Source organism: Medicago sativa, chromosome 6, assembly GCF_051527215.1.
Source record: "Medicago sativa cultivar Bolivia chromosome 6, Bolivia_mono, whole genome shotgun sequence".
NCBI lineage: Eukaryota > Viridiplantae > Streptophyta > Magnoliopsida > Fabales > Fabaceae > Medicago > Medicago sativa.
Window position 1 is genome coordinate 32259285 of NC_140754.1, and position 288358 is coordinate 32547642.

Here is a 288358-nt window from a genome sequence, read left to right on the forward strand (position 1 = left end):
CTTCCCATCTTTCTTTGGCACTGGGACAATGTTGGCAATCCACTCAAGATATTCAGCCGTCATGAAGAAACCCGCATCAATTTGCTTTTGCACCTCAGCCTTGATCTTAAGAGCCATGTCTGGACGAGACCTTCTCAATTTTTGCTTGACAGGAGGACATTCAGGTCTTGTCGGTATTCTATGTTCCACAATCTTGGGATCTATACACGGCATATCTTCATAGGACCATGCAAAGACATCTGGATAATCACGAAGAAGATGAATAATCTCCTTTTTTACTTCTGGCTCAAGTGCAGCACCAATTTTGATTTCCCGCTTGTTTTCTTCGGTACCCAGGTTGACAAGCTCAATCTCTTCCTGGTGAGGCTGAATGGCTCTTCTTTCTTGCTCAAGCAGTCGAGTGATCTCATACGGTATCTCTTCACTATCTTCCTCATCTTCAGCTTCATATACAGGGAATTCAAAATTTGGAGGAAACGTAGGGTTACTGTGCTCAACGGATTTATTATGGTTCAATCTGCATAATATGATTGGGATGATTTTAGAAAAAATGTTTTTTTTATGCAGATTTTTGAAATTAATAAGAAAATAAAGACGTTTTGGTTTTTTCTGGCATTACCATTATTTCCAAGAAAAAGGCACTAAAAAGTAAAAAACAAAGAGTCGCGGAAAAAAAACGACAATTTTTATTAATATCGGCAATGCCGAAACAAACATGCCCTTACAAAGACATCACTTTCGCCTTGGGCAGAGCGAAAGGATTGTTATTTTGAAAACAAAAAAACATGAGCAACAAGACACATTACATGGAAGCATGCATGACTAAGGGATGTCAATGGCCTCACAATTTCTCACAGTGCCTCCTGGTACAACAAACACAGACACATAACTACTTTCAGCAGCATCTATAGCATTGATAAACCCAGCACTGTAGAAAGTTCCTGTTGAAACGCCTGAGGTCGGGGAGAACCCAAGGCCCTCTTTGCGCTTATTCTCCATGATTTGTATCACTTTGCCCCAGCCAGCAGCTTCCCTTCCTGAACAGCCTTCTGGGCGTCTTTCAGTGAGGCCATAGTAGCACTAGCTCTTCGAGGCTCCGCACCTTCAATGGTCAATCCTTGAAACGACGTCCCTTCAGCGGACCCTGCTTCGACACAAGAGAAAGATGACACTTGGCTAACCAGATACGCTTCTTCACCTTGTACAGTGACAAGCTTACCATTCCTCACAAACTTGAGCTTTTGATGCAGAGTGGAAGTTACTGCCCCAGCGTCGTGAATCCACGGCCTTCCAAGGAGGCAGCTATAAGAAGCATTGATGTCCATGACCTGGAAAGTGATCTGGAACGTCTCAGGACCAATGGTGATCGGCAGATCTACCTCACCAAGGACATCCTTACGAGATCCGTCAAAAGCCTTAACCAAGTAACTGCTTCCCCTTAGAGAGGTTCCATGATGGCTCAACTGTCTCAGTGTAGACTCAGGCATTACATTTAAGGATGATCCAGTGTCCACCAACACATTGGATAGCATATCAGACTTACAGTGCACCGAGATATGTAAAGCTAAGTTGTGGTGTTTCCCTGCTTCGGGGAGTTCATCATCACCAAACCACAAGTTATTACAAGCAGTAATGTTACCCACGATTCCATTGAATTGATCCACGGAGACTTCATGATCAACATAGGCTTGTTCTAGTACTTTCATCAGCACTTTCCTATGAGCTTCTGAGCTCAGGAGCAAAGACAAGATGGATATTTTTGATGGAGTTTGCAGCAGCTGGTCTACAATCTTATAATCGCTCCTTTTGATGAGCCTCAAAATCTCGTCCAGATTGGGTTCCTCGATAGACTGGCCCGACGGGCTGGCATTTCTGTCAACAGGAGGAGCAACTGGCGGAGCTACTGTGGCAGCAGGTGTAACAACCTTCTTCTGGAACAAGGGTGGACGGACCCTTCCACTTCTCAGAGTTGTAGTTTCTTCAGCAATGTTACTAACCGTAGCTGGGGATACCAAAGGCACTTCTACCCCATTCTCAATCATAGTTGCACCATACTTGTAAGGGATGGTTTTAGTAGAGGCATAAGATACCGGGCCAGGTAGTCTGATCACCAAAGGTTCGACCTTCCTAGTCTGAGGTACATTCTTGACAGGGGAATCATGAAACACTGGCACAATCATACAAATGTCGCGGAGAATCAAGTGCTTGTTATCCGTTAAGCTCTGTATGTCACCCTGCACGGTACAACAGCCCATAGGATTCTGGAGACACTCTGAACAAGAAGCATGATCATGACTAAACAAAGAAGCTTTGCAGAGTTTGACGTGTAACGACACCAGAGGAGTAGCAACATTACAGACATCTAAAGCGGGGGCTACCCAAGAGATTTCTACCTCATCAAAAGCACCGACTCTTTCTTTCTTTTTTTTTTGAACAACACCGACTCTTTCAAAAGCCTCAATCATGTTAACAGCCCCATGATCTGGAAGTGGGTTATCAAGGACGTGCGGGACACTGTTTTCAAAAGTCAACCATCCCCTGTCCATTAGATCCTTTACAACATACTTCAGGGCATAGCATCCTTCAACGTCATGGCCTTGAGCCTCCTGATGGAATTCACATTTGAGATCTTGTCGGAACCTGGGAGGCAATGGAGTAGGCGGAGGTTTGCCTGGTCTGGTGCCGCAATGTCCTTTAGCAAGCAAAGTTGGGAGCAGATCAGCATACCGCATGGGTATCGGTGGAAAATAAGTTCTGGGCCGAGGGCCCTGTTGCTGTGGCTGTTGCTGTTGAGCAGGAGGCTGTTATTGTACTTGCTGAGCAATGGCATTAACGGGCACTGGTGGTTGACCCGGCGGCAGAGGATATTGCTGGTAGAATGGTGCGAAGAAAGGATGTTGGGAGTACTGCATGTATGGATAGGGTAAAGGTACCTGAGCAGCATTAGCAGCTGTAGGCTGGTTACCAGATACCATTCCTACTTCGGATTCCTTTTTCTTATGGTGGCCGTTACCGTACTTCTTCGGTGCACTAGCTGAGGATTCCTCTTTCTCAAGAACAATGATGCCCTCTCTAACAGCTTCCTCTAGACGAGTTCCCATAGTAACCATATCGGAGAAGTTATTTGGTGCAGAGACTATCATTCTTTCCATGTATTCTTTCTTCAAAGTTTTCAGGAATGTCTTTGTCAGTTCTTCCTCATCAAGCTGAGGAAAAACACGGGCAGCTGCCCCTCTCCATCTCTGAGCATATTCACGGAAGGTCTCGTCTGACTTTTGAGACAAAGACTTAAGAGAATCCATATTAGGCTTCAAGCGGGTGTTAAACTCATAATGACTTTCAAAAGCAGCAGCCAGTTCCTCAAAAGTATGGATATTGTCTTTGCTTAAACCGGTGTGCCAGTCTGCCGCATCTGCAGTCAGACTATCCTGAAAGCAATGGATCATTAGTGCATCATTGTCTGCGTAGTTAGCCATCTTCCGGACGTACCGAATGACGTGGCTGTGTGGACAAGAAGATCCATTATACTTGTCGAAATCTGGCATCTTGAACTTCTTAGGAATCTCAAACTGGGATACCAAGCATAGATCTCGAGCCTTAGCAGAAACACCGTTCCCACGGCTAGCTTTGACCTCACTGAGCTCTCCAGCTAGCTCTCTCAACTGTTCCTTCATAGCCTCCATTACGGGGTCCTGTCCGCGTGGAGTGTCGACATCGATTACCTGAGGCACAGTGTGTACAATAGGATTGGTAACAACAGTAGTAACTTGAGGCATGGAAGTGTTTGCAGAGGCAAAGTTTGTTGTAGGAATCTGTCCTGGATTGGCAACACCAGAAGCATCGGCTACAGTATTTGGAGCATAGAAGGCTGAGAGTCCATAGGGACGCCCATTGGGCATAACAAAACGAGCATCAGAAGCCACAGTAGATAGTGGGATAGATGGGATCCCTTCAGAAGAGGCCGGGACAGATGTGGCTGGTTGTTCTTGTGCAGCCAGCAAGGTAGACATAGTGTCATGAGCCTTAGCCAAGTCTTCTTTCATAGCAGCCAATTCGGCGCGGAGCTGAGCATTCTCGTCTTCAAAATTAGCCATATTTCTTCTCTTGTACAATCTTGTTTGATGAACTCTAGTTGGTTGGTAAACCTTGCGAGCACGAGCCACCTTTCAGACTGCGGCAGAAGAACCAGGAGGTAATGAGCACAAGGGAAGTTTTGTGACTTTTAATGGCCAATGTATGATACATATGATGCATGATATGTGTAAATGCACATGCAAAAAGACTCTCTTTTTTGTGTTATCGAAGAGTTTTAGACAAGTTAGAACCTTTTAAACATTACTACACAATGATTAACATAAATGGGGGAATAAACAACCAACATATAGTTTTACAGGACAATTCCCTTTGAAATACCAAGCCAAGGGATAAACTTTGAAATGTAAAACAAACATAAACAACAACTGAAAACGACAACAGGGAATAGTAACCCTCAAGCATAGGAAGTGGAAGGATCATCCTCAGGCTCAGACTCAGACTCATAACTGCAATATCGGGCATAGAAGTCACGGGCACCCCTAGCCCTCTTGGGATCCCTCATAAGCAACTCATCCTTTTCTTCAATTTCTTTTCTAGCTTTAGCCAACTCCCTCTTCAATGTCAAGACTTCCTGAGTCTTCTGCTCATCTTTTCCATCCAAGGTCATGATCAGATTCTCAGCCTCATAGTATCTAGTCTTCCACTGATGCTTCTCTAGGCTCTCCATAGCTAGATGTTCCTGATACATCTCCTGAGTAGGCAAAGGTAAAGGCAAAGGCATGGATGGAGTAGATGCGGACACATATCTCATGGCGGGGTAAGGCATGCCAATCTTCTCAGCATGGTTTATCACCCATTGACTATAAGCCTCATGAGCAATACCGGATCTCACACCCATATGCTTCACATCTTTCTTCTGAATCTTAGACTAAGCCTCCATGAAGTCTTCTCTTATCCCGATAGGAGCATTGGAGTAATGAAAGAAATAAGGAGATGTAGCAAGATTGATGGGCTTTTCTTTCATCGGGAAACCAAATTGTCGCAAGGCGAGCTCCGGGTTATAGTTGATTCCACCCCGGGTACCAAGAAGAGGTACATTAAGAAACTTGCCACCACCGAAGATAATTTCTTTGACCTTAGCGGCGGGAGTAAGCCAAACCACTTCGTTAGGGGTGAGAGCCATAATCCACTGTGAAATAGACCAATTCTCCGGATTATCATGGAAAGACTTCGGAAGGTGTGAAATAAACCACCTATATAGGAGAGGTACACAGCAGAAAATGTATCCACGACCCTTGCTGGATCGATCGTGAATAGCATGGTATGTGTCAGCCAACAAAGTAGGAACCGGGTTCTTGGAGTGGAAGATCATGATAGCATTCATATCCACGAAGTTGTCAAGATTCGGAAAGAGAATATGCCCGTAGATGAGTAGTGCAATAATAGCCTCAAGAGTGTCCTGACAAGTGGTTTTGAGATTGGCTTTCTCAAGTAGATACTTCGAAGTGAATCCTCGGATGTGAGCCTTAGTGACAAGATTCTTGGAGACGTCAGAGGTCTTGATATATAGATCACGGGCAATAACCAACGGAATAGGAGGATGCTCAAGACCCGCGATAGGTGTTCCCTTGGCTATGGGTAACCCGGTCAAAGAAGAATAAGCCTCTAGAGTAGGTACCAACTGAAAGTCGGGAAAAGTGAAGCACCGATATTCCCGATCATAGAATTGCACTAGAGTGTGCACAAGCTTCTCATCCACATTAGTCCGGAGAAGAGTAAGTAAGTCCCCATAACGGTGCCGAAAACCAGTCGGATCCTCGATCTTGAGTGCCAAGTCTCTCAAGCTAGCCAAATCAACCTCCATGAACTTGTAGGACTTAGTCTTCCCCATTCCTACAATGTTTACAAATTCAATTTGTCTAAGCCCTTCGATAAATGCATGAGAAAAAAGTTTATGCATGCATGCATGTATGCATGATCACATTCAAGTACGGAGAAAACATGGAGGGTTGAGATTAAAAGTCAAGAAGTCAAGGGAGGACACGGTGTCCGGTGAAACTAGGGCTTTAGGAAATAGTAACCGGGTTCTAAAAGGTTCCCAAGTCGCAACCTCTCTCACGTATATCATGGTGCCACGAGAAAAACAATCGCTCCATGATTATTCGTGAAAAGGTCTAACTTGAATGTAGCATCGCATGACGTCTAAAACTCGAGACAACACTCGGTTTAGCCTCCGCACTACATCCTAGAAAATGGCCATGGATGGGTTCGGTTATCTATGGTTCATAGCGTCATAGAACAATTGGAAGTAAAGTGCCTAAACGCGACAAACACGCGCCGACAACATCACCCCCAAAATGCCTCAGCTATGTGGGATTGATCGCATAATCCAATACACGAGGCAACCCCCAGATTGAATTGTCGATTATATCCCCCCTAATCCTAAGTTCACTCGGCCCGGATGTAGGGCTTTGATATTCTCACCCCGACACGTTTGCAAGAATTTAAAAATTTATCCACATAGAAAGCAAGTAAAAGAAACAAGTAAAAATACAAGCGCAAGCGTAAAAATAAAGACAAGGCGTAACTCTCAAATCTCCCCAGTGAAGTCGCCATCTGTTTTATCCTGGTTTTTCGGGTGTCAAACATTGATTAAGTTTGAACCTTTTTAACCTTTGATATCTCATTTTTTCTTGGGAAGGGAAAAATAAGAAAAACCCTTGAAAATCGAGGTTCGGGAGTTGTTTTCGTTATGGGAAGGTGTTAGGCACCCATAACGACTATAATATCCTATAGGAACCGTCTTTACTTTCTACGTGCGCGCTTTATTTTTAAATGCTATTTGAAAGCGTTATTTACACCTAAAGGTTTACTAAGTGAAGAATTGGAGGGAGAAGAATGTGTTTGGATTTTTATTTTATTGGACTTGGAGAGGTTTTGACCTCTTGCCTACATACCCTTTTAAGGGATCAAACTCCATGTAGTTCTCTTCCAAAAAATGTTTTTGTTTTTGTTGGTTGATTTTAATTTTGAAAATGGAAATTTGAAGAATAAGAGAAAGAGGCCTCAAGGGCATAAGATTTTGGAAAATGTGAGGTGGGATTAATCATTTTGCAAAAGAAGTCCAAGTATGATTAAAGTTCATTAAGGTTTTTGTTTAAGAAAGCAAAGGGAAAATTCAATGGGATTTTGATCCCAAGGTTTATTTGGAAAATTATTTGAGTGAAGTTGTTAATATTTTTTGGAAAAGAGAATTTTTTTGTCTAAGTTTCAAAGCTCCTAAACATACATCTAAGCATACATTCCCTAAGCATACATCTAAAGTATCCATGTGATGTGTGTGCATGTGTCGGTGCTTGTGTCGGTGTACATCATTAGAGTCCATTGTCCTTTACGTATGCCCTAGTTTACATTCTATGGTCTTGCAAGAATTTAAAAGCATAAAGAAAGTTACAAAATCCCTAAGTTTTTACATGCTAAGTATTGGCAAAATTTAAAGTGCAAGAAATAAGAGCTAAAAATGTAAGATGGAGGATGAGATGCTTATGGAATGTATGAAACAAATAGATGAGGTTGTTAGTAATATGAGGCATAGAGGGATAGAGATATAGGTAAGTAGAAATGGTATGACAAAGATTATCAACCAAAAGATAGCATCAAAACTTAACAAAAGAAGCAAAATACACCTAAGAATGTACCACAAAGACAAGGCAAATACATGACCTCTAATCCTCATGTATTAACAATTTCCAAAGGTTTTATTTTAATCATGATCATGAGAATTAGGAGAAAGTATCAATCCAAGAATCATGTCACATTCCTAGACATATTTTACACTTTATTTTCACGTAGAAATATTCACAAAACTTGTAAAACAAGAAACTAACAAGTCAACTCACAAAACAGCAGAGAATAGCTCCAAATCAGAGGCATACACATTGTAAATTCACATAACACCAATCAATAATATGCATCAAAAATTAGGATCAAGATCATGCAATTTTCCACAAGTTTTAACACTAAACATCACAAATAAGCAAGAAAATCATCACATTATTTTTATTAACTTTTAATATACAAAATCACCACAAAAACATCACAAAATGAATAAGACACATGCATGAATTTTTTTTAGAATTTTAAAGGATTTTTAGGCTCAAGAACATGCAAAACTTCACAAATTTTAACAAAAAATAGTAAACAATTAACAAAAAATACCACACATATTTTCCATCAAGTTTTAACATGTAACAATATCACAAAAATGTCAAGAAAATTGTCAAGAACACGTAGAAATTTTTTAGGAATTTTTACAAAAATTTTTAGGCAAAGCAGTGGTGCAAAAAGCAAGAAACAGTGTGTGAATAGCAAGAAAACTACAAGAAAAAAAGATATGCGCAGAAAGAGGCCCAAGCCCAAACTAACAAGATCCAGGATCCAACAGGGAGCTTCAGGGACCGTTGGATTGATCCAAATGGATCAAACCTAAATCCAACGGTGGAGAGTGCACAGGGATGGACCGGTGTTAAACCGGTCCGGTTTAGTCGTCTATAAAAACCTGAAGCTACCGGTCCAATTCATTTTTCCTCTTCTCTCTCTCTAACACAAAATCTAGTGAGAGAAGCTCTCACTTCTCTCTAAACATTTCCGTCGGAGAAGATGACCGGAGAAAGCTCCGGTACGGTGGCTCGCCGGTGCCGCCACCGTACCGGAATCTTTCTGATCCCTTTTTCAAAATCTTTTTACATGAATCTTCTCGTCTTCTTCTCCTTTTTACGAATCTGAGGTTATTTTTGTGAAACTATGATTAGAACATAGTAGATCGGGGTTTGAAACTTACGGTTTTCAAGAACTTTTTAGGTTTTCAAAACTTTTTCAAACATGTTTCCAGAGACTACCGATCTACCTTGATCCATCTTCGTTGATGTTTTTAAAGAGAAACTGAGGAGTCTTTCGTGTTTACCTGTGATCAGTTCTGGAAATTCGAAGGAGAAGACGAAGAAAAACTTCTTGATTCTTCTCTGATCCTCTGGCGAGCACTTCGTTGTTGTTTCAACCGAAAATAAATCGGTGAGTTTGCTTTGACGCACCGGTCTGATTCAATCTACTTTTTCTTCTTCTCCGGTTTGATCTTGCTTCGATCCTTCTTCTTCTCTCTCTTGACACTTTCCTTGTGATCGTGTTGAGTTCGTCGTAGTTATTGACGGATTCACGCTTGAATTGCAAGGAAACAAAAAGATCATTGATGAAGATTCTCACAGAGAATCACTGAGAACTTCGATGAATTCGAAAGGATTTGTTGAATTGTAATAGTTTTGGCTTTGATTTCCTGGAAATTTGTATTGATTATGTACAATTGGTGATGAATTTAACGGTTAGGGTTTGAGATTGGGGATGAACTTCATCGAGTTCATCTCTGAATTCTGGGAATTATTGGTGTTTGATCTTAACTGAGAAGAGAGAGAATGTGGTTACGTGTTTGTGATGTGGCTTCTAATTATTGATTGATTCTGTGCATTGGTGAGTTGGCCTGTATTTATAGCTGACATGTGTGCTTGAGACCCAATGAAATGGTGACATCTGGACTTGGATTGAAAATGGCTCGGCCTTGGCTTAAAACTGACCTGAGGACCTTCCTGCAATTTTTAGAACTTGGGGACCAATCTGCAATTTTTTTTTAAAGAAGGACTGGACCGCAAAAAAAAATTTAAGACTAAAGGACTAAAAATATAAATTGAAAAAGACTTAGAGGACTGAAATGAGAAAAAAGGACTAAAATGCAAATAATAAGACTTTAGGGACTAAAATGCAATTAAAAATAAAATTTGGTTAAAATTTGGTGATCTGAAATAAACGTAAAGTGAAACCAAAAATAAAATCAACCAAAAGGACTAAAATGAACCAACTACACCAATGAGGTACTTCAAAGTAACCTCTCTCTGTCAAAATTTCATGTGAAATGACCAAAATGCCCCTATGGACTAAACTGACTCAATGACTCAGATGCAATTTTTGAAATAGATTTTAACATGGAATTAAAGCAAAGATTTATTCAAACCAATTGAAAAGACTCAGAGACAATTTTCAGGGATTAAAATGAGTTTGAATGCATGAAATGACTAAAATGCCCCTAGGGGCTAAACTGACCCAAAATGACTCAAATGCAATTTTTGGAATGGATTTTGACATGAATTAAAACAAGAGTTTATACAAGCAAATTGAAAAGACTCTGAGACTATTTTCAAATGAGCTTGAAGACAGGAAATGACTAAAATACCCTTTTTCATGAATTTTTGCAAATAACATTGAAATAAAATGCAGAGAAATATGCAATTGATCAGAGACAATTTCAAATGACTTGATATGCAAGAAAAACATTTTGGATGACTTGAAATGCAAGAAAACATAGACAAAGTCATAATTGAAGATTTTTCAAAACAAAGACAGGAAAACATGCAACTAAAACATAGTAAACTATCAGGGTAAACAATATCAGATTGGCAATCACTCAATAGTAATACACACATATCAGAAATGGAAAAACATTTTGAGCAAGTATTTTTAGGTCCAAAATTAGGGTATAACAGCTGCCCCTATTTAAGTTTCTTTGTCCGGAGAGTCAAGAGACGAAGTCTTTGATTTGACGGGACGAAGGTACTTAAATATTAACATTTGCACTGTTTTTGGACATAAAAATACGCTCTCACATTTGCCAAGACATGAATGCCATGCCACATTTTGATTATGAATGCAAGACAAACAACTGGAGTCTACAGAGCATGTCATATCACTGGGGATCTAGGTAGACATTAACAGGGTAGACATACCAGGGGACAAAAGGGAGGTACAAGCTGTTCTTTGGAGCGAACTAGCCACTTGACCAAGGAATGCAAACAAAAGATGGGTACAAGCTGTTCTTTGGATCGAACTTGCTACTTGACCGGATAGAAGTACAAGACAGGTACAAGTTGTTCTTTGGATCAAACTTGTCACTTGACCGGAGACATAGACATATGGGCAGATACAAGCTGTTCTTTGGATCGAACTTGTCGCTTGATTGAAAACACAAACAGATAGGCAGGTACAAACTGTTCTTTGGATCGAACTTGCCGTTTGACATGGAGACATAGACAAAAGGCATATGCAAGCTGTTCTTTGGATCGAACTTGCCGCTTGATTGAAAATAAGACATAAGCCGGGTACAAACTGTTCTTTGGATCGAACTTGTCGTTTGACCGATAACAAAACATAAGCAGGGTACAAACTGTTCTTTGGATCGAACTTGTCGTTTGACCGGAAACATAGGCATATAAGCAGGTACATGCTGTTCTTTGGATCGAACTAGCAACTTGACCAATAACAAGACATATAGCAAGATACATTGGAGTTTTGATTTATCAAGATAAAAATTGAGGTTAAATTGACATTGACTTGATTTAAAAATAGACATGACCATTATTGTTGGCCCAAGAGGAAATTGAACTTAGGGGGAGCTTACAAACCTCACCTTAAAGACTATCAGACTCAGGGGGAGTTTGAGCTTACAAACCTCAGATTCTAAGCTTACAAACCTCAGAACCCCAAAGTCAACTTGTTAATTAGATTAACAACAATTGATCAATTTTAAATACGATTGTTTGTCATCATCAAAAAGGAGGAGATTGTTGGAACAAAATGTGTTTAACAATGAACCTTATAGAGTTTCGATGATAACAAGGTATTAAAAATTGTAAATTGGACTAGCTAATATTTGTTCAAGTGTACAGGACCATAGTTAAAAAATGTACATCATATAAAGGTTCTGAAGAACAAAAAGAGAGCTATGGACTAAAGAAAAGGAAGCTTGAAAGCATCTGAAATGAAGTGCATCTGAAGTTATAAGTGCTCCTGAAGAATGATGACGTCATCAGAAGCTGAAAGTCATCAGAAGCTGAAGGTCAACAGAAGCAGATAGCCTTCAGAAGCGGATAGTCATCAGAAGCAGATAGTTCAGAAGCGACTTGATCAGAAGCTGAAGCTCATCAGAAGCTGATTATCACCACAAGCTGAAGATTCAAAGATCAACACTTCAAAAGCTGTCTATTGAATTCGAAAACACTACAGAACACTAATGGAAAGCTACAACGGTCATTTTGGTGAAGATTTGAAGGCCTTGGAACCTTATCTTCAAAAAGCGTTGACATTGTACTTTGTACGAACTGTACAACCACCTTCTCCACTACTCTGTTTTGTGTCTATGCTACAGGACAAGAAAACAGCTCCAGAATACGGTTTGGCCTGCAAAGATGTTCCTTTGGATAGGGAATGGATTTCAAATTGGTTCTTCATAGGACAACAACCAAATCAGGCAAACGATCAGTGGTGAAAGATCAAGCTTCAACAACGACTCTTTGATGTGCTGGCAATTTCACAACGTCTCTTTCACACCTCTATATAAATAAGTGAAGACTTAGAGAATTGGTAATGCTGAACAAAAAGACTCTCAACATTTTTACAAGTGCCAAACCTCTGCTGAAATTGTTCTGCATTCACTTAGAATTTCTGTGTATCAAAGTCATATCTTAGAAATTCTTAAGCCTTAGAGTCTGTATCTGATTTGTATTGTGAGCACCTCTGATTGTATATCAAGTGTTCAACCTTAAACAATTTTCTGTGTAATTTTGTTTAGTTAGAAGTCTCTTGCAGTTGTGCTTGAGCAGGGAAGTCTCTTGATTGTGTTCTTGAGCATAGGAAGTCTCTTGCAGTTGTGCTTGAGCAAAGGAAGTCTCTTGCTTGTGTGCTTGAGCAATTGTAATCAGATATTACTCTTAGTGAAATCTCCTTGGAAGTGCAAAGGGGACTGGACTACTTCCGGATTGTGGAAGGAACCAGTATAATTGCTTTGTGTCGTTCTTCTTCTCTCTCTGTTTTATTCCGCTGCGTTCAGATTCTGAGTATCACTTCAGAAGCAGTATCACTTAGCTTCTGATCAGTGTGTTCAGTTTTAGGAGAAACGAAGAATTTTTCAAAACACAATTCAACCCCCCCTTCTTGTGTTTTTCTCACCTTCATAAACAACAATCACAATCACAATTATAAAAATCAAATAAAGCTAATTCAAATTTTTTTAGATTTTTTTAAGAATATGAAACATTCAACCGTCCCTTCTTGTGTTTTTCTCACCTTCATAATCAACAATCACAATCTCTCATATTTAAACAGTTTTGAATTTTGCTTTTAAAAACAACCAAAAAAAAGTAAAAAAATAATAAAAACCTGTCAAATAAAATCATAAAATATAAAAATACCACCAAAAAATTATAAAAATCAAATAAAGCTAATGCAAATTTTTTCAAATTTTTTTAAGAATATGAAACATTAAAAAATGGAAAATGCATCTAAGCGATGAAATTTTGGATTTTGAGGGTTGGAGTCCCGTAAGAACATCTTTTTTAGGGGAGTCTTGATCCTTGAATTTTTTTTTCTAATTTTCTGGGGATGTTTTGTAGCAAAATGATCAAGTAGTCCGAAAATCGGATTTTTGAGTAAGAACAACTAACAATGACCTAAAATAAAAGGATGAGAGTTAAGAATAATTAATATCGTCGTTAAACGGGTTATCCATGATACAGTTTGGATTATATAATCTGAATATTTTTTTTACCTGAAGAAGGGTGTTTATTGGGTGAAAAACTCTTTTTTTTTTCACCCCATAACAAAGGAAAAACTTAGTTCGAATTCTAAAATTCGAAAATCTCAAGGGCAATTTTGGAAGAAAAAAAGTGGCGCGCAGGAAATTAGTAGGGTGAGAAAAGTAATAGTCTAAAAGAAATAAGAAGGTTTTTGTAATCGTACGACTCCAAGAGGCCGGACCCAATTATCCTTTGGGACTTCCAATAGCAAAGTCCATCAAAAATAAGGAATGAAGGCCCAATAAACAAATCGAGTCTAGGTCTAGAAAATTGCTCTTCTCCCTTTGCTTTTTGCTCATTCTCATCCCGAAATTCCCCTAATTAATCCCAACGCAAGTTAACTGCCGTTCGCTATCAACGACAATAAACTCACGCTGGGTACTAGCGGCAGTTAGCATGTGCTAACCCTCAACGGCAGTTAACTTGCGCCGGTTTCATGTTTGCTGACAGAAAAACAATTTGACAAAATTGCTGTTTTTTTATGCAGTGAGACTTAACTTACACTAGTTGCTTTATTAAGCACCTAAACATGCATTTTCACAATACCAATGTTGACCACATTCATTCATTCACAATACTTTATACTCCCTCCGGTCCTATTTACAAGAGACAATTTATTACTTTTTAGATACATTAAATAACTTATGTATTTGGTTTAGGTTCTTGACTAGATACATACATTATTCAATGTATCTTAAAAGTCAATTTTCTCTTGTAAATAGGACCGGAGGGAGTTTCATTTTTTCCATTTCCAATCATTCACTACATTTTTTTAAACACACTCATTTTTTTGAAAGAGACTAGAAATGCGTTCTTGAGTATAGGTAACTAGAAATCTCTAGGACATGATGGATTCCACCCAATTTTCTTCAAAAATCAATGGAGGATAGAGGAAAACTTTATTCATAATCTTATATTCGAGTGATTTACCAATCCTACTAAAATCAAGGAGCTAAATCACACTCTTATTACTTTGATTTCTAAATGAAATCATTCTTACTAAAGCGAGTCACCTCAGAGCCATTGTTTTATGTAACGTGGCTATTAAATAATTTCAAAAATCTTAGCTTATAGAATAAGGAATATCATACCTTATGTGATCTCCGAACATCAAAATAGTTTCATTCATCTGATAACATTGTAATAATCTTATAGAAGGCGATCCATTCTCTTAACTATATGCAATGTTTACACCTCGTATCTATTATAGACGACTTGTTTCTTTTAAATATAACATCTTGTTCTGATTTGAACCTTAATTGTTCATTGCATCATATATAGCTCTCAGATATAAAACACTCCGACCACTGTTTCCCTAGTTTTGATGGCTGTGAACTTCAATCAGTTTAATTTTGGTTATTAGTAGGGTTTTGATATTGAGGTCGGTAAATGAGAAATAGAGAAAATAATTGGTGGATGAAAATAAGAAGACGAAATGATGTGTAAAATTGGCATTCAAACATATTTTCGTCAAGTAGTAAACACATGTAATCCACATGTACTATATATATTTTTTTACCATGTCTTAGCACGAAGTGATCATCGTTGTTTAAGAGTGATTGAACTCCGTGTGGGATCCTATAGGGTACAACATACAAGGTGAGTTTTCTTCTCCATTTGAATCTTTTTTTATATGCAAGAGTCAGGATCGAAGCTATGACTACTTGCTTAAGGGGGTTCAAATCCCTTACTATTTGTACAAATCAATTGTTGGTCACAAGGACTATATCTATGAATACGAATTAATTAGAAATTAATCAAATTAAACCATAGTAAAGACATGGATGAAGAAAAAAATTTCAATTTAAGGAAGAAGATGCTATCAATAATTTGAAATTATACAATAATTTGAAATTATACAAATTAACCTATAACTGCTTGAAATTTTTGTATCAAAATCTAAAGGTGCCGATTGTAAAACCAACCTTCTGTTTGAAATAAGCAATTTTAAGCGGATATGCTGTCCAAAGCAAATATATTTTTTTAAATCCAGTTTTTAGCAGAGTTTTTTCAAAATCCTGTCCTAATAAGGTTTCAAGACAGTCTCTCCGTGCCAAAACAGATAAGACCTTAGTAAAGATTCACCGGCGATCCAGGTTCCAATTCAACCAGTGAAGTCTTTCTCAGTGTCGAATTTGGTCACGGTGAGACACCTACCATCACAGTCTCCAAGGCTGACGCCGTTAAGAACCGTCTTTGCCTCGACCTTTAAGTCGAAACCACCTTCTGAGGCCACTACGAGTTGCTAGACGGTACCCATTTCACCTACGAGGCTGGTAAAGAGGCATTGGATGGGAAGGTGAATGGATTTTCGTGAGGAAGATGATGGAAGGAAGAAACGCAGACGAAACTTTAACTCAGAATTGATGCCTATTACATGGTTTCTGGTCATTAATTCTTGTCTCTGGTGGTTAACAATGTATTCCCTAAACTACACTGACCATTATATGTGTCAGTACATACCAAAATTGAGATAAGTATAAGCTTGATCATAGTATTAAAATCAGTTATTCTTGAATTTTCATAAGCTAGGAACAACACAAATTCATCAATTGTCCACAAAAATGGAATTCAGTAAAAATTATTTAATTGAAACTAAGTAGAAATTGTGATTCCAGATGAATGGGGAAAATCACAGATATAATTCCTAATCTAATTCAGATTTTCTAAAAATTGAAGAAATCCGAGATTTGTATCATAGATGAAATCAAACTTAATGGTAAATATGAGGAAAAATTGAAAATGAAATATAAGAAATGGAAACTCAATTAGATATTCTGAAACGAAAAAATGATGGTCTTCACTTGATGATAGATTGGAGATATGAACATTGAGATGGGTATCGTCCTAAGGCAGAAGAGGATGGGGAGTCGATGATTTCTGAATGATGAAGATTGAGAGCGATCGAAGAGAATGTGTGTGCGTTTCAGTGTGGAAGCCAATCGATTGAACATTAGAACCTGCTAGAGATTGCCCTTCCTTGATTTTCGGGTGTAGAAACATGTTACTGAATGAGGTTCTTATTTTCTTAATTCTCAGTAATTGCATGCGGAGGGCGGGAACAAGGAGTTTCACTTGCCATATCAAGTCTATGGTCATGATGTATAAATTACTTTCTGGTTTCGTAAAAAGATCCTTACAATATCTCTATGACTTGTTGTTCAATCCGACACATTTGAAGAAATTATTCAGCCCATGTTTATCATCAAAGGAAAAAGAAAAACAGATTTATTTGAGCTAAATTTCAGTGACGGTGATCATGTACGCAACAAACTAGCAGATCATAGAATAACTCTTTATATAAAACAAATAACATTCGACTTGACGGATTTTATTTTCGAACACACAAATTGAATTGTGTCAGGTGTACGGCATCAGGTCTCTGAAACAAACATTTATGGACAAAATAGGAATCATGGTATTCAAACAAGGAATCAACATGGAGGACAATAGAGGTTCACACAGACAACATATGCATGCATGTTGAAGATTCTTGGATATATTATTGCATTTTTTTCCCTGCCACTACTTCTCTTATTTAGCGAAGTATGGGCTCGACAGTTTTTTTCTTTTTTTTGTGGTTTATTTTCTTATACAACATTGCATGAATTAATCTTTTTGTCACCGACACCCCCTCTAGTTTTAAAACTTACAATAATCTCCCTTAAATTTCATCAAATAGAAAAACAATTCCTTTCCTATTAACACCGTTAATTTTCCGTCAATCATATTTTTTTTTTTTTAGAAATCTTTCTGTTAACTTTTAACAGGATTCTTCAGTTGGCAAAAGACAAACCTTCTTTTTTGTTGATTCTTTATACTTATGCAGACGATTTTGAAAAATTCCAGGGTTCATGAACAATGCTTTTACTCACCTCCTTGCTGGCTTAGAAGTGGGTCCTTTTGCTGTCTTTATCGATTGTCATGTTGTTGTGGTAGATTCATTACCTGAATTCTGCACTTGAGTTTTAGAAGAACCTTTGATAGTAATGACAGACGAAGAAGGAACGAACTAAAAGTCACATTTTCATTACCTGAAGTCTGTGTAATAGAACTTATGGGAGGTGAGTGTAATTATCCTTATTCTTATCATTCTCATATTCCACCGGTCATGTGCTGAAATTCCGTTAGATAAATACATTTTTTGAGCTCTGACTGATATTGAGGAGGCCGTTCTGATGGTGTGGTCGGTGATATGACAACTGAACTAAGTGTTATTTTAGGTTACGGGTGATGGAGAACTAGAACAGAACTGAATGGAGAAAAGGCAAATGATGGCAGAACATTATTGACTGAACCTCCGAGTTCCAACTCCTAATTCTATGACAAAAAAAAACTATGTTTATAAATTTGGATCTTTATTGATTGAATTTCTATAAAAGAACTATTTTGTAGTTTACACAAAGAAACTAAGCTTGGCTTGGAAAATGACAGTAAAAATTCAGTGAAGTCATGTTTCCGTTGATGAATGAGTTCTCACCGACTACTTTGCAGAAATATCTAGAAGTCAATAGATAACGCTGTAACAGCATGCGTAGCAACATCTGAATGGCATTGCATTGTGTTTTTGAGTAGCGGCCAAATAGTAGCTGCTGCTACAGTCAAAAGCATTGTGTAGCAGTATTACGCAAAACTCCACTGCGTTGTAACACGTAAAATATTTTATATAAAATGTCCCAAAAAGGCTGCGAAAACGAAACTTGTGGTTATTTTTTTTTGGTTTCATCATTGCAGTATGTGAAAAGTTTATGCCCTGACTATTCAAATCAACATTACAGTATTGTCAATTGCCCTGACCAGAATCAGTTTCACTCCATTCCAGACATTCTTCCTGTTCTTTCTGTCATTCCTGAGGTACCGAACTATTTTCATAAACAATTTCACATTTTGATATTCTTCATTACTTCTGATGCATAAGATTTTGATATTCTGTCATTCGTGGAATTATCTGGATTACATTAAGAACCTCTGACTTAAATTTTCATATTTTCTTAAATGACACACGTATTGTTTATTGAATGAATAAATTACAGAGAATACAAAAGGTACTGCAAGTTGCAACTCAATTCAACAAGAGACTATTACATAAGAGATAAATGACGTAACCACATATTATTTCCTAGAAGATAGTTTCTCTTCGGCCATCAACATCTCTCAATTTGTCTGGATTACACAATCCGGATTGTATAATAAAGAGAAATCAAGTGTTTTGAGACATGTTGTGAGCGAGGAGAAATCATATTCCTAGAGTTACCAAGAAAGTAATTCACAAATCGTTCATAGAAGAAAAGAAACCATTCATCTTTGACTGAACATCTTAATCTGAGATCCACCACCGACGCACTGTCGAGTACCCTTTAGCGAAGATGCCCCCTATATAATAGTTTAAGTGTTAACCTCTTTAGATATATTCTAAAATATAAATTTTGAGAAAACTTGAAACACGATATCATGAAAGCTAACTTTTGAACATATGGCTCACACTAGCATAAAAGATAGATAGGTGTACTGCATAAAAATATAGGCTCATTTTAATGAAATTAAGAAAAAAATTCCTTTCAACTCTTCAAAATTACTAAGAACAAATTATTTAAAAAACTGTAGACTAAAAATGAACAGTATTTCAATAGAAATTATAAGTAAAAAATATATATTTTTAGATAATATAATGATACATTATGATGACTATTTGATGTTACATGCAAGTATATATATGAGAGTGCTAGAGTTAAATTATTATTACCAGTTAGTCTTTAAGCCACCTTCTGCATTTCACGTAAATATTATCTGCTAAATTGTTCATAAACTTGAAATAAGCATGTCTCCAAGAACGCTTGACTAAGATTGAACCAAATACACCCCAAAAGCCTATAACAAATCCAAATGTCAGACTGATGTAAAATCCACGATTGAGAAGCAAATCTTCGTCGTCTTGAATTTCAACTTTCGGTTCATATGGCGGCTCCCCCTGAGTACACAATTTTACAAGTGGTGGACCACAAAGATCAAGATTATCTTCGTAACTTGTGGCGTTAAAACTTTGTAGTTGTGTACTCGTTGGAATCTCTCCAGATAATTGATTATGTGACAAATCTAACACACCAATCCGATCTATTTGGGAAAGACTAGAAGGAATTAAACCATGCAACTTATTTCGTGACAAATCAAGAAAGTCAAGTGATGTTAGATTTCCAATATTTGATGGAATTTTTCCTGTGAAGTTGTTTCTTGATAAGTTCAATGAGACCAATTGAATCAAATCTGCTATTTCAGGTGGAATCTCTTCTGAAAAATGATTGCTCGAGAGATCAATGCTTTTTAGAAGATTCAATTCCTTGTTGTTGAACACATGTTCTACACCTTTCCATGTCAACAATGCCTTTAATTCATTGTGTATATCATGACGGAAAAATCCGTGGCTGTTAACCACATAATGTTCAATCAAACCTTGTGGTTGGGAAGATGAAGCTTTTTGAGTCATTGAAGTGAAATTTTTAATGCATTTGGGAATTCTTCCGGATAGACTGTTTAATGAAATATCAAAAAGTTGAATGCTTTGTAGATAGCAAAGTTCTACAGGTATACTTCCAAAGAAATGATTCCTTTGTAAGCTTAAAACTTTCAAGTCTTTTAATTCACTTCCAATCCAATAAGGGACGAGTCCTTCTAATCTGTTTTCTCGCAAATCAAGCATTACTAACTCTGTGCAGTTCTTTAAGGAGGAAGGGATCTCCTCTGTTAAGCTATTGTTCCCCAATAGTAATGCTTGCAGTTGTACAAGTGATCCCATTGAAGAAGGAATCTTCCCTGAAAAATTGTTGTGGCTCAAATCAACATAATCTAATAACATGAAATTCCCCCAACACTCTGGAATTTTTCCACATAATTGATTATTTGAAAGGTCAAAATGAACTAAAGCTACATCTATACCATTTGCACATATGAACGGAACAGAATCATTGAATTTGTTTTTGGATAGATCAATATCCCTGGAACCTCTAAGAAATGGTGGAATGGGACCTTCAAATTCATTTGAGATGATTTGGGATTGATCCTTTGAGATGATTGTTTGAAATGTTGATGCTGCTGCACTGTTGTGATGAGAGTATAGCCCAAAACCCCTCTGGAACATTATCTGAAATTCCAGCATTCGAAATATCAAGATAATGCAGGTATTTTTGTGTCTGAATCCATTTAGGAAACGTAAGACCAAGTTTGCATGATCTCAGTCCTATAATGTGCAATTGAAAAGGAGGGAGCCAATTTTCGGTAAATCTCAATGTTATTGAATTGTCTGACAAGTCTAATTCCTTTAACATTGACATACCAGAAAAATGAAAGTCAGAGATCACACAACTAAAAGAGTTCGAATCCATCCTCAGTGTCCTTAGTTTAGTTGGAAATCGAATATCTTCAACTAACTTTCCATTTACCTTATTTTCAGAAATATCGAATATTTCCAAAGATGAGAATATTGAGAGATCAGGTAGTGTGCCATTGATGTGATTCTTACTTAGATGTAATTGTTGGAGCGAGTGTCTAGGACATCTAGATAAGTGATGGATTAATACTTGAAGCTCACCACTGAAACTGTTATTGGACAGCTCCAATGATTTCAACTTACATGCATTCATCCAAAATGATTTAGGAATCCCCCCTTGTAAAGAGTTTGATCTGATGGATAAACTCTCCAACTGAAATGGCAAGCTACTACCTTCATGAATCTTTCCACTCAGCTTATTATCAGAAAGATCCAATGTTTTCAATGATGTGAATATAGAAAGGTCGGGTAGTGTTCCAGTGATTCCATTATAACTGAGGTCTAACACTTGAAGTGAGTTTCTAACACAACCGCTAGACAAATTATGAAGAATCGTTTGAAGGTCTTCTGTGAAATTGTTTCCAAACAGTTTTAAAGAACGTAAGGTGCATACATTCATGAAGGATTTAAACACCCCACCCTTCAATCTATTAAATGAGAGGTCAAGTACCTCAAGAGACTTCATCACTATGCCATAGTCATTTGATGGAGAAGCCTCCAACATGTTGTTAGAAAGGTCAAGCTCGACAAGATTGGAACTTATTTTTGACACCCACTCAAATATCAAAGATGACACAAAGTTGTTTTCAGAGAGATCAAGGATAGAAAGAGAAGTGGAAAAGTTGAACTTGGATTGACTCAAGGAATGGATGAAATGATCAGAAAGGCCACAAAATATTAAACTTAGTTCTCTTAGTTTTGGTAACTTAACAACCATTTTCAACCAACTATTGGATTTAGTAAGATTAGATATTGACCACATGTGAAGATGGGTTAAAGAAGTAAGATTAGACAACCACTGACCTCCTTTGTGATCCCTGTTGTCAATAGTCAGACCACTATAACCATGTTCATCTCCAAGATAAAGCTCTTGTAGGTTTGTAAGCTTTCCAAGTTGAGATGGTATTTTTCCTTTAAAACTATTGCTATGGAGATCAAGAAATTGCAAGTTGGAGAGATTACCAAGTTGAGATGGAATGCTTCTGTAATATCCCATAAGATTTTTAAGAAAAAGGGGCAAAAGAGTCTTTTCCCAGTTCAACCCATAGAATTGGTCAATACCAATTTTTTCTACAATCTTCCACACACTTCCCTCACAAAAAAAAAAAAAAACTTAAAATATCTTCCTCTTATTTTCTCTCTCGGCGGAAGCTTTTCTTCATCTCCCAACCCCAAAAATCTTCCATTTTTTTTTTAAGCTTACATGTCTTTCTTAAATCATCTACTCAAGCTAAAGGAAGCAAAACTCATTCCTTTCTAGTGCTACAGTAGCCGAACCAATCCCTTCTTTCCTCAATTTCAATTTTCTCTCAAATCCAATGATGAATGGTTTACATATAGAGAAATCATTGACAATCCTTCATGTTGGAATAAGAAAGTTTAGAAGAAAGTAAGAGTTTGGAGCTTTAGGACATCTTGTATCAAGAGGGAATTTCCAAATGAGGTGAGTTCTTTACTAAATTGGAAGTTGGTAAATTGGGATTAAAGAAATTTTGAAATTTTTAAAGGTTGTAGTAATTGTATGTCTATGTTATTAGAGTTCATGATAACTAGATCAAGTGGATGCATCAAGTAGACTTTAATTTCCCTTCTCTTCTCTTGGCCGAAGCTCAAACCTTTTTCCTCAATTTATCCACTTTGTTTCACTTTTAACTAGTTGTGCTTGCATGTATATATTGGATGCTTAGTGGTGCATTGTCTTGGAAATTAACTAGTGATGATATGATACATGGTGATCATCATATGATACATTGTTTTCTTTGGAAGATTAGTCATGAATGATTATTTCTTAATTAGACTCTCTTATTTGTTTATTTAAAATCTCTTTTATGTTAATACGTACGTTGATGTTAGTATAAATGTTGGAGGGAAATTCTATCAAAACAATTTATGTATATAATTATAGTAAAGAATTGAAAGAAAATTTGAAATGCCACCTATGAGTAATATGCTCACAGTGAATCATAGAAAATCATAGAAAATGGAAATGAGGAGAAAAATTGAAATGAGTAACATGCTCATAGAAAAAGAAAGAAAAAGAAAAGAATATGAAAATTCCGTTTGCTACAACGAGAGATAATGTAGCCTATGACGTACGGGTCATAGTAATGAATTTTTATCCGTTTGCTACAACGAGAGATAATGTAGCCTATGACGTACGGGTCATAGTAACGAATATGAAAATTCCGTTTGCTACAACGAAGAGATAATGTAGCCTATGAGGTACGGCTCATAGTAACGAATGAAATTATCATGCGTATAATGCGGATTAATAGAATCCAACTTTGTCACGCCCCAAAAACAATCATCGTGACCGGCGCACGAACTAGATCATTCTAGCTCGGCAAGCCTATTAAACAAATTTGACAACTATAATAAATAAATAAAAATTCCAATTTGAATTTCATTTCAAAGAAATGTTCACTGAAATTTCGACAGAGTTTCCTCTGTATTTTCAACATTTCCAAGATGTAAATCCTGTTTTAAAAAAAAAAAAAAAAAAACCTATTCTATCAGCCAGAATCTCCAAATAACATCTTTATTTTCATACTAATTGTACAATTTGAAAATAAAGCATCCTATCAGATAAATACTTCTGATTCAAAATTTCTATCATATACTTCATATATATAAAGTTAGACATTAGTCTATAATCATTTTCTATGTCATCAAGATGCGTCAATATTAACGTTAATCAATTCCATAATCTAAACAAATGGCAATATCCATATAATAGAATGGAACCTCATGAATTCCATTAACAATAGCAAGGACAAAGTGAGTCCTTTCTCCCCATAGCGTCAGAGGAATCAATGCTCTGCTCGGCACCAATTCTAAAATTCATTTCAGCAACAATAAACAATCATATAACAAATCAAATATAATCATAATCACCACAATCATATCAAATACAATCAGGTATCCAGAATGTCGTGCTCTGATATAACCTATACTTTGACATACTTATCTGAGTATGTCTCTGATCCTTTACCGATAACAAGTTTCAGCTAATTAAGCCGGAGTTCCATAAGTAATATTCCTCATTCCCAACTATTGGTAAAATGCGCATGAAATATTTCTCTAATCATTCTAACATAACTTTCATGTTAACATGTGTATGCTATGTTAGTATTCATGTTGGAGGGTTCTTAGAATTTTTCCTTGGTTCCATAATTGAAAATTTTATTTTCTTTTCTCTTTCAAATATTATTCGAATAATTCTTGACTTAAAATTTCATATCATTAAATAAACATTTCATTCGTTACTATGAGCCGTACCTCATAGGCTACATTATCTCTTCGTTGTAGCAAACGGAATTTTCATATTCGTTACTATGACCCGTACGTCATAGGCTACATTATCTCTCGTTGTAGCAAACGGATAAAAATTCATTACTATGACCCGTACGTCATAGGCTACATTATCTCTCGTTGTAGCAAACGGAATTTTCATATTCTTTTCTTTTTCTTTCTTTTTCTATGAGCATGTTACTCATTTCAATTTTTCTCCTCATTTCCATTTTCTATGATTTTCTATGATTCACTGTGAGCATATTACTCATAGGTGGCATTTCAAATTTTCTTTCAATTCTTTACTATAATTATATACATAAATTGTTTTGATAGAATTTCCCTCCAACATTTATACTAACATCAACGTACGTATTAACATAAAAGAGATTTTAAATAAACAAATAAGAGAGTCTAATTAAGAAATAATCATTCATGACTAATCTTCCAAAGAAAACAATGTATCATATGATGATCACCATGTATCATATCATCACTAGTTAATTTCCAAGACAATGCACCACTAAGCATCCAATATATACATGCAAGCACAACTAGTTAAAAGTGAAACAAAGTGGATAAATTGAGGAAAAAGGTTTGAGCTTCGGCCAAGAGAAGAGAAGGGAAATTAAAGTCTACTTGATGCATCCACTTGATCTAGTTATCATGAACTCTAATAACATAGACATACAATTACTACAACCTTTAAAAATTTCAAAATTTCTTTAATCCCAATTTACCAACTTCCAATTTAGTAAAGAACTCACCTCATTTGGAAATTCCCTCTTGATACAAGATGTCCTAAAGCTCCAAACTCTTACTTTCTTCTAAACTTTCTTATTCCAACATGAAGGATTGTCAATGATTTCTCTATATGTAAACCATTCATCATTGGATTTGAGAGAAAATTGAAATTGAGGAAAGAAGGGATTGGTTCGGCTACTGTAGCACTAGAAAGGAATGAGTTTTGCTTCCTTTAGCTTGAGTAGATGATTTAAGAAAGACATGTAAGCTTAAAAAAAAATGGAAGATTTTTGGGGTTGGGAGATGAAGAAAAGCTTCCGCCGAGAGAGAAAATAAGAGGAAGATATTTTAAGTTTTTTTTTTTTTTTGTGAGGGAAGTGTGTGGAAGATTGTAGAAAAAATTGGTATTGACCAATTCTATGGGTTGAACTGGGAAAAGACTCTTTTGCCCCTTTTTCTTAAAAATCTTATGGGATATTACATTCTACCCCCCTTAAAGAAATTTCGTCCTCGAAATTTTAGAAATTTAATTGCTAATAAGCATAAACAATTTCTCCATAATTTCAACTTTAGATTCCAACATACGTCCATTACGAACTGATTCTTTCTGACTGACTAATTTAAACTGTATAGGTATCAGCCACCACGCTTCCGCTGCGCCACTCTGATTTATTTCTTCACACCTTACATCACACTCCTTATACTGCGTCTTCTGTTAAGGTTTCATTCATCTCTCAGACATTTATTCTAACTGTCATATACTAGTCTGAGTTGATCAGGCTCAGCCAGACATGACATTTGGAATAAATATTAGGAACCCAATAGTCACACTACATCTTATTGAATTCCATTGACCCAAGGCACGATCTGAATCGACCTGCTCTGATACCAACTTTGTCACGCCCCAAAAACAATCATCGTGACCGGCGCACGAACTAGATCATTCTAGCTCGGCAAGCCTATTAAACAAATTTGACAACTATAATAAATAAATAAAAATTCCAATTTGAATTTCATTTCAAAGAAATGTTCACTGAAATTTCGACAGAGTTTCCTCTGTATTTTCAACATTTCCAAGATGTAAATCCTGTTTTAAAAAAAAAAAAAAAAACCTATTCTATCAGCCAGAATCTCCAAATAACATCTTTATTTTCATACTAATTGTACAATTTGAAAATAAAGCATCCTATCAGATAAATACTTCTGATTCAAAATTTCTATCATATACTTCATATATATAAAGTTAGACATTAGTCTATAATCATTTTCTATGTCATCAAGATGCGTCAATATTAACGTTAATCAATTCCATAATCTAAACAAATGGCAATATCCATATAATAGAATGGAACCTCATGAATTCCATTAACAATAGCAAGGACAAAGTGAGTCCTTTCTCCCCATAGCGTCAGAGGAATCAATGCTCTGCTCGGCACCAATTCTAAAATTCATTTCAGCAACAATAAACAATCATATAACAAATCAAATATAATCATAATCACCACAATCATATCAAATACAATCAGGTATCCAGAATGTCGTGCTCTGATATAACCTATACTTTGACATACTTATCTGAGTATGTCTCTGATCCTTTACCGATAACAAGTTTCAGCTAATTAAGCCGGAGTTCCATAAGTAATATTCCTCATTCCCAACTATTGGTAAAATGCGCATGAAATATTTCTCTAATCATTCTAACATAACTTTCATGTTAACATGTGTATGCTATGTTAGTATTCATGTTGGAGGGTTCTTAGAATTTTTCCTTGGTTCCATAATTGAAAATTTTATTTTCTTTTCTCTTTCAAATATTATTCGAATAATTCTTGACTTAAAATTTCATATCATTAAATAAACATTTCATTCGTTACTATGAGCCGTACCTCATAGGCTACATTATCTCTTCGTTGTAGCAAACGGAATTTTCATATTCGTTACTATGACCCGTACGTCATAGGCTACATTATCTCTCGTTGTAGCAAACGGATAAAAATTCATTACTATGACCCGTACGTCATAGGCTACATTATCTCTCGTTGTAGCAAACGGAATTTTCATATTCTTTTCTTTTTCTTTCTTTTTCTATGAGCATGTTACTCATTTCAATTTTTCTCCTCATTTCCATTTTCTATGATTTTCTATGATTCACTGTGAGCATATTACTCATAGGTGGCATTTCAAATTTTCTTTCAATTCTTTACTATAATTATATACATAAATTGTTTTGATAGAATTTCCCTCCAACATTTATACTAACATCAACGTACGTATTAACATAAAAGAGATTTTAAATAAACAAATAAGAGAGTCTAATTAAGAAATAATCATTCATGACTAATCTTCCAAAGAAAACAATGTATCATATGATGATCACCATGTATCATATCATCACTAGTTAATTTCCAAGACAATGCACCACTAAGCATCCAATATATACATGCAAGCACAACTAGTTAAAAGTGAAACAAAGTGGATAAATTGAGGAAAAAGGTTTGAGCTTCGGCCAAGAGAAGAGAAGGGAAATTAAAGTCTACTTGATGCATCCACTTGATCTAGTTATCATGAACTCTAATAACATAGACATACAATTACTACAACCTTTAAAAATTTCAAAATTTCTTTAATCCCAATTTACCAACTTCCAATTTAGTAAAGAACTCACCTCATTTGGAAATTCCCTCTTGATACAAGATGTCCTAAAGCTCCAAACTCTTACTTTCTTCTAAACTTTCTTATTCCAACATGAAGGATTGTCAATGATTTCTCTATATGTAAACCATTCATCATTGGATTTGAGAGAAAATTGAAATTGAGGAAAGAAGGGATTGGTTCGGCTACTGTAGCACTAGAAAGGAATGAGTTTTGCTTCCTTTAGCTTGAGTAGATGATTTAAGAAAGACATGTAAGCTTAAAAAAAAATGGAAGATTTTTGGGGTTGGGAGATGAAGAAAAGCTTCCGCCGAGAGAGAAAATAAGAGGAAGATATTTTAAGTTTTTTTTTTTTTTTGTGAGGGAAGTGTGTGGAAGATTGTAGAAAAAATTGGTATTGACCAATTCTATGGGTTGAACTGGGAAAAGACTCTTTTGCCCCTTTTTCTTAAAAATCTTATGGGATATTACAGCTTCCTTCCAAATCATTGTAGCTGAGATCAAGAAATTGCAAGTTGGAGAGATCTCCAAGTCGATGAGGAATCATACCATCTAGAAAATTATTGGAAAGATTCAAGTATTTCAAATTAGAAAGAGATTCCAATGGAATAGGAATTTGTCCTTCAAAATTGCAATTGGAAAGATCAAGGTATCTTAGGTTTCTTATAGATCCAAAGAAACCTGGGATATAATTGGATTCAAAATTATTTCCACCAAGGTTTAAATACTTTAATTGCTGCAACTCTGTTAGTGACTTGTGGATATCACCGCTGATATAAAATGTATTGCCATCATCAAAACCAAACACGTTATCATCATAAAATGTATTAATGATATCATAATCTCCATGAAGGTCAAGCATAAGTACATGGCCAGTGAGGTTGCTGCAACCAATTCCATACCATTGGCAGCAATCTTCTGTCGTCCAAGATGACAACATGTTATCATGTACATCAATAAGGCCAGCCTTGAACTGAAGGAGTGCCTGCCTCTCACTTTGAATGCATCTAACAGCCTCTTTTGAACAAACAAGTTGGTCTGCATGCAACACCAAAGACATGAGAAATATGGATTGAATCAATTTCAAACAATATGGATTCATAATTGACATTGTGGTCATCACAAGTTATGTATCAAAATATGTATGTAATTTGATTGATTGTTTTGTGTACTTAATCACATTGCCAGTAGCCGAATTTATATCATAGACGACTTTAGAGAAAAGATAACTTAGAAGACTTTAGAGTCAGGTGGCATTTAGGATGGGAAAGGGAAAGATTTTCCCACCATAGGTAAGTTGATTTTAGCCTTTAGATTAAATAAAGAACACACTTTTATTGTAGTCTCTCCATACCAGATTTTTTCTATCATCTTCTTCTTCAATCCTTAGATCTGAAAAATTGGTACTCCCTGTTGACCCCCACCATCCCAACACCCCGTTTAATTTCACTCCCACATCAACACACCATTATTTATCTTCCACCACCGCTAACTGCAAGCACCGTCCCACCATATTTTTGTAAAGAAAAAATTGAAGCTCCACAACTTGGATACAACAACCATGGAATTGTTTAAATTTTGTAATCATCTCAATGAGTTAAATTTAAATTCCCATATCATCTGAAAGCATCATTCATTTTCTTTCTTTCTTTCTTTAAGCTCCACATTTTTTTTTTTTGGGTTACCTTTGAGCTCCATAGTTTGGATACAACTATCATAGAATTGTTTAAATTCCCGTATTTTGAAGCTCCATAATTTTATCTAATAGGAAATGAAGTTGATGAGAGATTGGAAGAGTTGGGAATTTGGACAGACGGACTTGGTGGTGGTGTTGCTAGTGGTGGGTGAGTGGGGGGATGGAGGAGAGAGAAGGGTATGGGAGATAGTGTGAAAAAATCTAGTGGTGAGAGACTATAATAAAACTGTGCTCTTCATTTGATCCAAGGATTAAAAATCAACTTTCCTATGGTGGGAAAATCTTTCCCTTTCCCACCCTAAATGCCACCTCTAATCCATAATAAGCAAAATACGCAGACTTGGAAAATTCTTAGTCAATATTCTAATTCTCTATCATTTAACATATTCTAATTCCTATTATATTTTAGTTTTTAGTAAACCTTTTAAAAAAAATTAAAAATATAGAAAAGCATAATTTATACCATTATTATGGCATTATATACAGGGTAACTCCAAAATTTACCACCCGTTAACACTTTTTTATCATACCTTTTTCTGGACAAAATTACTTACTAACTTAGTTAATTTTCAAATTTGAATTTAAATTTATATTCATCCCAAATATACCAAATTTAAAAAGTATCTATCTTTGAGTGGAACATTTTTTTGCTACAAATTTACTGATAACAACCTAACATATTTTTCAAATTTAAAAAGAAAAACTTAAAATATAAATACAATGAAATATAAAAGAAAAAATGCGGAAAGACAGCAATCACATAAACATCTTCCAATCATAAGCACTGTAGCTTACTTATTTGAACTAAACAATTAAATGAGTTAATGAATACAAAGTCCTGCGTTTGAATTTCTTCAAAAAAGTCCTGCGTTTGAATCTTAAAAAAACCCAAAAATTAACATAAAAAAACCCAAAAATTAACATAAAAAAACCCAAAAATTATTGAATAAAATAAAATAATTACAAAAAAACATACTAACATGTACCATTAAAAAAAACCAAAAATTATTAAATAAAATAAAAATAGACAATAGATTTGGGGCTACATAAATCAAAATCAATCAACAAAAAAGATACAAACTAGTTTTTTTCAACAATAGCCCTTTGGATTAAGTTTTTATGACGAAAATAGAAACGTGAAAAGAAAAAAAAAATGAAGTCTCTCCTCTCTCTCTTTATTCATAAATGCGAGTTAAGCTTTGGACTTAGTCTCTTTCTATCTTTTCCTTTGTACTAAGAACCAATTTTAATTGAGTTCTAGTGTATCAATTTTACCTTTCACATAATAATGAATTCACCATTATCAATTTATCACACTTCATTTTAGAGACCATTACAGAATCTTACATTATTTCTACACAAACTGTTGTGAACTTTTTTCAAAATGATGTCATGATGAAAATAAGGACACTCAGAAAAATCAGTACTACAAAGACTTGGAAATTCTCGGGTCTTCAGAGCAATCAACACATCAAGTAATAAATAATTGATGACTTATAACCACTGCATGTAGAAAATATTAATCAGAAATTAATGATTTTGAAAGATTATTCATGAAATTTGTGTGTACTAGTATTCTCAAATTTGTGTGAAGGCAATAAATTTTTTTAGGTGAAGCTACATCATTGTTCTTATTTATCATTCTCGTGTAACTGTCCCAATAGCGAAAGCTTAGACTTTTAGGTGAAGATACATAAATAGTTTTTTTAAGAAGAAAAAATAAAATTTATTAGATTAAACATAAAACATCCCAACGTACAAGATATGCTATATTTTGACATTTTTATAGCATATCTTTCTTAAAAAAAAAAAAAAAAAAGATATGCTATAAAAATGTCAAAATAAAGGACAAGATCAAAGATTACAGAGGACAAAACCCTCTGAGCATCAAAAACAACAACCAGGATGCTAAATAACTCCGAAAGGGATAAATAAATTTGAGCACTAAGATAACAACTAAAGTCACCTAGTCAAAACCAAGACAAAAGCTTTAATGCCAAAGAGTTGAAGCTCCAAAGTGAAATAGTAAAAAAGCTAAAACTCCACCAAAGAGCACCTTTCGAGCGAATCGATCAAGAACAAATGACCGAGGATCGAAAAGAAAGAGGCACTTTAGGATCTCGTTCCAAGCCGCTAACGAGCTACCCAAAAACCACAGACAATGCAAGGAACATCAACCATTACTCAGGAGCCAACGGGCTAGTACATAAATAGTATTTAATTGTATTTCTAACATGACCCCTCAGACTAGTACTTTCTATTAGTAGGGAGTAGACTATTCTCATGGCAGAGCTCATCTACTGTAGTGTAATATATTTCTGATCCATTAACTTCCATTAAAATATAAAAACTCGCTGGTGACAGAGGTTTCGTTAGACTGTCAGCTAGTTCTCTCTGTGCGAAAACAGACAAGACCTTAGTAACGCAACCTTGTACTGTTGTAAGTCTATCAGTATTGTCAATTTTCATAAACTAACGATCTTTTTAGGTGAAAGGAACATAAATAAATTTATAATTCAACCTGTCATCTGCTGAAATTAAGGTAGACAAATACATTTTTTGGGTTCTATCCGATCTTGAGGAGACCGTTCTGATGGTGTGGTCGATGATATGAGATCTGTTACGGAAGATGGCAAACTAGCCGGGACAGAACTGAATGGAGAAAATGCAAATGGCTGCTACGGAGAAAAAGAAAAACAGAACAGGCACAACGAAAGTGCAACACAAATATGCTGCAACAACTGCAGCAAAGGACTTTCTTCTTCCAAATGCACTTGGGCTATTTCATCAATAATGGACTGAAGACGATATAGTCAACTTATGCTATTTCTTTTAGGGACCAGAAGAAAATAAGACTTCAAAAAGAAGTCACTATCATTTGGAGATTGCAAAAATTTAATTAAAATTTCATAAATCAGTTGGAATCTTGAATAAACTTAAAATGTTGAATGTTGATGGCTGTAGCCGGGTTGGGAATTTTCCACTTGTAAAGTTGAACTCTCTTGAAAAATTCAAGCTTTCGTCGTGTTACTGCCTGATGAGTTTTCCAGAAATATTAGGAAATATGGAAAATATAACAATGCTTGATTTACTGGACACTCCGATAAAAGAACTTCCATTTACAATTCACAATCTCACCCGACTTGAAAGAGTAGTACTGATTGGTTGTTGAGTTGTTCAGTTACCAAGTAGTATTTTTGTGATGCCGGAACTTCATCACTTAATTGCTGGGGAATGTACGTTGTTATTACCAAAATCAGCCGGTTTTGAAGCCCAAGCATGCTCAATGGTCTTAAATTTTGGTCTTTCAGGCTGCCACATATCAGATGATTTTCCTTTGTTTTCTAATGTGAAAGAGTTATACTTCTCGCAGAACAAATTTACAATTCTTCCTGCATGCATCAAAAAATGTTACTTTCTAACCAAAATTCATTTAGAAGGTTGCAAAAATCTCAGAAAAATTTGTGGGGTTCCTCCAAACTTGGAAACATTATCTGCACCAAAAACAAGATGACAAAACCCTCTGAGCACCAAAAACAACAACCAGGATGCTAAATAACTCCGAAAGGGATAAATAAATTTGAGCACTAAGATAACAACTAAAGCCACTTAGGCAAAACCAAGACAAAAGCTTTAAAGCCAAAGAGTGGAAGCTCCAAAGTAAAATAGTAAAAAAGCTAAAACTTCACCAAAGAGCACTTTTCGAGCGAATTGATCAAGAACAAATGACCGAGGATCGGAAAGAATGAGGCATCTTAGGATCTCGCTTCAAGCCGCTAATGACCTACCAGAAGACTCTATAGACAATGCAAGGAACATCAACTATTACTCAGAAGCCAACGGGCTAGTACATAAAAAGTATTTAATTGTATTTCTAACATGACCCCTCAGACTAGTACTTTTCTATTAGTAGTGAGTGGACTAGGAGCCATTTACAACAGAAGGATACATATATATATATATAAATAATTCGATCAAAAGACTACAAAATCCTACAAAACATGAGTACAACAATTGCAACTCCAACCATTGAGTTTAGGTAAAGACAAAAGGAACATGTTGTGAAGTTCTTATTCCAAAGATAAGCTTCATGTTGTGAATTCGGACAAAATCACACCAATGAATAACAAAGATGTGTGGAGCAAAGGAAGTGGTAATCAATAGATAAAGTGTCTCCAAGCAACAACAACAAAAAAATAGACCTAAATCTAAGTGTAAAGCAACATGTAATGCCCTCCTTTTTATTTAATTATTTTTATTAAGTTAGAGTCTATTTATGTGATTTATTTATTTATATGAGGTGTTAGTATTTTATTATGTGACATTATTCTATTATTTATTAGAATATGAGAATTATTAGAGTAAGTAGATTTGGAGGTAGTTTTGAGATTAGATGTCTTTTTATGATTTAGTTGATTTATTTTGATGAGTGATATTTTGTTATGTTATATGTTGGTATTTACTAGAATAATATATATTTGTTATTTGTTAGAGATATATTTGTTATTTGGTGTAGAAATATATTTGTTATTTGTTAGAGATATATTTGTTATTTGGTGTAGAAATATATTTGTTATTTGTGAGAGATATATTTAATTTAGAAATAAATAAGATTATGAGGATTATTAATGTGAGTGGATTTGAGGGTTAGAATAGAAAGAAGAATAAGTTGTTGGGCCTAAATAGATTTGGGAAGAATATTTTAGTATTATAAATAGAGAAGCTTAGGTTGGAAAGAGTTTACCTTAAACCGCTTTTTAGAAAAGAGAAGAACAAGAAAGAAGAGAAGAGAAGAGAAAAGTCAAGAGAAGAGGAGAATACCTTAGGAAAGAAGAACGCTGCTGCTGATTCAGGAATTAATCTAAGGTGAGGGTGAGACTATCTTGCATTAATATTAAGTTGTTAAATCATTAGATTGCATCTAACAAGTTGAGGGAAGTTTGTGAGAATTTGAGAATTAGGGTTTTGAGAGAGATCTTGTTGAATTGATGTAGAAATTGTATACAGTCCTTAGATAACCCAAAGGATGATTATTGGATGTAGTTTTGAGGTTAGAACCATGGAATTGGATGAGATGTTGGTGAGTTTAAGAATTAGGGTTTAATAATTGTAATAGGTTGTTAATAGATTTGAGAACCCTTTGAATTTGCATACAGTAAGTTGATGAATAATTAATGTTCTAATGATAGGGTAATCATAGGGTAATGATTAGGGTCAAGTTTGGAGAGTATTGGATCGAATACGAAGTGGAAAAGATTTCCCCAAAGCGAAATCGCAGCTGAACTGCGATTTTGCTGTCAATGTGCAAAACGTGTTTTTATTGTCTCAGTTTGACAAGTTTAAGTTCCGAACTGGGTTTAGGTGTAAACACGAAAGTTGTAGGTATGGATGTTAGCTTTCTAATGTCGTTGGTCTCATGTCAATAGGGTATATAGAACTTGAGTTATGGTCAAATTACTGCACGTAGGTCACAGTGAATTTTTATGGACTTTCAGCACAACTTTTCCGAATTTAAAATGAAAACTGGTATTGATCGGTACAGAATTGGTCTTAGGAGTAAACATGAAAGTTTTAGATAATTTTGTTAGCTTTCTAGTGGCTTTGGTTTGACGTGAAAATGATGTTTGGTCTTTGAGTTATGATGAAAATACTACAGGAAGGTCTTAGCGAAATTGTACGGTGACAACATTCTCTGTTTCATGTTTTTGCGTTTGTTCATATGTTTCTGTTTTGAATTGATCCTTGTTGTAAACATGAAAGTTGTTGATATTTGTGATATCTTTCCAGTAGCTTTGGTTTGACATGAAAATATATTGTGGATAATTTATTATGTTTTTACAAAGATACATAGTGAATTATTGTTGATGTTTAAATACGATGTTATATGAAGTTGTTTATGATTGATGAATATGATGTTTTAAGATGTTGTTTATTATCATTTGATATTGTTATATTATTATATGACATGAATTATTTATGTGATCCATATGTTGTCAAGATGCTAAGATGTTAAGATGTTAAGACGTTAAGATGATAAAAGTTGTTAAGTCGTCGAGTCGTTATGAAGTCATCAAGTTGTTAAGATGTTATGTTGTCAAGATGTTAGGATGTCATAGATGTTCATGATGTTGTTTAAGTTGCCAAGTTGTAGGAAGATTGTGTCGTTGCATAGTCAGTGATGGGGGCTTAATGCCCGACAGGTTCTTTATGACCTTAGCGATGGGGGCTTAATGCCCGACAGGTTCTTTATGACCTTAGCGATGGGGGCTTAATGCCCGACAGGTCCAAATATGACCTTAGCGAAGGGGGCTTAATGCCCTGGTGGTACCACATGCATAATGAAGATGTCTAAGATGATTTAAGATGATTTGAGAAGTAGAAGTTGCATAGTCGAGTCGAAGTTGTTAAGATGTTGAGATGTCAAGTTGTCAAGTTGTTGAGATGTCAAGTTGTCAAGTTGTTAAGATGTCAAGTTGATAAGTTATTAATGAAGTGCTAAGATGACTGAAGACGAATGATTTATGATAAGATGTTACGTGAGTTATAATTATGTTGATATATGAAGTTGATTACGAATTTGATTATGAAGTTGTTTTCGGTAATGCTATGTTTTGATAATAATACTTATGATGATGCTTATGATTATATTTGATATTAGGTGTTGATGCTTATAAATAATGTTTGATGAAATGTGGTGACGTTTGTGATTAATATTGATGTTATGTGATGATTGTTGGAGACTATTATTTGATGTTATATGATGATGTTAAGATTAGTAATTGATGATATATGAAGATGTTTATGATTAGTGTTATGATAGTTTATGACTAATGTAGGAAGATTAATGATACTAGTTAAGGAAGTTTAAGTTGTTAGATATGATTAATGAGTTATAAGATGTTTAAGTTGTTGAATGTACTTTATATGATTTATATGCTTAATATTATTGTTTGAGAAATCTCACCCCTCTGCTTGGAAATGTTGCTCTTCGTATGGGTAACTTGCAGGTAATCAAGATTAGAGGCGTCGTGAGTGGACTCCTCACATGTGTGTCTAGGTGCTCTGATACGTAACGGGATGGGACTTGACTTTACTTCTATTCCTTACGTATTGTTTATGAACTTTTATGAATAAATATTGAACTAGTACTTATGAGATTTTCTGATGAGGCCAACGTGCCAAAGACTTTTTATGTTAAATGAACTAATTCCGCTGCGAAGTTTTGAATTACTTATGTTAAATGATTTTGAAGAATAAATTGTTATTTATTCAGTTTATGAATTTTTAAGAAGTGTAGCATTCCGTTTAAAGTTGAATTACTCTGATTTTTAATTAAGAAATTTTTATGTTGGGAAAACGGGGTGTTACACAACACCACAAGCATAATCAAAGCAATAAAGATAAGCAATGAAAGGAAGGAACAAACACACCAAGATGGTAACCCAGTTCGGTCCAATATGACCTACTATGGGGGAGAGAGCAGCCCTCCAAAGTTTCTCTCTCAAAGCCACACCCACAAAATTGAGCCAAAATTAGTGACCAATCAGGCCCCGAAAAACCTCCTTTGGGCGCCGATTGTACTGTCTTCGTACAGTATTGTTAGGCCATATCCGAAAGATAGAGCCCCGATGGAACATGGCCGGGCGCCGATCAAAGCCGTAAGGAAAGGCTGGCCAGGCACACACAAAATCGGGTGCAGAGTGCTCTAGCTCGGGCGCCGATTAATGCCGAATGGAACAGGCAGAAACAGAAAAAAAATCGGCCACCGATTTTACAAATTGGGGCCCGATTTTTCCCAGCTTCAAACTTCCAAAATTTTAAGGCAATTACGACAATTCTCCACCTTTCCTTCAAATTGGTGATGATGTCAATTTAACCATCAAGCACCATGTTGCTCTCTCCAAAAGGGAATTACTCTTCAACAAACTTGATCAAGTCCAAGCAATGCTTGAACCTTGATCTAGGCAATGACTTGGTAAACACATCCGCCGGATTCTCTTCCGATGCCACTTTTTCCACCACAGTCTCTTTTGATTCAATCATGTCTCTAACAAAGTGCAAACGAATGTCAATGTGCTTTGTTCTCTCATGATACACTTGATGATTTGCCAAGTGAATGGCACTTTGACTATCACAATATATCTTCACACATTCTTGAGTAATTCCTAACTCACCAATCATACCTTTCAACCATATGGCCTCTTTCACCCCTTCAACAAGGGCAATATACTCCGCTTGTGTGGTAGATAATGCCACCACGGATTGTTGATTTGCCTTCCAACTAATAGCCGTGCCATAAAGAGTAAACACAAAACGCGATAGAGATTTTCTTGTGTCCACATTGCCCGCATAGTCCGCATCAACATACCCCACCAAAGTGTCTTCATCTTGAGCTGCTCTTGTGTATTTCAAACCGCCCTTCAAAGATCCATTCAAGTACCTCAACACCCACTTCAAAGCTTGCCAATGTACAATACCCGGATTTGCCATAAACCGACTCACAATGCTAACCTCATAAGCTTAGTCCGGTCTACTACAAACCATTCCATACATGATGCTTCCAACCCCACTTGCATAGGGGTACTTTCCATCTCTTGTTTCTCATCAGATTGAGGACATTGTTTCATGGACAACTTTGTGTGGTGACCCATGGGAGTGCTCACGGTTTTAGAGTTTGACATTCTAAAACGCTCCTCCACCTTCTTCAAATAACTAAGTTAAGATAAGAAAAGTTCACCTTTCTCACGATTCCTCAAGATATCAATTCCAAGAACTCTCTTTGCTGGACAAAGATCTTTCATCTCAAATTCACCATTTAATTTTTCTTTGACCTTCACAATCTCATCCTTGCTAGAGCTTGCCACCAAGATATCATCCACATATAAATGAAGATAGAGAATGACTTTCTTACCCCTCTTCAACATGTACACACAAGAATCCTACCCGCTTCTCACAAAGACGGTCTTCAAAAGAAGTTCGTCAAACCGTTGATACCATTGCCTAGGGCTTTGTTTCAACCCATACAAAGATTTCTTCAAAAGACATACCTTAGACTTGTCCTACACAAAACCTTCTGATTGCTCCATGTAGATTGTCTCTTCAAGGTCACCATGTAAGAAAGCGGTCTTTACATCCATTTGTTCCAACTCAAGATTGAATTGATTCACGATAGCCATAAGTATCCTTATGGAACAATGGTTCACTACCGGTGAAAAGATATCATTGTAGTCGATCCCCTCCACTTGAGTGAAACCTTTGGCCACAAGTCTTGCTTTGTACCTTGGACCTTCAACTCCCGAAATACCTTCCTTTTTCTTGAAAATCCACTTGCATCCAACTACCCTTTGGTGTTTGGGTAGCTTCACAAGTTTCCAAGTTTGGTTCTTTTCCAATGAATCCATCTCTTCATTCACCGCCTTCAACCAATACTTGCTTTCTTTGCTCTCAAATGCCTCCTTGAAGTTTCTAGGCTCCGAGTCTTGCACATCTTCAGCCGCATTTAGAGCAAAACACACCAAGTCCACGCATAACCATATCTTCTAGGTGTCGTAATGGTCCTCCTTTCTCTATCTCTAGCCAAAAGATAATCGGGATGCACTACCGGTTGAGTTCCACTTGTATCCGATGTTGAAGCTTCATCTTCGGCATCATCTTTCTCTTCATTTGGTAGATCCACCTCAAACTGAGTTTCCTCCACTATTGTTTCCAGTTCCAAAGTCTCTAGGTCTTTACACTTCATCCCTGTACGGGTCTCATCAAAGGTAACATACCTACTAATCATGACTTTTGATCCTCCACTAGAGTCCAATTTCCACAACTTGTAACCCTTCACACCTTCCAGATAACTAATGAAGACACATTTGAAATCTCTAGGCTCAAGCTTGTCTTGCTTGATATGCGCATATGCCAAGGCTCCGAAAACCATCAAAGTTGAGTAGTCTGCCGGTTTCCCACTCCATACCTCCATAGGTGTCTTGAAGTCTATTCCTGTTAATGGACATCTATCGATCAAATAAGCAGCCGTTGTCACTGCTTCACCCCAGAAACTCTTAGGTAACCCAGCTCCTAGAAGCATACACCTCACCCGCTCCAAAAGGGTCATATTTATGCGTTCAGCAAGACCATTTTGTTATGGTGTTCTCGGTACGGTCCTATGCCTCTTGATTCCTTTCAACCTACAAAACTCATTAAATTGCTCTGAAACAAACTCCAGGCCATTGTCAGTTCACAAACCTTTTAGTTTAGTTCCCATTTGATTTTCTATGAGAGTGTGTCATTCCTTAAACTTCTCAAATGTGTCACTTTTGTTTTTCAAAACAAAGACCCACAATCTCCTAGAATAATCATCAATGATGGAATGAAAATAGGAACCTCCCCCATGAGTAAGAGTCTTGGAAGGACCCCAAAGGTCCGAGTGTACATACTCAAAAGGTCTACTAGAATGATGCATATCACTACCAAACTTCACCCTATGTTGCTTGCCTAGTATGCAATGCTCACAAAATTATAGCTTGTCCAATTTATCTTTTCCTAGCAAACCTTGTTTAGCTAGTTCAACTAAACCTCTTTCACTAACATGCCCCAATCTCAAATTCCACAATTCGGAATTATTATGAGGTACAACACTAGCTATCGATGCATTACCAATTACTATGGAACCATCTAAAATGTATAAACCATTCATCTTAGACCCTTTAACCGTAATCAATGCACCATGCAAAATTTTACAAACCCCATGCGAAATTCTAGTGCAATAACCTAGACTATCAAACATGCTAAGGGAAATTAAATTTCGCTTAAGTTCAGGAACAAACCTCACATCCTTTAAAAGGAATTCACGGCCATCAACCATCTTTAGACGAACGGTGCCCATGCCTTGGACTTTGCACGCTTTGTTATTTCCGAGTCGAACAACTCCTCCTCATTTTAGAGCCAAAGTCTCAAAATATTCCTTTCTAGGACACATGTGATAAGAGCATCCCGAGTCCAAAACCCAACTCTTCTCCGGTTCCCAACTTATGACCGTTAGTGCACCCGCACTCTTATAACCATCTTCATCGGATGCCACCGCAATTTGAATTTGAAGAACTACCATTGCCCCCTTTATCCAGGCAATCCTTCTTGAAGTGACCTTGTTTTTGACAAAGAAAGCATTTATACTTTGATTTGTCAAAACCCTTGGACTTAGACTTGGACCTCGACTTCCCCTTGCCTCTTCCTCTTTGCTCATTTCTTCCTCTTGCAACATTTAAGCCTTCACCACCTTCTTCAACCTTTAAGTCCTTGAATTTGGTCAATTCCTTGGTTCTTAAAGCCGATTGGACCTCCTCCAATGTAGTGGTGCCCTCCTTACCATAAAGGATGATGTCCTTGAAATGCCCCAAAGACTTTGGTAATGAACAAAGTAACAACAAAGCCTTATCCTCATCTTCCATATTAACTTCAATATTGGCCAAATCATCAAGAATTTTGTTAAATTCTGTCAATTGCTCCGATATTGCCTTAGACTCCACCATCTTGAATGAATAGAGTTGTTGTTTCAAGAGTTGCCTATGAGCCAATGATTTCGTCATGTACAATGACTCCAACTTAGCCCACATCGATGTCGCGGTAGCCTCCCTCGCAACATCCCTTAAAACCTTATCTCCGAGACATAAAACAACGGCACTCTTTGCCTTGTCTATCATCTCACGCTTCTCCACTTGTGTCAAATGTGTCGGCATCGCTGCTTCACCCTTCAATGCTTCTACACACTTTTGTTGTGTCAAAACCGCTTGCATCTTGTTTTATCTTGGTTTTCGGGTGTCAAACATTGATTACGTTTGAACCTTTTAAACCGGTGATATCTTATTTTTTCTTGGGAAGGGAAAAAGTAAGCAAAACCCTTGAGAATCGAGGTCCGGGAGTTGTTTTCGCTACGGGAAGGTGTTAGGCACCCATAACGACTATAGTAACCTATAGGAACCGTCTTTAAGTTCTACGCGCGCGCTCTATTTTTAAAATGCTATTTTTGAAAGAAAATATTAAGCCTAAGAGTTGCTAAGTGAAGAATTGGAGGGAGAAGAATGTTTTTGAATTTTTATTTTAGTTGAATTGAAGGAATTTTGTTCCTTGCCTACGTACCCGATTAAGGGATCAAATCCACCGTAGTTCTCTCTCAAAAAATGTTTTTGTTTTTGTTGGTTGATTTTAAGTTTGAAAATGGAGTTTGAAGAATAGAAAGAGGCCTCAAGGGCATGAGATTAGGAAATGGTGAGGTTGAATTAGTGAATTGCAAAATATGGTCAAAGTAGGATTAGAGTTCATTGAAGTTTGATTAAGAAAATGGAAAAGAAAATACAATGGGATGTTGGATCCCAAGGTTTATTTGGAAAAGATTTGAGTGAAGTTGTTCATATTTGTTTGGAAAATTGGTTTTTTCTAAGTATAAGTCCTAGGCATTCATCTAAACATACAATCCTAAACATACATCTAAACATGCATATTCTAGCTATAGTGGTGTGTGTGTATGTGTCGGTGCTTGTGTCGGTGTACATCATTAGAGTCCATTGTCCTTTACATCATACCCTAGATACATTCTATGGCCTCTTTGCCAAGAAATTAAAAGCACATGAAGGAAAAATATTACAAAACTCCTAAGTGTTTACATTCTAACTTTGGTACAAATTAAATTGCATGAAAGAAATAGAGATGAATATGGGATGCTATGGAGATGCTTATGAAATGATGAAACATGAAATGAAAGGAGTTAGTAGCACATGACAATATCAAAGGAAGTAAGGCAAGAGAAGTATTAGAATATAAAGGATAGAAAATAAAGGCAAAATGAGTGCAAATATGTCTAAAATTTATTCATAGAATGCAAGAACCATATGACCTATAATTCTCACATTCCAATGCATTTTTAAAGGTTTAGAAACAAGCCTTGGAATGGGAATTAAGGCAACATGATTTACTTGGCATTTTAAAACAAATTTTAAGCATACTTGCATTATTTAACTACACAACTAACTTGTAAGCTAAGGAGCCTACCAAGATTCACAATTATGCAGCAAAATTAAACACAAACAGCAGCTAAAACCCCCTCAAATCAAGTGACATAGGTCACAAATATTCATCAAGCAATTTGGATTAAAATCAAGTAAATTTCACTCATTTTTAGCACAAAATATCACAAGAATGACAAGGAAATCAAACACATTATTTCTACCAATTTTATTATGCAAAATTATCACAAGAACATCCCAAAATTATCAAGAAATATGTATGGAAATTTTTGGAGTTTTCAGAGAATTTTAACCACAAAAAAACATGCGAATTTCACAATTTTTAACAAACAATGGCAAATTCTTAACAAGAAAATACTACCTATTTTTCAAACAATATTTAACACATAAAAGCACAAAAAAAAATGTCAAGAAAGCAATCAAAAATACATGGAATTTTTTAGGAAATTTTTAGAAAAGTTTTGGACAGACAGGGGGTGAAAATAGCAAAAAAACAGTAAAACATGCAAGAAAGGGGGGTACAAAGAGTAGAAGCATGGAACATGGGCTGATGAGGCAGATCCAGTGGGCTTAGGACGAACCGGTTCGGTTCAAACCTGGACCGGTTCACAGATGAACCGAACCGGTCTAACAGCCACTATAAATAACCAGCACCGGTTTTTTCCCTCATTCTAAACTTCTCTTTCTCTCTCTAAATGAAAAAACTCTCCCCTCTCTCTAGAGTTAGTCCACCGGAGAAGATGGTGGAGGCGGTGGTCGGAATTCCTCCGACGCGGTGGGCCGCCATAGCGCCGCCGCGTCGGAGTCATATTATTGTTTTTTCTCTAAAATTTTTATATCATAACGACCGTCTCCACCTCCTCTGTTCAGATCGGTGACTAGTTCTCACCAAAAACCACTCATCAAGCCTAGATCTAGATTTGAAGGTCGATTGTTCAAACTTTTGTATAGATGTTATTTCGCAAGAAAACCACAAGACACGTACATATATACAGAAAACCACGAAAAAGAGACGAAAGAGGCTAATTACCTTCGGTTTCGAATCGGAGGAGGGACTTTGAAGGGAAAGCTTCTAGATCCGAGATATTTAGCGTTGAATCCGAGCTTGACTCACAATTTCGGCGTCACCGTCGCCATTACCGTCGAACTCATCTTCTTCTTGTTTCAATTTGTCGCGTTCTTGTGTTCGAGGCCGTTCCACCTCTTTTTGCTTGCGTTTTCACTTAGTTTGCCGCTGGAATTTGAACTCGGTGGTGTTGTTTGTAGTAATTTGCGATGAATTTGTGGCTGAGCTTGTGGCCGCTTGCGATGTGTTTGTGGCTGTTTGAGTTCGAAATGCTTGAATGCGATCTTGTTGACACTTGATGATGATTCTGGTGTGAGTCTTGATGGTTTTGGATCGGTGAGATTCAGTGTTCTGGAAAATTTGTTATGAATGTTGTTGAAGGTTGAAGATGAAGATTCATCTTCGTTCTTCAATATTCTTCAGGATTTGTGTGAATTTTCGGTTTTGATTTGTGAATGGAAGAGAGAGAAAGACTGTAACTGTTTCTGAGATTTTTTTGGAGAATGTGCAGAATGAGAAAATTGTTGACCCTTTGACTGATGAGGTGGCCTTTTATAGGCTGCCACTTGTGAATGTTGGACCAATAGAATAGTGACACATGGACTGGACTTGTAACTGACTGGACAAATGACAAACTGCCACGTGGCACTGGACTTAACAAAATTTTGGACAAAATTGCAAATGACTAAAGATAAAGGACTGAAATGCAAAAGATGACAAAAAGGACTTAAAAACAATTAATAATAAAATTGGTAAAAAACGTAATTTGGAAATAAACGTAAAGTGAAACGATTAAAATTGACAAAACGGACTAAAACGAACCAATGGCCTAAATGAGGTACTTTAAAGTACCTCTCTGCCGAAATTTCGTGTGAAGTGACCAAAATGCCCCTGGGGCTAAAACGACTGTAAATGACTCAGATGCAGTTAAAAAATGGATTTTTGACAGAGATTGAATCAAAGACTCATACAAGCAAAATTAAAAGACTCAGAGACAGTTCTTAGGATTTAAACAGTACTTTGACACTTGAAAAGACTAAAATGCCCCTAGGGGCAAAACTGACTCAAAAATGACTTCAAATGCAATTTTTAAAATGGATTTAGACATAGAATGAAACAGAGACTTATTCACACTACTTGAAAGGACCCAAACAAAATTTTGAAAGACTGAGAGAAATTTGACACAGGAAATGACTAAAATACCCTTGCATGTGAATTTTTGCAAACAATATTGAAATAAAATGCAGAGAAAGATGCAATTGATCAGAGACAGTTCAAATGACTTATAATGCAAGAAAAGAAAAATTGACTAGTATTTTTAGGTCCAAAATTAGGGTATGACAGCTGCCCCTATTTAAGTTTCTTTGTCCGGAGAGTCAAGAGACGAAGTCTTAGAGTTGACGGGACGAAGATACTTAAATATTAACATTTGCACTGCTTTTGGACATAAAAATACGTTTTCAGATTTTCAAAAACATGAATGTTATGCAATACTTTGATTATGAATGCAAGACAAACAACTGGAGTCCATGGAACCTGTCATGTCACTGGGGATTCAGATAGACATTGGCAGGGTAGACAAACCAGGGATAGAGAATAGGGTACAAGTTGTTCTTTGGGTCGAACTAGCCACTTGACCAAGGAATACAAAACAAAAGATAGGTGCAAGCTGTTCTTGGGATTGAACTTGGCACTTGACCGGAAAACATAGACATATAGGCAGATACGAGCTGTTCTTTGGATCGAACTTGACACGTGATTGAAAATACAAACAGATAGACAGACACAAACTGTTCTTTTGGATTGAACTGGCTGTTTGGCTGAAGACATAGACAAAAGGGTTGATACAAGCTGTTTCTTTGGATCGAACTTGCTTGTTGGATTATCACCACATCATGTGGGGGAGTACAGACTGTTCTCTTAGATCGAACTTGTCGTTTGACCGATAACAAAGCATAAGCTGGGTACAAACTGTTCTTCAGATTGAACTTGCCGTCCGACTGATAACAAAGCATGAGCTGGGTACAAACTGTTCTTCAAATCGAACTTGCCGTTTGTCCGGAAGCATAGGTATACAAGTAGGTACAAGTGGTTCTTTTTTGGATCGAACCTGGCACTTGACCAGTAACAAGATACAAATTGAGAGTCTGGTTTAACAAGATACCAATTGAGGGTAAATTGTCATTGACCTGATTCGAAAATAGACACGACCATTTTCGTTGGCCCAAAAGCAAATTGAGAGAGAATTGACATTGATTTGAATTGAAAGTTGACATTGAAAGTTGAGATTGAAAGTTGAGATTGACATTAACATTGGCTTGGAAATTGAAATTGACATTGACATTGACATTTGACATTGGAATTGGAAAGTTGCAATTGACATTGGAATTGGAAAGTTGCAATTGACATTGGAATTGAATTGAAAATTGACATTGACATTGACATTGACATTTGACATTGACATTGGAGATTGTCATTGGAGATTGTCATTGGAGATTGACATTGAAATTGGAATTGAAATTGGAGATTGACATTGACATTGACATTGACATTTGACATTGGAATTGGAAATGAGATTGCTTCGAATTTGACAGTTGAAATTGAAATTGAGATTGGAAATTGCTTCGAATTTGACAGTTTGACATTGAAATTGGAAATTGCTTCGAATTTGACAGGTTGAAATTGAAATTGAGATTGGAAATTGCTTCAAATTTGACAGTTTGACATTGAATTGAATTTGGAATTGAAATTGAAATTGAAATCGAATTTGACAGTTGGAATTTGGATTGAATTGACATTGAATCTGATAGTTGACAGTTGGATATGCAACATGTATGCATGGTATAGCAAGATTATTGGATGTATGAGCACGTAAAATGCATGATTATGCATGTATGAATGCTTGAAATGCATGATTGGCTTGGCAGTTTGACAGGGAAATTTCACAAAGGCAGACAAGACATTGGAAGATTGGGCACGTAGTGGCTCGTGCTGCGACATATTCACAGGGGAGAACCTCTTTGGAGAGACCGTCGTTTGAGAGACGTATCAAAACCATGGCTGAGGGCAATAAAACTTGTAAAGGAGGGACCCTTGGGAAGTCCTTGTATACAGGTCGCCGTTGCTAGGCGTGTCAGTGCTGGGTAAACATTGGATGTTCGCATCTGTGGTCAATGCTTTTTTCAATATTTCATTCTTTCATTTTTCATTTTCAAACCCCACTTTTGCCTGAACCGCCCTTTCGGGTTTTCGATTCACCGGGGAATAAAGATTCTTTTCATTGCCCCATTTTTGCCTGAATTGCCTTCATAGGTTGTCAATCAGCGGGGTGCTCATTTTTGCCTAAGCCGCCCTTTCGGGTTTTCAACTTAGCGAGCTTTTTATTTTCATTTTTTTCATTTTTTCATTTTCATTCTGTTTTTTCATTCTTGCCATTGACCACAGATCATCCTGGGGAGTAACCTGTTTGTAACATGTGTTGAAATAGACATTGTCATTCATTCATTCATGCATGTTTCATTGAAATGTACCCTGTTGCTCAGGTTTGCTTTCAAAATAGACAGAAAAAGATTTTTCAATTTTCAAAAGATGTTTGTTTCAGACATTGACATTATCAAATAGAAAAGAAATATTTTGTATAAAGCGTTGAAAGTAGAAAGAAAAATAGAGTTTCAAACAGTAGAAAGGCTCAAATTGATGTAGAAGAGTGAAAGTCAGCCAAAGGCATGACTTCACGGATTTACAAAGCTTGGAAAATGGTAATTTTATTGGTTGGTGATACATTGAACACGATGACCGCTACATTTCATAGAAATTTTGAATTCACAAGTACAGAAGCCTCTGATGAAGACGATCATTGACAGTTGCAGATGCCCCAAGGGGTGATAGTGATCTGCCAGATATAGTTACTTGTCTTTTATTGACCTCATTTTTGCATGAACCGCCCTTTCGGGTTTTCGGCTCATCGAGGCGCCCATTCTTGCCTGAGTTGCGTACAATCTCAGCGAGCTCTTTCATATTCATTTTTTTTTTGTCCCTAACTTTTGCCTGGATCGCCCTTTCGGGTTTTCGATCCACCGGGAAGCGCATTTTTGCCTAGCCCGCCCTTTCGGGTTTTCGACCTACCACGCTGTTCTTTTCTTTCTAGACAAAGTATTTCTTGACTATATCGGCATTAACAGGATTTGGAAGCTCAGCACCATCCATGTGTGTAAGAATCAAAGCACCACCAGAGAAAGCCTTCTTGACAACATAAGGACCTTCATAGTTAGGTGTCCACTTGCCCCTTGGGTCGGGTTGCTGGCTTATCCTTCTTTTCAATACAAGTTCGCCTTCCTTGAATTCTCGAGGTCGGAATTTCTTGTCAAAAGCATTCTTCATTCGCACTTGATACAACTGTCCATGAGCCATAGCATCCATACGCTTCTCTTCAATCAAGTTCAATTGATCATACCGACTTTGACACCATTCAGCCTCAGTTAACTTTGCTTCCATGATTACTCGAAGAGATGGAATCTCCACTTCCAGAGGGAGAACTGCTTCCATACCATATACAAGAGAGAAGGGAGTTGCCCCGGTTGAACTGCGCACTGTAGTACGGTAACCATGCAAGGCAAATAGTAGCATCTCATGCCAGTCTTTGTAAGTAGTGACCATCTTCTGAACAATCTTCTTGATGTTCTTGTTAGCGGCCTCAACTGCACCATTCATCTGAGGTCTATAAGGAGAAGAGTTGTGGTGTTCAATCTTGAATTCTTCACATAAAGCTTGCATCATACTATTGTTCAGATTGGAACCATTGTCAGTGATGATCTTGTTGGGAACACCATATCGACAGATGATGTTATTCTTGATAAACTTGACAACCACTTGCTTGGTCACATTTGCATAGGAGGCAGCTTCAACCCACTTGGTGAAGTAGTCAATTGCCACTAGGATGAAACGATGCCCATTGGAAGCTTTTGGTTCAATTCTTCCGATCATGTCAATGCCCCACATAGAGAAAGGCCATGGGGAAGATATGACACTGAGAGCATGTGGAGGCATATGAACCTTGTCAGCATAAATTTGACATTTGTGGCATCTCTTAGCATGTTTATTGCAGTCACGCTCCATAGTTATCCAGTAATAGCCGGCTCTTAACAGTTTTCTTGACATGGTGTGACCCGAAGCATGGGTCCCGAAGGTACCATCATGTACATCATGCATCAATTTCTCGGCTTCTTGTTTGTCAACACATCTCAACAAGACCATGTCATAGTTCCTCTTGTATAGGATTTCTCCGTCCAGAAGGAATCTACTAGCCCATCGTCTCAAAGTCCTTTTATCCCTGTTGGAAGCACCAGATGGATATTCACGATTCTGCAAGAATTGCTTGATGTTGTAGTACCAAGGCTTTTTGTCATTCACATCTTTGTCAGCTTGATCTGGCATATTTTCAATAGTAAACACATGAGCGGGTCTATCAAGACGTTGCACTTTGATTACGGGCACATCATCCCAGTGATTGACACGAAACATGGAAGACAAAGTAGCCAGAGCGTCAGCCATTTGATTCTCATCCCGAGGGATGTGGTGTAGCTCAACCTTGGTAAAGTACGTCAACAGACGTCTTGCATAGTCACGGTATGGGATCAGCTTCTCATGATGAGTCTCCCATTCACCCTTTATCTGGTTAATAACAAGTGCAGAATCTCCATAGATGTCAAGGTGTTTGATTCTCAGGTCAAGGGCTTCTTCAATGCCTAAGATGCATGCTTCATTTTCAGCTATGTTGTTTGTGCATTCAAAAGTTATTCGAGCGGTGAAAGGAATGTGGTGCCCCTGTGGAGTTACAATGATGGCCCCAATTCCTTTACCATAAACATTAACAGCACCATCAAACACCAATCCCCACTTGCTATTGGGATCCGGCCCTTCATTGATCAGTGGCTCTTCACAGTTTTTTGCTTTCAGATACATAATCTCTTCATCAGGGAAATCAAACTTAATTGGCTGGTAATCATCAAGAGGCTGACAAGCAAGATGCTCAGCAAGGACACTTCCTTTGATTGCTTTCTGAGCTTTGTACACAATATCATATTCAGACAGCAACATTTGCCAACGTGCGATCTTTCCCGTAACAGCAGGCTTTTCAAAGATGTACTTGATTGGATCCATTCGGGATATCAACCAAGTTGTATGATTCACCATATAATGACGTAGGCGTTTGGCAGCCCAAGCTAAAGCACAACAAGTCTTTTCAAGCATTGTATACCGAGTTTCGCAGTCGGTGAACTTCTTGCTCAGATAGTAGATAGCATGCTCTTTCTTACCAGTCTCATCTTGTTGACCGAGAACACAGCCCACTGAATCGTCTAACACTGACAGATACATAATCAAAGGCCTTCCTTCCATTGGCGGGACAAGGATCGGTGGCTCTAACAGGTATTCTTTGATGCTATCAAAAGCTTCCTGACATTCATCATTCCATACGACAGGCTGATTCTTTCTGAGCAATTTGAAAATTGGTCCACAGGTGGTAGTCATGTGAGATATGAATCTTGAAATGTAGTTCAGACGTCCGAGGAAACCTCTGACTTGCTTTTCAGTTTGAGGGGCCGGCATCTCTCTGATGGCTCGGACCTTGTCAGGGTCAACTTCAATGCCTCTTTGGCTGACAATGAAGCCTAGCAACTTTCCAGATCGTACACCGAATGTGCACTTGTTAGGATTCAACCGCAGCTTGTACTTTCTCAATCTTTCAAACATCTTTTTTAAATACACAACATGCTGCTCTTCATCACTTGACTTCACAATCATATCATCAACATATACTTCAATCTCTTTGTGAATCATATCATGAAACAGAGTCGTCATACCCCTTTGATAGGTAGCACCAGCATTTATCAAGCCAAACGGCATCACTTTATAACAGAACGTTCCCCACGGAGTAATGAAGGACGTCTTTTCTCTGTCTTCAGGAGACATTCGTATCTGGTTGTAGCCAGAGAAACCATCCATAAAAGAGAACACTTTGGATTGAGCAGTACTGTCAACAAGCACATCAATATGAGGCAATGGGAAGTTATCTTTTGGACTGGCTTTGTTCAAGTCTCTGTAATCAACACACATTCGAACTTTCCCATCTTTCTTTGGTACTGGTACAATGTTGGCAATCCACTCAGGGTATTCAGCTGTCATGAGGAAACCTGCATCAATCTGCTTTTGTACTTCAGCCTTGATCTTAAGAGCCATGTCTGGACGAGACCTTCTCAATTTCTGTTTGACAGGAGGACATTCAGGCCTTGTCGGTATCCGATGTTCCACAATCTTGGGATCTAGACCCGGCATATCTTCATAGGACCATGCAAAGACATCTGGATAATCATGGAGGAGCTGAATAATCTTCCTTTTCACTTCTGGCTCAAGCGCAGCACCAATCTTGATCTCTCGCTTATTTTCTTCAGTACCCAGGTTGATAAGCTCAATCTCTTCCTGGTGAGGCTGAATGGTTCTTCTTTCTTGCTCAAGCAGTCGAGTGATCTCATACGGTATCTCTTCATTATCCTCCTCATCTTCAGCTTCATATACAGGGAATTCAAAATTTGGAGGAACCATTGGGTCACTGTGTTCAACGGGTTTATTGTGGTTCAATCTGCATAATATGATTGGGATGATTTTTTAGAAAAATTTTTTCTATGCAGTTTTTTGAAATTAATAAGAAACATACAAATGTTTTGGTTTTTTTCTGGCATTACCATTATTTCCAAGAAAAAGGCACTAAAAAGTAAAAAACAAAGAGTCGTGAGAAAGACGACAACTCTTTATTGATTAACGGCAATGCCGAAACAAACACGCCCTTACAAAGATATCACTTTCGCCTTGGGCAGAGCGAAAGGATTGTTATTTTGAAAACAAGAAACATGAGCAACAAAACACATTACATGGAAGCATGCATGACTAAAGGAACATCAATGGCTTCCCAATTTCTCACAGTGCCTCCTGGTATAACAAAGGTAGGCACGTAACCACCTCCAGCAGCATCTTCAGTAATAGCATTGATGTACCCAGCACTGTAGAAAGTTCCCTTTGAAACACCAGAGGTTGGGGAGAATCCAAGGCCCTCTTTACGCTTGTTTTCCAAGATCTGAATCACCTTGCCCCAGCCAGCAGCTTGCCCTGCTTGAACAGCCTTCTGGGCATCTTTCAGTGAGGCCATGCTAGCACCAGCCCTCCGGGGCTCTGCACCCTCAACAGTCAAGCCTTGAAACGACGTTCCTTCAGCGGACCCTGCTTCAACACAAGAGAATGATGATACTTGGCTAACTAGATATGCTTCCTCACCATGCATAGTGACAATCTTACCATTCCTCATGAACTTGAGCTTCTGATGCAAAGTGGAAGTGACTGCTCCAGCGTCGTGGATCCACGGTCTTCCGAGGAGACAGCTGTAAGAGGCATTGATATCCATGACTTGGAAGGTAATCTGAAAGGTCTCAGGGCCAATGGTAATTGGCAAGTCCACTTCCCCGAGAACATCTTTGCGGGATCCATCAAAAGCTTTAACCAGATAGCTGCTACCCCTCAGGGAAATTCCATGATGGCTCAATTGCCTTAGTGTGGATTCAGGCATTACATTCAGAGACGATCCAGTGTCCACCAATACGTTGGATATCATATCAGACCCACAGTGCACCGAGATATGTAGAGCCAAGTTGTGGCGTTTCCCTGCTTCGGGGAGCTCATCGTCACCAAACCCCAAGTTGTTGCAGGCAGTAATATTACTCACTATCCCATCAAATTGATCCATAGAGACTTCGTGGTCAACATAGGCTTGCTCTAGTATCTTCATTAACACTTTCCTGTGAGCTTCTGAGCTCATGAGCAGAGACAAGATGGATATCTTCGATGGGGTTTGTAGCAGCTGGTCAACAATCTTATAGTCACTTTTCTTGATAAGCCTCAGGATTTCGTCCAGATTGGACTCTTCAATAGATTGGCCTGCTGGGCCGGTGTTCTTGTCAACAGGAGGAGCAACTGGCGGAGTTACCGCGGCAATAGGTGTCACCACCTTCTTTTGAAACAAGGGTGGACGGACTTTTCCGCTTCTCAGAGTTGTAATTTCACCGGCAACATTGTCAACTGTAGCTGGGGATACCAGAGGCACCTCCACTCCGTTCTCTATCATGGTTGCACTGTACTTGTAGGGAATTGCTTTGGTAGAGGTATAAGATACCGGACCAGGTAGCCTGATCACCAAAGGCTCAACATTCTTTGCCTGAGATACACTTTTAACAGGAGAGTCATGGAACACTGGCACAATCACGCATACATCACTGGTAATCAAGTGCTTGTCATCCATCAGACTCTGGATATCATTTTGCACAACACAACAGCCCATGGGATTTTGCAGACATTCTGAACAAGAATCATGATCATGTTTGAACAGAGAAGCCTGGCAAAGTTTGACATGTAATGGCACCAAGGGAGTAACAACATTGCGGACATCCAGCACGGGATCCTCTTGAGGAACAGGGACCCTTTCAAAAGCCTCAATCATATTAACAACAGCATGGTTTGGGAGTGGATTGTCAAGAACATGAGGAACACTGTTCTCAAAAGTCAAACGTCCTTTTTCTATCAGATCTTTCACAATATATTTCAGAGCAAAGCAACCTTCGACATCATGGCCTTGAGCACCCTGATGGAATTCACATGTTAGGTCCTGGCGGAACCTGGGAGGTAATGGATTAGGCGGAGGCTTGCCTGGCCTAGTAACACAGTGTCCCTTAGCCAATAGAGTTGGGAGCAGCTCACCATACCGCATTGGTATTGTTGGAAAAGAAGGCTTGGGTCGGGGACCCTGTTGTTGCTGCCGTTGCTGTTGAGCAGGAGGCTGTTGTTGTGTTTGCTGAGGGATAGCATTGACGGGCATTGGTGGTTGACCCGGTGGCAGAGGATATTGCTGATAAAATGGTGGGAAGAAAGGGTGTTGAGAGTATTGCATGTAGTGATAAGGCAGAGGTAATTGTGTAGCAGCTGCAGATGGGTTACCAGACACCATTCCTACGTCAGATTCTTTCCTCTTGTGATGACCGTTGCCGTACTTCTTTGGTGCACTGTTTGAAGATTCACCCTTCTCAAGGACAATAATACCATCTCGGACAGCCTCTTCTAGATGGGTTCCCATTGTAACCATATCAGAGAAGTTGTTCGGAGCAGAGACTATCATTCTCTCCTTATATTCCTTCTTCAGAGTCTTCAGGAATGTTTGTGTCAATTCTTCCTCATCAAGTCGGGGAGAAACACGGGCAGCTGCCCCTCTCCACCTTTGAGCATATTCTCGGAAGGTTTCATCTGACTTCTGAGATAGGGCTTTAAGAGAGTCCCTGTTTGGCCTCAGACGGGTATTGAATTCATATTGGCCTTCGAAGGCAGCAGCGAGTTCCTCAAAGGTATGGATGTTATCTTTGCTCAGACTAGTGTACCAATCTGCTGCATCATCTGTCAAGCTACTCTGAAAGCAGTGGATCATCAGTGCATCATTGTCGGCATAGTTAGCCATCTTTCGGACATACCGGATAACATGGTTATGTGGGCAAGAAGTCCCATTGTACTTGTCAAATTCTGGCTCTTTGAATTTCTTAGGAACCTCAAATCGGGATACCAAGCATAGATCACGAGCTTTAGCAGGAGCACCATTGTTTCCCCGGTTAGCCTTGACCTCACGGAGTTCTCCAGCCAACTCCCTTAACTGTCTCTTCATAGCTTCCATTGCGGGATTTTGTCCACGCGGAGTATCAACATCAATCACCTGTTGCACAGTGTGTACAATAGGGTCGGTAACAACAGTAGTCACCTGAGGCATAGTAGTAGACACAGGAATCTGTCCCTGACCAGCAAAACCAGAGATACCAGCAGCAGTATTAGGAGAATAGAAAGGTGGGAGTCCATAAGGACGGCCGTTGGGCATAACAAACCGAGCATCAGTAGTCACAGTAGACAGTGGAATAGAGGGAATCACCTCAGCAGTAACTGGAATAGAAGTGGCTGGCTGTTCTTGTGAAGCCATCATAGCGGACATGGCGTCATGAGCCTTAGCCAAGTCTTCTTTCATAGCAGCCAATTCGGCACGGAGCTGAGCATTCTCTTCTTCAAAATTAGCCATCATCCTTCTCTTGTGAAATCTTGTTTGATGAATTCTGTCTGGTTGGTAGACTTTGCGAACACGAGCCACTTTTCAGACTGCGGCGGACAAAACCAGGAGGCAATGAGCACGAGAGAAGTTTTTTGTGGTCAATGAATGCATATGATGCATGAAATGTGTTAATGCATATGCAAAAAAGACTCCTTTTGTGTTATCGAAGGGTTTTAGACAAATTATAAATTTGTAAACATTACTAAACAACAATTAACATAAACGGGAAACAAACAACCAACATATAGTTTTACAAGACAATTCCAACATAAACAAATGGAAATAACAACAGGAAATGGAAATCCTCAAGCATAGGAAGTGGAAGCGTCGTCCTCAGAGTCGGACTCATAGTCGCAGTATCGTGCATAGAAGTCACGGGCACCCCTAGCTCTCTTGGAGTCCCTCATAAGCAGTCTATCTTTCTCCTCAATCTCTCTCTTAGCCTTAGCTAACTCTTTCTTCAGTGCCAAGACCTCATGAGTCTGCTGCTCACCCTTTCCATCCAAAGTCATGATCAAGTTCTCAGCCTCATAGTATCTAGCTCTCCACTGATGCTTCTCCCGACTCTCCATGGCTAGATGCTCCTGATACATCTCCTGGGTAGGTGGGAGTAGAGGCAAAGGCATGGTAGGAATAGATGCAGACACATATCTCATAGAGGGGTAAGGCATACCAATCTCCTCAGCTTGGTTTATCACCCACTGTGTATAAGCCTCATGAGCAATACCGGATCTTACACCCATATGCTTCACCTCTTTCTTCCGAAGCTTAGTCCAAGCTTGCATGAAATCCTCTCTAATTCCGGTGGGAGCATTGGAGTAGTGAAAGAAGTAAGGAGTTGTAGCAAGATTGATGGGCTTATCTTTCATCGGGAAACCAAATTGTCGCAAAGCAAGCTCCGGGTTATAGTTGATTCCACCCCGGGTACCAAGAAGAGGTACATTAAGAAACTTTCCACCACCAAAGATAATTTCCTTGACCCTAGAAGCGGGAGTGAGCCAAACCACTTCATTAGGAGTGAGAGCCATAATCCTCTGTGAAATAGACCAATTCCTCGGATTGTCGTGGAAAGACTGCGGAAGGTGCGAAATAAACCACCTATAGAGGAGAGGCACACAACAAAGAATGTATTCACGACCTTTGTTAGAACGATCGTGAATGGCATGGTATGTGTCAGCTAGCAAAGTAGGAACCGGATTCTTGGAGTGGAAGATCATAATAGCATTCATGTCCACGAAGCCATCAAGATTCGGAAAGAGAATAAGCCCATAAATGAGGAGTGCAAGAATAGCCTCGAGAGTGTCCTGACAAGTAGTATTGCGGTTGGCTTTCCCAAGAAGATACTCTGAAGTGAACCCTCGGATGCGTGCCTTAGTGACAAGATTCTCGGAGACATCGGTGGTCTTGAGATAAAGATCCTTAGCAATAACCAATGGAGGAGGAGGATTTTCAGGTCCTGAGAAAGGTATCTCCTTAGCAATAGATAAACCCATCAAGGAAGAATAAGCCTCTAGAGTAGGCACCAACTGAAAGTCTGGGAAAGTGAAGCACCGATACCCCGGATCATAGAATTGCACTAGAGTGTGCACAAGCTTCTCATCCACATTAGTATGGAGAATAGGAAGTAAGGCCCCGTAACGACGTCGGAAACCAGTCGGATCCTCAATCTTGAGTGCCAAATCTCTCAAACTAGCCAAATCCACTTCCTTGAACTTGTAGGACTTAGTCATCTTCATCCCTACAATGTTTACAAATTCAACTTGTCTAAACCCTTTGATAACAATGCATGACAAAAGTTTATGCATGTATACATGTATGCATGAATGCATGATTATGTTCAAGTTCGGAGAAAACATAGTTGGTTGAAGTTCAAAGTCGAGGAGTCATGGGTGGACACGGTGTCCGGTGAAACTAGGGCTTTAGGATAATAGTAACCGGGTTCTAAAAAGGTTCCCAAGCTGCAACCTCTCCGACGTATCTCATGGTGTCACGAGACAACACTCGCTCCATGATTATACGTGGAAGGTCTAACTTGAGTGTAGTATCGCGTGACGACTAAAACTCGAGACGACACTCGGTTTAGCCTCCGCACTACGTCCTAGAAAATGGCCATGGATGGGTTTGGTTATCTACGGTTCATAGCGTCATAGAACAATTAGAAGTAAAGTGCCTAAACGCGACAACACGCGCCGACAACATCACCTCCAAAATGCCTCAGCTATGTGGGATTGATCGCATAATCCAAAACACGAGGCAACCCCCGGAATGAATTGTCGATTATATCCCCCCTAAATCCTAAGTTCACTCAGCCCGGGTGCAGGACTTTTGATATTCTCACCCCACACGTTTGCAAGAAATTAAACATTTATTCACATAGGAAAGCAAGTAAAAGAAGCAAGTAAAAATACAAGCGCAAGCGTGGAAATAAAGACTAGGCGTAACTCTCGAATCTCCCCAGTGAAGTCGCCAGCTGTTTTATCTTGGTTTTCGGGTGTCAAACATTGATTACGTTTGAACCTTTTAAACCGGTGATATCTTATTTTTTCTTGGGAAGGGAAAAAGTAAGCAAAACCCTTGAGAATCGAGGTCCGGGAGTTGTTTTCGCTACGGGAAGGTGTTAGGCACCCATAACGACTATAGTAACCTATAGGAACCGTCTTTAAGTTCTACGCGCGCGCTCTATTTTTAAAATGCTATTTTTGAAAGAAAATATTAAGCCTAAGAGTTGCTAAGTGAAGAATTGGAGGGAGAAGAATGTTTTTGAATTTTTATTTTAGTTGAATTGAAGGAATTTTGTTCCTTGCCTACGTACCCGATTAAGGGATCAAATCCACCGTAGTTCTCTCTCAAAAAATGTTTTTGTTTTTGTTGGTTGATTTTATGTTTGAAAATGGAGTTTGAAGAATAGAAAGAGGCCTCAAGGGCATGAGATTAGGAAATGGTGAGGTTGAATTAGTGAATTGCAAAATATGGTCAAAGTAGGATTAGAGTTCATTGAAGTTTGATTAAGAAAATGGAAAAGAAAATACAATGGGATGTTGGATCCCAAGGTTTATTTGGAAAAGATTTGAGTGAAGTTGTTCATATTTGTTTGGAAAATTGGTTTTTTCTAAGTATAAGTCCTAGGCATTCATCTAAACATACAATCCTAAACATACATCTAAACATGCATATTCTAGCTATAGTGGTGTGTGTGCATGTGTCGGTGCTTGTGTCGGTGTACATCATTAGAGTCCATTGTCCTTTACATCATACCCTAGATACATTCTATGGCCTCTTTGCCAAGAAATTAAAAGCACATGAAGGAAAAATATTACAAAACTCCTAAGTGTTTACATTCTAACTTTGGTACAAATTAAATTGCATGAAAGAAATAGAGATGAATATGGGATGCTATGGAGATGCTTATGAAATGATGAAACATGAAATGAAAGGAGTTAGTAGCACATGACAATATCAAAGGAAGTAAGGCAAGAGAAGTATTAGAATATAAAGGATAGAAAATAAAGGCAAAATGAGTGCAAATATGTCTAAAATTTATTCATAGAATGCAAGAACCATATGACCTATAATTCTCACATTCCAATGCATTTTTAAAGGTTTAGAAACAAGCCTTGGAATGGGAATTAAGGCAACATGATTTACTTGGCATTTTAAAACAAATTTTAAGCATACTTGCATTATTTAACTACACAACTAACTTGTAAGCTAAGGAGCCTACCAAGATTCACAATTATGCAGCAAAATTAAACACAAACAGCAGCTAAAACCCCCTCAAATCAAGTGACATAGGTCACAAATATTCATCAAGCAATTTGGATTAAAATCAAGTAAATTTCACTCATTTTTAGCACAAAATATCACAAGAATGACAAGGAAATCAAACACATTATTTCTACCAATTTTATTATGCAAAATTATCACAAGAACATCCCAAAATTATCAAGAAATATGTATGGAAATTTTTGGAGTTTTCAGAGAATTTTAACCACAAAAAAACATGCGAATTTCACAATTTTTAACAAACAATGGCAAATTCTTAACAAGAAAATACTACCTATTTTTCAAACAATATTTAACACATAAAAGCACAAAAAAAAATGTCAAGAAAGCAATCAAAAATACATGGAATTTTTTAGGAAATTTTTAGAAAAGTTTTGGACAGACAGGGGGTGAAAATAGCAAAAAACAGTAAAACACGCAAGAAAGGGGGGTACAAAGAGTAGAAGCATGGAACATGGGCTGATGAGGCAGATCCAGTGGGCTTAGGACGAACCGGTTCGGTTCAAACCTGGACCGGTTCACAGATGAACCGAACCGGTCTAACAGCCACTATAAATAACCAGCACCGGTTTTTTCCCTCATTCTAAACTTCTCTTTCTCTCTCTAAATGAAAAAACTCTCCCCTCTCTCTAGAGTTAGTCCACCGGAGAAGATGGTGGAGGCGGTGGTCGGAATTCCTCCGACGCGGTGGGCCGCCATAGCGCCGCCGCGTCGGAGTCATATTATTGTTTTTTCTCTAAAATTTTTATATCATAACGACCGTCTCCACCTCCTCTGTTCAGATCGGTGACTAGTTCTCACCAAAAACCACTCATCAAGCCTAGATCTAGATTTGAAGGTCGATTGTTCAAACTTTTGTATAGATGTTATTTCGCAAGAAAACCACAAGACACGTACATATATACAGAAAACCACGAAAAAGAGACGAAAGAGGCTAATTACCTTCGGTTTCGAATCGGAGGAGGGACTTTGAAGGGAAAGCTTCTAGATCCGAGATATTTAGCGTTGAATCCGAGCTTGACTCACAATTTCGGCGTCACCGTCGCCATTACCGTCGAACTCATCTTCTTCTTGTTTCAATTTGTCGCGTTCCTGTGTTCGAGGCCGTTCCACCTCTTTTTGCTTGCGTTTTCACTTAGTTTGCCGCTGGAATTTGAACTCGGTGGCGTTGTTTGTAGTAATTTGCGATGAATTTGTGGCTGAGCTTGTGGCCGCTTGCGATGTGTTTGTGGCTGTTTGAGTTCGAAATGCTTGAATGCGATCTTGTTGACACTTGATGATGATTCTGGTGTGAGTCTTGATGGTTTTGGATCGGTGAGATTCAGTGTTCTGGAAAATTTGTTATGAATGTTGTTGAAGGTTGAAGATGAAGATTCATCTTCGTTCTTCAATATTCTTCAGGATTTGTGTGAATTTTCGGTTTTGATTTGTGAATGGAAGAGAGAGAAAGACTGTAACTGTTTCTGAGATTTTTTTGGAGAATGTGCAGAATGAGAAAATTGTTGACCCTTTGACTGATGAGGTGGCCTTTTATAGGCTGCCACTTGTGAATGTTGGACCAATAGAATAGTGACACATGGACTGGACTTGTAACTGACTGGACAAATGACAAACTGCCACGTGGCACTGGACTTAACAAACTTTTGGACTAAATTGCAAATGACTAAAGATAAAGGACTGAAATGCAAAAGATGACAAAAAGGACTTAAAAACAATTAATAATATAATTGGTAAAAAACGTAATTTGGAAATAAACGTAAAGTGAAACGATTAAAATTGACAAAACGGACTAAAACGAACCAATGGCCTAAATGAGGTACTTTAAAGTACCTCTCTGCCGAAATTTCGTGTGAAGTGACCAAAATGCCCCTGGGGCTAAAACGACTGTAAATGACTCAGATGCAGTTAAAAAATGGATTTTTGACAGAGATTGAATCAAAGACTCATACAAGCAAAATTAAAAGACTCAGAGACAGTTCTTAGGATTTAAACAGTACTTTGACACTTGAAAAGACTAAAATGCCCCTAGGGGCAAAACTGACTCAAAAATGACTTCAAATGCAATTTTTAAAATGGATTTAGACATAGAATGAAACAGAGACTTATTCACACTACTTGAAAGGACCCAAACAAAATTTTGAAAGACTGAGAGAAATTTGACACAGGAAATGACTAAAATACCCTTGCATGTGAATTTTTGCAAACAATATTGAAATAAAATGCAGAGAAAGATGCAATTGATCAGAGACAGTTCAAATGACTTATAATGCAAGAAAAGAAAAATTGACTAGTATTTTTAGGTCCAAAATTAGGGTATGACACATCTTAACCTTCCAGAACCCGAAATCATTACTTCCGGTGAACTTCTCGATGTCCCACTTTGAACCCATGATACCAACTTTACCAATTTACACCTATTGCCCCACGGTGGGCACCAATTGTTGTGAATTCGAACAAAATCACACCAATGAATAACAAAGATGTGTGGAGCAAAGGAAGTGGTAATCAATAGATAAAGTGTCTCCAAGCAACAACAACAACAAAACAGCCCTAAATCTAAGTGTAAAGCAACACCACAAGCATAATCAAAGCAATAAAGATAAGCAATGAAAGAAAGGAACAAACACACCAAGATGGTAACCCAGTTCGGTCCAATATGACCTACTCTAGGGGAGAGAGCAGCCCTCCAATCCACTAGATGAAAGTAATACAAATGAGTTACAAGAGATTACCTTAAAAGCTCACAAATGAACAAGTCCTAATTTCTACCCATTTTCATGTCACCCACACTCTCAATGAATCCTAAGAGAAAACACAAAAGGAAGCTTTTGATCCTTCCAATGGTGAAATCTCACTATCCAAGGTGTTTACAATGTTTCCAAACCCAAGAGAACCTCACTACAAAGACACTCAACCCTAAAGTTACCTCCTTTGCAATCCAAGTTTCTCTCTCAAAGCCACACCCACAAAATTGAAGAAAGAGGCTATTTATAGAGCCGAAATTCGTGACCAATAGGGCCCCGAAAAACCTCCTTCGGGCGCCGATTGTACTGTCTTCGTATAGTACTGTTGAAAGATGGGGCTCCGATGGAACATGGTCGGGCGCCGATTTTGTGTGTGCTTTGGCCAGGCACACACAAAATCGGGCGCCGAGTGCTCTAGCTCGGGCGCCGATTAATGCCGAATGGAACAGGCAGAAACACAACAAAAAATCGGCCGCCGATTTCACAAATCGGGGCCCGATTTTTCCCAGCTTCAAACTTCCAAAATTTTAAGGCAATTACAACACTTCAGTTACGTATAAAAATAATCACTTGTTCGGGGTCTCAAACACTGCATCCAAATGAGAGGCTCTTTTGAGAGAATATTGAAAATATAAAGAGCTGCATCAAAATATTTGAAAATTAAATTTTCTTTCTTGTTTCTACTATTTGAAAATATTTGATCAATAATTTATCAATGTACTATGAAATAGCAGCATATTTTCATCAATTAACTGGTATATCCGTCTTTTTGAAATGAGAAATTTTAGAGGGAAATGCATTCGAAACCATGATTGAAATACGTTAGGCTACCTTGTGGCATGAATTAATCTGTTTGATTTCCTTCCCAGGAAAATCATGTTCTAACAAGGGTTATAACAGTCTCTCCTTGCGAAAATAGACAAGACCTTAGTAATGCAACCTTATACTGTTAGCATTTCCCTTTGCTAATAATGTCCCTATCATGTTCTCTGCAATTACTCTTCTGTAAAGCTATATCAGTATTGTCAATTGACATAAACTAACGATCTTTTTAGGTGAAAGGAACATAAATAAATTCTTAATTCCACCTGTCATGTGCTGAAATTCAGTTAGACAAATACATTTTTTGGGTTCTAACCGATCTCGAGGAGACCGTTCTGATGGTGTGGTCGATGATATAAGATCTGTTATGGAAGATGGCAAACTAGCCGGGACAGAACTGAATGGAGAAAATGCAAATGGCTGCTACGGAGAAAAAGAAAAACAGAACAGGCACAACGAAAGTGCAACACAAATATGCTGCAACTACTGCAGCAAAGGACTTTCTTCTTCCAAATACACTTGGGCTATTTCATCAATAATGGACTGAAGAAGATATAGTCAACTTATGCTATTTCTTTTAGGGACCAGAAGAAAATAAGACTTCAAAAAGAAGTCACTATCATTGGAGAGTGAAAAAATTTAATTAAAATTCATAAATCAGTTGGATGGCTGTAGCCGGGTTGGGACTTTTCCGCCGTTAAAGTTGAACTCTCTTGAAAAACTCAAGCTTTCATCGTGTTACTGTCTGAAGATTTTCCAGAAATATTATGAAAGATAGAAAATATAACAATGTTTGATTTACTGGACACTCCGATAAAAGTAAAAAACTCAAGCTTTCATCGTGTTACTGTCTGAAGATTTTCCAGAAATATTATGAAAGATAGAAAATATAACAATGTTTGATTTACTGGACACTCCGAAAAAGTAAAAAATTCTGATTTTCAATACATTGATTACATAAACTTTAACAAAAACATACTATTTTCTTTTTCTTGTCTTAGATGAAGTGGTAATCTACTTAAATTAAAGTCACACACAATTGTGAGGTTCTGGGTATGAACCCGAGTCACAATGTTCGGCCTTACAATTTTGGCATTTGCCAGTTGAGCAAGGACTTCTAGACAAAAACATACTATTTAAAGTTACTAAACAATGTCCTAAGTACACTCATTATCATTTTTCTAAAAACATTAAAATAACATGCAAACATGAAATTAAGTGGATGAAAAAATATTACACTATTTCACCACAAACTGTTGTGGACTTTTTTTTTGGTCTAAACGCATAAATAATGATAAAACTTTCAAAATTATAATCTCCGTTCGAAAATAAAAAAAAAAATCGAATAAGTATCATAGAAGTACATGTTAAAAAATCCAAAAAATTATTATTTTGTTTTTTTTAAATAATGCATTCAACACTTTAAACAAACATTTTTACATAAAATATATTTTCATTTGTTTCTATTTTAATTTTTTAAAAAGTGTCATAATTGGACTTAATAGGATATTATCATAATTGAACCGGGCCAGCCCTGCCCTGCTGTTTCGACACAAATGGTTGTGAAAACAAGGACAATTGGAAAAATCAGTACTACAACAAAACAAAGACTTGAAAATTCTCCTGTCTTCAAAGCAATTAACACGTCAAGTAATAAATAATTGATGACTTATAACCACTACATGTAGAAAATAGTAATCAGAAATTAATGATTTTGAAATTATCATGCAATGACTGCAAGTATTCTTAAATGATAGTTTCTCACCTAAGTGATTTTCATTCAATTGTATTTATATCATAGAAAAAATATTCAAGTGTTTCATGTGTTAACTTGCTTCTACTGTGAAGTCAGACAATGTTTGTTTAATGTTGATTGACTGAATCTTCTCTCTTGTTACTTTCATTCACCAAATACATAATTCTTAATTGGTTAATCGAAATAATTATAATGATTCATATCTTAAATTGAACCATATACACGTCTATTCAATTTTCACAACGCAATCTCAATTATTTACCCTTCATTTTTTTTCCCAGGATACATCTTTGTGAAGTATCTTATAAGTATCTGTGTCTATTCAATTCTCTCTTGGATGCAATCCACATGCTCTTTAATTATTCACAAATTGAATTTGAATCAATTTTTGATCCAGTGACTTTATAGGGACTGTCCGCAGTCCGCTAGTTGATGCTTGGTAGAGAAATGAGAGTAGGAGCTTTCCAACTTGAACTTGACGCTAATAGCAAATCGATATATTCGTCCTTGTGAGATTTAGATATTGTAGAGCTCCAATAATTCTCTGGAATTGTGACATCGGTATAAGTCTTGCAGTGGAGGATGGTTATGCTCATTTTAACATTCCTAAGATCGAATTGAAGAGTATGCTCAAAAGAGTATTTAGTTATCATTTCTCATGTTAGTATAAAAACAAATTTATGAGAACCAAATTATAGGTCTTGTAAATATTGGTCATAGTCCAGTTCATACATAAAGCCAAATTGAACACAAAAATAGTTTGATGAACTGAACCTAACTGTTTAAAATTTATGAGAACCAAACTAAACTGATTCTGATCTTTAGTGCAATGCTAAACCAACTCGAAAACAAAGAATGACATAGGCACTGATCCTTATCCTCCTAATCTTGTGATTTTTTTCTTTGAGGTCACAATGTGAGTATACATGAAGTCAATGTCTGACATGATTAAAATGTTAAGAAAAACTGACGAATGATATAAGTATTGAGAACTTGTGACTTCAATTTGATCTTTTCTTAATTTAATTTATATCTAAGTATTTGTACCCTTGCTTTTCCAGTTGCTTTTTCATGTAGTTAGTATCATGTAGAAATCTAAAATACTAAAAAAAAAAAAAATGATATTCCTAGTTTCTTCCAAAATGTAATAAATAAATTAAAATACTTGTGAGTAGAACGCATGGGAAAATGACATGTATTTTTTTACTTGTAGAATACTTCATTAATCTTTATTGCATAAATATATTACACAGAATACAAAAGGTATTACAAATTACAACACTCAACAAGAGACTAGTGCACAAATGACATAACCATAGATTTCAAAGATACACCCCAACAATCTATTTCCTAGAAGATAGTTTGTCCTCGGCCATCAACATCTCTCTAAACGCTCAATTTGACCGGATTACACAATCCAGATGTGTAAAACAAGGTGCCTTTTGCACGTCTGAATTGTATAATTAAGGCAAATCAAGTGTTTTGAGACAAATCAAGTGTTTTGAGTTATGTTGGGAGCGAGGAGAAATCATGTTCCTAGATTTACAATGCAAATAATTCACAAACCCTTCATTAAAGAAGATAAATTCCATTCATCTTCCTAGAGTAGTTCTTTGACTGCACACCTTAATCAGATTCACCGCCAACGCACTATCGAGTACCCTTTAGCGAAGATGCCCCCTATATAATAGTTTAAGTGTTAAAAGTTGAAAGTTGAAACACAATATCATGAAAGACAACTTTTGAACATAAATAAATGGCTTATCACTATCATGAAACATAGATAGATAGAAACATATACTTATTTTAATGGAAGTAAGAAAAAAATTCTTTAAACTCTTAAAAATTACTAAGAACATATTATATAAGAAACTGTAGAGACTAAAAATGAACAATATTTCAATAAAAATTATATGTAAAAAATATATTATTAGATAATAAACTTATATATCATGATGACCATTTGATGTTAAATGTAAGTATATATGAGATGTATAAAGTTAAAGTATTATTACCAGTTAACCATTTAGCCCCCATCTGCATTTGACGTAAATTTTATCCATGAAATTGTTCATGAACTTGAAATAAGCATGTCTCCAGGAACGCTTGATTAGGATTGAGCCAAATACTCCCCAGAAGCCAATGATAAATCCAAATGTCAGACTGATGTAAAATCCACGGTTGAGAAGCAAATCTTCATCGTCTTGAACTTCTACATTTGATTCATGTGGTGGTTTCCCTTCAACATACATTTTTACAAGTGGTGGTCCACAAAGATCAAGATTATCATCGTAACTTGAGGCATTGAAACTTTGTAATTGTGTACTCTTGGGAATTTCTCCTGATAATTGATTATGTGACAAATCTAACACACCAAGCCGGTCTATTTGAGAAAGACTAGATGGAATTGAACCAAGCAAATTGTTTCGTGACAAATCAAGAAAGTCAAGTGATGCTAGCTTTCCAATATTTGAAGGAATTTTCCCTGTCAAGTTGTTTCTTGATAAATTCAATGAGACCAATTGAATCAAATTTGCTGTTTCTGGTGGAATCTCTTCTGTGAAGTGATTGCTGGATAGATCTATGCTTTTTAGTAGAAACAAGCCATTGTTGTTGAACACAGCTTCTACACCTTTCCATGTCAAGAATGCACTCCATTTATACTCAATATATCCCATGTGTGTATGAACCCAATGATCGGCAAAACCTTGTGGTGGATCTTTTTGAGTCATCAAAGTGAAATTTTTAATGCATTTGGGAATCCATCCAGAGAGATTGTTCAATGAGAGATCAAAGACTCGAATGTTTTGTAGATAGCAAAGTTCGAATGGTAAACTTCCAAATAAATGATTCCTTTGTAAACTTAAAACTTTAATTCACTTCCAATCCAATAAGGAATGAGTCCTTCTAGTCTATTGTCTCTCATATCAAGCATTACCAACTTTGTGCAGTTCATTAAATAGGACGGGATCTCCCCTGTCAAGTTGTTGTTCCTCAATAATAATGCTTGCAGTTCTACAAGTGATCCCATTGAGTTAGGAATCTTACCTGAAAAATTGTTATGGCTCAAATCTACATAAACTAATGACTTGAAGTTGCTCCAAGAATCTGGAATTCGTCCAGATAATATTGATTACTCGAAAGGTCAAACTGGCCTAACATTGCATCTATACCATTTGCACATAGGAATGGGCGAGAATCTGAGAATTTGTTTTTGGACAAATCTATAAGTGCAGAACCTTGTAGAAATGGTGGAATAGGCCCTTCAAATTCATTTGATGAAAGAGATAAAAGAGAACAATGATTGTTTACTTGAAGATTTGGAATTAATCCTTTGAGATTGTTGTTTGAAATGTTGATGCTTTTGCACTCTGATAAAAGAGAACAATGATTTTTTACTTGAAGATTTGGAATTAATCCTTTGAGATTGTTGTTTGAAATGTTGATGCATTTGCACTCTTGTGATGATAGTATAACCCAAAACCACTCTGGAACATTATCTGAAATTCCAGCATTCGAAATATCAAGATCCTGCAGGTATTTTTGTGTCTGAATCCATTTAGGAAATGTAGGACCATGTTTGCAAGAGTTCTTTTCAGTAATTTCTTCTTTTCATCTTTAATGACCAAAGCAAAGGACATGTATATAATCTTATAATTTAAGCACAAAATAGATCCAAAATTTGTTATTAACACTATTTTTACTTCAGTTACTTCAACTGCCAGCTAACTTGGTTCGACAATTATTATCCCGCGCTGCAGCGCAAACTATGAGGAGGGCGTTCTTTTTTGATTTTTTTTCATTCTCAGTAAGGTAATTGGAAAACATTTAGAACATTGTGACTTGAATTTTCAACTTTTCTTAAATTAAGTTATGCATAAGTATTTGTACCTTTTCTTTTTCAGTTGGTTTTCATGTTGTTAGTATCATGTAGAAAAGTAAAATACTATAAAAAGTATACTTATTTTCTACCAGAACGTAATAATAAATGAAGGTCTAGTTTGAAAATTTAAATGATTGATTTTAATGAATTTTTATAGAAGAAAATACTTCTGCGTTGAGTCCATGAGAAAAATGACATTTACGATTGATTCTTACATGGAATGCGAAAAAATGGAGTGCGAAAAAATGCAAAGTTAAAAACTCCCTCCGTCGGCTATAATTTCTCAATCTTTCCAAACAGAGTGCGAAGTTTTAACAATAGATTCTTACATGTTGTGTTAAGTTTTACTGTCATGTATACTTATGTTTTAGATAACAATGAACTTTAAAGATGTTTCGCAGAAGATAAAAATGTATTACATTATTAACAGTTAGATACACATAGGACTATATATAGGAAAATTTGTTCCAACCAACTGATACTGCTACGGAAGGCCGAAATCGATCCAATGAGATCAGTTTGAGTTTTCCATAATCCTTCCTTTCCAAATAAAGTTATATAGATACAGACGAATGATTTTTAATCATATTTCTAACAGTAAGAGACTAAGAAACATGGCAACGAACGGATCAAGGTAAGGCGGAACACAGATTTCACGCACCTGACGGTTTTCAGAAATGTGGCGGTGCGAGACATGTCGACAGTTATTTATTGGGTTTTTGGATGATCTCTGGGACGATGTTCTGATGGTGTGAACGGTTATGTGTGATCTGTCACATAAGGTGGTGAACGGTTATGTTCTGATGTTCTGATGGGAGGAATATAACTGAATGGAGAAAAGGAAAATGACATTACTATGAATAAAAAAGTTTTTAACCAAGGCAGCAATGGACGACGGCCGCTGCGGAGGTTTTTATGTGCAGCTTGTGATACCATATAGAAAAATGCTTTCCATTAAACAAGGCATGGTTACTTACAAGTTACAACACTAATTTTACAAGTTCTAAATCATAAACAATTTAATGGAAGTATGATACTTTTTTCCTTCTCAAAAGTATCATTATGTTTTTTTATTGAGCTTCATATATTATACAGAAGCTTGTAAGAAACCAAAAACCACTACAGTCATAATGTAAACTTCTAAAGCTTCTATGAAAATTAGAGTAAAAGTTCAGTACAAACCTAAGATCGAATTGAAGAATATGTACAAACTTCAGTTAAACCATGTTTTCGTTGATGTAAAAAACCAAACTTGAGTGTTGCTTAGCGGTGCTACGCAAAACCCCGTCACATATAATTATTCATTTTTGTCTTAACTTTTAGTCATTTTACGATAGAATTTAGATGCTTTCTAATTATTCATTTTAACATTCCTAAGATCAAATTGAAGAGTATGTTCAAAAGAGTATGTTCATAATATATGTCACTTCATTCTTTGAGAACAAAGAAATAGCTTATAACATATAGGCCTGGTCATGGTTCTAGTTCGGTGCACTGCTAAACCAAATTGAACTTATGAAATAGTTTCATGAACTGAACCTAACTGTTTAAAATTTACAAGAACCTAAATAAACTGATTATGAACTTCGGTGCACTGATAAACCAGATTGAAAATAAAGAATGACATAGGCACTGATTCTTTGAGGTCACAATGTGAGTATATATGAAGTCAATGTCTTTTCCGACCATTCCACTTCATAGTCATTACGCAGTCTTTTCCGACCCTCAGTCGCATCAATTCCGTTTGGCAACCTATGTCAACAATTTGGTTATTCTCAGTTTGGTTCATTATTTTATTGTAACTGGACTGAGAAACTTGGGAAAAGGAAACTAATTACACTGCACAGATCCTCCCATTAAGCATAACTATTCTGATAATAAAGATATGAAACTTGAAATGGTTGATGTACTTTCTGTCATACAGGGAGACACAAATCCTCCCATTCAAGACTCGAAGCCACCGAACCATTTTCACAAACACATACGAGTTCTTAGTCATAAACAAATTCACATTTTGTCACCAGTATCCCACCAGCCCCCACCAATGTTTTTACTTGTAGAATACTTCACCAATGTTTATTGCATGAATAAATTACAGAGAATACAAAAGGTATTGCAAGTTACAGCTCAATTCAACACGATACTAATACATAAAAGATAAATAACATAACCATATAATATATTACAAAGAGACAGCCCACCATTTTATTTCCTAGAGGATAGTTTCTCCTCGCCCTTCAACATCTCGCAAAACACTCAATTGGTCTGGATTACACAGTCCTGACATGTAAAACGGGGTATCTTTTGCATATCCTGATTTTGTAATTGAGACAAATCAATTGCTTTGAGACGTATTGGGGGCAAGGAGAAAGCTTCTTCTCAGAGTTACAATACAAATAATTCACAAACCATTTATAAAAGAGGAGAAACTATTCATCTTCCTGCAGAAGGACTTTGATTGCACACCTTAATATGATCCACCGACATAGTATCAAGTACCCTTTATTGAAGATGCACAAGATTTTGCCACCCTATATAATAGTTTAAGTGTTAACCACTTTAGATATAAAGTCTAAAATATAAAATTTTAAAAAAGTTGAAACTTAAAACACAATATCATGAAAGATAACTTTTGAACATATATGGCTTACACTATCATGAAAGATAACTCTTCAAAATTACTAAGAACATTATTTAAGAAACTGTACAATATATGTATAAAAATATATTCTAAAATACAAATGAATAGTATTATAGTGGAAATTATATGCAAAATAATTATTTTAAGATACTATAATGATCTATTATGATGACTATTTGATGTTAAATGTAAGTATATATGACAGGTCTAAAGTTAAAGTATAATTACCAGTTAGCCTTTGAGCCCCCATCTGCATTTCACGTAAATTGTATCCACTAAATTGTTCATGAACTTGAAATAAGCATGTCTCCAAGAACGTTTGATTAGGATTGAGCCAAACACTCCCCAAAAGCCTATGATAAATCCGAATGTCAGACTGATGTAAAATCCACGATGGAGAAGCAAATCTTCATCTTGAATTTTTACTTTTGCTTCACGTTGTGGCTTCCGTTGGACACACAGTTTTGCAAGTGGCGGCCCACAAAGATCAAGATTATCTTCATAAGATGAGGCATTGAAACTTTGTAGTTGTGTACTTGTTGGAATCTCACCAGATAATTGATTATGTGACAAATCTAACACACTAAGCCGATCTATTTGTGAGAGACTAGGAGGAATTGAACCATGCAACTTGTTTCGTGACAAATCAAGAAAGTCAAGTGATGTTAGCTTTCCAATATTTGAAGGAATGTTCCCTGTGAAGTTGTTTCTTGATAAGTTCAATGAGACCAATTGAATCAAATTTGCTATTTCAGGTGGAATCTCTCCAGAAAAGCGATTGTTTGAGAGATCTATGCTTTTTAGAAGAAACAATTCATTGTTGTTGAAAACTTGTTCTACACCTTTCCATGTCAAGAATGCATTCAATTGATAGTCTATCTCATAAGTCTGGATAATAATATAGTGATCGGTAAAACCTTGTGATGAAGTTTTTTGAGTCATTGAAGTGAGATTTTTAATGCATTTGGGAATTCGTCCAGATAGATTGTTGAATGAGAGATCAAAGAGTTTAATATTTTGTAGATAGCAAATTTCAAATGGTAAACTTCCAAAGAAGTTATTCCTTTGTAAACTTAAAACTTGCAACCTTTTTAATTCACTTCCAATCCAGTAAGGAATGAGTCCTTGTAATCTATTTTCTCTCAAATCTAGCATTACTAACTGTGTGCAGTTCATTAAGGAGGAAGGGATCTCCTCTGTTAAGCTGTTGTTCCTCAATAGTAATGCTTGCAGTTCTACAAGTGATCCCATGGAAGAAGGAATCTTCCCTGAAAAATTGTTGTGGCTCAAATCTACATAAGCTAATGATTTGAAATTGCTCCAACAGTCTGGAATTCGTCCAGATAATTGATTATTCGAAAGGTCAAACTGGCCTAACATTGCATCTATACCATTTGCACATAGGAATGGAAGAGAATCAGTGAATTTATTTTTGGACAGATCAATAAGTGTAGAACCTCGTAGAAATGGTGGAATAGGCCCTTGAAATTCATTTGATGAAAAATCTAAAAAAGAACAACGATTTTTGACTTGAAGATTTGAAATTGATCCTTTGAGATGATTGTTTGAAATGTTTATGCTTCTGCACTCTTGTGATGATAATTTAGCCCAAAACCACACTGGAACATTATCTGAAATTCCAGCATTCGAAATATCAAGATTCCCGTATTTTTGTGTATGAATCCATTTAGGAAATGTAGGACCAACTTTGCATGATCTCAATCCTATATAGTGCAGTTGAAAAGGTGGGACCCAGTTTTCGGTAAATCTCAATGCTAGTGGGTTGTCAAACAAATATAAATATCTTAACATTGACATACCAGATAAATGGAAGTCAGAGATCACACCACTTAAAGAGTTCGAATGCATGCTCAGTGTCCTTAGTGTAGTTGGAAATCGAATATCATCAAATATCTTCCCATTTAGTTTGTTTTCAGAAATATCAAATATTTCCAATGATGAGAATATTGAGAGATCAGGTAGTGTGCCATTGATTTGATTCATGCTTAGGTATAATTCTTGGAGTGTGTATCTAGCACATCTAGATAGGTGATTAATTAATACTTGAAGCTCACCACTGAAACTGTTATAGGACAGATCCAATGATTTCAACTTACATGCATTTATCCAAAATGATTTTGGAATCCCCCCTTCCAAATAGTTTGATGCAATGGATAAACTCTCCAACTGAAATGGCAAGGTACTACCTTCAGGAATCTGTCCACTCAGCTTATTATCAGAAATATGTAATGTTTTCAATGATGAGAATATAGAAAGGTCGGGTAGTGTTCCAGTGATTCCATTAACACTGAGGTCTAACACTTGAAGTGAGTTTCTAACACAACCACTAGACAAATTTTGAAGAATTGTTTGAAGGTCTTCTGTGAAATTGTTTGCAAGCAGATTTAAAGAACGTAAGGCGCATAAATTCATGAAGGATTTAAATGCCACACCCTTCAATTTATTATTTGATAGGTCAAGAAACTGAAGCGAGTTCATCACTGTGCCATAACCATGTGATAGGGGAGCCTCCAAGTGGTTGAAAGAAAGGTCAAGCTCAACAAGATTGGAACTTATGTTTGACAATGAATGGAATATCATGAATGATGTGAAGCTGTTACCAGATAATCTTAGTTCTCTCAATTTTGGAATCCTATAGGAAAAATGATTTGATGGGAAATCCACCATTTGATTACCACTAAGGTCAAGCTCAACAAGATTGGAACTTATGTTTGACACCCACTGGAATATCAAAGATGACGCAAAGTTGTTTTCAGAGAGATCAAGGATAGAAAGAGAAGTGGAAAAGTTGAACTTGGATTGACTCAAGGAATGGATAAAATGATCAGAAAGTCCACAATGTTTTAAACTCAGTTCTCTCAATTTTGGTAACTTACCAACCATTTGCAACCAACTTTTAGATTTGTTAAGATTAGATATTGACAACATGTGAAGATGGGTTAAAGAAGTAAGATTAGACAACCACTGACCTCCTTTGTGATCCCTGTTGAGATGGAATGCTTCCTTCCAAGATAAAGCTCTTGTAGGCTCGTAAGCTTTCCAAGTTGAGATGGAATGCTTCCTTCCAAACCATTCCAGCTGAGATCAAGAAATTGCAAGTTGGAGAGATTTCCAAGTTGAGATGGAATGCTTCCTTCCAAATCATTGTAGCTGAGGTCAAGAAACTGCAAGTTGGAAAGATCTCCAAGTTGATGTGGAATCAAACCATTTAGAAGATTCCCTGAAAGATTCAAGTATTTCAAATGTGAAAGATACTCAAATGGAATAGAAATTTGTCCGCCAAAATTACAATATGAAAGATCAAGGTATCTTAGGTTTCTTAAAGATCCAAAGAAACCTGGGATATAATTGCCTTCAAAATTATTTCCACCAAGGTTCAAATACTTTAATTGCTGCAACTCCATCAGTGACTTATGGATATCACCTCTGATATGAAATGTATTACCATCATGGTTGCTTAAATAATCATAATCATAATCATAAGCATAATCATAATCTCCTTGAAGGTCGAGCATAAGTACATGGCCAGTTATGTTGCTGCAACCAACTCCCTTCCATTGGCAGCAATCTTCTGTTCTCCAAGATGACAACATGTTGTCATATACATCAATAACACCAGCCTTAAATTGAAGGAGTGCTTGCCTCTCACTTTGAATGCACCTAACGACCTCTTTTGAGCAAACAAGCTGGTCTGCTTGCAACACGAAACAGATGAGAAATATTGTTTGAATCAAATTCAAACAAAATGGATTCATGATTGACATTGTGGTCATCACAAGTTATGTTTTGTTTCAAGATATGTATGTAATTTAATTAAATATTGGGTGTACTTAATTTCAGTGCCAATAGCTGAATTTATAATAATTACATTGTGGTCATGATTCATTGTTGCCAAAAACCATAAGGAAAAACGACAAGAGTAAAGATAACATAGAAGACTTTAGAGTCTTTCATAAAAGACAAAACAAAAGAAATATAATCACCCGTAATTAATAATTATATGATTCATCGAATTTTCCTTTGTAATCTTTTTGTTTTGATTTATGTTATACGATATACAATAGTTTGATTTTTAACTAGTCAAAATGAAATTTATATACCATAAAAACGGTACCCCCTAACACAAGAAGTACAAGTGTTGAAAAAGAGTTTTACAAAAATAACACGAAAAAAGAAGAAACGAAGCTGCTTAAAGGTTTACCTCATGCGTGCCACCATCATGAAAATCGAAAGTTAAACAAAGATACTCCTTTTGCTTAAAACAATATTTTTTTTCTCATAACATGAATTGTGGTCTTTAATGGTTTAGAAAATCTTCCCAGAACACTAAAATAAAGACTCTGTTCAACAAACAAAAGTGGCTCACGGAAAAAATATTAAATTATTGCCACACTAACATCCAAACCTTTCCAAAGAAGTCGAAAATTATTAATATTTTTATAAATATTTGTATTTTTACATAAATGATACACAATAACTTAAATGTAAATTGGGTAAATAGATTATAGAACACACAAACATTATTAATATTTTTATAAATATTTGTATTTGTTTTACATAAAACGTTTTTGGAACGGTATCCTATATCTATACCAATATATAAAGGTAATACATCAAAAATTTAGCCTAGACTTTTCTTTAAATTCTGTTATTATTTTTTGTTAACTTTTAACGGAATTCTTCAATAGGCAAAAGATAAACCTTCTTTTTTGTTGATTTTTAAAATTTCAGGGTTCACGAACAATGCCTTTACTCACCTCCTTGCTGGCTTAGAAATGGATCTCTTTTTTTTTTTTTTTTTTTTTTTTTTTGACATTAAAGACAATTTCATTAACGAAAGTCTGGCAATAAATCAAATGCCAAGACTGGAGAAATACATGGCGGAGTTTCTTCGACCCATATAGAATCTAAATTCTTAAGAGCATATTTAGCTAAATAATGAGCAGTTTGGTTGGCTTCACGCCTAACATGCAAAAAATTTAAACTACGAAAACTACCCTTAAAACTAATGCAATCTCGAATAATAGAGCCAACATAGTTGGGAGATTGTTGGTGAGCATCCAACGCTGAAACCACATTAGAAGCATCTGATTCTGCTATAAGATTCAGAAAAGACAAGTCTTCTGCAAATTCCAAACCCTTCCGCATAGCTAAGGCTTAGAAATGGATCTTTGGAAGAAGAAAACAAACGATAAGAGTAAAGATAATTTAGAAGACTTTAGAGTCTTTCATTTTATTTTTTTTTTAGAGAAAATAACTTATATCATTTCATTAAGAATTAAATTGGTGATACATGCTGGAACATCATCAAAGACGTGGAAGTTAGTACTAGATGTGGCTGCCCTAACTAATACATGTGCAACCTCATTCGCTTGCCTCCTAATAAAAAAACAAAACATGGAGACTTGGAAAATTATCACGTATTTTCTATAGTCCTAATAATTAATCAGAAATTATAATTTTTCTGGTTCTAATAATTTTGTTTGATGGATTCTGGTCCTAATAATTATCACACAAATTATCACGTATAGATTTTTGTTCCTAATTACTTAAATATCAATGTATTGTTTGTGGTCCTAATTACTTTTTTTTTTAAGGATGTGGTCCTAATTACTTGGAAAGTTATGTATCAATAGCTGAAGAAATCCTTTTTAATGGTTCTAATAATTACTTAAAAATGATAACTTTTCTGTTAACAGATGTTCTTACGTATTTTTGGTCAAAAAAAGATATTCTTACGTGTTTCTCCAAAAAAAAAATGTGTCATTAAAAATAGATATTTTTGTGTCAAAAAATATTAAATGTTTTTGTCAGTACAAATATAATATTATTATATAGTGTGAAAATATTACTAGTAATTTTTATTTTAACAAGCTAAAATGAAATTTATATATCATGAAAAAAAAAAAGTACATGGATTGAACAAGAGAGTCTTCCAACATTAACATGAACAAAAAAAGAATCAAAGCTACTAAAAGGTTAAACCTGCCACAATAAACGTATTAAGCCACTAATTGTGAAAATCAAAAGCTAAACAAGTAGTATAATTAACTTTCAACTATCACAACGATAACAATTTAACTCTTTCCCGAAGTTGAGCAATAGACACTTCCTTTTGCTTAAAACAACAATTATTCCTTTCTTTTCAAATTATCCACACACTAGCAAGCCACACAACAAAAATCTTGGTCCGTAATGGTTTATAAAATTTTGCCAGAGTGCCAAAATGAAGACTGTGATACAACAAACAAAAATGGCTCACTGAAAAAATACCAAATCATTGATGCATTAAAATCCAAAGCTTTCCAGAAAAGTTGCAACCTAAGAATAAGTGATTCACAATTTTCGCATCCCCTAAAAATAAATGATAGTAACATAAATGTAAACTAGTAAAAAAAAACCTGTGCTGACGCACAGGTAGAGTAAAAATATTAATCATATAATTTTTTATGAATATATTAATTAGGATATATGGAATATGTAATATATATATATATATATATAGAGAAATGCTATGGACACACCCTCAAACACTCTCTTCTAACACTCTCCAATAGCATGAGGCCACCTCACCTCCAAATTTTATTCTTTGACTGGTTAACCTGTTCTATAGGTTGAGAAACAACAATCCTTTCTATTTTTTAATATTTTCTTTTATTTAGACTCCGACTGCGTCTTCATCGTGATTACCTTGATCTCTGCAGATCTGCCATGAGTACCAACACAGATAAATCAAAATTATTCTCATGAAAAAGTCAGAGTCTAAATAATTATTCCTACAAATCTGTCATGGGTCTAAGGGGTAGTCGAAAAACGTGAAACCAACAGGAAGCTTGTGGCATGAGAGAGAGAAAGATTCAAGCTTTAATGGAGTTTAATTAAAAAGATTCGAGCTTTGATGTTTGAATTGAAGAAAAATTGGGAAGACAGATTGTGGGGATTGAAATTTGATGAAAAAACATTGTGGGAATTGAAATTTAAACCGTAAAAATGGGTTAAGAATTTTATCCAAAGTAAAAAAATGTTTGTATGAATTATGTTTTCTATGGTAATGATTTTGGGTTCCATTGTTGAATCTTAAACTTGTAGTGGGTGGGAGGTTGAAGCACAGGAAGATGAAAACCTTTTTAATGGTTACTTTGTAAAAAAAAAAAAAAGTAATAAATCTAATGAAGGAAGGTAGAAACCGGTAGCAAGTCATGGTGTAAAAAAAGTGATTGACATGGCAAATTATGATTGGAGTGTGTTAGAGGGGTGTGTTAGAGGGTGTGACTCTAGCATTCCTTATATATATATATATATATATATATATATATATATATATATATATATATATATATATATATATATATATATATATATATATATATATATATATATGGTTTTGCTAGAAGCCACCTATGAAGGTGTCTTTTAGCAAGTCACACATCAAGGTGTGATTTCCACTTTTTAGTTATAACTTTGCTAAAAGACATCTTCATAAAAATTAGTTGGAGTCTTTTAGCAAATGCTCATATAATAACTTGCTAAAAGACAACTTCATAAAAGGTGTCTTCTAGCAAAACTCATATATATATATATATCGTTCACAAATATTGGTTCCATATTTTTTTTTTTATATTTATCATTCACAGATATTGGTCCTGTATTTTTATATTTTTCATTCACAAATCTTAGTCCCATGTTTTTAATATTTATTATTCACAGATATTGGTCTCATGTTTTTTATATTTATCATTTACAAATCTTGTTCCCGTGTTTTTTTTAATTTATAAGTCACCAATAATTTTGGTCTCATGCTTTTTTTAAATTTACCATTAGGAAATTTTGGTTCCGTTTATATTTATCATTCATAAATTTTGGTCTGTATTTTTTATATTTATCATTCATAAAGTTTGGTTCTGTATTTTTTATATTTATCATTCACAAATCTTAGTCCCGTGTTTTTTATATTTACCATTCACAAATCTTGGTCCCGTGTGTTTTTTTATATTTATCATTCAGAGATCTTGATCCCGTGTTTTTTTTTTTTTAATTTATAAGTCACAAATTTTGGTCTCATGCTTTTTGTAAATTTATGATTCGGAAATTTTGGTTCCGTTTTTTTATATTTATCACTCATAAATTTTGGTACCCCCTAAAACAAGAAGTACAAGTGTTGAACAAGAGTCTTACAAAAATAACACTAACAAAAAAGAAACGAAATAAAGATACTTAACTTTCAACCACAAGAACGATCATAATTTAACTCTTTCCAACAATTGAGCAAACTATTCCTCCTTTTGGTTAAAACAAATTTTATTTTATTCTTTTCAAATTATGGTCTGTAATGATTTAGGAAATATTCCTAAAGCACTAAAATGAGAGATATTCTTCCATGGTCACAAGACCAAATCAATAGTGTTTGGACACACACATAAAAAGATAGTCCTTAAAATATTCAATCATTTTTTTATCAATTTCCTCTTTACTATTAAAAAAATATTTTTTTATGTGTGTGTGACCAAACACTTTTTATTTAGTCATGTGACCATATTAGAATTTCTCCTAAAATGAAGACTCTGTTCAACAAACAAAAGTAGTAACATCCAAACCATTCCAAAGAAGTCGAAAGCTAAGCATAAATGATACACAGTAACTTAAATGTAAATTCGGTAAATAGATTATAGAACACACAAACATCATTAATATTTTTATAAATATTTGTATTTGTTTTGAAAATTCCAGGGTTCACGAACAATACCTTTACTGGCTTAGAAATGGATCTTTTAGCTGTCTTTATCGATTCTCACGTTGATGTTGATGTATTTGGAAGAAAAAAGACGATAGGAATAAAGATAACGTAGAAGGACTTTAGAGTCTTCCATACAAAACAAAACATGGAGACTTGGAAAATTATCACGTAATTTTTATGGTCCTAATAATTACTTAGAAATTATAATTTTTCTCGTCCTAATCATTTTTTTTCAAGGATTCTGGTCCTAATAATTATCACACAAATTATCACGTATATACTTAGAAGTTACTTAAATATCAATGTATTGTTTGTGGTCCTAATTACTTGGAAAGCTATGTATCAATATCTGAAGCAATCCTTTTTTATGGTCCTATAGTAATTACTCAAAAATGATAATTTTTCTTTTAACAGGTATTCTTACATATTTTTTGTCAAAAAAAAGATATTCTTACGTGTTTCTCAAAAAAAAAAAAATCTGTCATAGTAAAAATAGATATTTTTGTGTCAAAAAATATAAAATGTTTTTTTCAGTACAAATATAATATTATTATATAATATTATATTTAAGTTAACACCAAATCTCAATCCTCCATTTAAGTTTGATCAAAGGCTCATGATTATAATTTAATGGTCTCTAGAAATGCTCAAATTTGTTGGTGTACTGAATCTCACTCTTTATTTTCATTTTCTGCAAATGTATCTCGCTCTTTATTAATTGTGTATACATATATACACAATTTTTTTGTTCTTTCTAAATATAGTCCTACATTTAAATTCTAATTATTTAAACTCAGCGTAACTTTTATTAAATTTATTAAATAATTGTCAATGAAGGTTGTCTCACTTGATAAGTAGCTAACTCAGGTGCAAGCCCGTGGCTTCAGTTGTAGATGTCGATAGAACATATTTTGTGGGTTATCTCTAAGTACCTATGCAAAGCTCTTTAAGCTTGAGGTCTGCCCTAACTCAAATGAGCACCAAAAGCTCAACTATACTTTTTGTGACCAATTTTTTTATTAAATAATTCATATTTTAAAGTATAAATTGATAGAGTAAACTTCAATTTTGATTAAAATTGAAATATTTATTCTAATCAATTTTATATATGCGTAAACATTTTTTACTTACATCATATTCATTCTAAACACATATTCATGATTATTATTTCAACCTACACAAATATAATTTATTTATTTTATATTTTAGTTAGATGTTAATGGTTAATTTAATAAATTGTGCGTTTTAATGAGTAATCTTTTTTCTTTTATTATTTCAGATATATATGAATTTTAATGAATATTATACATATAATCTCAACTGTAATATTATATATGCAATCTGGGCAACGCGGAAAAATGCACTAGTTATATTATATGAAATATAGACAATATAAAACCAAAATATGAAACTTTTAGATAAAATAGAACATGTAAACAATTTATCACGATCAATTAAAATTAATTTTTTCGATTTTTGAAATATAAAATCTTCAATTCGATTTTTTGAATATGGTTAATGTTATATTTTAAAAGATTTTGAATGGTTAATGTTGGTATGTTACTTGTTATGTGAATTTTCTCCTTGTCATGGTCTTCGTGAGCTTAGCTTAGTTGGTGTGGACAATGCATAATATATACAAGGTCCGGGGTTCAAACCCCGACCACAAAAAAAAAAATTCTCCTTGCCATGACTTATTTCTCAGGACTTATATCTCGGGTGGTGTAGGTTTCGTCTATTTTTCTGGTGTTTTGGTCACCTAGAGGGAGGGATTGTTTTCTTTATTTATTTATTTTTAGGATGATGTTGTAGGTGCTTTTTGTTATTTTTCTTCAAAGATGGGCTATGAGGTTTTTTTTAGGTCCTATACACTCTTTTTTTTAACGAAGATCCTATACACTTGTACATTTGTTCTACTTTCTTCTTTCAAATACCGAACCAGACCAAACAAATCTGTTATTGATATGAATTTGACCACGATCCTGATTGGAAATAAAAATGGATCAACACCATTAATAAAAAGAGTAAAGACCACGTGATGACTTAATAGTCTTTTAAAAAATAAAAACAAAAATACAGACTTGGAAAAGTCTTGCTCTATTACTATTCAAAGACTGTTGTCATCCACATGTGTGTTTATTCTATTGTCCTCTAACTTATCAGCATTATGTGAATTGGTCATAGTAAGGGAATTTTGTGTTAACGGAACTTATCAGCATTATGAGACAACTTTCTCTCTCATACTCACATTATGGTCTTATTCTCTCTCTTTCTTTTTATCACTCTATTATTGTTCACCAATCAAAAAAGAGAAAAACAAAGTTGTTCTTAAAAGTTGTACTAAAGAGTTGTACAATTATCACTACTCTATTCATATTATCAAGAAATGATTTGAGATATATGATGATAGGTGTGAGTCAAGAGAGAAATAATTTTTGATAAGTGTGGACCATGTGGTCAAAATGTCAACTATTAAAAAAAGTGTTTTTAAATTTTGTGTGGGCACAAACCCACACATGTAACAACATGCATCCGTCCCTGGATGAAAACAAGCACAGTTAGAAAAATCAGTATCACAACAAAAGAACGACTTGGAAATTCTCCTGTCTTCGTGGCAATCAACATGTCAAGTAAATGACATGTCAAGTAATTGGTCGGTTGTTAAGTAATGACATAACGTCTCTCGAAACACTCAATTTCTCCAGGTGTCTTTTGCACGTCTGAATTGAATCGAATATTTTGAGACATGTTAGGGCAAGGAGAAATCATCTTCCTAGAGTTACAATGCAAATAAATCACAAATCATTCGTAAAAGAGGAGAAACCATTTATCTTCTTAGAGTAGGGCTTTAACTGTGTCCAAAATATTTCACCGCAACCTGATCATCCACAACCGACGCGCTTTCATTCCTGAAGATGCACAATGTTCTGCAGCCCCCGCTAGTATAAGCGTTAACCACTTATAACATATACATCTAGAATATAACTTTTTAACAAGTTGAAACTCGAAATACAAGATTAGCTAACGCATTTTCAGTGACATAACTTTTTAACATATATTGTTTCCACCATCAATATATATATATATATATATATATATATATATATATATATATATATATGTATGTATGTATATATCTATATATATGTGTGTGTGTATGTATATGTGTGTGTGTGTGTGGATTTCAATGGAAATTAAATTATGTCCTTTAAACTCCTTCAAATTACTAAGAACACATTATTTTAGAAACTAAAAAAGAAGTGTTTGAATAAAAATTACGGTGAATAATTTGTATTTAATGGAAGCATATATGAGAGTTTTATTACCAGTTAATCTTTCAGCCATCTTCTGCATTGCACGTAAACATTATTACCGGTTGCAAACATAAAAAATGGTTAGGAAGGAAATATTTTCTTTTACGCTAACAGAATAGGTACTTATTGTATTCCATTACTAACCTACATGCTATTTTGCAACTGCATATAAATATAGGATATCTATATTTAACTTGTACAGGAGCAATGGATGACTGGATGTGTGATCTGTCACTGAATGGAGAAAAGGAAAATGACATTACTAAGGCAGCAATGGACGACGGCTGCTCTGGAGGCTACTAGAGGTTTTTATGCGGAAGGAAGTCTCCAAACACCTGAAGCTCATGATACCATATAAAAAATGTGTTCGATTAATCGAATAAAAACAAGGCAGGATTACAACACTAATATATAGACATCTTATAGGGAGACACAAAGGCTGTATACGTAAATTCAGCACCCGGCAGCAATTCCTTCTACTGCCAGCTAACTTGGTATGAAAGTTAATATCCCGCGATAACTATTAGGCGGGTGTTTTTGTGAGATGGAAGTACAGGACCAACTGATTTTTTTTTTCGTCTCAGGAAGGTCATTGGAAAACATTGAATTTGAAAATTGAAATACTCAAAGATGTATTCATACCTTGGCTTTTCCAGTTGGTTTTAAAGAGTGTAAGAAGTTATATAATTCATGTTGTAAAAGTAATAAGAGATAGAGTTCAGAACTGCAAACACATGATGCGGTAGATTCATTACCTGAAGTCTGCACTTGAGTTTTAGATAAACCTTTGATAGTAATGACAGACAACGAAGGAACGAACTAGAAGTCGCATTTTCATTACCTAAAGTCTGTGTCATTTTAATAGAACTTATGGGAGGTGACAATAATTTTCCTTATTCTTATCATTCTCGTATTTCTCTGCAATTACTCTGCTGTAACTCTATATCAGTATTGTCAATTGTCATAAACTAACTATCTTAAGCTTTTAGGTGAAAGAAACATAAATAAATTTTTGTTGTATGTTCTTTGGGGTTGAAATGTGAACATAAATACATTTTAATTCCACCGGTCATGTGCTGAAATTCTGTTAGACAAATACATTCAAGGAGGCCGTACTGAATTAAGTGTTCTTATAGGTTATGGATGATGTAGAACCAGCTGAAACAGAACTGAATGGAGAAAAAGAAAATCAGAATATATATGGCAGTAAAAAATTAAATTTTGGATCATTATTGATTGATTTTTCCTATAAAAGAACCACGATTTGTAGTTTACACACAAAGAACAAACTATATCTATGCATTCTTATAATTCTCTATCATTATGGAATTTTCTTGACTTGATGGTTAACCTATGAAACTGGAACTTCTGTATGGAAAACCACTAAGCATTTTATATTATACGGAAGCTAAAAACCAAAAACTGCTTCAAATTAAAATTTTGAAACACTCTCGCACTATAATCATAATATAAACTTCTAAAACTTCTAGGAAAATGACAGTAAATAAATCAGTCAAGTCATGGCGTAGAAATATCTGGAATTCAATTGCTAACGTTATAGCAGCATGGCGTAAAAATATCTGAATGTCATTGCATTGGGTTTTTGAGCAGAGGCTAAATATTGGCCTGCCGCTACAGTCAAAAGCTGCCTCTGTAGAAGCGTTGCGTAGCTGTGCTTAGGAATAAAAACAAAGAATTATAAAATGTCCTGAGTAAGTTGTGAAAAGGAAACATGAAATGGTTAATGGTAAATGGATTTATGACAAATTATAAGGCTAGTCCTGACCAGAATCAGTTTGACATTCTTCCTGTTCTTTCTGTCATTCCTGAGGTAAGTCAAATAAGGTTTCGTAAACAATTTCACAATTTGATATTCTTCATTACTTCTATTGTATGACTATAGAAAAGGTGCTTATATTGTTTAAAAAATCATTCATTTTAATTATAAGTATGCAGTGAGTGGAGAGTTTTACCCTGATAGTTTAAAGTCAACATTCTTATAATTAAGATATGAAACTTGAAATTCTAAATTGATTTATGATTTTAATTATAAGTACTTTCTGTCAATGACTACTATATACATTTAAGACAAATTCACAAACACAGACAAGTTCTAAGTAATAAACAATTTCACATTTTGAAATTCTTCATTATTGCTGATGCATGATTATATAAGAAAATTTCAGCCTCCACCATAATCCCAGCAGCAATTACTTCAACAGCAAGCTAACTTGGTTCGACAGTTAATATCACGCAATACTGTGAGAACTAAGAACTGTTATAACGAGAGTACAAAACGTAATTTTCACTTGTAGAATACTTCACCAATGTTTATTTCTTAAATAAATGACAGAGAATACAAAAGGTAGTGCAAGTTACAACTCAATTCAACAAGACACTTAGTACATAAGAGAAAAATGACATAACCACATATTACAAAGAGAAACCCCAACAATCTCTCAAAACACTAAATTTGTCCAGATTACACAATCCGGATGTGTAAAACAGGGTGCCTTTAGCACGTCCAGATTGTATATTCAAGAAAAATAGTGTTTAGAGATATGTTGGGAGCGAGGAGAAATCATCTTCCAAGAGTTACAATGCAAATAATTTATAAACCATTCATCTACCTAGAGTAGGAATTTCGCTACACAGACCTTAATCTGATCCACCACCAACGAACTATTGAGTACCCTTCGGTGAAGATGCAGAGTATTCTGCCACCCTATATAATAGTTTAAATGTTAACACAATATTGCAAAGGATAACATTTGAACATATATGACTATATAAAATCAAATAGATAGATAGATACAAGTACTATATAAAATCAAATTCTTACTGCAATGAAAACAAGAAGGAAAAAATTCCTTTTAACTCTTCCAAATTACTAAGAACAGATTTGATACTACAATGATATACTTTTAGATACTAGAACGATATATTATGATGACAATTTGATGTTAAATGTAAGTATATATGAGAAGTCTAAAGTTAAAGTATTATTACCAGTTAAGCATATAGCCCCCATCTGCATTTGACGTAAATTTTATCCATCAAATTATTCATGAACTTAAAATAAGCATGTCTCCAGGAACGCTTGATTAGGATTGAGCCAAATACACCCCAGAAGCCTATAATAAATCCAAATATCAGACTGATGTAAAATCCACGATTAAGAAGCAAATCTTCATCGTCTTGAATTTCAACTTTTGGTTCATGTGGTGGCTCCTTCTGAGCACACAATTTTACAAGTGGTGGGCCACAAAGATCAAGATTATCTTCATAAAATGAGGCATTGAAACTTTGTAGTTGTGTACTCGTTGGAATCTCTCCAGATAATTGATTATGTGACAAATCTAACACGCTAAGCCAATCGATTTGAGAGAGACTAGAAGGAATTAAACCAAACAACTTATTTCGTGACAAATCAAGAGAGTCAAGTGATTTTAGCTTTCCAATATTTGAAGGAATTTTTCCTCTGAAATTGTTTCTTGATAAATTTAATGAGACCAATTCTATCAAATCTGCAATTTCAGGTGGAATCTCTTCTGAAAAATGATTGCTCGAGAGATCAATGCTTTTTAGAAGATTCAATTCCTTGTTGTTGAACACATGTTCTACACCTTTCCATGTCAACAAGGCCTTTAATTCATAGGGTATATCCTGACGCAAAGTTCCTTGGCTGCCAACCACATAATATCCAGTCACACCTTGTGATTGGGAAGTTGAAGCTTTTTGAGTCATTAAAGTGAAATTTTTAATGCATTTGGGAATTCTTCCGGATAGACTGTTTACTGAAATATCAAAAAGTTGAATGCTTTGTAGATAGCAAAGTTCTACGGGTATACTTCCAAAGAAATAATTCCTTTGTAAGCTTAAAACTTTCAACTCTTTTAACTCACTTCCAATCCAATAAGGGACGAGTCCTTCTAATCTGTTTTCTCGCAAATCTAGCATTACTAACTCTGTGCAGTTCTTTAAGGAGGAAGGGATCTCCTCTGTTAAGCTATTGTTCCCCAATAGTAATGCTTGCAGTTCTACAAGTGATCCCATTGAAGAAGGAATCTTCCCTGAAAAATTGTTGTGGCTCAAATCTACATAATTTAATATCTTGAAATTCCTCCAACAGTCTGGAATTTTTCCAGATAATTGATTATTTGAAAGGTCAAAATGAGATAAAGTTGCATCTATACCATTTGCACATATGAACGGAACCGAATCATTGAATTTGTTTTCGGATAGATCAATATCCTTGGAACCTCTAAGAAATGGTGGAATGGGCCCTTCAAATTCATTTGATGAAAAATATAAATAGGAACAACGATTTTTGACTTGAAGATTTGGGATTGATCCTTTGAGATGATTGTTTGAAATGTTGATGCTGCTGCACTCTTGTGATGAGAGTATAGCCCAAAACCCCTCTGGAACATTATCTGAAATTCCAGCATTCGAAATATCAAGTTCTTGAATGTGTTTTTGTGTCTGAATCCATTTAGGAAATGTAAGACCAAGTTTGCATGATCTCAATCCTATACTGTACAGTTGAAAAGGCGGGACCCAATTTTCAGTAAAAGTCAATGCTAGTGAATTGTCAGACAAGCCTAATTCCATTAACATTGACATACCAGAAAAATGAAAGTCAGAGATCACACCACTTAAAGAGTTCGAATCCATCCTCAGTGTCCTTAGTTTAGTTGGAAATTGAATATCTTCAACTAACTTTCCATTTACCTTGTTTTCAGAAATATCAAATATTTCCAACGATGAGAATATTGAGAGATTGGATAGTGTGCCATTGATTTGATTATTGCTTAGATACAATTGTTGGAGTGAGTATCTAGCACATCTAGATAAGTGATGGATTAATACTTGAAGCTCACCACTGAATCTATTATCGGACAGATCCAATGAATTCAACTTACATGCATTCATCCAAAATGATTTTGGAATCCCCCCTTCCAAAGAGTTTGATGCAATGGATAAACTCTCCAACTGAAATGGCAAGCTACTACCTTCAGGAATCTTTCCACTCATCTTATTACGAGAAAGATCCAATGTTTTCAATGATGTGAATGCAGAAAGGTCGGGTAGCGTTCCAGTGATTCCATTATAACTGAGGTCTAACACTTGAAGTGAGTTTCTAACACAACCACTAGACAAACTGTGAATAATTGATTGAAGGCCTTCAGTGACTTCGTTTTCTTTAATATCTAAAGAACGTAAGGCACATAAATTCATGAAAGATTTAAATGCCACACCCTTCAATTTATTATTTGATATGTCAAGTACCTGAAGCGAGTTCATCACTGTGCTATAACCATGTGATAGGGGAGGCTCCAAGTGGTTGTTAGAAAGGTCAAGCTCAACAAGATTGGAACTTATGTTTGACAATGAATGGAATATCATGAATGATGTGAAGCTGTTACCAGATAATCTTAGTTCTCTCAATTTTGGAAGACTACAGGAAAAACTATTTGATGTGAGATCCACCATTTGATTTTTACTAAGGTCAAGCTCAACAAGATTGGAACTTATGTTTGACACCCACTCGAAAATCAAGGATGACACAAAGTTGTTAAAAGAGAGATCAAGGATAGAAAGAGAAGGGGAAAAGTTGAACTTGGATCGACTCAAGGAATGGATAAAATGATCAGAAAGGCCACAACTTTTTAAACTTAGTTCTCTCAGTTTTGGTAACTTACCAACCATTTGCAACCAACTATCAGGATTAGATATTGACTCCATGTGAAGATGGGTTAAAGAAGTAAGATTAGACAACCACTGACCTCCACTGTCAATTGTCAGAGCACTTTCACCATATCCTCCAAGATAAAGCTCGTTAAGGTTCGTAAGCTTTCCAAGTTGAGATGGAATGCTTCCTTCCAAAAAATTGTGGCTGAGATCAAGAAATTGCAAGTTGGAGAGATCTCCAAGTTGATGTGGAATCAAACCATTTAGAAGATTGTTGGAAAGATTCAAGTATTTCAAATGTGAAAGAGACTCAAATTGAACAGGAATTTGTCCGTAAAGATTAAAATATGAAAGATCAAGGTATCTTAGGTTTCTTAGAGATCCCAAGAAACCTGGGATATAATTGCCTTCAAAATTATTTCCACTGAGCTTCAAATACTTTAATTGCTGCAACTCTATCAGTGACTTGTGGATATCACCGCTGATATAAAATGTATTGCCATTAAAGATATCATAATCACCATGAAGGTCGAGCATAAGTACATGGCCAGTGAGGTTGCTGCAACCAATTCCATACCATTCGCAGCAATCTTCTGTCGTCCAAGATGACAACATGCCAAATTTATCAACAACGCCAGCTTTGAATTGCAGGAGTGCCTGCCTTTCACTTTGAATGCATCTAACAACCTCTTTTGAGCAGACAAGCTGGTCTGCTTGCAACACCAAACAGATGAGAAATATTGTTTGAATCAAATTCAAACAAAATGGATTCATGATTGACATTGTGGTCATCACAAGTTATGTTTTGTTTCAAGATATGTATGTAATTTAATTAAATTGTGTGTACTTAATTTCAGTGCCAATAGCTGAATTTATAATAATTACGTTGTGGTCATGATTAATTGTTGCCAAGAACCATAAGGGGAAAAACGACAGGAGTAAAGATAACGTAGAAGACTTTAGTCTTTCATAAAAAACCAAACATGGAGACTTGGAAAATTATGATGTATTTTTTATCACACAAATTATCACATATAGATTTTTGTTCCCAATTACTTAAATATCAATGTATTGTTTGTGGTCCTAATTACTTGGAAAGTTATGTATCAGCAGCTAAAGAAATCCTTTTTAAAATGATAATTTTTCTGTTAACAGATGTTCTTACGTATTTTTTGTCAAAAAATATATTCTTACGTTTTTGAAAGAAAAAAAGATATTCTTACGTATTTGTCAACAAAAAAAATTTGCGTCATTGTAAAAGTATATATTTTTGTGTCAAAAAATATAAAATGATATTTTCTTTTTAAGGAATAAAATGATATTTTTGTTGGTACAAATATATATTTTTTTTGGTGTACAGTACAAATATAAATATATAATATGATCATATAAAGTGTGAAAATATTACTAGTAATTTTTATTCTAACATGCTAAAATAAAATTTATATACCATGAAACATGTTCAATTCGTGTGAATTTGAATGGGATAGTTTGGCTTGTTAAGTGTAAAAGAAAAATAGATAATGATTAATATATTTTTAAGAGAGGTAATAATTAGTATTATTTACCCCTCCACGAAATCCTATCGAGGGATGTTAGAAGGAATAAATATTTATTTGATTAAAATTGAAATATTTATTCTAATCAATTTTATATATGTATAAACATTTTTTCTTACATCATATTCATTCTAAACACATATTCTTGATTATTATTTCAACTTACACAAATTTAATTTATTTACTTTATATTTCAGTTAGATGTTAATGGTTAATTTAATAAATTGTGTGTTTTAATGAGTAATCTTTTTTCTTTTATTATTTCAGAGATATATGAACTTTAATGAATATTATACATATAATCCCAACTGTAATATTATATATGCAATCCAGACAATGCCGTAAAAATACACTAGGTATATTATAAGATGCCGGAAAAATACACTAGGTATATTATAAGAAAGATAGACAATATAAAACCAAAATATGAAATTTTCAGGTAAAACAGAATTAATATAAACAGTTTATCACGATCAATTAAAATTATTTCTTTAGAAATATATATTTTTCATTTAAAAAAATTAATTATTGTTTTTTTGAATAAAATAAATTATTTTTTGTTTATTCAGATTTTTTTTAAATACCAGACCAAACAAATCTGTTATAATCTGATCAAGATCGTGATTGGAAACAAAAATGAATCTACACCATTAATAAAAAGGGTAAAGACCACGTTATGACTTAATAGTCTTTTAAAAAAACAAAAATACAGACTTGGAAAAGTCATGGTCTATTATGCAAAGACTGTTTTCATCCACATATATGTTCTTTGTCTAGTTCTCTAACTTATCAGCATTGTGTGTTATTTCTTAAGCTATTTTTAATTTTATGTGATACTTTTATGATTGTGAATTGGTCATAGCAAAGGAATTCTGTGGGGGACGAACGGAAAAATTGAATTTCAAGCAAAGGTAAATCTTAGGAAAGAAAGAAGATGGTTTTCAATTCATAAAAAGAAATTCTACATCATTATGCAAATTAATATATAATTGAATGATAAACAGTAATGTGAAACAATAAAAAGGAAAAAAGAATACAAAAATCCTATAATCATTATTATTAATCTATTTGTTTTTTACTATAATTAACATGAAATGAATAGAAAACATGGGATATTACTCAATTTAATGTGTTTATTTATAATTTAGGTTTTTATTATGAATATACATCAACCGGTCACTGTTATAAGCAAAAATCAATATTTTAGATTCATTTATTAAATGATATATGTTGTCTATAATAAAGAACTTGTACATCATTAATTGAATGAAAATCTACTAAAACATGATTTTTACTTATAATTGTGACCTAATAGTGTATGTACATTATGAGTCATGATTCATTGGCACCAAGTGAAAGTCATTTAAGAGTTTCTTCTCCCATTTGATAAATCAATTTATTCTCCAATCAGTAAATAAAGAGAATTGGATATTTTCAATTCCATCTATCATTGTTTGAGATCCAATCTTTAACAAAGACCTTGTCTGTAATGAAACAAATGGTGATGGTGTTAAATGACCTTTGATTGGGGTATCTCCGTCAACAACCTTCTTCTCCGGGAAAATGAGGACCGTGCATCTGCACACACTCTGACGGTCAAGTCATGAAGTGTCGAAGAATGATAGGTACACGTGGGTAATAGTGAGCGTACTTGACCCAATGACCATAAGTTCATATTTATATGGTATGTTTAGAGTTTTTGGCCCTTATACCTTTACCTGGATGGCTGTATTTGAGGACAGTTGTAGTCCTTTTAGGGACAATTATTTGGTGCATAAGGTGTGCTATGGACGGGTCAATCCATGCACAGACCACCAGTTAGGCTGGTGCATGCATGGTTCAGTGTGCAGCTTGTTCCATGAACCATACTATCAAGTCTAGACGCATGCATACTATCCCTGGTACCACAAGTGCTACAGACCCAACAAACCTTGTACAAGGAACCCTTTGGAATGTATGTATGGGGCGTCAACCCATGTCAGAACACAATCAGTGGTGAATCTGAGTCGAACAATACGATTTACTTAAGAAAGAAGATAAAGGGGTCACATGTCTTCTTTTTATAATCTATTTAACTATAAACAAACTAGATATTAACCACACGATGAATTCAAATATGGTGTAAGTTAAATGACTTATATATGGTGTCAATCACTGTTTCGCAAATCGAGTGTTAACACTCCGAGTTTACCGAGTTTACGTGTTTAGGTACCAAAATCGTGTTAACTCTGAGGTAAACTCGATTTCTGGTAAAATCGGAAGGTTTGACGAGTTTGACCAAGTTAACACTCGGTAAACTCGTATAAACTCGACCGAGTTTACCGAGTTTTACGAGTTTACATCTAAAAAAAATAAAATAAAAATTGGCCATTTTTCCTGGCCCATTTATTAACAACTTTAGAAACTTGTGAAACTTGTTTTGTTGGATGGTTTTATGGATGGAATACTTATGAAACTTCCGATTTTTTGCGTTAATTTTTATATTTTGATGCTAAGTTGAGAATAACGTTTTATTATGGTAGTTTGGCATAATCTGCCTTTGTAATTAAGTCATATTTTGCACTATTGACTTATTTACAATATTATATTAACTTATATATGTCTTGCATAAATTAAATTTTATATAATTTTAATTTTAGGTAAACTCGTGCGAGTTCTCGAGTCGAGTTTACGAGTCGAGTTTACCTAGGCAAAACGTGTTGAGGTAAACTCTCGAGTTGTAAAACATTGGTGTCAATGAATCCTGACCCGTCCTTAATAATTATTATTTTAGTAATCATGCCTAATTTTTTTCAGTAAATTCAAAGCACAGTTTGTAATGTTTTAAATTATTTTTCACGTAACATGATCTTAAATTAAATAATAGAATTCATTGTATAAACTTAATTTCCTTAATTTATATATTTTATTACTGTAATTTTATACATCAATGTAACAACTTCGTATAATAATTTCTTTATATCTTGTTCATCCAAAAACAATATGGCCTACCTTAAAAATTTGACGTAGGCTAGCCGTAGGTAATGTTAGATATTTGAAAACCAAACCAAAAATTAAATTAACTGAAAATTAAATTCAATAAATTAAATTATTTCCGTTTTTATATATTTTAGGCCATTTACAAATTGATCATCCGAAATCAAAACCAAATCATTATATTTAAGGGAAATTATTATATTCACCTTCTTAAAAATATAATTTCTTTTTGTAAAATAAAAAATATATAATTTCTTATAAAAAAGAAAGTAGAACATGCACGTTGCCTTTATTGAGTTTAGCTCAATATTTTATGATATTCTCTCACAAAATCCATTGGTGCAATTTAATTTCTTTCAAGCAATCAGCGTCCACAATTTTTCTTCAACTTCCTATCCTGGAAACAACCCAAAAGAACTGAACGATCATGACTAATAAAAAAAGTAAAGACTACGCAATGATAAAGTACGTGATTTAGGAGAACAAAAATATTGTTAATAAAAAGTATTTTAGAAAAAACAGAAAGATAGACTTGGAAAAGTCTCTAGTCAATTACTTTACACCTACTATCCAAAGACTATTTACATCCACACTTTTGTTCTCGGTTTTGTTTTGTTCTTGAACTGGGCATAGAGTCGAACTGGGCATAGAGTCGAAAAGAAAACATCATTGTTAAGTGAATGAGTGGTTAATAGAATTGATTTTCAAAAAATCGGGAAAACGTTATAAAAGAAATAAGACTATTACTTTTCTCATCCTATGCGTTTCTCACGCGCCCTATTTTTTTTCCTAAAATGCCCTTCGGATTATATAATCCGAAACTGAGTTCGGATTATAAAATCCGAAATCGTTTCACAACAGAACTGGACAGACCTGCTTGTCTTTGTGGATTCATCATTTTTTTCAAGATATAAAATTATGTAAAAGACAATTAGGTTAAAATTATATCAAAAAATCATTATATATATATATATATATATATATATATATATATATATATATATATTTATATATATAGAGGAGGGATCCATTGACTCCAGGAGTAACTCTTTAGACTTACTCCTAATCTTGACCGTTGATTTTAATTTTAATTAATGGCTATGATTAATTACTGATGATGTCTAGTGTAAGATTATTATACTCCTTCTTCCTTCGTAACAATTGGGCATTGAGAAGATTTTTTTTTTTTTTTTTTTTGTGTTTGAAGAAAGGGCATTGAGAAGATTTGAAGGCTTACATACCATCAAATTATCAATGATACCTTTTATCATAAAAGTATCGATCCATACCTACAAACCTATCAAAACCTTCAATATCAGAAATTTAACATTAGATTAACATGTAATAGTTTTTAGGTTAACAATCCATTGCAATTGAAGGCAAGCCTCTAGGGTTTCATTGAGATAATCGAAAACAAGAAGATAAATTTTAATATGCACGGAAGGCATCAAATCAAATATATATAAACGGGAGTGGTTATGGTGCATAAGCAAAACTTATGCACCATGCATAAGCCCAGACCGGATCCGGCCCACTAAACCAAGCCCAAGCGAAAATTGCTTTCTACATCACTCAAATTGCTTTCTTCACCTAAGAGCAAAACAAAACCAAATTCCAACGGAACCTGCATTTAATTCTCGCCTGTAACAACTTCACCGTCGCCTGAAACAACTTCCGGCACCGGCGTTCACCAACTTCATCACCGTCGTCCTTTTCCACCGTCAAAATCACCGTCGTAGTCCACAATCATCATCACCGTCGTCGTTTTCTGCAGATTTCGTCATCATCGTTCGCATTTCCAACTTTCTTCACCATAACCGCCACCGTAACCGTCTTTCACGATAATCATCACCACCGCATTTCATCATCGTCAACATCACCTTCGTGCAAGCATTCTCAACTTCACGCAAGCATCTTCTTCATCATTACGGTTGTTTGAAACTGAACTTTAAAACTCAACAAAACTCAACAAAACTCATCAAAAATGAAGTTTAAACAGGTTTGAACTTATCTTGTGCTTTGAAATTATTACAATTATGTAACTGCATTTGTGTAACCATTTCTGTTTAGTTGGAAAGTAACTGCATCTGTGTAACCCTAAATTGACATTCTAATTTCGAATTGGGGAAAATGAAGTCAAATTAATGGTTTCAGAGTGATTAAATGTGCTTATTATAGAATGTTTTGTTTAAAAATTATGCCAAAACCATTTGCCTGTGTAAATGGTTTCTGCGAGTTTCACGATGAAACCATTTTGCCGTGGAAATGGTTTCAAAGTGTTAAGTTGGTTCAATTATAGTGTTGTTGTTGTTTGTTTGTTCATGATGTAAATTGATCATGTAGATCTTGTTCATGATATAAGTTGGTTCAATTATAGTATTGTTGTTGTACTTTGTAAGCTCTTGTGCTGAGCAAATGGTTTTGGTAAACTCTGAACAATATGCTAAAACCATTGTGCTGAGCAAATGGTTTTGGTGATTTGTACTCCAAAACCATTGGCTGTATTTAATGGTTTTATTTGATCATCCAGGTGGAAAAAACTACAGAGCAAGGTACATTGCCATCATTCAGTTTAGGACTTACACAAATGGAGGAGGAGGATGAAAAGAATATCAATGACTCATCATCTGCTGGTGATACAAATAAGGATCATAAAAAAAGAGAGGCTAAGGGCAAAAAGAAGAAGCATAAACCAAGAGAGCCTAAGGAGCATTAAAAAAGAGAGGCCAAGGGCAAAGAAAAGAAGGAGCACATAACCAGAAGTAACAAAAGGAAACAAGAGAGTGAAGAACAAATGGAGGATGAACAAAATAATGTCACTGGTTCATCATCCGGTGGTGATAAAAGTAAGGAGCATAAAACAAGAGAGGCTAAGGGCAAAGAAAAGAAGCATCACATAACCAAGAGTAAAAAAAGGAAACAAGAGAATGAAGAACAATTGGAGGATGAACAAGAGAGGCTAAGGGCAAAGAAAAAGGTCACTGGTTCATCATCTGGTGGTGATAAACATAAGGAGCAGAAAGAAGATGCTAGAAGTAAGGAAAAGAGGCATAAGAAAAGGAAACAACAAGATGATGGTGAAGATTCTGATGAAGGACGTTTGAATAATGAAAATGCAAAGCACAGACTGAGGCACAAGCTGAGTATACCTAAGGTATATGAAATTATGAATTCAATCTATCGAAAGAGAAACAAAACAGAGATCATTGAGGTTTTGAATAAGTATGGCTTTGGTGGAATGTTGCATATCTGCAACTGGAAAAGAATCCACACTTTCTTTGTGGATTGGGTTGTTAAAAACTTTGACAGAGATAACATGTGGATTGTATTAAGCAAGAATGAGGTACTTCCATTGAAAGAGGAAGATGTACATAGGGTGTATGAGCTTCCAGTGGCAGGGAAGAAGATTAACGTGGATCTCTGTTCTGAGGAAGCAATAAAGAAATTAAGGAAAGAATTAGGTCTAACTGGAACTTATTCGGCTTCTGTGAGGGTGACAGAATTGGAGAGAATACTGAAGACACTTAAGAAACCAAATGCCTGGGTGAAAGGTGCAATATGTTATATCATTCACAATATTTTGTGCCCCACTAATAGTAGCTTTGTATCTCTCCAATATGCACACATATTTGAAGATCCAGCTGGGGTATCATCTTATAACTGGTGTTCCCATGTTCTTGAATATATGAAAGAAGGCCTGCAAAATCCGGAAGTTGCAAATCCATTAGGGGACTTCCACCTCCTAATGGTGATCATATTATATATTCTGTATATTTGTATTTTTTAAACAAATAAGTGTTAGATTTTTAAATTATGTATGTGCATGTTTTTATTGTGCAGATTAATTACATGGACAAAATGGGGAAGAGAAGTCCTTTTCTGACAGGACAATACAAGCGGCCATCACTTCGTGATTGGGATGTCATGGCGGCAAACCAAGAACTTCAGAAGGTCTATGACATAATGGGACTCGAGCATGGACTGACAGCCGGCGTAACCAGACTGCACAACACAATTGAAGGTCCCCTTGTATTGTGTTTTGATGCAGATACTTGCCCACTCTCTAAGGTGAGATAAAACTGTCAAAAGATGTATTAGATGAGTGGCATAATATTGTGTTTTTATGGTTTTGAAAATATTGTGTTTTTATGGTTTTCAAAATACTAATAGTACATATAAAACTAAAAATAATTAAACCAAACTTATTGTTTCAGTAATAATTCCATCATTTGAAAATGATTTTGGTTTCACAATTAAAGCTAATCAGAACCATTGAAACAGACATATGTTTTTCAAAATAGTAATAGTACATATACATAAAATTTTTGCAGGCACAGATGCATCTTAATCATTGTAGGTCTTGCATACAAATCTACACTAAAACTGCTGAAACCTTGGAAAGAAGAATAGCTGAGGGAAATGTTGAAACTTCTGGGGAAAATGATGATGTTCCAAAAGATACAACCAACGACAGTCCAATTGAAGTTCAACCTGAACACGACGAGAATAACAGTTCAAGTCATGAAAAAAGTATGGAAGCACCTGATAGTGAAGAAAATAGAGGGGATGGAAGCACTGGAAGGGAAAAAAGGTACTGCATCTAATTTTAAGTCTTAACATGATTTAATGTTTGATATCTGCATAAGATTGACACATATAAGCAAATGTATAATTCAGTGAAGAAAATCATGACAAAGATGTATCAGATGAGATTGTTGATGATGATGATGGAGAGAATGAGATTGATGCCAAAATCCTTGATGATTCAGTGAGGAAAGCATGCAATATTTCCGTTACACAGGAAACAATCTTGAGGTTTCCAGAGTTTTTTGATGGGGGAGAAGCTTCAAATGCAGGGTAAGAAATGAATATAAATGATGTGTTTCAATGGTTTTTAATTTGTGATATGTACAACTATATGAACTAACTAATGCTTTTCTATATATGATGTGTTTGTCAATAGTAAATCAGTTAAGACAACATCTAAAGCAAGCAATGTCAATCAAGAAAGGGTGATGGAGGAGGAAAACCAGGAGAAGGACACGGAGCAGGAGAACCTGGAGAAAAACACATCAGTTAAGACAAAATCTGAAGCAAGCAATGTGAATCAAGAAAGGGTGATGGAGGAGGAAAACCAGGAGAAGGACACGGAGCAGGAGAACCTGGAGAAAAACACATCAGTTAAGACAAAATCTGAAGCAAGCAATGTGAATCAAGAAAGGGTGATGGAGGAGGATAACCCGGAGAAGGACACGAAGCAGGAGAATGCGGAGGAGGATAAGAATTTGGAATTTTGTAATGACATTATTGTAAAGTAAGTATCAACCAATGTGACATTTGCTTCATTAAATTCTGCAGAATATAAATTCTGCAAACTAACAATTACATAATTTATTTGACAGCGCAACTCCGTTAAGGTCAGTGTTAGCAGATGAGGTAATTGACTTGGACAATGACAAAAGTGTTAAGGCAAGGAAAAGAAAGACCACGCATGACATATCTGGAAAAGCCCCTGAGCGTAAAAGAAGAGCTGTAAAGAAATCGAAATACCTTGAAAGCCCTTACGATGAAGCTGTCTACGAGTCAAAATGCAATAAGATGCAAAAGGACATATCAACATTTGCATGGAGCAATTCACTTAATGAGTAAGGAAAACCATTTTAAATATTTATTGGCATATTATATGAATTAGTACTTTGTTAGCACTTTGGTAAACTCTGAAAACTATGCTAAAACCATTGTGCTGTGGAAATGGTTTTGGTTAGTTTTCCTCCAAAACCATTGGCTGTATTTAATGGTTTTATTTGATCATCCAGGTGATAATGATGATGATGAATGATGATGATGAGTCAAACTGTTAATGTTTATTTGGCTATAATACAGTTTCTAATATAATATAATATAGTATTAGTACAAATGCTAAATGCTTTATAATAATGTAGGGAGGAGTTTTTGTACTGCTCGGAAAACAACGCTCATGCTTACGCTCTACAAAGAAGAGACTTGTGCACACTTAAAAAAGATGAATGGGTGTCATGCTTTGTTATAAATGCCTGGGTCAATTGCTTGAACTGGAATCAGCAACCAGCTGACAAAATGACAAGACTGGTCACGCCATTCATGAATTATGTATGCATTACATTTCATGAATGTTAAAATTTTAAATACATAATGTTTTGTTCTTTTTGAAATTGATTTTGACTCGTTTTATATAAACAGGTTGACTTGGAAAGACCTGATGCCCTGAATATAACAGAAAATGTTGCATTTGAACGATTCATCCAAAAGCTGAAAAAGTTCAAATACATGGATTGGAAAGCTATTGACCCTTCATGTCTAGAATATGTAAGACTACGTTCATTTTATTTTTGAAAGATTTCTACACATTAATTGTTTGAATTATATGATGTTGATTGTTTTTTTTACTGGTGAAATAGATAATGACACCAGCAATAATTGGAAATCCGGGTAGTCATTATGTATCCTTCGTAGTGAATCTCAAGAGCCAAAAGTTACAATTCCTGAACAGCTTGGCAGGAGATCCACTGCACATGAAGAATGGAGAACCAACTGTGTACAAACGAATGTTTGATGTATGGCTGAAGGAGGTGGAAGCATTCGTGAAAGAATTGTATAAGAAAAGCAACATCACAATGCCTTTCCAGTTTAGCAAATTTACATGGGAAACACCAAAGGTGCCTATTCAAACTGATAAAGACAGTTGTGGAGTGTTTTGCATGAAGTTTCTTGCTGAATGGGAGGATGGCAATCCACAAATGGAATCTTTCAAAGGTTGGACCAAACTGAAAAAGCGTGGGGAGAATGGAAAGGTTGCAAGAATTATGGATATGAGAATTGAAATCTGTTCAACAATATTAACTGACTCAAGCAATAGCAAAAGACAACATGTGGAGAAGGCAGCAACTTCAAACTACAAAGAAATGCTTGAAAAGCTAGCATCTCCGGTTAAATAATGAATTAGCTTTAATGTTTTTTTTTTGGAATTTTAATGTTTTTTAATGAATTTATATATTTCTGTCAAGTTTATGGAGTTTTAAATGATGAGACTATTACTGAAACCATATATCTGTTTTAATGGTTTTGATAGCTTTAATTGTGAAACCAAAATCATTGTCAAATGGTTTTAAATGATGGAATTAATACTGAAACAATAAGTTTGGTTTAATTATTTTTAGTGTTATAGTGCAAACTTATAACATAGAAAAGAATTACTTAATAGGAATTAATCAATCAGTAACCACTTTTTTATTTATTAAGCTTCATCATCTCTCTTTTGTTTCTTCCGTTGTAAAACAAATTTCTGCATTTGTCTAAGTAAAATTGTGGTTTAATGGTTTATAAAATAAAAGAATAATGAAAATTATTATTAAGAAACAATTTTAAATAATGACCTTTACTGAAACCAATAGTACGGTTTAATGGTTTTGAAAGTGTTCTATGTGAAACTAATATAACTGCCTAATGGTTTTGTAACTGCCTAATTAGAGACACATAAATTTCCACGGCCCCACCAAGATAAATACGGGAAAAAGGTATAATAACGGTTAGAGTGGAAGAATCAGAGTCATGGACAGTTGAAAAATGCAATTAATTTAAAAAAAGGAGTTAACTATGGTTTTGTAGGGAAGTTGAAAATAAATGAAACTGCCTAGTATGGTTATTAAACTGCTTAGGATGGGAAGTTGAAACATAAGGATTAACATATTACTATATATAATGAGGTTGCTTTAGAGAATGTTTCAGAATTAGTATCATAATAAGGTCTTGTGTCACTTACATTTCCAGAACAAAAAATGTCAGACGTCACTACTGCAAATTCGGTTCCAGTTGCTGTAAACGGAGACATCGCAAGGGCAACAGATCTTGCAAATGAAGTAAGAGAAATCATCGTAAACAACACATTTGAAGTAATCTATTCCGATGCCAATATTAGAAACCAATTATCCCAACTTTTAAGCCAAATCCGTCCACTAAGACACCTCCTCAATCCTGTTCATTCAGGATTAGTCTGTTCATGTCTTCAGTTGCAAAACATGTTTGCTGCAGGTTTACCAATCATTGAAACTGATACCCTAAATGCAAACATCGCAAGACAGGAACTTGCTGTGTTCGAAAGACAATGGAAGGTGCTCAATGATGATTTTGTCGCTGCTGAAAAAGCAATGACAGAACTATCATTGCAAAAGCATGCCTCTGATACTCGAATCGAAGTATTGGAGAAGGCACTTGCAGAAGAAAAAGAAAAAGGGAAATTGATCGGGACAGAATTTGAGGCATCAAGGGTTCATCACTCGCAGTTGGCGGGGAGGATTATGGCTGGAACTGAATTACGCACAACGTTGCAGAATGCGGTTGAGCAATGGGAGCAGAAGTACAATCAACTTGTGGTATGGAGAGAGAAAGTGTTGGATTGCTGGACAAAAATCAGGGCGTTCTATGGATGAAGAAAAAAGTAATCTTAGTATTTATTAGTAATCATATTTATGTTTTCATAATATTTCTGTATAAGTATTTTTAATTTTGTTATGTTTGGATTTATAATGTTAGTATGGTTTGTAATGTTTGGAACTATAATATTAGTATGTTTTTCCAATAATGCCTACATTGTTTAAAAATGCCTTGTTTTATTATGACTTTAATTTATATCATTTGTTTCCTCTTTGCTCTCAACATGCCACATCATGAACAAATTCAAGGAATGAGTGGTTTCAATTTCGAAAACATAGTAATATTGTCACCGCGCATTACTATTAATTTTACTATTAATTTTATCACTTGAATAGATTGAAGCAAATTGCAAAACTCAGTAATTTATCCACTTAACTACGAATTGAAAATCTTAACTAAACCATAATTATGGTTTAATGGTTTTGATAGTGTACTATATGAAACCAAATTAACAGTCTAATGGTTTTGTACCAAAATATAATAATAAATAGTTTCTAGAAGATAATATTCAAACCAATACATAAAAATCAAGAATTTGATATAAAATCTAGTACAAACTTATCACATATAACATAAGTGACCGCTTTTTTAGTTAAAGCCTCATCATCTTTCCTAACTTATAACATAAAAAAAAATCAGTGCCCGCTTAAATTGTTAAAGCCTCATCATCTTTCTTTTGCTTCTTCCGAGCTATAAGGAATTTCTGTCTTGCTCTAGCTTTTTCATAATCACTTTTAAGTCGCTTCTTTGACCTAATTGGATTTGGTCTTTCTTTGAACTTTGGTGCAGTCCCAACAGATGGTTCATAGACAGCAACTGCTTTTGAAGACTTAGAAGGCGTAACGGATGATCGATTTGTATGAATACCTTTAGAAATAAGAAACTCCTCTGCCTTTTTCCCTGCCTCAAGAACACCGTTGAGAAATATTTCAGATGCCTCCGCATCTGCGCAAACACGTGTAGAAAGCTGAACTGTAACATCACAAATTTGTTGATATCGTTGTGCTTGAGTGGTGTCTTTAGTGCCAACATTCATGGTGGATTTCAGCTTATCGACAGACGGACGCACATCTCTAGTCCACCGCTTTAAAACATATTGTGCAGGTATAGTCTTCAAAAAATGATATTGCACATGACCACCTAAGACCTCCAAAATCTTGAAAACATGTCGACATAAGAAACCCCGGTTCTCAAACATACGACATGAACAAGTAAAACTTTTACTCCTAATGTCGACTGTGACAACCCTTTCATCAAGTCGATTATGATCTTCAAACCTTGGGGAAAGGTTTTCTTCAAATTCTGCATCCAAAACATCAACATTCGAAACCCTCTCATTATCATTATCAACATCATCGTAATTATAATCAACCTTCTCAATTGTGAAAACTTTGAAGAACTTGTTCAATTCAGACCCTTTTGTTGTGTCCTCCTCATAATAGTATTTGAAGGAAAGGTCATACTGACTGTGAATAAATGAAAAGCAAGATGGTGTATACTTGTTTACTACGGACCGCATAAGCTGACTGTTGGGATAATTATTTTTTGTTCTAGTGTTTGCAGCCTTAAAGTCCAACTCAGCATGATTATCCCTCATTCTCTGTACCATAATGTTGAAATGACTAAAGAATCGAACAAGTGAATGGTCTGGCTGCAAAAATCCACGAAGAAAAGCATTGAAAGACTCACTTAACTGAGTCGTTTTCAAACCAGCTGTAAAATGTGACCTCACCCAAACTGAAGACCAATGCATACGATTTGAATGAGTTTGAACAAGCCACTTAAAGTCCGAAGTAGGCCTTCCATTAAAACAGTTTTTCATCATCTGATCCCAATTGTAGTCGAAATCTGATTCATCTTCGACATTTGAAACCAAATTAGTTAACTCTTCGAAAAATGCACTATTTGCACGAGAGCCGAGATTTTTCTTTGCATTCTCTCCCATGTGCCATGAGCAAAGACCATGAAAAACACCTTGAAAAACATTCGGAATTGACTTCAACAACGCACCAGCCTGGTCTGTGTATATGGTTTGAGGTTTCTTATTGGACATACACTTCAAAAAAGTTGTAAACAACCAATCAAAAGTAGCTGATGTCTCATCATACAGTAGCGCAGCACCAAATAACACACTCTTACGATGATTGTCAAAACCAAGAAAGGCAGCTGAAATGAACCAAATCAGAACAAAATACAACATATTTAAAAAATATAAAACCATTGTGCTGTGTAAATAGAAAAAGCTATTCATTTAACAACTGTAAAAAAACACCTATGATCTTTGCATAGCTGGACATAGCACAACTTCTCAAGCGAGATGTCTAAACTCACAAACACAGAAAGAGCTATTTATCATCGATAAAAAAACACATATGATCTTTCCATGGCTGTACAGAGCATAAATTCCAAGGCAAGATAGGATCACCCATAAACCAGAACATTAAATTCTAAACCTTCAATCAATATAAACATTCAATTCTAAACACACACAAGAGCCAAATTAACACACATATACCAGAACCTTCAATTCTAAACCAGAACATTCATTCAAATTTCAAGAATATAAGAATTAAAAACTGTGAGAAGTACAAAATACTAACCTAATGGCCTATATTTATTGTTTGTTCGGTAAGTTGTATCAAAACTGACAACATCTCCAAATAGAGCATAATCTTGTTGCATAATTCCATCTGCCCAAAAAATACTGGCTATGTCTTCTGCAGCATCAACTTGGATATCATAGTAAAAACCTGGTTTCGAGAGAGCTTCATTTCTAAAGAATTCTTGAATAACAGTTGCTTCACCAGCCACCATCTCCTTTTGACGAGTTGTCATTAGATAGTTCTTTAAGTCCGAAAATCGAAAAGGAAGATTCTCCGTGCCTCCAACTCCTTGACCCATCACTTCATAAGATGTTCTCATCGACATTCCAGCTTTAGAATTTATTAAAGCAAGTTGTCCTTGAACTTCATTTACTTCTCGAAATGATCTCAAGTAGCACAAATGCTCTGGTTTATGTAATGGATGACAATGATCAACTTCCCACTTATATATCTTATAGACATTCAACGCTTCATCCAACTTCAAATATATTCCAGCTTTACAACCAACCCTTTCCTCTGGTTTTTCTTTAGCCTTCTCATACTCAACAAGAACTGGACTGTCACATGTTGGCCTGTTTTTAGGATTAAGCAGACTTCCCTTCTTGAAACCTTCTTTGTTACAAGCATAACGCACATAATGTACCTTATCCGATTTCTTATTTTGTGAATTGTTCTTGGACTTCAACATACTCCTAACAGAGAATCTAGTGTTATATGCATAATTAAAATAAAAATCTTCAATCTCTTTTATAGATTTAAAGACCAAAGACTTCCATGATTCTTTATCACTAAAGGAGTAACATTGAGAACTATCCGCATCAATAACTGAATTTTCAACCGTCAATTGTCCACTCTCAGATGAAGTTAATATCAAATCCATTGAAAACAGCAACAAACACTATTAAGAACAAAAAAACCATTAGATATGATAAATTGAAACTACTGAAAAACTCTAAAAAACTATGCTAAAACCATTGGCCTGTGGATATGGTTTTGGTGAGTTGTACTCCAAAACCATTGGCCTGTGGAAATGGTTTTGGTGAGTAATAAGCTAAATTGCTATCAAATTATCCCTAACACTCATACTCCAACAGTTATTTTAAATGATTCAATCATCAGTTTTATAGCATTGAGTTAAAAAATCACAGTTGAATATTCACATTGAGTTAAAAACATCACAGATTGAATCAAATTAACTGATGTAATCAACTGAACTAAAATATCACATATTGCAATGATTGAATCATTGCAATGATTCAATCAAGTAAAATTCTTACTACAACAATAATTTGCAATGATTCAGTTTACTTCAGTTTTATAGCATCACTTTTATATCATCAGTTTTCAATTCAATGATCCTTAACTTCAATTTTAAAGCATCAATTTTCAATTCAATGACTCAACAGTAATTTTATATAATCAACAATAATTTTCAATGATTCATATCACAGATTGCATCGAATTAACAGACTGAATCAGATAAATGAATAACTCGCCGGAGAAATACGTCGGAGTGAATAACGTCGAAGGAAGGTGAGAAACACGTCGGAGAGAAATGTGAGAATCACGTCGAAGAATAATCAAGTTGCAGCAGCGAGAAACAGTGAGAATCGAGGTGCCGGCGATGAATTTCTGAATCGCACGAATCAAGATGAATCAAGATGAATTTCTGAATCGCACGAATCAAGGGTGAATCACGTCGGAGAGAAGGGCGAAAATAACATCGGAGAAGCGAGCAAGGCTGAGAATCACGTCGGAACGGCAAGAAACGGTGAGAATCGTGATCGTGAACCGGCGCCGGCGACGGAAACGGTGAGAAAAGCGATCTTGTTAGGGACGAAACACTGTAGCATCTGAAGCTCAAGATTAGAACACGTGTGCAATATCGGACGGTTGTGATATGTTTGAGCTGAAGCACCAGATTATAACACCTGTCCTTGATCTAACGGTTCTGATTTGCTTATGCACCATGCATAAGGAAATCCTTATGCATAATAACTTTTGCCTATATAAACATATCACCAAAATTAGATGTGCTAAATTCAAATTGAGATTGAAAGCACACATAATTTTGTAGGTGTGGATTGATGATTCTCCAAGGTTCCTATGTGTCAATAGCTGCTGCGCAAGCCTTTATGCTTTGTTCAAGGTCTTTCTTTTTGAGATAATCTATACTATATATAAAGAAAACTACCCCTTTCAGCACACTTTTGGGTTGGAATTTTCTTTCCAAAAATACCCTTAATTTTAAATACAAATAGCCAATTATAAAGTAACACATGGATTAATAATCAATGTCACTAATCGTCACCGTTAACTTTCTTTTACCACCGTTAACAACAGATCAAACTCACAAAAAGTTTAAAAATTATATTTGCATTCTTTATGTCGCTTCTCATGAATTCAAATCGATACAGAATTCATCATAGTACCCTCTGATCACATCGCATCACCTATAAAAAATTAGAAAGTTCTAAGGCTCACGAGCTTGATTAATACTTCTGAAGCACCATTGAATGGAATATCTTTAAGGTTCACTTCATGAATTGAATATCTTTCTGTTTTATCCTTCGAGTAATTTACTTTCCGCCAACATTACAATTCAAGCTTTGTTTTTACTTTTTTTTGTTAGAAGAATGAATGAATCAGAATTTGAGAAAATCAAAGTTGAACAATAATCACTTATGAAAAAAAAAATAATCCAAAGTTTATGTTTTTTTTTCTGCTTTATTTCTCACGAGTCTATGAGTTTTTTTAATTTTTTTTTAAACAAAAATAATAGTTGATGAGGATTGGACTATAAATCCTCTAAAAAAAAATTAGTAACAAACGTGAGCAAAAAATATTGTTAAAGATTGGACTTTAAATCCTCTTAAAAAAAGATTAGTAACAAACATGAGCAAAAAATAATGTTAAAGATTAGACTTTAAATCCTCTAATAAAATATTAGTAACAAACGTGAGCAAAAAAAAAAGATTAGTAACAAACTAAGCAAAAAATAACGTTAAAAATTGGACTTTAAATCCTCTTATAAAAATATTAGTAACAAACGTGAGCAAAATATTATGATTCAAAATCTTTTAGAAAAAGATTTGTTAGCACTATATTAAATGGACTATAAATCCTATAAAAAAAGATTAAAAGAAAAAGATTAGTAACAAACTAAGCAAAAAATAATGTTAAAAATTGGACTTTAAATCCTCTTATAAAAATATTAGTAACAAACTTGAATGGAATATCTTTAAGGTTCACTTCATGAATTGAATATCTTTCTGTTTTATCCTTCGAGTAATTTACTTTCCGCCAACATTACAATTCAAGCTTTGTTTTTACTTTTTTTTGTTAGAAGAATGAATGAATCAGAATTTGAGAAAATCAAAGTTGAACAATAATCACTTATGAAAAAAAAAATAATCCAAAGTTTATGTTTTTTTTTCTGCTTTATTTCTCACGAGTCTATGAGTTTTTTTAATTTTTTTTTAAACAAAAATAATAGTTGATGAGGATTGGACTATAAATCCTCTAAAAAAAAATTAGTAACAAACGTGAGCAAAAAATATTGTTAAAGATTGGACTTTAAATCCTCTTAAAAAAAGATTAGTAACAAACATGAGCAAAAAATAATGTTAAAGATTAGACTTTAAATCCTCTAATAAAATATTAGTAACAAACGTGAGCAAAAAAAAAAGATTAGTAACAAACTAAGCAAAAAATAACGTTAAAAATTGGACTTTAAATCCTCTTATAAAAATATTAGTAACAAACGTGAGCAAAATATTATGATTCAAAATCTTTTAGAAAAAGATTTGTTAGCACTATATTAAATGGACTATAAATCCTATAAAAAAAGATTAAAAGAAAAAGATTAGTAACAAACTAAGCAAAAAATAATGTTAAAAATTGGACTTTAAATCCTCTTATAAAAATATTAGTAACAAACTTGAATGGAATATCTTTAAGGTTCACTTCATGAATTGAATATCTTTCTGTTTTATCCTTCGAGTAATTTACTTTCCGCCAACATTACAATTCAAGCTTTGTTTTTACTTTTTTTTGTTAGAAGAATGAATGAATCAGAATTTGAGAAAATCAAAGTTGAACAATAATCACTTATGAAAAAAAAAATAATCCAAAGTTTATGTTTTTTTTTTCTGCTTTATTTCTCACGAGTCTATGAGTTTTTTTAATTTTTTTTTAAACAAAAATAATAGTTGATGAGGATTGGACTATAAATCCTCTAAAAAAAAATTAGTAACAAACGTGAGCAAAAAATATTGTTAAAGATTGGACTTTAAATCCTCTTAAAAAAAGATTAGTAACAAACATGAGCAAAAAATAATGTTAAAGATTAGACTTTAAATCCTCTAATAAAATATTAGTAACAAACGTGAGCAAAAAAAAAAGATTAGTAACAAACTAAGCAAAAAATAACGTTAAAAATTGGACTTTAAATCCTCTTATAAAAATATTAGTAACAAACGTGAGCAAAATATTATGATTCAAAATCTTTTAGAAAAAGATTTGTTAGCACTATATTAAATGGACTATAAATCCTATAAAAAAAGATTAAAAGAAAAAGATTAGTAACAAACTAAGCAAAAAATAATGTTAAAAATTGGACTTTAAATCCTCTTATAAAAATATTAGTAACAAACGTGAGCAAAATATTATGATTCAAAATCTTTTAGAAAAAGATTTGTTAGCACTATATTAAATGGACTATAAATCCTCTAAAAAAAGATTAGTAACAAACGTGAGCAAAAAATATTGTTAAAGATTGGACTTTAAATCCTCTAAAAAATTATTAGTAACAAACATGAGCAAAAAATAATGTTAAATATTAGACTTTAAATCCTCTAATAAAAGATTAGTAACAAACGTGAGCAAAAAAAAAAAAAAAGATTAGTAACAAACATGAGCATAAAATAATGTTAAAGATTGAACTTTAAATCTTCTGGAAAAAAATATTAGTAACAAACGTGAGTAAAATATTATGTTAAAGATTGGACTTTAAATCCTCTAAAAAAATATTAGTAACAAATGTGAGCAAAAATTAGTGTTAAAGGACAGACCATTCCCAATGTCGGAATCTATCTTCCACGACATGTTTTCAGTCATGGTCAATTATATGTAGCTTTATCGAGATTCCACGACATGTTTTCAGTCATGGTTAGTTATATGTAGCTTTATCGTGAGGAGTTTCTCAAAATTCAACAAAAGTTCTCATTAATGAAGGGAAAATAGAAGGAGAAGATGGAGACTTTACAAAAAATGTAGTTTTTAAAGATATTCTTTTATCGCAATCATAACAATGTTTCTTTTACATAAAATTTCATTTATACATTTATGTTATGATGTTACTAATTACTATTAGAATAAACAATAAAAGATCATTATTTTTTCTTTATTTTATATGCAGACAAACTAAAATATGTTGAGTTCATAAATAATTGTTATATAACTTGACAATATTTTATTTATAAATCAATATATCAATAATTTTCATTAATATTTAAAAATTTAAAAAATTTAATCAAAATTATACAAACAAACATAATAAAATAATCATATGCGTTAGCGTAGTAGAAAGAGCGGACAGACGGGCACGATAGTGCCCGTCTTTCCGCTAGTAATGAATAAAGTTCTCACCGGCATACACCTTTTAACTGGAGATTTCCGTTATATTGATGTTGGTCTCATAAAGGAGGAAGGAGAAGTAATCCTTATTATCTAATCCTAAAGTACAATGTAAACAAAACCTAAAAAACCCTAAATCTAGATAATTAGCGGGAAAACTTAGCTGTAACTACACTTAATTTCAAATTCAAATTTCAAATCCTTTCACTGTATACTAGGTGGTTAATTAAATGTCATGCGCACCGCTCAAGGTGTATTGATGCTGAATATGAAGGTATGTTAATGATTTTTGTCTCCCACGTTTAATTTTATTCATTTTCCAAAGCATCTAATTACTTATTTCAATAAAAAAGTCAGATCTTCCTTTGATTATCAAACGAGCACAAAAACTTCACACCATCTTTTCTCCTCTTTCCTCTTCATCGCTATTTCTTCTCCCTCTCTTTTCCTCTTCCACAAATTTTCACCCCAAAAACCCTAACCGCCTCCCTCATCCTCCCTGAACTCCCTCCATCTCACCCTAACAATACCCTCGACACCCACTCTCTCCTGCAACGCCCTACTCGCCGCATCTCAAAACCTTACCCTCGGTAATTGCGCTTACGTCGTAGCAGAAGTCCTTCTCCGAAAAAACCCTGATTTAAAAAAACGGTGAAAATGTCTTAAAATCAGAAAAGGCCAGATGGATCGAACCGGAAAACCCATCGAACCAGCTGAAAAAACTTCAGCAGAAAGAAGATTCAGAACAGAGAGGGTGAGAAGGTTCTAAAGGGGAAAGAATAGCTACAACGTTGTCTTTCTCACCTGATGCAGCAACCAAATCCATCATGATTCGGTTAGTATTCTTTAACCTATCCAACATATGAATCACCTTAGGATTTTCTGTTTGTGTTCTGTTATTTTGCTCAGACCCGAATATGAAATTCTCAAATTTCTCAAACCCATATGACATCGTCTTCTGTTTGATTTGATTTTCAGTGATTAGATTCAACTTTTCCATTATTATTGTCTCCGGGTACCTGCATCGTAATGAATTTCGGAAACCATTTTGACTTTCACAGAGCCTTTACATGTGCGGGCATGAGTTTCAGATTATCCATCGTAATCGTCGTCTTCAGGTACTTACTTAGTTACTCTACTCTAATGTCTTTTAATTTTTAATGTAGAAATTATCATTTTAAAATTGAATCACTACATCTAGAAATTATCATGTTGTGATTGAAGTTTCTTACTGTTGTGTTGCATCATCAGATATATGTTTTTTTTTTAAAGAATACCTTTTAAATGTAGTCACCGTGATATATTATTAGATTGAGACAGTTGAGTCACATCCATCCTTTTTTGTTTTGTTTTCAATCTTAAGAAGTCCTGATATACTCATTTTTGTCAAAATTCTTTCTCCAGTCGTATGCTCCTACAGACAAGGTCGTTCTTTCTCTCAGACAGAGTTCAGGTGATTAATTGTCTTAGATCTCATTGATTTTTTATTCACCTAATGTGCTTCCTAACATGCTTGGTGTATGGCCTATTTTATGTACAAGTTAATTTCTATAAGTGAATTAAAGATTCTTTTGATTTGAAAACCGTAGAGATCCCTTGCCTTTTTGGTTCAACAGTTATCTGGCATCTCCATAAATGGATTTAATACTAAACTGTTAATGCTCATTTTTTAATTACCATTATGGATTTAATACTAGACTGTTAATCCACATTTTGTAATTACCATTAGCTTTTAGAAATTTTATTTTATTCTATCTCTAACAAACAAGAGTGCATGGGGTCAATAGTAACTGAAATGCTACTGGTTTTCATGTCTTTAGGATTAATTAGATAATATATGGATTAAATCCATATAATTTGCATATTGTCGTAGCTTTAGCACTTGATGTGGATTAGTAAGATAATGTATTGATATGTTTCTGAGTCCATTGCTCATTTTGTTGTGTGTTGATGAAGCCCATGGCATTGGAACAAGTGTTATCAGACCGTGAAAGCGAAGACGAAATTGATGATGGAGTTTGTAACCTGGAAGATAGAAGGGTAAGCTTAAAATATATTTCAAATTATGTTTTTCTTCTTTGGCTTATTTCAAAATAATGCAATTAGATTTTAGATTGTTACTTCTGGGCATGTTTTGTAGAATGAACATGGACATGTGGGTAAGACTCGCACATGTTAAGTGAGCAGGTTGCTCAATCTGTACCGTAGTATTTAAATAGATGTTATACTTTGTAAACAACCTTGAATAGTAGATAGGTATTGTATCCGCTCTTTAATCGGAGTCGTAGGCACAAATTGGTCGAATTTTGTAATAAATAATGTGTGTTCTCTGTTTGCGTTTTTCATGCCTTTTTTACTTTTACATCAGGGCTACTGATCTAACTAACACAACATGATCACATATAGTATAGCTCTCCGGCTCTTGATTACAATGTTGAAATTATGCTGTTTCTTTTAACTTCTTAAAATTCCCTGTTCATTTTGATCTTTTTCTGTTCTAGATTTGTAGACATTATCAATTTATAAATTGAATCACGACATCTACAAATAGAAAGAGGTAATTTGGATTTTCAGATGGAATTGGCGAAAGTTTTCTAGAGTTCTCTTTTTATATTGTGCCTCATAGTTTCGATAGTTTTTTTGGTTGTGATTAAGTGTACGTCGGCAGAAATGACTACTATGTTTCTTTTGACAATTCTATGACATATCTGTTCATCCAAATTACACGTTATTCATTATCTATTTTTGCAGGTTGAATGGTTTTGCGGTAGCCAAATTCAACGTTGTGAAGGTTGAATGAAGACCGATTATTAAGGCTTTGTGATCCTATTGGTTAAGTTCTGTGGTTCACATATTCAATTTGGTTTTTGGATTTTCTGTTCAAACTTTGTTTCCAATTTATGCCTCTGATATTTACCAAGAAAACAAGCATTTCTTCATGAATTTGATTAAAGTGATTTAAAATGTCAGCTGAATTTGATTAGCATAACATATGTTATAAAAATTTGATTGGAATATGAATTGTTGTTTTGTTTCATTCTTGAGAAATGTAATGTTCCTACTTCATATGTGCTACTGATTTGATTTGCATGTATGATTGGCTATTCATAATTTGCAGGTTTGATTGGTAGAGGAGTATCCCACATAATAGATTGACATCTCATACCTATGATGAATGTTCAAAATGGCCAACTTTTGAATCTTTATGTTTGTTGTGTTTGACCATTTTATTTGGCTTTGTTTTATCTTGGTTTTCGGGTGTCAAACATTGATTACGTTTGAACCTTTTAAACCGGTGATATCTTATTTTTTCTTGGGAAGGGAAAAAGTAAGCAAAACCCTTGAGAATCGAGGTACGGGAGTTGTTTTCGCTACGGGAAGGTGTTAGGCACCCATAACGACTATAGTATCCTATAGGAACCGTCTTTAATTTCTACGCGCGCGCTTTATTTTTAAATGCTATTTTGAAATGATATTTACACCTAAAGTTTTCTAAGTGAAGAATTGGAGGGAGAAGGATGTGCTTGAATTTTTATTTTATTTGAATTGAAGGAATTTTGATTCCTTGCCTACGTACCCGTTTAAGGGATCAAATCCACCGTAGTTCTCTTCCAAAAATGTTTTTGTTTTTGTTGGTTGATTTTAAGTTTGAAAATTGGAATTTTGAAGAATGGAGATTGAGAGGCTTCATGAGCATTGAGATTTAAGAAAAAAAGTGGGGTTTGATTAGTGATTTGCAAAATATGGTCCAAGTATGATTAAAGTTCATTAGGATTTGATTAAGAAAAAGAAAGGGAAAATTCAATGGGATTTTGATCCCAAGGTTTATTTAGAAAATGATTTGAGTGAAGTTTGTTCATAATTTTTTGGAAAATTGATTTTTCTAAGTATAGAGCCTAAACATTCATCTAAACATACAATCCTAAACATACATCTAAACATGCATATTCTAGCTATATACCTAAAGTGATGTGTGTGCATGTGTCGGTGCTTGTGTCGGTGTACATTATTAGAGTCCATTGTCCTTATTACATCATGCCCTAGTTTACATTCTATGGTCTTGCAAGAAATTTAAGATTGCATAAAGGAAAATATTACAAAAACTCCTAAGTCTTTACATTCTAATTTTTACATGAACTTTAAAGTGTAGAAAGATAAAAGGATGAAGATGTGAGATGGGAGATGAAATGCTCATGATGTATGAAATACAATAGAGGAAATTGTTAGTAATATAAGGCATAGAGAGAGAGATATATGGGTAAGTAAAGCTATCATAACCAAAAGGGAAAAAAAGGATATGAAATAAGCAAGAGTAATGTATAATAGACCTAAAATTCCTCACCAAGGCAAGGCCTAACTATGACTTATAATTCTCATGGTTCAACATAAGACATGAAATCCAGGTTTAAAAATGAGAATCTAAGAGTTATAGTAAGCCTTATATCTTAATGTGGATTTAGACCTATTTACACTACTTATTTACCAACATTACTTGCAAAGCAAGCAAGTGAACAACATATGCACATGACCAGTAAAAACATATTCAAACTATGGTAAATTCCTCACAAAATCACATATCATGGATCACAAGTGTACATCAAGAATTGGAAACAAAATTAAGCCAATTTTCACCAATTTTAACATAAAATTCAAGAAATAACACTAGAAACTATCTCAATATTTTTTATCAAGTTTTTCAGTATAAAATCAACACAAAAACATCACAAAAATATTTAGAAAACTCTATAAATTTTTCTAGAATTTTCTAAAACATTTTAAGCATGCCAGGGGTACAAATATCAAAGACAGTGTAGGAAATAGTAAAAATAAAAGGAAAAAACGAAGTCTGCAGGGACATAAGGCCCATGCCCAAGATCTTTGATGGATCTGGACTATCCAAACGCATCAGGAGCGTTGGATTGATCCAGCTCCATCTAGACCTAGATCCAAGGGTCCAGAAGCAGCAGGCGCACAATAACACATTCAGGCACACAGGAACATGGCATCTAAGCCGTACACATCATCATCAAGCAGATCAAGTGGTGAGGATGAAGGAAGAGACGGTTTAGGGAGTGAACCAAACTGGTTCAGGTGAACCGGTCCGGTTCGCTCCCTTATAAAAACAATGAGCCGGTTTTCCTTTCATTTCAACAGATTCTTTCTCTTTCTTCTCCTCATCTTCTTCTCGTTCTCTCTTCCTCCCAACCTAACCCTAACGGCGCCGTTCATCTTTTCTTTGATGGTTCAGGCGAAATGACACCCTAAATCAACCCTAAATCCCACACAGTTCATGAATATGAACTCTAATTTTCGAAACAAACGGTGAAACGTGATGGATCTACACATTGATGCTTTCGGTTTCGAGGTTTTTTAAGTTTTTTTGAAGGAAAAGAGTTCGAAACTCTTCGATCTAACTTGTTTCACCGTTTATTTTGATCATGGATTCTTCGATGATATTTCGGACACAAAAATGAGAGGGATTCGTGTGTTTACCTGATTTCGAACGAAAATCTGAGCGAGAAGATGATGAAAACTTCTTCGGATTCTCCCTGAGCTTCTGGTAAGTGCTTCGACGTTGTTCATCTTCTTCCTCTTTGATTCACTTCGAATTCGATCCTTCTTCTACTCTTCCTCGGTCTTCTTCCTGTGATCACCCTAGGGTTCGAATTGCATTGAGAAGGCAAAGATTCGATGATGAAATCTTCGTCGAAGATGTTCTGAGAATCGAAATAGGTCTCAATCAATTGAGAAATTGAAATTGTTTGATTGCTTTTTGTGGAATCTGTTATTCGAACTATGTACTTGAAGATGAATTTGGCTCGAATTGGTATTGAATTGTGTTTTTGATGATGAATTTGGCACGAATTTGTGTTGAATTGTGTTGCTGGAAAACGGTTAGGGTTTAGTTCTTGATGAATGTTCTTGGGGATTCATATGAGTTTGTGGTTTTGATCCATTTTCCTAGGAAATGGAAGAATGGAATCTGTTTGTGAGTTGGCGCGTGATGAATGGTATCTCTCTGACACATGTGATGAGTTGGCTGGGATTTATAGGCCAGCTTGTGACTTCTGATCCAATGAGCGTTTGACACCTGTACTGGACTGATGATTTGGACTGAGACTTGGACATGGACTGTTCTGCAATTTCGAAAACTAAAAGGACTGATCTGTAAATTTAAAAAAAGACTAATCTGCAATTGTAAAAAATAAAATAAAATTTCGAAATACTAAAAAAAAGAGGACTTAAAAATAAAATTTGAATCAAAAAGGACTTGGACACAAATTTGGGAGTTTTGAGGACTTTTTAAAAAAAATAAAATAAAATTGGACTAAAAATGGTAATTTGACTAAACGTAAAGTGAAACGATTAAAATTGACAAAACGGACTAAAACGAACCAATTATCTAAATGAGGTACTTTAAAGTAACCTCTCTCTGCCAAAATTTCGTGTGAAATGACCAAAATGCCCCTGGGGCTAAAACGACTGAAAATGACTCAGATGCAAATTTTAAAATGGATTTTTAACAAAGAATTAGAGCAAGACTTTATACAAACAAAGTTAAAAGACTCAGAGACAATTTTGAGAGTTTAAACAGAGTTTTGACACATGAAAAGACTAAAATGCCCCTAGGGGCAAAACTGACTCAAAATGACTTCAAATGCAATTTTTGAAATGGATTTTGACATAGAATTGAAACAAAGACTTATACAAACCAATTGAAAAGACTCAAACAATTTTTCAAAGACTGAAAGAAATTTTAACATAGGAAATGACTAAAATACCCTTTTATGAATTTTGCAAGTAATTTTGAAATAAAATGCAGAGAAAGATGCAATTGATCAGAGACATATCAAATGACTTGAAATACAAGGAAAGAAGAATTGAACAAGTATTTTTAGGTCCAAAATTAGGGTATAACAGCTGCCCCTATTTAAGTTTCTTTGTCCGGAGAGTCAAGAGACGAAGTCTTTGATTTGACGGGACGAAGATACTTAAATATTAACATTTGCACTGCTTTTGGACATAAAAATACGCTTTCAGATTTTCAAAAATATGAATGCCATGCAATACTTTGATTATGAATGCAAGACAAACAACTGGAGTCCATGGAACATGTCATGTCACTGGGGATTCAGGTGGACATTGGCATGGTGGACAGACCAGGGGTTAGAAAATAAGGTACAAGCTGTTCTTTGGATCGAACTAGTCACTTGACCAAGGAATACAAGACAAGAGATAGGTACAAGCTGTTCTTGGGATCGAACTTGGCACTTGACCGAAAACATAGACATATAGGCAGATACAAGCTGTTCTTTGGATCGAACTTGACACTTGATTGAAGATACAAACAGATAGGCAGACACAAACTGTTCTTTGGATCGAACTGGCTGTTTGGCTGGAGATATAGACAAAAGGGTTGATACAAACTGTTCTTTGGGTCGAACTTGCCGTTGGATCAGCACCACATCATGTAAGTGAGTGCAAACTGTTCTTTAGATCGAACTTGTCGTTTGACCGATAACAAAGCATAAGCTGGGTACAAACTGTTCTTTGGATTGAACTTGTCGTTTGTCCGGAAGTATAGGTATATAAGCAGGTACAAGTTGTTCTTTGGATCGAACTAGTCACTTGACCGATAACAAGATACAAATTGGAAGCCTGATTTGACAAGATACCAATTGAGGGTAAATTGTCATTGACTTGATTTGAGGGTAGACATGACCATTTTTGTTGGCCCAAAAGCAAATTGAGAGTGAATTGACATTGATTTGATTTGAATTGGAAGTTGACATTGAAAGAGGGATTGAGAATTGAGATTGATTTAGAGACATAGACATAGACATTGGATTGGAGAGTTGAAATTGACATTAAGATTGAATTGGAATTGAATTGAAAATTGAAATTGACATTGACATTGAGATTGGATTGAAATTGGAAATTGATTTGAAATTGAAATTGGGAATGCTTCGAATTGAGATTGAATTGAATTGAAATTGGAAATTGCTTCGAATTGACATTGAATTGAATTGAAATTGAGATTTGAGAGTTGAGATTGCATCGAATTTGAGATTTGGAAATGATTTGGAATTGAGATTGGAAAGTTGAGATTGCATCGAATTTGACAGTTGAAATTGAATTTGAAATTGAGATTGGAGAATTGAGATTGCATCGAATTTGACAGTTGAAATTGAATTGGATTTGACAGTTGGAAATTGAACTGAATTGAAAATGGGAATTGATTTGGATTGAAAACTGAAATTGGAAATGCAACATGTATGTATGGTATAATAAGATTATTGAATGTATGAGCACATAAAATGCATGATTATGCATGTATGAATGCTTGAAATGCATGATTGGTTTGTAATTTGGCAGAGAAGCTTCGCAGAGATAGACAAAACATTGGAGGATTGGGCACGTAGTGGCTCGTGCTGCAACATATTCACAGGGGAAAACCTCTTTGGAGAGACCGTCGTTGAGAGACGTATCAAAACCATGGCTGAGGGCAATAAGACTTGTAAAGGAAGGACCCTTGGAAAGTTCTTGGATACAGGTCGCCGTTACTAGGCGTGTCAGTGCTGGGTAAACATTGGATATTCGCATCTGTGGTCAATGCTTTTCAATATTCTTTTCATTTTTCATTTTCAATCCCATTTTTGCCTGAACCGCCCTTTCGGGTTTTCGATTCACCGGGGAATAATATTCTTTTCATGGCCCCATTTTTGCTTGATTTGCCTTCATAGGTTGTCAATCAGCGGGGCGCTCATTTTTGCCTAAGCCGCCCTTTCGGGTTTTCAACTTAGCAAGCTTTTCGTTTTCATTTTTCAACTTTTTTTTATTTTTTTATTTTCATTCTGTTTTTTCATTCTTGCCATTGACCACAGATCATCCTGGGGAGTAACCTGCTTGTAACATGTATTGAAATAGACATTGACACTCATTTATTCATGCATGTTTCATTGAAATGTACCCTATTGCTCAGGTTTGCTTTCAGAATAGACAGAAAAAGATTTTTCAATGTTCAAAAATGTTTGTTTCAAACATTGACATCATCAAGTAGACAGAAAATATTTTGTACATAGTATTGAAAGTAGCAAGAAACATAGAGTTTCAAACAAATAGCACAGGCTCAAATTGATGTAGAAGAGTGAGAGTCAGCCAAAGGCATGACTTCACGGATTTACAAAGCTTGGAAAATGGTAATTTTATTGGTTGGTGATACATTGAACACGATGACCGCTACATTTCATAGAAATTTTGAATTCACAAGTACAGAAGCCTCTGATGAATACGATCATTGACAGTTGCAGATGCCCCAAGGGGTGATGGTGATTTGCCAGATATAGTTACTTGTCTTTTATCAACCTCATTTTTGCATGAACCGCCCTTTCGGGTTTTCGGCTCATCGAGGCGCTCATTCTTGCCTGAGTTGCGTACAATCTCAGCGAGCTCTTTTATATTCTTTTTTTTTTGTCCCTAACTTTTGCCTGGATCGCCCTTTCGGGTTTTCGATCCACCGGGAAGCGCATTTTTGCCTAGGCCGCCCTTTCGGGTTTTCGACCTACCACGCTGTTCTTTTCTTTTTAGACAAAGTATTTCTTGACTATATCGGCATTAACAGGATTTGGGAGTCCAACACCATCCATGTGTGTAAGAATCAAAGCACCACCAGAGAAAGCCTTCTTGACAACATAAGGACCTTCATAGTTAGGTGTCCACTTGCCCCTTGGGTCGGGTTGTTGACTTATCCTTCTTTTCAATACAAGTTCGCCTTCCTTGAATTCTCGAGGTCGGACTTTCTTGTCAAAAGCATTCTTCATTCGCACTTGATACAACTGTCAATGAGTCATAGCATCCATATGTTTCTCTTCAATCAGATTCAATTGATCGTACCGACTTTGACACCATTCAGCCTCAGTTAATTTTGCTTCCATGATTACTCGAAGAGATGGAATCTCCACTTCCAGAGGGAGAACTGCTTCCATACCATATACCAAAGAGAAAGGTGTTGCCCCGGTTGAACTGCGCACTGTAGTACGGTAACCATGCAAGGCAAAAGGTAGCATTTCATGCCAGTCTTTGTAATTAGTGACCATCTTCTGAACAATCTTCTTGATGTTCTTGTTAGCGGCCTCAACTGCACCATTCATCTGAGGTCTATAAGGAGAAGAGTTATGATGTTCAATTTTGAATTCTTCACATAAAGCTTGCATCATGCTATTGTTCAGATTGGAACCATTGTCAGTGATAATTTTGTTGGGAACACCATATCGACAGATGATGTTATTCTTGATAAATTTGACAACCACTTGCTTGGTCACATTTGCATAGGAAGCAGCTTCAACCCATTTGGTGAAGTAGTCAATTGCCACTAGAATGAAACGATGTCCATTGGAAGATTTTGGCTCAATTCTTCCGATCATGTCAATGCCCCACATAGAGAAAGGCCATGGTGAAGATATAACATTGAGGGCATGTGGAGGCGCATGAATCTTGTCAGCATAAATTTGACACTTGTGGCATCTTTTAGCATGTTTGTGGCAGTCACGCTCCATAGTTATCCAGTAATAGCCGGCTCTTAACAGTTTTCTTGACATGGTGTGACCCGAAGCGTGGGTCCCAAAGGTACCGTCATGTACATCATGCATCAATTTCTCAGCTTCTTGTTTGTCAACACATCTCAACAAGACCATGTCATAGTTCCTCTTGTATAGGATTTCTCCGTCCAGAAGGAATTTACTAGCCCATCGTCTCAAAGTCTTTTTATCCCTGTTGGAAGCACCAGGTGGATATTCACGACTCTGCAAGAATTGCTTGATGTTGTAATACCATGGCTTTTTATCATTCACATTTTCATCAGCTTGATCTGGCACATTTTCAATGGTGAACACATGAGCGGGTCTATCAAGACGCTGCACTTTGATTACAGGCACATCATTCCAGTGATTGACACGGAACATAGAAGACAAAGTAGCAAGAGCGTCAGCCATCTGATTTTCATCCCGAGGGATGTGGTGCAGCTCAACCTTTGTAAAGTATGTCAATAGACGTCTTGCATATTCACGGTAAGGGATCAGCTTCTCATGATGAGTCTCCCATTCACCCTTTATCTGATTAATAACAAGTGCAGAATCTCCATAGATGTCAAGGTGTTTGATTCTCAGGTCAAGGGCTTCTTCAATGCCCAAGATGCATGCTTCATATTCAGCTATGTTGTTTGTGCATTCAAAAGTTATTCGAGCAGTGAAAGGAATGTGGTGCCCCTGCGGAGTTACAATGATGGCTCCAATTCCTTTACCGTAAGCATTAACAGCACCATCAAACACCAATCCCCATTTGCTATTGGGGTCCGACCCTTCATTGATCAGTGGTTCTTCACAGTCTTTTGCTTTCAGATACATAATCTCTTCATCAGGGAAATCAAACTTAATTGGCTGGTAATCATCAAGAGGTTGACAAGCAAGATGCTCAGCAAGGATGCTTCCTTTGATTGTTTTCTGAGCTTTGTACACAATATCGTATTCAGCCAACAACATTTGCCAACGTGCAATCTTTCCAGTAACAGCAGGTTTCTCAAAGATGTACTTGATTGGATCCATTCGGGATATCAACCAAGTTGTATGATTCACCATATAATGACGCAGGCGTTTGGCAGCCCAGGCTAGAGCACAGCAGGTCTTTTCAAGCATTGTATACCGAGTCTCACAGTCGGTGAACTTCTTGCTCAGATAGTAGATAGCATGTTCTTTCTTTCCAGTCTCGTCTTGCTGACCGAGAACACAACCCACTGAATCGTCTAACACTGACAGATACATAATCAAAGGCCTTCCTTCCACTGGTGGGACAAGGATAGGTGGTTCCAACAGGTATTCTTTAATGCTATCAAAAGCTTCCTGACATTCATCATTCCATACAACAGGCTGGTTCTTTTTGAGCAATTTGAAAATTGGTCCACAGGTAGTAGTCATGTGAGATATGAATCTTGAAATATAGTTCAGACGTCCGAGGAAACCTCTGACTTGCTTCTCAGTTTGAGGGGCCGGCATCTCTCTGATGGCTCGGACTTTGTCGGGATCAACTTCAATGCCTCTCTGGCTGACAATGAAGCCTAGCAACTTTCCAGATCGTACACCGAATGTGCACTTGTTAGGATTCAACCGCAGCTTGTACTTTCTCAGTCTTTTAAACATCTTTTTCAAATACACAACATGCTGCTCTTCATCACTTGACTTCACAATCATATCATCAACATATACTTCAATCTCTTTGTGAATCATATCATGAAACAGAGTGGTCATACCCCTTTGATAGGTAGCACCAGCATTTATCAAGCCAAACGGCATCACTTTATAACAGAACGTTCCCCACGGAGTGATGAAGGACGTCTTTTCTCTATCTTCAGGAGACATTCGTATCTGATTATAACCAGAGAAACCATCCATAAAGGAGAACACTCTGGATTGAACAGTATTGTCATCAAGCACGTCAATATGAGGCAATGGGAAGTTATCTTTTGGACTGGCTTTGTTCAGATCTCTGTAATCAACACACATTCGAACTTTCCCATCTTTCTTCGGTACTGGTACGATGTTGGCAATCCACTCAGGGTATTCAGCTGTCATGAGGAAACCCGCATCAATTTGCTTTTGTACTTCAGCCTTGATCTTAAGAGCCATGTCTGGACGAGACCTTCTCAATTTCTGCTTGACAGGAGGACATTCAGGTCTTGTCGGTATCCAATGTTCCACAATCTTGGGATCTAGACCCGGCATATCTTCATAGGACCATGCAAAGACATCTGGATAATCATGGAGGAGCTGAATAATCTTCCTTTTCACTTCTGGCTCAAGTGCAGCACCAATCTTGATCTCTCGCTTGTTGTCTTCAGTACCCAGGTTGATGAGTTCAATCTCTTCCTGGTGAGGCTGAATGGCTCTTCTTTCTTGTTCAAGCAGTCGAGTGATCTCATACGGTATCTCTTCATCATCATCATCCTCATCTTCAGCTTCATATACAGGGAATTCAAAATTTGGAGGAACCATAGGGTCACTGTGTTCAACGGGTTCATTATGGTTCAATCTGCATAATATGATTGGGATGATTTTAGAAAAATGTTTTCTATGCAGATTTTTGAAATTAATAAGAAAATACAGATGTTTTGGTTTTTTCTGGTATTACCATTATTTCCAAGAAAAAGGCACTAAAAAGTAAAAAAAAAAAGAGTCGTGAGAAAGACGACAACTTTTATTGATAACGGCAATGCCGAAACAAACATGCCCTTACAATGATATCACTTTCGCCTTGGGCAGAGCGAAAGGATTGTTATTTTGAAAACAAAGAAAAACATGAGCAACAAGACACATTACATGGAAGCATGCATGACTAAAGGAACATCAATGGCCTCCCAATTTCTCACAGTGCCTCCTGGTACAACAAATGTAGGCACATAACTACTCTCAGCAGCATCTTCAGCAACAGCATTGATAAACCCAGCACTGTAGAAAGTTCCAGTTGAAACGCTTGAGGTTGGGGAGAATCCAAGGCCCTCTTTACGCTTGTTTTCCAGAATCTGAATCACTTTGCCCCAGCCAGCAGCCTGCCCTTCTTGAACAGCCTTCTGGGCGTCTTTCAATGAAGCCATGCTAGCACTAGCCCTCCGGGGTTCTGCACCTTCAACAGTCAAGCCTTGAAATGACGTCCCTTCAGCGGACCCGTTCTTCATGAACTTAAGTTTCTGATGCAGAGTAGAAGTTACTGCCCCAGCGTCGTGAATCCACGGTCTTCCGAGGAGACAACTGTAAGAAGCATTGATGTCCATAACCTGGAAAGTAATTTGAAATGTCTCAGGACCAATGGTAATTGGCAAGTCTACTTCCCCAAGAACATCTTTGCGAGATCCGTCGAAAGCTTTAACCAGATAACTACTTCCCCTTAGAGAGATTCCATGATGACTCAACTGTCTTAGTGTAGATTCAGGCATTACATTCAAGGATGATCCAGTGTCCACCAGCACATTGGATATCATGTCAGACTTGCAATGTACCGAGATATGCAGAGCTAAATTGTGGTGTTTCCCTGCTTCGGGGAGTTCATCGTCACCAAACCCCAAGTTATTGCAAGCAGTGATGTTACCCACTATTCCATCGAACTGATCCACAGAGACTTCATGATCAACATAGGCCTGTTCCAGTACTTTCATCAACACCTTCCTGTGAGCCTCTGAGCTCATAAGCAAAGACAAGATGGATTTCTTTGACGGAGTTTGCAGCAGCTGGTCAACAATCTTATAATCACTCTTCTTAATAAGCCTCAGAATTTCATCCAGATTAGACTCGTCAATAGATTGGCCTGTTGGGCCGGGGCTCTTGTCAATAGGAGGAGCAACTGGCGGAGTTATTGTGGCAATAGGTGTAACCACCTTCTTTTGAAACAAGGGTGGACGGACTTTCCCGCTTCTCAGAGCTGTGATTTCACTGGCAACGTTATCAACTGTTGCTGGGGACACCAGAGGCACCTCCACTCCATTCTCAATCATGGTTGCATTGTAGTTGTAAGGAATTGCTTTTGTAGAGGCGTAAGATACTGGACCAGGTAACCTGATCACTAAGGGCTCAACATTTCTTGTCTGAGATGCAGTTTCAACAGGAGAATCATGAAACACTGGCACAATCACACATACATCACTGGCAATCAAGTGCTTGTCATCCATCACACTCTGTATATCATTCTGCACCACACAACAGCCCATAGGATTTTGAAGACATTCTGAACAAGAAGTATGATCATGATTGAACAAAGAAGCCTGGCAAAGTTTGACATGTAGTGGCACCAAGGGAGTAACGACATTGCGGACATTCAACATGGGATCCTCTTGAGGAACAGGGACCCTTTCAAAAGCCTCGATCATGTTAACAGCAGCATGGTTTGGAAGTGGATTGTCAAGAATATGAGGAACGCTGTTTTCAAAAGTCAACCGTCCTTTTTCTATCAGGTCTTTCACAATATATTTCAGAGCAAAGCAACCTTCAACATCATGGCCTTGAGCGCCCTGATGGAATTCACATGTTAGATCCTGTCGGAACCTGGGAGGCAAAGGATTGGGCGGAGGCTTGCCTGGCCTGGTAACACAGTGTCCCTTAGCAAGTAAGGTTGGGAGCAGCTCAGCATACCACATTGGTATTGGTGGAAAAGAAGGTCTGGGTCGGGGACCTTGTTGTTGCTGCTGTTGCTGTTGAACAGGAGGCTGTTGTTGTACTTGCTGAGCAATGGCATTAACGGGCACTGGTGGTTGACCCGGTGGCAGAGGATATTGCTAGTAGAATGGCGGGAAGAAAGGATGTTGAGAGTAATGCATATATTGGTAGGGCAAGGGTAATTGTGTAGCAACTGCAGATGGGTTACCAGATACCATCCCTACTTCAGATTCTTTCCTCTTATGGTGGCCATTACCGTACTTCTTTGGTGCACTGGCTGAAGATTCACCCTTTTCAAGAACAATGATACCCTCTCTGACAGCCTCCTCTAGACGAGTTCCCATAGTAACCATGTCGGAGAAGTTGTTTGGAGCAGAGACTATCATTCTTTCCTTATATTCCTTCTTCAGAGTCTTCAGGAATGTCTGTGTTAATTCTTCCTCATCAAGCCGAGGAGAAACCCGGGCAGCTGCCCCTCTCCATCTCTGAGCATATTCACGGAAGGTTTCATCTGACTTCTGAGACAAGGACTTAAGAGAGTCCCTATTTAGCTTCAGACGGGTATTGAATTCATAATGACTTTCAAAAGCAGCAGCGAGTTCCTCAAAGGTATGAATGTTGTCTTTGCTCAAACTAGTGTACCAATCTGCTGCATCATCTGCCAAGCTACTCTGGAAGCAGTGGATCATCAGTGCGTCATTATCTGCGTAGTTAGCCATCTTTCGGACGTACCGGATGACATGGTTGTGTGGACAAGAAGTTCCATTGTATTTATCAAATTCTGGCTCTTTGAATTTCTTAGGGACCTCAAATCGGGATACCAAGCATAGATCACGAGCTTTAGCAGGAACACCATTGTTTCCCCGGCTAGCCTTGACCTCACGGAGTTCTCCAGCCAACTCTCTTAACTGTATTTTCATAGCTTCCATTGGAGGATCTTGTCCGTGCGGTGTATCAACATCAATCACCTGTTGCGCAATGTGTACAATAGGGTCGGTAACAACGGTAGTCACTTGAGGCATAGCGGTGGATACAGGAATCTGTCCTTGACCAGCAAAACCAGAGACACCAGCATCAGTATTAGGAGAGTCGTAGGCTGAGAGGCCATAAGGACGGCCGTTAGGCATAACAAACCGAGCATCAGTAGCCACAGTAGACAGTGGGATAGAGGGAATCACTTCAGTAGAGACTGGAACAGATGTGGTTGGTTGTTCCTGTGCAGCCATCATGGTGGACATTGCGTCATGAGCCTTAGCCAAGTATTCTTTCATAGCAGCCAATTCGGCACGGAGCTGAGCATTTTCTTCTTCAAAGTTAGCCATAATTCTTCTCTTGTGAAATCTTGTTTGATGAATTCTATCTGGTTGGTAGACTTTGCGAGCACGAGCCACTTTTCAGACTGCGGCGGACAAAACCAGGAGGCAATGAGCACGAGAGAAGTTTTTTGTGACCGATGAATGTATATGATGCGTGAGATGTGTTAATGCATATGCAAAAAGACTCTTTTTTGTGTTATCGAAGGGTTTTTAGACAAATTAGAAACTTGTAAACATTACTAAACAACAATTGACATGAACGGGAAACAAACAACCAACATATAGTTTTACAAGACGATTCCCTTTGAAATGCTAAGCCAAGGGATAGACTTTGAAATGTAAAACAACACAAACAAATGGAAATAGCAACAGGAAATGGAGATCCTCAAGCATAAGAAGTGGAAGCATCATCCTCAGACTCAGACTCATAGCTGCAATATCGTGCATAGAAGTCACGGGCCCCCCTAGCCCTCTTAGAGTCTCTCATAAGCAACCTATCTTTCTCTTCAATCTCTCTCTTAGCCTTAGCTAACTCTTTCTTCAGTGTCAAGACCTCATGGGTTTGCTGTTCATCCTTTCCATCCAAAGTCATGATCAAGTTCTCAGCCTCATAGTATCTAGCCCTCCACTGATGCTTCTCCTGACTCTCCATAGCTAGATGCTCCTGATACATCTCCTGGGTAGGTGGGAGTAGAGGCAAAGGCATGGTAGGAATAGATGCAGACACATATCTCATAGAGGGGTAAGGCATACCAATCTCCTCATCTTGGTTTATCACCCACTGTGTATAGGCCTCATGAGCAATACCGGATCTTACACCCGTATGCTTCACCTCTTTCTTCCGAAGTTTGGACCAAGCTTCCATGAAATCCTCTCTTATTCCCGTGGGAGCATTGGAGTAGTGAAAGAAGTAAGGAGCTGTAGCAAGATTGATGGGTTTTTCTTTCATCGGGAAACCAAATTGTCGCAAAGCAAGCTCAGGGTTATAGTTGATTCCACCCCGGGTACCAAGAAGAGGTACATTAAGAAACTTCCCACCACCAAAGATGATTTCCTTGACTCTAGAAGCTGGAGTGAGCCAAACCACTTCATTAGGAGTGAGAGCCATAATCCTCTGTGAAATAGACCAATTTTCCGGATTGTCATGGAAAGACTTCGGAAGGTGCGAAATAAACCACCTATAAAAGAGAGGCACACAACATAGAATATATCCACGACCTTTGCCGGAACGATCGTGAATAGCATGGTATGTGTCAGCTAGAAAAGTAGGAACCGGATTCTTGGAGTGGAAGATCATAATAGCATTCATATCCACGAAGTCATCAAGATTTGGAAAGAGGATTAGCCCATAGATGAGGAGTGCAAGAATAGCCTCAAGAGTGTCTTGACAAGTGGTATTGAGGTGAGCTTTCCCAAGAAGATACTCTGAAGTGAACCCTCGGATACGTGCCTTAGTGACAAGATTCTTGGAGACATCGGAGGTTGTAAGATGGAGATCCTTAGCAATAACCAAAGAAGTAGGAGGATGCTCAAGCCCCGCGAAGGGTACCCCCTTAGCAATAGATAAACCCATCAAACAAGAATAAGCCTCTAGAGTAGGCACCAACTGAAAGTCCGGAAAAGTAAAGCACCGATACTCCCGATCATAGAATTGCACTAGAGTGTGCACAAGCTTCTCATCCACATTAGTCTGGAGAATAGGAAGTAAAGCCCCATAACGGTGTCGGAAACCAGTCGGATCCTCGACCTTGAGTGCCAACTCTCTCAAACTAGCCAAATCCACTTCCTTTAACTTGTAGGACTTAGTCTTCTTCATTCCTACAATGTTTACAAATTCAACTTGTCTAAGCCCTTCGATAACAATGCATGACAAAAGTTTATGCATGTATGCATGTATGCATGAGTGCATGATTATGTTCAAGTTCGGAGAAAACATGGTGGGTTGAAGTTCAAAGTCGAGGAGTCATGGGTGGACACGGCGTCCGGTCAAACTAGGGCTTTAGGAAAAAGTAACCGGGTTCTAAAAAGGTTCCCAAGTTGCAACCTCTCCGACGTATATCATGGTGTCACGAGACAACACTCGCTCCATGATTATCCGTGGAAGGTATAACTTGAGTGTAGTATCGCGTGACGACTAAAACTCGAGACAACACTCGGTTTAGCCTCCGCACTACGTCCTAGAAAAATGGCCATGGATGGGTTCGGTTATCTTCGGTTCATAGCGTCATAGAACAATTAGAAGTAAAGTTCCTAAACGTGACAACACACGCCGACAACATCACCCCCAAAATGCCTCAGCTATGTGGGATTGATCGCATAATCCAATACACGAGGCAACCCCCGGAATGAATTGTCGATTATATCCCTCCTAAATCCTAAGTTCACTCAGCCCGGGTGCAGGACTTTTGATATTCTCACCCCACACGTCTGCAAGAAATTAAACATTTATTCACATAGGAAAGCAAGTAAAAAAAACAAGTAAAAAGAGCGCAAGCATGGAAATAAAGACTAGGCGTAACTCTCGAATCTCCCCAGTGAAGTCGCCAGCAGTTTTATCTTGGTTTTCGGGTGTCAAACATTGATTACGTTTGAACCTTTTAAACCGGTGATATCTTATTTTTTCTTGGGAAGGGAAAAAGTAAGCAAAACCCTTGAGAATCGAGGTCCGGGAGTTGTTTTCGCTACGGGAAGGTGTTAGGCACCCATAACGACTATAGTATCCTATAGGAACCGTCTTTAATTTCTACGCGCGGGCTTTATTTTTAAATGCTATTTTGAAATGATATTTACACCTAAAGTTTGCTAAGTGAAGAATTGGAGGGAGAAGGATGTGCTTGAATTTTTATTTTATTTGAATTGAAGGAATTTTGATTCCTTGCCTACGTACCCGTTTAAGGGATCAAATCCACCGTAGTTCTCTTCCAAAAATGTTTTTGTTTTTGTTGGTTGATTTTAAGTTTGAAAATTGGAATTTTGAAGAATGGAGATTGAGAGGCTTCATGAGCATTGAGATTTAAGAAAAAAAGTGGGGTTTGATTAGTGATTTGCAAAAAGAAAGGGAAAATTCAATGGGATTTTGATCCCAAGGTTTATTTAGAAAATGATTTGAGTGAAGTTTGTTCATAATTTTTTGGAAAATTGATTTTTCTAAGTATAGAGCCTAAACATTCATCTAAACATACAATCCTAAACATACATCTAAACATGCATATTTTAGCTATATACCTAAAGTGATGTGTGTGCATGTGTCGGTGCTTGTGTCGGTGTACATTATTAGAGTCCATTGTCCTTATTACATCATGCCCTAGTTTACATTCTATGGTCTTGCAAGAAATTTAAAATTGCATAAAGGAAAATATTACAAAAACTCCTAAGTCTTTACATTCTAATTTTTACATGAACTTTAAAGTGTAGAAAGATAAAAGGATGAAGATGTGAGATGGGAGATGAAATGCTCATGATGTATGAAATACAATAGAGGAAATTGTTAGTAATATAAGGCATAGAGAGAGAGATTTGGGTAAGTAAAGCTATCATAACCAAAAGGGAAAAAAAGGATATGAAATAAGCAAGAGTAATGTATAATAGACCTAAAATTCCTCACCAAGGCAAGGCCTAACTATGACTTATAATTCTCATGGTTCAACATAAGACATGAAATCCAGGTTTAAAAATGAGAATCTAAGAGTTATAGTAAGCCTTATATCTTAATGTGGATTTAGACCTATTTACACTACTTATTTACCAACATTACTTGCAAAGCAAGCAAGTGAACAACATATGCACATGACCAGTAAAAACATATTCAAACTATGGTAAATTCCTCACAAAATCACATATCATGGATCACAAGTGTACATCAAGAATTGGAAACAAAATTAAGCCAATTTTCACCAATTTTAACATAAAATTCAAGAAATAACACTAGAAACTATCTCAATATTTTTTATCAAGTTTTTCATTATAAAATCAACACAAAAACATCACAAAAATATTTAGAAAACTCTATAAATTTTTCTAGAATTTTCTAAAACATTTTAAGCATGCCAGGGGTACAAATATCAAAGACAGTGTAGGAAATAGTAAAAATAAAAGGAAAAAACGAAGTCTGCAGGGACATAAGGCCCATGCCCAAGATCTTTGATGGATCTGGACTATCCAAACGCATCAGGAGCATTGGATTGATCCAGCTCCATCTAGACCTAGATCCAAGGGTCCAGAAGCAGCAGGCGCACAATAACACATTCAGGCACACAGGAACATGGCATCTAAGCCGTACACATCATCATCAAGCAGATCAAGTGGTGAGGATGAAGGAAGAGACGGTTTAGGGAGTGAACCAGACTGGTTCAGGTGAACCGGTCCGGTTCGCTCCCTTATAAAAACAATGAGCCGGTTTTCCTTTCATTTCAACACATTCTTTCTCTTTCTTCTCCTCATCTTCTTCTCGTTCTCTCTTCCTCCCAACCTAACCCTAACGGCGCCGTTCATCTTTTCTTTGATGGTTCAGGCGAAATGACACCCTAAATCAACCCTAAATCCCACACAGTTCATGAATATGAACTCTAATTTTCGAAACAAACGGTGAAACGTGATGGATCTACACATTGATGCTTTCGGTTTCGAGGTTTTTTAAGTTTTTTTGAAGGAAAAGAGTTCGAAACTCTTCGATCTAACTTGTTTCACCGTTTATTTTGATCATGGATTCTTCGATGATATTTCGGACACAAAAATGAGAGGGATTCGTGTGTTTACCTGATTTCGAACGAAAATCTGAGCGAGAAGATGATGAAAACTTCTTCGGATTCTCCCTGAGCTTCTGGTAAGTGCTTCGACGTTGTTCGTCTTCTTCCTCTTTGATTCACTTCGAATTCGATCCTTCTTCTACTCTTCCTAGGTCTTCTTCCTGTGATCACCCTAGGGTTCGAATTGCAGGGAGAAGGCAAAGATTCGATGATGAAATCTTCGTCGAAGATGTTCTGAGAATCGAAATAGGTCTCAATCAATTGAGAAATTGAAACTGTTTGATTGCTTTTTGTGGAATCTGTTATTCGAACTATGTACTTGATGATGAATTTGGCTCGAATTGGTATTGAATTGTGTTTTTGATGATGAATTTGGCACGAATTTGTGTGGAATTGTGTTGCTGGAAAACGGTTAGGGTTTAGTTCTTGATGAATGTTCTTGGGGATTCATATGAGTTTGTGGTTTTGATCCATTTTCCTGGGAAATGGAAGAATGGAATCTGTTTGTGAGTTGGCGCGTGATGAATGGTATCTCTCTGACACATGTGATGAGTTGGCTGGGATTTATAGGCCAGCTTGTGACTTCTGATCCAATGAGCGTTTGACACCTGTACTGGACTGATGATTTGGACTGAGACTTGGACATGGACTGTTCTGCAATTTCGAAAACTAAAAGGACTGATCTGTAAATTTAAAAAAAGACTAATCTGCAATTGTAAAAAATAAAATAAAATTTCGAAATACTAGAAAAAAGAGGACTTAAAAATAAAATTTGAATCAAAAAGGACTTGGACACAAATTTGGGAGTTTTGAGGACTTTTTAAAAAAAATAAAATAAAATTGGACTAAAAATGGTAATTTGACTAAACGTAAAGTGAAACAATTAAAATTGACAAAACGGACTAAAACGAACCAATTATCTAAATGAGGTACTTTAAAGTAACCTCTCTCTGCCAAAATTTCGTGTGAAATGACCAAAATGCCCCTGGGGCTAAAACGACTGAAAATGACTCAGATGCAAATTTTAAAATGGATTTTTAACAAAGAATTAGAGCAAGACTTTATACAAACAAAGTTAAAAGACTCAGAGACAATTTTGAGAGTTTAAACAGAGTTTTGACACATGAAAAGACTAAAATGCCCCTAGGGGCAAAACTGACTCAAAATGACTTCAAATGCAATTTTTGAAATGGATTTTGACATAGAATTGAAACAAAGACTTATACAAACCAATTGAAAAGACTCAAATAATTTTTCAAAGACTGAAAGAAATTTTAACATAGGAAATGACTAAAATACCCTTTTATGAATTTTGCAAGTAATATTGAAATAAAATGCAGAGAAAGATGCAATTGATCAGAGACATATCAAATGACTTGAAATACAAGGAAAGAAGAATTGAACAAGTATTTTTAGGTCCAAAATTAGGGTATAACAGGCTTCTTTTTCAATATTTTTTCTGCTCATTTGTGTTGCTTTAGGAGGTTCTTTCATCCTTTTTATCTTATTTGAATTGTTGGATTTTCTGTAGATTTTTTTTGTTCTCCATCTTATATTAGCATAAGACATTCTTAGGCAATTTAAAGAAATTGTATTGAAATTGGTTGATTTGAATGGGAATTTTCTCTCAATTGGTGTCTACTGAAATCATATATGACTGCATTAGGAAGTTAAAAGTTATAATTGTCTCTAAGAATTGGAGAACCGACCTGCAATACGTGGTCCTCAAAGTGTTACTTTCTTTGTTAAATTTATCGTATATTGTGATTGTCTTTGCATTATTTGGTTATTTATTACTGTGGTAACATGAACACAAGTTTACTTTGTCCAATTAGTTTTCTTTGCTTAATGTAAAATTTAACTTTGTTGGGGAAGTTGTAATGTGTATTCTTTTTGAAGTACTTATTTGAATGTGATATTTAAAGTGTATTCTTTGCTAAATGAATGTAAGTGATATTGTGTTAGTATAATTGCAAACCACTCTTTTATCAAAACGACTCCGTACAAGTTTTACTCACTCTCAGGCTTCCAAATCTCCATTAATCAGTTCTCTTGAAATCCTCTGATTACTAAGAAGCTGATCATTTGTTAAATTATTATGACAGCGGATATCAAGATTACAGTCCCATTTGGAGCTTGGTTCCACAAAGGCCAGGTAATTTTTTTTCACAATTTAACCATTTTCTACATTTCGAAAAATAAGTTCAGTATTCTATAGTATGGTTATGCAATTTCTTCGCTCCAGTTTTCAAAATCAACAGTGGTTTTTGTTACTGTTGTCAAATAAAGGCTATAGTGGTGCTATTGCGTAGTGGAAGTTAAACAAATCATTATTTTTATGAGATATGCTATTTAGCAGGGCTATATCATTGTAGCTTTGTAGAATTTAAACAACCCATCATTTTCTGCGATTCGCGGTTGACATCATTGGATTTGATGAGTAAGAGTTGATTAATTGCATTGCATATCTATGTGTAGGTTGGAGGTTGGGCAACTTTGAGTATGGAAATTTGTTAACTTTTGCCACTATACAGGGAGCAGCTCACATGTTACCCTTTGCACAACCTTCTAGAGCACTGCATCTGTTCAGTTCCTTTGTGAATGGTAGGAGATTGCCATAAACAACAAGGCATTCAATTGAAGGATGAAAAAAAAAACTGAGATGATGAGTCTGCCAACTCTATAACATGTGGAAATAGCAGATTGTATGGTCCATTTGATTATTATTAGATTTGAAGAATTCATTGCTTAAAAGATGTAGCAATGAAAAACAAAATTGTTTTTTTTTGAATAATCTGAATAAGAAAATTGTTAAAGAGTGTTTCTTTGTAAGACCTTAGCAAACTGCATTTGGAAAATAAATTTATAAGGGGAATCGGGAAGTACCTGCATGATTTGTTCTCTTTTTTAAGTTGTATTACTATTTTTAACATTGTATTTGCACAAACAGATTATTAATTACAATATAATTGAATGTTTTGTTTGCCATCAATATGACCCGTGCGACAGCACGGGTGGATGGTCTAGTAGAATCTTATCATAGGGATTGATAGTAATCAATCACAACCATTAATTAATACTAAAATCAATGGTTAAAATTTGGAGTAACTCATTACACTTACTCTTGGAGTCAATGGATCCCTCCTCATATATATATATATCATTATACCAAAAAAAATTGAATTTATATCATTACACATTTTACCTAATGATATATATTTAATTTAATCTGCCCTAAGATCTATACTAACATCATCAAGATTAAAGCTTTCATCCTTTTCAATCTTCAACCTTCTTCTCAGCAACAACCTTTTCTTCAGGATCAAGATTTTCAATAATGTACAACTCTTCGTCATCTCCTATCACCTCATAATCACCCGCTTTACATAGTTCATTATAGTCAGCAGCCATTCGACTGATATATCTATCAGGCCTGCTTTTTGCATCATCTAGACAGTGTTGTCCCCATAGTGCGCAAGTGGGAGGAATTGGACAACCATCCTTCAAATAAATTATCATAAAATGGTTGTCATTCACATGTTCCAGACACATCAATCGGTCTCTATGTGACAGTTCACCGCATAGAGGGAAATAGGTTTCCGATTTCCCTTTCGCAATGGACAATAGAACAATCACATGTTTGTACCTCTGTGCAATGAGAAAACTCATATCCAGCATGGTCATCCATTTATCAGGTGGTGCAAGACCAATACCGGAATATGTTAGAGCGCCTAAGACCTGTTTATATCGCTTATCCCCCAATCGTCCGTCGATAACACGTATTTTCTTAAACGATAAGCTCTTTATGAGGTTAGTAACGGATCATCTGGTAATCATCAACAAACATGTCATGTAGGCCCGCAACTGCGCAGAACCCGCAATGGCCATCACAAGCTACATCCACCTTCTTTTCAATAAATCCATGCATCCAATTTGGGATTTGGTCTTTATGTGGTATGTGGACTTTAACCGAAATTGGCTTAGGCATGTTGTTTTTCCGTGCACTCTTTCTACTTGTCCTTGTTGAATTTGTCTGTGAAGCCTGTGTCTGTTGATCCTGGGAGTAAACAATCTTTGTGAACGAAGGTGATCGCTTTGTCGACTAAATTATATGTTTAATTTATTTTGAGCTCCTTTAGTGGTAAATTTTTTTGCTGGTGGACGCGTGGAGGTCGTCTTTGGCAAAATAAACTGTTGAAATTGTTCTTTGCTATGCACCTTCATGTTGTTATCAGCGTCCTTGAATCGGGCCTACAATGTATAAAAAAAATTGTATGGAATGTTGTTGAAAACTAGTGAAAAAAATGTCTTTTGTTTTGTCCTGTGCCCATTCGAATTATATAATCTGAAATGCTAATGCACATTCCGAATTATAAAATCTGAAACAATCCGATATAACCCAAGATCATGCTACTAAAGTACTTTGCATGGAGTTCAAATACAACCTTTTCGGATTATATAATCTGAAATTCATTTAATAGAGTTTCAGATTATATAATCTAAATTCAACCAGTATTGAAACATAAGCAAAATCCTGGACGAAACCAAACACATATTTTATAGAAAAATACATGAAGTAAATCCCATTCTGTTAACAGGGATATGGCTGCCTACCTAACCTTAGGATCAGACTCATACTCGAACCTCAACCTCTTCCTGCAGTGAGTGTGGACTTCATCCAAATAAGTGGGGGTGTTGATCTTCAATGCAATTGTACACGTACAATTGAATCAATTTCTGATCCATTAACTTTATAGGGACTGTTGGTAACTTTAATCTTGTCTCGAATATCCTCAAAATTCCAGTGGCAGAGAATGTCAGCTAGTTGATGCTTGGTAGAGAAATGAGAGTAGGAGCTTTCCAACTTGAACTTGACGCTGATACCAAATCGATATATTTGTCCGTGTGAGATTTAGATATTGTAGAGCTCCAATAATTCTCTGGAATTGTGACATCGGTCGAAGTCTAGCAGTGGAGGATGGTTTTGCCCCCATCATATCAAATTTCTGAAGTCCAAACCATCATTGAAATGCTTTAAGCTAACTTGTACAATATGGCATGAAGTTATCTTTTTGATTTCATTCCAGGGAAAATCATGTCCTAGTAAGGTTTCATAACAATATCTGCGTGCCAAAACAGATAAATTAACTATCTTAAGCTTTTAGGTGAAAGGAACATAAATAAATTTATTATTCCACTTGTCATGTGATGAAATTAAGTTAGACAAATACATTTTTTGGGTTCTAACCGGTCTTGAGGAGACCGTTCTGATGGGGTGGTCGGTTATATGAGATCTGTTATGGAAGATGCGAACTAGTCGGAATAGAGCTAGATGGAGAAAAGGCAAAGGACTACTACCGATAAATTTGTATCATTATTGTTTGATTTTTTCGATAAAAGAACTGAGATTTGTAGTTTATATTAGACTATAGTTAGTTAGAGTGTTTGAGAAGCTTGGTTAAGAGTTAGTTAGAGTTAGTTACACAACTAAACTCTATATATAGGAACACTCATGTATCATTTCATTCATCTTTTTCAATCTAATTCAATATGAATTACAAGGATTATTCCTTTGTTTCTACCTCTAATGCCTACTTCTCCTATGAACTTCATCTTCATCTCTTTGATCCTATTGTTTCTGATAGTTTACACAAAAAGAACTACATCTATGCATTGTTATAATTTTGTATCATTATGGATTTTGTTTTTTTAGGGCCACTACAAATCATGGCTTACAAGATTAGAAATGTATCATTATGTTTCTTACTGTGCATCATATATTATACGGAAGCTCGTAAAAAACCAAAAACTCCTTCAAATTAGAATTTTGAACACATTGTTCCACTATAGTCATAAAGTAAACTTCTAAAGCTTCTAGGAAAATTAGAGTAAAAGTTCATCACAAATCTAAGATCGAATTGAAGACTATGTTCAAAAGAGTATTTAGTTACCATTTCTCATTTGAAAATATATGTCATTTCATTCTCTGAGAACAAAGTATGAAAACAAAGAAGTAACTTGCAAAATATAGGCCCTGATAACCCAAATTGAACTTAAGAAATAGTTTGATGAACTGAATCTAACTGTTTAAAATTTATAAGAACCAAACTAAACTCGAAAACAAAGAATGATATAGGCACTGATCCTTATGCCTCCTAATCTCGTGATTTTCTTCTTTCGGGTCACAATGTGAGTATACATGATTAAAAAAGATAAGAAAAACCAGGTTATTTCGTCCCACCATTCCACATCATAGTCATTACTCATTCTTTTCCGACCCTCAGTTAGTCAGTTATCAAATTTAACTGCTGAAAGGATTCAATCATTGAACCGTGTCACATCAATTCCGTTCGGCAACCTTTGTCAATAATTTGGTTATTTTCAGTTTGGCTCAAGCGCAGTTCACAGTTTGGTTAATTTTTTATGCTAACTGGACTGGAAAGCTTGGAAAAAGGAAACTAATTACAATGCACAAATCCTCCCATTAAGGAAAACTATTCTGATAATAAAGATATTAAACTTGAAATGGTAAATGAGTTTATGATTTTAATTTGTTTTATGACAAATTATAAGTACTTTCTGTTAATGTCATATATGTAAATTTCAGCTCTCACCAGAATCCCAGCAGCAATTACTTCAACTGCAAGCTTTCTTGATTCGACAGTTAATATCCTGCGCTGCTGCGAAAACTTTTAGGACTTCAAATTGCATAGAATATGCCACAGTCATTGAGAACTTGTGACTTCAATTTCATCTTTTCTTTATTTAATTTATTTCTAAGTATTTGTACCTTTGTTTTCCAGCTGCTTTTCATGTAGAAAGGTAAAATACTGACAAATATATTCCTAGTTTCTACCAAAATGTAATAAATAAATTAAACTACTTGTAAGTAGAACATGTGGGAAAATGACATATGTATTTTTTTACTTGTAGAATACTTCATTAATGTTTATTGCATAAATATATTACACAGAATACAAAAGGTATTACAAGTTGCAACACCCAACTCAACAAGAGACAAATGCACAAAAACTAAATGACATAACCATAGATTTCCTAGAAGATAGTTTCTCCTCTGCCATCAACATCTCTCTAAACACTCAATTTTTTCCGAATTACACAATCCAGATGTGTAAAACAAGGTGTCTTTTGCAAGTCTGGATTGTATAATCAAGACAAATTGAGTGTTTTGAGACATGTTGGGAGCGAGGAGAAATCATTCATCTTCATAGAGTAGGTCTTTGACTGGTCACCTTAATCTGATTCACCACCAAGGTACTATCGAGTACCCTTTAGTAAAGATGCCTCCTATACAATAGTTTAAGTGTCAACCTCATTAGAAAACTTGTAACTTGAAACAATATCATGAAAGATAACTTTTGAACATATATGGCTTACACTATAATCAAAGATTGATAGATACAAGTATTTAAGAAGAAAAAATTACTATGAACACATTATTTTAGAAACTATGGAGACTAAAAATGAACAGTATTTCAATAGAAATTATATGTAAAAAAAATATTTTTAGATACTATAATGATATTGTTGCGGATTCGATGAGAAAACACACCAATAACAAACTTGATGTGTGGAGCAAGGGATAATCAAGCAACCAAAATCAAAGTGTATGGAACAATTATAATCACAAGCCAAAAGTAGAAAACAACACAGCAAGAGAAAAGAAGAAGAGAGAACACAAAGAATCTGTTTACCCAATTCGGTCCAAATTGACCTAGTCTGGGGGAGAGAGCAGCCCTCCGTTCCACTATATGATGAGTAACGTTACAAAAGAGATGGATTACAAGAATAAGTCTCCCGCCTAATTCTACCCAAATCCCAGCCTCTTCCCGTAACCAAGAGACTCAATCCTAATAGTGTTTCCCAAGGTGAATCAACCCTCAAAACCTAGTGTTTGTTCCAAAGAGACAAACTCTATACAAACCCTAGTTTTGTTGTTGCCTTTCTAAACCCTTGTTTCAGCACCCTCTATCTCAAGGTTTACACTGATACAATTCCTATATTTATAGTAAAAGAAACTCCCATAGAATTGTACCAAATCTGGCCCAAAAATACGTTTCTGAAAAATAACAGCACGCAAAATTGGGCCCCGATTTTTACCATTCGGGCGCCGATTTTTCCAGTACCAAACTGCTCCCAAAGACAGCCAAAATCGGGCCCCGATTTTTGCCATTCGGGCCCCGATTTGTACTTTCAGCAAACATCAATTTTTGGCCTCCAAACTCCAATTTTGAGTCACTTTCACAACAATCTCCACCTTGACTCCAAATTAGTGATGACGCCCATTTAACATCAACACCTTGCTGCTCTTTCCCTTGTTCCCACTACACCAAGTAGCTCCACAAGTTTACACCCTAACCTCTTCAGCCATCGGAATGTCTTCCGCCTTCTTGAAGATACTTGCAGTCCAACTACGCCAGGAATTTTAGGTAGTTCCACAAGCCTTTACCATAACCTCTTCAACACGAGACATCTTCCGCTTCCTTGAAGATCTACCTGTTCCCAATCACCCTTGGCTTTTAGAGTAATCCACAAGTATACACCTCCCATCCCTTCAGCCCTCGGAATGTCTTCCGCCTTCTCGAAGGTCCTTGTAGTCTAACTACGCTAGGTATTTTAGGTAGTCCCACAAGCATTCACCATGACATCTTCAACACAGGACATCTCCCGTTTCCTTGAAGGTCTCCTTGCATCCAATCACCCTTGGCCTTCTTTTAGAGTAATCCCGCAAGCTGTGCTATCCCTATAGCACCCAAGGTCCTCCATAGTCGTACCATTACCGGTGTGTTCAACTCCACCTCATGCTGAGCGTACTCTACCTCAACTAGCAAATGCGTACATCCCACTATGTCTTCAACCTTGAAACTCCACCTCAACAGGTAGATCATGAGTATTGTTGCCTCCGCCTCTCCAGACTGATCATGAGTATTCTTACCACCGCCTCTCCAGGCTGATGTTGAGTGTTTAACGTCTCTCCAGACGATCACCGCTCCACTAGGCATCAATCCCAAGGTGACCAACATCACCTTCATCCTCCAAACAACACCACACCATCAGAGCACCTGCATCCTCATAACCCTCAGTGACAATTTGTGCGGAGTTACCATTAATCTCCGGACAATCCTTCATGAAGTGACCCATCTTGTGACAGTTAAAGCATTCAGACTTTGACTTCTTACCACTCTTTCTCCTGTTACCTCTACCTCCACCATTCCCTTTTGAGACACTTAGGCCTTCACCGTTTTCATGAACTCTCAAGTCCTTGTACTTGGTCAACTCCTTGGTTCTCAAAGCCGCTTGAACTTCTTCCAAGGTAACAGTGCCTTCTTTGCCATAGAGCATGGTATCTTTGAACGATTAAAAAGATTTCGATAGAGCACACAACAAGAGTATAGCTTTATCTTCATCCTCAAGTTGCACCTCAATATTCTCCAAGTCACCAATGATTTTGTTGAACTCCATAAGTTGCTCCATGATAGCCTTTGACTCCACCATCTTGAATGAGTAGAGTTGTTGCTTTAGGAATTGCCGATGAGCCAAAGACTTTGTCATATACAAAGATTCCAACTTTGCCCACATTGATGCCGCGGTTGGTTCCTTTGCTACTTCTCTCAAAACATTATCTCCGAGGCACAAGACAATGGCACTCCTGGCCTTGTCCACCATCTCGGTCTTCTCCGCACGTGACATGGTGACCGGTAACGCACCTTCACCCTTCAAAGCTTTCTCACACTTTTGTTGTATTAACACCGCTTCCATCTTTACCTTCCATAACCCAAAATCGTTATCTCCGGTAAACTTCTCAATATCCCACTTCGAACCCATGGTACTAGATTATCCTTTGACCCTTGCCCCACGGTGGGCGCCAATTGTTGCGGATTCGATGAGAAAACACACCAATAACAAACTTGATGTGTGGAGCAAGGGATAATCAAGCAACCAAAATCAAGTGTATGGAACAATTATAATCACAAGCCAAAAGTAGAAAACAACACAGCAAGAGAAAAGAAGAAGAGAGAACACAAAGAATCTGTTTACCCAGTTCGGTCCAAATTGACCTAGTCTGGGGGAGAGGGCAGCCCTCCGTTCCACTATATGATGAGTAACGTTACAAAAGAGATGGATTACAAGAATAAGTCTCCCGCCTAATTCTACCCAAATCCCAGCCTCTTCCCGTAACCAAAAGACTCAATCCTAATAGTGTTTCCCAAGGTGAATCAACCCTCAAAACCTAGTGTTTGTTCCAAAGAGACAAACTCTATACAAACCCTAGTTTTGTTGTTGCCTTTCTAAACCCTTGTTTCAGCCCCCTCTATCTCAAGGTTTACACTGATACAATGCCTATATTTATAGTAAAAGAAACTCCCATAAAATTGTACCAAATCTGGCCCAAAAATACGTTTCTGAAAAATAACAGCACGCAAAATTGGGCCCCGATTTTTACCATTCGGGCGCCGATTTTTCCAGTACCAAACTGCTCCCAAAGACAGCCAAAATCGGGCCCCGATTTTTGCCATCCTGGCCCCGATTTGTACTTTCAGCAAACATCAATTTTTGGCCTCCAAACTCCAATTTTAAGTCACTTTCACAACAGATATATTATGATGACTATTTTGATGTTAAATGTAAGTATATACGAGATGTCTAAAGTTAAAGTATAATTACCAGTTAAGCTTTGAGCCCCCATCTGCATTTCACGTAAATTGTATCCACTAAGTTGTTAATGAACTTGAAATAAGCATGTCTCCATGAACGGTTGATTAGAATTGAGCCAAATACTCCCCAGAAGCCTATAATAAATCCAAGTGTCAGACTGATGTAAAATCCAAGATTGAGAAGCAGATCTTCATCTTCTTGAACTTCTGCTTTTGGTTCATGTGCTGGTTTCCCTTCAACACACAATTTTACAAGTGGTGGTCCACAAAGATCGAGATTATCTTCGTACCATGAGGGATCGAAACCTTGTAGTTGTGTACTCTTTGGAATTTCACCAGATAATTGATTATGTGACAAATCTAACACACCAAGCCGATCTATTTGGGAAAGACTAGAAGGAATTGAACCGAGCAAGTTATTTCGTGACAAATCAAGAGAGTCAAGTGAGGTTAGCTTTCCAATATTTGATGGAATTTTCCCTGTGAAGTTGTTTCTTGACAAATTCAATGAGACCAATTGAATCAAATCTGCAATTTGAGGTGGAATTTCTTCTGAAAAATGATTGCTTGAGAGATCTATGACTTTTAGAAGAACCAATCCATTGTTGTTGAACACATGTTCTACACCTTTCCATGTCAAGAATGCATTCAATTCATATTTTTCTCCAAAACCCACATTTGGGCCTGTCATTATAACATAGTGATGATCTGTAAAGCCTTGTGATGAAGCTTTTTGAGTCATTAAAGTGAAATTTTTAATGCATTTGGGAATTCGTCCAGATAGATTGTTTAATGAGAGATCAAAAAGTTGAATGTTTTGTAGATGGCAGAGTTCCAATGGTAAACTTCCAAAGAATTGATTCCTTCGTAAGCTTAAAACTTGCAGCTCTTTTAATTCTCTTCCGATCCAATAAGGGATGTGTCCTTCTAATCTATTATCTCTCATATCAAGCATTACTAAATGTGTGCAGTTCATTAAGGAGAAAGGGATCTCCCCTGTAAAGCTGTTGTTCCTCAATAGTAATGCTTGCAGTTGAACAAGTGATCCCATTGAAGTAGGAATCTTCCCTGAAAAATTGTTGTGGCTCAAATCTAGATAAGCTAATGACTTGAAATTGCTCCAGCAATCTGGAATTTGTCCAGATAATTGATTATTCGAAAGGTCAAACTGGCCTAACACTGCATCTATACCATTTGCACATAGGAATGGAAGAGAATAAGAGAATTTGTTTTTGGATAAATCAATAACTGTAGAACCTTTTAGAAATGGTGGAATGGGCCCTTCAAATTCATTTGATGAAAGAGATAAAAAAGAACAATGATTTTTGAGTTGAAGATTTGGAATTGATCCTTTGAGATGATTGTTTGAAATGTTGATGCTGATGCACTCTTGTGATGATAGTATAGCCCAAAACCACTCTGAAACATTATCTGAAATTCCAGCATTTGAAATATCAAGGTTCTGAATGTGTTTTTGTGTCTGAATCAATTTAGGAAATGTAAGACCAAGTTTGCACGATCTCAATTCCATAGTGTCCAGTTGAAAAGGCGGGACCCAGTTTTCAGTAAATCTCAATGCTAGTGGGTTGTCAGACAAATATAAATATCTTAACATTGACATACCAGAAAAATGGAAGTCAGAGATCACACCACTTAAATTGTTCGAATTCATTTGTAGTGTCCTTAGGGTAGTTGGAAATCGAATATCTTCAAATATCTTCCCGTTTAGTCTATTTTCAGAAATATCAAATATTTCCAAAAATGAGAATATTGAGAGATTAGGTAGTGTGCCGTTAATTTGATTAAATCTTAGATATAATTGTTGGAGTGAATATCTAGCACATCTAGATAAGTGATTAATTATTACTTCAAGCTCACCACTGAAACTGTTATTGGACATGTCCAATGATTTCAACTTACATGCATTCATCCAAAATGTTTTTGGAATCCCCCCATCTAAAGAGTTTGATCTGATGGATAAGTTCTCCAACTGAAATGGCAAGCTACTACCTTCAGGAATATTTCCACTCAACTGATTATAATTAAGATCCAATGTTTGCAATGAAGTGGTAATCAATAGATAAAGTGTCTCCAAACAACAACAACAAAAAAACAAATCTAAATCTAAGTGTAGAGCAACACCACAAGCATAATCAAAGCAATAAAGATAAGCAATGAAAGAAAGTAACAAACACACCAAGATGGTAACCCAGTTCGGTCCAATATGACCTACTCTGGGGGAGAGAGCAGCCCTCCAATCCACTAAGATGAGAGTGATACAAACGGGTTACAAGAAATTAACTTAAAGGCTCACAAAAGAACAAGACCTAATTTCTACCCATTTTCATGTCACCCACACTCACAATGAATCCTAAGAGAAGACACAAAAGGAAGCTTTTGATCCTTCCAATGGTGAAAGCTCACTACCCAAGGTGTTTACAATGTTTCCCAACCCAAGAGATCCTCACTACAAAGACACTCAACCCTAAAGTTACCTCCTTTGTAATCCAAGTTTCTCTCTCTACAAGCTCTCCTTCAAAATCTGCAAAGAAACACTTATATAGCAGTCTTCAGCTGTCAAAATCGTGTCACGTTTGTCCAAATCATAACATGTTTGATACATACGACCCAAGGTACGACCAACCTTATCCTGAAAACGTGCCTAGCAAGCTGAAAATCGTGTCACGTTTTCCCAAAATCGTGACACGAATGAGCACTCAGAAAACCATGCTCACGGCCTAGAAAATCGTGACACGTTGAGGAAATCGTGTCACGATTCCTCTGTTTCTCAAAAACACAAATTTGAAGCCAACAAACAACATTCTCCACCTTGACTTCTAATTTGGTGATGATGTCAATTTAGCCATCAACCACCATGCTGCTCTCTCCAAAAAGGGAATTACTCTTCAACAAACTTGATCAAGTCCAAGCAATGCTTGAACCTTGATCTAGGCAATGACTTGGTAAACACATCCGCCGGATTCTCTTCCGATGCCACCTTTTCCACCACAATCTCTTTTGATTCAATCATGTCTCTAACAAAGTGCAAACGAATGTCAATGTGCTTTGTTCTCTCATGATACATTTGATGATTCGCCAAGTGAATGGCGCTTTGGCTATCACAATGTATCTTCACACATTCTTGAGTAATTCCTAACTCACCAATAATCCCTTTCAACCATATGGCCTCTTTCACCCCTTCAACAAGGGCAATGTACTCCGCTTGAGTGGTAGATAATGCCACCACGGATTGTTGATTTGCCTTCCAACTAATAGTCGTGCCATAAAGAGTAAACACAAAACCTGATAGAGATTTTGTTGTGTCTACATTGCCCGCATAGTCCGCATCAACATACCCCTCCAAAGCATCTTCATCTTTAGTTGCTCTTATGTATTTCAAAATGCCTTTCAATGACCCATTCAAGTACCTCAACACCCATTTCAAAGCTTGCCAATGCACAATACCCGGATTTGCCATAAACCGACTCACAATGCTAACCGCATAAGCTAAGTCTGGCCTACTACAAACCATTCCATACATGATGCTTCCAACCCCACTTGCATAGGGAGTACTTTCCATCGCTTGCTTCTCATCCTCGGATTGAGGACATTGTTTTATGGACAACTTTGTGTGGTGACCCAAAGGAGTGCTCACGGTTTTAAAGTTTGACAATCTAAAACGCTCCACCACCTTCTTCAAATAACTAAGTTGAGATAAGAAAAGTTCACCTTTGTCACGATTCCTCAAGATATCAATTCCAAGAACTCTCTTTGTCGGACCAAGATCTTTCATCTCAAATTCACCATTTAACTTTTCTTTGAGCTTCACAATCTCATCCTTGCTAGAGCTTGCCATCAAGATATCATCCACATATAAAAGAAGATAGAGAATGACTTTCTTTCTCACCCCTCTTCAACATGTACACACAAGAATCATACCCGCTTCTCACAAAACCGGTCTTCAAAAGAAATTCATCAAACCATCGATACCATTGCCTTGGGCTTTGCTTCAACCCATACAAAGATTTCTTCAAAAGACATACCTTAGACTTGTCCTCCACAAAACCTTCCGGTTGCTCCATGTAGATTGTCTCTTCAAGGTCACCATGTAAGAAAGCGGTCTTTACATCCATTTGTTCCAATTCAAGATTGAATTGATTCACAGTAGCCATAAGTATCCTTATGGAACAATGTTTCACCACCGGTGAGAAGTTCTCATTGTAGTCGATCCCCTCCACTTGAGTAAAACCCTTGGCCACAAGTCTTGCTTTGTATCTAGGACCTTCAACTCCCGGAATACCTTCCTTTTTCTTGAAGATCCACTTGCATCCAACTACCCTTTGGTGTTTAGGTAGCTTCACAAGTTTCCAAGTTTGGTTCTTTTCCAATGAATCCATCTCTTCATTCCCCGCCTTCAACCAATACTTGCTTTCTTTGCTCTCAAATGCCTCCTTGAAGATTCTAGGCTCCGAGTCTTGCACATCTTCAGCCGCATTTAGAGCAAAACACACCAAGTCCGCATAACCATATCTTCTAGGTTCCGTAATGGTCCTCCTTTCTCTATCTCTAGCCAAAAGATAATCGGGATCTGTTTTATCTTGGTTTTCGGGTGTCAAACATTGATTACATTTGAACCTTTTAAACCGGTGATATCTTATTTTTTCTTGGGAAGGGAAAAATTAAGCAAAACCCTTGAGAATCGAGGTCCGGGAGTTATTTTCGCTACGGGAAGGTGTTAGGCACCCATAACGACTATAGTATCCTATAGGAACCGTCTTTAATTTCTACGCGCGCGCTTTATTTTTAAATGCTATTTGAAAATGTTTATTTAAACCTAAGAGTTTATTAAGTGAAGAATTGGAGGGAGAAGAATGTTTTTGAATTTTTATTTTAGTTGAATTGAAGGAATTTTGTTCCTTGCCTACGTACCCGTTTAAGGGATCAAATCCACCGTAGTTCTCTTCCAAAAATTGTTTTTTGTTTTTGTTGGTTGATTTTAAGTTTGAAAATGAATTTTGAAGAATGGAGATTGAGAGGCCTCAAGGGCATGAGATTTATGAAATTGTGAGGTTGGATTAGTGATTTGCAAAAGAAAGTCAAAGCATGATTAAAGTTCATTGAAATTTGATTAAGAAAATAAAAGGGAAAATTACAATGGGATTTTGATCCCAAGGTTTATTATGAAAAAGAGTTTGAGTGATGTTGTTCACATTTTTTTGGAAAATTGATTTTTCTAAGTATAAAGCCTAAACATTCATCTAAACATACAATCCTAAACATACATCTAAACATGCATATTCTAGCTATATACCTAAAGTGATGTGTGTGCATGTGTCGGTGCTTGTGTCGGTGTACATCATTAGAGTCCATTGTCCTTATTACATCATGCCCTAGTTACATTCTATAGTCTTGCAAGAATTAAAATGACATGAAAGTAAAATATTACAAGAACTCCTAAATCCTTACATTCTAATTTTTGCATGAAATTGAAACTTAAAGTGCAAGAAATTAAAGTGGAGAAAGAGATGAGATATGGAATGAAATGGGAATGCTTATGGAGAATATGAGACATGAAATGGTTAGTAACACATGATAATATCACAAGAAATAAAGCAAGAAAGACACTATAGCACAAAGCATAGAAAATAACCCAAAATAAAGGCAAAATGAGTGCAAACATGACTAAAATTTGCTCATAAAGTGCAAGACTCATATGACTTATAATCCTCACATTCCAACACATTTTTAAAGGTTTAGAATCAGATTTTGGAATGGGAATTAAGGCAACATGACTAACTTGACATTTTAGAAGCAAACTTAGGCACATTTACATTATTTATTTACACAAGTAACTTGTAAACTAAGTAACCTACCAAGATTCACAATTATGCAACAATATCAAACACAAACAGTGGCTAAAACTCCATAAAAGTAAGTGGCATAGGTCACAAATGTTCATCAAGAAATTGGGATTAAAATCAAGCAAATTTTCATTCATTTTTAGCACAAAATATCACAAAAATAGTAAGAGAACCACCACATTATCTTCTACCACTTTTATTATGTAAAATTAACACTAAAAGGTCACAAAATTATCAAGAAACACTCATGAATTTTTAGGAATTTTTTAAAGGTTTTTTTGGACTAAAAAGTGCAAGAAAATTACTAATTCTAACAAAAATAAGAAAAAAAATGCTTCAAATACTTTTCTCAAGTTTTAGCACAAAAAAATGTCACCAAAATGTTAAGAAAAATATCAAGAACACATAGAAAATTTTTTAGGATTTTTTGTAAACAAATTTGGACAGACAGAGGTACAAATATAAAAAAAACAAGAATATGCAGGAATGGGGGGGGGGGGGGGGGGGTATAGCAAAACTGAAAAACATACATGGAATTGGGCCTAAGGACGGGTCAATGTGGAACCATGGGTTGAACCATGGGTGAACCGGTTCGTTGGCCTATATAAGGCCTTGAACCGGTCCATCACCCATTTCCCTTCTCTACTTCTCTCTCTAAGACAAAAACTAGAGAGAGAGAGTCTGCAAATGACTCTCTCTTCTCCGACGAGACCTTCCTCCTCCGACGTGGTGGCCCATGGTGGCGCCGCCGCGTCGGAGCTTCGACCTTCTCCGATCTGAGAACTAAATACATCTTCTTAAAGCTCTTTCTCTCCTCTTTATGATTTTGAAAACGTTTTCTCGAAAACGAGCTTAGATCGGAGTAGATCTAGGATTGAATCATTCGGTTCTATGTTTTCAACTTTCATGAAACGAAACCCTAACATGTTCTATTTTCTTCTCTGATTATGAAATTGAACTCGTATTTGAAAAACAAACGGTGAATCTTCATGATTTTTCAAATTAGGGTTTCGTTTCGAATTTTCTTTGAATTTCTTCAAAGTTTTCACTTCGATTCACCGTTTATTTTCAATCTTGAGTCTTCGATGATGATTTAAAGTGCAGACGAGAGGATTCTTTTGAATATACCTGGATTTAGTGGAGATTCGAACGAAAATCTTTGAGAAAATTTCTGATCCTTCTTCTTCTCACTCTCTTCGTCCCTGTGATCGTGTGAATCCACTGGATTTGCACTTGAATTGCAGGGACTAGTTCGATGATGAAGGTTCTTGCGAAGAACCTCTGAGAACTTCGAAAAAAAAAATCCAATTCGAAATGATTTTTGCTGCGTGATTACTGGATTGAGACTTGTGCGACGAAATTGATGAGAACTTGTGGTGATTTGGTGTGGATTTTGTTCTGGTTTGGTACGAATTTGGATATTCTGGACAGTTAGGGTTTGAAGATGATGAACTTGTTCATCATTGTTCTTGAGCTTTTCTGGGTTTCTTGAGAGTTTTGATCGAAAAGTTTGGGAGAGAGAAAGTGAAAATGTGTTTGTGCTGAGTTGTAAAAATCTCTGTGGCATGGCAATGATTGGGGGCCTTTTATAGGCTGCCAAGTGTATTACTGGACCAATAGGAATTGGACACCTGGATTTGGACTTGAAATGGCTCGGCCTTGGCTTATTTTGGACTTTGGGCTCTTTTGCAATTTTGAAACATTGAAGGACTGCCCTGCAAATAATAAAAAAAGGACCAGACTGCAAAACTTTGGACAAAAAGGACCTAACTATAAATGACTCAAAAAGGACTAAAAGAAAAAAGGAAAAAATGACTTGAAAATAATAAAAAAGGACTTAAGAGTAAAATCTAAAACTTAAGAGAAGGACTTAAATGCAAATTAATAAAATTGAATTAAAAGACGTAATTTGAAATAAACGTAAAGTGAAACGACTAAAATTGACAAAACGGACTAAAATGAACCAATGGCCTAAATGAGGTACTTTAAAGTAACCTCTCTCTGCTGAAATTTCGTGTGAAATGACGAAAATACCCCTAGGGTTAGAACGACTGAAAATGACTCAGATGCAATTTAAAAATGGATTTTTAACAAGGAATTAAAGCAAGAGCCTATACAAACAAAATTAAAAGACTCAGAGACAATTTTAAGAGTTTAAACAGAGCTTTGACACTTGAAAAGACTAAAATGCCCCTAGGGGCAAAACTGACTCAAAATGACTTCAAATGTAATTTTTGAAATGGATTTTGACATAGAATTGAAATGAGGACTTATTCACACTAATTGAAAGGACTCAAGCAAATTTTTAAAGATTGAAAGAAATTTTGACATAGGAAATGACTAAAATACCCTTCTGTGTGAATTTTGCAAACAATATTGAAATAAAATGCAGAGAAAGATGCAATTGATCAGAGACATATCAAATGACTTGAAATGCAAGATAAGGAGAATTGAGTTAGTATTTTTAGGTCCAAAATTAGGGTATAACAGCTGCCCCTATTTAAGTTTCTTTGTCCGGAGAGTCAAGAGACGAAGTCTTAGAGTTGACGGGACGAAGATACTTAAATATTAACATTTGCACTGCTTTTGGACATAAAAATACGCTTTCAGAATTTTTTTTTTTTTTTAAAAAATGAATGTCATGCAATACCTTGATTATGAATGCAAGACAAACGACTGGAGTCTATAGAACGTGTCATGTCACTGGGGATTCAGATAGACACTGACATGGTAGACAACCCAGGGGATAGAAAATAGGGTACAAGTTGTTCTTTGGGTCGAACTAGCCACTTGACCAAAGAATACAAACAAGAGATAGGTACAAGCTATTCTTGGGATCGAACTTGGCACTTGACCGGAAACATAGACATATAGGCAGATACAAGTTGTTCTTTGGATCGAACTTGACACTTGATTGAAGATACAAACAGATAGGCAGACACAAACTGTTCTTGGGATTGAACTGGCTGTTTGGCCGGAGATATAGACAAAAGGGTTGATACAAACTGTTCTTTGGATCGAACTTGCTTGTTGGATTATCACCACGTCATGTGGGAAGGTGCAAACTGAACTTGCCGTTTGCCCGATAACAAAGCATAAGCTGGGTACAAACTGTTCTTTGGATTGAACCTGTCGTCTGTCCGGAAGCATAGGCATATAAGCAGGTACAAGTGGTTCTTTTTTGGATCGAACCTGGCACTTGACCAGTAACAAGATACAAATTGAAAGTCTGGTTTAACAAGACACCAATTGAGGGTAAATTGTCATTGACTTGATTTGAGGGTAGACATGACCATTTTGGTTGGCCCAAGAGTAAATTGAGGGTGAATTGACATTGATTTGGATTGAATTGAAAGTTGACATTGACAGAGGGATTGAAAGTTGAGATTGAGCAAAGACATAGACATTGGATTGGGAGTTGAGACTGAAAGAGACATTGGAAATCGAAATTGGATTGAGACATAGACATTGACATTGAATTGGAGAGTTGCAATTGACATTGAGATTGGATTGGAATTGAATTGAAAATTGAAATTGACATTGACATTGAGATTGGATATTGACATTGACATTGATATTGGATTGAAATTGAATTGAAAATTGGAATTGACATTGACATTGAGATTGCTTCGAATTGACATTGAATTGAAATTGAAGTTGAGATTGCTTTGAATTTGACAGTTGACATGATTTGAAATTGAGATTGGAAAGTTGAGATTGCATCGAATTTGACAATTGAAATTGAATTTGACAGTTGGAAATTGGAATTGTGATTGAAATTGAGTTTGACAGTTGGAATTTGGATTGAATTTGACAGGATATGCAACATGTATGTATGGTATAACAAGATTATTAAATGTATGAGCACATAAAATGCATGATTATGCATGTATGAATGCTTGAAATGCATGATTGGTTTGTAGTTTCGACAGAGAAGTTTCACAAAGGCAGATGAGACATTAGAAGATTGGGCACGTAGTGGCTCGTGCTGAAACATATTCACAGGGGAAAACCTCTTTGGAGAGACCGTCGTTGAGAGACGTATCGAAACCATGGCTGAGGGCAATGAAACTTGCAGAGGAGGGATCCTTGGAGCGTTCTTGGATACGGGTCGCCGTTGCTAGGCGTGTCAGTGCTGGGTAAACGTTGGGTGTTCGCCTCTGTGGTCAATGCTTTTCAATATCTTATTTTTCCATTTTCAAACCCCATTTTTGCCTGAACCGCCCTTTCGGGTTTTCGATTCACCGGGGAATAATATTCTTTTCATTGCCCCATTTTTGCCTGAATTGCCTTCATAGGTTGTCAATCAGCGGGGTGCTCTTTTTTGCCTAGGCCGCCCTTTCGGGTTTTCAACTTAGCGAGCTTTTCATTTGCATTTTTTTCATTTTTTCCATTTTCGTTCTGTTTTTTCATTCTTGCCATTGACCACAGATCATCCTGGGGAGTCACCTGCTTGTAACATGTATTGAAATAGACATTGACATTCATTTATTCATGCATGTTTCATTGAAATGTACCTTATTGCTCGGGTTTGCTTTCAAAATAGACAGAAAAAGATTTTTTTCAATTTTCAAAGATGTTTGTTTCAAACATTGACATAATCAAATGGGAAGGAAATATTTTGTATATAGCATTGAAAGTAGCAAGAAAAATAGAGTTTCAAACAAAAGCACAGGCTCAAATTGATGTAGAAGAGTGAAAGTCAGCCAAAGGCGTGACTTCACGGATTTACAAAGCTTGGAAAATGGTAATTTTATTGGTTGGTGATACATTGAACACGATGACCGCTATATTTCATAGAAATTTTGAATTCACAAGTACAGAAGCTTCTGATGAAGAAAATCATTGACAGTTGCAGATGCCCCAAGGGTGATGGTGATTTTCCAGATATAGTTACTTGTCTTTTATTGACCTCATTTTTGCATGAACCGCCCTTTCGGGTTTTCGGCTCATCGAGGCGCTCATTCTTGCCTGAGTTGCGTACAATCTCAGCGAGCTTTTTCATATTCATTTTTTTTGTCCCTAACTTTTGCCTGGATCGCCCTTTCGGGTTTTCGATCCACCGGGAATCGTATTTTTGCCTAGGCCGCCCTTTTGGGTTTTCGACCTACCACGCTGTTCTTTTCTTTCTAGACAAAGTATTTCTTGACTATATCGGCATTAACAGGATTTGGGAGTTCAACACCATCCATGTGTGTAAGAATCAAAGCACCACCAGAGAAAGCCTTCTTGATAACATAAGGACCTTCATAGTTAGGTGTCCACTTGCCCCTTGGGTCGGGTTGTTGACTTATCCTTCTTTTCTTGTCAAAAGCATTCTTCATTCGCACTTGATACAACTGCCCATGAGTCATAGCATCCATACGTTTCTCTTCAATCAGATTCAATTGATCATACCGACTTTGACACCATTCAGCCTCAGTCAACTTTGCTTCCATGATCACTCGAAGAGATGGAATCTCCACTTCCAGAGGGAGAACTGCTTCCATACCATATACCAGAGAGAAGGGAGTTGCCCCGGTTGAACTGCGCACCGTAGTACGATAACCATGCAAGGCAAAAGGTAGCATTTCATGCCAGTCTTTGTAAGTAGTGACCATCTTCTGAACAATCTTCTTGATGTTCTTGTTAGCGGCCTCAACTGCACCATTCATCTGAGGTCTATAAGGGGAAGAGTTGTGATGTTCAATTTTGAATTCTTCACATAAAGCTTGCATCATGCTATTGTTCAGATTGGAACCATTGTCGGTGATGATCTTGTTGGGAACACCATATCGAGAGATGATGTTATTCTTGATAAACTTGACAACCACTTGCTTGGTCACATTGACATAGGAGGCAGCTTCAACCCACTTGGTGAAATAGTCAATTGCCACTAGAATGAAACGATGTCCATTGGAAGCCTTCGGTTCGATTCTTCCGATCATGTCAATGCCCCACATAGAGAAAGGCCATGGGGAAGATATAACATTGAGGGCATGTGGAGGCACATGAATCTTGTCAGCATAAATTTGACACTTGTGGCATCTCTTGGCATGTTTGTGGCAGTCATGCTCCATGGTTATCCAGTAATAGCCGGCTCTTAACAGTTTTCTTGACATGGTATGACCCGAAGCATGGGTCCCAAAGGTACCGTCATGTACATCATGCATCAATTTCTCAGCTTCTTGTTTGTCAACACATCTCAACAAGACCATGTCATAGTTCCTCTTGTATAGGATTTCTCCGTCCAGAAGGAATTTACTAGCCCATCGTCTCAAAGTCTTTTTATCCCTGTTGGAAGCACCAGGTGGATATTCACGATTCTGCAAGAATTGTTTGATGTTGTAATACCAAGGCTTTTTATCGTTCACATCTTCGTCAGCTTGATCTGGCATATTTTCAATAGTAAACACATGAGCCGGACTATCAAGACGTTGCACTTTGATTACGGGCACATCATTCCAGTGATTGACACGAAACATAGAAGACAAAGTAGCGAGGGCATCAGCCATCTGATTTTCATCCCGAGGGATATGGTGCAGCTCAACCTTGGTAAAGTATGTCAACAGACGTCTTGCATAGTCACGGTATGGGACCAACTTCTCATGATGAGTCTCCCATTCACCCTTTATCTGATTAATAACAAGTGCAGAATCTCCATAGATGTCGAGGTGCTTAATTCTCAAATCAAGGGCTTCTTCAATGCCCAAAATGCATGCTTCATATTCAGCTATGTTGTTTGTGCATTCAAAAGTTATTCGAGCAGTGAAAGGAATGTGGTGCCCCTGTGGAGTTACAATGATGGCTCCAATTCCTTTACCATAAGCATTAACAGCACCATCAAACACCAATCCCCATTTGTTATTGGGATTTGGCCCTTCATTGATCAGTGGCTCTTCACAGTCTTTTGCTTTCAGGTACATGATCTCTTCATTAGGGAAATCAAACTTAATTGGCTGGTAATCATCAAGAGGTTGACAAGCAAGATGCTCAGCAAGGACACTTCCTTTGATTGCTTTCTGAGCTTTGTACACAATATCATATTCAGACAACAACATTTGCCAACACGCAATCTTTCCATTAACAGCAGGCTTTTCAAAGATGTACTTGATTGGATCCATTCGGGATATCAACCAAGTTGTATGATTCACCATATAATGATGCAGACGTTTGGCAGCCCAAGCTAAAGCACAACAGGTCTTTTCAAGCATCGTATACCGAGTCTCACAGTCGGTGAACTTCTTGCTCAGATAGTAGATAGCATGTTCTTTCTTTCCAGTCTCGTCTTGTTGACCGAGAACACAACCCACATAATCATCTAACACTGACAGATACATAATCAGAGGCCTTCCTTCCACTGGTGGGACAAGGATGGGTGGCTCCAACAGGTATTCTTTAATGCTATCAAAAGCTTCCTGGCATTCATCATTCCATACGACAGGCTGATTCTTTCTGAGCAGTTTGAAAATTGGTCCACAAGTAGTGGTCATGTGAGATATAAATCTTGAAATGTAATTCAGACGTCCGAGGAAACCTCTGACTTGCTTTTCAGTTTGAGGGGCCGACATCTCTCTGATGGCTCGGACTTTGTCAGGGTCAACTTCAATGCCTCTTTGGCTGACAATGAAGCCTAGCAACTTCCCAGATCTTACACCGAATGTGCACTTGTTAGGATTCAACCGTAGCTTGTACTTTCTCAGTCTTTCAAACATCTTTTTCAAATACACAACATGCTGCTCTTCATCACTTGACTTTACAATCATGTCGTCAACATATACTTCAATCTCTTTGTGAATCATATCATGAAACAGAGTGGTCATACCCCTTTGGTAGGTAGCACCAGCATTTATCAAGCCAAACGACATCACTTTATAACAGAACGTTCCCCACGGAGTGATGAAGGACGTCTTTTCTCTATCTTCAGGAGACATTCGTATCTGATTATAACCAGAGAATCCGTTTATAAAGGAGAACACTTTGGATTGAGCGGTACTGTCAACAAGCACATCAATATGAGGCAATGGGAAGTTATCTTTCGGACTGGCTTTGTTCAGGTCTCTGTAATCAACACACATTCGAACTTTCCCATCTTTCTTTGGTACTGGTACGATGTTGGCAATCCACTCAGGGTATTCAGCTGTCATGAGGAAACCCGCATCAATTTGCTTTTGTACTTCAGCCTTGATCTTAAGAGCCATGTCTGGACGAGACCTTCTCAATTTCTGTTTGACAGGAGGACATTCAGGTCTTGTCGGTATCCGATGTTCCACAATCTTGGGATCTAGACCCAGCATATCTTCATAGGACCATGCAAAGACATCTGGATAATCATGGAGGAGCTGAATAATCTTCCTTTTCACTTCTGGCTCGAGTGCAGCACCAATCTTGATCTCTCGCTTGTTTTCTTCAGTACCCAGGTTGATGAGTTCAATCTCTTCCTGGTGAGGCTGAATGGCTCTTCTTTCTCGTTCAAGCAGTCAAGTGATCTCATACGGTATCTCTTCATCATCTTCATCCTCATCTTCAGCTTCATATACAGGGAATTCAAAATTTGGAGGAACCATAGGGTCACTGTGTTCAACGGGTTTATTATGGTTCAATATGGAAGCATGCATGACTAAAGGAACATTAATGACTTCCCAATTTCTCACAGTGCCTCCTGGTACAACAAATGTAGGCATGTAACTACTTTCAGCAGCGTCTTCAGCAATGGCATTAATGAACCCAGCACTGTAGAAAGTTCCTGTTGAAACACCAGAGGTTGGGGAGAATCCAAGGCCCTCTTTACGCTTGTTTTCCAGAATCTGAATCACTTTGCCCCAGCCAGCAGCTTGCCCTTCTCGAACAGCCTTCTAGGCATCTTTTAATGAAGCCATGCTAGTACCAGCCCTCCGGGGTTCTGCACCCTCAACAGTCAAGCCTTGAAATGACGTCCCTTCAGCGGACCCGTTCCTCATGAACTTGAGCTTCTGATGCAAAGTAGAAGTTACTGCTCCAGCGTCATGAATCCACGGTCTTCCGAGGAGACAACTGTAAGAAGCATTGATGTCCATGACTTGGAAAGTGATCTGGAATGTCTCAGGACCAATGGTAATTGGCAAGTCTACTTCCCCAAGAACATCTTTGCGAGATCCGTCGAAAGCCTTAACCAGATAGCTACTTCCTCTCAGAGAAATTCCATGATGACTCAATTGTCTTAGTGTGGACTCAGGCATTACATTCAGGGATGATCCAGTGTCCACCAACACATTGGATATCATGTCAGACTTGCAGTGCACCGTGATATGTAGGGCCAAGTTGTGGTGTTTCCCTGCTTCGGGGAGTTCATCGTCACCAAACCCAAAGTTATTGCAAGCATTAATGTTACCCACTATTCCATTGAACTGATCCACAGAGACTTCATGATCAACATAGGCCTGTTCCAGTATCTTCATCAACACTTTCCTGTGTGCTTCTGAGCTCATAAGCAGAGACAAGATGGATATCTTTGACGGAATTTGCAGCAGCTGGTCAACAATTTTATAATCGCTCTTTTTAATAAGCCTCAGAATTTCGTCCAGGTTAGACTCGTCAATAGATTGGCCTGATGGGCCAGTGTTCTTGCCAACAGGAGGAGCAACTGGTGGAGTTATTGTGGCAATAGGTGTAACCACCTTCTTTTGAAACAAGGGTGGACGAACTTTTCCGCTTCTCAGAGTTGTAATTTCACCGGCAACATTGTCAACTGTAGCTGGGGATACCAGAGGCACCTCCACTCCATTCTCAATCATGGTTGCATTGTATTTGTAAGGAATTGCTTTGGTAGAGGTATAAGATACCGGACCAGGTAACCTGATCACCAAGGGCTCAACATTCCTTGTCTGAGATACACTTTCAACAGGAGAGTCATGAAACACTGGCACAATCACACATACATCACTGGAAATCAAGTGCTTGTCATCCATCAGGCTCTGGATATCACCTTGCACCACACAACAGCCCATAAGATTCTGAAGACATCCTGAACAGGAAGCATGATCATGATTGAACAAAGAAGCCTGGCAGAGCTTGACATGTAGCGGTACCAAGGGAGTAACAACATTACGGACATCCAACATGGGATCCTCTTGAGGAACGGGAACTCTTTCGAAAGCCTCGATCATGTTAACAGCAGCATGGTTTGGAAGTGGATTGTCAAGAACATGAGGAACACTGTTCTCAAAAGTCAACCGTCCTTTTTCTATTAGGTCTTTCACAATATATTTCAGAGCAAAGCAGCCTTCAACATCATGGCCTTGAGCACCCTGATGGAATTCACATGTTAGATCCTGTCGGAACCTGGGAGGCAATGGATTAGGCGGAGGCTTGCCTGGTCTGGTGACACAGTGTCCCTTAGCCAGTAAAGTTGGGAGCAGCTCACCATACCGCATTGGTATTGGTGGAAAAGAAGGTTTGGGTCGGGGACCCTGTTGTTGCTGCCGTTGCTGTTGAGCAGGAGGTTGTTGTTGTACTTGCTGAGCGATGGCATTGACGGGCACTGGTGGTTGACCCGGTGGCAGAGGGTATTGCTGGTAGAATGGTGGGAAGAAAGGATGTTGAGAGTACTGCATGTAGTGATAGGGCAGAGGTAATTGTGTAGCAGCTGCAGACGGGTTACCGGATACCATCCCTACTTCAGATTCTTTCCTCTTATGGTGACCATTACCATACTTCTTTGGTGCACTGGTTGAAGATTCACCCTTCTCAAGGACAATAGTACCCTCTCGGACAGCCTCCTCTAGACGAGTTCCCATTGTAACCATATCAGAGAAGTTGTTTGGAGCAGAGACTATCATTCTTTCTTTATATTCTTTCTTCAGAGTTTTCAGGAATGTCTGTGTTAATTCTTCCTCATCAAGTCGAGGAGAAACACGGGCAGCTGCCCCTCTCCATCTTTGAGCATATTCACGGAAAGTTTCATCTGACTTCTGAGACAAGGATTTAAGAGAGTCCCTGTTTGGCTTCAGACGGGTATTGAATTCATATTGACCTTCAAAAGCAGCAGCGAGTTCCTTAAAAGTATGGATGTTGTCTTTGCTCAAACTGGTGTACCAATCTGCTGCATCATCTGTCAAGCTACTCTGGAAGCAATGGATCATCAGTGCATCATTATCTGCATAGTTAGCCATCTTTCGGACGTACCGGATGACGTGGTTGTGTGGACAAGAAGTTCCATTGTATTTGTCATATTCTGGCTCTTTGAATTTCTTAGGAACCTCAAATCGGGACACTAAGCATAGATCACGAGATTTAGCAGGAGCACCATTGCTTCCCCGGCTAGCCTTCACCTCACGGAGTTCTCCAGCCAACTCCTTCAACTGTCTCTTCATAGCTTCCATTGCGGGATCTTGTCCACGCGGAGTGTCAACATCAATCACCTGTTGCACAGTGTGTACAATAGGGTTGGTAACAACAGTAGTCACTTGAGGCATAGTAGCGGATACAGGAATCTGTCCTTGGCCAGCAAAACCAGAGACACCAGCAGCAGTATTAGGAGAGTAGTAAGCTGAGAGGCCATAAGGACGGCCGTTGGGCATAACAAAACGAGCATCAGTAGCCACAGTAGACAGTGGGATAGAGGGAATCACCTCAGCAGTAACTGGAATAGAAGTGGCTGGTTGTTCCTGTGCAGCCATCATAGTGGACATAGCGTCATGAGCCTTAGCCAAGTCTTCTTTCATAGCAGCCAATTCGGCACGGAGCTGAGCATTTTCTTCTTCAAAGTTAGTCATCATCCTTCTCTTGTGAAATCTTGTTTGATGAATTCTATCTGGTTGGTAGACTTTGCGAGTGCGAGCCACTTTTTAGACTGCGGCGGACAAAACCAGGAGGCAATGAGCACGAGAGAAGTATTTTGTGACCAATGGATGCATATGATGCATGAAATGTGTTAATGTATATGCAAAAAGACTCTTTTTTTTGTGTTATCGAAGGGTATTAGACAGATTAGAAACTTGTAAACATTACTAAACAGCAATTAATCATGAACGGGAAACAACCAACATATAGTTTTACAAGACAATTCCGACATAAACAAATGGAAATAACAACAGGAAGAAGAAATCCTCAAGCATAGGAAGTGGAAGCGTCGTCCTCAGACTCAGACTCATAGCTGCAGTATCGTGCATAGAAGTCACGGGCACTCCTAGCCCTCTTGGAGTCTCTCATAAGCAACCTGTCTTTCTCTTCAATCTCTCTCTTAGCCTTAGCTAACTCTTTCTTCAGTGTCAAGACCTCATGAGTCTGCTGCTCATCCTTTCCATCCAAAGTCATGATCAAGTTCTCAGCCTCATAGTATTTAGCCCTCCACTGATGCTTCTCCCGACTCTCCATAGCTAGATGCTCCTGATACATCTCCTGGGTAGGTGGGAGTAGAGGCAAAGGCATGGTAGGAATAGATGCAGACACATATCTCATAGAGGGGTAAGGCATACCAATCTCCTCAGCTTGGTTTATCACCCACTGTGTATAGGCCTCATGAGCAACACCGGACCTTACACCCATATGTTTCACCTCTTTCTTCCGAAGTTTAGACCAAGCTTCCATGAAATCCTCTCTTATTCCCGTGGGAGCATTGGAGTAGTGAAAGAAGTAAGGAGCTGTAGCAAGATTAATGGGCTTATCTTTCATCGGGAAACCAAATTGTCGCAAGGCAAGCTCCGGGTTATAGTTGATTCCACTCCGGGTACCAAGAAGAGGTACATTAAGAAACTTCCCACCACCAAAGATGATTTCCTTAACCCTGGAAGCGGGAGTAAGCCAAACCACTTCATTAGGAGTGAGAGCCATAATCCTATGTGAAATAGACCAATTTTCCGGATTGTCGTGGAAAGACTTCGGAAGGTGCGAAATAAACCACCTATATAGACGAGGTACACAACAAAGAATGTATCCACGACCTTTGCCGGAACGATCGTGAATAGCATGGTATGTGTCAGCTAGCAAAGTAGGAACCGGATTCTTGGAGTGAAAGATCATAATAGCATTCATGTCCACGAAGTCATCAAGATTTGGAAAGAGAATAAGCCCATAGATGAGAAGTGCAAGAATAGCCTCGAGAGTGTCTTGACAAGTGGTATTGAGGTTGGCTTTCCCAAGAAGATACTCTGAAGTGAACCCTCGGATACATGCCTTAGTGACAAGATTCTTGGAGACATCGGAGGTTGTAAGATGGAGATCCTTAGCAATAACCAAAGAAGTAGGAGGATGCTCGAGTCCAGCAAAGGGCACCCCCTTAGCAATAGCTAGACCCATCAAGTGAGAATAAGCCTCTAGAGTAGGCACCAACTGAAAGTCTGGAAAAGTAAAGCACCGATACCCCCGATCATAGAATTGCACTAGAGTGTGCACAAGCTTCTCATCCACATTAGTATGAAGAATAGGAAGTAAAGCCCCATAACGGTGTCGGAAACCAGTCGGATCCTCGACCTTGAGTGCCAAATCTCTCAAACTAGCCAAATCCACTTCCTTGAACTTGTAGGACTTAGTCTTCTTCATTCCTACAATGTTTACAAATTCAATTTGTCTAGGCCCTTCGATAACAATGCATGACAAAAGTTTATGCATGTATGCATGTATGCATGAATGCATGATTATGTTCAAGTTCGGAGAAAACATGGTGGGTTGAAGTTCAAAGTCGAGGAGTCATGGGTGGACACGGTGTCCGGTGAATCTAGGGCTTTAGGATATAGTAACCGGGTTCTAAAAAGGTTCCCAAGTTGCAACCTCTCCGACGTATATCACGGTGTCACGAGACAACACTCGCTCCATGATTATCCGTGGAAGGTCTAACTTGAGTGTAGTATTGCGTGACGACTAAAACTCGAGACAACACTCGGTTTAGCCTCCGCACTACATCCTAGAAAATGGCCATGGATGGGTTTGGTTATCTACGGTTCATAGCGTCATAGAACAATTAGAAGTAAAGTGCCTAAACGCGACAACACGCGCCGACAACATCACCCCCAAAATGCCTCAGCTATGTGGGATTGATCGCATAATCCAAAACACGAGGCAACCCCCGGAATGAATTGTCGATTATATCCCTCCTAAATCCTAAGTTCACTCAGCCCGGGTGCAGGACTTTTGATATTCTCACCCCACACGTTTGCAAAAAATTAAACATTTATGCACATAGGAAAGCAAGTAAAAGAAACAAGTAAAAAGAGCGCAAGCGTGGAAATAAAGACTAGGCGTAACTCTCGAATCTCCCCAGTGAAGTCGCCAGCAGTTTTATCTTGGTTTTCGGGTGTCAAACATTGATTACGTTTGAACCTTTTAAACCGGTGATATCTTATTTTTTCTTGGGAAGGGAAAAAGTAAGCAAAACCCTTGAGAATCGAGGTCCGGGAGTTGTTTTCGCTACGGGAAGGTGTTAGGCACCCATAACGACTATAGTATCCTATAGGAACCGTCTTTAATTTCTACGCGCGCGCTTTATTTTTAAATGCTATTTGAAAATGTTTATTTAAACCTAAGAGTTTATTAAGTGAAGAATTGGAGGGAGAAGAATGTTTTTGAATTTTTATTTTAGTTGAATTGAAGGAATGTTGTTCCTTGCCTACGTACCCGTTTAAGGGATCAAATCCACCGTAGTTCTCTTCGAAAAATTGTTTTTTGTTTTTGTTGGTTGATTTTAAGTTTGAAAATGAATTTTGAAGAATGGAGATTGAGAGGCCTCAAGGGCATGAGATTTATGAAATTGTGAGGTTGGATTAGTGATTTGCAAAAGAAAGTCAAAGCATGATTAAAGTTCATTGAAATTTGATTAAGAAAATAAAAGGGAAAATTACAATGGGATTTTGATCCCAAGGTTTATTATGAAAAAGAGTTTGAGTGATGTTGTTCACATTTTTTTGGAAAATTGATTTTTCTAAGTATAAAGCCTAAACATTCATCTAAACATACAATCCTAAACATACATCTAAACATGCATATTCTAGCTATATACCTAAAGTGATGTGTGTGCATGTGTCGGTGCTTGTGTCGGTGTACATCATTAGAGTCCATTGTCCTTATTACATCATGCCCTAGTTACATTCTATAGTCTTGCAAGAATTAAAATGACATGAAAGTAAAATATTACAAGAACTCCTAAATCCTTACATTCTAATTTTTGCATGAAATTGAAACTTAAAGTGCAAGAAATTAAAGTGGAGAAAGAGATGAGATATGGAATGAAATGGGAATGCTTATGTAGAATATGAGACATGAAATGGTTAGTAACACATGATAATATCACAAGAAATAAAGCAAGAAAGACACTATAGCACAAAACATAGAAAATAACCCAAAATAAAGGCAAAATGAGTGCAAACATGACTAAAATTTGCTCATAAAGTGCAAGACTCATATGACTTATAATCCTCACATTCCAACACATTTTTAAAGGTTTAGAATCAGATTTTGGAATGGGAATTAAGGCAACATGACTAACTTGACATTTTAGAAGCAAACTTAGGCACATTTACATTATTTATTTACACAAGTAACTTGTAAACTAAGTAACCTACCAAGATTCACAATTATGCAACAATGTCAAACACAAACAGTGGCTAAAACTCCATAAAAGTAAGTGGCATAGGTCACAAATGTTCATCAAGAAATTGGGATTAAAATCAAGCAAATTTTCATTCATTTTTAGCACAAAATATCACAAAAATAGTAAGAGAACCACCACATTATCTTCTACCAATTTTATTATGTAAAATTAACACTAAAAGGTCACAAAATTATCAAGAAACACTCATGAATTTTTAGGAATTTTTTAAAGGTTTTTTTGGACTAAAAAGTGCAAGAAAATTACTAATTCTAACAAAAATAAGAAAAAAAAAATGCTTCAAATACTTTTCTCAAGTTTTAGCACAAAAAATGTCACCAAAATGTTAAGAAAAATATCAAGAACACATAGAAAATTTTTTAGGATTTTTTGTAAACAAATTTGGACAGACAGAGGTGCAAATATCAAAAAAAACAAGAATATGCAGGAATGGGGGGGGGGGGGGGGGGATATAGCAAAACTGGAAAAACAGACATGGAATTGGGCCTAAGGACGGGTCAGGGTGGAACCATGGGTTGAACCATGGGTGAACCGGTTCGTTGGCCTATATAAGGCCTTGAACCGGTCCATCACCCATTTCCCTTCTCTACTTCTCTCTCTAAGACAAAAACTAGAGAGAGAGAGTCTGCAAATGACTCTCTCTTCTCCGACGAGACCTTCCTCCTCCGACGTGGTGGCCCATGGTGGCGCCGCCGCGTCGGAGCTTCGACCTTCTCCGATCTGAGAACTAAATACATCTTCTTAAAGCTCTTTCTCTCCTCTTTATGATTTTGAAAACGTTTTCTCGAAAACAAGCTTAGATCGGAGTAGATCTAGGATTGAATCATTCGGTTCTATGTTTTCAACTTTCATGAAACGAAACCCTAACATGCTTTATTTTCTTCTCTGATTATGAAATTGAACTCGTATTTGAAAAACAAACGGTGAATCTTCATGATTTTTCAAATTAGGGTTTCGTTTCGAATTTTCTTTGAATTTCTTCGAAGTTTTCACTTCGATTCACCATTTATTTTCAATCTTGAGTCTTCGATGATGATTTAAAGTGCAGACGAGAGGATTCTTTTGAATATACCTGGATTTAGTGGAGATTTGAACGAAAATCTTTGAGAAAATTTTTGATCCTTCTTCTTCTCACTCTCTTCGTCCCTGTGATCGTGTGAATCCACTGGATTTGCACTTGAATTGCAGGGACTAGTTCGATGATGAAGGTTCTTGCGAAGAACCTCTGAGAACTTCGAAAAAAAAAATCCAATTCGAAATGATTTTTGCTGCGTGATTACTGGATTGAGACTTGTGCGACGAAATTGATGAGAACTTGTGGTGATTTGGTGTGGATTTTGTTCTGGTTTGGTACGAATTTGGATATTCTGGACAGTTAGGGTTTGAAGATGATGAACTTGTTCATCATTGTTCTTGAGCTTTTCTGGGTTTCTTGAGAGTTTTGATCGAAAAGTTTGGGAGAGAGAAAGTGAAAATGTGTTTGTGCTGAGTTGTAAAAATCTCTGTGGCATGGCAATGATTGGGGGCCTTTTATAGGCTGCCAAGTGTATTACTGGACCAATAGGAATTGGACACCTGGATTTGGACTTGAAATGGCTCGGCCTTGGCTTATTTTGGACTTTGGGCTCTTTTGCAATTTTGAAACTTTGAAGGACTGCCCTGCAAATAATAAAAAAAGGACCAGACTGCAAAACTTTGGACAAAAAGGACCTAACTATAAATGACTCAAAAAGGACTAAAAGAAAAAAGGAAAAAATGACTTGAAAATAATAAAAAAGGACTTAAGAGTAAAATCTAAAACTTAAGAGAAGGACTTAAATGCAAATTAATAAAATTGAATTAAAAGACGTAATTTGAAATAAACGTAAAGTGAAACGACTAAAATTGACAAAACGGACTAAAATGAACCAATGGCCTAAATGAGGTACTTTAAAGTAACCTCTCTCTGCCGAAATTTCGTGTGAAATGACGAAAATACCCCTAGGGTTAGAACGACTGAAAATGACTCAGATGCAATTTAAAAATGGATTTTTAACAAGGAATTAAATCAAGAGCCTATACAAACAAAATTAAAAGACTCAGAGACAATTTTAAGAGTTTAAACAGAGCTTTGACACTTGAAAAGACTAAAATGCCCCTAGGGGCAAAACTGACTCAAAATGACTTCAAATGTAATTTTTGAAATGGATTTTGACATAGAATTGAAATGAGGACTTATTCACACTAATTGAAAGGACTCAAGCAAATTTTTAAAGATTGAAAGAAATTTTGACATAGGAAATGACTAAAATACCCTTCTGTGTGAATTTTGCAAACAATATTGAAATAAAATGCAGAGAAAGATGCAATTGATCAGAGACATATCAAATGACTTGAAATGCAAGATAAGGAGAATTGAGTTAGTATTTTTAGGTCCAAAATTAGGGTATAACAGGATCCACTACCGGTTGAGTTCCACTTGTATCCGATGTTGAAGTTTCATCTTCCACATCATCTTTCTCTTCATTTGGAAGCTCCACCTCAAACTGAGTTTCCTCCACCATTGTTTCCGGTTCTAAAGTCTCTAGGTCCTTACACTTCATCCCCATATGGGTCTCATCGAAGGTAACATCCCTACTAATCAAGACTTTTGATCCTCCACTAGAGTCCAATTTCCATAACTTGTAACCCTTCACACCTTCCGGATAACCAATGAAGACACATTTCAAAGCTCTAGGCTCAAGCTTGTCTTGCTTGCTATGCGCATATGCCAAGGCTCCGAAAACATTCAAAGTTGAGTAGTCTGTAGGTTTCCCACTGTTTTATCTTGGTTTTCGGGTGTCAAACATTGATTACGTTTGAACCTTTTAAACCGGTGATATCTTATTTTTTCTTGGGAAGGGAAAAAGTAAGCAAAACCCTTGAGAATCGAGGTCCGGGAGTTGTTTTCGCTACGGGAAGGTGTTAGGCACCCATAACGACTATAGTAACCTATAGGAACCGTCTTTAATTTCTACGCGTGCGCTTTATTTTTAAATGCTATTTTGAAATGTTATTTACACCTAAGAATATTCTATGTGAAGAATTGGAGGGAGAAGATTGTGTTTGAATTTTTATTTTAGTTGAATTGAAGGAATTTTGTTCCTTGCCTACGTACCCGTTTAAGGGATCAAATCCACCGTAGTTCTCTCTCAAAAATGTTTTTGTTTTTGTTGGTTGATTTTAAGTTTGAAAATTGGAGTTTGAAGAATGGAAAGAGGCCTTAAAGGCATGAGATTGTAAAAAGTGAGGTTGCATTAGTCATTTGCAAAAACAAGTCAAAGTATGATTAAAGTTCATTGAAATTTGATTAAGAAAATAAAAGGAAAATTCAATGGGGTTTTAGACCCCAAGGTTTATTAAGAAAATAGTTTTGAGTGATGTTGTTCATATTTTTTGGAAAATTGATTTTTTCTAAGTCCAAAGCCTAAACATTCATCTAAACATACAATCCTAAACATACATCTAAACATGCATATTCTAGCTATATACCTAAAGTGATGTGTGTGCATGTGTCGGTGTTTGTGTCGGTGTACATCATTAGAGTCCATTGTCCTTATTACATCATACCCTAGATACATTCTATGGCCTCTTTGCCAAGAAAATTAAAAGTGGCGTGAAGAAAAAATATTACAAAACTCCTAAGTGTTTACATTCTAACTTTGGTACAAATTAAATTGTAAGAAAGAAATAGAGATGGATATGGGATGAAATGGAGATGCTTATGAAATGATGAAGCATGAAATGAAAGGAGTTAGTAGCACATGAAGCATGAAATGAAAGGAGTTAGTAGCACATGACAATATCAAAGGAAATAAAGCAAGAGAAGCATTAGAACATAAAGGATAGAAAATGAGTGCAAACATGGCTAAAATTTGTTCATAGAATGCAAGAACCATATGACCTATAATTCTCACATTCCAATATATTTTTGGGGGTTTAGAAACAAGTCTTGGAATGGGAATCAAGGCAATATGATCTTCTTGGCATTTTAAAACAAATTTTAAGCATACTTGCATTATTTAACTACACAACTAACTTGTAAGCTAAGCAACTAACTAAATTTCACACACAAGTATCAAAATCCTATTCAAACAGTGGTTAAGAAGTTGGAGGAACACATATCATGCATCACAAGTGTATATCAAAGACAAGAAACAAAGTTAAACCAATTTTCATCCATTTTTTCATAAACTTCAAGAAATAACACTAAAATTGCCTATATATTTTTTTATCAACAATTCCAGTGCAAAAGTATTAGGAAAACACCAAGAAAATATCAATAAAACATAAAAAATGGTTTGAATTTTTTTGCAAAAAATTTTGACACACAGGAGGTGCAGGAAGCCAAATCCAGGGGTGTAATTAGCAAGAAATGAGCAAAAACGAGGGATTCAGCAAGAAGTGACCCAGGCCCAAGGTTCTGAACCAGATTGGTTCAGGTGAACCGGTCTGGTTCACACTCTTATAAAAATGGCGGAACCGGTCCACCTTCATTCCAAACCTAGGTTTCTCTTTCTTCTCTTCAGACTCTCTCGTTCTCTCTCGTTCTCTCATGGCTTCTTTCATGATTCTCATACATCAAACATGATTTTGGACCATAAGCTATGAATCAAATCACAAATTATCGTAGAACAGACACAAAATGCTTCGATCTTGCTATCGTTCTGAAGAAAGTTGTTCGAATCGTTCGATTTTGACATTTTTGGAGAAAAAGAGTTCGAAACGTTTCGATCTACAAGCTCTTTGAAGAAGAGTGTTCAAAACGTTTCGATCTACATGTTTTTACAGGTTTGGTTTTGGATCTTTACGTTTTTTAGGGTTTCAACTTTCTTTTCAAATTTTTCTGAAGCAAAACCCTAATTCGAACTACTTTCTTCACTGATGATGGATTTGAACCTCAATTGATGAAATAAACGGTGAATCTTGGACGAATCATGCTTCTAGGGTTTCGTTCGAACTTCATCGAATCTTTTTCAAAATTTTCCTTCGATTCACCGTTTATTCTTGATTTCCAACCTTCGATGATGAATACGAGTAAAAACGAGAAGGTTTTTCTTGAATATACCTGAAATTGTTTGGAGATTCGAACGAAAGATCCTGGAGCAAGCTTCGAGACCGAAAATAAATCGGTGTTTTGATCTTTCTCTTCTTCGAACTGTGATCTTGCTTCAATTTCACTTCTTCTCTCCTCTTCGAACTGTGATCGTACGAATTTTCAAATTCGTGCTTGAATTGCAGTCTCTGAAGTTCGATGATGATGATTCAGTGATGAATCACTGAGAACTTTTGAAGAAATTACTTCAATTCGAGCTTAATTGGATTCTGGTAAAGCTAGGGTTTGATGAATGTTCTTCATGTTCTTGGTTATTTCTGGATTTCTTGAGAATTTTTGATCGAAAAATCTGAGAGAGAGAATATGTAAATGTGTTTGTGATGTGGCGTAAGATCTGTGGCTCTCTCTGACACTGTGTGCTATTTATATCCTGCCATGTGTGTTTGAAGTCCATTGAGAAAGTGCCATGTGTCCTGAACTGTAACTAACTCGTTCCTTGCTGCATTTTGGACTTGGGCCTTTTGTGTAATTTCGAAACTCTTGAGGACTGCCCTGCAATTTAAGAAAAGGACCAGACTGCAAATTGGACAAAAGACTTAATTGTGATTTTAAAAATGTTTAAAAAGGACCGAAAAAAAGAAAAGACCAAAATTACAAACAAAAAGACTTCAAGGACTGTAATGCAATTAAAAATTTAAAGGACTTAAAAAAGATAAAAGTGAGAAGGACCAATATGCAATTTTAGGAACTAGAGGACTAAAGTGCAAAAAAAATAAAATAAAATTGAATTTAAAATTGGTAAACTTGACTAAACGTAAAGTGAAACAATTAAAACTGACAAAACGGACTAAAACGAACCAATGGCCTAAATGAGGTACTTTAAAGTACCTCTCTGCCGAAATTTCGTGTGAAATGACCAAAATGCCCCTGGGGCTGAAAACGACTTAAAAAAGACTCAGATGCAGTTGAAAAATGGATTTTTAACAGAAATTGAATCAAAGACTCATACAAGCAAAATTAAAGACTCAGAGACAATTTTTAGGATTTAGACAGTGACTTGACACTTGAAATGACCAAAATGCCCCTAGAGGCAAAACTGACTCAAAATGACTTCAAATGCAAGTTTTGGAATGGATTTTGACATAAAATGAAACAAAGACTTATTCAACCTATTTGAAGGGACTCAAACAAAGTTTTGAAAGACTGAGAGAAATTTGACATAGGAAATGACTAAAATACCCTTGCATGTAAATTTTGCAAATAACATTGAAATAAAATGCAGAGAAAGATGCAATTGATCAGAGACAGTTCAAATGACTTAAAATGCAAGAAAGAAGAATTGGATAAGTATTTTTAGGTCCAAAATTAGGGTATAACACCCACTCCATACCTCCATAGGTGTCTTGAAGTTTATTCCTATTGATGGACATCTATTGATCAAATAAGCAGCAGTTGTAACTGCTTCACCCTAGAAACTCTTAGGTAACCCAGCTCCTAGAAGCATACACCTCACCCGCTCCAAAAGGGTCCTATTCATCCGTTCAGCAATACCATTTTGTTGCTGTGTTCTCGATACGGTTCTATGCCTCTTGATTTCTTTCAACCTGCAAAACTCATTAAATTGCACTGAAACAAACTCCAGGCCATTGTCAGTTCTCAAACCTTTTAGTTTAGTTCCCATTTGATTTTCTATGAGAGTGTACCATTCCTTAATCTTCTCAAAGGTGTCACTTTTGTTTTTCAAAACAAAGACCCACACTCTCCTAGAATAATCATCAATGATGGAAAGAAAATAGGAACCCCCTCAATGAGTAAGAGTCTTGGAAGGACCCCAAAGGTCCGAATGCACATACTCAAAAGGTATACTATAATGATGCATACCACTACCAAACTTCACTCTATGTTGCTTGCCTAGTATGCAATGCTCACAAAATTCTAGCTTGTCCAATTTATCTTTTCCTAGCAAACCTTGTTTAGCTAGTTCAACTAAACCTCTTTGAAGGTGAGAAAAACACAAGAAGGGGGGGTTGAATTGTGTTTTAGAAAAATTCTTCGATTCTCCTAAAAATTGAACACACTGATCAGAAGCTAAGTGAGACAGCTTCTGAAGTGATAATCAGAATCTAAATGCAGCGGAATAAAACAGAGAGAGAAAAGAAGAACGACACAAAGCAATTATACTGGTTCCTTCCACAATCCGGAAGTAGTCCAGTCCCCCTTGCACTTCCAAGGAGATTTCACTATGAGTAATATCTGATTACAAATGCTCAAGCACACAAGCAAGAGACTTCCTTTGCTCAAGCACACAAGCAAGAGACTTCCTTTGCTCAAGAACACAATCAAGAGACTTCCTGCTCAAGCACAATTGCAAGAGACTTCCTAACTAAACAAAATTACACAGAAAATTGTTTAAGGTTGAACACTTGATATACAATCAGAGGTGCTCACAATTCAAATCAGATACAGACTCAATGGACTTAAGAATTTCTAAGATATGACTTTGAGACACAGAAATTCTAAGTGAATGCAGAACAATTTCAGCAGAGGTTTGGTACTTGTAAAAATCTTGTGAGTCTTTCGTTCAGCGTTCTTGCATTACCAATTCTCTAGGTCTTCACTCCTTTATATAGAGGTGTGAAAGAGACGTTGTGAAATTGTCAGCACACCAAAGAGTCGTTGTTGAAGCTTGATCTTTCACCAATGATCTTTTGCCTGATTTGGTTGTTGTCCTATGAAGAACCAATTTGAAATCCATTCCTTATCCAAAGGAACATCTATGCAGGCGAAACCGTATTCTGGAGCTGTTTTCTTATCCTGTAGCGTGGACACAAAACAGAGTAGTGGAGAACGTGGTTGTACAATTCGTACAAAGTACAATGTCAACGCTTTCGTCCAAATTGCAAGTACACGCCTTCAAACACCTTTGAAATGACCGTTGCAAAACTCCACTAATCCTTTGTTTGTGTTTTCGAATCCAATAGACAGCTTTTGCATTGATAATTCTTCAATTCTTGATTCTTTGCAAATCCAGTTGATATTCAGCTTCTGGTGAAATGGCTTCTGATGAGGCAGCTTCTGATGATGCAGCTTCTGATGATATGACTTCTGAACTTCTTGTCTTCAGGAGCACTATTATTACTTCAGAATCGCCTTAACTTTAGGAGCACTATCCTTACTTCAGAAGCGACTTAACTTCAGGAGCGCTTTTTCTCTTCAGTAACAAGTTGCCTTCAGGAGCGTCCAAGCTTCAAATTTTTGTTGTTTCCTTTGCTCTTTATTTTCTCATTCAGAACCAATGATGATGTAACTTTATAATTATGGTCCTGTACACTTGAACAAATATTAGCTAGTCCAATTTACAATTTTTAATACCTTGTTATCATCAAAACTCTTTAAGGTTCATTGTTAAACACATTTTGTTCCAACAATCTCCCCCTTTTTGATGATGACAAACAAAAGTATTTAAAATTGATCAATTGTTGTTAATCTAATTAACAAGTTGACTTTGGGGTTCTGAGGTTTGTAAGCTCAGAATCTGAGGTTTGTAAGCTCAAACTCCCCCTGAGTCTGATAGTCTTTAAGGTGAGGTTTGTAAGCTCCCCCTAAGTTCTATCCAGGTTAATTAAATTCATTTTTCGCACAATAAAATTATCAGAGCTTAAAAAATTGAATCATTGAAAGAATTAACTTATAGATAAGAAGAATGGTTCAATTAATTTTACTTGAATTTTGATACTCCTTCGTTCGTTCATAGCTTATACCAATAAGGTAAAAAAAATGATAGAAGTTTTTCAAAAAAGTTCAAATGCCATTAATGGGGCTCAGAGCCGTTAAATACTTGTCACATATACTCCCCCTTTTGTCATTATCAAAAAAAATGAAATAAATGTAAGCATAAAAGACAAAAAGATATGCGAAAAACTCAAACAAGAGAGAGTATACTAAGAAATGAACTAAATAAATCAGAGCAAAAAAAATATATGAACATGAATATCTAAATATCAGAAGCAGCTAAACAGTCAGAATCAGTAAGCATACAGAAGTAAAGAGAAATAACACAAGATGGTTTCAGAAGCAAGGACTAAGAATTTTAAAACAAACAACAAACATTAAAAACACAAGGGTGTGCAACTAAGGGTTGGTTTGTTGTTGTTTCTTCATCTTCTCCATTTCCTCAATTTTCTTCTGCAACAGTTCTTCAAGCTGTTGTTGTCTCTGGAGAAGAGCTTGTTCCCTTTCCTTAGCTTCTTGCTGCTGCTGTGCCATCTGTTTCTTCAGAAGCTTACACAACCTTGCTTCTCTGGTCAAGTAGTCCTTTTCTGAGAAGAAAGACTCGTTTGCCAGGAGCAGTGTAGAACTTCTTACTCTGAGACTCTGATTCAAATGCTCCATTAGCCTTCTGACTGAGGCTTGCTTGACTCTGATGCATTTAGCCTTGATATCTTCAATAAGCTCAGCTGCCCGGTTCTGAAGAGATGCCCAGGAGTCTTCATATGCACTTGTGAGATCAATTGTCCTTCTTTGATCCACCAGATTATGCATTTGACTCAGGATTGAGAGAAGCTCAGTATTAATATATCCAGATTCCAGGATGTTTGTGGGTGGTTGTTCAAGGGTTTCAAGATCAGAATCACTGATTTCCAGGTCTTGAACAGGGTTAGGAACTGGAATGGTAAAGTGTGTTTGTGTGTTTGAAGATGAAGGCTGGTCAGGAGCAAAGTGTGTGGTAGAGGTTGAGGCTTGGACATTGACTTAAGAGTTGTCAACATCCATGGGAGTTGCTTCTAGGGAGTGTTCAGGTAAATGTTGAAAGTCTGTTTCAGTTGGTGGTTGTTGTGGTGAAGTTGTTGTTTGATTGTTGATTTGGGGATCAATGGTAGTTATTGGTGATTGTGAGGGTGTTGTGGGTTTATGTGGTTCAGGTGTATGTTGATGGGGGTTTTCTGAAACAACATTTTCAGAAGCAGCTGCTTCTGGAGTTGTTTCAGAGGCTTTTTCTGAGGTTTTGTCTTTGGGTAAGTCACCTGAATAGTGTAGAATAAGATTGTCTAAGACAGAAGTGTCTTCTATTGGTTCAGGTACTGATGGTGAAGAGGGTGAGATGGGGATAGGGATGACTGGAATCTGGATTACCTGAACTGCAGGGCCAGCTTCAGAAGTGATCTTCTGTGGACCAGCAGCTTGAGGAACTACTTCTGAAGTTCCATCTTCTGGAGCATCCTCCATAATAATCATCATTTCATCTTCCTCATTGTCTTCAGTAGTCTTACCAGCAATGGCTTTGACTTCAGCCAATTTCTCTTTGTAGAACCTATCACAATCTTCTAAACCCAAAGCCTTGAGCTTTTCATCTCTTTGTTGAATGTATTGTGCTTTTTGATCCTTTCTGTCTAATATAAGATCAGAAGCACGTTCATCTGCCATTTTTTTCATTCTTGGAGTCATCTCAACCATAGGACTCACAAGTTGAAGGGGAGCCTTCTTCTTCTTCAGCTTGGGATCAGCCTCTTCTTTCTCCATTTCTTCAAGAGCTTCCTCCAGCTGCTCTTGGGTGATTACCAAATCTGCCTTACCTTTTCTTCTTTTCTGAGGAATAGACGCAGCACCAACCTTCTGCATCTTTCCTTTATCCTTGATAGAAACAGGTTTAGCTTCAGACTTAGCAACTTTTTTCTTTTCAGATTTAGCAATAGCAGCTTCTGACTCAGTACGGGTTCTGGCCCTCTTTCCTTTAGTAGGAGCAGCATCAGATTCTGAACTAGTTCTGGCTCTCTTCCCTTTAGGTGCATCAGAAACGGCAGCTTCTGACACAGCAACTGCCTTGGCCTTCTTACCTTTCCCTTTAGCAAGAGCAGCTTCCTCCTGAGAACTCGCAACTTCCTCCAAGACGTACTCAACTACTAATCTAGCTAAGTGTTCAGGATTACTTTCCTTAACTAAGCAAGGAAAGTCCCTGATAATCTCAGATTCATCTGTGGTCATCTCCAACCACTTCTCATCTTTAGGAGCTGTCTTGAATATGTGCATAGAATGCAATGTCTTGCTACTGATAGTCTTCTCTGCAGTAGAAACTTCGAAGCATTTATCAGAAGCATCCCTTGTTCTTCTCAAAAAATCCAGCACTTTCCCTTGATAAAAGATCTCAGAGAGCAATCTTCCATAGGGCACTTGTTTCCTTCCTTTGACTGTGCTTTCATTAATAGCCCAGCAGAGATGATCCAATACATATCTTGGGAAGTTTATCTTTTCCAGATTGGTCATGAAATAAATTGCTAGCTTCTGTTGGTTGTTGGGTTGATCAGACCCACCTGCTCTTTGAAAGAAGCAATCGTTACTGAATTTCACCAACATTCTGTTGTGAATCTCCATTTCAGAAGGCTTAGCATCTTTGTTACCACCCAGAAGAGTGTTGTAGTAGTTTTGCAGCAGGACATCATCCTTCTTCACTATTTCTTGAAACCTTCCTTCTGCATCCATTCTACAAGCTTTAGCCACTATCTCCTCTGTGATGACTACGGGAATACCCATCACTTCAGACCTTATCTCAAGGCTACTGAAGGAAGTGGGATTCAACTCAATCTCCTTCTTTCCTTTCTTCGACCCAGCTTGTTTACCTGCTACCTTCACAGGCTTTCCATTGACGATTTCAGCCCTTAACCAGAAATCTTTGACCAAGTTCGCATATGTTGGCCCATTTAGCATCTTGAAGTAACCGGACAGTTTCTGAGTTTCTACATAACCTTCCATGTCCACTTCGTACTTCTTGAGTGAAGTGAAGTCCACTGGCGATTCTACTTGAACTATTAAGGATTCCCATGGAATATCCATAGTCTTCTCTTTGTAGATGGACTCAGATTCTGGTACTCTTTGCATGTTTGATGTAGATTCTGAAATTTTTGAGCTTGATGATGCCATTTGATGATTGACGAAGATTTGAAGAAGATGAAGATTTTAGGGTTCTAAGGTTGAGAGAATGCGCTTACTTCGCAAGAGGTTTGAGAGCAAATGTGTTTGTTGTGAGTGAGTAGTGTGTGAATTGTCAAAGTGTTAAAAGTAAAACGATTGCAATTCAAAAGAGACAAACAAACATAACATTAATGACAAAATTGGGGGCGCGTGAAAAGTACTTTCAAAGCTATTAAATCATCATTGCCCTTTTAGTTATACACCAACACACACAGGCCACGTAAGAAGTTCACAGAGTAACTACCAAGTTAGTGGGCCAGAAGTTACTTTTTAAAAGGTAACTTCCAACGTTTCCACTAATTCAACTATTCAGAAGCAACAAATCCAGCTTCTGGACTTCAGATGCTGACGTCATCATCAGAAGCGAGTTTTCCTCAGAACCTCAATAAAGAGCTTCTGATGGACTACCGCTTCTGAACTAACTTCAGAACCTAAAATCCTATTCAGGAGCAAGCAAGCATTTAATCAGATACAAAGTGCATGTTCAAATTTTTCTTTATAAAATCAAATCTTTCAACAGTTAAAGGCTTAGTAAATATATCAGCCCATTGATTTTCAGTATCAATGAATTGTATATCTAAAATTCCTTTTTGAACATAATCTCTGATAAAATGGTGTTTGATTTCAATGTGCTTAGCTCTTGAATGCAAAATTGGATTTTTAGACAAACAAATAGCAGCAGTATTATCACAATAAATGGGAATACTGTTAGCAGTTATCTGATAATCTTCCAACTGATGTTTCATCCAAAGTAATTGTGTACAACAACTTGCAGCTGAAATGTATTCTGCTTCTGCTGTAGACATAGCAATAGTTGATTGTCTTTTGCTAGCCCAGGATATAAGATTATCACCCAGAAATTGACAATTGCCACTGGTTGACTTTCTTTCAATCCTATCACCAGCATAATCAGCGTCACAGAATCCAATTAGCTTATAATCTAAAGATTTCCTATAAAGGAGTCCAAGATTAGTTGTTCCTTTCAAATACCTGAAGATTCTCTTGACAGCAGTCATATGAGATTCTCTAGGATCTGATTGGAATCTTGCACACAAGCATACACTGAATAAAATATCTGGCCTGGATGCAGTGAGGTATAACAAAGAACCAATCATACTTCTATACAGCTTCTGATCTACTTTAGCTCCTTCATCTTCTTTGCTTAAGTTGCACGTAGGATGCATTGGAGTGTTCATCACTTTACAATCTTCAAGTTTGAACTTCTTCAGAAGCTCCTTTGTGTACTTTGATTGATGAACATAGACTCCATCTTTGCATTGATTGATTTGAATGCCAAGGAAGAACTTCAACTCTCCCATCATGCTCATTTCAAATTCATCCTGCATTAACTTAGAAAATTCCTTGCAAAGAGATGCATTAGTAGAACCAAATATTATATCATCAACATATATTTGCACAACAAGAATATCTTTCCCAAGGGTCCTTCTGAAGAGTGTAGTGTCAACCTGTCCTCTTTTAAAATCACTCTTGATTAAGAAATTACTTAGTCTATCATACCAAGCTCTGGGAGCTTGTTTCAAGCCATATAGTGATTTCTTCAGTTTAAAAACATGGTCAGGATATTTAATATCCTCAAATCCAGGAGGTTGCTTGACATACACTTCTTCTTCTATGACACCATTGAGAAATGCACTCTTGACATCCATTTGATATAATATTATGCCATGATTAACTGCATAGGAAAGAAGTAACCTGATTGCTTCCAATATTGCAACTGGAGCAAACATTTCAGTGTAATCAATGCCTTCTTGTTGACTATACCCTTGTGCAACAAGCCTGGCTTTGTTTCTTGTTACTTCACCTTGCTCATTCAGCTTGTTTCTGAATACCCATTTTGTTCCAATAATGTTCTTGTGCTGAGGTTTGGGTACCAGATCCCACACATCATTTCTTTGAAACTGATTCAATTCTTCTTGCATAGCTAGGATCCATCCATCATCTGAAAGTGCTTCATCAACTGTTGTAGGTTCAATCATTGAGATTAGTCCAATCATTGACTCTTCTTGTCTGAAATGTGATCTTGTTCTTCTTGGACTATCTTTGTTTCCAATGATTAGCTCCTCAGGATGTGAAGACTTGTGTTTGAATGTGTTTCTGGGAGGATCTTCTTGATGTGAGCCATCTTGTGCTTCATCAGAAGCAGTTTCATCTTGCGCTTCTGATGTGGGTTCAGCTTCTGGACTATCTTCAGACTCAGCTATCTGATCAGGTTCTGGAGTAGCTTCAAGAACCTGTATCTCCGCAAAACTTTCACCTTGCTTTGAAGTTTTATCTTCAAGCTCCTTGTCATCAAATTTAACGTGCATAGATTCTTCAACACAGAGTGTTTCTGAATTATACACTCTGTATGCCTTTGACCTTTCAGAGTAACCTAAAAAGATTCCTCTCTGGGCCTTGGCATCAAATTTCTTTAGGTAGACCTTGTTGTTCAGAATGTAACATGTACATCCAAATTGATGAAAGTAAGAGATATTGGGTTTTCTTCCTTTAAAGAGTTCATATGCTGTTTTCTCCAAAATAGGTCTAATATAGATCCTGTTTTGAACATAGCATGCTATATTCACTGCTTCTGCCCAAAAATGTTTTGGTAAATTGTTTTCATGAATCATGGTTCTGGCCATTTCTTGTAAAGTTCTATTCTTTCTCTCTACAACCCCATTTTGTTGTGGTGTTCTAGGAGAAGAGAATTCATGGAAAATTCCATGTTTTTCACAAAAAGCTTCAAATGGCTCATTTTCAAATTCTCCACCATGATCACTTCTGATTTTCAAAATTTTTGATTCTTTTTCAGATTGAATTTGAGTGCAGAAGCTACTGAATACATCACACACAACATCTTTACTCTTTATGAATTTCACCCAAGTCCATCTGCTGTAATCATCAACAATGACTAATCCATATCTACTTCCATATAAGGATGCAGTACTCACTGGTCCAAATAAATCAATATGGAGTAATTCTAAAGGTCTTGAGGTTGAAACAATGTCTTTGGTTTTAAAAGATGATTTCACAATTTTCCCTCTCTGACATGCACCACAGAGTGCATCTGAATGATAGTCAATGTCTGGTAGTCCTTTCACAAGTTGTAACTTACTAAGCTTAGAGATTAACCTCTAGTTAGCATGTCCCAACCTTCTGTGCCACATCCATTTCTTATCATTCACTGATAGTAGGCAAATCACCTTCTGATCAGCCAGTTCAGAAAAATTGATTTTATAGACATTGTCAACTCTCTTTCCTTTGAACACAATGGATTTGTCTTCCTTGTTGATTACTGTACAGTTGGGTTTTTCAAAAAGCACATCATAACCATTATCACAAAATTGACTAATGCTCAAAAGGTTATGTTCAAGACCATCTACCAACCATACATTATTAATTGAAGTAGAGGAATTACCAATAGTTCCTGTACCTATGATCTTGCCTGACTGGTTGCCTCCAAATTTCACATTTCCTCCCTCTTTCATTGTTAGGCTGAGGAACATGGACTTGTCTCCTGTCATGTGTCTTGAGCAACCGCTGTCTAGGTACCATGATCTTTGCTTTGGCACTGCTCTTAGACATACCTGCATCATTGATATTTTTAGATTTAGGTACCCATTGTTCTATGGGTCCTGGAAGGTTAGTACTTAAGGCTTTACTCTTCACTTCTTGTACCTTGTGCTGTGAGTTGGGTTGCTTCTGATTAACCATCACCTTAGGTTTTGGTACTTCAGAAGCAGTAACTGTCTTCTTCTGAAACTTAGACTTCAGAACCCCATATTTTGGTTTCACCAGACTCTGAGGAATAGGTTCTGATCTTTTCAGGATCCTAACCTTTGAAGTCTTGGAATCAGATTTGATCATAGCCTTTGACTTAGAGTTCTTTGGCTTTGAAGTAATCTTAGCCTTAGAACTAGAAGCTTCAGGTTCTGATTGAACAACAGTTTCCAACTCAGCCCCTTCTGGTACAAAGAATGTTTTCAGACCTTCCTTGATGCATTCACAACAAGACTTTAGATTGGTTTTCTCAAGTTTCACCTCTGGAAAACCAATTCCTCTGCCATTGTTCTTGTAAATGCTATAAATCATAGAAGCTACTCTGCTTCTGTCAATGCCAGATATAATGAAATCTTCAAGAGCAATTTCATGATTACTTAAAGGTTTTTCATTACACTTTTCTTGTAGCTTCTGACATAAGAACCTGAGCTGATCTTCATATGTTTTACACATGAAGTCAAAGCCCCTAAGTCCTTGTTCAGAAGCTTTCAGATCCAATAGAGTTGATTTTTGCTGTTGTACCAAATCAGCATATTTTTCTTTTAAATCCTTCAACTCATTGGTTCTTACTTCAAAATGTGTAAGAAGTTCTTTAAGTGACTCAACAAGTTCATCTCTGGGAATTTTGGAATATACCTCGTTTTCATCTTCTGAGTCTGAATCTGATCCAGCTTCTGAAGTTGCTGTTGCTACCAACCCAACAGCTACCTTTGCATCTTCATCAGCTTCCACTTTATCAGATCCAGATTCACTACCCAAATCATCCCAGGTTGCCATTAAACTCTGCTTAATCTGCTTCTTGAATTTGCTTGGTTTGAATGTAGACCTCTTTGACTTGTCCTTTGACTTTTCTCTTTGAAGATCAGGGCATTCAACAATGAAGTGACCCGGCTTCTTGCAGTTGAAGCATCCCTTCTGATCTTCTTTCCTTGAGCTTCTGGAGTTACCCCTTTTGGCGAGAAACTTTCTGTTCTTCTTGGCCAGATATTGAAGTCTGTTTGAGAGCATGGCCATTTCAGCAGCATCTGGTTCAGAATCTGAACTTGACTGTTCTTCCTCTTCAGATTCAACCACTTTGAGAGCTTTTGATGACTTTCCTTTGGATGGAAGAGCTATTGATTTACTCTTCTTAGTAGACTCATGTTCATTAAGACTTAACTCATGAACTTTGAGAGAACTAACAAGATCTTCGACACTTAAAGTGTTTAAATCTTTAGCTTCCTCAATGGCAGTCACCTTCGGTCTCCATCTGGTAGGTAAGCTTCTGAGAATCTTGCTTACATGATCAGAAGCAACATAGCTCTTCTTTAGAATATGTAGCCCAGAAACTAAGGTTTGAAACCTTGAGTACATCTCCTCAATAGTTTCATCATCCTTCATCTTGAATAACTCATACTGATGTACAAGCAGAAGAGCCTTTGCTTCTTTGACCTTCTTGCTCCCTTCATAATTTGAACAGAGAGAAGCAAACATAGCTTTAGCAGTGGATTTGTTACTCATCTTCATGTACTCTGCTTTGGGTATGGCAGTGACAAGAGCTCCTCTGATAATATGATGCTTCTTGTAGAGTTTCCTCAGTTCTGGAGTATGTTTCTTTCTATCCACAGCAGCTCCTTCTTCATCAAGGACTAAATCACCAACACCATCTTCCAGAATATCCCATAATTCTTCATCTAGGCTCATGATGTAACTGTAAAAATTGGTCTTCCACCAAGAGAACTCTTCAGCATCTCCATTGAACTTTGGAACTTTTCCAACACTGGTTTTCTTACTATCACTATAATCATGTGAGACATTTTTATAGCTAGTATCACCAAAACCATTAGGAGGAGGAGTAGTCATGTTTTTCTCAGATCTTTGACTGTTGCACGGTTAAGTGTTACACAACAGACCAAGGCTCTAGATACCAATTGAAGGTGAGAAAAACACAAGAAGGGGGGGTTGAATTGTGTTTTAGAAAAATTCTTCGATTCTCCTAAAAACTGAACACACTGATCAGAAGCTAAGTGAGACAGCTTCTGAAGTGATAATCAGAATCTAAATGCAGCGGAATAAAACAGAGAGAGAGAGAAGAAGAACGACACAAAGCAATTATACTGGTTCCTTCCACAATCTGGAAGTAGTCCAGTCCCCCTTGCACTTCCAAGGAGATTTCACTATGAGTAATATCTGATTACAAATGCTCAAGCACACAAGCAAGAGACTTCCTTTGCTCAAGCACACAAGCAAGAGACTTCCTTTGCTCAAGAACACAATCAAGAGACTTCCTGCTCAAGCACAATTGCAAGAGACTTCCTAACTAAACAAAATTACACAGAAAATTGTTTAAGGTTGAACACTTGATATACAATCAGAGGTGCTCACAATTCAAATCAGATACAGACTCAATGGACTTAAGAATTTCTAAGATATGACTTTGAGACACAGAAATTCTAAGTGAATGTAGAACAATTTCAGCAGAGGTTTGGTTGTTGTCCTATGAAGAACCAATTTGAAATCCATTCCATATCCAAAGGAACATCTATGCAGGCGAAACCGTATTCTGGAGCTGTTTTCTTGTCCTGTAGCGTGGACACAAAACAGAGTAGTGGAGAACGTGGTTGTACAATTCGTACAAAGTACAATGTCAACGCTTTCGTCCAAATTGCAAGCACACGCCTTCAAACACCTTTGAAATGACCGTTGCAAAACTCCACTAATCCTTTGTTTGTGTTTTCGAATCCAATAGACAGCTTTTGCATTGATAATTCTTCAATTCTTGATTCTTTGCAAATCCAGTTGATATTCAGCTTCTGGTGAAATGGCTTCTGATGAGGCAGCTTCTGATGATGCAGCTTCTGATGATATGACTTCTGCAGCTTCTGATGATGCGGCTTCTGATGATATGACTTAACTTCAGAAGCGACTTAACTTCAGGAGCGCTTTTTCTCTTGAGTAACAAGTCGCCTTCAGGAGCGTCCAAGCTTCAAATTTTTGTTGTTTCCTTTGCTCTTTATTTGCTCATTCAGAACCAATGATGATGTAACTTTATAATTATGGTCCTGTACACTTGAACCAATATTAGCTAGTCCAATTTACAATTTTTAATACCTTGTTATCATCAAAACTCTTTAAGGTTCATTGTTAAACACATTTTGTTCCAACACTCTTTCACTAATATGCCCCAATCTCAAATGCCACAATTCAGAATTATTATGAGGTACAACACTAGCTACCGATGCATTACCAATTACCATGGAACCATCTAAAATGTATAAACCATTCATTTTAGACCCTTTAACCGTAATCAATGCACCATGCGAAATTTTACAAACCCCATGCTCAATTCTATTGCAATAACCTAGACTATCAAACATGCTAAGGGAAATTAAATTTCGTTTAAGTTCGAGAACAAACCTCACATCCTTTAAAAGGAATTCACGGCCATCAAAGATCTTTAGACGAATGGTGCCCATGCCTTGGACTTTGCACGCTTTGTTATTTCCGAGTCGAACAACTCCTCCTTCCTTTAGAGCCAAAGTCTCAAAATATTCCTTCCTAGGACACATGTGATAAGAGCATCCTGAGTCTAAAACCCAAATCTTCTCCGGTTCCCAAATTGTGACCACTAGTGCACCCGCACTCTCATAACCATCTTCATCGGACGCCACCGCAACTTGAACGGAAGAACTACCATTGCCCCCTTTATCTGGGAAATGCTTCTTAAAGTGACCTTGCTTAGGACAAAGAAAGCATTTATACTTTGATTTGTCAAAGCCCTTGGACTTAGACTTGGACCTCGACTTCCCCTTGCCTTTTCCTCTTTGCTCACTTCTCCCTCTTGCAACATTCAAGCCTTCACCATCCTCATCAACCTTCAAGTCCTTGAACTTGGTCAATTCCTTGGTTCTCAAAGCCGATTGGACCTCCTCCATAGTAGTAGTGCCCTCCTTACCATAAAGGATGGTATCCTTGAAATGCTCAAAAGACTTTGGTAATGAACAAAGTAACAACAAAGCCTTATCCTCATCTTCCATATTAACTTCAATATTGGCCAAATCATCAAGAATTTTGTTAAATTCCGCCAATTGCTCCGAGATTGTTTTAGACTCCACCATCCTGAATGAATAGAGTTGTTGTTTCAAGAGTTACCCATGAGCCAACGATTTTGTCAAGTACAATGAATCCAACTTAGCCCACATCGACGCCGCGGTAGCCTCCCTCGCGACATCCCTTAAAACCTTATCACCGAGACACAAAACAATGGCACTTTTTGCCTTGTCTATCATCTCACGCTTCTCCGCGTGTGTCAAATGTGCCGGCATCGCCGCTTCACCCTTCAATGCTTCTACACACTTTTGTTGTGTCAAAACCGCTTGCATCTTATCCTTCCACAACCCGAAATCATTACTTTCGGTGAACTTCTCGATGTCCCACTTTGAACCCATGATACCAACTTTACCAATTTACGCCTATGCCCCACGGTGGGCGCCAATTGTTGTGAATTCGGACAAAATCACACCAATGAATAACAAAGATGTGTGGAGCAAAGGAAGTGGTAATCAATAGATAAAGTGTCTCCAAACAACAACAACAAAAAAACAGATCTAAATCTAAGTGTAGAGCAACACCACAAGCATAATCAAAGCAATAAAGATAAGCAATGAAAGAAAGGAACAAACACACCAAGATGGTAACCCAGTTCGGTCCAATATGACCTACTCTGGGGGAGAGAGCAGCCCTCCAATCCACTATAAGATGAAAGTGATACAAATGGGTTACAAGAAATTTGCTTAAAGGCTCACAAAAGAACAAGACCTAATTTCTACCCATTTTCATGTCACCCACACTCACAATGAATCCTAAGAGAAAACACAAAAGGAGGCTTTTGATCCTTCCAATGGTGAAATCTCACTACCCAAGGTGTTTACAATGTTTCCCAACCAAAGAGATCCTCACTACAAAGACACTCAACCCTAAAGTTACCTCCTTTGTAATCCAAGTTTCTCTCTCTTCAAGCTCTCCTTCAAAATCTGCAAAGAAACACTTATATAGCAGTCTTCAGCTGTCAAAATCGTGTCACGTTTGTCCAAATTGTGACACGTTTGATACGTACGACCCAAGGTACGACCAACCTTATCCTGAAAATGTGCCCAGCAAGCTGAAAATCGTGTCACATTTTCCCAAAATCGTGACATGAATGAGCACTCAGAAAACCATGCTCACGGCCTAGAAAATCGTGACACGTTGAGGAAATCGTGTCACGATTCCTCTGTTTCTCAAAAACACAAATTTGAAGCCAACAAACAACAATGAGCATACAGAGTGCAACAAAATGCAAAGTTGCAGAGTCCGAAACCAATTCTACATTAACGATAGATTCTTACATGTTGTGTTAAGTTTTACTCTCATGTTCAGTCAATTTTGAGGTCTCGTGTACAGTCAATTCTACATTAACTGAGTGAGTGGTTGTAAGGTGGTATTTTTGGAATTGCAACTGTTGTGCTCTCATGTTCAGTCAATTTTTCGGTCTTAGTCCAATCATTTTTTCCTACGTGTATTCTTACATTTTCGATGGATGTGAACTTCAATCAGTTTAATTTTGGTTACTAAGGTTTTGCTATTGAGGCCAGTAAATGAAAAATAGAGAAAATAAATGGTTGATGAAAATAAGAACATGAATTGATGTGTAAAGCCAAAAACTGCTTTAAGAGTGATTGATCATCAGTATGGGAACTTCTGTAAGTTATTTACAATACATGTGAAAGCCCGCTAAGCTTTATATATTATACGGATGCAAAAAGCCAAAAACTGCTTAAAATGAAAATTTTGAAACACTCTTTGCAGATATTCAATGAAGTCATGTTTCTGTTAATGAATGAGTTCTCACTGACTACTTTGCAGAAATATCTAGAAGTCAACAGATAACGCTATAACAACAGACGTAGCAATATCTGAATGTCATTGCATTGTGTTTTTTAGTAGCGGCCAAATAGTGGATTCAAAATGCTGATGCAGGGTTATAAATTTAAAACCAGTTAACAAGATTTAGTTGTTATATGCTCAAAAGCTGACTAACTATTGGTTGCATAGTTTGATATAAAACAATGCACCATTCCATCAAACAAACGCCCATTGCTACTGATATTTGAAATTTTCCAGAGGACTCACTAAACCATATGAAACATGTGTAGCTACTGCTTACTTGCATTATAAATAACTTGTACATACAAAAAAAGGTAGGCATTGCTTATATGATACATAGAGCATATGTGTTCTACTCAGTATTGCTCGGTTCTCCCATTCAATCCTCCACAAAAATACAGAAAAATGCAATCTAGAACATGAAGCTTCATCTAGGAAAAGCACTTCAAATGAGAAATATGGAACAAAGGTCGAGCTGTTAAAGTTTATCCTTATGAAAGCAACATAACTCTATGTCGATTTTGGTAATCAACGGCAAATCTCTTAAAAGAAATATTCAACTTGAATCCCAGCAATTTTTGTCTATCTCCAGAATTGTGAGGTTTTCAGCTAACTACATTGTATGTTAAAAATGAAATGAAGAGAAAAGAAACCATAAAACTGTTCAGCTCTAACCACAAATGATTGAATGACTAATTATAAGAAATTACAACAATTGTTACACGGTTTTATTTTCGGAGGTGTTAAAACTGCCTCTATATCAAGCGTTGCGTAGCAGTGCTTAGGTGTTACGCAAAACTGCCTCTGTAAACAATTCGACCAGAATCAGTTTCACTCTGTGTTGCACGGGTGCGGGTACGGTACCCGGTACAGGTACGGGTACGGGATACAACATTTCTCAAAAAACAAAGGTAGAGGTACGTTAGGATATTATTTTTTTAATTTAAAATAACATAGCAAGGAGAAGTGAGAAGTGAGAACAAAAGCTAGTATAGAATACGATAAAGGAAGGATTGGCGTTTATAGACTCTTCTACTTCTGCAACTATGGGCAGACAAGAAAAAGTGGACATTAAGTAAGTAACAGCAGTTCCAGAGTCAAATAAATGTTGTTGTGGCTCTTGAACCATTTGAGTTTATAAAAAAAACAAAAAAAAAAACTATAATTGCTATTAATTATCATGAAAAGCCTCATTTTCTCAAGAAAAAAATGGTTATGCATACCGTGAGAGTACCACCGCCGTACCGTAACCATACCAAGGTTAAAAAACAAAAAACAAAAAATCGGTACATCATGGCTGTGTACTGTACGAGTACCATACGAGTACCAGTACCCGTGGAGTACCCGGTACGAGTACGTTTTGCAAATTGGAGTACCCGTGCTTCAGAGGTCTCGCTCCATTCCCTAAACTACACTAATCATTATATGTATCAGTACATACCATTATATGTATCAGTACATACCAAAATTGAGACAAGTATAAGCTTGATCAAAGTATTAAAAATTAAAATCAGTTATTCTTGAGTTTTCACAAGCTAGGAACAACACAAATTCATCAATTGTCCACAAAAATGGAAATCAGTCAAGATTATTTAATAGAATCTAAGTAGAAATTGAGATTCCAAATGAAAGAGGAAAATCACAGATAAACCCTAATTTAATTTAAATTTTCAAAAAATAGACGAAATCTGAGATTTTATATCATATATGAAATCAAACGTAATGGTAAATAAGCAGAAAAATTTAAAATGAAATATAAGAAATGGAAACTCAACTAGATATTCTGAAACGAAAAAATGATGGTCTTCACTTGATGATAGATTGGAGATTCGAACATTGAGATGGGTATTCTGAAACGAAAAAATGAGGAATCGATGATTTCTGAATGATGAAGATCAATGAATATTATTATAATTCGTCAGGCATATTAGTTAGCTACATTTAGTTACGAAGAGGTATCTTCATAAATTCATAACTGTAATCAGAAAATCTACTCAGTTATGAGATAATGTTTGTTGTACAACTTGTTTCTATTCAATGTAACATCTTATTATTACCACATCCTTATTTAATTTGTACATTTAATTAGGAATATGAACTTTACATCATGTTCAATTTTTGGAATTGCAACTGTTGTACTCTCATATTCAATTCAATTTTGAGGTCTTTTAATCCAATTAGTTTTTGTACACATGTATGTTTATATTGTAGATAGCTTGTAAGTGAAAAATAAAGAAAATGCAAAGTATTGTGGAAAAAGATAAATGTATGATTACATTACAGAAGATGAAATCAGCAATGAATGAGCTTTGAAGATCTAAACTAAACTCCTAATCTTCTACTTACAAAGTGCGAAAAAATGCAGAGTCGCAAACAGAGTGCGAAACCATACATTAACGATAGATTCTTACATGACTGTGAACTTTGAAGATGTATCACGGAAGAAGGTAAAAATGTATTACATACCAACAAAGTGCGAAAAATTTAACCTACCTTGTACACCACATGGCATGAATCAATCTTTTTGATTTTCTTCCAAAGCAAATCATGATCTAATAAGGTTTCATAACAAGTTTTTTTAAAATGTCACCAAATAGAAAAACAATCCCTTTACTACTAACACCATTAATTTTTCGTCAATCTATTTGTTTTCTTAAGAAAATTTTCTGTTAACTTCTAACGAGATTCTTCAATTGGCAGACAAACCTTCTTTTTTGTCGATTTTCTATAGTTATGGAGACGATTTTGAAAATTTCAGGGTTCACGAACAATGCCTTTACTCACCTCCTTGCTGGCTTAGAAATGGGTCTCTTGGCTGTCTTTGTCGATTCTCATGTTGTTGTGGTAGATTCATTACCTGAAGTCTACACTTGAGTTTTAGATGAACCTTTGATAGTAACGACAGACAACGAAGGAATGAACTAGAAGTCACATTTTCATTACCTGAAGTCCATATTTTTAATAGAACTTATGGGAGGTGAGTGTAATTTTCCTTATTCTTATCATTGTCATATTTCTCTGCATTTACTCTGCTGTAACTCTATATCAGTATTGTCAATTGTCAAATACTAACTATCTTAGGCTTTTTGGTGAAAGAAACATAAATTAATTTTTCTGTATGTGTAAGATGGTCCCTTAGACAAGTGTTCCTTGGGGTTGAAATGTGAACATAAATACATTTTAATTCCACAGGTCATGTGCTGAAATTCTGTTAGACAAATACATTTTTTGAGCTCTGACTGATCTCAAAGAGGCCGTTCTGATGGTGTGGTCGGTGATATGAGAAATGAACCAAGTGTTCTTTTAGGTTACGGATGATGGAGAACTAGCTGGAACAGAACATTTTCAACTAAGAGTATTTCCTGAGGTAAGTCCATGTTACTGAACAATTTTGATAAACAATGTCACATTTTGGTATTCTTCATTACTTCAGATGCACAACTAACTTGGCTCGACAGTTAATATCCTGCGCTGCTTCGATAAATATTATGAGGGTATTTTTGTGATTTTATCTTTCCTTCTCAGTAAGATAATTGGATAACATTAAGAACCTCTAACTTAAATTTTCATATTTTCTTAAATTAAATTAATAGTCTTAAATGACATGTATTTTTACTTGTAGAATACTTCACCAATGTTTATTGCATGAATAAATTACAGAGAATACAAAAGGTATTACAAGTTGCAACTCAATTCAACAAGGGACTATTACATAAGAGATAAATGACATAACCACATATTACAAAGAGACACCCCAAAAATCTATTTGCTAGAAGATATAGTTTCTCTTCGGTCATCAACATCTCTCAATTTGTCCGGATTACACAATCCAGATGTATAATCAAGACAAACCAAGTGTTTTGAGACATGCTAGGAGCGAGGAGAAATCATGTTCCTAGATTTACAATGCAAATAATTCACAAACCATTAATAAAATAAGAGAAACCATTCATCTTCCAAGAGTAAATCTTTGACTGCACACCGTAATCTGATTCACCACCAACGCACTATCGAGTACCCTTTAGTGAAGTTACCCCCTATATAATAGTTTAAGTGTTAACGTCATTAGATAAAAGTCTAGTTTAGTGTTAACATCGTTAGATATAAAGTCTAAAATACAAATTTTTAGAAAACATGTAACTTGAAACATAATATCATGAAAGATAACTTTTGAGTTTCGAACATATATCGCTTACACTATCATAAAAGATAGATACAAATATTGTATAAAAACATATGCTTGTTTTAAAGGAAGTAAGAAAAAATTCCTTTAAACTCTTTAAAATTACTAAGATCAACAATATTTCACAAGAAATTATATGTAAAAAATATATTTTTAGATACTATACTGATATATTATGATCACTATTTGATGTTACATGTAAGTATATATGAGATGTCTAAAGTTAAAGTATAATTACCAGTTAACCTTTGAGCCCCCATCTGCATTTCACGTAAATTGTATCCACTAAGTTGTTCATAAACTTGAAATAAGCATGTCTCCAAGAACGCTTGATTAGGATTGAGCCAAATACTCCCCAAAAGCCAATAATAAATCCGAATGTCAAACTTATGTAAAATCCACGATTTAGAAGCAAGTCTTCATCTTCTTGAACTTCTGCTTTTGGTTCATGTGGTGGCTCCCCTTCAACGCACAATTTTACAAGTGGTGCTCCACAAAGATCAAGATTATCTTCATAACTTGATGCATTGAAACTTTGTAGTTGTGTACTCGTTGGAATCTCTCCATATAATTGATTATGTGACAAATCTAACACACTAAGTCGATCAATTTGAGAAAGACTAGAAGGAATTGAACCAAGCAACTTGTTTTGTGACAAATCAAGAAAGTCAAGTGATGTTAACTTTCCGATATTTGAAGGAATTTTCCCTGTCAAGTTGTTTCTTGATAAGTTCAATGAGACCTGTTGGAAAATGACTCAAAAATGATGCATCCTGGAACTGTCAAAATCGGCGCCCGAACACTGTGCAATCGGGGCCTGATTTTGAGCTAATTCTGAAGGCCTGTGATACTGTAAAAATCGGCGCCCGAATGGTATAAATCGGGGCCCGATTTGTTGCGCTGCAGAAGTTAAAAAAACAGTTTTTTCATGGGCCGGTTCAGTTCCGTTTGGTTTTTTGAGGGATGCTTTCCACTATAAATATAAACCTTGTATCAGATGATTAGTAGGGTGTAGAAAAACAGGGTTTAGAAGCCAACAAACAAACTAGGGTTTATAGAGAATTTCTCTTGGCAACAACACTAGGGTTGGGATTGTTTTGATTCACCTTGAACAAAGCACTATTAGGATTGAGTCTCTTGGTCACGGGAAGAGGCTGGGACTGAGGGTAGAGTTAGGTTTGAAGACTAATTCTTGTAACCTTCAAAATCTCTTTGTAAAGAAACTCATATCATTATAGTGGAACGGAGAGCTGCCCTCTCCCCCAGAGTAGGTCATCATTAGACCGAACTGGGTAAACAGATTCTTGTGTTCTTCTCCTTCTTCCTTTATCTCTTGCTGTTTATTTTTGTTTGAATTATTTTGTCATCCGCTTCATTTGATTGCTTGGTATTAATTTGCTCCACGCATCAGTTTTATTATTGGTGTGGTTTTCACAACGAATCCGCAACAATTGGCGCCCACCGTGGGGCAAAGGTCAAATCAATAACCAGGTATCATGGGTTCGAAGTGGGATATTGAAAAGTTTACCGGTAGTAACGACTTCGGGTTGTGGAAGGTAAAGATGAGGGTAATTCTAATTCAACAAAAGTGTGTTGAAGCATTGAAGGGAGAAGCACAGATGCCTGCGCATCTGACACCTATTGAGAAGACGGAGATGAATGATAAAGCGGTCACTGCTATCATTCTGTGTCTTGGTGATAAGGTGTTGAGAGAAGTATCAAGGGAGACTACTGCTGTGTCTATGTGGAATAAACTTGATTCATTGTACATGACCAAGTCCTTGGCACATAGACAATGTCTGAAACAACAACTCTACTTTTACCGAATGGTGGAGTCAAAACCTATAATGGAGCAACTGACGGAGTTCAATAAGATTATTGATGATTTGGCGAACATAGATGTAAATCTGGAAGATGAGGATAAAGCCTTACACCTACTGTGTGCTTTACCTAGGTCCTTTGAGAATTTCAAGGATACAATGCTTTATGGCAAAGAGGGCACTATCACTTTGGAGGAAGTTCAAGCAGCTTTGAGAACCAAAGAGTTGACCAAGTTCAAAGAGTTGAAGGTTGATGATAGTGGAGAAGGCTTGAATGTCTCAAGGGGAGAAGTGAAAACAGAGGAAAGGGGAAAGGCAAGAATTCCAGATCAAAGTCTAGGTCAAAGGGTGGTGATAATAAAACAAAGTACAAATGTTTTATTTGTCACAACTATGGTCACTTCAAGAAGGATTGTCCGGAGAGAAAGGGCAATGGAAGTGGAAATCCATCCGTTCAGATTGCAAGTGAAGAGAAAGGTTATGAGAGTGCTGGAGCACTAACTGTGACAAGTTGGGAACCTGAAAAGGGCTGGGTCTTGGACTCTGGGTGCTCTTATCACATCTGTCCGAGAAAGGAGTACTTTGAAACTTTGGAGCTGAAAGAAGGTGGAGTTGTTCGCCTTGGTAACAATAAGGCTTGCAAGATTCAAGGTATGGGTACTATCCGTCTCAAAATGTTTGATGACCGTGATTTCCTTTTGAAGGATGTGAGGTATATTCCTGAACTTAAGAGAAATTTAATATCTATAAGCATGTTTGATGGTCTAGGATATTGTACTAGAATTGAACGTGGTATGATGAGAATTTCTCATGGTGCATTAGTTATAGCTAAAGGGTCTAAAATACATGGTTTATATATTTTAGATGGTTCCACTGTTATAGGTCATGCATCGGTTGCTAGTGTAGACACTCTGGACATAACTAAACTGTGGCATTTGAGGTTAGGTCATGTCAGTGAGAGGGGTTTGGTTGAGCTAGCTAAACAAGGTTTGCTAGGGAATGAAAAATTGAACAAACTAGATTTCTGTGATAATTGCACATTAGGCAAAAAACACAAGGTGAAGTTTGGGGTGGGTGTGCATAAATCTAGTAGGCCTTTTGAGTATGTTCATTCGGATCTTTGGGGTCCAGCATCAGTTAAAACTCATGGGGGATGTTCATATTTCATGTCTATTATTGATGATTATTCTAGAAGGGTATGGGTTTACATTCTGAAGAATAAAAGTGACGCTTTTGAAAAATTTAAAGAATGGCATACACTTGTAGAAAATCAGATTGGAACTAAACTGAAAGTGTTGAGAACTGACAATGGCCTGGAGTTTGTTTCAGAGCAGTTTAATGAGTTTTGCAGGAAACGAGGTATAAAGAGGCATAGAACCGTGGCATACACACCTCAACAGAATGGTCTTGCTGAAAGAATGAACAGGACCTTGTTGGAGCGTGTGAGGTGTATGTTGTTGGGAGCTGGACTGTCCAAGAGTTTCTGGGGAGAAGCTGTTAGTACTGCAGCATATTTGATTAACAGATGTCCATCAACAGGGATAGATCTTAAGACACCTATGGAGGTTTGGAGTGGGAGACCGGCAGACTACTCTAATTTGAAAATTTTTGGAGCTTTAGCATTTGCTCATGTGAGACAGGACAAACTTGATGCTAGAGCTGTGAAGTGTATTTTCATGGGTTATCCTGAAGGTGTGAAAGGTTACAGACTGTGGAAGATGGAACCTGGAGGATCAAAATTTATTATAAGCAGGGATGTTACTTTTGATGAGACCCGCATGGGGATGAAGTGCAAAGACCTGGATACAAGCTCAGAAACGGGGATAGAGAAAATTCAGTTTGAGGTGGAGCCTACCACTGATGAAAGGGAAGGGGAGGATCAGACTCCAGTACCTGATGAGAGTGAAGGCCAAGAAACAATTGATCCTGACTATCAGCTAGCAAGAGATAGGATAAGGAGACAAATTAATCCACCTGTTAGATACGGTTATGCTGACCTCATATGTTATGCTTTGAATGCAGCTGAAGAATTGCAAGACTCGGAACCAAAGAACTTCAGGGAAGCATTAGAAAGCAATGAAAGCAAGGACTGGCTGAAGGCAATGAATGAGGAAATACTTTCATTGGAAAAGAACCAGACTTGGAAACTTGTTTCATTACCTAAGAATCAAAGGGTAGTGGGAAGCAAGTGGGTGTTTAAGAAGAAAGAAGGTTTACCAGGGGTCGAAGCACCAAGGTATAAAGCAAGACTTGTAGCAAAGGGTTTTACTCAGGTGGAAGGGATTGATTACAATGAAATCTTTTCATCGGTGGTAAAACATTGTTCTATAAGGGTACTTATGGCGATTGTTAACATGTATGATCTTGAGTTAGAACAAATGGATGTGAAGACCGCATTTCTACATGGAGAGTTGGAAGAAACTATCTATATGCAACAACCAGAAGGTTTCGTAGAAGATGATTCAAAAGTATGTCTGTTGAAGAAATCTTTGTATGGGTTGAAGCAAAGTCCAAGGCAGTGGTATCGTCGGTTTGATGAGTTCCTAGTAAAGGCTGGTTTTGTGAGAAGCAACTATGATAGTTGTGTTTACATGATGAGGAGGAATGAGAAAGTCATTCTCTACCTTCTCCTTTATGTAGATGATATTCTTATGGCAAGTTCTGACATGCAAGAGATTCAGAAGCTCAAGGAAAGATTGAATGATGAATTTGAGATGAAGGATCTTGGTAATGCAAAGAGGATACTTGGTATGGATATCATAAGGGACCGAAACAAAGGTGAGTTGTTCTTATCTCAGCAAGGTTACTTGAGGAAAGTGGTGGAGCGGTTCAGAATGAGAGATTCTAAGGTCGTTGGCACTCCTCTTGGTCATCACACAAAGTTGTCAATAAAGCAGTGTCCTCAATCCGATGAAGAGAAAAACAAGATGGAGGGTACTCCCTATGCAAGTGGGGTTGGAAGCATCATGTATGGTATGGTTTGTAGTAGACCGGACTTATCCTATGCAATAAGTGTGATAAGTCGGTTTATGGCAAATCCGGGTCAAGTGCACTGGCAAGCTTTGAAGTGGGTTCTGAGATATTTGAATGGGACTTTGACAGGTGGTCTGAAGTATACAAAGTCACAACCAGGAAGGGATGCTTTGGAGGGATATGTGGATGCGGACTATGCAGGTAATGTAGACACTAGAAAATCTTTATCAGGTTTTGTGTTTAGTTTGTTCGGTACAGCAGTAACTTGGAAGGCAAATCAACAATCATTTGTAGCTCTTTCAACAACTCAAGCAGAGTACATAGCCCTTGTTGAAGGGGTCAAGGAAGCCATATGGTCGAAAGGTATGATTGGAGAAATGGGGATTAGTCAAGAGTGTGTGAAGATACATTGTGATAGCCAAAGTGCCATTCACTTGGCAAATCATCAGGTCTATCATGAAAGAACAAAGCACATTGACATTCGTTTCCACTTTGTTAGAGACATGATTGAGACAAAGGAGATCATGGTGGAGAAAGTGGCATCGGAAGAAAATCCAGCAGACATGTTCACCAAATCATTACCGAGATCAAGGTTCAAGCATTGCTTGAACTTGATTAACTTCATTGAAGCATAGATGAAGGTTGGAGAGAGCAGCAAGGTGTTTGATGGTTAAATTGGCATCATCACCATTTTGGAGTCAAGGTGGAGAATTGTTGGAAAAGGACTCAAAAATGATGCATCCTGGAACTGTCAAAATCGGCGCCCGAACACTGTGCAATCTGGGCCCGATTTTGAGCTAATTCTGAAGGCCTGTGATACTGTAAAAATCGGCGCCCGAATGGTATAAATCGGGGCCCGATTTGTTGCGCTGCAGAAGTTAAAAAAACAGTTTTTTCATGGGCCGGTTCAGTTCCGTTTGGTTTTTTGAGGGATGCTTTCCACTATAAATATAAACCTTGTATCAGATGATTAGTAGGGTGTAGAAAAACAGGGTTTAGAAGCCAACAAACAAACTAGGGTTTATAGAGAATTTCTCTTGGCAACAACACTAGGGTTGGGATTGTTTTGATTCACCTTGAACAAAGCACTATTAGGATTGAGTCTCTTGGTCACGGGAAGAGGCTGGGACTGAGGGTAGAGTTAGGTTTGAAGACTAATTCTTGTAACCTTCAAAATCTCTTTGTAAAGAAACTCATATCATTATAGTGGAACGGAGAGCTGCTCTCTCCCCCAGAGTAGGTCATCATTAGACCGAACTGGGTAAACAGATTCTTGTGTTCTTCTCCTTCTTCCTTTATCTCTTGCTGTTTATTTTTGTTTGAATTATTTTGTCATCCGCTTCATTTGATTGCTTGGTATTAATTTGCTCCACGCATCAGTTTTATTATTGGTGTGGTTTTCACAACGAATCCGCAACAAGACCAATTCAATCAAATTTGCTATTTCAGGTGGAATCTCTTGTGAAAAGTGATTGCTTGAGAGATCAATGATTTTTAGAAGAAGCAATCCATTGTTGTTGAACAGTTGTTCTACACCTTTCCACGTCAATAATGCACTCAATTCATATGTCTGACTCGTCCATGATGATAATCCTAGTTTGATAACATATTGATGACTTCTTAAATCTTGTGATGTAGCTTTTTGAGTCATTGAAGTGAAATTTTTAATGCATTTTGGAATCTGTCCAGATAGATTGTTGAATCAGAGATCAAAGAGTTGAATGTTTTGTAGATAACAAAGTTCGAATGGTAAATTTCCAAAGAAATAATTCCTTTGTAAGCTTAAAACTTGCAACTCTTTTAATTCGCTTCCAATCCAATAAGGGATGTGTCCTTCTAATCTATTGTCTCTCATGTCAAGCATTACTAACTGTGTGCAGTTCATTAAGGAGAAAGGGATCTCCCCTGTCAAGTTGTTGTTCCTCAATAATAATGCTTGCAGTTCTACAAGTGATCCCACTGAAGTAGGAATCTTCCCTGAAAAATTGTTGTGGCTCAAATCTAGATAAGCTAATGACTTGAAATTGCTCCAACAATCTGGAATTCGTCCAGATAATTGATTATTCGAAAGGTGAAACTCGCCTAACCTTACATCTATACCATCTGCACATAGGAATGGACGAGACTCTGAAAATTTATTTTTTGACAGATCAATAAATCCAGAACCTCGTAGAAATGGTGGAATTAATTTTTTGACAGATCAAACAATGATTTTTGACTTGAAGATTTGGAATTAATCCTTTGAGATTATTGTTTGAAATGTTGATGATGTTGCACTCTTGTGATAATAGTTTAGACCAAAACCACTCTGGAACATTATCTGAAATTCTAGCATTTGAAATATCAAGATCCAGCAGGTATTTTTGTGTTTGAAACCATTTAGGAAATGTAGGTCCAAGTTTGCAGGATCTCAATCCTATAATGTCCAGTTGAAAAGGCGGGACCCAGTTTTCAGTAAATCTCAATGCTAGTGAGTTGTCAGACAAATATAAATATCTTAACATTGACATACCAGATAAATGGAAGTCAGAGATCACACCACTTAAAGAGTTCGAATTCATTTTAAGTTTCCTTAGTGTAGTTGGAAATCGAATATCTTCAAATATCGTCCCATTTAGTTTGTTTTCAGAAATATCAAATATTTCCAAAAATGAGAATATTGAGAGATCAGGTAATGTTCCATTTATTTGATTAATGCTTAGATCTAATTCTTGAAGTGAGTATCTAGCACATCTAGATAAGTGATGAATTAATACTTGAAGCTCACCACTGAAACTGTTATTGGACAGGTCCAATGATTTCAACTTACATGCATTCATCCAAAATGATTTTGGAATTACTCCTTCTAAAGAGTTTGATGCAATGTATAATTGTTCCAACGGAAATGGCAAGCTACAAACTTCAGGAATCTTTCCACTAAGCTTATTACTAGAAAGATCCAATGTTTTCAATGATGTGAATGCAGAAAGGTCGGGCAGTGTTCCAGTGATTCCATTAACACTGAGGTCTAACACTTGAAGTGAGTTTCTAACACAACCACTAGACAAATTGTGAATAATTGATTGAAGGTCTTCAGTGACTTCGTTTTTTTTAATATCTAAAGAACGTAAGGCGCGTAAATTCATGAAGGATTTAAACACCTCACCCTTCAATTTATTATGTGATAGGTCAAGTACCTGAAGCAAGTTCATCACTGTGCCACAACCAAGTGATGGGGGAGCCACCAAGAGGTTGTTAGAAAGGTCAAGCTCAACAAGATTGGAACTTATGTTTGACACCCACTGAAATATCACGAATGATGTGAAGCTGTTACTAGATAATCTTAGTTCTCTTAATTTTGGAAGACTACAAGAAAAATCATTTGATGGCAGATCCACCATTTGATTAAAACTAAGGTCAAGCTCAACAAGATTGAAACTTACATTTGACACCCACTGGAATATCAAAGATGACACAAAGTTGTTTTTAGAGAGATCAAGGATAGAAAGAGAAGTGGAAAAGTTGAACTTGGATTGACTCAATGAATGGATAAAATGATCAGAAAGACCACAACCACTTAAACTTAGTTCTCTCAGTTTTGGTAACTTACCAACCATTTGCAAGCAACTATTGGATTTATTAAGATTAGATATGGACAACATGTGAAGATGGGTTAAAGAAGTTAGATTAGACAACCACTGACCTCCATTGTGATCCCTGTTGTCAATAGTCAGAGCACTATCACCATATTCATCTCCAAGATAAAGCTCTTGTAGGTTTGTAAGCTTTCCAAGTTGAGACGGAATACTTCCCTCCAAATTATTGTAGCTGAGATCAAGAAATTGCAAGTTGGAGAGATTTCCAAGTTGAGATGGAATGCTTCCTTCCAAATCATTGCTGTTGAGATCAAGAAATTGCAAGTTGGAGAGATTTCCATGTCGATGAGGAATCACACCACCTAGACCATTATTAGAAAGATTCAAGTATTTTAAATGTGAAAGAGACTCCAATGGAATAGGAATGAATTTGTCCTTCAAAATCACAATTTGAAAGATCAAGGTATCTTAGGTTTCTTAAAGATCCAAAGAAACCTGGGAGAATACTGTCTAAAATTATTGTTGCTGAGGTTCAAATATTGTAATTGTTGCAACTCCATCAATGAGTTGTGGATATCACCTCTGATATAGAAATTATAATCATCATCATTATAATTACCATGAAGGTCAAGCATAAGTACATGACCAGTGATATTGCTGCAACCAATTCCCTTCCATTGGCAGCAATCTTCTGTTGTCCAAGACGACAACATGCCAAATTCATCAACAAGGTCAGCCTTGAATTGCAGAAGTGCTTGCCTCTCACTTTGTATGCACCTATAACACCCTCTTTTGAACAAACAAGATGATCTGCTTGCAACAACAAACAGATGAGAAATATTGTTTGAATCAATTTCAAACAAAATGGATTCATAATTGACATTGTGGTCATCACAAGTTATGCTATGTTTCAAGATATGTATGTAATTTGATTGATTGTACTTAATTGCATTGCCAATACCTGAATTTATAATAATTATGTTGTGGTCATGATTGATTATAAAAAACGACAAGAGTGAAGATAACGTATATAGAGTCTTTCATAAAAAAACAAAACAAGCTAAAATGAAATGTATACCACAAAAACCCCGATGTCTAATAATTATATGATTCTTCCATTTTTCCTTTGTAATCTTTTTGATTTTTGATTTATGCATCAAAACAGTACCTCCTAGCACAACAAGTACAAGGGTTGAACAAGAGAGTCTTACAAAATTAACACGAACAAGAAAAAAAAAAAAAACGAAGCTACTTAAAGATGGGTTAATTATGTTTTTGGTCCCTACAAAATTACGACCTTGTAAGTTTAGTCCCTACAACAAATTTCTGCACTTAATATTAGTACTTACTCAATCCAAATTTGTTTAATTTATGCTTAAACTCTTACGTTTTTCAACAATTTTTTACAGGCATGTTAAGAACATTATTAAAAGGTCCTCCATAAAAAATCTCGCAAAAATTTGATTTCTACGTCCATATTTTTGTTACATATATCTTAAACTTTTGTCGTTTTAAAAATTCATATTTAATTTATTTCATGTTAAAAAATTATAGATTTTAGTAAATGAACCTTTCATAGTGTTCAAAACTTGTATAAAAAGAATCGTTAAAAAATTTAAGAGTTTAAGGATAATTAAACAAAATTTATTTTAGCAGGGACTAAAATTATAAGTAAATTTTTTGTTTTAGGGATTAAAAAAGCTATTAAAATTAAGTAAGGACTAAACTTAGAAGGTCACCATTTTATAGGGACCAAAAACATATTTAACCCCTTAAAGATTTACCTCATGCCACCATTACCATTAAGTCATCAACTAGACTTTTGACCCGTGCTTCTCAACTATAATAGAGACCAATAAATAATCTTTAACCGTAAGATCATTGGTCGATCAATAAACGCAAATTAGATTATTAGAGATACAATATTACAAATCAAATGATAATTAAAAAAATTATAAAGAAAAAAGAAAAAAAGAATACAAAATTATATTGTTGCAGGGGTCAATTTTATTTATTACTTTTATAGTTAAACAAAAAAAATTAATGCTGTTCATGGTTCCTAACAAATTATTTAGGGTAGCCGATTAATTAATATTTTTTCTTAAAAAACATTATTTAATATTTTTACAAAATATTAGTATAATTTGTGTTACATAAAACATTTTTGAAACGGTATCCTATATCTATACCAATATATAAAGGTAACACATCAAAAATTTGGGCTAGACTTTTCTTTCATTTTTACCCTTCTTTTAAATTATGTTATTATTTTTAGGGTTAATAGTGTTTTACCCCCTGTAATATAGGTCATTTCCGGTTTTCCACCCTGTAAATTTTTTTGTTTGGTTTTCGTCCTTGTAATTTGAAGATTTTTTGGTTTTGGACCTTCATAGCAAATTTTGTCCCCTGTAATTTGAGAAAATTTCGGTTTAACCAATTGTAATTTAAGCAAATTTTGGTTTACCCTCCAGTTAATTTGAGCAAATTTCGGTTTAGCCGGCTGCCATATCGTCGATTTTATACTGTCAAAATTCATGAAGGTCCAAAATAAAAAATCTTCAAATTACAAGGATGAAAACCAAACAAAAAAATTTACAGGGTGGAAACCGGAAATGACTTATATTACAAGGAGGTAAAGCACTATTAACCCTTAATAATATTATCTAAAATAACAATTCAAAAATTAGTTAAATCTCATTAAAATATGAACAAACCACAACAATAAGAGAAATAATTCATAACGGAAATAATATTATACACTTCAAAAAAATCTTATTAACATAAAGATATTTTAATCGCTTACGATATGTGTAATATGTTCGATTCATACTAATTTGGATGAGATAGTTTGGTTTTTCAAAACTTAACAAAAAAATAGACAATGATTAGTATCATTTACCCCTCCACCAAATCCTATTGAGTGATGTGAGCACGAATTATCCATTTTCTAATTACTCTCTGTTAGAAATCATGGAATCATAGGGAGAGAAGTCATAGATGTAAGCAAGATAGCAAGCATAAGAGTACTCATGAGGGAGATACTCAAAGGAACTCATTAGAGAATGAATAGATTGATAAAAGATATGATATGAAATGATACAAGAGTGTTCCTATATATAGAGTTTAGTTGTGTAACTAACTCTAACTAACTTGCTTGCTCTCCAAGCTATCTAGATAGCTTGCTCTACAAGCTATCTTCTCACTATATTCTAATAGTCCCCCTCAAACTCAAAATGGGAAAATTCACCAATTTGAGTTTGAAATACAATGAAAATACAATTTATTCATTATACTGTAAGCTAAGTAAAAATAGGAGGTGAAAACTAGTGATAACACAATGTGTGTTGAAAGCATGTGAAGGCCCATGATTGAGTTCAATGATGTAAAGGCAGCCCAGAAGAGAAATCTGAGTTGAACACAGTAGCACAACACATTCCTCCTTCTTTGTAATTTCAGAAACACTCTTCAACCAAAACAGCTTGCTGATTCTGAGAACCAAACATGAAAATTCGATTTTGTGAAACTGTAAACCAGCTTATTTGAAACGCCACTGAACCAAAAGTAGCTTATTCAAAACGGCTTTTCCAAACGCACTTTTCCAAACCAGCTTTTCCAAAAAAATGATTATGTGAAATGTGATGTGTCAAACACAGCTTATTGAATCACACAACTGAACCAGAAACAACTTATACCAAAAGTGCTTTTCATGTTTCTGTTAAAACAAGAATCTGAAAAATGATGCTGGAAACGCACTTATGTGATGCTGTGATTTTCCACACAGCTGAAGATGTGAAACAGATCCAAACGCTATTCCGAACCAACCAATACAGCTTATACCAAACATGCTTCTACCAAAAACAGCTTTTCTAAACATTGAATCAAAGGAACTTCTGTATAACGCTGCATAAAACGCTTCTGAAAGGATTTGCAAAAGAAATGACAGAAAAGTAATGTCATAAAATGTGATTTCAAAAGTGAATTGAGACAGGAACAGAGAAAGCCAAATCCAAGCATGATTCTGAACGTAACCAAACCATGCTTCTTTAAGAAGCACTTCTCCAAACGCGCATAACTGCTATCTCTTGAGATCAATGATGAGAAACGCTTCTTTCCTCGATCCCAAGGTATCCACAACAAACAGAAAGAGGTGCACCGTAGAACACTGGAATCGGAGAAGAAAGAACACGAGAAAACACTTCCACCGGAATCAAAATCGACGATTGATTCGTCATGTAATTTGAGAAACAGAAGCCGATTGTTGATGGCAGAAACATGATGCTCAGACTGCTTCTCGTCGAACAACCACGAGGCGAAAAGCCTCACGGCGGCGATGCCGTAAACAGAGCTACACGATCTCGCAGGTAATGTATCGATGAGAACCTCCGGTGCTTCAGAAACGACAAAATCAGAGGAACGATTCTCCAAGTCAGGTTCAAGAACGTCCAATTTCTCATCTTGCGAATCAATGAACACGCAATCGTCTTCTTTGACGATGTTGCAGCAAGGATCAACAATTACGCAAGAAATCTCACCAATCTTGACGGAGAATCCATCGAATTTTGGTTCGATTGAAGGAGTAGAAACCGGTTGAATTGGAGACTCGAAACTACCGAAAGTGAAATGAACATGAGAAGCTGAAGATTCCATAGGTTGTGCAGAAACCGTGAGAACACCTTCAGATTCTTCATCTTCCTCTGCATCGTATGCTGAATCGATAGCGGAAGCATCATCATCGTATCGCTCTGATACCATGTTAGAAATCATGGAATCATAGGGAGAGAAGTCATAGATGTAAGCAAGATAGCAAGCATAAGAGTACTCATGAGGGAGATACTCAAAGGAACTCATTAGAGAATGAATAGATTGATAAAAGATATGATATGAAATGATACAAGAGTGTTCCTATATATAGAGTTTAGTTGTGTAACTAACTCTAACTAACTTGCTTGCTCTCCAAGCTATCTAGATAGCTTGCTCTACAAGCTATCTTCTCACTATATTCTAATACTCTCATTAACAAATATTATTTTCAATCATGCAAAGAATTATGATTTGAATTCTACGAGAATGGTTGATGATTTTTAACCATGCTCGTGAGGATGTCTATATAACACTATATTATCATATTATAAATATAGACTTTTTACAAAAGTCATTCCTTTGTTTTTTCTTTTTTTTAAGAGATTAAAATGGAATATATATTAACTGAAACATTTGATATTTTTAGAAGTGCAAAAGAAAACGAAGAAAGTGAGTAATGAGTTACATCTAAAAGAGGCAGTGAAATCCGTTTAAATATGACTTTGAAATAAGAGAGAGGATTAAGCCACCACAAATGATAGCTAAAAGCAAAATCTGTTTCATAACAGCCTCTCTGATTTTTTTCACAAGGGTAAATAAAATAAAAAATTACAGGGGAGAAAACTAGAGATGACCATTATTATAGGGGTAAAACACCATTAACCCTATCTATCTATATATATATATATATATAAATTTCAGCTTCCGACAGCAATTACTTCAACTGCCAGCTAACTTGATTCGAGAGTTAATATTCCACGCTACTGCGCAAACTATGGGGAGGGTGTTTTTGTGATTTTTTTCCTTCTCAGTAATGTAATTAGAAAACATTGAGAACTTTTTCTTTTTCAGTTGGTTTCCATGTTGTTAGTATCATGTAGAAAAGTAAAATACTGTAAAAATTATTCTTATTTTCTACCAAAATGTAATAATAAATGAAGGTCTAGTTTGAAAATTTAAATCATTGGTTTTAATTGATTTTTATAGAAGAAAATACTTCTGAGTAGAGTGCATAGGAAAAATTACATTAACGATTGACTCTTACATGTTGTGTTAAGTTTTACTCAACTATAATCTCCAAATGAAAAGATTTTACTCCCATTCTTCTCTCATAAACATGTTTTATGTTGTTTAGTTGAACTTTCTACTATTTTGCTTAGGGTTATTTTATTGTACATATTTGTAACTGCACTTCCTTCATTAGTAGTAGAATATATGAGATAATCAGTACAAGAGTACTGATTCAAATGTAGAGTTGCATTCATTTGTTAAGCAAGTACACGTATAATGCTTTGACTCACCTCCTTGTTGGCTTAGAAATGGATCTTTTGGCTGTCTTTATCGATTCTCATGTTGATGTTGATGTATATGGAAAAAAAAAAAAAACGATAAGAGTAAAGATAACGTTGAAGACTTTAGAGTCTTTCATAAAAAACAAAACTTGGAGACTTGGAAAATTATCATGTATTATTTATGGTCCTAATATTTATCACACAGATTATCACGTATATATTTTTTGTGGTCCTAATCACTTAAAAATGATAATTTATCTGGTCCTAATAATAATCACGTATATACTTAGAAATTACTTAAATATCAATGTATTGTTTGTGGTCCTAATTACTTTTTTGAGGGAAAACATGCTTATAGCATTTCATTAATAATAAGAGTTTCAATACAATTGGGTATATCAAAATAAACGGCGGGACTAGCTAAAGACGTGACCTCTCTTGCAAGAGCATGAGCAACCACGTTGGCTTGTCGCCTAACAAACTCAACCCTAGAGTTAGAAAAGAAAGTGTTGAACAAAGAACGACTGGAGGAAATAATACAGCCAAATTCGGACAAGTCGTTCCTGGTAGAAAGGAAAGCATCAGCTGTCAATTTAGAGTCTGTTTCAAAATCCACGTTGTTAAACTGCATATCACTCAACCATTGCAAAGCGGAGTGCAGCCCTAAAGCTTCACCCACATCCACCGAAACAGTACAAGGGTATGTCATAGTCTTGGCCAGAACAAACGTACCTTCTGCATCGTGGACACAAATGCCAATACCTGTACGGTTTCCATGAGAAGAGAAAGCCGCATCTATATTACATTTGTATCTTCCGGCCACGGGAGGCTGCCACGTGATTCGGTATTGTTGGGAGGTGGAGGTCGTTGTTGGTTGATGATTCGATCTAGATGCAAGAACATCTGGAGCGTTTGCCAGTTGCCAATCCGCAACCATGTTTATGGCACGATCGACAACCGTGGCACTTGTTTCTATTACATCATCCCACACTCTGAGATTGCGGTGTTTCCATATACTCCTCATTACAGATGACAGACGTTGTTTTAAGTCAATAGACAAACTCTCCAAGAGGTAAAATATAGCTTTCGTAGCTGAGGCTGTAGTAGAAAGGGCGTGTTGCACAGAACCCCACAAACCTGTTCTATTCCAAACCTGTATAGCAAAAGGACAAGCAAAGAAAACATGCATAAGATCCTTGTGATTGGAGGCGCAGCTAGCACAATTAGTGGGGCAAGTAACACCTTTATCTAACAAACGGAGACGAGTCGGTAAACAACCGCGACACATGCACCAAATTAAATTCTTGACTTTCGGTGGGACTTTTAGATTCCAAATACCAGCCCAATACCCCGGGCGCCGGTTATAAAAGGAGTCAATAAGTTCGGATACACATAACCTGTAAGCACTACGAACAGAGTAACGCCCGTGCCTTTCCGCTTTCCAAATAATTCTATCCTCGTCAACCTGAGAAATAAGTGGCGTATGCAGTATTTTGTTTGCTATATCATCACTAAAAACTTGTCGAACCACCTGTTCATTCCATCTTTTATCATATAAATTCATCAACCTATTAACAGTAAAATTATGAACAAAGTGAGCACCTGGAATATCACTGCCAATAAACTCCCCATTTGGCAACCATGGTTCATTTAGGATAGGAATAGTCGCGCCTAAACTTATACTCCATCTAGCACCCCCACGCACAATAAATCTAGCATGCATGATGCTATGCCAAACATAGCTCGGGTTGTGCCCAACAGTGGCCGTGAGATAGGAGCCAGACGGGGAGTAGCAAGCTTTAAAAATTCGAGCAATCAGAGAGTCTGGTTCAGTAATTAATTTACATCCCTGTTTACCCAACATAGCTAAATTAAAAGCAGAGAGGTCCTTGAATCCCATACCTCCGTGAATCTTTGGTGCTGAAAGCTTCTCCTAATTCATCCAATGAATTCCTCTTTGTGTTGTTTTACCGTTGCCCCACCAAAAGGAGTTCATCATCTTTTCGATGGAATCGAGTAAGGTAGTAGGAAGCTGAAAGATACTCATCACATAAGAAGGAATAGCCTGCAAAACAGATTTTATCATTACCTCACGACCTGCTTTGGAAAGACATTTACCACTCCAGGAGTTGATTTTCTGCCAAACATGATCCTTGTTGTAAGCGAAAGTAGCATTTCGATCTCGGCCTATCATAGAAGGTACGCCCAAATATTTACCTGTGCCCAACACCACTTGGACGCCTAGAATATCTGTAATATTAGCTTTGAGGTCATCGGGAACATTACGGCTGCAATATATCTCGGATTTTGGTAAACTGATCGCTTGACCAGAAGCTAATTCATAAGTGTATAAAATATTTTTCATGACATGTACTTGATCCTCATTAGCTTTGAAAAAAAGGAAGCAATCATCAGCGAACAAAAGATGGGAAACCGACGATGCTTGGCGACAAACCTTTGTACCTGTGAGGACACCTCTTGTCTCGACATCTCTGATAAGCAAAGATAAACCTTCTGCACAAATAATAAACAAGTATGGAGAGAGAGGATCCCCTTGACGGAGACCCCGCCCTGGAATAATATGACCGACCTGTGTACCATTTACAAGCACAGAATAATCCAATGATTCGACACGCATACACATCCAGTGAATCCAACGGTTATGGAAACCCATCTTATTCAAAACAGCCCTCAAATAATTCCAATCCATACTGTAACGGCCTACTTTTATTATTTATTATTTTATTGAGATTAGATGTCTTTTTATAATTTAGTCGACTTATTTTGATGAGTTATATTTTGTTATGTTATACGCTGGTATTTACTAGTATAATATATATGTTATTTGGTGTAGAAATATATTTGTTATTTTGTGTGGAAATATATATGTTATTTGGTGTAGAAATATATTTGTTATTTTGTGTGGAAATATATATGTTATTTGGTGTAGAAATATATTTGTTATTTTGCGTGGAAATATATTTGTTATTTTGTGTAAAAATATATATGTTATCTGGTGTAGAAATATATTTGTTATTTTGTGTAGAAATATATTTGTTATTTGATGTAGAGATATATTTGTTACATATATATTTTGATGAAATATGCTATTATGTGTTATTTGGTGTATTAATATTATTAAGTGAGAGAGATATATATTTAATTTAGAAATAAATAAGATTATGAGGAAAAGAGTAGTTTTGAGGTGTAAGAGAAATTAGATGAGGGGTTATAAAGAAGATAAGTTAGTATTATAAATAGAGGAGATATTATGTTGAAAGACTAACATATGCAAAAACAAGGATTTGGAGAAAACAAGGTTTAGAGAGAAGAGGACAAGAGGAGAGAAAAACCAAGAGAAGGGTTGCCAATCAATAATTCTAAGGTAAGTGTGAGACTAACATTCAGTATTATTAAGTCTATGATTCTGATAATTAGATTTAACATGTTGTAGGTTGAGTTTGTGAGGATTCGAGAATTAGAGTTTAACATAGTTGTTGTTGTTTGATTTTGATGATTGGAGAAATTAGGTTTCACTCAAATTTGATGAAATATAATGTTGTTGTTGATGAATTCATGGCTGGTTGTTGCTGTTATTGATATGATATGTTTTTGTTAATGATTGATGCAATGGGTAATCATAATCATAGAGCTTGAAGTGAATTTTTGTTGTTCTTGAAGGATTTCATGAAAAATGGGTCAAATGGTGATTTTTGTTGAAAGGATGTTTTAGTTCAAGTTTTATATGGATTTGGGTGTCTTTTCATGTTTAAAAACGTTTAAACAAACTTTGGGACCAAAATTTGGGATTAGGGGATTCAAAATTGGGATTTTGGGATGAAAAATGGAGTTTTCCCGAGAGCTATCTCTGACAGCATTCTCTGTTTCATGTTTTTGCATCTTTTTCACACATTTCAGTTTTGAATTGGTTTTAGGTGTAAACACTAAAGTTGTAGGTATGAATATTAGCATTCTAATGCCGTTGGTTTGACTTCAAAATGATTTATAGAACTTGAGTTATAGTCAAATTACTGCACGTAGGTCATAGTGAATTTTTATGGACTTCTGCACAACTTTTTCGAATTAAAAATGAAAACTGCTATTGATTGGTACAAAATTGGCCTTTGGTGTAAACATGAAAGTTTTATATAATTTCGGTAACTTTCCAGTGGCTTTGGTTTGACGTGAATATGATTTTTAGTTTTTGAGTTATGATGAAAATACTCCAAGGAGGTCTTAGCGAAATTGTACGGTGACAGCATTCTCTGTTTCATGTTTTTGCGTCTCTTTCACATGTTTCTGTTCTGAATTAGTCTTTGGTATAAACATGAAAGTTGTTGATATTTGTGACATCTTTCCAGTAGCTTTGGTTTGACATGAAAATATATTGTGGATAATTTATTATGTTTTTACAAAGATACATAGTGAATTATTGTTGATGTTTAAATACGATGTTATATGATGTTGTTTATGATTGATGAATATGATGTTTTAAGATGTTGTTTATTATCATTTGATATTGTTATATTATGATATGACATGAATTATTTATGTGATCCATATGTTGTCAAGATGCTAAGATGTTAAGATGTTAAGACGTTAAGATGATAAGAGTTGTTAAGTTGTCAAGTCGTTATGAAGTCGTCAAGTTGTTAAGAGGTTATGTTGTCAAGATGTTTAGATGTTAAGATGTCATAGATGTTCATAATGTTTCCTAAGACGTAAGATATTGAGTCCATGCATACTCATTTATAGACGAGGGCTCATGCCCTAGGAGCTTTTGCTCAACGACGATGAGGGCTTATGCCCCAGGAGCTTTTGCTCAACGACGATGAGGGCTTATGCCCTAGGAGTATATTTATGCTCAACGACGATGAGGGCTTATGCCCTAGAATGGTACCGCATGCATTTGCATTTCATGATGATTCGAGATGATTTAAGACGAAAGAGCTGCATAGTTGAGTCAAGATGATTTAAGATGAAGAGTTGCATAGTCGAGTCAAGTCGTCAAGTTATGATGTTTAAGATGATGAATGATTATGATGTTTAAGATGATGAATGATTATGAAGTTGTTTATGATGATTGATTATGAAGTGGTTTATGATGATGATGTTATGTTGATGCTATAATGATAATTACTATGATAAGTTGATGATATGATGCTATATGATTTATGATATGATGTCTATGTTTATTTAATGATATATGATGTTATGATTAAGATGATATACAATGTTTGTGATTAATATTGATGATAATGTGATGACTGTTTATGACTAATATTTGATGGTATGTGATGATTGTTTGCGATTAGTATTTGATGATACGTGATGATTGTTTGCGATTAATATTTGATGATATGTGATGATTGTTTGCGATTATTAATTGATGATATGTGATGATGCTTTTATGAATATATTTATGATGATATATGATGACGTTTATGTTCGTACTTATGATGCTATAAGATGATGTTTTATGATTATATTTATGAAGATATATGATGATGTTTATGATTGTATTTTTGAAGATATATGATGAAGTTTATGACTAATGTAGGAAGATTAATGATGCTAGTTAATGAAGTTTAAGATGTTAGATATAATTGTTGAATTATATGCCTAATATTATTGTTTTGTGAAATCTCACCCCTTCTGCTTGAAAATGTTGCTCTTCGTATGGGTAACTTGCAGGTAACCAAGATTAGTTGCGGTCGTGAGTGGACTCCTCACAAGTGTGTATCTTAGGTGCTCTGATAGGTAACGAGATGGGATTATGTCTTTACTTTCTGTTCCTTACGTATTACTTTATGCATCTTTCAAGAATTGATGTTGAACTAAGTTTTATGAGATTTTAATTTATATTGAGGCCTTTGTGCCAAAGATTATTTAAGTTGTCAAACTATTCCGCTGCGAAGTTTTTAATATTATGTTGTTGAACGTTTTGAAGGATAAATTATTATTTATTCCATTTATGATTTTTAAGAAATGTTACATTCCATTTTATGATGAAAAACTCTGATTTTATTGATGAAAATTTTACGTTGGGAAAACGGGGTGTTACACATACGATCATAAGCTTTGCTAATATCAAGTTTTAGAGCAACATACCTATCATCCCCTCGCGTCTTCGCTTTCATAAAGTGTAATACCTCAATTGCTACCATAGCATTGTCTAGAATGGAGTGTCACGGAACAATAGCGGATTGATTGTCAGAGATGCATTTAGGCAGCACAATCTTCAACCTGTTTGCTAACACTTTTGAAATGATTTTGTATAACACATTACAAAGTGCTATAGGCCGCCAATCCTTCATACTAACCTGCGTAGATCCTTTTAGAATAAGGGCGATGTTAGTAATATTCAAATCAGGGGGAAATTGTCCCGTATCTAACCAACCACAACATTATTTAAAAATATCATCAGTATATAAATTCCAAAAGTGCTGGTAAAATCATTGATTGTAGCCATCAAGGCCTGAACACTTGTCTGGATGAATAGAGAAAATAGCATCCTTGAACTCGGCCTTAGTGAAAGGGGCCGTGAGCATATCATTGTCATTATTAGAAACAAACGGATTAATAACATCAATAACATAAGAGAATTCACTATTTTGTTGTTGAATAATATTTACAAAATATTGCCTTTGTTGGAACAAAATGCGTTTAACAATGAACCTTAAAGAGTTTTGATGATAACAAGGTATTAAAAATTGTAAATTGGACTAGCTAATATTTGTTCAAGTGTACAGGACCACAATTAAAAAGTTACATCATTAATTGGTTCTGAATGAGCAAATAAAGAGCATAAGAAAATGAAGCTTAGATGATTCTGAAGGCAATACGCTCCTGAAAGTAAAAGCGCTCCTGAAGAAATAGTGCTCCTGAAGAATAGTGCTCCTGAAGACAAGAGGTCCAGAAGCCACATTATCAGAAGCTGTATCATCAGAAGCTGAAGAAGCTGCACCATCAGAAGCTGCTTCATCAGAAGCAGCATCATCAGAAGCTGCCTCATCAGAAGTCATTTCACCAGAAGCTGAAGATCAACTGGATTTGCAGAAGATTCAAAGATTGAAGAATCTACATTGCAAAAGCTGTCTATTGGATTCGAAAACACAGTAGAAAATTAGTGGAACATTGCAACGGTCATTTCAAAGGTGTTTGAAGGCATGTGCTTGCAATTTGGACGAAAGCGTTGACATTGTACTTTGTACGAATTGTACAACCACGTTCTCCACTACTCTGTTTTGTGTCCACGCTACAAGACAAGAAAACAGCTCCAGAATACGGCTTCACCTGCATAGATGTTCCTTTGGATAAGGAATGGATTTCGAATTGGTTCTTCATAGGACAACAACCAAATCAGGCAAAATATCATTGGTGAAAGATCAAGCTTCAACAACGACTCTATGGTGTGCTGGCAATTTCACAACGTCTCTTTCACACCTCTATATAAAGGAGTGAAGACTTAGAGTTTTGGTAATGCAAGAACGCTGAACGAAAGACTCACAACATTTTTACAAGTGCCAAAACCTCTGCTGAAATTGTTCTGCATTCACTTAGAATTTCTGTGTCTTAAAGTCATATCTTAGAAATTCTTAAGTCCATTGAGTCTGTATCTGATTTATATTGTGAGCACCTCTGATTGTATATCAAGTGTTCAACCTTAAACAATTTTCTGTGTAATTTTGTTTAGTTAGGAAGTCTCTTGCAGTTGTGCTTGAGCAGGAAGTCTCTTGATTGTGTTCTTGAGCAAAGGAAGTCTCTAGCTTGTGTGCTTGAGCAAAGGAAGTCTCTTGCTTGTGTGCTTGAGCAATTGTAATCAGATATTACTTTTAGTGAAATCTCCTTGGAAGTGCAAGGGGGACTGGACTACTTCCGGATTGTGGAAGGAACCAGTATAATTGCTTTGTGTCGTTCTTCTTCTCTCTCTCTGTTTTATTCCGCTGCATTTAGATTCTGATCATCACCTCAGAAGCTGTCTCACTTAGCTTCTGATCAGTGTGTTCAGTTGTTTAGGAGAAACGAAGAATTTTTCAAAACACAATTCAACCCCCCCTTCTTGTGTTTTTCTCACCTTCAATTGGTATCTAGAGCCTTGGTTTGTTGTGTAACACTTAACCGTGCAACAGTCAAAGATCTGAGAAAAACATGTCTATTCCTCCTCCTACTGGTTCTGGTGATACTAGCTATAAAAATGTCTCACATGATTATAGTGATAGTAAGAAATCCAGTGTTGGAAAAGTTCCAAAGTTCAATGGAGATGCTGAATAGTTCTCTTGGTGGAAGACCAACTTTTACAGTTACATCATGAGCCTAGATGAAGAATTATGGGATATTCTGGAAGATGGTGTTGGTGATTTAGTCCTTGATGAAGAAGGAGCTGCTGTGGATAGAAAGAAACATACTCCAGAACTGAGGAAACTCTACAAGAAGCATCATATTATCAGAGGAGCCCTTGTCACTGCCATACCCAAAGCAGAATACATGAAGATGAGTGACAAATCCACTGCTAAAGCTATGTTTGCTTCTCTTTGTTCAAATTATGAAGGGAGCAAGAAGGTCAAAGAAGCAAAGGCTCTCCTGCTTGTACATCAGTATGAGTTATTCAAGATGAAGGATGATGAAACTATTGAGGAGATGTACTCAAGGTTTCAAACCTTAGTTTCTGGGCTACAGATTCTAAAGAAGAGCTATGTTGCTTCTGATCATGTAAGCAAGATACTCAGAAGCTTACCTGCCATATGGAGACCAAAAGTGACTGCCATTGAGGAAGCTAAAGATTTAAACACTTTAAGTGTCGAAGATCTTGTTAGTTCTCTCAAAGTTCATGAGTTAAGTCTTAATGAACATGAGTCTACTAAGAAGAGTAAATCAATAGCTCTTCCATCCAAAGGCAAGTCATCAAAAGCTCTCAAAGTGGTTGAATCTGAAGAGTAAGAACAGTCAAGTTCAGATTCTGAACCAGATGCTGCTGAAATAGCCATGCTCTCAAACAGACTTCAATATCTGGCCAAGAAGAACAGAAAGTTTCTCGCCAAAAGGGGTAACTCCAGAAGCTCAAGGAAAGAAGATCAGAAGGGATGCTTCAATTGTAAGAAGCCGGGACACTTCATTGCTGAATGCCCTGATCTTCAAAGAGAAAAGTCAAAGGACAAGTCAAAAAGGTCTACATTCAAACCAAGCAAATTCAAGAAGCAGATTAAGCAGAGTTTAATGGCAACCTGGGATGATTTGGGTAGTGAATCTGGATCTGATAAAGAGGAAGCTGATGAAGATGCAAAGGTAGCTGTTGGGTTGGTAGCAACAGCAACTTCAGAAGCTGGATCAGATTCAGACTCAGAAGATTAAAACGAGGTATATTCCAAAATTCCCAGAGATGAACTTGTTGAGTCACTTAAAGAACTTCTTACACATTTTGAAGTAAGAACCAATGAGTTGAAGGATTTAAAAGAAAAATATGCTGATTTGGTACAACAGCAAAAATCAACTCTATTGGATCTGAAAGCTTCTGAACAAGGACTTAGGGGCTTCGACTTCATGTGTAAAACATATGAAAACCAGCTCAGGTTCTTATGTCAGAAGCTACAAGAAAAGTGTAACGAAAAACCTTTAAGTAACCATGAAATTGCTCTTGAAGATTTTATTATATCTGGCATTGACAGAAGCAGAGTAGCTTCTATGATTTATAGCATTTACAAGAACAATGGCAGAGGAATTGGTTTTCCAGAAGTGAAACTTGAGAAAACCAATCTAAAATCTTGTTGTGAATGCATCAAGGAAGGTCTGAAAACATTCTTTGTACCAGAAGGGGCTGAGTTTGAAACTGTTGTTCAATCAGAACCTGAAGCTTCTAGTTCTAAGGCTAAGATTACTTCAAAGCTAAAGAACTCTAAGTCAAAGGCTATGATCAAATCTGATTCCAAGATTTCAAAGGTTAGGATCCTGAAAAGATCAGAACCTCTTCCTCAGAGTCTGGTGAAACCAAAATCTGGGGTTCTGAAGTCTAAATTTCAGAAGAAGTCAGTTACTGCTTCTGAAGTACCAAAACCTAAGGTGATGGTTAATCAGAAGCAACCCAACTCACAGCACAAGGTACAAGAAGTGAAGAGTAAAGCCTTAAGTACTAACCTTCCAGGACCCATAGGACAATGGGTACCTAAATCTAAAAATGTCAATGATGCAGGTATGTCTAAGAGCAGTGCCAAAGCAAAGATCATGGTACCTAGACAGCGGTTGCTCAAGACACATGACAGGAGACAAGTCCATGTTCCTCAGCCTAACAATGAAAGAGGGAGGAAATGTGAAGTTTGGAGGAAACCAGACAGGCAAGATCATAGGTACAAGAACTATTGGTAATTCCTCTACTTCAATTAATAATGTATGGTTGGTAGATGGTCTTGAACATAACCTTTTGAGCATTAGTCAATTTTGTGATAATGGTTATGATGTGCTTTTTGAAAAACCCAACTGTACAGTAATCAACAAGGAAGACAAATCCATTGTGTTCAAGGGAAAGAGAGTTGACAATGTCTATAAAATCAATTTTTCTGAACTGGCTGATCAGAAGGTGATTTGCCTACTATCAGTGAATGATAAGAAATGGATGTGGCACAGAAGGTTGGGACATGCTAACTGGAGGTTAATCTCTAAGCTTAGTAAGTTACAACTTGTGAAAGGGCTACCAGACATTGACTATCATTCAGATGCACTCTGTGGTGCATGTCAGAGAGGGAAAATTGTGAAATCATCTTTTAAAACCAAAGACATTGTTTCAACCTCAAGACCTTTAGAATTACTCCATATTGATTTATTTGGACCAGTGAGTACTGCATCCTTATATGGAAGTAAATATGGATTAGTCATTGTTGATGATTACAGCAGATGGACTTGGGTGAAATTCATAAAGAGTAAAGATGTTGCGTGTGATGTATTCAGTAGCTTTTGCACTCAATTTCAATCTGAAAAAGAATCAAAAATTTTGAAAGTCAGAAGTGATCATGGTGGAGAATTTGAAAATGAGCCATTTGAAGCTTTTTGTGAAAAACATGGAATTTTCCATGAATTCTCTTCTCCTAGAACACCACAACAAACTGGGGTTGTAGAGAGAAAGAATAGAACTTTACAAGAAATGGCCAGAACCATGATTCATGAAAACAATTTACCAAAACATTTTTGGGCAGAAGCAGTGAATACGACATGCTATGTTCAAAACAGGATCTATATCAGACCTATTTTGGAGAAAACATCATATGAACTCTTTAAAGGAAGAAAACCCAATATCTCTTACTTTCATCAATTTGGATGTACATGTTACATTCTGAACAACAAGCTCTACCTAAAGAAATCTGATGCCAAGGCCCAAAGAGGAATCTTTTTAGGTTACTCTGAAAGGTCAAAGGCATACAGAGTGTATAATTCAGAAACACTCTGTGTTGAAGAATCTATGCACGTTAAATTTGATGACAAGGAGCTTGAAGATAAAACTTCAAAGCAAGATGAAAGTTTTGCAGAGATACAGGTTCCTGAAGCTACTCCAGAACCTGATCAGATAGCTGAGTCTGAAGATTGTCCAGAAGCTGAACCCACATCAGAAGCGCAAGATGAAGCTGCTTGTGATGAAGCACAAGATGGCTCACATCAAGCAGATCCTCCCAGAAACACATTCAAACACAATTCTTCACATCCTGAGGAGCTAATCATTGGAAACAAAGATAGTCCAAGAAGAACAAGATCACATTTCAGACAAGTAGAGTCAATGATTGGACTAATCTCAATGATTGATCCTACAACAGTTGATGAAGCACTTTCAGATGATGGATGGATCCTAGCTATGCAAGAAGAGTTGAATCAATTTCAAAGAAATGATGTGTGGGATCTGGTACCCAAACCTCAGCACAAGAACATTATTGGAACAAAATGGGTATTCAGAAACAAGCTGAATGAGCAAGGTGAAGTAACAAGAAACAAAGCCAGGCTTGTTGCACAAGGGTATAGTCAACAAGAAGGCATTGATTACACTGAAACGTTTGCTCCAGTTGCAAGATTGGAAGCAATCAGGTTACTTCTTTCCTATGCAGTTAATCATGGCATAATATTATATCAAATGGATGTCAAGAGTGCATTTCTAAATGGTGTCATAGAAGAAGAAGTGTATGTCAAGCAACCTCCTGGATTTGAGGATATTAAATATCCTGACCATGTTTTTAAACTGAAGAAATCACTATATGGCTTGAAACAAGCTCCCAGAGCTTGGTATGATAGACTAAGTAATTTCTTAATCAAGAATGATTTTAAAAGAGGACAGGTTGATACTACACTCTTCAGAAGAACCCTTGGGAAAGATATTCTTGTTGTGCAAATATATGTTGATGATATAATATTTGGTTCTACTAATGCATCTCTTTGCAAGAAATTTTCTGAGTTAATGCAGGATGAATTTGAAATGAGCATGATGGGAGAGCTGAAGTTCTTCCTTGGCATTCAAATCAATCAATGCAAAGATGGAGTCTATGTTCATCAATCAAAGTACACAAAGGAGCTTCTGAAGAAGTTCAAACTTGAAGATTGTAAAGTGATGAACACTCCAATGCACCCTACGTGCACCTTAAGTAAAGAAGATGAAGGAGCTAAAGTAGATCAGAAGCTGTATAGAGGTATGATTGGTTCTTTGTTATACCTTACTGCATCTAGACCAGATATTTTATTCAGTGTATGCTTGTGTGCAAGATTCCAATCAGATCCTAGAGAATCTCATATGACTGCTGTCAAGAGAATCTTCAGGTATTTGAAAGGAACAACTAATCTTGGACTCCTTTATAGGAAATCCTTAGATTATAAGCTAATTGGATTCTGTGATGCTGATTATGCTGGTGATAGGATTGAAAGAAAGTCAACCAGTGGCAATTGTCAATTTCTGGGTGATAATCTTATATCCTGTGCTAGCAAAAGATAAACAACTATTGTTATGTCTACAGCAGAAGCAGAATACATTTCGGCTGCAAGTTGTTGTACACAACTACTTTGGATGAAATATCAGTTGGAAGATTATCAGATAACTGCTAACAGTATTCCCATTTATTGTGATAATACTGCTGCTATTTGTTTGTCTAAAAATCCAATTTTGCATTCAAGAGCTAAGCACATTGAAATCAAACACCATTTTATCAGAGATTATATTCAAAAAGGAATTTTAGATATACAATTCATCGATACTGAATAGGATGTTTGCTTGGGTTATCAGAGATTATATTCAAAAAGGATTATCAGAGATTACTAAGCCTTTAACTGTTGAAAGATTTGATTTTATAAAGAAAAATTTGAACATGAACTACGTGTCTGATTAGATGTTTGCTTGCTCCTGAATAGGATTTTAGGTTCTGAAGTTAGTTCAGAAGCAGTAGTCCATCAGAAGCTCTTTATTGAGGTTCTGAGGAAAACTCGCTTCTGATGATGACGTCAGCATCTGAAGTCCAGAAGCTGGATTTATTGCTTCTGAATAGTTGAATTAGTGGAAACGTTGGGAGTTACTTTTTAAAAGTAACTTCTGGCCCACTAACTTGGTAGTTACTCTGTGAACTTCTTACGTGGCATGTATGTGTTGGTATATAACTAAAAGGGCAATGATGATTTAATAGCTTTGAAAGTACTTTTCACGCGCCCCCAATTTTGTCATTAATGCTATGTTTGTTTGTCTCTTTTGAATTGCAAACGTTTTTACTTTTAACACTTTGTCAATTCACACACTACTCACTCACAACAAACACATTTTGCTCTCAAACCTTTTGCGAAGTAAGCGCAAAAACCTTAGAACCCTAAATTCTCTAAATCTTCTTCAATCATCATCAAATGGCATCATCAAGCTCGCAACGAGAAGTTTCAGTATCTTCTTCACGGATGGTCCCTGAATATGACTACAAAGGAAGAAGCATGAAATTGGAAGAATGGGAACTACAAGTTCAGATAGAGAATCCAGTGGATTTCAATTCTCTGACTTTTCATAAGTGTTGGATCAGGAATTTCTATGAAGAGCAAGGACTCATGCATTACTTCAAAATGTTGAATGGACCAACATATGAAGCATTGGTCAGGCACTTCTGGGTTAGAGCAAAAATTTATAACAAAGCTGCATCCATAGCTGAAGAAAGTCATATGGTTCTGCTCTATCCAGAACTGGAAGGAAAATCAAGAGAAGAAATGGGTCTTGCGCCGTTTGTTAAAGATGAAATCAGATCAAGCATCTGCGGTATTCCAGTGAGAATTGCACAGTGGCACATAGAGTCTGTTCTTAAGGCTGAAGCTTCTGGATATTACTCTGGAATTGATCTTTCAGGTGCTGCTGAAAAACGCATTTGGAAAAAGCAAGCCAACTTGGTGATATACAATTCTGAGAAGGAGAAGAAATATGCTGAATTGAGCATGGAAACTAAGATGCTTCTGAAGATTCAGAATGAGAACCTGTTTCCATGTGGTGACAGTGTGAAACCAAATTTAGCTCAGAAGGTCCTTCTCCAGCACTTCATCAAGAAGGAAAAGGTGAACGTGCCCAAATATATGTTCAAGTACCTCATAGAGTGTCTAAAACAGAGTCAGCTACTGGATAAACCCTGGGTTCCTTATGGAAGACTCTTATCAGAGATTTTCTATCAAGGAGGTGTCTTGGATTGTTTAAGCAGAACTCAAGGCTACACAGATCAGCTGCTGGATACAAAGACTGGAGCATTCATAAATGCTCAAACTCTCAAGAATATGAAGCTGATCACCAAGGTCACCAAACTTAAAACTGATCTAAGTGAATCTCTTGTTGTATCTGATCTTATGAGAGATTTTCCACCCATCTGCAAACAGGATCCTATTGAAGTGCAGATGAGGTACATCAAGGAACACTATGAGGCAACCAACAAGATCATCAGGTTGGATGAAGTACCTGAAGAAATGTTTGGTGGTGCAGTGCCTCTAGCAAAAGGCAGAAGGTCTAAAAGGAAAATGACTGCAGAAGAATATCTGGAGGTTGAAAAGACTGTTAAGAAGGCAAGAGTTGCTTCTGACAAGCTCAAGATTGGTGGTTCATCAGTACCATCAATTGAAGAAGCTATTGAAGACATGGATTCTAGGTTGATCATGGATGTTGGCATTACTCTAAATCAACCTGCAATACCAAAGAAGAAAAGGAAGCAAGCAGTAAGGAGGACCAAGAACTTTCCTCATGTTTCTAAGAAGACTGAAGCTGCTACTAATGTGTCAGAAGCTATTGGAAAAGCTATGGAGATTGCTTCTGAACTTCAAGAGAGGGTAATAACAGAAGCATCACAACTTCTTAAAATTCCTGACACTGCTGAAGATGATCAAATGAAGTCAGCTGATTATTCAGAACCTTCTTCTACAGGTAATATTTTCACACACTCAGAACCTGTAGTACATGAGATATCCAGTGACTCTCCTTCACCTTCTTCAAAATCCTCATCATCGTCTTCAGATTCTGATGATGATATACCTATAGCTCAACTTGTTAGAAAACCAGTAAAACGCCAGTCAACATCAACCAATACTAACACAAATCCATCTCAGTCAAACACTTATGAACCAGTTGGTCATATAATCAATGAGAAGTTGACTGAGTTGGCTGTGCAGAGAGATAGAGTCATCAATAATATCTTTCGCCTTAACCCTCAACCTCTTAATATTCAACCCCTCAACATGATTGTACCAGAAAATGTTGAGACAACCTCAGAGAAAGCCTCTGAGACAACTCCAGAAGCAGCTGCTTCTGATAAAGTTGTGTCAGAAGACCCCCCACAATAAACACCTTCACCAGAAAAAGCCTCTTCACCCCCTACAATTTCATCACCCCCAATCATTCCTGAACCATCTGTTCCTGAACAACCAACTCCTCAAAAGACAGTTCCTGAACATTCTGTTCCTGAACAACCAATTACTAAACCTACTACTGAACCTGAACCTGAAACTGCCGCTCCTGAACACACTGTTCCTGAGCTAACCTCTGCTTCCATATCTTCTTCACCAGTTCAAGTCATCAAGATCACCCATCATACTGGTGTATGTGATATGGACACAGATTCTGAGGATGATCAATATGATCATGCCTCTGATATGGTAGTTGACCCCACTCCTGACCAACCATCAACTAGCCAAACTGCAACTACAAATGACCAATCTTCATCAAACCTACCAATTGTTCCCCTAGCCCCTCCAAAACCCTCTAAACAACCTTCAACTCCCACCATATACCTGGATTCTCAAGTACTAAAAGATGTGTGGGAAGATATTGCTTCTGAAGTTCTCAGACTGATAGCAAGTAGAAATGACCTGGGTCATACAATAAGCTATCAGAAGCAATGGAGAAGGATCAAGGAAAGGGTCATCAACCTGATTTCAGCGCTGCATGATTCCTGCATTGAGGCTCAAGAGCAAGCCAAGCAGAAGCTGGAAGATTGGTTGAATGTAATTGAAGAGAATGCTGGAGATGTTGAAGTTCTTGGTACTTGGGTGAAGAATCCACTCAGTATCAGAGGCAGAGAACCTGATGAATTCCTGCCTAAGGAGCTGCATCTGATCATTCCTTCTGAGATCCTGGAAAAGTTTGGTGCACCTAACCTGGCTCTAGCTCATGAGAACAAGGTGCTCAAAGAAGAAAATGAGAGGTTGCAAACAGAGCTACAAGAGCAGAAGCTGAAGATATCAAAGTTGGAAGCTGACATGCAAGAAGCCAAGATCAGAGAAGACAACTACAGAAAAGATATGGACAAGAAGTATGCTGATGTTCAAGAGCTTCTGAAGAAGATTTTAGAGAAATAAGCCAAACCCATAGTTGCACACTTTTAGCTTATTTTTCTGTCTTTTTAGGCTTTTGATACTCTATGTTCATTTCTGCTTCTGATTTCTTTCGCTTCTGATATTAGATGCTTCTGAATTCTTCCTGCTTCTGAAAATCATTAACTGTTTATACCTTGTATGTTATTATTTGCTATGCTTGTTTATTTAATCTTTGAAGATGGTTAATATGCTTTAAAATGATTTGAATTATGCTCTGAACCTTTAATCTTATGTTTTTCTCATCTCTTCTTTTTGTTTATGTCTTTTTGCTAACGAAAAAAGGGGGAGTATATGTGATAGTATTTAAAGGCTCTGAGCCCCATTAATTAATATTTGAAAATTTTGAAAATCTCTATCCTTTTATTGGTGTATCAAAAAAAAAGGGGAATATCAAATTTCAAATAAAAATTAATTGAACCATTCTTCTTATCTATAAGTCAATTCTTTCAATTTTTTTTAAGCTCTGATATTATTGTGCGAAAAATGAATTTAATTAACCTGGATAGAACTTAGGGGGAGCTTACAAACCTCACCTTAAAAACTATCAGACTCTGGAGGAGTTAGAGCTTACAAACCTCAGACTCTGAGCTTACAAACCTCAGAACCCCAAGGTCAACTTGTTAATTAGATTAACAACAATTGATCAATTTTTAAATACTATTGTTTGTCATCATCAAAAAGGGGGAGATTGTTGGAACAAAATGCGTTTAACAATGAACCTTAAAGAGTTTTGATGATAACAAGGTATTAAAAATTGTAAATTGGACTAGCTAATATTTGTTCAAGTGTACAGGACCACAGTTAAAAAGTTACATCATTAATTGGTTCTGAATGAGCAAATAAAGAGCATAAGAAAATGAAGCTTAGATGATTCTGAAGGCAATACGCTCCTGAAAGTAAAAGCGCTCCTGAAGAAATAGTGCTCCTGAAGAATAGTGCTCCTGAAGACAAGAGGTCCAGAAGCCACATTATCAGAAGCTGTATCATCAGAAGCTGAAGAAGCTGCACCATCAGAAGCTGCTTCATCAGAAGCTGCATCATCAGAAGCTGCCTCATCAGAAGTCATTTCACCAGAAGCTGAAGATCAACTGGATTTGCAGAAGATTCAAAGATTGAAGAATCTACATTGCAAAAGCTGTCTATTGGATTCGAAAACACAGCAGAAAATTAGTGGAACATTGCAACGGTCATTTCAAAGATGTTTGAAGGCATGTGCTTGCAATTTGGACGAAAGCGTTGACATTGTACTTTGTACGAATTGTACAACCACGTTCTCCACTACTCTGTTTTGTGTCCACGCTACAAGACAAGAAAACAGCTCCAGAATACGGCTTCACCTGCATAGATGTTCCTTTGGATAAGGAATGGATTTCGAATTGATTCTTCATAGGACAACAACCAAATCAGGCAAAATATCATTGGTGAAAGATCAAGCTTCAACAACGACTCTTTGGTGTGCTGGCAATTTCACAACGTCTCTTTCACACCTCTATATAAAGGAGTGAAGACTTAGAGTTTTGGTAATGCAAGAACGCTGAACGAAAGACTCACAACATTTTTACAAGTGCCAAAACCTCTGCTGAAATTGTTCTGCATTCACTTAGAATTTCTGTGTCTTAAAGTCATATCTTAGAAATTCTTAAGTCCATTGAGTCTGTATCTGATTTATATTGTGAGCACCTCTGATTGTATATCAAGTGTTCAACCTTAAACAATTTTCTGTGTAATTTTGTTTAGTTAGGAAGTCTCTTGCAGTTGTGCTTGAGCAGGAAGTCTCTTGATTGTGTTCTTGAGCAAAGGAAGTCTCTAGCTTGTGTGCTTGAGCAAAGGAAGTCTCTTGCTTGTGTGCTTGAGCAATTGTAATCTGATATTACTTTTACTGAAATCTCCTTGGAAGTGCAAGGGGGACTGGACTACTTCCGGATTGTGGAAGGAACCAGTATAATTGCTTTGTGTCGTTCTTCTTCTCTCTCTCTGTTTTACTCCGCTGCATTTAGATTCTGATCATCACCTCAGAAGCTGTCTCACTTAGCTTCTGATCAGTGTGTTCAGTTGTTTAGGAGAAACGAAGAATTTTTCAAAACACAATTTAACCCCCCCCCCCCCTTCTTGTGTTTTTCTCACCTTCAGCCTTGACATATCTTGCATATCCTGCTCATTAGTAAATTTATTACCAGCATCATCATGAAGAGAGGTTATACGATTTACCTTTTTTCAAGCCGTAGCCGAAGCGTGAAAAAACTTGGTATTTCGGTTGCCATCCTTACACCAATGAGTTTTTGCGTGTTGACACCAATAGGCATCATCTTGGGACAGTAGCCGTTGCATTCTTTTCCTTAGCTCGAACATGCGAACTTGGTCCTCACCAGAAGATCCTAACCGAGTTTCCTGCAATTGTTTACGACAATCTTCGATGTCAGTTTTTAATTTATGGAAATGTAATTTTCTCCAAACAGACATGTCTTCCGCACAAGAGGAAAGCTTCAGAATAATAGTATGAGTAGAATATTCCGGCCAAGAGTTAGTAACAAGATCCTTAAAACCCGGTTCAAGATGCCACACATTATCGTAGCGAAAATGGCGTTTAGAAACATAAGGCCGAGGAGTAGGAACAACATTTACATATATGGGATAATGATCAGAAGCAGGTGCCACCAGAGTTTCAACACTAGCATTCAGAAAAATATTAAACCACAAATTGTTAGCAAGTGCACGATCTAACCTTTCTTCGACGGCACGCGGTGTGCCTAGACTTTTGAACCAAGTAAACGGATAACCTTCAATTGGAATATCAGACAAACCTGAATCAATAACAGCTTGACGAAAACCGTTTATAAGCCACGGAGGTCTAGTGGTGCGCCCCCTTTTTTCACTAGCATCAAGGATATCGTTAAAATCACCAAAGATACACCAAGGACCTGTAAATTGATTTGAAAGTTGTCGAAGAAAATTCCAAGCAGCAGTTCTATGACCTCCATTAGGATAGCCATAATAGCCGGTAAGTCTCCAAGTACCAAGAACAATATCATTAATCTCAACAGTAATATGATTACTTGAAAAATCAACAAGTTGACAATGTAAAGAGTTGCGCCAAAATAAAGCAAGACCCACGCCTCTACCGGTGCGGTCTACAGGAAAACAACAATCGTAACCAAGCAAAAAACGAAGTTCTTCAATTTTATTTCGGTGAGCTAGAGTCTCATTTAAGAATAAGAGGTCCGGATTGAAGTGTCGGACTAGGTATTTAAGGTCGGGAATTGTGCTCGGGCTACCTACACCCCGACAATTCCACGCCACTAGACTCATTTACCTTGACATGATTAGACTTACGAGGCATTCTAGTATTTCACTAATATCAACAAGACCTATGTCATTCCCACAAATTCCAATAAACTCCATCGCCATAGAGGCTGCACCCGTGGCAGCAAAGGCAACAATAGCTAATGATAATTAAATCCACTACCAATCCTTCAATAATGTATGTGTGGCACAAGAAAAATAATGGAACAAGGAAGACAAGAATAAACAGCACGTTCACCTTTGTCTCTAAAATACCAATCCTCACTGCAAATAATTATTAATTGAGTAGCAAAATATTAATAAAGAAACCAAACCTCTCCCGGCAAGAAGATGGCCGAAGCGAGAGCAACCGAACAGCCCATCAAAACAATCACAAGCTAGGTGTATGTTGTTTTTGGATTTCCAAACTATTGAATTTGGATTTCCAAATTCTATTATCTACCAAAGTTCTTACTAGGTTGAGTCACGACCAGGTCGCTCTCTTTAAGACGTTTCGTGGCACTACCCAAAATTGTGCAAAGTAGACTATCAACCACGCCGCCTCCAGGATAAAACAAGCTCAGCTACAACTGTGCGGTTAACTACTGCACCGTAGAAAATCGTTTGAGAATTACACCTTCAAATATGGTACTAAGACCACTCTTTAATACTGAAACCACTTTAATATGGTATTGTTACCACTCTATAATGGTGCTAAGACCACTCAAATATGGTGTTACCACCATTCTAATCTTAATTTCTCCAAAGTATCAATATGGAACTACGACCACTCAAATATGGTGATACCACCATTTCTCCTCAAATAGAAAATATTGAAATAATTTTTATATACCGTTAAGATCATTCTTAATTCCGACGGGACATTGTTTATTCCAAATAGGGACTATGATCTTAAAAGTACTCTTTATTTTGAAGGGACGTATATTACCGAAGGGACTATGAAGTGTATTCTAAAAGTGTATTCTAAAAGCCCGTGCGTTTATGACCTTGCACGTGTATCCCGGTTTTAACGAACGCTCTAGGTATTCTGCCCCGAATTCCATAGGAACCGGCCCTTAGTTCCACATTCGTATAGGTGAGTCTATCAAGAGTACTCCTGTAGCTATGTACTCCACTCCAAATAGAGTATAGATCTCATTAAGAGTTTCTATTATCTCATCCTTCTATCGCTGCAGGATTCATGCTTTCTTAATTTTCTCATAGCATGTTCTATCACTTGTGACTTGTTATTACCCATTGAACCTATTTCTTGGGATCTCCAGTCATGTAGGTTGGGTTACCATCACTTGTGACCTTTGGGCATTAGTCCCATCCTGTTGGATGTGTTTAAGACTTTCTTTTTAGTAATTCCTTTCGTCAAAGGATTGACTAATTCTTTATCAGTACGTACATGATCTACTTTAACCGTTCCTTTTGAGAGTAGCTAGCTCTCTAATACTTTATGTGTTCGTCACTTAATAATCGTCTCTTACCATTGTGGTAACGATTCTCAATTTTGTAATAGCTGCAGACTATCACAACAAGTTAACACTTCTGGAAACGGTTTTATCCACTAAGGGATCTCAACTAGCAAGCATCTTGTCAACTTGCTTCTCCACTAGTTTTCTCTAGTGTTCTCATGTCAGATTCATTCCATAGTGGACTGAGTCAATATTATTTGTTTTAACAAACAACTCCTCTAGTGATGCTCAATGTGCAAACACAAGTCGCTAAATATTCATCTGAAAGATATTTTATATCTTGTACCATTTAATATGTTACTCCTAGTGAAGTAATCTTAGAGTCATAGTCTTCTTAAGGCACCTCATGACTCTTTCTATAGCATGACAATGCTTCTCATCCGTCTATTAGTAAACTTGCACAAGAGTTTCACGACATCGGCAATGTCGGATCTAATACATCCAGTGGCTTACCTAAGGACTGCCAATGATGCTCGCATATTCTATTTGTTTAACTTCATCTCAAGTGTTCTTACACTTGGATCATAATATATGCTTGCAATTTTACACTAAATTAATAACATTTTCTTAAGATCTTCTCAACTTTGTGAGATTTATCAAAAAAAGGTTATCTATTCTGATCTAGTAATCTTGAAACCAAGAATTACTTCAATTTTGTCTAGGTCTTTCTTATCAATGTTGTTGAGAAACAATGATTTCACATAATTCATAACATGAATCTTTAAAACAAATATGAGCAAGTCGTCTTCATAGAGACATATGATCGTGCAAATATTATTTGTCACTTTCATTCACTTTCTACTCATTCGATAGCATTAGAATGCCAAATTTTTCATGTCATTCCTTAAGAGTTTATTTTAGACCATACAAATAATTATCTAACTTACAGACCACCATGTTTTCTTGTCCATGAATCGCAAAACCTTCAGGTTGTTTCATATAGATTTCTTCTTCTAGTTCACCAAAAAAAGAGGCAACTTTCACATCCATTTGGAGTACTATCGAGTTATGAACGGTGGCTAAAGGGACTAGTACTCTTATGGATATGATTTTTGTGACTGGTGAATGAATGTCGAAGAAGTCTATATTTTTCTCTTTGTCTAAAACCTTTGATTACAAGGAGGGCCTTGTATTCATAAACCGTACCATTAGGTTTTAGTTCTTTTTCCCAAAATCCAAATACAACCGATTAGTTTGCAACTATGAGGCAAGTCAACAAAGTGTCATGTTTTGTTAGACTCAAGAAAATTCATTTCATCATTTATTGCTTTTAGCCAAAATTCAACATCCAATAAGGATATAGCTTTGTTTAAGGCTTAATGAATCTTCTTCCAATGTATAAACCATAAGGTCCATACTCTTTAGCAATTTTAGCTTTCTTACCTCTTTAAGGTTCTATAACATCCCGTACGATGTTCTCATAACTATTTCTAATTACATGAATGTGATTAGATATAGTGCCCCCACTAGTTCTTAATTTTTAGAAGGGAATTTATTTTGCCCCCACTAATGTCGTGCTCCCATTAGAGCCCCCACTAGTGCCCACACTATTCTTTAGTTAAAAGGGTAAACATTTACATAGAAATCGACATCTTTTAAATTCTATGATCACTTTAACATTTAGGTCATAAAACCTATATGTTTCGTTATTTATCGCATACCCGATGAATACACATTCATAGGCTCTACTAGTGAGTTCAACTCTCGGGGTCCAGAATCCAAATATAATTCAGACAATCCCAAGTTCAAAAATAAGACAAGTTGGATTGTCTTTTCTTCAAAAATTTCTTAATTAGAATTTTTGTTCTTAGACTTGGGTACTCTGTAAATTTCAATTTTCGTTATAAAAATTGAACATTCAAGCATATCAATTTTTTTTTTCCAAAATTCACAGTCATCAATAAATATGATAAAAACATCATTTTATCATTTCTAATTTATGTGTCATCAAATTCACACATATCATAATTTATTATGTTTAGAGATTCATATTCTCTAAATTCTGATTTATATGAACTTTTGGTTCATATATTTTGACTGCAATAAATAAAATTGTCTAATTATAACGTTGGAATTAAATCCAAGTTACTCAAATTTAAAATTAAAAGCTTGTTCGTGATCAATTTTGACATGTCAAATATTAAAATCACACAGCTAATAAAATAGAAGGAGAATTTAATTTTTAACATACCATCAAAGTGCAGTCTTTTCCCACAACAATGCATGGTACACAAGTCTCTCTTTTAAGTCTGAGTCAACTCAGTCTTATTCAGTAGAAATCTGAAATTCAGATTCTTTCTTATTTTTATTTTTAGAGCATGCAACATGTCTATATACCCAATATGCCATAAAGTTTATGGCAATTCTTGTTATTGTTTTAAACAATAACTCACGTAAGTACCAGCCATTAAAAAAAACTTTATCAATTCTTGTTACTGTTTAGTAACAAACAGAACCAAACATTTTCTTTTCAGCTCAGAACGTTTGTTACGTGACTGCTTGCATTATTTTATTTTCATCTCCAAACATTTTTTTTGGCTCGTTTCTTTTGTTTTGTAACAAACAAAACTTGTTTGGTTCTGTAACTAATAATTTGTTTTGTAACAAATTATTGTTTTCATCAAATAAATTTTTAGTGTTGTTGATTGAAACAACAATCACTTCATCGTTTCAGTCGAAAGATGTAAATCTATAGCTTGATTTATCCTTAATGTATTTAGGGACAATTGAACCTCAATAAGTAACTTCTTCGGCAGACATAACATATTGAAACGTCTTAAAATTGTTGTTTTTGGATTTCCAAACTGTTGAATTTGGATTTCCAAATTCTATTATCTACCGAAGTTGTTACTAGGTTGAGTCACGACCAGGTCGCTCTCTTTAAGACGTTTCGTGGCACTACCCAAAATTGTGCAAGGTCGACTATCAACCACGCCGCCTCCAGGATAAAACAAGCCCAGCTACAACTGTGCGGTTAACTACTGCACCGTAGAAAACCGTTTGAGAATTACACCTTCAAATATGGTACTAAGACCACTCTTTAATACTGAAACCACTTTAATATGGTATTGTTACCACTCTATAATGGTGCTAAGACCACTCAAATATGGTGCTACCACCATTCTAACCTTAATTTCTCCAAAGTATGAATATGGCACTACGACCACTCAAATATGGTGATACAACCATTTCTCCTCAAATAGAAAATATTGAAATAATTTTTATATACCGTTAAGATCATTCTTAATTCCGACGGGACATTGTTTATTCCAAATAGGGACTATGATCTTAAAAGTACTCTTTAGTCCGAAGGGACGTATATTACCGAAGGGACTATGAACTTAAGACCATTCTTAATTCCGAAGGGACATTAAACCGAAAAGGGACTATGGTCTTAAGAACACTCTTAATTCCGAAGGGACAGAAAGGAGTAGAAAAAGGAGAAGGACTTGTTAAACAAGTCGAAGGAGGGAGAAGAGATGAAAGACTCGTCAACACAAGTCAAAAGGGGGAGAAGAGAGAAAGAGTTCCCGACAACTCAATGAAACTCTTTGGTGTGTGGAATGGACTGTGTGAGCTCTCTATTTATATAGAAAATTCACAACTAATAAGTGAGAAACTTTGGGAACAAGTAATACATTACTTTGTCATTAAGTAATTCACATATTAGATCTAGTACAAAAATATCTCAATTGAGTACCAAAATATATTAGATTTAGTACAAAAATATTTTAGCAAAACTTGGGGACTACCAACGCACTTTCTAATAATAATAATGATTAAATTAATTATTTAATTTATCATTTCCAAATAATAAAATATATATCAATATATATTTTTCTCTAGTGCTTATGTACCCCCATTAATTAGAGGTACACCCCCACTATATAAACACTATGTTCCATCCGATGTGGGACTTCCACTTTTTTCAATTCATACAACACTAGTTCTACCCAACATGGGAATTTGTGTTTAGTCTGTTAGAAATTTAGGTCTTAATAAAAACAGATTTCATAAAACATGTTCAACAATTATGAATCAATAGCGGAAGCAAACAAAACATTGAACATGATTATGATCGAATCTACGACATGTTTGATTTATCAAGGATATCAAGAATTAGGGTACTAGGAATACCTGGATAAAACTTTCATTGCAGCCCTTTCAACAGCAACCAACAACAACGGTAAACAAAGAGAGAGGTGATCTAAAACAAACAAGAACGTTAGCGGCGGCTAATTTGGTTCTTCCTCAACCGGTACCTTTATGCCTCAAGTTCTCTTCAGATGGGGAGAAGAGAGAGTTCGCCGTGTACGGTATATTGGGGACCATAGCCTATTTTATATTGGATGACCATTAGGGTTTCCCATTATTCCGTTAATGGGTCATCCAGACATCCACTCATATTGAGTCCATATCCATTAATTAATTAATTAATATTCTAAATAAAAATCTAATAGCCTTATTACTTAATTTGATCACTAATCAATTAAGGCTCACAATTGATAAATAGCTAATATAATTTATTATTACGATATTTGCCCACATAATGATATTGGAATATAATAAAATAATAAAATATTCCAACAATCTCCCACTTGGGCTACATATCTTAATAATTATATCAGAATTCTTTAGGCGCGCATCCGAATGCTATTTATCTTTAGACTTCAACTTTACAATCTGGTCCACCTCATACATTAATAATGGGACCACCACGGCTGTCGTCACTGACGTATAACGTGACGGAACCCTGACGACCACCATATCAATGCACTTGATGACATAGATCGATATGAATGAGTGGCATGGAAATTTCATGCAATGTGATCTCTAAATCATGTCTATTTCCAACTGATCCAACTGAAAACTTTAGTGAGATCAAAACTGAAGTTTGCAAATTCAATATTTGCACAAAATGATACAGAAATGGTTATAATAAATATAACCTCATGAACTTTATATCTGCAGAAAATCATAACATAAAGTCTGTATCAATACCAAAACAAAAGTATAGAACATAAGATAAAAGAGACTCCCACTAATCCAAGACATCCTCAATGACAAGAAGCATATGAAAGACCTTAGGTGTCATGTCTTTGATTAGTGGTATAGCTAGCATAAAGTTTGTCTCTACATGTTCTATCATTCAACAATAATAATCTATAAGGCAATAAATTTTATAAAGGTTGTTGAATAACTATAAGACTGAATTATGTCACTATATAACTTGAGTGATCTTTCAATACCTTAACAATATGCAACCAAGTGACGTGACATAAATACTTACAGTCATTTCTTGAGTTAGGATGTGTATTATCTACTTACATCCAAAAGCCAAAGTCTGACACATTAATGATCTCCAAATTGTTAGATCTCTGATATAAGCATAAACTCTCCCGTTCTCTTTAGTAATCCTTATGGTTGCTTTTTCAACAATTCAAACTTTGAATTGCTCAAATATCTGCCAAACAATCTTATTATATATACGCTATTTCCAAATGCGTATAATAAAATCATACATAAAAATCCTATGGGCAAAGCTTAGGAAAATACTTAAATTTCTGAATTCATAAATTTTCTAATGGGCAATATTTGAGACTGAAAAGTCTCTCTCAGTGATTATAGTCACCCATAACTAATTATGTCAATTTATTTTCAACCTTATTGATATAAATCTTTTGTGATGTCCAAATAATACCTTGAGAAAAATCTCTAAGTATTGAAATGCCTAATACAAAAAGGTGTCCCCAGGATCTTTCATCACTAACTTTTGTTAGAGATTTCCTTGGTTTCACATAACAAACATATATCATTGTTGACTAAATAAAATAAAATTGACATATTAAACTAGGAATATAAACTTACTCCCACTGAACTTGCTAAATCCACAATTCTCCATAATATTATCTCAAAACCAAATGAGAGAATTACTTTATGAGAATGTGGTAACACTAAAGAGACAAATTTCTTAACTTATAAGTGGATTTCATGACTTTGCAAACTATCAACTTTGTATCAATTGAAACAAAAGCTTTATTCAGTTGCACCATATTGTATCATTAATGTCACCATTAAGAAACACTATATTGAAATCCATCTTATGCAGCTCCAAAATTATAATAAGCAAACTAGTATCACGACTGTCCTAATAGAGTCTTTCAATTAAACTAAATAGAATTTCTCTTTTCAGTCAATTCTTAATGACACTAGAATCCCTAGTTCTTGAGGGTGTTGAGTTTGATCTACATGAATTAACTTCTTAACTTGATGGAGAGGAAGAACAATAATGTCCTTATGAGGTTCCAAATAAACTATAACAATAGTAACTATATAAATTAGTTCAGAACTAATTATTCCTCATTCAATTTTGTTCTATTACCATATCTCTCCCCCAAACTCAATATCCTCAAGAAAACTTAACAATTTATGTCTCAAAATTTCCTTAATTTGTGGGACGAAAAATTTATAGTATTCAAAACCTTAAACAATATAGAATGTCACAATCATAACTGAATCGACTCTAATAATTGAACTTAAAAGACACATCGAATCATCATTTGAAAATAAAACTCAAAATATCTTGATTTATTCAAAGAGAAATTAAAACAAAATTTAATTCAAATAATGATTCACCAAATTGTCTTTTAAATACAAAAATAAGCTACTAACGACAATCTAGAAATAGTTCAAAGATGAATAAAATAATCTTTATCGACTATGTCCATTCTAAATTGATATATCTTTCAACATCATTGGACATAAATCAGTCAAGACTACCTTTCTTTATTTACCCTTATCTTTTGAGATATTTTTCTGAATGAGCACCATTTTATTTTCTCTTGCTTCAACCTTTCCTTATTTGCACACTTTATGAATTGATCATTTAAATGATCATTTCTAACTGTAACAGTTATAAACTTAATTGTGCAAAGAGAATACTATATACTGAATTCTCGAACAAGTCATATGATAGTCGAAATTACTGAATTTTCGAACAAGTCATGTGATAGTCGAAATTATAGTGTCTCAGCAAGATTAAATATTTACATAATGTGCTCCTAATATTTTCTTTTCCTAATAATCTTAATGAAATACTCACTCTCCAATGAGAATTTGTCTTTCTCTATATTGCTTTGAAAGCACTTTAGTTTAAGCAAAGAAAATATGACAAAAATATGTCTTCTTAAATAACACCTCAAATATATATGATATCTTAGCTTTATGATCGATCACATGTGACCTATAGAATTTGGTGTATACTCACTTGTCAAACTTGATTCTCACATTGGGTACTGAATTTGTGAGAGAATGTGAGTTTTACCATCCTTATCTAAGGTCTAGATCCAAGAACAATATCAATGTTATTCTTTAAATCCTACATTAGAATTTAACTCAAAATAGCAGATACATAAACTATATTAGTTTAAAGAGAACAAGAGTAGTTAAAGTACTCACCAAAATACCTAGTGCACCATCAATATCAAGTCTTTAAACAATAATATCAATTGCTAGTGGTAATTTACAGCAATGATCAAACAAAGACAATTTACTTTGACAAAGAATAATTGTCATATGTTTATCATAATATATGTGAATGTAAACTCTTAAATATTTAAATAAGTTTACACCAACACAACATCATCACACATGTCAGTAAAATATTAAATAAATGTGCTTCTTTATTTGTAAATAAAAGACCTTAACAAGATACCAAGCGCACCATTAAAACACAATGTTTGGATTGCTAAGAATTAACTGCAAGCGGTACTCTCAATGCAATGATCAAACATTGGTGATAAGTCCTGTCAAATAATAGTCACCTTTGGGCATACTATTACCCACATGGATAATTACGTTATAATCACCACATATTTACCCTCGCAAGTGCACAATTATCCGGCCAAGTTGCGCCTTCCTTGGGGCCGAACAACAACTCGCATGAATAATTTTACACTACATCTTTTGTAAGCTTAATTGAAATCAATTTACACAACAGAGGTTACTTGGGCAACATTATTGTTTCAACTGACTCAACTAATTTTACTAGACAATTTCAATATACATTAAATTGGGTGATAAATCCTGTCAAATAATAGTCACCTTCGGGTATCCTATTATTCACATGGAAAATTACTTTATAATCACCACACATTTACTATCATATGTATGTAACTATCCAGTCAAGTTGTGCCTTCCTTGGGGCCGACGACAACTCACATGAATAATTTCATACTACGCCTTTTGTAAGTTCAGTTGAATCAAATCTACGCAACATAGGTTACTTTGGCAACATGTTGTTTCAACCAAAACAACTGCAATTACTAGACATTTCACAGTAAATTAAATGGGAATGGTCTTAAATTTACAAGGCACTACTGACATAATGTAGGCCAAATTAGTTCTTTATGTTGCTAAGTAATCATGAGGTCACTCGACAACCCTCAAGTGTGAAGACAAATTCACAATAATTGTAAAGAAGATGCAAGTCCCAAAAACAACACCAACGTGTGTATGACAATGCGTTTACAAATATCACATAAAAGCGATAAAAAACATAGCATGAAAATTATCCAAATTGCATGATTAACAACTGTATTATTGTAAAAACTTAAACACAATAAACACTAACATCATAATCATGCTGTAAGTCAAATATTCAATTTTAAGTCAAAAGAAAATTGAATCTTATATGCCAAAAAATATTCATGCCACAATTGATTCACATATACACTTAATGATTCTTTAAATAAAGGAACAACTAATTCTAGAACCAATTATTTCCAACATAAAGAAAACAAATCTTTATATTCTTAAAAAATAAACAAACAGCTCTAGACTCCATATTTTCCAAAGTTTAGAAGAATCAAATCTTTAAATCATGTACTACAATTCTTTCATAATATTTTGAGATTCCTTATTAAAAGACAACATATATATCACAAATATATATTAACTCTTTATTTGCCTACTTCTCAAAATAAACTTTATGTACAAAATCTTTGTGAATCAACCGTGAAAAGTAAAAAATATTTTATTTTACACTTTTCTCAATTTCAGAAATAAATCACTTAACGTACTATTCAAAATTGAAACTTCATCATATCCATGTCCAAATTTTACAAAAGATAATTCATTATTGAGATCTTGATCAATACCAAGTAATTCAGGTCACAAGATACTTAAAACTCAAGAAAGCTATTTGATCAGTATGTAATGCTTCATGGACAGGGCAATATGAAGACAATGGAAGATCAAACTTCTCGTTAAGTTAATCCCTTGCAAATATTCTTACTTATATGGAGAGAAAAAAAAAATATTAAGCTGCATGTGGATTCAAAATAATCACGGTAACAACCACGACTTTTAAGCCAAATCATGATTATCTACTTCATATTTTGAAATTCAAATACACAAATCCATGATTAAAGGGGAAAAAATCCCTATCAGCTAGGCATTTGTTTCAGAATGAAACCAAAAGAGACTAAATAAGGTTAATTGAAGGCTTAATTTTTAACGGAAATCCAAAGCCAAAAACAGTGTAATCTGAATCCATGAACAAAGGCATCGATGAATAAAAGAAGAAAAACAATAATTCATCGACTAAGGATGATTGTAAACAAATAGGCATCCATGATACAAGGGCAGTATCACATGCAGACATGGATAAACAAATAGGCATATCATAGATCAAATAGGCTTTGTAAACAAAATAAATAAAAATAAAGCCATCACACATGTATCATGCCCATCAATAAAGTTGTGCATTAAAAGGCATGTGCCAATTTGTTTTACATAAAGACAATTTTATAACAATGATCATGTTTACGATGTAAACTTCCTGGATATAAACCTTAAAATAAAAATCGCTTTACGGTGAAACCAAAATTAGAAACAACAAATCGGCAAAATCGTTATGCAACACAAAATTTTAGGGTTCACAAGGGGCCAAGCATAGGTACAATTCAAGCACGATATAATCGATGCAATCCCAATAAATCATACATGAAGACCGCTCTAATACCACTTGTTAGAAATTTAGGTCTTAATAAAAACAGATTTCATAAAACATGTTCAACAATTATGAATCAATAGCGGAAGCAAACAAAACATTGAACATGATTATGATCGAATCTACGACATGTTTGATTTATCAAGGATATCAAGAATTAGGGTACTAGGAATACCTGGATAAAACTTTCATTGCAGCCCTTTCAACAGCAACCAACAACAACGGTAAACAAAGAGAGAGGTGATCTAAAACAAACAAGAACGTTAGCGGCGGCTAATTTGGTTCTTCCTCAACCGGTACCTTTATGCCTCAAGTTCTCTTCAGATGGGGAGAAGAGAGAGTTCGCCGTGTACGGTATATTGGGGACCATAGCCTATTTTATATTGGATGACCATTAGGGTTTCCCATTATTCCGTTAATGGGTCATCCAGACATCCACTCATATTGAGTCCATATCCATTAATTAATTAATTAATATTCTAAATAAAAATCTAATAGCCTTATTACTTAATTTGATCACTAATCAATTAAGGCTCACAATTGATAAATAACTAATATAATTTATTATTACGATATTTGCCCACATAATGATATTGGAATATAATAAAATAATAAAATATTCCAACATAGTCTTTTTAACTCAATTTCCACACATGTGCCAACAGTGTAGATACAACCAGCGAGAACCCAAAAAAGAAAACTCAAACGTAATAACAATTGAAATTAAAGGAACGGAGCCTTACAATTGAAAACGGCAATTGAATTCACCCATGAAAGTGGCAATTGGATTCAATCAAAAGATGATGGAAAACTAAGGTAGGAAAAGGCACAAGGCAGATCAATAAGTGCAGGGGAGAAAATTCTCACCGAAGGACGGCAAAATCTCACAAGGGTAGAGGCGGCACAAACCCTAGGAGCAGGTAGCAACCAACGTTAATTGATGAAGAAGGAGGCCGAAACAGCTTAGACTCCGATAGCGGTCACGGTGAATTTAGACTGACGGAGGCATGAGATGGCGGCCATGATCCATGTGTGCTAACATCTTGTGTAGTAGTTGGAAACGTCTAAAATATTGTGGTCCTAATTACATAGAAATGATAATTTTTCTGGTCCTGATTACTCGGAAAGTTATGGATCAATAGTTGAAGCAGTCCTTTTTTATGGTCCTAATAATTACTTAAAATAAAAATGATAATTTTTCTGTTAACATACAATCTTACGTATTTTTTGTCAAAAAAAAGAAAGATATTCTTAATTTTCTCAACAAAAAATTGCGTCATTGTAAAAGTAGATATTTTTGTGTCATTTTTTTGGCAAAAAATATAAAATGATATTTTTGTCAGTACAAATATAACATGGTTATATAAAGTGTGAAAATATTACTAGTAATTTTTAGATTCTCTGGTTTCTGAGAGGGTTTTAATATAATCCCCCTCTTTTTTCATATATCTTTTCTTTTTAATATATATTTGTGTGGCAATGTTTTAATTGGCCACTTTTTTCTTAAAAAAAGATTATATAAAGTGTGAAAATATTACTAGTAATTTTTATTTTAACAAGCTAAAATAAAATTTATATACCAGAAAATGGCTCTCCTTAGCACAAAAATTACAAGGATTGAACAACAGAGTCTTGCAAAAATAATTTATAAGCCAAGATGGAATATCATTAACAATAATTTTTCTAGTCAACATATTGTCTGAGATAACACGAAACAGGAAAAGTAAATCACCTAATAGGCTAATAATAAGCAATGGCGAGGATGAAGCCTCTAAAAATGGTGATCGAAATTAAAAAAGTAATGTATTTTGATTTCAGCTACCATTAACAACGAAGCTTATTCTTTTCGTATAATGTTTGTAAATTTTTCTCCAAAAACGATGGATGGTTTCGGTTCAAAATTTGACCATAAATCAACCCTCTTTATTGAATGAAGGAGAAGAAAATAGGATTTTCACTTTATTGTTAGTCGTCTCATTGTTTTAATGTTAGTCGTCTCATTGTTTGTATTTTGCTTTGAACATGCTTGTGTATAATCTTTTTCTCTTACATGATTTGACAGTCGTGGGTAGTATTTATCCTTAAAATTGTAAACAATACATGCAATCTTGATTTTTTAAATGAGCCCCCGTATGTGAACGGTGGGATTGGTCCCTTCGGATTAATCAGTCCTCTAAGTTAAAAAAAAGATTTGGAAGATATTTTAAGGAGCGGTATTTAACTCAAGGAGCTATTTAGGAGGTTGATTGAGTTGTGACATGTTTTTTTTGGCTTGTTAAAAAAAAAAAATTTCAAATATTTTTCACTTAATATTGATGACTTACCTCTTTGTTAAGATGGTGTTTTCCACACAGACCGGCTTGAGTCTTTACTGACATAGGAAATTTTTAGAATTTTCTATCTCTTCTTTTATACTATTTGAAAAGATTTAATAAAAAAATATCAATGTACTACTATGAATTATGATCCTCTGGGTGGATTTTTATCTAAACAAAATACTTGGTTGATATTTTCTAGAAATCTACTAAACACTGTCCATTTTAGAATCACCCTTCCGTTTTAAAATGAGAAATTTTTGGGAGATATGCAGTCAAATTCATCATTGAAATAGTTGATTGATAATTTATTGAAATAATCTTTTTGATTTCGTTCCCGGGAAATTCATGTCCTAATAAGATTTCATAACAGCCTCTCGGTGCTAAAACGTATTGACATTATTTTCCTCATTCTCATATTTCTCTGCAATTAATCTGCTGTAAACTAACTATCTTAAGTTTTTAGGTGAAAGGAACATAAATAAATTTTTAATTCCACCTGTCATGTGCTGAAATTCTGTTAGACAAACACATTTTTGGGCTCGGACTGATCTCAAGGAGGCCGTTATGATGATGTAGTCAGTGATATGAGGCCGTTTTACTCTCATGCATACTTATGTTTGAGATGACTGTGAACTTTGAAGATGTATCGCAGAAGATAAAAATGTGAAATTGCAAATTCTCTTCCTCAACTATAATCTCCAAATTAAAAGATTTTACTCCCATTCTTCTCTCATAAACTTGTTTTACGTTGTTTAGTTGAACTTTCTATTATTTACGTTGCTTAGGGTTATTTTATTGTACATATTTGTAACTGCACTTCTTTCATTAGTATAGAATATATGAAATAATCAGTATATGAGATACTTGCATTCATTTCTAAGTATAATGCTTTGACTCACGTCCTTGCTGGCTTAGAAATGGATCTTTTGGCTGTCTTTATCGATTCTCATGCTGATGTATTTGGAAAAAAAAAAAAAAAAACGATAAGAGTAAAGATAACGTTGAAGACTTTAGAGTCTTTCATAAAAAACAAAACATGGAGACTTGGAAAATTATCACATATTTTTTATGGTCCTAATATTTATCACACAGATTATCACGTATATATTTTTTGTGGTCCTAATTACTTAAAAATGATAATTTATCTGGTCCTAATAATAATCACGTATATACTTAGAGAAATTACTTAAATATCAGTGTATTGTTTGTGGTCCTAATTACTTAGAAATGATAATTTTTCTGGTCCTAATTACTCGGAAAGTTATGGATCAATAGTTGAAGCAATCCTTTTTTATGGTCCTAATAATTACTTAAAATAAAAATGACAATTTTTCTGTTAACATATATTCTTACGTATTTTTTGTCAAAAAAAAAAAGAAAGATATTCTTAATTTTCTCAACAAAAAATTGCGTCATTGTAAAAGTAGATATTTTTGTGTCATTTTTTTGGCAAAAAATATAAAATGATATTTTTGTCAGTACAAATATAATATGGTTATATAAAGTGTCATTTTCTTTTCTCCATTAAGTTATATTCCTCCCACCAGGCCACCACCTTCTGTGACAGATCACACATCACCGTTCACACCATCAGAACAGCGTCCAAGAGATCATCCAAAAACCCAACAAATAACTGTCAACTGATGTCTCGTGCCACCGCATTTGCGAAAACCATCAGGTGTGTGAAATCCGTGTGCCGCCTTACCTTGATCCGTTCGTTGCCAAGTTTCTGAGTCTCTTACTGTTAGAAATATAATTAAAAATCATTAATTTGTATCTATATAATTAACTTATCTGTTTTGGCATGAAGAGACAGTCGATAAACCTTATTTGGAAAGGATTATGGAAAACTCAAACTGATCTCATTGGATCGATTTCGGCCTTCCATAACAGTATCAGTTGTTGGAACAAATTGTCCTATATATAGTTTATCAGCGAAGAATGGGAGTAAAATCTTTTCACTTGAAGATTATGGTTGAGGGAGAGAATTTGCAGCTTCACATTTTTCGCACTCTGTTAGTAATGTAATACATTTTAATATTCTGCGATACATCTTCAAAGTTCACTGTCATCTAAAACATAAGTATACATGATAGTAAAACTTAACACAACATGTAAGAATCTATTGTTAATGTAGATTTTGTTTTGCACTCTGTTTGGAAAGATTGAGAGATTATAGCCGAGGGAGGGAGTTTGCAATTTGCATTTTTTTGCACTCCATTTTTTTGCATTCCATGTAAGAATCAATCGTTAATGTAATTTTTCTCATGCACTCAACTCAGAAGTATTTTCTTCTATAAGAAATCAATTAAAACCAATAATTTAAATTTTTTTATAGTATTTTACGTTTCTTACTGCTTCAAATTAAAATTTTGAACACATTGTTCCACTACGGTCATAATGTAAACTTCTAGGAAAATTAGAGTAAAAGTTCAGTACAAACCTAAGATCGAATTGAAGAGTGTGTTCAAAAGAGTTATTCGTTAGCATTTCTCATGTTTGAAAATATATGTTACTTCATTCTCGGAGAACAAAGTAAAATTCCACTGGTATGAAAACAAAGAAGCAAGCATGTAGCGGAAGCAGTAAGCACGTGGCGGAAAAACTGATTCTTTCCGACCAATCGACTTAATTTTCATTACTCAAACTTTTCCGACCCTCAGTGAACAATTTGTGGTTCAAACGCAGTTCATAGTTTGGTTCATTTTCTTAAGAACCATGAATGGGCCTCGTAAATATCATATATAAATTATCCTACCTTATCTTCTCAAGCATGGGAAAAGGAAACTAATTACACTGCATAAATCCTCCCATCAAGGATAACCATTCTGATAATAAAGATATGAAACTCAAACACATACAAGTTCTTAGTCATAAACAAATTCACATTTAACACCAAGGCCCCAAACAAACCCCTACCAATGTATGAACTTCAATCTTTAACACCAACGACTCTTAGAAATTGCTGACTGAGGAATGCTAGGATTCACACCCTCTAACACACTCCAATAATAAGTTTAATATTGGTTAGTAGGGTTTTGATATTGTGGTCAGTAAATGAGAAATAGAGAAAATAATTGGTGGATGAAAATAAGAAGACGAAATGATGTGTAAAATTGGCATTCAAACATATTTTCGTCAAGTAGTAAACGCATGTAATCCACATGTACGTACTATATTTTTTTACCATGTCTTAGTGCGAAGTGATCATCGCCATTTAAGAGTGATTGATCTCCATATGGGAACCTGTAGGAAACAACACACAAGGTGAGTTTTCTTCTCCATTTGAATCTTTTTTTATACGCAAGAGTCTGAATCGAAGCTATGACTACTTCCTTAAGGGGGTTCAAATCCTTTACCACTTGTACAATTCAATTGTTGGTCACAAGGACTGTATCTACGAATACCAATTAATTAAAAAATAATCAAATTCAACCATAATAAACACATGGAATAATGAAAAAAAATTCAATTTAAGGAAGAAGATGATATCAATAATTTGAAATTATACAAATCTAGAGATAAGGTTTCATGACAATCTGATCCGTGCCAAATGAGATAAGACCTTAGTAAAGATGCCATCTGAAGGCGCAGATTCGAAAAATGGTTATGAAGGAAATCCTTTCTTTTACACTAACAGAAAAGGTACATATTGCTTGCCATTAACAATTTAGATGCTATTTTGTAACTGCATTTAACTTCTCCTTTCTAACATGTCTTTCATGATAATTATTGCGGGGTGGATTTGTGAGGAAAATAATTGTTCAAGATTTTGTCAAGGTATTTTCTTTCATGATAAAGTCATTGTTCAAGAATTTCTCCCCCGTGCCATCCACATGAGTCACGACCCTGTATGAAATGCACACCCATTCGACTAACTGGTGTTACTGCCCTTTCAAGATTCATCGGTGATGCAGGTTCCTATTCAACCAGTGAAGCCTTTATAGTAGGAAGGTTATGAAAAGTAAACTTTAACTCAGAATTGATGCCTATTACATGGTTTCTGGTCGCTAGGTCATTAATTCATACTTGTGTGGTTAACAATGTATTCCCTAAACTACACTAACCATTATATGTATCAGTACATACCAAAATTGAGATAAGTATAAGCTTGATCATAGTATTAAAATCATTTAAAATACATGTGAAATCCCAGTAATTAAGCTTTTTATATTATACGGAAGCTAAAAACCAAAAACTGCTTCAAATTAAAATTTTGAAACAATCGTTCACTATAATCGTAATGTAAACTTCTAAAACTTCTAGGAAAGTGACAGTAAAAATTCAGTGAAGTCATGGCGTAGAATTATGTCGAATTCAATTCCTAACGTTATAGCAGCATGGCGTAGAAATATCTGAATGTCGGTGCATTGGGTTTTTGAGCTGCCGCTACAGTCAAAAGCTGCCTCTATAGAAGCGTTGCGTAGCAGTGCTTAGGTATAAAAACAAAAAATTATAAAATGTCCTGAGAAGGTTGTGAAAATGAAACACGCACTCAAAATTGATGAATATTACATGTTTTCTTTTTGGTTTCTTCATTGCAGTATATGAACAAATATCAGTTTGACATTGTTCATTATGCAAAGGAAATCCCTTGTAATACTACAAAAAAGGTACTTATTGTTTAAAAAATCATTCATTTTTACATTCCTAAGATTAAATTGAAAAATATGTTCGAAATTATGCAGTGTGTGGCGAGTTTTACCCTGAGGTCCCTGACTATTAAAGTCAACATTCTTATAATTTCGATATGAAACTTGAAATTCTAAGTTGATTTATGATTTTACTTAAAAGTACTTTCTGTCAATGACTACTATATACATTTAAGTTAAATATCCCGCAATACTGTGAGAACTATGAACTGTTATAAAGAGAGTACAAAAGGTAATTTTTACTTGTAGAATACTTCACCAATGTTTATTTCTTAAATAAATGACAGAGAATACAAAAGGTAGTGCAAGTTACAACTCAATTCAACAAGACACTTAGTACATAAGAGAAAAATGACATAACCACATATTACAAAGAGAATCCCAACAATCTATTTCCTTGTGGATTGTTTCTCCTCTCCCCTCAACATCTCTCAAAACACTAAATTTGTCCGGATTACACAATCCGGATGTGTAAAACAGGGTGCCTTTAGCACGTCCAGATTGTATATTCAAGAAAAAAAGTGTTTCGAGATATGTTGGGAGCAAGGAGAAATCATCTTCCAAGAGTTACAATGCAAATAATTCATAAACCATTCATCTTCCTAGAGTAGGACTTTTGCTGCACAGACCTTAATCTGATCCACCACCAACGAACTATCGAGTACCCTTCAGTGAAGATGCAGAGTATTCTGCCACCCTATATAATAGTTTAAATGTTAACACAATATTGCAAAGGATAAATTTTGAACATATATGACTTACACAATACTGCAATGGACCAAGAAAAAAAATCCTTTAAACTCTTCCAAATTACTAAGAACAGATTCGATACTACAATGATATATTATGATGACAATTTGATGTTAAATGTAAGTATATATGAGAGGTTAACAGTTAAAGTATTATTACCAGTTAATCATTGAGCCACCATCTGCATTTCACACATATATTATCTGTTAAATTGTTCATGAACTTGAAATAAGCATGTCTCCAAGAACGCTTGATTATGATTGAGCCAAACACTCCCCAGAAGCCTATAATAAATCCGAATGTCAGACTGATGTAAAATCCACGATTGAGAAGCAAATCTTCATCGTCTTGAATTTTTACTTTTGTTTCATGTGTTGGCTCCCCTTCAAGGCACAATTTTACAAGTGGTGGACCACAAAGATCAAGATTATCTTCGTAAAATGAGGCATTGAAACTTTGTAGTTGTGTACTCGTTGGAATTTCTCCAGATAATTGATTATGGGACAAATCTAACACACTAAGCCGATTGATTTGAGAGAGACTAGGAGGAATTGAACCAAGCAACTTGTTTCGTGACAAATCAAGAAAGTCAAGTGATGTTAGCTTTCCAATATTTGAAGGAATTTTCCCTGTGAAGTTGTTTCTTGATAAATTCAACGAGACCAATTGAATCAAATCTGTTATTTCAGGTGGAATCTCTCCTGAAAAGTGATTGCTTGAAAGATCTATGCTTTTTAGAAGAAACAATTCATTGTTGGTAAACACATGTTCTACACCTTTCCATGTCAATAATGCATTCAATTGATATGACATACCTTCTTTAAAAGAACTAGTGTTTATATAATACCAATGATCGGAAAAACCTCGTGATGGAACTTTTTTAGTCATCGAAGTGAAATTTTTAATGCAGTTGGGAATTCTTCCAGATAGACTGTTCAATGAGAGATCAAAGAGTTGAATGTTTTGTAGATAGCAAAGTTCTACTGGTATACTTCCAAAGAAATGATTCCTTTGTAAGCTTACAACTTGCAACTCTTTTAATTCGCTTCCAATCCAATAAGGGACGAGTCCTCCTAATCTATTTTCTCTAAAATCTAGCATTACTAAATTTGTGCAATTCAATAAGGAGAAAGGGATCTCCCCTGTTAAGCTATTGTTCCTCAATAGCAATGCTTGCAGTTCTACAAGTGATCCCATGGAAGAAGGAATCTTCCCTGAAAAATTGTTGCGGCTCAAATCTAGATAAGCTAATGCCTTGAAATTGCTCCAACAGTCTGGAATTCGTCCAGATAATTGATTATTTGAAAGGTCCAGATAATTGATTATACCATTTGCACATAAGAATGGAAGACAATCAGAGAATTTATTTTTGGACATATCAATAACCACGGAACCTTGGAGAAATGGTGGAATGGGCCCTTCAAATTCATTTGATGAAAAATATAAATAAGAACAATGATTTTTGACTTGAAGATTTGGAATTGATCCTTTGAGATGATTGTTTGAAATGTTGATGCTGCTGCACTCTTGTGATGAGAGTATAGCCCAAAATCCCTCTGGAACATTATCTGAAATTCCAGCATTTGAAATATCAAGATCCTGCAGGTACTTTTGTGTCTGGATCCATTTAGGAAATGTAAGACCAAGTTTGCATGATCTCAATCTTATATGGTACAGTTGAAAAGGCGGTACCCAATTTTCAGTAAATGTCAATGCTAGTGAATTGTTAGACAAGCCTAATTCCTTTAACATTGACATACATGAAAAATGAAAGTCAGAGATCACACCATGTAAAGAGTTCGAATCCATCCTTAGTGTCCTTAGCTTAGCTGGAAATCGAATATCTTCAACTACCTTTCCATTTACCTTATTTTTAGAAATATCGAATATTTCCAAAGATGAGAATATTGAGAGATCAGGCAGTGTGCCATTGATTTGATTCATGCTTAGATATAATTCTTGGAGTGAGTATCTACCACATATAGATAAGTGATGAATTGTTACTTGAAGTTCACCACTGAAACTGTTATTGGACAAGTCCAATGATTTCAACTTACATGCATTCATCCAAAATGATTTTGGAATCCCCCCATCTAAAGAGTTTGATGTGATGGATAAATTCTCCAACTGAAATGGCAAGCTACTACCTTCAGGAATCTTTCCACTCATCTTATTACGAGAAAGATCCAATGTTTTCAATGATGTGAATGCAGAAAGGTCGGGTAGTGTTCCAGTGATTCCATTATAACTGAGTTCTAACACATGAAGTGAGTTTCTAACACAACCACTAGACAAATTATGAAGAATTGTTTGAAGGTCTTCTGTGAAATTGTTTTGACTCAAACCTAAAGAACGTATGGTACATATATTCATGAAGGATTTAAAGACCCCACTCTTCAATATGTTATATGATAGGTCAAGTACCTCAAGAGAATTCATCGCTATGCCATAGCCATTTAATGGTGGATCAACCATTTGATTACCACTAAGGTCAAGCTCAGCAAGATTGGAACTTATGTTTGACACCCACTGGAATATCAACGATGACGCAAAGTTGTTCCAAGAGAGATCAAGGATAGAAAGAGAAGTGGAAAAGTTGAACTTGGATTGACTCAAGGAATGGATAAAATGATCAGAAAGGCCACAATCTCTTAAACTTAGTTCTCTCAATTTTGGTAACTTACCAACCATTTGCAACCAACTATTGGATTTATCAAGATTAGATATCGACCACATGTGAAGATGGGTTAAAGAAGTTAGATTAGACAACCACTGACCTCCACTGTGATCCTCATTGTCAATTGTTAGAGCTCCTCCTTCAAGATAAAGCTCTTGTAGGTTCGTAAGCTTTCCAAGTTGAGATGGTATCTTTCCTTTTAAAGAATTTTCAATGAGATCCAGATACTGCAAGTTGGAGAGACGTCCAAGTTGAGATGGAATGCGTCCTTCCAAATAATTGTTGCTGAGATCAAGAAATTGCAAGTTGGAGAGATTTCCAAGTCGATGAGGAATTACACCATCTAAATAATTGTTGGAAAGATTCAAGTAGTTCAAATGTGAAAGAGACTCAAATTGAATATGAATTTGTCCACCAAAATTACAATATGAAAGATCAAGGTATCTTAGCTTTATGAGAGATCCAAAGAAACCTGGGATATAATTGTGTTCAAAATTATTCCCATTGAGGTTCAAATATGTTAGTTGCTGCAACTCCATCAATGATTTGTCGATATTACCACTGATATAAAATTTGTTGTCATCATCGCTTAAATAATTTCCATGAAGGTCGAGCATAAGTACATGACCAGTGAGGTTGCTGCAACCAATTCCATACCATTGGCAGCAATCTTCCGTTGACCAAGATGACAACATGTCAAATTCATCAACAAGGCCTGACTTGAATTGCAGGAGTGCCTGCCTCTCACTTTGTATGCACCTTACAACCTCTTTTGAACAAACAAGCTGGTCTGCTTGAAACACCAAACACATGAGAAATATGATTTGAATCAATTTCAAACAAAATGAATTCATGATTGACAATGTGGTCATGACAAGTTATGTATCAAGAGATATTTGTAATTTGATTGATTGTTGTGTGTTCTTACATTCCCAATAGCTGAATTTATAGTATATTGTAGCCAAGAGCCATTAGAAAGAAAGAAAAAGAGCAAAGATAACGTGGAAAACTTTTCAATCATGCATAGTATAAAACAAAAATTCTCTTCCTTTGTATTCTTTTTACGTCATCAAATTTAAAATAAGTTCTATTTTGGCTTGTTAAAAAAAAAAAAAAACATAACATTTAGCTAAAACTAGTGGGCAGGGTAGCCCACACACCCGTTATGATCTAATTTTTCATAACCATTTATATTTTTTTAATATATTGTTAAACAAAAGATATGAAAAACCATAATATAAAGAGAGAAGAATATCCTGAGGGGTCATGAAAAATCTGTTAATAGACTTGAGGGGACATAAATCAAACTTAGCCAACAAAGAAATAAAGAGAAACCTTCCACCTTATTTAACAAAGTGATTTTGTAAAAAACGATAAAGAATGTTTGCGATCAAATTATTTTTAATTTTTACAATATTATAACAAGACTAAAAGAATTTGAAGAATTTATCTAAATATTTAAAAACATTCAAAATTTTCATTCAACACATTTTTTCAGTGCTCCTAAAATTACAGAATTGTATGAGCGATTTTTTTAGTGCCCCTAAATTTTCATCCTGGAAAACTATTCTTTATGCTTTCATTTTTTCGACAATTTGTTAACGAAATTTTGCCATAAATTTGCATGATAAAGGCAAGCATTACAATTTAAAAAATTTGCCAAAAAAGGGACCTTTATTGGAAAACTTTAAAAAAGAAAAGAAAAACGAGTTTGCACATTAAGAGTGTCTATCAATCATTATTCAGATGAAAGCACATATGACCATGAAAACAATGACACTTTCAAAAGCAGCATTACCGTTTAAAAACTTTACCAATAGAGGGCCTTTATCAAAAAACTTCATATAAAAAAAAGAAAAAGAAAAAAAACACTATAAATTTTGCATGATAAGATCGAAGAGCAATGATCGAGTAGTCACAACTATAAATTTAAAATCTAAACATATTTTTTTTAGGTAGTCACCATATATAAATTATTCTTGAAAAACATGTCACCATAAAAAGAAGAATTTTTTTAGTTACACTCCATGTATTCTTAGTTATAACTCAAAATAACAAAAATTACTCTTAAATAAAATTTAATTTTCAAATTCACTCATTCACACAGAAAACTAACGTCTCTTCCTTCTTTCCTCTTCCGAAACTCAATTTAAGTAGGTCATGTAAACTGAGTTTACATGTACATATACTTAAACTCAATTTAAGTAGGTCATGTAAACTTAGTTTAAACATGTCATGCAAACTGAGTTTGAGGGTACATACTTAAACTCGGTTTAAGTAGGTCATGTAAACTTAGTTTAAGTAGGTCATGTAAACTGAGTTTAAGTGTATATACTAAAAGTTAAATTTTTCTTTAAAGCAAGCAACTATTTTTTATCTCTGAATTTGTGATATGTTCTCACTATAATTTTTAAATGTATTAAACTTACAAACACTTATTAGAAAGGCCAATAACGAAAGAGTGTGAAGATAACGCAGAAGACTTTGAGAGTCTTTCATAAAAAACAAAATAAAGTGACTTGGAAATTTCTTAGTCTTTTTTCTAAATATGTTCAAGACAAATATTAATTATCTTTTGACAAGATGTTAGTAATTATTGTTGAATTTATAATAAACCGTAGTCAAGAACCATTTGGAAGAAAACGAAGAGAGTAAAGATAACGTAGAAGCCATACTAATCTTTTCTGTATCATTTCAATTTTATCGGATATCCCCTAAGTGACGGATAACATAGAAGACTTTAGAGTGAAAATTATCAGACAAGGTTTGTCATTCATACTTGTCTCTAGTGGTTAATAATGTATTTCCTAAACTACACTAACCATTATATGTATCAGTACATATCAAAATTGAGATAAGTATAAGCTTGATCATAGTATTAGAATCAGTTATTCTTGAATTTTCATAAATTCATCAATTGTCCTCAAAAACGGAATTCAGTCAAAATTATTTAATAAAAACTAAGTTGAAATTGAGATTCCAAATGAAAGAGGAAAATCACAAATGAACCCTAATCTAATTCAGATTTTCTAAAAATTGAAGAAATCGGAAATTTTATATCATATATGAAATCAAACATAATGGTAAATAAGCGGAAAAGTTGAAAATGAAATATAAGAAATGGAAACTCAACCGGATATTCTGAAACGGAACGATGATGGTATTGATCTTCAACTGATGATAGATTGGAGATTAGAACATTTTTATCCTACGACAGAAGAGGATGAGGAGTCGATGACTGCTGAATGATGAAAATCGAGAGCGATCGAAGAGAATGCATGCGTATTTCGGTGTGGAAGCCAATCAATGATTTCTTATATTTTCTTGTAGTGTGGTTATTGCTTACATTGAACATAAGAACCTGCTAGAGACTGCCCTTCCTTGAATTGTGTCGGGTGTACACTATCAAGTCTCCGAAACAAACATTTATTGACAAAATAGGGATCAGTGTATTCAAACAAGGAATCAACAGATCTTTACTCACCTCCTTGCTGGTTTAGAAGTGGGTCCTTTTGCTGTCTTTATCGATTCATTACCTGAAGTCTGCACTTGAGTTTTAGATGAACCTTTGATAGTAATGACAGACAACGAAGGAACAACTTAGAGGTAACATTTTCATTACTTGAAGTCTGTGACATTTTAATAGCACATAGCGGAGGTGAGTAAAAATTTTCTTATTCTTATCATTCTCGTATTACTGTGCTGTTACTCTATATCAGTATTGTCTATTGTCATAAACTAACTCTCTTAAGCTTTTAGGTGAAAGGAACATAAATAAATTTTTGTTGTATGTGTAAGGTGATCCCATAGACAAGTGTTCTTTGGGGTTGAAATGTGAATATAAATACATTTTAATTCCACCGGTCATGTGCTGAAAATCTGTTAGACAAATACATTTTTTTGGGCTCTGACCGATCTTGAAGAGGCCGTTCTGATGGTTTGGTTGTGTATGTGGGTGTGTGCGTACGCTCGCATGTGCGTGTGTGTGATCATATGTTTCTTATTCTATGATTTGCCGAGAATACTTGTATATGTAATGCCTTTCATTCTATGGTTTGGTTGTGTATGTGGGTGTGTGCGTACACACGCATGTGCGTGTGTGTGAAACTTTTTTCTTTTAAGGGAGAATTAAACTTCGGTATTGAAACCAAAATATACAATTTTTTATTGTTAGTTCTCTTGTATAAAGAAAATACTTTTATATCTTTAAATATTCAAGAGCACTTGGACATTAACTTCAAAAACTTTGTCAAAAAAATCTGCAATAAAAAAAAATCCCCCCTCTCTCTTTTGTGAGCCGTCGGCTGAAACCCTAATTCTTCTCCTTCATCCACGAAAGAGGGGTGGTTTAGGGTCAATTTTTGACCCCAAATCACCCCTCTAAATCGTTTTTCTCCTTCCCTTCTATTTAAATAAGTGATTTTCACATCGAATTAGGTTTTGCCTTTTGTGATTTCGTCGTCTTAGTGCGACGCTGTTTTGTTTGTCGTCTTTGTGTGACGTTGTTTGTTTTTTTCCTTGTTCAGGTGTTTGTTCGATTCAGATTGTCAGATCAGTTTCGATCCAGTGCAGATCCAACCAATGACTTTGGCGTCATCAACGATGCAGATCCGGAGGCATGACTATTCTGGAGATTTTAATATAGTCATATTTGTAGGCTTATGTACTTTGCCGTTTTATGCTATTAACATGGATGTCGTGAGTTTGTTCACAGATTCATCCTTTTTGTTTTTAGCGAATTTTTATTGCATCGATGTACTCTATCAATTTGAATGAATGAATGTCGTTTGTTTTGTGTCAAAAAAAAAAGAGCACTTGGACATTTAAAAAAAAAAAACTTAAATGTGATCGTAAGAGTTATCACCGGACTTAATTGAAGACTTAAATCTCTTGAGAGAGATCATAATCATTCATTGTTGTTTTATAACAACCTAAGAAATTTATCATTACAATTGCACGCTGCAAGGATAGATATATATCAACGACTTGGAGAATGCACTACCACAAAACAATTTAATACCCAAAGTATATGCCTTAAATTTGCGTGATAAGGACGATAACCCATGAGTAATCATGACTTTTAGAAAAAATGTCACATTGAAAAAATGACAATTTCAAAAAGCAGCATTAAAAACTTTATCACACAAAATTTCTATAAAAAACACTTTATAAATATTAAAAAAACAACAGCACTACAAAATGTCTCCGGTCTCCACTATAATTACCAATTAATTATTTGGGTAAGCTTGATATTGGATGTGGAATTGAATTTGAAGAAGATACTACTAAGTTGATTAAACAAAGACTACAAAAGTGACACTGCATACGTAAGTCTAGAGACAGCAACGCTAACTACTCCCTCCGTCCCATATTAGATGACCTGTTTGAAAATATGCAGTATTGATCTGACAAACTTTGATCATATTTTTTTACTAGTATACAAAGATAAATAATATCATATAAGATATTGTTGAATTCATCTCCATGAATATTTTCAAAATATTAAATTTTTATAATTTTTTTTCTAATAGATAATTAATGATATTATATATAAAAAATATGCATTGGTATGTGTGACAGAGTACACTGTATCACTTAATATGGGACGGAGGGAGTATAACATGTCAATTGTCAAGTGATCAAGATTTGCTTGATAAGGTCGAGAAGTGATACTTGTGTGGTAATAACTATACTTTAAATTTCCTTAAAAAAAAACTATAATTTAAATTTCTTTAAAAAAATCTTTTTTGTTTTTTTTGATAAGGCAAGAAGTAGGTTAAGCATCAAGGATTTATATCGAAGATGTTGAAGTAGTCCTCGTAGAGGGCATGCTATATATGAATGATTGGCCTCATTCATAGTCTTCATACATTGAAACTTCAATCCACCTTCAGTTTTTAGTTAATAGATAATATCCTAAGAAATTAAGTTCCTGCAAATTCTTTCAGCCTTTTTACATATTAACACTCGAAGCGTAATTGTTTGAATAACGTAGCCTGGAATATTGCAAGCGATAAATGTATTACATTACAGAAGATGAAATCTGCAATGAATCTATGCTAGCTCCTAATCTTCTTCTAACAGAGTCGAAACAAATGCAAAATTGCAAACTCAGCTCAGCTATAAACAAATTCTACATTAACGATAGATTCTTACATGCTGTGTTAAGTTTAGCTTGATAAATTCTAAATGAACGATAAATTCTACATAACAAGAATACTGATTCAAATGTCGAGTTTCATTCACTTGTTGAGCAAGTACACTTTTGACAATCTGTATAAGTTAATGAAAGAACTCTAAAGAAGGCTGAAACTCGACATTTGAATCAGTATTCTTGTTAATGGAAGAAATCGATCCAATGAGATCAGTTTGATTATAAGTTAATGGAAGAACTCTAACCACTCCTATGATGTAGGATATGATTAGAGACAATTATTTACAATTTGAATTTGAATAAATTTCTGATCCTTTAACTAATTTATAACGACCGTTGGTAACTTCAATATTGTCTAGAATCTCAACAAAACTCCTATGGTGGCAGAGGTTTTGTTAGAATGTCAGCTGTTCATGCTCGGTAGAGAAATGGGGGTTTGAGCTTTCAAACTTGAACTTGATGCTAATAGCACATCAATATATTCGTCCTTGTGAGATTTAGATATTGGAGAGTCCCAACAATTCTCTGGAATTGTGTGACAACCGTAGATGTTGACCCAGCATGGTGTTGAAGTCTAGCAGTGGAGGATGGTTTTGCCCCCTTCATATCAAATTTCTTGAATATATTTGTTAGTATGATGTTTAAGAAATAGACCCACTTGAGTTTTTGCTGACAGAGATAAGAAAATTAAATTTACTTTCTTCATTTTACTATCTGAAAATATTTAATCAATAATTTATCAATGTACTATCATTTCTCATCTTCAAGCTGTATTTTGATCAATTTAATGGTATCAATGTTCTAACAAGGTTTCTGTAACACCCATACTAGACTTATCTAGAAAGTCTAGCATGTGCATTAGTTTAGTACTGAATACATTAAAACTTTACAACAATAACACTTCGAAGGAATATAATATACAACAAAGGCGTTCGTACAATGATATACAACTCAGCTTTTCTAAAGAATAATAAATGCATCCTTTAAAATCCACATCATCCAGCAGTGGGTACGAACGAACAATTGTCGCATCATCCATTCGGCTACTAGCTTGCTAATCCATCCAGATATCTGAAACAAAAAGGATTGGGATGAGACATAATGTCTCAGTGAGTTCCACCTAACCCTAGGCTATAGGCAACCACGGGGATAAACCTACGGTCACCACGTGTCTACAATACAACCTGCCGGTTGATTATACGTGTGTGGGGACTTGCTTCCCTAGACGGTAGTGCATGCTAGACCCGTCATAGGCTTATCTTACTTGTTATAGGCTTCTCATCTTACACGTGTCATGGCGGTTAAGGGGAAACTAAAACCGCAATGCCTAGATACCATTTACGCATCAATGCCTTCACTTGCTAAGTCATGACACAACTCTAAACCGGACGATTAGGGGAAACCTATGATCGTCGTCGGTATAACTCTCTGAACTTGCTTATTTGCTTACTTGACTATGTTGCATCTAACAACACATCATCTCTTGCCACAAAAGTGACTCTTCTAGCTTGCTAGCTCTTGACTTTCTACTTACTTATTCTTTCTAGTTCTTGACAGTCTATGCCAAGGCTCTATGACACAACACACATAAATGTATGATAAATATGCATAGTCAGCTTCATTGATTATGTTAGCGTGTAACAAACCATTATCTTGAATTCATTTTATGGATTAGTCCCGAGTGGAGTAACCCTGGAAGATAATCCCTTACTACCGGTGAAATGCTTAGCAAGAGCGCACCGGACTCCCTTAGTGAGCGTGCGGGTCCCTTACGGCTTACCTCGTTCCCCTTGGAGAACCTTTTGTACCCAACCTTGGATGGAATACAAAAGACACGTCACCTTAGCTTAGTGAAATGCGGCTCCCTTGCGGCTTAACCATTCCCCTTAGGGAACCCCTTGAATCCAAATTGGATAACAAGAGACATGACACTCTTTCTTACTTTCTTATAAGCCTTAGTCTTATGCATGAGAAATAAACTTAAACATGCTATCTCTTTTACCTCGGACCCTTAAACGATCCCACTAGAGGTAAGCTTAATGCTTGCTTAACTTACTTTGTGAACAAATATAAATCGATTCACATCTTACCATACTCGTATGGCACTTAACTTCTGTGTGAAGAGATTACACTTCGCGTCTTAATATTCTAGAGATTGATACTTAACTTACTAGTTCTCAACAACTATGTCGAGGCTTTAGATTTCCCTTTTCTTAATGGTTGACTTGCTACCCGTTTCTTGACATAATTTCTCTCATATGCCATGCCTTACTAACATGCTTAATACTTGCTCATTTATCATAGGAAATCTTGCTTACAATGATCATTATTTACGACCTTGGTTTGAGGGGTTTACTTCTATAAAAAGACTGCACAAAGGATCCGGAACGGAAAACACCAAATCTGCCAGAACGAGCAAGCAGTACCAGAAGGCACCACTTACTCGCCACTGCGAGTTGCCTTACTCGCCATTGCGAGTTACATTACTCGCCACTGCGAGTTGGTTGCGAGCAAACCTCCAGAACTGCCATTTTGCTCGCCATGGCGAGTAATAGCTTGCTGTGGCGAGTTATGACAGTCCAGAACTTGTGAAAATGGTATTTTAAGCCCAAAAACCTCAAACCAAATGTCTCTAAGCACATTGGTACATATTTGATCATAGAATACATGTAAAACATTCATATGGCAAGTATTAACACATTTAGTAAGCATGACAAGGAAAGGGGCAACTAAACTAATACATAAGCCCTAGCATTTTCATAACTTTCATAATAATCTATCATGGCATAAACATGAATCCCAAGGGTGGGAGAACTATCTAAGGAACTCACCTAAAAGATTACACTTGATTCCCACAAGCTTCCAAGCATCAACTTCACTTCATGCCTCAAAACCCTAGCTTTGGTCCTTATTGCTTTCTTGTTCAAACCAACTCACTCTTGTTGTTCTCTTGCAATCCATATCATCTTTATCCTTGCTAGTTCATCTCAAATCCATCCCAAAGCTCTATTCAACAAATCCTAGTTCTTGATTGACCAACATCCAAGGCCTTAGCTCACCAATCAATCTTCAAATCATCTTTCTCTTTGTTTCTTAACCATGAAGAACCCATAACTTGCACAAGATCATGCTTCAATCCCAACTTGACCAAAACCCTAACCTTAATCTCTTCTTAGGTGAGGAAATAAAGAACCCAAACAAGACCAAGCTTCCATAAACTTAAGAGACCAAGAGAAACAAGAATCTAGAAGTTACCATGGAAGGAAAAATTTTGGAAAGGATTGGTGTTTAGAGGAAAGAGATCGATGGAGAGGAGGGAGGAGAAGAGAGCAAAAACTCTTTCTCTAACTTACAAAGAGAAAGAGATAAGAAGAATAAGATATTTTGGCCAAACACCAAATAAATATCCTTCCTCCTGTAAAATTACCAAATTTCCCTTGCCTTAAACGTGTTATATCCATCTCTGATACTTACTCCGTAATAAGCTGATACTACGTAATAATATTCTCCATTAACCTTTCTTTCAAAATAAGTTCTTTGGGACGATCGACTGATACAGTTCTGATACTGACAGGCGAGATGTTACAGTTTCACAACAGTCTCTGTGGCAAAACAGAAGACCTTAGTAACGCAACCTTGTACTGTTAGCATTTCCCTTTTCTAATAATGTCCCGTCATGGTGGTACTATTGATAATGTTTCGTTGACATTATTCTTAGGGAATATTACACTCACATCCCTTATGTTTTGTTAAAATGTCACTAATAACCCCTCTAGTTTTGAAACTTACAATAATCTCCCTTAAATTTTCATGAAATAGAAAAACAATCCCTTTACTATTAACACCGTTAATTTTCCGTCAGTCTATTTTTATTTTTTTTAGAAAATTTTCTGTTAACTTTTAACGGGATTCTTCAATTGGAAAAAGACAAACATTCTTTTTTGTTGATTCTTTATACTTATGCAAATGATTTTAAAAATTCCAGGGTTCACGAACATTTACTTTACTCATCTCCGTGCTGTATTAGAAATGGATCTTTTGGCTGTCTTTATCGATTCTCATGTTGATGCGGTAGATTCATTACCTGAAGTCTGCACTTGAGTTTTAGATGAACCTTTGATCGTAATGACAGACAACGAATGAACGTACTAGAAGTCTGTGTCGTTTTAATAGCACATAGGGGAGGTAAGTGTAATTTTCCTTTTCTTATCAATCTCGTGCTTCTCTGCAATTACTCTGTTGTAACTCTATATCAGTATTGTCAATTGTCATAAACCAACTATCTTAAGCTTTGTGAACATAAATACATTTTAATTCCACCGGTCATGTGCCGAAATTCCGTTAGACAATTACATATTTTGAGCTGACTGACCTCAAGGAGGCCATTCTGATGGATTATGGATTATGGAGAACTAGCTAAAACAGAACTGAATGGAGAAAAAGAAAATCAGAATATATATGGCAGTAAAAAAATTAAATTTTGGATCATTATTGATTGATTTTCCTTTAAAAGAACTACGATTTGTAGTTTACCTATGAAACTGGAACTTCTGTATGGAAAACTACTAAGCTTTTTATATTATACGGAAGCTAAAAACCAAAAACTGCTTCAAATTAAAATTTTGAAACACTCTCGCACTATAATCATAATATAAACTTCTAAAACTTCTAGGAAAATGACAGTAAATAAATCAGTCAAGTCATGGAGTAGAAATATCTGGAATTCAATTGCTAACGTTGTAGCAGCATGGCGTAAAAATATCTGAATGTCATTGCATTGGGTTTTTGAGCAGCGGCTAAATATTGGCCTGCCGCTACAGTCAAAAGCTGCCTCTGTAGAAGCGTTGCGTAGCTGTGCTTAGGAATAAAAACAAAGAATTATAAAATGTCCTGAGTAAGTTGTGAAAAGGTATTAGAATATGAATAATCAACTATGGTTAGTTGATAGGTAAACTAGAGTTAGTAGCTTGGTTAAGAGTTAGTTAGAGTTAGTTACATAACTAAACTCTATATATAGGAACTCTCATGTATCATTTCTATATCTTTTATCAATCTATTCATTCTCTAATGAGTTTCTTTGAGTATCTCCCTCATGAATACTCTTATGCTTGCTATCTTGCTCACACCTATGATCTTCATCCCTATGAATCTACAATTCTTAACATGGTATCAGAGCGATACCCTAGGGATGAAGATGATGATGCTTCCGCTTCCGCTTCCGACATTGATGAAGATGAAGATTCTGTTGATGCAGATTCTGCTCCTGCAATTCAGGAACCTTCAGCTTCTCATGATTGCATCCGATTCGGTAGTTTCGATTCCCCTATCATTCCGGTTTCTACTCCTTCAATCGAACCAAAATTCGATGGATTTTCCGTCAAGATTGGTGAGATTTCTTGCGTTCTTGTTACTTCTTGCAACGACATCGTCGATGATGATGATTCTGTGTTAGTTGTGCACGAAGATGATGAGAAATTGCAAGATCTTGAACCTGAATTGAAGAATCGCTGCTCTGATTTTGTTGTTTCTGAAGCATCGGAAGAATTCGTCATTCACGCCACTCCGGTGAGATTGCAGAGCTCTGTTTACGGCGTCGCCGCCGTGAGGCCTTCCCCCTTGTGGTTGATCGTCGGAAAACAGACTGAACCAATTGTTTTTGCTGTCGACAACAAGATTCATTCCTTTCAGTTACATGACGAATCAATAGTTGATTTCGATCCCGGTGGAAGTGTTGGTTCGTGTTCGTTTTTCTCTGTTTTCGCAATTCTCCGTCAAATTCGTTTCCGGTTGTGGTGGATACCATGGGATCGAGGCAAGAAAGCGCGTTTGGAATAAGTTGCTTTGCAAAAGCACTTATTGAGTGGCTGATTGAAGAAGTTGTTTTGAATCAGATTCTGCAAAGTTTTTTTTCCTTTTGACGAACTGGTTTGGTAATCTGTTCTGGTTATGTTCAGATTCAGAAGCTGCTTAGAAGGATATTACAGCAGTATATTCAGAATCAGAAGCATTTTTGGTTCAAAAGCATATTTGTGGTTCAGAACCGTTTTTGATCAGAAGCTGTTTTGTTCATAAGCTGTTCAGAAGCTGGTTTCTCTGTTCAGAAGCTGTTTTTGTTCAGAAGCAGAAGCATACGTTCTCCAGAAGCATGGTTTCAGAAGCTGTACTCAGACTCTTCTCATTTTCATCGACGCTGAAACCACCAGAACCGCCACCAAAAGCATCAGATTTGTTCATAACGCAGCAACCACAATCGTTGATAAACTCTCCGAGAACCAGAAGCACGTGTCAAAGTTCGTTCAGCCTTAACCACGAAGCTTCTAGAACCTGCTCCTAAACCAAACGGTCTTCGGCGATTCAGAGTCGGAAGGATAACGAATTGGACGACGGTTCCGGCTAGCAATTGCAACCGGCGACGGAGATGAGTGGAAGTGTTTCAAGACATGGTTTCTGAAGAACGAAGGAGCATAGAAGAATTGAATTGAAGACATTAAAGATTTAAATAGTGGGAAATCCAGTGGAGAATGAAACTGAGAGAGTTGAGATTAAGAGAATAGTAGTTCGTCTAGAGAAGAAAGGAGAACGACTAGAGGTTTGGTGTACTTTGTTGTGTTCTCAACATCTCTATTGGGCCTGGGCTATGGAAGGATCTGAATTTTGCATTGGGCTGCTGCATCAACCCCCTAGTTTACTTTGTCTACGATATAGTAAATAAATTGTAATTTTCATTGTTTTTTTTTCAAACTCAAATTGGTAAATTTTCCCATTTTGAGTTTGAGGGGGACTATTAGAATATGAATAATCAACTATGGTTAGTTGATAGGTAAACTAGAGTTAGTAGCTTGGTTAAGAGTTAGTTAGAGTTAGTTACATAACTAAACTCTATATATAGGAACTCTCATGTATCATTTCTATATCTTTTATCAATCTATTCATTCTCTAATGAGTTTCTTTGAGTATCTCCCTCATGAATACTCTTATGCTTGCTATCTTGCTCACACCTATGATCTTCATCCCTATGAATCTACAATTCTTAACAAAAGGAAACACGCGCGCAAAATTGATGTCTATTACATGGTTTCTTCATTGCAGTATATGAAAAATATGAAACTTGAAATGGTTAAGGGTAAATAGATTTATGACAAATTATAAGGCTAGTCCTGACCAGAATCAGTTTGACATTCTTCCTGTTCTTTCTGTCATTAAATAAGGTTTCGTAAACAATTTCACAATTTGATATTCTTCATTACTTCTATTGTATGACTACCACAAAAAAAAAAAAAAACTCCTTGCCATGACTTATTTCTCAGGACTTATATCTCGGAAGAAGGTCACCAAGAGGGAGGGATTGTTTTCTTTATTTATTTATTTTTTAGGATGATGTTGTAGGTGCCTTTTTCTTATTTTTCTTCAAGGATGGGATATGTGGTTTTTTTAAGATCTTATACACTTTTTTTTTTAACGAAGATCCTATACACTTGTACATTTGTTCTACTTTCTTCTTTCATATATATTTTCTATCAAATACCGAACCAGACCAAACAAATCTGTTATTGATATGAATTTGATCACGATCGTGATTGGAAATAAAAATGGATCTACACCAATAATAAAAAGAGTAAAGACCACGTTATGACTTAATAGTCTTTCAAAAAAAAAACAAAAATACAGACTTGGAAAAGTCTTGGTCTATTAGTATGCAAAGACTGTTTTCATCCACATATGTGTTTATTCTATTGTCCTCTAACTTATCAGCATTATGTGAATTGGTCATAGTAAGGGAATTCTGTGTTAAGGGAACGAATGGTAAAGAAAATTGAATTTCATGCAAAGGCAAAACTTAGAAGAGAAAGAATGTTTTCAATTCATAAAAAGAAACTCTACATCATTATGCAAATTATGGTTGGATATATAATTGAATGTTAAATAGTAATATGAAACAATAAAAAGGAAAAAGAAGATAAAAATCCTATAATCACTATTGTTTTGAATATAAATAACGAGAAATGAATAGAAAACAAAGGATATTATTCAATTTAATGTATTTATTTAGAATTTTAGTTTTTATTTTGAATATATGTACTTAACGAGCCATGATCCATTAACACTAAGTGAAAGTCATTTAAGAGTTTCTTCTCCCATGATGAAATTGGTAAATCAATTTCTTCTCCAATTAGTAATTGATGAGAATTTGATATTTTCATTTCCGTCTATCATTGCTCGAGATCCATTCTTTACTAAGACATGGTCTATAATGAAACAAACGGTGATGGTGTTGAATGACCTTTGATTAGGCTATCTTTGTCAACAACCTTCTTCTCTCGACGAATGAAGATGGTGTACCTGCACACACTCTAACGGTCAAGTCATGAAGTATCGTAGAATGATAGGTATACATGGGTAATAGTGAGCGTACTTGACCACCAAAAGTTAATATTTACATAGTAGGTTTAAGGTGTTTGGCCCCTATACCTTTACCTAGACAACTGTCTTTGAGGACAACTATTTTGTGCATAACCTGTGCCATTGACGAGTCAATCGATGCATGGTCTTGTGTGTAGCTTATGCTAGAGATCATATTTGGTCAGTGCATAGTTCCATGTGCAGCTTGTGCTATGAACTGTAACACCCACGTCGTGGCTTTCGATATCCCGCTAGGTGGATACGAAAGGTTCCCGACCTAAGGGGAACGGTTTAAGCCGCAAGGGACCCCCACGACAATAGTAGGAACCGAAACACATCGGAATGAGAGGGATCCGGAGGCCGTGTAGGTATGGGACTACATGGTTGAAGGAAGGCTTATAAGAATTGTTAGGTACTACCCATATCAACAAGATGCATCTTCTTTTCGGGAGCTCAATCCATAGGAACTCCACAGTTAAGCGTGCTTGGCTTGGAGTAGTACTAGGATGGGTGACCTACCGGGAAGTTTCCCGGTAAGCATGTGAGTGAGGACAAAGCATGCTGAAAAGACTCGTGTTGGTTTGTGGGGTTAGTCGGCAATCCTGTAAGCAGTCTGGGATGTTACACTTGGTATCAGAGCAGACCTCTCCCAGTACGGTGTGGTTCGGGGACGAACCAGGCGGAAGCTGGTGGGCATGTAACACCCACGTCGTGGCTTTCGATATCCCGCTAGGTGGATACGAAAGGTTCCCGACCTAAGGGGAACGGTTTAAGCCGCAAGGGACCCGCACGACACCGAGGGAGTCCGATGTACGTACATCGGTCATGTATGGGATTGATCTCGGGGTTACTCCACCCGGGACTATCCGTAAAATGAATCCAGATAACTGTTTGTTCAACGCTAACCTATGAATGAACTTAGATACGTTATGCACGATATGACTATGATTATGTTTTCATGATTATGCAAGAATGAATCCATGCATGTTTATGTTTAAGAACAAGAGAACTAGATGCTACATGATAAGTATAAGGCATGGAATAGAACAAGTAAAGAACATGATACCGATGACGATCTTAGGTTTCCCCTAATCGTTCGGTTTAGAATCGTGCCATGATTATGATATGTTAGGGCCTCGATACGTAGAGCGTATTCTTGGCAATGCGGTCCTAGATTCCCCCTCGACCGCCATGACACGTATAGGAAGTGAAACCTATAACAAGTTAATATAAGATTATGACGGCTCTAGTATGCACTACCGTCTAAGTATGCAAGTCCCCACACACGTATAATCAACCGTCAGGTTGTAATGTAGACACGTGGTGACCGTAGGTTTCCCCTTGAGGTTGCCTATAGCCTAGGATTTAGGGGAACTCACTGAGACATTATGTCTCATCCCAATCCATATTTGTTTCAGATAACCAGGTTGGATTATCAAGCTAGTAGCCGGATGGATTTTCAGCAAGAGCTCATTCGTACCCGAAGCATGAAGAATATGGATCTCAATGATGTATTTAATTTAAATTAGGCAAGATATGATGTGTTGATATTGTATGAACGTGTTTTGTTGTATATAAATTCATTCGAAGTTTTTATGTTGTAAATTTTAATGTATCCAGTACTAATATTAACGCGCGTGCTAGACTTTCTAGATACGTCTGGTATGGGTGTTACAATTGGTATCAGAGTAGGTCGATTCAGACCGTGCCTTGGGTCATTAAATTACAACTAACGTAGTGGGACCATTGGGTTCCGGGTAGATGTTCTATTTGTTGTTGTTAGTTGAGCCTGATCAACTCAATTTAACATTCGACGATTAGAATGGATGCCTGAGAGCTGAATAGGACCCAGGAGGAACGAAGTATGTGATGAAGAAGTTTGATCGTGCCAAAAGGTGGCCGGTGAACTAATCAAGTAGAAGTGTGAATCCTCCGGGAATGTAAGGTATGTTAAGAAGGAAGGTTCCGACAATGTCAGGTAAGATGATAGTGATACTCCATGTACCCGTAAGTGAAGAAGTTGGATATATGTATCTAACCATGACCGAAAGTTTCGGTAAGAGTTGTTGTTGGAACGGATTTATGGTATTCTGGAATGTCAGTACAAGGTTACAAGATAGCGAGAAGTCGACATATATTGACGGAGTCAGAAGGCTCTCATGAATAGTAATATGTGAATGAAGTTAAGGACATGTACGTTTGGAAAGTTGCGTAAGTGGCAACGCAATAAGCTAAGCTGTTCTTAGCGGAAGAAGTTAAGGTTTATGTGGAAGTTTTATGTTAAGAGACGTGATGAACAAGACATTAGTTTCTAATGTGCCTTGAATTGAACTGAATGATGTTAATGCTTGTCATGCAAAGGTTATAGAATTGTTTTAAGATGTTTGGAAGGAATGATATGCATTGGGATACTTGAGGAAACAAGATTTTTTATGTAAAATACGATTTTCTTTTTGGAAAACTGAGTTGAAGAAAATACGCCAATAGCGAAAATTTCGCTAATAGCGAAATTACTCCAGAGGATTTCGCTAATAGCGTGCCTGGAGCGAATTTTTCAGTTTTTCCAAAAACTGTCATTTCGTCTCTAGGGTTAGTAGTAGCTATTGGGGGTTGTTTTCACAATATTTTATGTAACAAATACTCTCTATAACATCAAGTATCGAATGCACATCACATCCTATGATTTCTAAGGAAGAGAATGCATGGACAAGTATTAACGGAATTTGGAAGTTAGTGTGTCAAGAACAAGCCAAGATCAAGAGTGTAGAAGCTTCGGCATTTAGAAGGAAAGTCACCGATGTTTATGCATGAGGTATGAAGTAAGAAATTAAAGTGGTGCAAAATTATAAGAAATCACAAAGTTCTCGGATTATGTGGAATTATGGCGTATCTCTCGAACCTATGTTTTGCTTAACGGACATGCTAGGGCTTGATATGATGTTGGATTATAAAGTTTAAATAATTTTAGAAAGATTTACGCGTATGGGTGATTGAAGTTGACATTTTGAAAATTCACGAGATTTTTCTAGGAACCGGTTTGCTACGACACTAGTAGAGCGAGCTAGACTCATTAGAATCTAGAATTGATAACATGTATGTATTATCAATTCGTTCTATGATTTTAGAGCAACGGCCGGGGCCTAAACTCAATATATTTATAAAGTAGAAAATCATCAACGTCAATGACCCGTGCGCTAGTTAACGAAGTTTTCTTTAAAAGAAAAATTAATGACCAAGCATTGGTATGATTAAGCAAAATATAGTAAGCGAGAATGCAAAGGTTAAATGTTTAAGAAGGATATGTTAAAGTACAAGATGAGATTGTCATGGGAATTCGAGTTTACTCAGAATTAAGTACAAGTATGATATGTATGATATATGTAACCAGCAAGAACATAAGGTTTACCCCCAAGTCAAGTATTATGAGCATAGGATAAAATAACATGAGTTTTGAATTTACAAGACAAGTGTAAGGTTGTGATGTTGGTTGCAACATGGAAGATCTTGAGAATAGTTCAAGAAGTAAGTATTCAAGTTGTAAGCATGAATTGAAGTCTCGATTGCTCTAACGGGTTAGAGAATTAGTTTAAGCCAACTAGTGGGAATCAGAGTAGCGCCATGGAAGTTAATCATTAAACACAAAACATGGGAATTTTAGTATGTATGAAGCTTCTTGAAGAATATTCGGTTAGTAAGGCAAGTTTAGCAGATGCATCATAAGACAAACGGGGAGTTCTCAATGTGATAAGTAAGTATGGATGTTTATATAGATAGCATTGGCTAAGGTAAAAGTTTCAAGTATGTGCCATCTGTAACGCCCACTTTTTCATAATTAATATTTAAGCGATTTATGGCTTTTTATTAGAATATTATGTGAATTATTACATATATGTATATATATATATTGGTAGAAGATATGTTAATAATATAAGTATTTTCTTAAGTGGGGGAGAAATATTGTTATTAGTAGAAATAATTAAATTACTAGGGGAAAGAGTAAGTTGTGGTAAGAAGAGCAATTAGGGAAAGAATAAAAGTCTGTAATTGGGAGAGAAAATTAGAACGCGTACAACAGAGGAAAGAAGAGAGAAAGAAGAGAAAACCAGAGAGAACCCTAAAGAACGAAGAACGCGGCTGTTGGATTTCAGAATCATAATCTAAGGTAAGGGTGAGACTAACTCTCATTATTAACAAGTTTTAATTCATAGAAGTGATCAATTGTTGTAGGTTTAAGGGATTGGGATTAGGTCAAAAATCATTAAAAGTGGAAGAATTAGGTGAATTTTGATGTAGTTTGATGTAGACAGATGTTAATTAGTCATAGAACACGTTTAGATGCTGATTGGTGATGAATTAGAGGGCTGGGTAGTGAGAATTCGAGTGCTGAGATGTGTTGCAGAGCTCCGACAGAACCCTGTTCTGTCATCGCTCGCAACTGCGAGCGTTCCTACTCGCACCTGCGAGTAACCCTTTTAGCTCGCCACTGCGAGCAATGTTGTACGCAACTGCGAGTTGCCCCGTTGAACTCGCCACTGCGAGTTGTTTAGCTCGCAACTGCGAGTTAGTGCAGTACAGACCTGATGTTGTGCGAAATTGTGTCCTTTCGCCCGTATCTTTGATGAATTAGTTCCTGATGTTTATATTATAGATGATGTTGCTAAACACGATGTTCCAGTGATGCTGTTTTGATGTAATGAACTGATGTGGATCAATTGCTAATTAAATTAACATTAAAAATGAGATTGTTGCATTTAGAGTCGAGTTGTTGCATAGTCGGCGATGGGGGCTTAATGCCTGACAGGTTTTTATGACCTTAGCGATGGGGGCTTAATGCCCGACGGTCCAAATATGACCTTAGCGATGGGGGCTTAATGCCCTGGTGGTACCACATGCATGTTGTTGTTGTCTAAGTTGTTGTTGATGTTGTTGTTGCATTGTAGAGTCATCATAACTAAAAATGAATGATGAATATTGTGATGATGTTGCCATTTTGATGTTGTTGTTGCTGTCCCATTATTTATAATGATGTAAATGGAGTGAATTAAGATGAATATGTTACCTTCGAATAACTATGAAGTTGTGGATTACTTAACCTCGTTAAATGATGGCTAAATGATGATATTAATGTTAGATATATGCTGTTGGTTATCTTTTATGAATTATTATTTGTTTTTAATGAATGTGAAATCTCACCCCTTCTGCGTATATGTTGCCTCGACCGTGGGTAATGTGCAGGTAATAAAGACTAGCTGTGTTCGTGAGTAGACTCCTCACTTCGTGTCGTCTAGGATGCTCTGATACGTAACGGGATGGGGGTGTCTGATGATTGTTTTCCTTGTTACGTATTTTGTTTAATAAATGTTGAACATTTTATGAAGACTAATTGAGATGTTAAGTTGTGGCCTTTTATGCCAAGATTTTATGTGACGTTGCGAACTAAATTTCCGCTGCATTTGATTATTGAATTTTATAAAGACAGGTTGCTTAAATAAATAGTATTTTCCCATTATTATATTGTTGTTAAATGGTGTATTGATGTATGTGATGCTCCGTTATGTTGATGAACTCTGATAATTTTAATGAAATTTTTAAGTTGGGAAAACGGGGTGTTACAATTGGTATCAGAGCAGGTCGGTCCGTCCGGCCAAGTAGTGAGTCAAGTTGTGTTATTTTAGCAATTGGAATACCATTATTATGTTATTCTAAACATTGTGTGTTGTGCAGTAAAGAAGAGTAGATCTGGAGGCTGCAAACCTTATCTGTTACAAGAGGACTAGAATGGCTGGAAGAAATGATGCTGCGATTGCTGCTGCTTTGGAAGCTGTAGCCCAAGCTGTAGGACAACAACCAAATGCTGGTGTTGGTGTTAATGCTGATGTAAGGATGTTGGAGGCCTTTCTGAGAAATCATCCTCCCACTTTCAAAGGAAGGTACGACCCTGATGGAGCACAGGCATGGCTCAAGGAGATTGAGAGGGTGTTCAGGGTTATGCAATGTACTGATGATCAGAAGGTGCGTTTTGGTACGCATATGCTATCTGAGGAGGCTGATGACTGGTGGGTGGGTCTTTGACCTGAATTAGAGCAAGGTGGTGCGGCTATTACTTGGGCTGTGTTTAAGGGAGAGTTCCTAAACAGGTATTTTCCTGAAGATGTTCGTGGAAGGAAAGAGGTCGAGTTCCTTGAGCTGAAGCAAGGAAACATGTCGGTGACAGAGTATGCGGCAAAGTTTGTGGAGCTGGCTCAGTTCTATCCACACTATACTGGAGACAATGCTGAGTTTTCTAAATGTATCAAGTTTGAGAATGGTTTGCGTCCTGATATTAAGCGAGCCATTGGTTACCAACAGATCCGTGACTTTTCTGCATTGGTGAGCAGGTGCAGAATCTATGAAGATGATTCGAAGGCTCATTATAAGATTATGAATGAGAGAAGGGGTAAGCAGCAACAGAATCGTGGGAAGCCTTATAGTACTCCAGCTGATAAGGGCAAGCATAAAGTGAATGATGAGAGGAAGCCTAAGAAGGATGAGACTCCTGCTGGGATTGTTTGTTACAAATGTGGAGAAAAAGGTCACAAGAGTAATGCTTGTGGTGCTACTGAGACGAGAGGGTGCTACTGTTGTGGTGTCAAAGGGCATACAGTTGCAGAATGCAAGCACGATGACACTATTTGTTTCAATTGCGGTGGGAAAGGACATATTTCTGCTCAGTGTACTGAACCAAAGAAGGCCCCGGCCAGGGGTAAGGTTTTTGCTTTGACTGGTACTCAAACTGAGAATGAGGATCGTTTGATCAGAGGTACTTGCTACATTAACGATACTCCTTTAGTTGCTATTATTGATACTGGTGCTACACATTGTTTTGTTGCTTTTGATTGTGTTTCTAAGATGGGCCTTGCTATGTCTGATATGAATGGAGAAATGGTTGTCGAAACTCCAGCTAAGGGTTCGGTGACCACTTCTCTCGTCTGTTTACGTTGTCCCCTGTCTATGTTTGATCGTGATTTTGAGATTGATTTAGTATGTCTACCTTTGAGTGGAATGGATGTGATTCTTGGTATGAACTGGTTAGAGTACAACCATGTTCTCATTAATTGTTTTAGTAAGTCGGTGCGTTTCTCTTCTGCTGAAGAGGAAAGTGGCGCGGAGTTTTTGTCTACTAAGCAGCTGAAGCAGCTAGAACGCGATGGAATCGTAATGTTTTCCTTGATGGCATCCTTATCTTTGGAGAATCAAGCAGTGATCGATAAGTTACAAGTAGTGTGCGATTTCCCTGAAGTTTTTCCTGATGAAATTCCTGATGTGCCACCGGAAAGAGAAGTTGAATTTTCTATTGATCTTGTTCCGGGAACGAAGCCTGTGTCTATGACACCTTACCGTATGTCAGCTTCTGAGTTGGCTGAGTTGAAGAAACAGTTAGAAGATCTACTCGACAAGAAGTTTATTAGACCAAGTGTTTCACCTTGGGGAGCTCCAGTGTTACTGGTTAAGAAGAAAGATGGCAGTATGAGGTTGTGTATTGATTATCGACAGTTGAACAAAGTAACTATAAAGAATAGGTATCCACTTCCAAGAATTGATGACTTGATGGATCAGTTAGTGGGTGCACGTGTGTTCAGCAAGATTGACTTGAGGTCGGGTTATCACCAGATTAAAGTAAGAGATGAAGACATGCAGAAAACGGCTTTTAGGACGCGATATGGACATTATGAATATAAGGTGATGCCTTTTGGTGTTAGTAATGCACCTGGTGTATTTATGGAGTATATGAATCGCATTTTTCATGCATTTTTGGATCGCTTCGTGGTTGTGTTCATTGATGATATTCTGATTTATTCTAAGACGGAGGAAGAACATGCTGAGCATTTGAAGATTGTCTTGCAAGTGCTGAAAGAAAAGAAGTTGTATGCTAAATTGTCTAAGTGCGAGTTCTGGTTGAAGGAAGTAAGTTTTCTTGGCCATGTTGTTTCTGGTAGTGGTATTGCAGTTGATCCATCTAAAGTTGAAGCGGTATCACAATGGGAGACTCCGAAGTCAGTTACAGAGATTAGAAGCTTTTTGGGTTTAGCGGGTTACTACCGACGATTTATTGAAGGATTTTCTAAGTTAGCACTTCCGTTAACGCAGTTGACGTGTAAAGGTAAAACCTTTGTGTGGGATATTCATTGCGAGAACAGTTTTAACGAATTGAAGAAGCGTTTGACGACGGCTCCGATTTTGATCTTGCCGAAACCTGATGAACCTTTTGTAGTGTATTGTGATGCGTCCAAGTTGGGTTTGGGAGGTGTACTTATGCAAGATGGTAAGGTGGTTGCGTATGCATCAAGACAGTTGAGGACTCATGAACGAAACTACCCTACTCATGACCTTGAATTAGCTGCAGTTGTATTTGCACTTAAGATTTGGAGACATTACTTGTATGGTTCGAGATTTGAGGTGTTTAGTGATCACAAGAGCTTGAAGTATTTGTTTGATCAGAAGGAATTGAATATGAGACAGCGAAGGTGGCTCGAATTGTTGAAAGATTATGACTTTAGTTTGAATTATCATCCGGGTAAAGCTAATGTTGTTGCAGATGCCTTGAGTAGGAAGACTTTACACTTGTCGGCACTGATGGTTAAAGAGATGGAATTGCTTGAACAGTTCAGAGACTTGAGTTTGGTTTGCGAGATGTCGCCAAGGAGTGTGAAATTGGGGATGTTAAAGATCAACAATGAATTTCTGGATAGTATCAGAGAGGCGCAGAAAGTAGATGTGAAGTTGGTGGATTTAATGGTCGCAACCGATCCTGCTGTAGACAGTGACTTTAAGGTTGATGACCAAGGAGTGTTGAGGTTTCGAGGAAGAAATTGTATTCCTGATAATGATGAGATGAAGAAGATGATCCTTGAGGAAGGCCATAGAAGCAGTTTGAGTATTCATCCAGGAGCTGCTAAAATGTATCAAGATTTGAAGAAAATGTTTTGGTGGTCAGGTTTGAAGCGCGATGTGGCACAATTTGTGTATGCATGTTTGACTTGTCAGAAGTCAAAAGTTGAGCATCAGAAACCTGCTGGGTTATTGACACCGCTAGAGATTCCGGAATGGAAATGGGATAGTATATCCATGGATTTTGTGACGAGTTTGCCGAATACCAACAAAGGGAATGATGCAATTTGGGTGATCGTAGATAGATTGACGAAGTCGGCTCATTTCATTCCGATTAATATTACTTTTCCTGTGTCCCAGCTAGCAGAGATTTATGTTAGAGATGTCGTGAAGCTACATGGTGTCCCATCAAGCATTGTGTCGGATAGAGATCCGAGGTTTACATCGAGGTTCTGGAAGAGTTTGCATGAGGCCTTGGGCACTAATTTGAAGTTAAGTTCAGCATACCACCCGCAGACGGATGGACAATCGGAAAGGACAATTCAGTCGCTGGAAGATTTGTTGAGAGTTTGTGTGCTTGAGCAAGGTGGAACTTGGGATAGTTATCTACCCCTGATAGAATTCACGTACAACAACAGTTACCACGCTAGTATTGGAATGGCACCCTTCGAAGCATTGTATGGTCGGAGATGCAGAACTCCGTTGTGTTGGTTTGAATCCGGTGAGAGTGTGGTATTGGGACCAGAGATTGTCCAACAGACTACTGAGAAGGTGAAGTTAATCAGAGAAAAGATGAAAGAATCACAGGATAGACAGAAAAGTTATCATGATAAGCGCAGGAAGGATCTTGAGTTTCAAGAAGGAGACCATGTGTTTTTGAGAGTCACTCCGGTGACGGGTGTTGGACGAGCATTGAAGTCAAAGAAGTTGACTCCGAGGTTTATTGGCCCGTATCAGATTTCAGAAAGGGTCGGAACGGTTGCTTATAGGGTGGGTTTGCCACCGCATCTTTCGAACTTGCATGATGTGTTTCATGTATCGCAACTTCGGAAGTATGTGCCGGATCCATCCCATGTGATTCCAAGAGATGATGTGCAGGTAAAGGATAACCTTACAATCGAGACCTTACCGGTGAGAATAGAGGATAGAGAAGTGAAGAGGCTTAGAGGCAAGGAGATACCTCTTGTGAAGGTTGTTTGGGAAGGAGCAGCCGGTGAAAGTTTGACTTGGGAGTTGGAGAGTAAGATGCGGGAATCTTACCCAGAGTTGTTTGAACAAGGTACGTTTACGAGGACGTAAATATTCTAAGTGGGGGAGAGTTGTAACGCCCACTTTTTCATAATTAATATTTAAGCGATTTATGGCTTTTTATTAGAATATTATGTGAATTATTACATATATGTATATATATATATTGGTAGAAGATATGTTAATAATATAAGTATTTTCTTAAGTGGGGGAGAAATATTGTTATTAGTAGAAATAATTAAATTACTAGGGGAAAGAGTAAGTTGTGGTAAGAAGAGCAATTAGGGAAAGAATAAAAGTCTGTAATTGGGAGAGAAAATTAGAACGCGTACAACAGAGGAAAGAAGAGAGAAAGAAGAGAAAACCAGAGAGAACCCTAAAGAACGAAGAACGCGGCTGTTGGATTTCAGAATCATAATCTAAGGTAAGGGTGAGACTAACTCTCATTATTAACAAGTTTTAATTCATAGAAGTGATCAATTGTTGTAGGTTTAAGGGATTGGGATTAGGTCAAAAATCATTAAAAGTGGAAGAATTAGGTGAATTTTGATGTAGTTTGATGTAGACAGATGTTAATTAGTCATAGAACACGTTTAGATGCTGATTGGTGATGAATTAGAGGGCTGGGTAGTGAGAATTCGAGTGCTGAGATGTGTTGCAGAGCTCCGACAGAACCCTGTTCTGTCATCGCTCGCAACTGCGAGCGTTCCTACTCGCACCTGCGAGTAACCCTTTTAGCTCGCCACTGCGAGCAATGTTGTACGCAACTGCGAGTTGCCCCGTTGAACTCGCCACTGCGAGTTGTTTAGCTCGCAACTGCGAGTTAGTGCAGTACAGACCTGATGTTGTGCGAAATTGTGTCCTTTCGCCCGTATCTTTGATGAATTAGTTCCTGATGTTTATATTATAGATGATGTTGCTAAACACGATGTTCCAGTGATGCTGTTTTGATGTAATGAACTGATGTGGATCAATTGCTAATTAAATTAACATTAAAAATGAGATTGTTGCATTTAGAGTCGAGTTGTTGCATAGTCGGCGATGGGGGCTTAATGCCTGACAGGTTTTTATGACCTTAGCGATGGGGGCTTAATGCCCGACGGTCCAAATATGACCTTAGCGATGGGGGCTTAATGCCCTGGTGGTACCACATGCATGTTGTTGTTGTCTAAGTTGTTGTTGATGTTGTTGTTGCATTGTAGAGTCATCATAACTAAAAATGAATGATGAATATTGTGATGATGTTGCCATTTTGATGCTGTTGTTGCTGTCCCATTATTTATAATGATGTAAATGGAGTGAATTAAGATGAATATGTTACCTTCGAATAACTATGAAGTTGTGGATTACTTAACCTCGTTAAATGATGGCTAAATGATGATATTAATGTTAGATATATGCTGTTGGTTATCTTTTATGAATTATTATTTGTTTTTAATGAATGTGAAATCTCACCCCTTCTGCGTATATGTTGCCTCGACCGTGGGTAATGTGCAGGTAATAAAGACTAGCTGTGTTCGTGAGTAGACTCCTCACTTCGTGTCGTCTAGGATGCTCTGATACGTAACGGGATGGGGGTGTCTGATGATTGTTTTCCTTGTTACGTATTTTGTTTAATAAATGTTGAACATTTTATGAAGACTAATTGAGATGTTAAGTTGTGGCCTTTTATGCCAAGATTTTATGTGACGTTGCGAACTAAATTTCCGCTGCATTTGATTATTGAATTTTATAAAGACAGGTTGCTTAAATAAATAGTATTTTCCCATTATTATATTGTTGTTAAATGGTGTATTGATGTATGTGATGCTCCGTTATGTTGATGAACTCTGATAATTTTAATGAAATTTTTAAGTTGGGAAAACGGGGTGTTACACCATCACCTAAGTAAGATGATAATGGGAAGTATGTAAGGTTCAGAAGGTTACATTTCGTGACTCAGGTAAAGAATCAAAGCATCAAGAATGATGATTGGGTTTCGGAAAAGGTATTAACGCTCAAGTGATAACTGAATGAGATAATGTGGAGAATCAAGTTTAGTATTCCGAAGAGGAGGAATAAGTTTATGTTAAGAGGTCCAAGGATTTCCTATGGATATGTAAGCGGTATAACAAGTATGTATATCGGTTGAATAAGGGAAGAATTTATATTCGAAGTTAAGTATGTTATCATGAAAGGAGATGCAACTCTCGAGTTTGTGCAATGAGAATCATACTCTTGTATGCAATACTTGTTGAGTGAAAACGATACTTGTTAAGACATGTTAAGTCATGATTTTATAACTTTTAAGCTAAGATTGGTATTATGGAACTTGGGAACGAGATTTTATTTAAACTCATGGAATTATACATTTTCGAAACTGATGAAATACGTCGTAAGTAAACTCACTTAAGACGTACAAACTTCAGGACCAACTTGTCGTGGACAAATTTTGGGCGAGTTGTTAAATCTTTTTCAAAAATATCGAAACTCGTCCGGTGGTTCTGTGGCACCTTTATGCAATCAGTTTTGGAAATGATAAAATCTTTTTAGTCATGAATAAATTCGTTCCAAGAACCCGAATACCAAAGTTTAAGAAAAATTTATTTAAGGAAGATTTTAGAACACGTATCGTTATCATTTAACAAGAAGTGGCATTTGAAAGTATGTGCATGTTATGGAAACGACAATGTTCGTATGAAGTCAATATCAGGTAGGATACACGAAAATGTTTTAAGAATGTTTGATGTAATTGCAAGTAAAATGCTAGAAAGTTTCAAGAGTATGTGAACCATGATGTTAATTAATAGATTATCAGATGAAGTGGTGAGTTGATTTCACTTTTTCATGTCAAGCCATATAAGTTACCCCTCAGTACGGGTGATAAGATGCAATAAGATTGCAATAAGATTAAAGATTTCCTAAGACTCGGAAAGAGATAAGTGATTCGTGGAATCGTCCTTTTGAGTAATACAAGTAAGAAGCATGTATCTCAAGGTACAGTAAGATTATGTATTCATGATAAGCTGTATGTATGAAAGATATTATATGTTGCAAGTAAGCACTGCAGGGCAAACCTGGTATTCGGTAGGATTCCAGTTAAAAGGCAAATCCTGAGTGTTCATGATTATGATAAGGTAACGTTAAGAAATGGTCCATGATAAGCGGGCAAGATGCGAGTCTGAGACAATAAGTTATGTGTAGCAAGATAAGTTCTAAATCATGATATACTAAGAAAACTCTAAATTTGAGTGATATTAAAATCAAGAAGGTTATGTTCAGTTACATGTGGGTTGAGAAACAAGATGAAAACATGATGCGATGGACCCTTCAGATATGTATGAATGGAAAACGTTGGCTCAGACCATAGATGGTAAGTTTTGGTCATGATGATTAGTAGTTGATCTTTAAATTTCGAGGACGAAATTTTTTTTAAGGGGGGTAGAGTGTAACATCCCGCTCGTCAGCTAATGGAAACTTTATCTGTTAAATGTATCAGAGGACTAAGGTATATGGAAAGTGCTTATGAGGAAGAGTGTTAAGTACGACTGACGACACTATTATGTAATATCACTCAAGTATGGACTTATGTATCAGTGTCAGGTAAACACGACTGAGACGAAGGGCATATAAGTATTTACGCACAAGAGAGTATATAAGCATGTTTGGTCACAAAATATTCATTTTTCCTTTCACTTTCTCTCTCTAGGTTTTGAGAGAAATAATTTCTCTCCTCCTTCTCTCTAGCTACGCCCTCCCTCTCCTCTCTAAGTCATCCAAACTTCTTCCAAAGCATGATCAAGCATGGATTAAGGCAGCTTAGCAAGCAAGAAACACATAAAGGAAAGGATTAAAGCATGGTTTGGTGAAAAGGGTAAAGATCAAGAATGGATCAAAGCTAGGGTTGATGCTTGGAAATTGCAAGGAACATGTTAGGTGAGTTCCATAGATAGTTTACCTACCTTTGGTTGTGTAAATTCATGTTAGAAAGGATTGATTTATGTTTATGAGGGATTTAGGACCCTAATGTTCTCTTGATCAATTCTTGTCAATTACTTGTTAGTTTGCCATGAAATATGTTTATAAATGTATATATATGTTGCTGGATGATTATGGTGCATTGCAGGATCAAACTGAACAAGTTTTGGGTCAAAACTGGAAATTTTGTACCTCAGACCCGAAGAGCTACGCTATTAGCGAAATCTACGCTAATAGCGAAATTCACAGGATGAGCCACGCCCCAGCTGAGCTATTAGCGCAGCTCTCTGGACTTGGCCAACTTGCTTTGGCCTGTTGGCCCAGTTCAGGGTCCGTGGTGCATTCCGAAGCTTTTCTTTCAACGGTTTATAACTTTATAACCCTAAAACAACATCTAGGCAATGCACATAACATCAAACGATTCTTGAAATGAAAATCATGGCAATCTTAACATGAATGGCAAGAGTGAATCAAGAGAGGTTAGGCCGATATTACTCGGGTAGTTATGAATTAAGAAGGGCATGAATGTAGAGCCTCAACATAGTTGTTGAGAATTAGCAAGATAGCATGAATCACTAAGTATGTCAAGTATAGGATTATGAATACATAAGTAAGTAAGACGCAAATGATAATCTCTTCGCACGTGAGCTAGAATGACTTAGCTAGTATGTAAGTCGTGGATTGATAAGCTATTCTCTCCACCATGTTAAGTATGAACAAGTATAAGTTACCATTAATCGGGTCGATTAAGGTTCCAAGGTAAACATGTATGTATGATTATGTTTAACTTATATGCACGACAAGACCATGATTAATAAGTGTAGGTGGCATGTCTCTTGCTATCCACATCAGGGGGATACAAGGGGTTCTCGTAATGAGAACGATTCAAGCCGTAAGGGACCCGCATGTCACCGAGTAAACAAGACGTAGGTGTTCATGTCTCTTGTTATCCACGCCAGGGGGATACGGGAGGTTCTCGACCTAAGGGGAACGGTTCAAGCCGCAAGGGACCCGCACGACACCGAGGGAGTCCGATGTACGTACATTGGTCATGTATGGGATTGATCTCGGGGTTACTCCACCCGGGACTATCCGTAAAATGAATCCAGATAACTGTTTGTTCAACGCTAACCTATGAATGAACTTAGATACGTTATGCACGATATGACTATGATTATGTTTTCATGATTATGCAAGAATGAATCCATGCATGTTTATGTTTAAGAACAAGAGCACTAGATGCTACATGATAAGTATAAGGCATGGAATAGAACAAGTAAAGAACATGATACCGATGACGATCTTAGGTTTCCCCTAATCGTTCGGTTTAGAATCGTGCCATGATTATGATATGTTAGGGCCTCGATACGTAGAGCGTATTCTTGGCAATGCGGTCCTAGATTCCCCCTCGACCGCCATGACACGTATAGGAAGTGAAACCTATAACAAGTTAAGATAAGATTATGACGGCTCTAGTATGCACTACCGTCTAAGTATGCAAGTCCCCACACACGTATAATCAACCGTCAGGTTGTAATGTAGACACGTGGTGACCGTAGGTTTCCCCTTGAGGTTGCCTATAGCCTAGGATTTAGGGGAACTCACTGAGACATTATGTCTCATCCCAATCCATATTTGTTTCAGATAACCAGGTTGGATTATCAAGCTAGTAGCCGGATGGATTTTCAGCAAGAGCTCATTCGTACCCGAAGCATGAAGAATATGGATCTCAATGATGTATTTAATTTAAATTAGGCAAGATATGATGTGTTGATATTGTATGAACGTGTTTTGTTGTATATAAATTCATTCGAAGTTTTTATGTTGTAAATTTTAATGTATCCAGTACTAATATTAACGCGCGTGCTAGACTTTCTAGATACGTCTGGTATGGGTGTTACATGAACCATACTACTTCCAAGTGTAGACGCAAACATGCAATCACGGGTACCACGAGTGCTACAAATCCAGCAAACCTCGTGCAAGGTACAATTTGAAACATATGGAGCATACCTGAACTTATAGCGGGGCATCGACCCATGTCTGAACGCAAAGTGTGGTAAATCTGAGTCGAACAAGATGATTCACTTAAGAAAGAAGATAAAGGGGCCATATGTCTTCTTTTTATAATCTATTTAACTATAAACGAACTAGATTATTACACGATGAATTCATTTAAACGGATCAAATTTTATGTAAGTTAAATGACTTATATCTAATGTCAGGGGATCCTAACTCGTATTTAATAATTATTATTTTAGTAATCACGCCTAATTTTTTTCTATAAATTCAAAGCATAGTTTGTAATGTGTTAAATTATTTTTCACGTAACGTGATCTTATTTATAAATTAAATAATAAAATTCATTGTATAAACTTAATTTCCTTAATTTATGTATTTTATTACCGTAATTTTATACATCAATGTAACAGCTTCGTATAATTTCATTATATCTTGTTCATCCAAAAACAATATGGCGTAGCTTAAAAGTTTGACGTAGGCTAGCCGTAGGTACCGTTAGATATTTGAAAACCAAACCAAAAATTTGATTAACTGGAAATTAAATTCAATAAATTAAATTATTTCCATATTTATATATTTGATTTCTAACCAAATCAATCAAATTTTATCTCAATTTATTTGAGTTTCAGTTTTAGGCCATTTAAAAATTGATCATCCGAAATCGAAACCAAATCATTATATTTAGAGGAAATTATATTCACCTTCTCTAAGAAGGTGAATATGAAAGCCGGTCCTAGTTTTCTAGTGAGAGAAACTCCAATTTCTCTCTCAACTTTCTTTCTCCTTTGTTCATCGTGGAGGGGTGGTTTTAGGTCATTTTTTGACCTAGAATCACCCCTCTACATCTTTTTTCCTCTTTTCTTTCAATCTAAATAAGTGGTTTTCACATATATCAAGTTTTTCCTTTTGTGTTTTTTGTGATTTCGTCGTCTAAGTGCGGCGTTGTGTTGTTCGTCGTCTTGTGCGGCGTTTGATTTCGCGTTTTGTCGCGGTGTTCATTTAATTCCTATTGAAAGATCTACATCAGTCAATTACAAATTCAACCAATGATTTGGGCGTCAAAGTTGCAGATCCGGAAGCATGGGTATTTCGGTGACTTAGGTTTTATCATATTATTTGCAGGCATTTTGCCGTTGTATGCTATTAACTTAGGTGCTGTGAGTTTGTTCGCAGATTCACCCTTTACGTTTTTAGCGATGTTTGTATCTGATGTACTCTATCGATTTGAATGAAATGAATATCGTTTTGCTTTTGTCAAAAAAAAAAAAAAGAAGGTGAATATAATCACCTTCTATAATTTCATAGAAAAAAAAATAGAACATACATGTTGCCTTTATTGATTTTGGTTCATTATTTTATGATATTTCTCTCACAAAATTCATTGGTTCATTTTCATTTCTTCAAAGCAATGAACATCCACAACTATCTTGGAAACAACCCAAAAGAATTGAATGGTCGTGACTCAAAACATAAATGGGTCTAGACTAATAAAAAAAAGTATAGACTACGCAATGACAAAGTAAGTGTTTTAGAAGAAAAAATTGTTAAAAAAACTATTTTAGAAAAAACAAAAAGATAGATTTGGAAAAGTCTCTAGTCAACTACACCTACAATGGAAAGACTACTTTCATCCACACTTTGTTTTTGGTTTTGTTTTGTTCTTGAACTCTATATCATTATGATAACTTGGGCATAGAGTCGGAACGAAAACATCATTTTTTAACTGAATGAGTGGTTAAGAGAATTGATTTCCAAAAATTTGGGAAAACGTTTTAAAAAAAATAAGAAGGTTTTGTAACCGTACGAGTCTAAGAGGACCGATCCAATTACCTTTGAAAGTTGATTTTTCCACATAAGAAGCGCTTAAAAACACAAGAAAATGACCAAAAAAAATATCGTTGTTCTCATCTCAAATATAACACAACGTCGAAAAGCTACACTGCCTTAAAAGATAACCAACTTTTGGTTAGCTACCGGGTAAATGTAGAGACTGGGGTCGAGGACGAGGCAATCCAAAAGAATTGAACGGTCATGACTAAAAACATAAATGGGTCCAGAGTCCAAACTAATTAAAAAAGTAAAGACTACGCGATAACAAAGTAAGTGTTTTAGAAGAAAAAAATATTGTTAAACAATATATATTTTAGAAAAAACAAAAAGATAGACTTGGAAAAGTCTTACCTTCATCCACACTTTTGTTCTTGGTTTTGTTTTGTTCTTGAACTCTATATCGTTACGTGTGTTAAGTTTTACATTAACGATAGATTCTTACATGTGTTAAGTTTTACTCTCATGTATTCTTCTGATTTAGATGACTGTGAACTTTGAAGATATATTGTGGAAGAAGATAAAAATGTATTACATTACTAACAGGGTGAGAAAAATGTAAAGTTGCAAAATCTCTCCCTCGGCTATAATCTCCAAATGAAAAGGTCTTACGCCCATTCTTCTCTCATAAACCTGTCCCTTCTTACATGTTTTATGTTGTTTAGTTGAACTTTCTATTATTTAGGGTTTAGGGGGTTATTTCATTGTACATATTTGTAACTGCACTTCTTTCATTAATTGAATATATAAGACAATCAGTACAACAGTACTGATTCAAATGTAGAGTTGCATTCACTTGTTGAGCAACGCTACGTAGTTGATCATATGAGATCAGTTTGATTATAAGTTAATGGAAGAACTCCAGCTAAATCACATTCTTACTACTTTGATTTCTAAATGTAATCATCTTACTAATACGTATCACCTCAGAGCCATTGCACAAAAAATAAATATAATTACTGAAAAAGTGTGACAAATCATCCATATTTAATAATTATATGAGTCGTACATTTTTGCTTTGTAAAATTCTTGTTTTGATTTATTTATTTTTTTGTTAAAATTTTCGTTTTGATTTATTTTATAGGGATATACAGATTTAAATGAAAAGTTGGTAAAAATATTAAAAGGAGGGTGCGCAAGGAAGGATCATATGTGTTCAAACGATTGTGGACTAGTACAGAAAACCCTTTTTAAATCAATTTAAAAGGCCTTTTAAATTAGATGCGCGCCTGATCAAATATTAACCGACATAAAAAGTTTAGGCGTGTTAAGTCGGGATTTTGAGCCGACTTAATAAATATTGCTAAGTCGGTTACCTAAGAGCCGCCTTTGGTAGTATGGCCCACCAAAAAGACAAATGTCATATCAATCCGACCTTAGAAACTAATTTGTTAAGTCGTTCAAAAGTTAACCGACTTAAGAAATAACAGAGTAAGAAACACTCCTTCTCTTCGTCTTTAATGACGCAATAAGATATAGGCAAGTGAAGGACCTTCCAACTCCTTATGCTATTACTTTCCGAGACCAGAAGAAAAGAGGACTTCAAAACAGTAAGATTTGTACTTTACACATAGCAGTTTCTACTATTCAATTTCTCCTGAATGTAGGGAGTTAGTTGCTTTGTAGTGGTTGCTGCTATAGTCAAAAGTTGCCGCTATAGAAGCGTTGCATAGCATTCCTTAGGTGTTATGCAAAACTCCATTGCATTGTGGTATAAAAACATAGGATACCTGTGCTCAGAATTGATGCCTATTACATATTTTCCTTTTTGTTTTTTCATTGCGGTATTTGGAAAGCTTATACCCTGTCCCTAACTATTCAAATCAACATTCTGATAGAGATCAACTAGTATTATTAGAAGAAATATGGAAAATTCCAAAATTGCAGTAGAACCGCAAGACTCTAGAGTATTCCAGAGACTGTCCCAATGAAAAAATGCCTTATTTGGCCTTTCTATTTATAGGCAGGTTCAAGCCAGTGAACCATTTTTCTTAAACAATTTCACATTTTGATATTCAATTTCCAAACGCATTTTAGTATAAACCATTTTCATGAAAATGTGCTCAGCCGTAAATCTTCAACTGCTAGCTAACTTTGTTTGAAACATTAGGAGGGAGTTTTGATATAGTGTATTCCGATAACGTTTCCGCTTCCGACGTGCTTAGGTCGAATAAGTAACCTGACTTTGCCGTAAACGAATCATCACTGTCGGAGAGGGATGCGGAGGTGGTGCATTTAGCGGAGTACCAACTGCAACGATGACAGTTAGGGGAAGTGGAGATGGAGAATTTATTGGAGATGGAGAAACATTACACCCTCCTTCACCACTAAAATTCAGAACTTTTGTATTTCATGTTTACGTTTTGGTTTCAAAATTGGCTCCACATTCCAACAATAAATAAATATATGAAACTTTGAAAAGGTAAATGCCCTATGATTGGAGACACAAAAGGTTAGTCCTGACCGGAATCAAATATTGTACACTGAGGAGTTGTCTCCAGTTTTAAACCAAGGCTAGTCCTATGATAAGTCTAAGCCACTGAACCATTTTCAAAAACACAGACAAGTTCCTACTCATAAACAATTTCATATTTATCACTGTTGATGCAGACAAGCTCCCAGCAACAATTACTTTAAAGGCCAGCTCACATGGTTCAACAGTTTATATCCCGCGCTGCTGCGATAATCGTTAGGCGGGTGTTTTAGTGATTTTTTTCCCTTCTCAATAAGGTAATTGGAAAATATTAAGAACCTGTGACTTGACTTTCCATCTTTCTTTAATTTTATGTCCAAGTATAAGTACCTTTTAATTTTCAGTTGGTTTTCATGTAGTTAGTATTATTAGTTTTAATTGCTTTTTGTAGAAGCAAAAACTTATTAGTAGACTGCATGAGAAAACGACATGTATTTTTTACTTGTAGAATACTTCACCAATGTTTATTGCATGAATACATTACAGAGAATACAGAAGGTATTACAAGTTACAACTCAATTCAACAAGAGACTAATACACAAGAGATAAATAACATAATCATATATTATATTACAAAGAGAAAGCCCACCATTCTATTTTCTAGAGGAAACTTTCTCCTCCAACCTCAACATTTTCAAAACACTCAATTTTTACGGATTTCAAAATCCAAATGTGTAAAACAAGGTTTCTTTTGCACGTCCGGATTGCATAATCAAGACAAATCAGGTTTTTTAGATATGTTGGCGGGGAAGAGGAGTAGCCATCTTCCTAGAAGTACAATGCAAATAATTCGCAAACCATTGACAAAAGCTGAGAAACCATTCATCTTCCAAGGGTAGGACATTCACTGCACACCTCAATCTGATCCATCACCAACGCACTATACCCTTTATTAAAGATCCACAATATTTTGCCACCCTATATCATAGTTTAAGTGTTAACCACTTTAGATATAAAGTCTAAAATAATTTTTTCTTAAAATTTTCAAACTTGAAATACAATATCATGAAAAATAACTTTTGAACATATATACAGCTTACACTATCATGAAAGATAGATAGAAACAGGTCTGTATAAAAACATACGCTTATTTTCAAGGAAGTGAGAATAAAAAATCCTTTAAACTCTTCCAAATACCAAGAACACGTTATTTAATAAACTAGAGACTAAAAATGCTCAGTATTTTAATAGAAATTATATGTAAAAAAATATACTTTTAGATACTACAATGATATATTATGATGACTGTTTGGTAAGAAATATAATTATATATGAGAGGTTAAAAGTTAAAGTATAATTACCGGTTAATCTTTGAGCCACCATCTGCATTTCATGTAAATATTATCACCTAAATTGTTCATGAACCTGAAATAAGCATGTCTCCAAGAACGCTTGATTAGGATTGAGCCAAATATTCCCCAGAAACCTGTAATAAATCCGAATATCAGACTTATGTAAAATCCACGACTAAGAAGCAAATCTTGATCATCTTGAATTTCTACTTTTGGTTCATGCGGTGGTTTTCCTTCAGCACACAATTTTACAAGTGGTGGTCCACAAAGATCAAGATTATCTTCATAACTTGAGGGATTGAAACTTTGTAATTGTGTACTCTTTGGAATTTCTCCAGATAATTGATTATGTGACAAATCTAACACACCAAGCCGATCTATTTGGGAAAGGCTGGAAGGAATTGAACCAAGCAATTTATTTCGTGACAAATCAAGAAAGTCAAGTGATGTTAACTTTCCGATATTTGAAGGAATTTTCCCTGTAAAATTGTTTCTTGATAAGTTCAATGAGACCAATTGAATCAAATCTGCTATTTCAGGTGGAATATCTTCTGAAAAGTGATTACTGGAAAGATCTATGCTTTTTAGAAGAAGCAATCCATTGTTGTTGAACAGTTTTTCTACACCTTTCCATGTCAAGAATGCACCCAATTCATACTCTTCTTTGTAGCTCGAAGATCCTTGGCTGAAAACATAATAATGACTAGTAAAACCAAGTGGTGAAGCTTTTTGAGTCATTGAAGTGAAATTTCTAATGCATTTTGGAATCCGTCCAGATAGATTGTTGAATGAGAGATCAAAGAGTTGAATGTTTTGTAGATAGCAAATTTCAAATGGTAAACTTCCAAAGAAGTGATTCCTTTGTAAGCTTAAAACTTGGAGCTCTTTTAATTCGCTTCCAATCCAATAAGGGATTCGTCCTTCTAATCTATTTTTTCTCAAATCAAGGATTACTAACTTTGTGCAGTTCATTAAGGAGAAAGGGATCTCCCCTGTTAAACTGTTGTTCCTCAATAGCAATGCTTGCAGTTCTACAAGTGATCCCATTGAAGTAGGAATCTTCTCTGAAAAATTGTTGTGGCTTAAATCTAGATAAACTAATGCCTTGAAATTGCTCCAACAGTCCGGAACTTGTCCAGATAATTGATTATTTGAAACGTCAAACTGTCCTAACATCTTATCTATACCATTTTCACAGAGGAATTGACGAGAATCTGTGAATTTATTTTTGGATAGATCAATTAATCCAGAACCCCGTAAAAATGGTGGAATAGGCCCTTCAAATTCATTTGATGAAAGAGATACAACAGCACAATAATTTTTCACTTGAAGATTCGGAATTGATCCTTTGAGATTGTTATTTGAAATGTCGATTCTCCAACACTCTTGTGATGACAGCTTACCCCAAAACCACTCTGGAGCATTACCAGAAATTCCAGCATTAGAAATATCTAGTTGGTACAAGTGTTTTTGTGTCTGAATCCATTTAGGAAATGTAAGACCAAGTTTGCATGATCTTAATTTTATTGTGTGGAGTTGAAAAGGTGGCATCCAATTTTGGGTAAATCTCAATGCTAGTGAATTGTCAGACAAGGATAATCCCTTTAACATTGACATACCAGCAAAATGGAAGTCTGAGATCACACCATTTACTTTATTTTCAGAAATATCAAATATTTCCAAAGATGAGAATATTGAGAGATCGGATAGTGTGCCATTGATTTGATTGCTGCTTAGATATAGTTCTAGGAGTGAGTATCTAGCACATCTAGATAAGTGATGGATTAATACTTGAAGCTCACCACTGAAACTATTATTGGACAAGTCCAATGATTTCAACTTACAGGCATTCATCCAAAATGATTTTGGAATTCCCCCTACTAAACAATTTGATCTAATGTGGAATTGTTCCAACTGAAATGGCAAGATACTACCTTCGGGAATCTTTCCACTCAACCTATTATCAGAAAGATCCAATGTTTTCAATGATTTGAATATAGAAAGGTCAGGTAAAGTTCCAGTGATTCCATTAGAACTGAGGTCTAACACTTGAAGTGAGGTTCTAACACAGCCACTCGACAAATTATGAAGAATTGTTTGAAGTTCTTGTGCGAAATTGTTTTGACTCAGATCTAAAGAACGTAAGGTGCTGACATTCATGAAGAATTTAAACACCTCACCCTTCAATCTATTATTTGATAGGTCAAGCTCAACAAGATTGAAATTTTTGTTTGACACCCACTGGAATATCAAAGATGACGTGAAGTTGTTCCCAGAGAGATCAAGGATAGAAAGAGAAGTGGAAAAGTTGAACTTGGATTGACTCAAGGAATGGATAAAATGATCAGAGAGGCCACAACTTGGTAATCCTAGTTCTCTCAGTTTTGGTAACTTACCGACCATTTGAATCCAACTATTAAATTTATCAAGATTAGATATCGACCACGTGTATAGATGGATTATAGAAGTAAGATTAGCCAACCACTGACCTCCATTGTGATCCCCGTTGTCAATTGTTAGAGCACTATCACCATATCCTCCAAGATAAAGTTCTTGTAGGTTCGTAAGCTTTCCAAGTTGAGATGGTATTTTTCCTTTTAAAGAATTTCCAAGGAGATCCAGATATTGCAAGTTGGAGAGATTTCCAAGTTGAGATGAAATGCTACCTACCAAATCATTGTAGCTGAGTTCAAGAAATTGCAAGTTGGAGAGATCTCCAAGTTGATGTGGAATCAAACCATATATATGATTGAAAGCAAGATTCAAGTATTTCAAATGTGAAAGAGATTCAAATTGAATAGGAATTTGTCCTCCAAAATTGCAATAAGAAAGATCAAGGTATCGTAGGTTTCTTAATGATCCTAAGAAACCTGGGAGAAAGCTCTCTCCAAAATTATTTCCGCCAAGGTTCAAATATTGTAATTGTTGCAACTCCATCAGTGGCTTGTGGATATCACCACTGATATAATAATAATTATAATCATCATACTGAGAATCATAAGCAACCTTATACTCACCATGAAGGTCGAGCATAAGTACATGACCAGTGAGGTTGCTGCAACCAACTCCCTTCCACTGGCAGCAATCTGTCGTCGTCCAAGATGACAACATGCCAAATTTATCAACAAGGCCAGCCTTGAATTGTAGAAGTGCCTGCCTCTCACTTTGTATGCATCTAACATCCTCTCTTGAACAAACAAGGTCTGCTTGAAAAACCATACAGATGAGAAATATGATTTGAATCAATTTCAAACAAAATGAATTCATGATTGACAATGCGGTCATGACAAGTTATGTATCAAGATATATTTGTAATTTGATTGATTGTTTTGTGTTCTTACATTTCCATTAGCTGAATTTATAGTATATTGTAGCCAATAGCCATTAGAAAGAGAGTAAAGATAACGTGGAAAAGTTTTCAATATAAAGAATTATCTTCCTTTGTTTTTACGTCATCTAATTTAAATCTCCTCTCTTTACCTCCACCAATTTCTTTGTTTGGCAAGAAAGAAATGATAAAGTAAGTATTTATCGATGTGGTGGCAGCATCCTTTGGATTGCCTGGATTCTGGTTGGATGTTTTTATTTTGCTTCTTCTTTTATTTGAAATGTTATATTTGAACTTTGTTGCTCTTCTTTAGCACACCTTGTGCCGAGAAGGACATCTTTCGTCGTTTAATATAAGTTCTATTTTAGCACGTTCGAAAAGAAAAAAAAAACATTTAGTTCAAACTAGTGGGCAGGGTAGCCACACACCCATTATGATCTAATTTCTTATAACCATTTTTTTTTTAATATTTTGTTAAATATAAAGATATGGAAAACCATAATATAATGAGAGAAGAATATCACAATTAACTAGATCGGCACTTGAAAAAACTGTTAATAGACTTGAGGGGCATAAATCAAACTTAGCCAACAAAGAAATAAAGAGAACCTTCCACCTATTTAAGAAAGTGATTTCGTAAAGAACGATAGAGAATATTTGCGATTAAATTATTTTTAAGTTTTAGAATTTTTTTTTTGGTAGTGTAAGTTTTAGAATATTATAACAACACTACAAGAATTTGAAGAATTTATCTAACTATTTAAAAACATTCAAAATTTTCATTCAACACGTTTTTTGACTGATTTATATGAGCGATTTTATTTGATGTGGCACTTGGCTGCATCCTGGAAAACTATTGTTTAGGCTTTCTTTATTTGATGGAAGGAGGATTTGGAAGCAGAAACCAAGGTATGGCTTGGAGGGAGCTTGTCAATTGTCAATTGCGGCATAGGAGTAAGCACTGGAATATCCACCCAAGCCTTTAACCTGTCTGGATCCACAACTCTAACAACAATGCTACCCTGCTCAATAGAAAGGGACGGAGAGTTGGGGAATGACAGCCTCCCAACACCATCCGGCCCCTGCTTGTCAAGGGTAAGCACTTAATAGACTTGAGGGGACATAAATCAAACTTAACCAACAAAGAAATAAAGACAAACCTTCCACCTATTTAAGAAAGTGATTTTGTAAAGAACGATAGAGAATGTTTGCGATTAAATTATTTTTAAGTTTTAGAATATTATAACAACACTAAAAGAATTTGAGAGAAAAAACTATTACTTAGGCTTTCATTTTTTTTCCAATATTTTACTCTTTTTGGCGTGGTTGAGAGAAAAAAATGAAAACCAAAAAGAGCAATTTTCGACAACTTGTTAACGAAATTTTGCCCATAAATTTGCATGATAAGGGCGGCAACACACGAGTAATGAAAACAATGACACTTCAAAAGGCAAGCATTACAATTTAAAAACCACTACCAAAAAAGGGACCTTTATCAAAAAACTTAAAAAAAAAAAAAAAAAGCACTACAAAATGTCTCTGGTCTTCAGTACAATTACAAAAGTGGCACATTTACAAAAAAACTTATCACGTAATCACATTTTGCATGATAAGATCGAAGAGCAATGATTGTGCAGTCACAGCTATAAATTTAAAAATCTAAACATATATTTTGAAGGAAAATGGATAAATGATCTAAACATATTTACAAATGGAAAAATATCGTAATAGAAAAAAAAAATCATCTTATTGTTATTAATATTGAAAACATTAGATAAGGAGTAACTTTGTGTGTGTTTAAATGAGTTGAATTTGTAGTCGTAACCAATGTAGTCAGGACCAGGATCCTACGTAGGATCGGTAGGTCGGTGAAAGAACGTAAACACAAGGAACGTAACACGATTTGTAAGTAGGATCAGTAGGTTGTTGATAGAGTTGAGAGAAATAGATCGATAGAGAAAATAGAGGAACCAAACATAAAACATAGATAATAGAGGAAAAACATAAGAACCAAACAACAAAATAGAGAAAAACTGAGGAAACATAGGGAAAATGGCAAAAAACAAAGGAAAGAGGAAAAATGAAGGAAAAAAATAGAGAAAAAAAATCGGAGTAAAGTCGAAGCACGGTAGATGTGTTGTGAGACGTAGAATCGTGCGATCCTACAAGCCATCACTCGATACTGACTACACTGGTCGTAACCATACGCTTAGTCTCTTAAGCACAAGAAGTGTAAGAGGAGAACTAAGATATATAAATTATTCTTGAAAAACATTTCACCATAAAAACAATGACAATTTAAAAAAGCAGTATAAATAAAACAAAAAACTTGATAAAAAAAACTATATACAAATTAGAAAATACTAACAAATATCTTTACGAAAATGATTTTATCATCTTAAAAGGTTTAACGGCATACCTTGTTGTCCGTTTGTCTTCCACTTATTTTTATATGTAAAATTCTTTATCTATAACAAAAAATTATCCCCATAAATTTTTTAAATACTGCCCTTCCAACAATTATTAACATGAAGAAGAAAACAAAAAAAGCTGCACTAAATTATAACACGTCAAGTAAACATGGTTTGCGTGATAATGTCGTGAGCCACCATGAACACAAGACATTTCAAAAAAGCAGAATTACAAACTTTATTAAAGAATCTTTTTATAAAAGTAAAACTTTAAAGCAAGCAACTATTTTGATCACTGAATTTGTGATATGGTGTCACTATAATTTTTAAATGTATCAAACTTACAAACACATATATAATGTCTTTTCTTGGATTTTCTACCGTTTATTCATGGATCAGTACATACAAATTATAGAATATCATTATATCATAACAAATAGTGAATCGCATAACATATTTTGTCTCATCACACAGTCCATTAAAAACAAAAGCTCAATCAAACATATTTTTTTTAATGGCACAAACATATATATATATATATATATATATATATATATATATATATATATATATATATATATATATATATAAAAGAGGATTAAATCCCAAATATTAAACCAAAAAGAGAAAATAAAAACACCGAAAACCCTCAATGAAAAACCACTAGCACCCTCAAAATGTCGAATCCCCTAACAACGGCTCCTCAAAGAACCAACACCGCCAACAGTGGTCAATTAGGCACCCGGTAGTGATTTGCTTTCAAAAGTTCAGCTTCGACCACCATTCAAGTTCCGGTCTATCAGAGGAGACATCACAACAACCTAAAAGGACCTGAGTCACAAACTTGCTCCCGACCTCGAATCAGAAGCAATCGGCCCATAGGACTCCCGACACAAGTCAACAACGCAACCCTCAACTCACGAACCACCAGAGCAGACACCTTAACCGATCAAAAAACTCGACCCACCAAAAACCAGATGCCAAAAGCCAAAGACAGAGAAAAGGCGGAACAATAGCACAAAGCGAACCAACTCGAACACAAACAAAACAAAACAAGCCACCAAAACAACTTGTATCACCACCACCTGAATAGACCGGCGCACACCCCAACCCTCAGCTAGACAACCACAAACCACCACGA

General features: G+C 36.1%; 11 protein-coding genes, 2 long non-coding RNA genes and 4 pseudogenes across 19 annotated transcripts; 5 read left to right on the top strand and 12 right to left on the bottom strand.

Annotated features, from left to right (window-relative positions):
* Positions 1-18692: 18692 nt before the first annotated feature.
* LOC146914575 (receptor-like protein EIX1) lies at positions 18693-22153 on the bottom strand (annotated as a pseudogene). Its single transcript, XR_015014292.1, has 2 exons — positions 19450-22153; positions 18693-19079 (listed from the first exon to the last, which is right to left on the bottom strand). The product of XR_015014292.1 is annotated as a receptor-like protein EIX1 (transcript).
* Positions 22154-23666: 1513 nt separating this feature from the next.
* Positions 23667-29115, bottom strand: LOC146914576 (receptor-like protein EIX1). 3 transcript variants are annotated; one of them, XM_085717407.1, is made up of 3 exons: positions 27947-29115; positions 25305-26368; positions 23667-24080 (listed from the first exon to the last, which is right to left on the bottom strand). In XM_085717407.1, the coding sequence occupies exon 1, from the start codon at positions 29051-29053 to the stop codon at positions 28391-28393; it is 663 nt and encodes a 220-aa protein (XP_085573533.1). In that variant the 5' UTR covers positions 29054-29115; the 3' UTR covers positions 23667-24080; positions 25305-26368; positions 27947-28390. The 3 variants fall into 3 exon arrangements, with proteins under 3 accessions (XP_085573533.1, XP_085573532.1, XP_085573534.1); XM_085717406.1 differs by having other exon boundaries at positions 23667-26368; XM_085717408.1 differs by lacking the exon at positions 23667-24080 and having other exon boundaries at positions 26311-26722.
* A 36054-nt stretch (positions 29116-65169) lies between these two features.
* On the bottom strand, positions 65170-67281 carry LOC146914577 (receptor-like protein EIX2; annotated as a pseudogene). The gene is made up of 2 exons (XR_015014300.1): positions 66002-67281; positions 65170-65666 (listed from the first exon to the last, which is right to left on the bottom strand). The product of XR_015014300.1 is annotated as a receptor-like protein EIX2 (transcript).
* Positions 67282-69916: 2635 nt separating this feature from the next.
* LOC146914578 (receptor-like protein EIX2) lies at positions 69917-74359 on the bottom strand. 2 transcript variants are annotated; one of them, XM_085717411.1, is made up of 3 exons: positions 73869-74359; positions 70739-73751; positions 69917-70400 (listed from the first exon to the last, which is right to left on the bottom strand). In XM_085717411.1, exon 2 carries the CDS (start codon positions 73457-73459, stop codon positions 70742-70744), a length of 2718 nt encoding a protein of 905 aa, XP_085573537.1. In that variant the 5' UTR covers positions 73460-73751; positions 73869-74359; the 3' UTR covers positions 69917-70400; positions 70739-70741. The 2 variants fall into 2 exon arrangements, with proteins under 2 accessions (XP_085573537.1, XP_085573536.1); XM_085717410.1 differs by having other exon boundaries at positions 70739-74359.
* LOC146914579 (receptor-like protein 13) lies at positions 69917-74359 on the bottom strand. The gene is made up of 2 exons (XM_085717413.1): positions 70739-74359; positions 69917-70400 (listed from the first exon to the last, which is right to left on the bottom strand). The coding sequence occupies exon 1, from the start codon at positions 74302-74304 to the stop codon at positions 73471-73473; it is 834 nt and encodes a 277-aa protein (XP_085573539.1). The 5' UTR covers positions 74305-74359; the 3' UTR covers positions 69917-70400; positions 70739-73470.
* Positions 74360-84881: 10522 nt separating this feature from the next.
* Positions 84882-89118, bottom strand: LOC146914580 (receptor-like protein EIX2). Its single transcript, XM_085717412.1, has 2 exons — positions 85589-89118; positions 84882-85304 (listed from the first exon to the last, which is right to left on the bottom strand). The coding sequence occupies exon 1, from the start codon at positions 89063-89065 to the stop codon at positions 85592-85594; it is 3474 nt and encodes a 1157-aa protein (XP_085573538.1). The 5' UTR covers positions 89066-89118; the 3' UTR covers positions 84882-85304; positions 85589-85591.
* Positions 89119-91666: 2548 nt separating this feature from the next.
* On the top strand, positions 91667-99782 carry LOC146914581 (uncharacterized). Its single transcript, XM_085721088.1, has 11 exons — positions 91667-91786; positions 95339-95408; positions 95616-96556; positions 96649-96876; positions 97140-97399; positions 97486-97665; positions 97772-98122; positions 98211-98453; positions 98751-98937; positions 99028-99153; positions 99246-99782. Exons 1-11 carry the CDS (start codon positions 91667-91669, stop codon positions 99780-99782), a joined length of 3243 nt encoding a protein of 1080 aa, XP_085577214.1.
* Positions 99783-101857: 2075 nt separating this feature from the next.
* Positions 101858-105192, bottom strand: LOC146914582 (protein FAR1-RELATED SEQUENCE 5-like). The gene is made up of 2 exons (XM_085717414.1): positions 103878-105192; positions 101858-103443 (listed from the first exon to the last, which is right to left on the bottom strand). The coding sequence occupies exons 1-2, from the start codon at positions 104758-104760 to the stop codon at positions 101924-101926; spliced, it is 2403 nt and encodes an 800-aa protein (XP_085573540.1). The 5' UTR covers positions 104761-105192; the 3' UTR covers positions 101858-101923.
* Positions 105193-111296: 6104 nt separating this feature from the next.
* Positions 111297-133764, top strand: LOC146914583 (uncharacterized). Its single transcript, XR_015014301.1, has 4 exons — positions 111297-111557; positions 112269-112751; positions 132211-132927; positions 133251-133764. It is a non-coding gene; the product is annotated as an uncharacterized LOC146914583 (long non-coding RNA).
* A 3926-nt stretch (positions 133765-137690) lies between these two features.
* Positions 137691-145304, bottom strand: LOC146914584 (receptor-like protein EIX2). Its single transcript, XM_085721089.1, has 3 exons — positions 144611-145304; positions 141459-143572; positions 137691-138080 (listed from the first exon to the last, which is right to left on the bottom strand). The coding sequence occupies exons 1-2, from the start codon at positions 145302-145304 to the stop codon at positions 141462-141464; spliced, it is 2805 nt and encodes a 934-aa protein (XP_085577215.1). The 3' UTR covers positions 137691-138080; positions 141459-141461.
* On the bottom strand, positions 137982-198075 carry LOC146914585 (receptor-like protein EIX1; annotated as a pseudogene). Its single transcript, XR_015014302.1, has 3 exons — positions 194992-198075; positions 189014-189517; positions 137982-138080 (listed from the first exon to the last, which is right to left on the bottom strand). The product of XR_015014302.1 is annotated as a receptor-like protein EIX1 (transcript).
* A 24207-nt stretch (positions 198076-222282) lies between these two features.
* LOC146914586 (uncharacterized) lies at positions 222283-223473 on the bottom strand. Its single transcript, XM_085721091.1, has 2 exons — positions 223395-223473; positions 222283-223196 (listed from the first exon to the last, which is right to left on the bottom strand). Exons 1-2 carry the CDS (start codon positions 223471-223473, stop codon positions 222283-222285), a joined length of 993 nt encoding a protein of 330 aa, XP_085577217.1.
* Positions 223474-242046: 18573 nt separating this feature from the next.
* LOC146914587 (receptor-like protein EIX2) lies at positions 242047-247243 on the bottom strand. The gene is made up of 2 exons (XM_085717415.1): positions 242720-247243; positions 242047-242507 (listed from the first exon to the last, which is right to left on the bottom strand). The coding sequence occupies exon 1, from the start codon at positions 246107-246109 to the stop codon at positions 242723-242725; it is 3387 nt and encodes a 1128-aa protein (XP_085573541.1). The 5' UTR covers positions 246110-247243; the 3' UTR covers positions 242047-242507; positions 242720-242722.
* Positions 247244-256458: 9215 nt separating this feature from the next.
* LOC146914588 (uncharacterized) lies at positions 256459-257226 on the top strand. Its single transcript, XM_085721092.1, has one exon. The coding sequence runs from the start codon at positions 256459-256461 to the stop codon at positions 257224-257226; it is 768 nt and encodes a 255-aa protein (XP_085577218.1).
* Positions 257227-263795: 6569 nt separating this feature from the next.
* On the top strand, positions 263796-268889 carry LOC146914589 (uncharacterized; annotated as a pseudogene).
* A 1284-nt stretch (positions 268890-270173) lies between these two features.
* On the top strand, positions 270174-271681 carry LOC146914590 (uncharacterized). Its single transcript, XR_015016835.1, has 2 exons — positions 270174-270331; positions 271405-271681. It is a non-coding gene; the product is annotated as an uncharacterized LOC146914590 (long non-coding RNA).
* Positions 271682-280620: 8939 nt separating this feature from the next.
* LOC146914591 (receptor-like protein EIX2) lies at positions 280621-285039 on the bottom strand. The gene is made up of 2 exons (XM_085717416.1): positions 281488-285039; positions 280621-281104 (listed from the first exon to the last, which is right to left on the bottom strand). Exon 1 carries the CDS (start codon positions 284761-284763, stop codon positions 281491-281493), a length of 3273 nt encoding a protein of 1090 aa, XP_085573542.1. The 5' UTR covers positions 284764-285039; the 3' UTR covers positions 280621-281104; positions 281488-281490.
* Positions 285040-288358: the final 3319 nt, after the last annotated feature.

Excerpts from the sequence above, each read along its gene's own strand:
- LOC146914576 (XM_085717407.1), bottom strand. The coding sequence starts at position 29,053 with ATGACCACAATGTCAATTATGAATCCATATTGTTTGAAATTGATTCAA.
- LOC146914586 (XM_085721091.1), bottom strand. The coding sequence starts at position 223,473 with ATGGCGATGGAGTTTATTGGAATTTGTGGGAATGACATAGGTCTTGTT. Across the intron at positions 223,197-223,394 it reads AATACTAGAATGCCTCGTAA|ACCGCACCGGTAGAGGCGTG; the intron begins GTCTAATCATGT and ends GTTTTCCTGTAG.
- LOC146914580 (XM_085717412.1), bottom strand. The coding sequence starts at position 89,065 with ATGACCACAATGTCAATCATGAATCCATTTTGTTTGAATTTGATTCAA.
- LOC146914584 (XM_085721089.1), bottom strand. The coding sequence starts at position 145,304 with ATGGCAAGCTCTAGCAAGGATGAGATTGTGAAGCTCAAAGAAAAGTTA. Across the intron at positions 143,573-144,610 it reads ATGGTTGAAAGGGATTATTG|ATTTAGATTTGTTTTTTTGT; the intron begins GTGAGTTAGGAA and ends CTCTACACTTAG.
- LOC146914591 (XM_085717416.1), bottom strand. The coding sequence starts at position 284,763 with ATGACCGCATTGTCAATCATGAATTCATTTTGTTTGAAATTGATTCAA.
- LOC146914581 (XM_085721088.1), top strand. The coding sequence starts at position 91,667 with ATGGTTCAGTGTGCAGCTTGTTCCATGAACCATACTATCAAGTCTAGA. Across the intron at positions 91,787-95,338 it reads TACAAGGAACCCTTTGGAAT|GTGGAAAAAACTACAGAGCA; the intron begins GTATGTATGGGG and ends TTGATCATCCAG. Across the intron at positions 96,877-97,139 it reads ATACTTGCCCACTCTCTAAG|GCACAGATGCATCTTAATCA; the intron begins GTGAGATAAAAC and ends AAATTTTTGCAG.
- LOC146914578 (XM_085717411.1), bottom strand. The coding sequence starts at position 73,459 with ATGTTGTCAATATCTAATCTTAACAAATCTAAAAGTTGGTTGCAAATG.
- LOC146914588 (XM_085721092.1), top strand. The coding sequence starts at position 256,459 with ATGAGTTTCTTTGAGTATCTCCCTCATGAATACTCTTATGCTTGCTAT.
- LOC146914587 (XM_085717415.1), bottom strand. The coding sequence starts at position 246,109 with ATGACCACATTGTCAATCATGAATTCATTTTGTTTGAAATTGATTCAA.
- LOC146914582 (XM_085717414.1), bottom strand. The coding sequence starts at position 104,760 with ATGGATTTGATATTAACTTCATCTGAGAGTGGACAATTGACGGTTGAA. Across the intron at positions 103,444-103,877 it reads CAATAAATATAGGCCATTAG|CTGCCTTTCTTGGTTTTGAC; the intron begins GTTAGTATTTTG and ends GGTTCATTTCAG.
- LOC146914579 (XM_085717413.1), bottom strand. The coding sequence starts at position 74,304 with ATGACCACAATGTCAATCATGAATCCATTTTGTTTGAATTTGATTCAA.